General features: G+C 34.9%; 2 long non-coding RNA genes across 3 annotated transcripts; one reads left to right on the top strand and one right to left on the bottom strand.

The window, feature by feature from the left end:
* The first annotated feature begins 37,085 nt into the window (after nt 1–37,085).
* Nucleotides 37,086–44,279, top strand: LOC105370421 (uncharacterized). The gene is made up of 4 exons (XR_943663.3): nt 37,086–37,166; nt 37,433–37,636; nt 43,043–43,176; nt 44,194–44,279. It is a non-coding gene; the product is annotated as an uncharacterized LOC105370421 (long non-coding RNA).
* Nucleotides 44,280–50,720: 6,441 nt separating this feature from the next.
* LOC105370420 (uncharacterized) lies at nt 50,721–180,634 on the bottom strand. Of its 2 annotated transcripts, XR_943662.3 has the most exons (6): nt 180,570–180,634; nt 165,803–165,869; nt 152,097–152,159; nt 123,832–123,900; nt 51,737–52,033; nt 50,721–50,814 (listed from the first exon to the last, which is right to left on the bottom strand). It is a non-coding gene; the product is annotated as an uncharacterized LOC105370420 (long non-coding RNA). The 2 variants fall into 2 exon arrangements; XR_001750686.2 differs by lacking the exons at nt 152,097–152,159; nt 165,803–165,869 and having other exon boundaries at nt 180,570–180,632.
* Nucleotides 180,635–257,719: the final 77,085 nt, after the last annotated feature.

Here is a 257,719-nt window from a genome sequence, read left to right as displayed (position 1 = left end):
AGACAAAGAATGATCAAAAGACTAATGTAAAGAGTGAGAATTGATGATTCTATGTCTTCTAACTCTCAAAACCCTTGCACCTCTAAATTTCTATGATTATTTTAATTGTCTATGTAAATGATTGCATTATTGGGAATTTGTTGTTAACTATCTTAATGCAAGTAATCCACAGATTATATGACAAAATTGATAAAATTATTTTATTCTTTCATAGGGAATAGAGAACATAGTAAACAAATTACTGAACATTTGAATTTTTCACAAATTTTATATCAAAAGGAGAACCACATATATCCTTTGACTATATATGTCAGTTGTTAATATATTATCACATTTTTTCTCTCTTTTCTATTCTATTAATAAACCATTTTAGGATTAGTTGCAAATATTGTGACACTTCACCCTAATTAATTCAGCATGAAACATTAATCATCTAAGAAGAAGAACATTCTCTTACATAACCACTATGAAATTGCCCTACCAAGGATATTTAACATTGATACAATGACATTATCTAATATACAGCCTATATTAAATTCTACCCACTATCAATTAAGCCAATGATATATGTTATGAACTTTTAAAAAATATAGAATCCAAATAGAGTTTGTGCATTTTATTTAGTTCTCGTTTATTCTTTAGTTTTCTTTAAACTATAAACTGCCCACAAACTTTTCGCTTTTATAAATATTACAGACACTGATATTTTAAAAGAGTCCATTCTAGTTTGTTTGTTTGTTTGTTTGTTTGCAGAATTTGTTCTAATTTAAATTGTCTTATTGTTTCTTAAATTCTAAATTCTGGTTAAGAATTTCAGGTGCAAATGGTACTTGGGCTATTAGTTCATCACGTTGCAAAGCACATGACGTCAATGTTTAATATTACAGGTAATATTAAGTTAACTCACTTAAAATATTCTTCACCAAATTTATCTAAAAAGTGCTTTTTCCCTTTGCAGTTAATAAGTAATTTGTTAAATAGTGCATTGAGCCTACATGCATATCTTGTTTTTCAAACATATTTTATTCACTGTATTTTCATCTACTGAAAACTTTTTTTGTGAGTCTATTATTGCTATGGTGATTATGAAATGGTGATTTGCTGTCTCTTTAATTTCTTCTATATTTAATAGTTTATTTGGCCTTATGTATTTTTTTTTTTAAGACAGGGTCTTGCTCTGTCACCCAGACTGGAGTGCAGTGGTGTGATCATGGCTCATTGCAACCTCAAAAGCCTGGGCTCAAACGATCCTCCTACTTTAACCTCCTTGAGTAGCTGGGACTACAGGAGTTCACCAAAAACTAGTTTTTAATTTTTTGTAGATGTGAGGTTCACTCTGTCACCCAGATGGCTCATCGCAACCTGAAATGCCTAGGCTCAATACTCCTACTTCAACCTCCTGAGTGGTTGGGACTACATGATTGCACCAAAAAGCCATTCCCAGCCAATTTTTAATTTTTTGTAGACATGGGCTCTCACTATGTTGCCCGGGCTGGTCTTGAACTCCTGGGTTCAAGCAATCCTCCTGCCTCAGCCTCCCAAAGTGCTGGGATAACAGGCATGAGCCACCATGCCTGGCAAACCTTATGTATTTATATAAAAAATATACTTGTCTCCAAATCTTTATTTTTATTTTGTAAAAATAATTACTAGTATGCCTTCATTGATTGATCTTTAATTCAATATTGATATGTTCTGAATTTTTGTGTTCCCCCAAAATTCATACCTTGTAACCTAATACTCAATGTGGTTGTATTCAGAGGTAGAGTCTTTAGGAAGTGATTTGATCGTGAGGGCTCTGACTACATAAATGGGATCAATGCCCTCACTAAAGAGTCTTGAAGGAAGACAGCCTGTTTGCCCATTCTGCCATATGAGGCTAGCAACAGGCATCATATTTTAGGCAGAGCTCTCACCAGATACTGAATCTGCTGGCACCTTAATCTTAGACTTCCCAGCTTCCAAACTATGAGCAAAAAATTTCTGATATTTATAAATTACCCAGTCCAAGGTATTTTGTAATAGCATCCCAAATGGACTGAGATAAATATATTTTTCCAGCTTTATTTATGTATGATCAACAAATAAGAGATTGTGCAGATTTAACATGTGCAACATGGTATTTTTATATAAGTGTACCTTGTATAAAATGATTTTCACAATAGTATATGCATTACCTAATATGGTTACTTTTTTCGTGTATAGTGGAAACCCTTAAGATCTACTCCTTAAGCAAATTTCAAGTCTAAAATATATTATTATAAGTTATAGTCATTATACGTTAGATCTCTAGAACTTACAGCTTAAATTTTGTACTCTTTGATCAACATCTTCCCACTTTGGCCAATATCTCCCCATTTCCCTGACACCTCCCAGACTCTGGCCACAACCATTCTACTCTCTGTTTCACTCTGTTTGATTATTTTAGATTCCACATAAAGGTGATCTCATGCAATATTTGTCTTTCTGTGTCTGGCTTATTTCTCAAAGCATATGTCCTTCAATTTCATCTACCTGCCGCAAAGGGCAGACTTTCCTTGTTTTATAAGGCTGAATAATACACACACACACACACACACACACACACACACACACATTTCTTTATCAATTCATGCATCAATGAACACTAAGTTGTATCCATAAATTGGCTATTGTGAATAATGATGCTATTTCTTTAATGTATTTCTATTATTGTTTATTTTGACACTTAGTGTGTCCTAAATTTGTCCAAAGAGAGCTCCTTTAAGTTTTTCAAGTCTTTGTTTTTTCATGGTGAGAAACCTAATTCCCAACAAAATCAACATATTAAATCTTTTGCTCAATTCTATTATACATGATCAAACTAGTTTCAAACTTACTGCACTAATGCCACTACCAAAAACATGTTAAGTAACACTCAAGATTTCTTTTGTTTTAAAAATATATTCTACCTATTGATAGAAATAGTAATCAAACAGTTCACTCAATCTTCAAAATAAGCCTACTAATAGATTTTTTAATTAAAATAAGACCTATAATATAGGTAATCGCAAATGCAATTATAATGCTTTATTATTCAAGAGAAAGCCAATCAGAATGTAAACCAACATTATAGTGTCCCCTTCCTTATCTTTCTTTTGTGAGCATCACCTTGGAAAATAACTTTCTTGAAAGAAATATTGTGGACTTAAACCCTATAGCAACTTGTGGTGCAAAAGGCAAAAAATTAGAATTCCCTCTCCCAAGATTATTAAAATTCCATCACGGTATCAGATTTTTCATGGAGGGAGAAGAGAATTACTGGCAACCATTAAAAATAATAATGTTCATTTCTGAGTGCCCTTCAGAAATGCATATATTTGGGGGAAAACCCAGGTAGGAAAAAAAGGAATGAGTCAACCTAACAGGCTTCATTTTAAATTCTATCTCTTTATTATATCAAAATGACATCTTTGCAGTTTAGAGGGACCAGTAGGCACTGTTATAACTAAAATTGGATAAAATTCCTGGCTGTGTCAAAGACATTGTTTGAATTAACTTAAAAGTGTTTTATGTCACTGTTCACCACTCCCCTTCTCTAGTCATGATCTGCCTGTGGCAAACTGTTTCTCTCCAGGACTGAAAAGATTACTCCCACTGATACTCCTCTGACAGTGTGAATATTGACTTGCACTTATAAAGGTCAGACAGTTCCACTAGTTAATAGGAGTGAGAAGAGCAGCTCCAACAAGTCTCTTTGAAAGGAATTTAACCTTCAAATTGCAAAGCATGCTGCTCTGTGGAGCCGCTTTTGGCAACTAAGAATACATGCTTCTCTACTTTCCAAAAATACTAACAGAAGCCTGAAAGTTAGCATTACAAGGGGAAACAATCATGCTTTGTAGCCGACAAACGGCCATGGGAACGCCATGCAGGATATGCCTAGTTATTTTATATTTTAAACAGAGTTGGATACAGTGGAGTAATTCTCTAGGCCTGTAACTTTCCTCAATGTATAAAAGCCTTTTTGACTTTTAAGAGCCATGTGCTGTAAGATGATAAGACACCACATATATTTTTCTCAGCATCATTCTGACACAAGATCAAGAAAAAGGTTTATTCCCAGTGGAGCATAGCATCTCCTCACCTATTTTTTTGAAAAGTCCTTTGCCTTCTGTTATTGTCTTATGACTGAGAGTTCAGGAAAGGCTGACACAATTTAAAGTCTCTGAGAATGTGGCCTTTCTGTTAATAGTAGTGTCCTGAAGTACAATACAAGAAAAATGGGAGTGAGAAAACAAGACTGAAAATGGGAATGAGACTTCACTTTTTATTCTGATGGAAGGTAAAACCAATATTTTTAATTTTTAATAAAACTCATTTATATTGTGGCATCAATGGTAGAAAGGATGTGCTACATATAAATGAAGATGATTCCCTATTTTTCTTGAGCAGTGGAAGACAGGAGGAGACATAATGATAAAGAGAGTCTTTTACAAGTAATAAGTAGGAAGAAGAATATGTACTGGGTGTCCTGGAAAGCAAAGCTTTCATGATTCCAGAGCATATTTTAGAAATGGCATTACGGCTTTCACTGCTTTAAGTTTGGCATCAGCGAGATTTCAGATTGTGCTAAAATCATCCTTAATGTCCTTTCTGCCTCATCAGTGGGGGACCATTCAAGTAACAAAGTGCCAATCAGGGACTCTTGTTCCTCTTTAGCTTGAAGATATTACTGTGGAGGTTTTTCTGAGAGCATGATCTCTCTGCTTGAGATGCCCTTTATTATAACTATAGTTAAAGGTCTGCTGACTTAGCCGTTATAAACCCCTAATGTTCTCAACTACAAAAATTTGCTCTAAAATAAAGCTTAGCACACTAACTTGGAGCTCAGGAGAGTCATGATTTTGATAAATTCTAAGAGAATAAAATAGTCATTTTAACATAAAAAGAGAGTAACAAAAATATAAATATCAAAGCTATTTGAGTTATGTGTGTCACTGCTCTGGTATCTCCAAAAATAGCATCGTTAATTAAAATGAAGTTGGAAAGTAATTTGCTCATAATGTGCACTAATCATTTTTGTAAGTTTGGAATATAAAAATGTAATTAAGGAAGAGAAAAATGGGTTATAGACAGGATGATTTTCTTGATTGAGAATATATCAGTGAATTTTTAACTCAAATGTTTTCGGGAAATATAGGATCTGTGTTGCTATCACAGTCTGTGCAGTCTTTTAGTCACTGACTCAGATACTCTTAACGCTTAAGACTTTCCCTGTATTTTTTTTTCTTTTTCTTCGTTCTTTTTTTATTTTATTTTTTAATGAGACAGTATCTGTCACCTAGGCTGGAGTGTAGTAGTGCTGTCTCAGCCACTGTAGCCTTGACCTCCCTTGCTCAAGCGATGCTCCCACCTCAGCCTCCTGAGTAGCTGGGACTATAGGCACATGCCACCATGTCTACCTACCTGAAAAAAAAATTATAGAGACAAGGTCTCACTATGTTGCCCAGGCTGGTCTCGAACTCCTAGGCTGAAGCATTCCTCCTTCCTTGGCGTTCCAAAGTGCTGGGGTTACAGAGGTGAGCCCTTGCACCTGGCCATGCTGTAAGTTTTTTAGCCATCTTTAAGGTTTTTGTTAATTGAAGTGACCCACAAATAACAGTTTGTACAAAAAAAAAAAAAAGAAAGGCAGCAGCTTAGGAGCAGCGTATTACAAAGGAAATATGAATAGTAGAAAATAGACTTCAATATGTTAAATATGAAGATTATAATTATTGAAAATGTATACTTTTAGCCCTCTATTTCTAAGAAAATACCTAAAGAAACATGTACTGTTCTAATGATACAGAATTTGTTCAGAATTTTTAAATATCAAAACATTTTTGTAATAACCTTCCAGCATAGCAACCTTTCTGCAGATAGCGATCATAAACTCGGGACGGAATTAAACAAAACAGAACAAAACACATACTGTAAAACTCTAGAATTAAACAATGATAGGCAGATTCTGGAAATGCATTGATAGCTAGGAGAGCTCTACAGGGTGAGACTGTAATTTTACAGGAACCTATAAAGGAAGAAGCAGAGTGATGTCTTAGAAAGTAGAAGAGTGTCTCCTTTTAGATAGGAAAAAGAAAGGCCTTTCTGAGGATTTCATGTCATAGCTAAGAAGTGATGAACAAGAATTAGCAAACTAAACATTTCTAGAGAAAGAATATTCAAACTAAGGGGAAGAAAAATTGCTAACGTACTAGGGTAAGGCTTGGCATGTCCCAGAAACAGAATGGAAATCCATGGAGCTGAAGATGAGTGATTAAAAGGCAGAGCGGCAAGAAAAAGTTGGAGAGGAGGAAGGGGACCAGATCATATATATATATATGTAAATTTTTCACTTAGGGCCTACTCTATGCAAGGGAATGTATACAGAAATACAAGTAAGATATGATTCTCACCCTAGGAGAGTTCCCAATTCTGAGGAAATGGGGTTTTTGGCTGTGCTGTCAATGCAATGTATTGCAGACAGATCCTAGATGTGCCTTTGCTCAATCACGTTGTAGCTTAGAGTCAAGCAGAGAAAATCATATGGACAAATGAATGAATGGATAGATGGATGGATGACAGACTGAGAAACTACAGCTGGCTTCTCAGACACCAGACAATTGATCTCTTCTTTGCACTGTCACCACATACAGACTCTGAACTGCACTTCTAATTTGATGGTTAAAAACTTAGATAATATAGTTTGAAGTCAGGTAGCATGATGCCTCCAGCTTTGTTCTTTATGCTTAGGATTGTCTTGGCTATACGGGCTCTTTTTTGCTTCCATATGAAATTTAAAGTAGTTTTTTTTTTTCTAATTCTGTGAAGAAAGTCAACGGTAGCTTGATGGGGATAGCATTGAATCTATAAATTACTTTGGGTGGTATCGCCATTTTCACAATATTGATTCTTCCTATCCATGAGCATGGAATGTTCTTCGATCTGTTTGTGTCCTCTCTTATTTCCTTGAGCAGTGGTTTGTAGTTCTTCTTGAAGAGGTCCTGCACATCCCTTGTAGGTTGTATTCCTAGGTATATTTTATTCTCTTTGTAGCAATTGTGAACAGGAGTTCACTCATGATTTGGCTCTCTGTTTGTCTATTATTGGTGTATAGAAATGCTTGTGATTTTTGCACATTGATTTTGTATCCTGAGACTTTGCTGAATTTGCTTATCAGCTTAAGGAGATTCTGGGCTGAGATGGTGGGGTTCTCTAAATATACAAACATCTGCAAGCAGAGACATTTTGACTTCCTCTCTTCCTATTTGAATACCCTTTACTTCTTTCTCTTGCCTGATTGCCCTGGCCAGAACTTCCAATACTATGTCGAATAGGAGTGGTGAGAGAGGGCATCCTTGTCTTGTGCCGGTTTTCAAATGGAATGCTTCCAGATTTTGCCCATTCAGTATGACATTGGCTGTGGGCTTGTCATAAATAGCTCTTATTATTTTGAGATATGTTCCATCAGTATCTAGTTTATTGAGTTTTTAGCATGAAGGGGTGTTGAATTTTATTGAAGGCCTTTTCTGCATCGATTGAGATAAACGTGTAATTTTTGTCATGTGCACTAATAATTTTTGTAAGTTTGGAATATAAAAATGGAATATAGCTTTTACACTGTTTATGTGATGGATTATGTTTATTTATTTGCGTATGTTGAACCAGTCTTGTATCCCAGGGATGAAGCCGACTTGATTGTGGCGGATAAGCTTTTTGATGTGCTGCTGGATTCGGTTTGCCAGTATTTCACTGAGGATTTTCGCACTGATGTTCATCAGGGATACTGGCCTGAAATTTTCTCTTTTTGTGTGTCTCTGCCAGGTTTTTGTATCAGGATGATGCTGGCCTCATAAAGTAAGTTAGGGAGGAGTCCCTCTTTTTCTATTGTTTGGAATAGTTTCAGAAGGAATGGTACCATCTCCTCTTTGTACCTCTGGTAGAATCGGGTGTGAATCTGTTTGGTCCTGGGCTTTTTTTTTTTGGTTGGTAAGCTATTAATTACTGCCTCAATTTCAGAACTTGTTATTGGTCTATTCAGGGATTTGATTTCTTCATGGTTTAGTATTAGGAGGGTGTATGTGTCCAGGAATTTATCCATTTCTTCTAGATTTTCTAGTTTATTTGTGTAGAGGTGTTTATAGTATTCTCTGATGGTAGTTTATATTTATGTGGGATCAGTGGTGATACCCTCTTTATCAGTTTTTATTGTGTTTATTTGGTTCTTCTCTCCTTTCTTTGTCTGGATGGTGGTCTATCTATTTCAAATTACAAGTCTACAGTAACAAAAACTACATCGTACTGGTACAAAAACAGATATATAGACCAACGGAACAGAGCAGAGGCCTCAGAAATAATGCCACACATCTACAACCATCTGATCTTTGACAAACTTGACAAAAACAAGCAATGGGGAAAGGATTCCCTATTTAATAAATGGTGTTGGGAAAACTGGCTAGCCATATGCAGAAAACTGAAACTGGACTCCTTCCTAACACCTATACAAATATTAACTCATGATGGATTAAAGACTTAAACATAAGACTTAAAACCATAAAAACCCTATAAGAAAACGTAGGCAATACCATTCAGGACATAGGCATGGGCAAAGTCTTGATGACTAAAACACCAAAAGCAATGGCAATAAAAGCGAAAATAGACAAATGGGATCTAATTAAACTAAAGAACTTCTGCACAGCAAAAGAAACTATCACCAGAGTGAACAGGCAACCTACAGAATGGGAGAAATTTTTGTAATCTATCCATCTGACAAGGGCTAATATCCAGAATCTACAAGGAACTTAAACAAATTTACAAGAAAAAACAAACAACCCCATCAAAAAATGGGTGAAGGATATGAACAGACACTTCTGAAAATAAGACAATTATGGAGCCAACAAACAGATGAAGTCCTCACTGGTCATTACAGGAATGCAAATCAAAACCACAATGAGATAGCATGTCACACCAGTTAGAATGGCAATCATTAAAAAGTCAGGAAACAACAGGTGCTGGAGAGGATGTGGAGAAATAGGAACACTATAACACTGTTGGTGGGAGTGTAAATGAGTTCAAGTATTGTGGCAGACAGTGTGGTGATTCCTCAAGGATCTAAACCAGAAATACCATTTGACCTAGCAATCTCATTACTGGAAATATGCCCAAAGATTAGAAATCATTCTACTACAAAGACATATGGACACACATTTTTATTGCAGCACTATTGACAATAGCAAAGACTTGGAACCAACCCAAATGCCCATCAAGGGTAGACTGGATAAAGAAAATGTGGCACATATACACCATGAAATACTACACAGCCATAAAAAAGGATGAGTTCATGTCCTTTGCAGGGAATGGATGAACCTGGAAACAATCATTCTCAGCAAACTAACACAGGAACAGAAAACCAAACACTGCATGCTCTCACTCATAAGTGGGAGTTGAACAATGAGAACAAATTAACACAGGGAGGGGAACATCACACAGTGGGGCCTGTCAGGGGTTGGAGGGCTAGAGGAGGGATAGCATTAGGAGAAATACCTAATGCAGATGATGAGTTGATGGGTGCAGCAAACCACCATGGCACATGTATACCTATGTAACAAACCTGAACATTCTGCACGTGTATCTCAGAACTTAAAGTATAATTAAAAAATTAGATAAAAATGTGTAAACCTGTTTGTGTCTTCCAGTAGATCTCTGATTAGCTTATGACTGGGGGTAGGTTGCTTAACTTCTGTTTCCTTATCTATGAAATATCCATAAGCACATCTATGTCCTAGTGATTTAACTGTGATTTCCTATTTTGTTTTGTCTTTGTTTTTGAAATGAGATATTACATATAAAGTACAACTGTTAATAACTAGACCCAGGAACTCAATATTATCATTTTATCTGATGTTGATTATAACTGAAGAGTACTAACTTCTAATAATTAAACCTAAAATAAATTGAGTCCTAAAGCAGACACTGTTTTGTGAATTATTGGTTTACTGAGAGATAAGTCTGGCTGAACATGACCTGGTGGTTCCGTACTTATCTCTCTCAGTCAGATAACAGCTCATAAATCAACATCTGGTTTATGACTCAGTTTATTGTAAATTTGATTATTAAAAGTTAGTACTTCTCAATCATGATCAACTTCAGATAAAATAATAATATTTAGTTCCTGGGTCTAGTTATTAGCAGTTGTACTTTACATGTGATATCTCATTTCAAAAAACAAAAAACAAAACAAAACAAAACAAAGAAACAAAAAAACAAGAAATCACGTATAAGTCTCTAGAAGATAGCTATGATTGTGGCTATTTTATAGATAAAGAAGCAGAGGTTGAGCAACCTACCTCAAATCAGGAACAATCTATTCTGAGAATGTTGGAGATGCAAAGAAAAACAACAGATTGGTAGAGTAAAGACGTTGCAGTCAAAGGGGAAAATGTGGATCCAAATTACACATTTAAGTGGTACAAAATAGACAATTCAAATCTCTTCAGATACTCTTGTTTATTTTTTCCACATATATAAGTTTTCATCTTTCTTGAGTGAAATTGAGTAGTCCCAGATAAATAAGTAGAGTAAGAATGGTGTAAGTCACCTAGTGAGCTAACATTTGGTGGTTATAACAAAAGATTAAGAGAAAACACTCTCTTTGTTGCTAGAAAGTAGGTCCTCTTCTGCAGCCCTAGTTTATAAGTTCCCCCCACCCTCCGCCCTCAATTTGTGTATCATTATCCCGTGCTTGTCACTGACTCTGTATAAAACTATGCTCAAGTTTTACACGTCTTGACAAAGTATTCTTCCTTTAACCCTACGTTTTCAACTACATACACTACCTACGCTGTTTCTCTCCTTTCCTTCATAGTCAAGCCTTTAGAAAAAATAACCTATGTTCATGATGTCTACTTCTCCACCTTCCATTCATTCTCCAATTCCTAAAATATGGCTTCTGTCTGGGTTACTTCTCTGAAGCTGTTTTCTCTAAGGGCTTCATTGACACACTTATTATCAAACCAACTATACCTTTTTATTCCAATTATTCTCATCTTTTTGTAGTGTTCGCTTCTGTTCACCACTACATCTTTCTGAAAATTATTTTATCATTTTCTATCCTGCAAATTCCTCCTGATTCTCTTTCTATTCTTTTTATGAGCACTCCTTAGTTTTCCCATTGATGTTTCCCCAGGTACCCACTCAAATCATTTATTTCTTTCTTCATGCAATTTTCTTAGGCAATATTTTCAACTTCCACAATGTTAACTCCACATATCCTCAATTACTCATCCATATCTACCTATCACCTACAACAGTTCTTGGAGCTGAGGAGGCATTTAATTAGTATGTTCTGAATAATCAATGGATGGATGGATGGCTGGATGGGTGGATCTACATGAGAAGTCACAATCTAGAAATGTTAACGATGAATGTGAAGTACTGGCATTTTATGTGGGTGGGGGGTGGTGGAGAGCCAATTAAAAATATACTATATTCAGTCTGGGAATTCTACCTTTAAACTTAGATTATAAATTTTCTTGAAAACCAATGGGAAGGTACAGCAAAAATGGCCCAATATTCTAGCATGGCAACCATCCGTTAGAGCTGAGTCATATTTGTGCCCTTTAGAGGAAAACGTGTTGTTCAATATGGCACAGTCAGACCATGGCTACGCCTTCATTTACGTTACCTGCCTGACCTCATAAGCATTCAATTAGATATGTCAAACAAAACAGCCTGCAGACATGTAAATTCAGTATGATCCAGACTATATTAGTCACCTTCCAAATTTTTTAATCTGTGACTTCCTTACTTATGTAACCAATTTCAATAAAAAATTATCCATATTACGTAAGCCAAAAACCAAGAGTCTTGGAGGTTCTTCCTGTTTATTTCCTGCAACATCTTATCAACCTTACCTCGTGTCAGTATTCGCCATTATAAATATATCTGTAGTTTATCTCCTTCTCTCTTATTTTAGGCATGCATCATCATTTCCCTACAGATGTTGTGACAGGTTCCTAACTGCTCTTCTGGCCTGTTCTTGTTTCCTCTCTATTCATCTATCTGAAAAGCTTCTATATATCCTTTAAGTCTCAGTTCAAGTGCTATGTTCTCTATGAAACTTATCTGACTTAGGAATAAATTTATTTATAACTCCCTTTATCTACTAAATTATTAGTATTATTGTAATATTTTACTAGAATGATGATAGTGACAATAACAATAGCCAAAATACATTATATACTTTATATAGTACAGGAACTCTCATAATAACTTAGTATATATGTTCTTATTTTATCTTTGCAGTATTATGAGGCAGATAAAATTATCATCACCACATACAGATGAAGAAGCTGATGTATAGGCAGATGTTAAAAAATATTATCCAGGAATGAGGTTTGACATGTCTATTTTGATTCTAGAGGAATAAGTCCCTTCTAAATCTGTCTGTGATTTTTCAGCTATGCAATGAACACCACCAGTTTGATTTGGGGCTTTGTAGCTATCATAATCTGTGTGTTTTACATAGTGACAGGACAAATAATTTTTGTTGAGTAACTAAATGATTAAAACACTTGATTAAACTGGTTAGGAGATTATGAAACAATCTTGTTTTTGTCGTCTAAGGCTTCTCAGCTAATACTGCTTAAAAGTAAGTTATTTTCCCCTTTGTCTTAAGGCTGTCTTCTAAAATAGTTGAAGTCTATAGGTCTTAGACATTAAAAACACTATAATGCAACTATGATCAAGTTATTTGCCTTTAGGCCTTAGTGCTATGTGCCATTGGCTTCTAATTTGATATTTAATGTGCTGGTGACCCCTATTTGAGCAGCCCAGGTTCTGAGGGCCTATACTGAAGCTTAGCCATAGTTTGCAAGTCTATTTTTTTTAATAATAGTTAACTCAGATAGAATAAAAATAATGTATTTCTGGCCCCTCACCAGTAACTAGAAAATTGGCCTTTGGATAGACATATTTACTGACTGTGACATGCAGCAACAATACAGAAATGCCTGTAGCCAGGAAGAGGTAGACCAGTTAGGTAGAGAGTAAAGTTGTGATTTAAAAAAATCGAAAGACAACATTGCAAATTCAAAATTTTGCAGGTTAAAGAGTTTTTATTGTTGCTATGCTACCAATTTGAATCTGCTGCTTAAATGACTGAATTGAAGAGGAATGAGGGTCACAGTTAACAGGTGTAGATATGAATGTTGAAGATATAATACTTGTTGCCTCTACTACATACTTGACATTAAGCATGTAATTTACCTAAGATATCTGCCATCTAATATGCAGATTTTAAAGTATGCAAATCCTTTTTGATGTCATTAATAACATTATAAATAGCTAAGGACAGGTACTAATTATTATACCTCTTGTATCTACCACGTTGCTTAGAAAAGTACACCCACCAGATATCACAAAATCAAGATAACTAAAACCTCAGTCAACTAAGAAGGAAGCATTTTCATCACAGTAAGATTCAATATATAAAGTTTTACACTGGGCATGGTGGCTCATGCCAGTAATTCCAGCACTTTGAGAGGGCTGAGGTGGGAGGACCGCTTGAGGCCATGAGTTTGAGACCAGCCTGGGCAACAAAGGGAAATCTTGTCTCTAAAAAAATAAAAAATAAAAAAAATAAAAAAAAAAATTAGCTAGCCCAGTGTAGTGATTAGTGCCTGTAGTCCCAGCTACTCAGGAGGCTGAGGCTGGAGGATCTTGAGACCTTGAGTACAAGGCTGCAGTGAGCTATAATCATACGACTACACTCCAGCCTCAGTGACAGAGCAAGACCCTGTCTCTGTGAAAATAAAATATAAAGTTTCACTACCTGGCAATCTTTAAGTTAGATTTTTTTTTTCTCTGAGTTGCTTTTTTCTTTTTTTCTTTATGATCTTGTAACTTTGAAGTGGGAATTTAATGATCCCAGATAATTCTAGTTGAATAATTATATTTGAAATAAATTTGATTCGAGGAAAGCATTGGTTAAGCCTCTATTTTTTTGGCTGGAGAAATATGTATTTAGACTGTCAGAGCAAACTAATAATTTTCTTTCAAATTTGTATTAATTTCACAGAAGAACAAGTAAGTTAATTTTTGTTTATCATGCTACTTTTGTGTTGGTGGGATGATTCATATCAAACTGCAGCTTCTGTCAGATGTGTCAGGATAATGTAGGACTTCATCGTTCTTTTTGTTAAAGCATAATGTTATAACATGTGGTGATGTTTTAAGTTTCCTCAATGACAACATAACTTTGTGAAACATTATTGATATTAAGAGAATAAATCTATGCATTAGACAAGTTCATGACACATTTTGAAAATATGGATGTATGATGACTCACGTATACTCTAGTTTAACCTCAGTTTTACAATTGCACAATTAAATCCTAAACATAGTTGATATATCTTCTATCAAATGTTGCTCTCACAGATGTATGTTGAAAGGGTAATATTTGGTAGAAAAGGTAGCTCATTTAGATAATATAATGGATTTAGTATGAAGAATTTTGCATCATTTTATAAATTAGGAAACTGGGTTTCAGGTGATGTATTCAAGCTCATGGCATTAAATGATGCTAGCAAATGCTTTAAAAGCTAACTTAGATTTTCTGCTGCAACCTGTGATTCATAACTGGTATTAGACTGCTACTTTTACAGTAAACAAACATAAAGCTGGAGAAAAATATATATAAATGAGCCCATTGTTTTCAGGCATTGGACTGCAAGGCGAGGAACACTCTGATCCCTGAAAGGAGACTCAAGTGAGCATCACGGTAGCTCAGGCTTTCTTTCTGGGTAAGAAGGAAGTTACAGTGTTGGAGCCACAGAAATTCATGTGAATAGGTCTCCTGGGAATGGTTGGCTGTGGACTGGGCTATGAACACACGGAGTGAGACTATAAAATAGATACTGGAAAGTGTTGCTACAGGGTTGAGAACAAAACAAATATACTAGAGGTCAAGCATTGCTGGAAGATGGAATTCTGGCTTAGGGTAGAAAAACTTCAGTAATATTTTATTGTTTTTGGACATAATGGTAGGTTCATTTATTTTTTAACTTTTAATTTTTAGGTAATGATTAGATATACATCAGATTCATGATGTCTGAAGCAGGGTGTAAGGTAGGCAGGAAATGTTTATTGTAAAGAGGGAAAAGAAGCTTTCTGGAGTGCTGGAAATGTTTTATAGCTTGACTCAGTGCTGGCTACATGTATGTAAACATTTGCAAAAACTCACCAAACTGAATATTTATAATGCGAGAATTTTATGTTACATTCCAGGAAATTTCATTAACAACAGCAAGAACAACTAATTAACCTAGTCTAACACTATTTCCTTTAGAAAATAATAACCTCTGGCCTAGCTTTTGTAATTTGAGTAAGCTTCGAGTTGGAGAGATTCTTACATATGATTGAGTCATAAACTTTTAATGAAAAGACAACTAAATCCTTAATACATTAAGGAATCACCTGGCTTTTCTGAGTTTTTAACAGAGCTCGGACTAGAGTCCATATTCCTTAATCATTATCTAGTGTCCTCAATGATATGATGTAGTCTTCCAACAAATTCACACTCTTAAGAATATGGAATGCTTTGTTGTCAATGTCCTACTGTGACAAAGGTTCATAAATTGAAAATAATACGGCTCATTGTGGTTTGGTCAATCTCCTTAGTTCAAGAAATCATAAGTAGAGTAAGTGAGACTAACCTATATTTCATCATAATATTCATCACCTGCCACACCCATTTGCACAAAATGATATTCTGTCTTGTCTTATTTAGCCTGAGGGTACCTCATTATCCCACCTAGACTGCATGCAGTTTGAAGGCCAGCAGCCTGCCTCTAACCAGATTTTGTACAGTGCTATGTATACACCAGTTGCCCAGTGAAAACCTGGTGTATGAATAAGATGTATGAAGAGGAAATTGGGAAAGGAGAAAAGCTAGTAACTGCAGACTTCAGTTTTATTCAGCCTTGTGATTTTATATACCATCTACTGTAGACTCTTCAGTACATTCCCTCATAAACTGGATGTATACAAATACAGATTCAAATTTGCTAAAGGCCTTCTGAAAGTGGAAAACCTAGGCACAGGTGCAAAGGAAAATACGACAGAAAAACATTAATTCCACCTCAAGTGTGCAGCATTAACTGTCTATTGGGCCAGCTGTCTGACCTGTGCTCCTGTACCAAAGTTCATTCAGGATAAACTACCCAAGTCTCTCCATCTCATTCACATAAATCTAGATCTCTATTTTTCTTAGAGTGCACAAGAAACATACAGAACTCAAAAAATACAAATAAAGCAAAATGACTCAGTGAATTGAAAAGATTGCTTTTATGTTCTACAGAAATGTCACTTAATTTACAGACCATTAGAAACAATTATCACCTTCTCCCTAAAGATAACTCTTTGCTGACTTTTTTTTGATAACTTTGACGGTATACTCTATTTTTGACATACTATTCAGTTTTACATCCCAACAACAATGTTGTCAGCTAATTCTTTCTAACTTGCTATAGCCAACTCTGCATATAAAAATAATTTGTGAAAATACATTTTTAAAATAACTGCTATAGTTTGAAGTTGTCTCCCAGATTTCATGTTTTGGAAATTTAATGCCCAAATTCATATATTGATGGAATTTGGAGGTGGGGGCTTTGAGAAGTAATTAGGGTTAGATAAGGTCATCAGCATGAGGCCCCCATAATAAGACTGGTAGTTTTTTTATTTTTTTTTATTTTTTATACTTTAAGTTTTAGGGTACATGTGCACAATGTGCAGGTTTGTTACATATGTATACAGGTGCCATGTTGGTGTGCTGCACCCATTAACTCGTCATTTACATTAGTTATATCTTCTAATGCTATCCCTCACCCCTCCCGCAACCCAACAGGACCCGGTGTCTGATGTTCCCCTTCCTGTGTCCAAGTGTTCTTATTGTTCAATTCCCACCTATGAATGAGAACATGCGGTGTTTGGTTTTTTGTCCTTGCGATAGTTTGCTGAGAATGATGGTTTCCAGCTTCATCCATGTCCCTACAAAGGACATGAACTCATCATTTTTTAGGGCTGCATAGTATTCCATGGTATATATGTGCCACATTTTCTTAATCCAGTCTATCATTGTTGGACATTTGGGTTGGTTCCAAGTCTTTGCTATTGTGAATAGTGTCGCAATAAACATACGTGTGCATGTGTCTTTATAGCAGCATGTTTTATAATCCTTTGGATATATACCCAGTAATGGAATGGCTGGGTCAAATGGTATTTCTAGCTCTAGATCCCTGAGGAATCGCCACACTGACTTCCACAATGGTTGAACTAGTTTACAGTCCCACCAACAGCGTAAAAGTGTTCCTATTTCTCCACATCTTCTCCAGCACCTGTTGTTTCCTGACTTTTTAATGATTGCCGTTCTAACTGGTGTGAGATGGTATCTCATTGTGGTTTTGATTTGCATGTCTCTGATGGCCAGTGATGATTAGCATTTTTTTCATGTGTCTTTTGGCTGCATAAATGTCTTCTTTTGAGAAGTGTCTGTTCATGTGCTTCGCCCACTTTTTGATGGGGTTGTTTGTTTTTTTCTTGTAAATTTGTTTGAGTTCATTGTAGATTTTGGATATTAGCCCTTTGTCAGATGAGTAGGTTGCAAAAATTTTCTCCCATGTTGTAGGTTGCCTGTTCACTCTGATGGTAGTTTCTTTTGCTGTGCAGAAGCTCCTTAGTTTAATTAGATCCCATTTGTCAATTTTGGCTTTTGTTGCCATTGCTTTTGGTGTTTTAGACATGAAGTCCTTGTCCATGCCTATGTCCTGAATGGTATTGCCTCGGTTTTCTTCTAGGGTTTTTATGGTTTTAGGTCTAACATTTAAGTCTTTAATCCATCTTGAATTAATTTTTGTATAAGGTGTAAGGAGGGGATCCAGTTTCAGCTTTCTACATATGGCTAGCCAGTTTTCTCAGCACCATTTATTAAATAGGGAATCCTTTCCCCATTTCTTGTTTTTGTTAGGTTTGTCAAAGATCAGATAGTTATAGATGTGTGGCATTATTTCTGAGACCTCTGTTCTGTGGTTTTAAAAGAAGAGAAAGACTTGAGCTGTGACACTTTTCTTCTATCCCATGTGATGATCTCTATCATGATGTACAAGAAACATAGTATTTCTTGTATGGTATATACATAACAATGTACAAAATCTAGCCTGGGATATAAAGGTATAAAAGTAGGCTACCTGCCTTCAAACTGCATGGCTCTGAAAGGAGAGGAAGAGAGGCCTAAACTGGCATGCTCTCTTTTGCCATGGGATGTCATAGCAAAAGGCCTTCACCAGATACCAGCCCCTTGATATTGGACTTTTTGGCTTCTAGAACTGTAAGATATAAATTTATTTTCTTTATATATTAACCAGTCTCAAGTAGTTTTTATAGCAACAGAAAACAGACTAAGATAATAACTGTTTTCCATCCTTCATTCTTCTAGAGATGCTTTTATTAAATTTATAATGTTCTCCAAATTGCCAGATTTAATGCTCTCTATTTAATCATCAATCTATTTGATTCTTGTTAACAGATTGTTCTTGTTTACTATTTTAACTTTTTAAAACTCTCATGCCATGAATTCCAGGGATATCATGTTTGTTTAGTTTACCTACTGTCTACCTGAAAATACTGTTTTTGTCTCATTTATTGATGCCACTTTCAACATGTGTTAACACATTTTAATATTCTCTGAGGTTTTGTCCTTGCCCCTCTTGCATTTCTTTATTCACATTCACATAAATAATTTCATAAGAGTTGCTTCTTGCAACAAGTAACTGGTGATCCTCAAATATTTTTCTCTTCTTTTGTTCTCTCTCCTGAGTTCCAAACCAGCCACTATTTGAATACTTCTAATTCAATAAACCACTTGCAACCAAAACTTAATATATCACATATTTTACTCGTTATATACATATGTATAATATGTCTATATATATATGTACATATATATTCATTCCAATGTATCTCTCCTGTATTATCTCAATAAGAGTATCCATTCAGCCAGACATGTCAGTTTCATTCCTGATGCCTCTTATGTTCTTCACAGACCATATTCCAGCATGAAAAATTCTTATATATTCACCCACTAAAACATATGTTATTTCATATTTCTTCCCTCTATTCCCACCACTACAATCTTTGTTCAGATTCTCATCATTTCTTGCCTGAATCATTACAATTTACATTTTAGATGATCTGTTGTCAATATTTCTCTTTTCCAGACTTTCCCCTATCTGTCCCTATCTGTTGCCAGAACAATTAAAAAAAAAATCTACCTGTCTCCTCTGCTTAAAGACACTAAAGCTGTAGTTTCAAAGACACTGCTAGCTATAGTTTCAAATCTACTGCTTCTCAAAAAAGACCTTTCCTTATCTGTCTTTAAACATCTTCAACTTGATTGTCTGTTAGTTATACCTATGCAAACGACAAACTTTTGTTTTAAATACAATGACTGAACTGGTGTTTTTATATGATTTGCCTAAGTTACTGTTTCATGTTCATATTTCTTCTCTTCATTATTATACCTGGAGTACAATAATTTATTTATTCCTCAATACTTTATGAATAATTCATTAATTCCTCAATACTTAATTTTTTTCCTTTAAGACAATATACCTATAATCTCTAAGATTCTAAAATATGTGCTATATATATATATATATATATACACACACATATATACACTCATCCTTACAAAGAAAAAGAGAGATTAAAAGCCCTGATTTTCCTGCTACTAATAAATGAAAACATTTTCTAAAAGAAACTTCCTCCAAAATATACTATTAAATGGGAAATTATCACGCCACTGTCTATCAGGTCTTCTCAGAAGCCCATAGAATTAAAAATATATTATTATCTTATGTTCAAACTTAACTTTATAATACAGAGGCAAGACAACTAATTTTTATTATTAATTATTTTTATGATAGATAGATATGAGGATGTGATATAACCTTGGGAAACTCACTTCACCATTCAGGACTTTGTTATTTTCAGTACATCTCTAAGTTTGCCTCCAGGTGTACAATTTTATGTTAAATAGCTCTAAATATATCCTCATTCTTTTCTTAGAAGAGATTCATGTGCATTAACTCCATCACTTAAATGATGACCATTTCATTGATAGTCATATATAAGTATCTCATATATTCTTGATATATTTTAATATTTAACTATAATATGATTTTAAAGCTGAGTTTGTAACTAAGGAGAAAATGCAGATAGGGAAATAGGAGCAGATTATATTTGTATCTGCAGTGAGTGAGACAAATGAAAGTCATTTCTTTGTATGCAGAGTTATTTTAGTTTATAAAGCATTTCTCTGCCTTTGGAAATATGCCAACAAAAGGTTAAGTTAGATATTCTGTTCTGTGCCTCTACTGAAGTTTAGCCTCTTTAGACCTTTATTACCCTCTTAAAGTACCAGCTCACTGAAGGCATTGTTTGTTTTTCTGGTTGAGAAAAAATATATATTAGGAAGCAAAGTGGCTTAGTGTCCAGCCAACCAGGCTGGAAGTCCAATGGTTTAAACTTCTCTTTTGTGACTATCATGGTGCATAATCCCAAGGGAATTCCTTATCAGTTGGTGCCTTTGTTTCCTCCTGTTAGCAAAGGAGTGCAAATAATATTCTTTTGTTTCCTCTAAAGGCTGATGTAACTATAAATAGGATATATATAAAAATACATATAAAAACAAATTGAACTATTCAGAAAAAAGGAACTTTTATAATTTGGTAAAATGTTATTTTTATATTAGGCTGTACACACATGTTCATTGCTTTTGCTCATCTTTATTACTTCATACCTATCCAGTTGTAAGCTAAAAGGAACATGGCAGCCAGTATCCTTGTTTGTCCTCTGCTTTCAAGGAGACAAACTGTTCCTTACAATTGCTGTAATATATCTTTGGTGAGGAAGGGAGGGAGTTGGGCACAGAAGGATGGAGACTTAGTAGAGTTTTGTTTTTTTTAATTGTTTAATACAAGGTAATGTATTACTAGTTCAGTTATATTGTGACTCACACTCAGGAGAATAAGAGCGAGCAAGGAATGATTCTGTTCTGACATTGTCAATTGGAAAAAATGCCATGCAAAGAATTTAGGCAACAAACAAAAACCCAAGACAAAGAGGTGAAGTAAGTGGAGAACGATCTTGTGGGAATTCTCACAATTACTAAATATTCAAAGTCTGTTTACTTCATGTCAACTATTGAAACTGACTTCACTGTAGCAAAGAAAAAAAAAATGCAGCCATCTAGGACCAAACTGGAAAAGATGTAGAGAAATTTGACATGAGCAAATAAATTTCAGGATAAACAAATTTGCTTCTCTCTGGCATGAATTTAATTATGGGTATTGCAGTACGTCTTGATAAACATGCTTTGCCATGACTAGACATTATGTTAGTACAATAGCATTCACCAAGATAAAATCATATTCATCCACTTCCTGAAGCACTTCACAGTTCTGTTGAATACAAACAGAAAAATTTTAAATATATGAATCCTGTTCGCTGACTGTTGTGGTAAAATGCACAGCATAAAACAGGAACCAAAGTTTAAGAGCCAACAATAGAGTAAGGCAACGAAAATTTTTTCACAGCCCTGTTCTTTTTATATTTTAAAATTTCTCATTTAATCCCCTAATTATATTTACTTTCTCAGTATTGCTTAATTTTCAAAGATTCAAGCAGTACTCATACTACCTTAGAGTCATCCTAAGTGTCATTTTTTCCTTAACTTTTATTAACAGATAAATTGCTTAATTTTAGTATTGATGTCCTCTGTACACTGATCATTATGAATTCACTGTAGTCAATAAATTGTAGAAGGTCCTAAAGCTTCTAAATTGGAATAAGTCATATATATTTTGTCTAGCAGAGGATACTTTTTCTTCCACTACCATGTAAATGAACCATAAGGAATACTTGTTCTAAAGACAGAATTTTATAGTTTAAATTATTAATATCTCACAAAATACTTTCCAGGGTGAAATTCTAAAATAATTCAAATTTTCTATTTTAACAAATAGTATGTCTTATATAAAGTAACATAAAAATAGCAAAAGAAATATCTTTAAAAATATTACTGTATTAGGAAATATTACCTAAAAGGGTTGAATAAAAAGAAAAAACCTCAACAAACTATGTATTTAAGATAAATTGAAATTTTGGTGTGAAAAAATATATAAAAATATACCACAAATTTATTTAATGTCTTACCCATTTAGCTTTTGTTAAAATATATCTACTCCAGTTGTATATGGAAAACACCAGTTGGAAAAGTTGAATTATCACAGAAATAATTAAGAGTTCCAAACCACCTTAAGACGTCCCTAAAATTGTATAGTAGGGCAAATTCATTCTTTAAACTTTTAACTTGCATCATCTATTATTTATCTTGATGTGGCAGAAGGGTGATTCTGAGGGTCTACCATTACTGTTCTGAAACTTCAAAAAAAGCTGATGGAACTTGGTCTACCAGGGAAGGTCCATCAGGAAGTGCCTCAGTGTCTATTTTACTTCCTAAACACAGCTGGATTTGGCACTGTGTGAACTGTAGGATGCAGATAACACATACTTACCATCCTAGGGAAAAAACTAAAATTTGTGCATGAACAATATACTTATGAGATCACCAGTAGGTACTTTCACATTGATGATTCTTGACTAAGCTCCATTACTGTGTGTGTATGCATGCATGTGTGGTGTGTGTGTGTGTGTGTGTTTAGGAGTTAATAGCTTTGTCTAATCTCTGCTGTACTGTTTCATTTCTCATTATGTCAGTGTTTCTGTGTTTCTGCACTATCCATGGGTTAGTTTATTTGGAGAGTTCCTCTTCTAATTACCATATTATTATCAGACATACACTCCTTCCAACTTAAATTACACTATTCCTTATGATGTTTTTATTTAAATAGATTGTGTTTTTTAGAAGTTTCTCTTTTTCAAAAGATAGGCATCTAGCTAACTCTATTTTACATAAAAACTATGTACATATGTTAGTCATTTTGTGGGATATATTTTAAGGCCCCTTTCTATCCCTGAGTATTTTGAGTCTGAAAATCTTCCTGTAATATTTCCATGTTTTTCTATATAAACTTATGATGCCTATATAAGTGATAAGCAGCTTTAGACTGTATAAGAAAAAAGCAATCACGAGGACATTTTCCTCCTACGCTTAAACAAGAATTGTGCCAAAGGAGGATTTAGTCACTTGGGACATAGAAGAGGTTGGCTGTTGTAATGTTGGGCACATTCATGTATTATTGCACACATGAAAAAGGACCCTTAGAGGCAGGGTGTGGTAGAAGGGCGTGAGGTGTCAGATGTACAAGCTGCAAATTTCATTTCCAAGAATGGGATGATGGTGACCACATAGTTTTACTCTTTCTCCTGGAGAACCTTATAATTTAAGATTCTTTAAAAAACAAGAATGATCACTACAAATCATAGCACCAGGCCCCAAATTTCGATGCACTCTTCCATTATATAAAGTTAATTTCTGTCAGTATTTTTGTGACCTTCATTCCATAAAAATCTGGACAATTCTCAGTCTTTATTAATGAAGCTAAAACTTGAAGTATACTCTTCCCTAAATCCAAATCCAAATATCTCATACATACATACATATATATATATATACACACACATATATGTACATACACATATATGTGTATGTATATTTGTCTAATCAAGTAAGAATATATATATATCTCCAAATAAAGTGGGCCATGCTGAAATGGGTTCTAGCTCTTCTTTCAGTGATTTAACCTGTTCAGAATCTAAGAAGTTCTAAGTATGGCTTGTCTCCGTAACCTTGATGAAGTCCCTGAAGTTCCCTGAATCTGTACTTCCTTACCTTTTAAATAGAAAAATTAAAGTCTTACCAATTATCACTCATTTTTAAAATGAAGTGCTAAGGTGGCTGGCACTTTATAAGCCTGTAACAGGACACCATTTGAAACTCATCATTAACATGTGCCCTTGGGGTATGCAGCTCAGGAACTAGCAGTGCTTAATTGGACTTTATTAGACTTAAGGGAATCCAGAACTCTCTCCACAGTGAGAACAGCTCAAGTGCAAATCATGGAGTCATAACAGTCAGGAGAAGGACAAAGTAACAATCTCAGGGCTTTAGGAATAGAAGTGATTATTTTTCCTGTTTCAGCATCATCAACATGCTTTCACAATTTCACTGGCCAGAATCACACAATCAGGAATCACATCATCAGAATTCAATGGGGTGACCTAAGATAACTTTTCAAACTTAGGAAATATATTTCTAAAAACTCCATAAAAAACACATACCCACACAAAACCACACAACTGTGACTTTAATACAGGCTCAAAAAGTAAAATGATTATGCTTTTCAGTGAATGAGCAAATGTGTACAATGTTCCTGAGGCTGACATTTAAAGCACAAAATTATAAATGCTAGAGATAAACTCCATAATTGTTTAGAGACTCTGAAAGTACACAGGACTATAGAAAAAAAATTTCATCTAATACAAATTTTGTGCTATACAATGAAGGACTAAACATACGAGAAACTAATCAAGTAAGAAGAAAATAATAAATCCAAAAAACTCCAATATTTAAGTTAGTGAATAATATCAGGGCAAAGTAAGAAATGAATTAACACTGGATTAGCAATTGGACCAGAACAATCATTGTTAACGATGTGTGGTCACAAATTGAGTGGTTCTCTATATTAACTTCAGTCCGTAACATGTTCATTAAGTTCTTTTTTTTTTTTTTTTTTGAGACGGACTCTCGCTTAGTCGCCCAAGCTGGAGTGCAATGGCACCATCTTGGCTCACTGCACCCTCTGCCTCCCAGATTGGAGTGATCCTCCTGCCTCAGATCCCCAAGTAGCTGGGATTACAGGCGCCCACCACCATGCCTGGCTAATTTTTGTATTTTTAATAGAAATGGGGTTTCACCATATTGGCCAGGCTGGTCTCAAACTCCTGACCTCAGGTGATTTGCCCACCTCAGCCTCCCAAAGTGCTGGGATTACAGGCGTGAGCCACCATGCCTGGTTATGTTCATTAAGTTCTAAGGAGACCTACAAGTACAAATATTTGCAAATATAATCTCTGACAAAGAAGAAATGTTTTAATGTGGCTAATCTGCTTGCAGTCTCTGAATTATAGACGTCTACTCTTATCTGTATCTCCCTTAAACTTTTATATTTGGTATCTCTAACAAAGACTGCTCATATTCATCAATATCTTGTTTCCTCTTCTTCCTGGGCATAACTACATTTCCCAGTTCCTATGCTTGTAGTTATGAAGTTGGAATTTTCTAATTCGCTTCCTATTTTCTGGTCTCCTGATTGGCCAGTGCAAGAGGAGTGAAAGTGATTTATGCCATATGGGGATCTGACGCTAAATTTTCTCACAGAAACCCTCATGTCACTTTTTACCCACCCATGCAGCTGGAAGGAAAGGACCTCGAGGCCTTACCGTATGGAGTAGTCACATGACAAAATACACAGACTACTGAGTCTCAATGTAGACTAGATAGCAAAGAAACCTGGATTCCTGAGACACCACATAAAGCACAGCAGCTCTGGAGAGATGCCAGACTAGGAACATTCGTATTACACTGTAGATCTGTAAAAATAAGCTTCTTTAAAAAGACACTGAGATTTTTTGAATTTTGATGACAGTCTGTTTTATATAATACTAATATTATTGCTAAAACGATTTCTCATTCCACTTGCCAAATATTGTTAGGAGTGGTCTGATTTAGTAATCTACTTAAGCGATATATTTTGGTGGTATTTTTTGTTTCTGAATTTATACAGGTTCTCTATTGTTACCTTCCCAATATTGGTGAGATTCACCATTTGTTTGGTTTCTTAACAAAAACTCCCTAATTTGGGGTCTCAGTCTTCTTTTCTGGAATGCTGCCACAAGATCCTAAGTGAAGCCTGTAGTTACAGTCTGCCTTTTGCAAATTCATAGGTAGTACTGAGTTAATCTTGGGACCTAATTAACCTGTTGAAAGGATCTTGGTTACCACATCCCTTTTACCTCATCTCTCTTCAACATGATGTTCTCTTGTAGTTACCAAGCCTGCTAACTGCTCTATCTTGACTTTTGTTTTTAATGCCTTCCTGGCTTCAGAATGATCTTTTATTTTTCAGTTTGAATATATGTATTTTATGATCTTCATAAACTGTCCAGCATACCCACAGTGATAGATCGCCTATTTATTCTGATTTCCTCTGTCTTCTGTGCTACTTTGAATTATCCTCAGATTGCTTCCTATGTGCATTACAACAAATTCAACACCCTTATTCTCAGTACTAACATCATAAATAACAGTGTATTAGTCTGTTTTCATACTGCTGACAAAGACATATCTGAGACTGAGCAATTTACAAAAGAAAGAGGTTTAATGGACTCACAGTTCCACGTGGCTGAGGAGGCCTCATAATCATGGCAGAAGGTGAAAGGCACGTCTCACATGGCAACAGATGAGAGAAGAGAGTTTGTGCAGAGAAACTCCCCTTTATAAAACCATCAGATCTCATGAGACTTATTCACTATCATGAGACTAGCATGGGAAAGACCCACCTCCGTGATTCAATTATCTCCCACCAGGTGCCTCCCACAACATATGGGAATTATGGGAGCTACAACTCAAGATGAGATTTGGGTGGGGACACTGCCAAACCATATCAAACAGTGAGTGTTATTTTCAATAAAGGATCTTCCAATTCTAGTCAATAAATGATCTGATTTTTCCACTTATTATTTGTACACAGAATATATTACTGAAGTATAAAATATTCTAGAGATAATTAATTTATATTTTGTAAAAGAAAGAAAGAAGAAAAAAGAAAAAAGCAAAGTTGAAAAGCCATCTGAAGTTTGAAGATAGGGAAAGTTAGAATTGTCTAGTTTTAGTATCAGAGACAATGATTTACTATGCTGTTTCTGATGGAGATTTTCATAATACTGAGTTCTAAGCCTACTGAACTGTGGCTTAGAACACATGTGATAGTGAGCCCCATGCACAGAAACATTAGAATCAGATAGATGTGGAATAAGATTCTGACTCTGCCATATACTGGATAAGTAAATCTTGGCAAGTTATTTTATATCATTGAAGCTGTTTTCTTATACGTAAATTGGGGATATCAAACTTTCAGAATTTTTGTTAATATTAAATAACAGAATTTGTTAAGGTCATAGTAGAGTGTCTATGTGATATGTAGAAATAGTCGAAAAATGTTAGTGTGCATCATCTTTGTCTTAATACGTCACATAAATTCAAACATTTTTACATTTAAAACCAACTGAATTTTAAAATAGAATTGATGCGTTTTCATCAATAGAATTTTGAAGTAGTTAAAATGTAATTTCTTTACACAGTTTCATTTCTGCCTTCCACCTACTGTCTCTTCAACTTCTTTCTGCCAACAAATATTTAGTAAGTGATAACAATGTACCAAACAGCATAGTAGATGACAAGAGGAATTGTATTTGTTATCTCTTGCTGTGTAACAAATTAACTCAAACTTAATGGCATAAAATAACAATTTTTTTATAGCACTGTTTCTCAAAGTCATAAATATCAAAGCAACTGATATTTGCTGATAACTGATAACTGGGTGGTTCTGGTTTGAGTCTTTCATGAAGTCAAAATGCTAGCTGGAGTTTCAGTAATAACATTGAAGCTTATCTGGACTAAATGATCTATTACCAGATTGGCTCAATCACATAGTTGGTGGCTGGAGGCTTCAGTTCCTCAGTGGCTATTTTTAGGCAATCTTGATTCCTCAAAACGTGAACTTTATATAGTAATGGGAATGTCTTTACAATGTGCTAGTAGCTTATTCAAAGCAAGCAAGAACTTTGAGGGTGAAAATTACATTAGCAAAAATACTGTCATTTAGATTGCCCATTTTGGTTCAAGCTGGCATTGTCTCCATTAATATAATTGTTTTTAATCTGGCTTTCCTGTTAACCTTCATATGCTAAAAGTAACACCAACAAATCTCTTTAATATACGCCCTTTGGTACTTTAGACTTTTGTTAGGAGGTAGTTTCCTTAAACTTCTCAGTAACTCTACTATTTTATTTAGGAGAATTATGAGAAACACCCTTAAAATCTTTAGAAAAGTTTTATTTTTATTTTTTTCCTACTGGATGGTGCTCTGAGACACCACCATAGATCTTTATGAGGTGCTGGCAAAGATTTTACAGTCCCAAATTTGATTTCATCCTTACAGCATGTTGTCCTGGCAATGTTTGCCATCTGTAAAGGTTGAGAATTTTCAAAGCAATTAAGTCATTGGTCCTTTGTGTTTAAGGATACTTACTTTATTTTTTTTCTCACATTTTAATATAAGCATCAAGAAGAAACCAGGTGGCATATTCACCATTTGGTCTGGAAAGCTCCATGGCTATATATCTCAGTTAACTAGGTATAATTTCTATTTCTTAACTTTTTGCATGCATCATTGTTGCTAAACTTTTTGCTACTACATCAAAGAATCCCTTACTTCCATGATCTCATAAGATTTTGATAACTTTATTTTCAGCCCTCATGCATAGCCATCTAAATTTCCATCAGTCTTTTATATAGAGTTTCCTTAAGGTTCTTAAAGCCTTTATTAATTTTATTTGCAAAGATCTACTGGTTTTTGTCCATTGTCTAATTCCAAAGTGGCTCCGGAGTTTACATTTCCGTCACGGCAACACAGCAAACCACGTCCAGGTACTAAAATTTGTATTACGACTGATTATTGGAATTTACATCTGTCATTTTCACAACTTTCTATTTGTTAGAGGACACTCATAAAGCACAGCACACACTCAAGGGAAGGGGATCTAAGCTCACTCTTTGGAGGGAGAATTGTCAAAGTATTTGATTCGTGGCCTTATTTTTTAACAATGGAGGGACAAAACATGAATAGGACACATCATTTTACTTCCAGGATTTCATAACTAGTAAAAAGTAAATACATAAATAAGCCTAATACAATATAAAATATACTCAGATGTATTAAATATTTTAGATACAGAGGAAGAAATAATACATGTATGTGGTTTGGATGAATTTGTAAACTTTAAGAGTGTACAGCAATTCAGAATTCAGAAAGGTTGGGAAATGATATTCTAGGCAGAGACGACAACATGAGAGAAGTTAGAGATGCATGAAAATTATGACTGTTTAAGAAATGCTACTAGTAGTCCATGAGAGATATCTCATAAGAATGTAAGTACCAAGGAGTTACAGGATATCATGTTAGCTGGTGTCCAGTTGTGAAGATAATTATATGGTATGATAAGGTGTTTGAACTCAAAATCCAAAGATGATTGATTTTATAAGCATGATATTGCTTTGATGTTTCATGTTTTATTATAAAATTCATGTGGCATTCTATGCTATTCTTTAATAAATCAGTATTTTATTTAAAAAGTTTACCCAGTCCTTAAGTGAAATTGCCATTTCTGGAATAGGTACAATTGCCCTGGTTTGATACACAGTTCCTATGTTGCTGAATAAGTGAGCAATCCACAGTGCAAATGTAATCCATGGCACAGTCACTGATACTGAGACATAATGAGTCATTTTTAAAGGGGATAACATAGTCAGGTCTGTGTTTGAGAAAGTCAGCTCTTGGGATGATGAAGACTATAACCTGCATTTTGAGAAATTAGGAAAAGCATTTGAATGTCATTGTAAAAGACCATTGATGTTTAAACAGTAACAGTAACTAGTGTAACTTAACAGAAAGAACATCTTTGAGAGACTTTATAGGATAATGGGTTTTCTCTGGAATTAACTGAATTATTTATATTCATAAAATGTTTGTTTTCAAACAACTGGCTCAGATAACCATGAGCGCACAATGCTTTTCCTTCTGGGAGCCACTCATTCACTTCTTGGTTCATCTTGTAACAATCACCATGGGACAGAACTGTGTAAAACAATACTCTACATTCTACTCTACAGATTCTACTTCATTTCTAAATAATGACTAGCTATTTCTGGAGCAAATTTGGAAGAAATCTAATTAGATGAACTTACCATTATTCATTTATTTATTCAGCAAGGAAATCTAAAGGGTGTAATTTATGACCTTAAAAGTGTTGTGTTGAAGATGCCTCAAAAGCTGTTTCAGATATTAGATGTTATGCTTGTAGACTCTTAATCTACCAAGCTCTTAATCCACAAATAAAATTTACAGAAAAATAATATTTATGCTGTTAACTCTGTTTTAAAATAAAAATATGTTTTCAAATAAAATCAAAGTATACATTAGTTACATATAAAACTGGCCCTCCTTCTATTTCCATATCTTCAACTTTAGCAGTTTACTACTGAGTCTCAAAGAACTCAAGTAAAAAATTCCATCTGTTTCCCAATCCACTCTACAAACCCACTTTCAGATGTGACAGAGGAAAAAAACAGGACAACTGCTGCTTAAATTCTGTTTTTTAAGAGGGTGACATAAATCATGTATACTGAGAAGATGTGGATGTTTAAAAGCCTTACTTATCTTCCTTAACAGTCAATTAGCCTGAGGAGAAAACTTTTAGTAAAAGGTGTGGGAGGAATTGTCAAAATGCTTACCGGAGGTGGATCAAAAAGTAATAATGATCTCCATGCCAAGATGCCTCCTACTCCCCAAATCCCCATGAAATCTCAGCAATCCCTGAGTTAAGCAGATGTGATTCTATATGCCTAAAACAGAGAAAACAAGGGGAAAAACCCACAGACCTAGTAATTTGGGGGAAAAAAATTACTTGGTGAGGAAGAACCAACTTTGGCATGCTCAAATGAAAAATAACTGAAATTAAGCCAGAGAAAGGCCTTTTCAATATTAATGGCATAAAATCAGAGTTAGAAAAACAGTGTTGGTCTTTTTAAGTGTTTCGGAAGAGTATATTCCTTGAGAGTTTCAACGTAGAAAATCATGTCATCTGCAAATAGGAACAGTTTTTTTTTTTCTTTCCAATCTGTATAATTTTATTTCATTTCCTTGGCTTATTGTACATGCTAGAACTTTCAGTACTATGATGAATAAGGATAGTGAGCATGGCCATCCTTGTAGTTTTAACAATATTAGAGAGAAGGCATTCAGTCTTTCACCATTAAGTAAGATGTGAGCTGTAGGCTTTTTTTGTAGATGTCTTTATCAAATTCAGAAAGTTTCCCTCTATTCCTGGTTTGCTGCTAGTTTTTATATTAATAGTATTGGTTTGTGTCAAATGCTTTTTCTTAATCAGTTGATATAATTATGCAATTTTCTCCTTTATCCCATTGATATGGTTGACTATATTTATTGATTTTCACATGTTATACCAGTCTTGCATACCTGGAATAAATTTCACTCCATTCCAGTGTATTGTTTCTTCTATACACTACTGGATTTGATTTGCTAATGTTTTGTTGATCATTTTTGTATCTAGGTTTATGAAAGACATTGGCCTTATGTTTTTCTGCTCTCTTTTATCTGGTTTTATTATTAGAATAAGGCCAGGCTCAAAAATTGAGTTGCAAAGTATTTAACCTTTTACGGACTCATTTAATACTCATCTTTTAAATGGGGTAAATGATCTTTTTTTAACTGTACAATGGGTATCATAAACTTTTATGTAAATAAAGATATTTAAAAGCAAATATTCTTAAAAGTGTTATTCTAGAATATGGAGAAGAGTAATTGCTCAACAAACATAATCCAGAGCTATTTATATTGAACTGATACCCAAAAGAGGAAAAGAGCTGAAACTCATCAGCGTCCCTCACTTTCACAGTCTACTGTAGAACTTCCTTCAGTCTTTATGATCCATCCACTTACAGGTTTTACCCACAATAACCATCATCTTCTATCATACTCTCCGCCTCACTCAATCAATGCTATAATTAGAGCATCAAAAATTTTAATTTTGGATCACTTTTTACAATAAGATAAATAAGTCTATCTAAATCTATCTAATGTGGAATTAGCAAGATAAACTGTCCAATTGTGAGAGTCTCAAATGAAAACAACTTAAACTATGATGTTAAAAAGACATCAAGAGAAAAATAAATTGAGATTGCCGATTCTTATAAGTGTAGCCTGGGCCCAGCAACATCCGCATAACATGGGAGTTAATTAGAAATGCAATTCCCAGGCCCCCACCTAGACTTACTGAATAAGAATCTATCTTTTAACAGAATCCCCAGGTGATTCCTATGCACATTTATGACTGAGAAAAAAAACACTCCTTTAGACAACAGAAGAAACAGAAGACAGAAATTGGAATATATGTATATATCTCACATATTCATTTTAGCTTGTCTTTTTCTTTATTCTCTTCATTTACAATGTGGCAACTGTGATGCTACTGGCTTAGCTTAGAGTGGAAAAGAGAATGAGATCAGGATGATTCTGGCCTCATAAAATGAGTTAGGGAGGATTCCCTCTTTTTCTATTGATTGGAATAGTTTCAGAAGGTATGGTACCAGCTCCTCCTTGTACCTCTGGTAGATTTCGGCTGTGAATCCGTCTGGTCCTGGACTTGTTTTGATTGATAGGCTATTAATTATTGCCTCAATTTCAGAGCCTGTTATTGGTCTATTCAGGGATTCAACTTCTTCCTGGTTTAGTCTTGGGAGGGTGTATGTATCGAGGAATTTATCCATTTCTTCTAGATCTTCTAGTTTATTTGCGTAGAGGTGTTTATAGTATTCTCTGATGGTAGATTGTATTTCTGTGGGATCGGTGGTGATATCCCCTTTATCATTTTTTATTGCGTCTATTTGATTCTTCTCTCTTTTCTTCTTTATTAGTCTTGCTAGCGGTCTATCAATTTTGTTGATCTTTTCAAAAACCAGCTCCTGGATTCATTAATTTTTTGAAGGGTTTTTTGTGTCTCTATCTCCTTCAGTTCTTCTCTGATCTTAGTTATTTCTTGCCTTCTGCTAGGTTTTGAATGTGTTTGCTCTTGCTTCTCTAGTTCTTTTAATTGTGATGTTAGGGTGTCAATTTTAGATCTTTCCTGCTTTCTCTTGTGGGCATTTAGTGCTATAAATTTCCCTCTACACACTGCTTTAAATGTGTCCCAGAGATTCTGGTATGTTGTGTCTTTGTTCTCGTTGGTTTCAAAGAACATCTTTATTTCTGCCTTCATTTCCTTATGTACCCAGTAGTCATTCAGGAGCAGGTTGTTCAGTTTCCATGTAGTTGAGTGGTTTTGAGTGAGTTGCTTAATCCTGAGTTCTAGTTTGATTGCACTGTGGTCTGAGACAGTTTGTTATAATTTCTGTTTTTTCACATTTGCTGAGGAGTGCTTTACTTCCAAGTATGTGGTCAATTTTGGAATAAGTGTGATGTGGTGCTAAAAAGAATGTATATTCTGTTGATTTGGGGTGGAGAGTTCTGTAGATGTCTATTAGGTGTCCGCTTGGTGCAGAGCTGAGTTCAATTCCTGGATATCCTTGTTAACTTTCTGTCTCGTTGATCTGTCTAATGTTGACAGTGGGGTGTTAAAGTCTCCCATTATTATTGTATGGGAGTCTAAGTCTCTTTGGGATGAGAAGCTAAGCTGATGAATTTACTGCTAAGCTATTTAGAGCTTTTCTTTATTCCTTTTATTTGTAAAGTTTTTGATTGTCAAAATAAATAGCATTTATGGCTTGAAACTTAAGAAGTACAGTCATAAATCCTCAATTCCAAACTTTAAAGACATTAAGTTGCTTGGCAAGTACTTGCTATTCTTGTCTCCAAATAAATGAACACAAGTAAGGAAGTTGTTATTCTGCATTTCTGGGTAATAAATACTATTTATTGGTGTTGGCAGTTAGTGATTTCAAAAATGTGCTCCATTTAGCTCCCCTAATCTTTTTATGAATGAGGCATAACAAGGAGAGATACAGGCAGTTTGGGATCTGGAAAATTGGGAAGGAAAGTATAGAGATAAGATGTTAACAAATTATGTTAAATTATCCAAAATGTTATTCTAAGAATCTTACCTTTAAAAGATCTAGGATTAAATTAATTAAGTCACTATCGGTATGTTTTGTAAAGGAGTTACAACTTTAATGTATGGTCTTAAAAATAAAATAAACTGTTATAGACTGAATTGCATTCTCCCATTGGATTTTCTATTTCAAATATAAACTTTCCTAATTAAAGTGGAATTATTGCTCAAATTTTCTATGCTCTCTCTTCCAATATTTCTTTTTTTACTCTAGTTTTCCAGATTAGGTCACTTTGAGAGATAAGAATTAGAGAAGCAAGGTTCACGTAACCCTTTAAGCCAAAATCTCTATGGACTCAATTGGCTAAACTTTTAGAAGAATAAACAGCTAACATACATTATGTCTCTTCTGTACTGTTTGTGTGTGGCATGACAGGGCAGGGGGTGCAAGGGTAGAGTTAGTGTCAATTCTGTAACTATCTACGACCTTCAAATGGGACTATACCTCTGTAAATGCATGTAAACTGAACTATTTTGTTTTTCTTAATTCTTTTTCTGTTTAGTAAGTCTAAAACTATCTAGTTCTGACTACAATCTTTCTGCAAATGACCCCAAAAATATTTGTGTGTCAGTATCACTTAGCATTTCCAACCACAGCCTCAGCAACATGCTGGGTGTTGATGGGTTTTTAATACTAATGATAGCAACTTTTCTATCCTGCAGGGAATCAAAATCATACATCTAACTCAATTCGTATGGCAGATTTTTTCTTAACTAAAGCAACTTATTCATGTCTCTACAGACTCACATGCAGACATACAGTATTTTCTTGAGAAAATGTATAAATTGAAAATCTTGTATCTTGAGCCTAGTCTAATATGTATCATTCTTTAAATGCACATCTTGAAGCAAAAACAAAACATGACAATGACACTTCAGTGTTGTATAATGCTATGCCAATTTTAATACTCTTATGCAACTGCTTGCTTTATTTCTCACAACTCCTTTTTTAAAGAAATTGAAACCCAAGTTCCTTAAACTTGCTATATTCATCTAAGTTACACTGTGTCTCCAATTTTCTACTAGACTTGAGCCAATATTTTTAAAGCAGTGAAAACATTCGTGCTATACATTTCAGTACGTGACTGTTAAGAGTAATGAAACTATAGAATCTAGGAAGGAATAATAAAGATCATCTTGTCAAAATCTCAAAGCAGCATCTTCCACACTAGATCGGTATCCACACCAAATCAACATCCACACCAGATAAGAATCTGATCTCTTTGATGAGGAGGTGGGGCCGAAACCTCACCAAGTATCCACTCCGTTGATGAGCAGTTTTAATGAATAGAAAGTATATCTTTATATGAAATACTTTTTGTGCCTTCACCCACTGGCTCTTGTAGCAGTAAACAGAATAGTATAATCTCTCTTCTGAATGACAGCTACTAAAATATTTGAAATTTTGTATAGATTTCTTCCTTCTGTAGACTTAAGACTTCTTCTTCTTATTTTTTTTGACAGATTTTTAGTAGACAAAGTTCCTGGCCCATAGCAGGCAGTTAACAAATATTTGCTAGATAAATGACACCTTCTTCATCTGTGGCCTATGTCAAGCAGAGTAGAATTAAATATCCCATATATATGCTCAATATGCTTCTATTATATAGTTTGAATTTTGAGTTACCTGAAAAAAAAATTTGGATTTATCCTTGCTTGATTTCACTGCAGCCATTCAGAATTTATTTATACGAAGAATTCAGTATTTCAGTTCATTAGCATGATTTTTGAGATGTATCATTATCAAATTCTATAAACATGCTTTCCATGCTCCTTCAAAATTGTAACAAAAATGTTGAAGGGGCCAACTGTAGAACAATGAAGCAAAAAATATCTATTTGTTATCTTCCCAATAGTATTTGTCAAAGAGCTCAGAATCCACTTGAATCACTTGAATTTATCCATTCGTTAAAGTTTTTTCTTTTAATTGTACCACTCTCTATATGTTATATATATAATATATATAACATATATATAACGTATATGTTTTATATATAACCTTCTATATATTATAGATATATATATAATCTTCTATATTATACATATACACACATCAGGAGTTTGAGACCAGCCTGGCCAACATAGTGAAACCCCATCCATACTAAAAATACAAAAATTATCTGGGCCTGGGAGCAGGCGGCCTGTAATCCCAGCTACTTGGGAGGCTGAGGCAGGAGAATCGCTTGAACCAGGGAGGTAGAGGTTGCAGTGAGCCGAGATTATGCCACCTGCGAGGTAATCCACCTGCCTCAGCCTCCCAAAGTGCTGCGATTACAGGTGTGAGCCACCGCACCCGGCCTGTTCCTCCTTTTAAAATCTTAACAGACAAAACCCCGTCTCTACTAAAAAATACAAAAAATTAGCCAGGCGTGGTGGCGGGCGTCTGTAGTCCCAGCTACTCAGGAGGCTGAGGCAGAGAATTGCTTGGACCTGGGAGGCGGAGGTTGCAGTGAGCCGAGATCGCGCCACTGCACTCCAGCCTGGGCGACAGAGCAAAACTCTGTCACCAAAAAAAAAAAAAAAAAAAAAAAATCTTAACAGATAAAATAGCAGTCTACATGGTTAACGTAATTTTTATCTGTCTTTTTGTTTTAATATATCTTAGATCTATTGATACTTTTCTATTTTTGACTGGCTTATACAAACAATTGCTTATCTTCAGTCTGTTTCTCCATTATTATTTCAATCTATGGTGTGATGCCTATTTTTTTTCTGCAAAGTGCTTAACATATTTCTTTACTGAGACAGGAAAATAGGGTCTGGAGGCAGGGAACTGAAGGTCGATTGACACTTCAGCTATGACAGGAAATATCCTCTCCATAGGACATATGCCGAATAAATGAGTTTATAACTTTACTTCATCCTCTTCACTTATATAGGGCATACCCCAAGTAACCAATGGAATCTTCTAGAGGGTATTTAAACTCCCAAAACTTCTGTAGCGGGGCCCTTAAGCCCCTACACTTGGGCCCACTCCCACATTGTGAAATGTACTTTCATTTTCAATAAATCTCTTCATTCCTTCCCAGCTTTGTTTGTGCGTTTTGTACAACTCTTTGTCCAAGATGACAAGAACCTGGACACCCTCCACCGGTGACATATTTTGGTGAGCCAGCCAGGAGGAAAAGGTAAGCCCAAAGTTTGGGATTTATTTTTCCATTTTCTCCTTTTCCTTTCTGCTCCATACAGGCAATCACTCTCTCTCTCTCTCTTTTCCTTTCCAACGCGGGACCTTTGGTGGGCAGTGCCTAAACATGGAGACAACTGCAGGTTTCTGGGCGTGGCCAGTCAAACTAAGGGGTTTCCGCGTGGAGAAGCCTGACGGCCACTGCCCGGTTTGCTTACAGGACCTGGGCCTTTTTCATTTTTCTTTTGCCCTCTCTTTGTTTTTCAGTCTTTCAGACGCTGATTCCTGGTAGCTCATCGGAAATTGAGGACAATTGGCTGGGGTCACTCCCAGGTACTGCATGAAGGTCTAGGAATGAATGCGAATAATTGCCCGGCCCAAAAAGGGGAAGGACTTTTTAAAAAATCTTTTCTGCATGATCCCTGATCCCTACCTGCAGGGCAGCTCAGAGCAAACTCAAACATGTTTCAGGTAACTTACATCTTCTTTTCTTATGCTAAATTCTTCCCTTATTATACTCAAGTAGCTAAGGACAAAAAAGCCTGCCTGGCTTCCAGTTCTTCTCATTAGAGTTCATGGCTATTCTTATAAAGCTCATAGTAGGCACTGGAGGGAAACCAACATGTGGCACTGGTGCCCACCTAAGGTCAGAGACATCTGACACTCTAAGATTGGTCCCCACAGGAGGACACTGTTAGAAATAAATTTTTGGTGCTGCAAAAGAAATAGCACTGGAACATGAATTTTCTCAGCAAGGCAATTTTACTTCTATAGAATGGTGCAACTCACAGATGGAGCGATGCTGAGAGCACACCTGAACAAGGGAGGGGAAGGGGTTCTTATCCCTGACGTGGGTAGCCCCTACTGCTGTGTTGTTCCCCTATTGGCTAGAGCTGGACCGCACAGTCTAAGCTAATTCCGATTGGCTATTTTAAAGAGAGCAGGGGTACAAGCCAGAGAGGCGGGGTGAGCTGTTTCTGCAGGAAAGATGGTTATGGAACAGGTGACTAAAGGTGAGTTAGGTCAGAGCAGGTGACCGGGTGACTCAGGACAGAGCAGGTAACCAGGAGTGACTCAGGACAGAGCAGGTGACCAGGTGAAGAGATGTGAATTACTGACTAGAACTGGTGGGGCGCCAGGCACGGTGGCTCACACCTGTAATCCCAGCACTTTGGGAGGCTGAGGCAGGAAGATTGCGAGGTCAGTAGATCGAGACCATCCTGGCTAACATGGTGAAACCCTGTCTCTACTAAAAATACAAAAAATTAGCTGGACTTGGTGGCGGGCGCCTATAGTCCCTGCTGCTCGGGAGGCTGAGGCAGGAGAATGGTGTGAACCCAGGAGGCAGAGTTTGCAGTGAGCTGAGATTGCGCCACTGCGCTCCAGCCTGGGTGACAGTACGAGACTCCATCTCAAAAAAGAAAGAAAGAAAGAAAGAAAGAAAGAAAGAAAGAAAGAAAGAAAGAAAGAAAGAATTGGTGGCAAGGCTGTTTACTGAGGAGAACAAGGAAGTTAAACTTTAAAATGGAGAACAAAGAACTGAACATACTGACATACTGATTCTTTGAAGAGAAACTTAGAACTCACCGTATTTAACAACGCTCTGAGGGATCTGCCAGACCTCAACCTCTCCAAAGAGGACACTCTTGGCACAAGTTCTGAGGTCTTGTATTAGGCCCTCCTTAGAATTTTCTCTTGGAGTTGCAATACTGTTTGGCCCCAACATTGTTTGGGATCTGGAATTTATGGACTAATGGGAAAGTGGAATGGCATTGCATGTATCCAGGCTTTTGTGCTGTGGTTCTCAGCAGGGAGCCCAGTTAACATGTGACACTCTCCTTTGGTGCTGTTTGGCTCCAGTGCTTATTGGAGTCTGGGGAGGTTTGGTCTTTAAAAATCAAACTGCCATGGAGACTGCTTTACCCAAAATTTTGTTTCACAGCCTTCATTGGATTATCTACTCCGGCAAAAAAAGTGAAACTGACAAGCTTGTATTGCTATCTCATGGCTAAGGTTCCAAGTGATTGGATCTTTGTTTATGGGTGTATACATTTCCAGATGCATTTATTTGTATGTACACTTATTGTTATATGTTGTATCTACCACATTGGCTTATAAATTAAAGAACACTCATAAATTAAGTAAATAAGTCTAAGCAATTTTCAAGTTCACGTGAGTTAAGTAAAACTTTACTAAACAAGCTAGCTTTAAAATTATTGGTGGAATAAAAATAGAAATGTCTTCAGAATTGTCAACATACATTTTGTCTGGATTTTATGTTTGTCTTTGCTAAATATTTTGAGATGTCAGTGTTTGGCATGGAAGGTTAGAAAACTACAAACCCAGCCAAGACAAAATAATCTTGGTTTGCATGCTTTCTTTTGACAAATAATGAAACTATAGAATTTATGAAGTGAAAATATTTTTGGCCCCTGAAAATCACTAAGGTGAAGGGAAAATTCAAGCTGGGAATGCTGGGGACAAACCTGCCTCCCATTCTATTCAAAGCTGCTCCTCTGCTCACTGAGATGAATGGATATCTAATTATTACCTTTGGAAAGGCTAATCAGTAAATCAAAAGAATGCAACTGTCTCACACCTACCTGTGACCTGGAAGCCCCAACCTTCCTCCCGACTTCAAGCTGTCCTGCCTTTTCAGACTAAACCAATGTTCATTTTATATGTTAATTGATGTCTCATGTCTCCCTTATTAAAAGTGAAAGAAATGAGTATAAATGTTATCAGTAAACTTTTTGTGTAAATTAAAATCTTAAAGTTATTTTTGATGCTCATTTAACAACTGGGTCATTTCCAGTTAAGAAACGGTTGTGATATGGGGAAATATTTTTCTAAAATTGTGGAATTGTTCTTATCTATAAATGCCTATATCTGATAGTTGAGCATTTCTTGCTTTTTAGGGTTTCACTACAGTTTTATGTTTCTAAGAATAAAAATTCTAGTTAACACATAATTCTGTATACAAAATATGCCAGAAAGGGTTATGATATTAGTGAAAAAAAAGAATAATTTTGTCTAATTGTGAAGTTATCTAAAAGTTAATTCAAATTACAAGTTTGAAAAGGTTATTTATGAAACAATGTGGTAAGGAATCATTAAGTAGGGAAGAAATATGTGGAAAGAGTTTAAATAATAAGATATTCTTTAAAACCTGAATCAGAATTGGGGACATTTGGCTAATTAACATTTTCATAGTTAAAGCCCTTACTCTTGATTAAAGTAAAATAAAAAAAAGTATTGTAAAGAAATGCATCAGCAGTTTGGCAATTCTTTTTTTTTAAATATAATTAAGAACGAAGCTGGATTTAGTGTGGAGCAAAATTTCATATACATGCTTGCACTGCTGCACACTATGTTTACTGTTTTGCATGGACAGTGCTAGAGTTCTTATTGATCATTTGCCTAAAGTGAATTTCTTGATTGCACAGGATGCATGATGATATTGGTGAACTTAAGGCTATTAATTGTGTAACAGGAACAAAATATTCATTATGTGGGTTTTTTGGGTCCTAGGTAACACTGTAGCCTCCAGGGTAAATTGAGTAGGAAAATTTAGTGTTGACTTTCTATTTATTTGTTTTTTTGTGTTTGCTTCAAGTTTTCATATGTTTGTTGTTTATTCTCTTCTGGCTTTGCTTGTGTATGTGTATATATAAAATCATGATATTTTCTAGTTCCTAGTGGAAGACTTTTATTTGGTTCTGTGAATAGTTATTTTGTATCCTATGCATTTCTGACAAGTAAGCATTCATCCCATTTATCTAGAATTCCTAAGCTACCTTTGTTGGGCCAGGAGGAATTAATGAAGTATATCAGCTTTCTATCCTTAAACTAACTTTTTGGATTTTAGGCTTTGTGATACTTTAAGTGTGTTGAGTATACTCTCGTAAAGAGAATTTGTGTCATATTTCTGTCTCTGCCTAATTTCTCCAAAATTTGTAAACTATTTGTGAATATTCTTAATTTATGACAATGTGTTTGTTTGCATACAGTCAAGCAGGGTCATTAGGGCTACTCAGGGAGAGAGAACCCAGAAAACTAGCATGCTGGCAAAACGGTAAGAATTTCTTATGAGTCAGTCTCTGTCCTCTTTCTCTCTATGCAAACTGATTAAATGAAAAGAAAAAGTCAATGTTTATCTCTTTTGTAAAGTTTTAAATTAATTAATTTAATAATAATGAAAGCTTAAATGAAATATTTTGTCAGAAAAGTAAAAAGTGTAATGTCTTTTAGTTCACATGACTTTAGTAATCTTTGGGAAATAAACAGTTTTAAAGGTTATTGGTAAAATACAATTGTCTTCAAAATATAAACATGTGGTCTAAATTGTGTTCAAATATTAGGTTTTCTAATTGTTTTAAGATCATAAACTGCTTCCTTGGCTTTTGAAAATTATTTAACTTGCCTACTTTCCAGCTAAGTAAGGCCTGGGGACATATGGAGATGGCCACAATCCTAGCTATGCTAGAAATAGTCAAATCTTATCAGAACATAACGTACCAGGTTTTACGTTAAAATTAAAATTGCTAAGACCACCATTATAACATGCAATTAAGGCTACTAGAAATAGTTTTACATGTAAGGTATGTAAGAACAGTAGAATGTGTGTGTGTGTGTGTGTGTGTGTGTGTGTGTGTGTGTGTGTGTTTTGCAAAAGGTTATAGAATGTTTTTGCTTCTTTAAAATTTCTTACTCATTATTTTGACAAAATAAATAATTTATGGTAATCTGGATTTCCAAAATCAAACTTTAGTTTAAAAATTGTCTTTCCTAATGCCTGGCTTTTTGGGTACATCAGAGTGTCCCTGAAACCATCCAGAAAAGGGGTAAACAGAATTATTTGACATATTTAGGTATGTGGGATTGCCAAAATGATGTTCAATCTTTAGGTTATATTTTTGTGAATAACACTAATATATGTTCAAAAATCATATGGGATTTTAAAAATTTGAATGTTTAAGTATATGCTACCAATTATAATTATGGTTATTATGTTGTTATTGTAAACTCCAGAAATAACTGACTTTACTTGTATAAAGTAAAGTTCTACTAACACAAGTAGAACAAAAATTCATTAAATACCAAGAAAATACTTAGTCAGATAACTCATCAGTTATCAGTGCTATGCACCTAATTTGAAAAAACAAGTGGTATTCAAGAGGATATAAGTGTAATGTTGATTAAACATGGACTCATGGAGAACCAGGATGGCCACTTTTTCTTTCCTGAGACTTAAAGGTTTTATTATTAAAAGTTTTGCATTTCATGACTCATCATGGAAAAGATAAAATAATCCAAATTGAATACACTGGTGTGATGACTTACAAATTACTAATATAGTTTATAACCAATGTTTAATCCCATAGTCCTGGGAAAACAATTAAAGCTTCAGGTACATTTGGTCACCTGGAGGGCCATTTAAACATTTTGTAAAGGGATTTCATTCAATTGCCATTTTCAGTGCATGTATTCTGGTTGTATAAAAGCTTTCCCATGCAAGAGGGCTGATGTTATAACAGTAGATTATTATGCTACAGTGTATTTTCAACAGATAAATAAGCTTTTTACATTTTGAATCTTGTGAGAACATCAGAGAAAGACTGTTTTTGCCATCCACACTACAACAAAACTTCAGGACCTTGAACTTTGGGTTCATAATCTCACAACTGAGAAGAGTCCCTCCACACTCTTGGAACTGTACACCCATTGGAACCCTTAGAGTAAAACTAACTAGGGAAAATTCTCCCAAGAAGAAGATGGCATCCTTGATGTGAACAGCTTTTCCCAAGTTCACAGATAAAGATTTCTATTATCATGAAACTCTTATCTTTGAATATTGTATCTTGCTTATGCCTCTAGGACAAAGAGAAGTGGAAAACAGGTCTGTTACGTGCACTTATGGGGTGTACTCTTATTTGTGAAGAACTTTGCAGCCAGCCTTATACATGGATAAGCTTACACTTTGATAGATAAAAGACGAAGGCCCAATGTAGGTAAGAAACTTTAATGGTACATACATTGACTCATAATCAGTGAAAAACAAAACGTTGGTTCACTCCTCTTAACCCACACCATGGGTTAAAGAAAACATTGCCAGGAGGCCTTCACTCTTTTAGAAGAGCATCATTTGTCAAGTCCTTTTTCCATGGTTCAGAGTAAAGAAGCAATGAATAGAAATGTATCCCCCATGATAGGCTCTGTAGAAAATTCTGCTGTAAAGGCTACAGTTACACAACAGATTTTAAATTCTCTTGTGAAAGTTATGATAGAATTGACTGAACAAAGAAGTATCTGTGCAGCTGCTGGCACTTGTGGCCTATGGAAAAATACATCAAATGAAGATTATAGAAATTCAGTGGGAGGGGATCAACAACGAGACTGCTTACTTAAGTGAGTAGACTCTTTATCTAACTTATTCTTTGATCTATTTGACTTTAGGAGGTTTGGCTTATGGGGACCTTGTGTAAGAGGCACACTCCAAACTCTTGGTATTATCCTTCCAATAGTCATAATAATAGTCTCCCTGGTGTGCTGTATTCTCTCAAAGGTTTTAAATGCTTGCATACAACCATCTCTAGAATGTCATATGGTCTCTCTTCAACTGGAATAATGAGCTGAAAGAAATGTGCACCATAAGGACACCATAACCTATAAATGATGTACTAAAACTGGAAACCCAAAATGATGATAACTGAGTGGTGCTAAGGCTCTAAGCTTTGGTCACACTCTCACCTTAATGAGAACCTGACCAAAAAGGGGGAATTTTTTTAACAAAATTCTGGGAGGCCATTGTTTTGGACTAAGCTCATGTACTAGGTCCCAACAGACCAAACCAAACCAAAATGGAGTCGTTTGCACTAAGACTTTAAGGAAACACATAGGTCTTAGAACGGATCAGCTTTTGTTTTTTCTCCTGCAAATCTCCATAATGAACATTCCTGACAGCATAGGTATCTACCCGCTGAAGTTCCCATTATATCTTTTAACCAAATTTATTTCCTCTTGCCCAGAGACCATCGACATTCAGATGACCATGCAACAAAGGTTCCAGCCAGTTCCAGATGAAGACACCACCCCTGGCCATCAAGAAGCTAACCCGCCTCCACCAGACAGAGCAGGGTGAGAGTTTCGTGATCCCTAATAGGAAGAGACTACGCCCGAAGCCAGCATGAAGCAGTTACAGAAAAAAGACTATCGGTTCCTCTGCCTCCCATAAAGATTTATGGGAATGACATCTCTCAGTGGGGAATGGGCAGGAAAATAGGGTCTGGAGGCAAGGAACTTAAGGTCCATAAATAATTTAGCTATGTCAAGAAATATCCTCTCCACAAGGCGTACGCCGAGTAAATGACTTTGTAACTTTACTTCATCCTCTTCATTTACATAGGGCATACCGCAAGTAACCAATGGAATCCCCAAGAGGGTATTTAAACTCCCCAAAATTCTGTAACTGGGCCCTTGAGCCCCTATGCTCAGGCCTCCTCCCACAATGTGGAGTGTACTTTCATTTTCAATAAATCTCTTCATCCCTTCCTTGCTTTGCTTGCGCATTTTGTCCAATTCTTGTTCATGATGCCAAGAACCTGCACACCCTCCACTGGTGACACTGAAGTCCACATATCTGATGGTGGAGATTAATATCCTATTTGTCTATTGTTAATCATGATCTCTTTATATCATTTAGTAATTTTTTACAAGCTACCTTTTAATATCTTTTAGTAATTTTTCAGGAATAAGCCAGATTAGATCTATAAACTTTTGACTTTTCATCAAGAGATGTACTAAAAAAGATCAATTCTTTCTGTTTTAATTTGATAAAATTTCCAGGCAAAGCATGGATTAGATTTTTTCATTTCACATGTATATGTTCTTTTACTGACACAATTTAGCTAGATGGTGTTTACTGTCATCCTAATAATCATCACTAAGTTCACTTAGGTATTTATCTTGATTGGGTGGTTATGCTACAGCAATAAATTAGCCATAATATCTAAATTGCTTAAAAGCAACAATATACTGCTCATGATATATATTCATCTAGGCTTGGTAGTGGTAAGAGCCTTCTGTTCTACCTAGTTTCCAAAGACCTATGCGGATAGAAACTGTATTACCTGGAATGTCACAATTCACTGTGTGCCAGCTAGAAAATCATGTGGATCTCTTCTATGCTCTGTCTCAGAAGTGCTACACATCACTCTGCCCATGGTCCATAGCCCAGAACCAGGCACATACCCCTGCCTAATTGCAAGACTTGAAATACAAACGGGGTATTTGATGAGCAACATTGTCTCTGCCTGGTTTGTGGATTATTTTGCACCTATATACTTACATCCAACCCCTTTGACTAGAATTGTTACTCAAAAGCAACAGCCATATTCCAATTATAAGTACTATCCCATTGAATTTCCAGTGATAATAATGAGAAAATATCTATTTTTGTAAAAATACCAGGTCCTTAGTTCATTTGCATAATTTTGGTATATAGTGACTAAAGTTCTATATATCAACATCTCTATATCTCTATATGCACTTTGAGTGCATTCTTTCCACAATAAATCTTTACATGACATACCTCTTTCTTTTACAAAATCTAGTCTGTGTTTTGTTTGAGAATTCCTGTCTCTGATAATTCAGTTTAAAATTATTTTGCTCATATAAGAATGTTTTGTTGACTGCATTATTCTGAGTACTGCAAGATCTAATGTCTTTGGCAATGAGAATTTTAAAATCCTATTTTTAACTTTTCCACAGCCATCTGTTCACTTCTCATAAATATGTGTTCTTTCAAATTTTAACTTTCAATTGGAAATGGTGAATATTCCACATATGTTCCTAAATACTTGCAGTTACTATTCCATTGACTAATTTGCTAATCAATATCACTAGAAAGTAGTCAAGTTTTCTTTATTCATTTATTTTGTATGAATTAGCTAATGTAGCAAATGTGCATTTAGCATTAACCTCATGCCACACATTATAATGGTGTTAGTTTAATTCTCCCCAAGATACTTTTTAAAAAGTAGGAGAGTAGAAAGTAAAGTACGAATGGTTGACTGAGTACACACATCTATTTTATTATCTACTGAACTCCGATCAAACGAACAGCAATATGACTTTTTAATTAATTAACCCACAAAAGTTAAAAGAAAAAGACAAAATGATCACAATTGTGAAAGCTGGAAAGCATTTAGATGAGTAAAAATGGCTAACAGAGCCAATAGATCTTAATCATAAGTCCACAAACAGACAACTCAGAACAAAATTTCTTTTTTCTGTGAATCACGAAAATAACTAGGCAATCCTAGACCATCCTAGCCTCCTCAGGCCAAACTAAAGAGGACCAGATGAAAACCTTTTCAAGAATTTCTCCAGTATTCAAATCCCTTCATCAGTTTTGCTCAATAGGTGATTTCTTGTTCCTGATTTATTTATTTTTTTTAATTACAGGCTTATTCTATGGATTAACAAGTTAATAAAAAGTAATCATAGATTTTTCTTACAGGCAAACTCAGCAAGTTACTTTAGACAAAATAACTGTGTGGGCATATAGACATATAAATGAATACATATGAGATATACTCAGTGCTCTTCCTTCTCTGGGTTTCTTAGGTTACCAAAACACTCAAGCTAAATTTGCACTGTCCAGTAAACATATTTAAAGAGTCTTCTGGCCAGGCGCGGTGGCTCATGCCTGTAATTCCAGCACTTTCGGAGGCCAAGGCGGGCAGATCACCTGAGGTTGGGAGTTTGAGACCAGCCTGACCAACATGGAGAAACACCGTCTCTACTAAAAATACAAAATTATCTGGGCATGGTGGTGCATGCCTGTAATCCCAGCTACCTGGGAGGCTGAGGCAGGAGAATCGCTTGAACCTGGGAGGCAGAGGTTGCCGTGAGCTGAGATCACATCACACCATTGCACTCCAGCCTGGGCAACAAGAGCGAAACTCCATCTCAAAAAAAAAAAAAAAAAGAATCAGAAATCTTAGTAGCCTAAGGGAAGAGACAAAGAATAAGAAGAAGTAAAAGAAAAGGAAGAAAAAAAGAAAACAAAAGAAAAAGCCTTCGATGAAACAACCTCAACTAAAACATTCAGTTAGTTCATCCACAGTGAAGGGCATTTTCTGCACTTTCCACATATATGCTCAGCTCAGTGACATGCTCAGCTCAGTGCTTTTGACAAACTTGAGTCCTGCAGTTTTAAATGTAAACAGAAAACAAAAGAAGACTAGAAAGATTAGAAAGCTACTAATATGAAAAATTCCAACTAAAACCAAAAAACAAAGACAGAAAGAAAGAAAGGAAAAATTTGAGAAAAACAGCCACTACCTATTGAGAAAAGGAAAAAAAAAAAAAACACACACACACACAAATAAAATCTACCATGAATACATAAGAGAACAGACAGCAACCATGAAACAAGAATGAGATTCCTTGTCAAAGAAATATTCAAAAGTTTTAAAAGGTATTTTTATACATTAACATTTTGATGATATGGCTGAAAACTCAGTAAGTGTTGAAAGAAAATGCTAAGGATATTTCCCAGACATTATGGCAAAGAAACAAGCAGATGAATAGTAAATGAGGAAAGAGCAAAAAATTAGATGTCCTTATTATAAGGCCCTACATCCAAATAGCTGAACTTCCAAATAACAAAGAAAAAAAAAGGACAACATTAAGATTTGAGAAGAAAATTTTTCCAGAACTCTTGGGCATAAGTTCCACATTAAACGTAGAAAGACCCACAGTAAGGCACATCATTCTGTGATTTCTGAAAACTGCTGACAAAGAACAGTTCTTAAAGGATCCAAGGAGGGAAAATAAGTCAAAAGAAGATCAGGATCAAATGGCAATGCTCCTTTACAACACTGGACATAATTTCTGAAAGAAAATATTCCCTACCTGAAACTCTATAGTGACCTAACTTAATAATTGTGTTTGAAAAATAAAGAGATTTTAATAGGCACCCAGTCTTAAAAATACCTTTCTCATAAAGATAATTGTATGGGAAAGAAAAGAATCATATGATAAAATTATGTTTCAGAACACTTATTTTAAAAAACTAAATATATTGCCATTCTTTTACAGCCAAATTTGTATCTAACTTTTGGAGTTTTATTTTGATTTCAAGAAAATTGAAAAATAATACAGTATTAATGCAACTTTACTCTTTTGTGGGCTTTGGTTTTTCTATTTATCTTATTAGTAAACTTTTTTTTACTTCAGTGTGTGTATTATATACACTGTATATATATATATATATATATATATATATATATATGCATATTTAAACATTATCATCAACATTAAACATTATCATCTCTACAGTCCTCAAAGTTCACAAAACTCCCTCTGTATAAGAAACAGAAAAGTTCATTAATGTTTTTGTAGCAGAATCTTACTAAGTAGGTTCCAAAGTTTCTAAAAGTTTCTCCTTTGAATGCATTTCAAACACTATTTAGACAGTGTGGCAAAATATAGAACGGACTAATGGAAGCAAAGAAAGTTGATTGGATTACTAAATTGATTTTAGAAAGTGGATAATAAGACAAGAGGAAAGTAAAACACTTAATTTTCCACAATATTCCAGGATTATGAATTTTCCTTGGTTTTTCTTGTACTTGATATCAGTAATCTATGTAGAAGTAGAAAAGATTATTGAAGCTATTTGTTTAACTATCGAAAGAATTTAAGGCCAATGAGATTGATGAGTTTAGCTGTTTCTTTTTCTTCCTCTGATAATATATTAATAGCTAGCATCAGGAATGGCACTGACATACACAAAAGACAATAAATATGACTAGATAAAATAAATAATGGATGAATGAGTGAAAGACAAGACAGGAGAGGGATTAAAAGATGGTCAGGATGATGCAGAGGAGAGATTCCAGTGTGATAGCTGTGCTCAGGTACAGGCAGCAGACCACCTAGATTGCAATAAGTGAGAGAATCCTAAAAACACTTTTCATAAAGATGGGATTGGTAGAATATCTGATGCACCAGAATGCCTTGAGAAATAACATAAGAGTAGGCAGAAGTTTAGGATTAAATTAGACATACACAAACAAGAAAGCAAAATAAACTCCAAAAGAAAAATGGAATAGAAAGTAGGAAAGGAAAAAGACCTATGCTCTTATTTTTTATAGTTGTAACTCAAAAGATAATATTTCAACACTAAAATAACAAGAACTAATAATAGGAGGCGATTATCTCGAAACTTGAGTTGATTCTGAAAATAATCAGTTAGAAGAAATAGAAGCAATTGTCATTGAGAAAGAGTTACAGTTGGGTGCTATGTTTCAAAATAAACCTGTAGAAATATTAGACATGTCTGATAAAAATAAAAGCTAATAATGAAATAAAAGAGGGTTGATGAATGGCTTTGTTTGCACATACCTCCAACTTTTACCCCTGCCCCTCCCCCAGAAGGTGTCTGTATCCTCTTTCTTTGGAACCAAGACCACTAGTTATCTTTTCTCCTGAGATTCACGACATAATTCTTCCAGCTTTCTTATGATTACAAACTTTGTTATTGTTCTATCAGAACTTGAGGTGCTAGTTTTTTTTGTTTGTTTGTTTTTAATTCTGGAATCTTCCCATGGCTTGTGATGAATAATCTATACCACTCTTTGTCACTATTGTCTTTATACTTTCCCAAATTTCCATCTGTTATGCTGCTAAGGATTATCATGCACATTTTTAGGATAACATTCCTTCTAGTTTTCATCCTGAATTATTTTCTGTATCCATTCTAGAAACTTTACTTCTAACACTTTAAATTCGTTTTCTATCGAGACACACTTCCCTCCAAAGTCACCTAATTGATAGTGACAAGCAATAAAAAGGAGTAATAAAAACATAGCAAGTATCTTTCAAGTTATTGAAATTAATAGCTTGGTGAACATATTTCCCGGGGTTCGAGATTTCAAATCCTCTATCTTGGTCTTTCTCTGAAAGTTACATGCATGATATATTAAGAGTTTCTATCAGTCAATTAACCTCACATTTACATCTCTCTGTCCAAATATTCTGAATCTGTTCTCACTCTTTTAAATTGATCAATTAAGATTATTTTTCTTTCCCCAAAAAATCTTATTCTAACTCACTTTGTTCCCTAATGATTATCTAGTCAGCTGTTAATGTCCAAATCTTATAGCCACTTTTCAACCCTAACCTTTCCTGGCTTAAGCTCTCTACAGATTTTAACACTGGTAAGCATTACACTGCATAACTTCCAAGACACTGATTATTTTCCTGTTACCATGGTTATGTATTCTCAGTATTGTTGCTGGTGATTTTTCTTCTTTACTCAGTTTACATTAACCTTTATCTTTCATGAAATAATCCCACCTATCTTCACAGTTTTAACTACAACCTACATTTTATTTATACCTTTGTATCTCAAGATCAAGACTCTCCTATGAGTTCCAGGTGATTTGGCTGTCACACAGACTCTTTATTCTCATTCATCATTTTACCCAGTCTTCTATTCTGTATTAGTTCATTTACACACTGCTGATAAAGACATACCAGAAACTGGGAACAAAAAGAGGTTTAATTGGACTTACGGTTCCACATGGCTGGGGAGGGAGGCCTCAGAATCATGGCAGGAGGCAAAAGGCACTTCTTACCTGGCAGTGGCAAGAGAAAAATGAGAAAGAAGCAAAAGGAGAAACCCCTGATAAACCCATCAGCTATCATGAGACTTGCTCACTATCATGAGTAGAGCACAGGAGAGACCTGCCCCCATGATTCAATTACCTTCTGCTGGGTCCTTCCCAAAACTCCTGGGGATTCTGGGAGTTTCAATTCAAGATGAGGTTTGGGTGGGGACACAGCCAAACCATATCATCATGTTTCTGTGTTCTCTCTCCTGTTACAGAGACCCCTGGATCTGGGAGTTATTCTAGTCTGTTCACTCTTTCTCACATGCCTCATTACAGGGTTAATACATCCTATCAATACTTAATCTTGTATTTTCTCTATATCCACTCTTTTCCGTTTCTACAACAGATGATGTAGGGTCAGTCCTGATAAAGACTTGTAATTGGTATTTCAGCTCTACATCAATTAGAAGGATCCTTTAACCAAATAATTTAATCTCTTTACGTCTCAGTTTCCTTATCTGTAAAATGGAGATAACAGTAGTGTCTAAGTCCTAGAATAAAGTGTTAATAATACATGTAAAATTTCTTAGCACATTTCTTGTCACTAATTTTATTCATAAAAGGTAGATGACTAGCAAAGATCTTTGTAAAACGAAAAAGAGGAATACGAAGGACATTTGTTTATGTAACTATATGAGGCTTTCTCTCCTCACCTTGACAGTGGCCTGAGTTCCTCACATGATATTTATAATTTCCTTTTCTTTGAATAAATATTTTCTAAAGTCACTTTCTTTATAGATAGATTACCTTTAGTAATATTTTCAAATATTGTTGTTGTAACTTTTATAACAGTTGCATTCTTGCAAATTAGACTAGAAGTGAATTTCTGTCAAATAAATCTCATTTTCTCATTGAATTCTAATTTAATTCACGGATGTGTTCCTACCTTGCTGATGACAATGTGCAGTAGAAGATGCCAAGACTGCAGCTTCAGCTATCATCAGCACAAATCAGGGAGAGTCGGCGATGCAAACATCAGCTCTTCACATAACATCTTCCTTTTTGTTTTTTTCCCAGGATGCAACAGATGTGAACAGCAGGGAAACAACCTTTATGTTTCCAGCAGAATTCCATTAATCTAAGTCTTCAGGGACCACAATCCAACTTTGACACTGATTTTCTAATTCTTTTTTGGCCAGTATCTGTAATGTGTATTGCCAAAGACTGGGTATACAGGTGTGCACTGTATTAAAAAAGAATATGTTATGGGAAATTACATCTTAAGCCCCAAAGTAAAGAAATCAACTCAGAGACAGGCAAATCAACATTTAGAAAACAGACTATATTGTTCTAAATATCAGCTTAATTTTAATATCTAGTGGCTGAGGAAATAACACCTTTGTTACAATTCAGTTTTATAGTGCTGTTTACACGTTAATTATACATGGGTAAGAAAAGAGTGACAAGAAGTGTACACTCTCACCCTGTTCATGTCCATGTTAGTTTGATGTAACTTTTCCCTCAATAAGGCTTTTTTTAATGAAACTGATTTATCCTTTCAAAAATATTAGTGGAAATGGTGCTTAAATGCTCTGTAACATTTAGCAATCCCTAGAACATTTTAAGCTACTCTGGAAAAAAACAAAACAAAACAAAACAGAAATACTCAATGTTCTACCCACATGTAGGCATATGAGTTTCCCCACTGTCTCAAAGCATAGGAAATATTTCATTTTACCCCCACAGCTTCAGCTAATGCATGTAATAGAAATGGATATTAGAAATCTATTCTCATTTATTGTTATACAAATGCAAGCAGAGAAAACATTAAAAATCTGCAATGTCTGCACATTTCCTAGCACTCTTTCTTGTAGGAGAATAAGAATTATTTATGGACATTCTTGCACAGCTCTAGTATTTAAAGGACTACAAGTCATTCTTTTCCAAGAACTGCAGGTTTGAAAGTATCCTATACAGATTTCCATAAATTAACCTTCTTAAAAGTAAAGGAGGAAATGTCGGTCTTTACATGGATTAAAAAAGACTTAGATGTATGAGGTTGGCTTAAGTCTTTTATTATGCATTTCTTTATACTAAGTTACCACGTTACTTTATTTTTTAAAAAACATAGAGGCAGTTATCCTCCATAGTAGTAGAGATTAGAGACAAAAACATTCTGGCATTTCAGAATCCCTAAAAACTGGTGTTTGTGCTGGTAGTTCTTTGTTATTTGTTCCCTGCATACACAGAAACATACAAAAACAGGAATGTAACAAGGTTTTTAATAAACTTGCTTTCATTTAAAAACAATATTCTGGGGATAGGTGAATTCATATTCTTCTAATTAAAGAGTATGTTTCCAGACCCACTGGAATAAAAGGTATTTAAATTGGCATTCAGCTTCCTCAATGATTATAAACTTGCTCAATTCCTACCTAACATTCCAAATCACCAGTGGTGACTCACTTTTTTTTTTAATATTGAATTCTAGGGCTATGCAATATTATTCAAAATAAATCTGCCTAACCACTTGTTCTCAGGGACAGAAGCCATGTACTAAGGGAAAAAAATACCAGGATAAGGTAAGATAGAAGGGTAAGCCCTTCTATCTTAATTCATGCCATTGAATATTTGTGTACCAATATAATTTTCAGAGGGAAGAAACTAGAAATTTCTGTAGACTAGGATATGAAAAGATAGAACAGGTCAGTGAAATATTTGATAGTACTGGAAAGTGTGTAGTTGGAAAGAAGCAGCAATCTGGTTGAAGAAAGAGATTCTTACAATCCAGATGGCAGAAACCTATGCTGATTGCCAACACCTTTAAAGGTGTCTGGGGAGGGGTTTGGGTGTAGGTATATATTTATAGAATTAAAATCTGTTTTTCATGGCCTTTCACTAGGAGAAACCTCATTCACTGTAGATATCAACCTTCAGGGGAAACTCCATGATAAGGTATTCGAGTAAAAGGGGGACTTCTCAACCATATAATTTTTCAACTATAGGCACATCGTATTATACAGCAGAGACTTTTTACCTAGTATATGCAATACAGGTATGAAATACAGATCAATCTTTTTATGATGTAGCCCGAAATAAAAAAAGACTTGGAAAAGTTACAAAACTTATTCCAATCTGAAGCATTTTTTATGCTTTTGTTCACCAACTTCTTTTGCTTTGCCCTTTGCAAAACTCCACCCACAATTAAATCCTGTGTGAGAATATAAAGTTTTATCCCCAGCTCTTACTGCTTCCCTATAGTCAGTTACCACAATGGCCTTACGTCAAGCTAGCAGCTTACACAGACAATTATCTAAACAGGTTTCCATCTTAGCTTCTGTGGTTACACTGTAAGACAAATTGTTTGATATACCAATACTAATATTATATATGATACCATAGTTACATATAATATACCAATACTAATGAATACTACTATTTATTAACTGAAGAGGAATATAGGCTCAGTGTAAGATATGGAAGTTAGTTAGCATTTACCTATCTTCAAGGACAGTCACTTACTCATTCTGTCCCTCTATTTCCCCGTATGTAATTCATGCCCTTATTTAACAAGGGAAATGGAAATATTTGAAGATCACCTTTAGGATTAAACAAATTACTAAACACTGTACATTGATCAAAGATATGTGCAATGTAAGTTTGAAACAGAATTATGCATATTCAAAGAGCAAATAAACATATATTTGAAGAGTGTCTGAAATCAGATTTGACATTTGCAGAACTAAAGTAAACATAGGTGAAGTTTCAGTGTGTTTGCCTCTAGAATGAACACATTGGATTTGATATCTTAGTACAATTTCAGCTTTAACTTTCCATAATTCTTTGATTGTGTATTTTTTAAAAAGAAAAAAATGATAAGCAAAGAGTAATAATAAAAACCTAGAATCACTATTTCATTTGTTGTTAATCTTTTGCAAGTAAAGTTTCAGATGTAGTTCATAATTGGACATTTTAATTGCTTACTCCATATTATTAATTTCAACCATTATTGTTAAGAAATTGGACTTTACTAAGCAATGATTCCACTAATTATTTGTAGTCCAGAGCCTCACTTTCTTCTCACAAATACTTGTATTGATTTATATTCAAGCTTTCCAATAGAGAACATTCTGAGCTAAACGAGTTCTATGTTTGGCTAAATAATTCATATACATGCCTTTATTATTATAAGACTCCTTTGCCAAGCTAGTTCCTTCCTGAATAGTCTATGTTTTCATATTGTCTTGGCATCAATACGATGTTGCCTTGTTATGTTTTTCAATCACACTGAGATAAGTGGCTCCATATAAAATGAATTCATAGATGGTGCTCTAAAAATCTCAAGTGATAAATCAAATTAATACAAATAAGCTTACTCATCTAAGAGAAAATAAGAAAATAATGAATTCTTTTTTTCATCCTGCGTTGTGTTGGTCACTACTGCTTCCTCTGTTAAGTGAATTTAACATAATCAGATTTGTAAAGGATGTCAATTTGTGCAGACTACTTTGTGTCTTTCATATCAATAAAAACCTATGATAAGCAAAATATTGTAAAACCAGAAAATATAGTCAGAATAACTTAAAATAGTATAAAAATCAAATAGAGCCAGAATAACTATAAAACTAATTATGCTGGATATTCCTTGAGCTGGGAGTCCTATGAATACATGAATGGACAAAATAGTAATAGAATTGTTACTCCTTAGGAGATAAATTCTTAGGAATGTACAAATATAATAACAAATCTTTGCTAAGCATTTACAAAACTAATCATAGTTGCACCTCTCTAGGAATTAAGGAGGCATCTTTAGTAAAAATCTAAATTTAAAAGTACTGGAATTGAAGCCATTTTCAGGTGGTGTCACCACCCTTAAATTAAAAATTAGAGGCAGGGCAGACAAAGTTACATAGTTAATGAGACAGATGACTGTGAACAATGCTCATAGTTATTTGAAATAACTAGAAGTAATGTAATATACAATAGCTGAAATGGGAGATAACGTAGTCACAAAGGACAAACATCAGTGAACAGATTAGGATTAAGAATGCATCATGATAATCTCATTCTGAAATCATAGACTGTGCTAGAAAAGCTGTTTCTGTTTAGTTTTTTTTTTTGAGTTCTTGAGTCTAAAATACATATGTTCCTCTTCATATATCTCAGTAGTAGACTTTGGCCTTTGGTCTGGGCCTCAGCTGAGTGTTGGAATGAGTTATTAGAGGAGTTGAAGATGGTGTGTTTGACTGATGAGGCAATTTGCCCTTTCTATATCCACAAAAGCCTTCTTGAATCTAACCTTCTGTCCTGAAAAGAAAGGCAACAAAATCTCTGAAATGTGACATTTTCCAAATAGGAGAATATGAGAAACCCAATTACCAACTTATTCATTCACTCTTTCACTCTTTTTACCACTCTCTTCTTTATAGTCACTAAAATCAGAGGTTTTGTTATAGTCTCAACAGACCAGCCAGTTACTAATTGTATCCATTCTCTATTCATGTTTTATAAGGCAGATTTCTTCAAATTTCCATCTAGCCTATGTACAAACCAGTTGCATTTGATCTACACTTTTAAATTATAAAATTCTCTACTGTGCTAAATTTCGGAGGGAAATGAAGCAGCAAAAGAGAATAGTTTGTGGTCAAAGAGTTTGCAGGGTGAATATAATTTGCCCCAAGTGAAACTAGAATGAATATCCATGAGATGCTCCTCAGTCTTTCTTTTTAGCTCTGCCTCTGACAAACGCAGATAGTATAGTGTGAACACGTTTATTTTCCACGTGACCTGGTCAGATACTTGGTAATGGCAGTAGCTGACATTTCTCAGGGAAAAATCTAACAACTTAACTTTAATTGAGTGCACTGCAAGATAGCCACCAACATAATTTTATTTTTCAAATATTTCCCAGGATGGGAGAAATGCTCATAGACCTGACAAGCATAGTGATTGCTTTTCCTCTGGGTAATAAAACCAGCTCTATTTCTCTCATTTTGCCTGTAGTTCCTAAATGTAAAAGAAAAGCAATTATCACATGAAATGTACGCCTAAGGTTCTCTTCCTGCATTAGTCAGTAGGCATCTATTTCTCTTTCAATTCAGGATCTTTTGGAAGAAAAGAAAATTTCAGGCCATGTAAGATATGTGCCCAGAATATCTGTGAGATTGGGTGGGTTTCTTTTTAATCTACTTAATTTACTCTAATAGAGACAGGAGTCAGTTTTTTTCTAATTATAGCAAAAGACAGTCCCCCACACCTGTTATTTAAAAAGAAAAAAAAAATCTTGGAAACAAGAAAAGTTGTCAGTACGTCAGTTACCTTCTAATAGATATTTTCTTTCATATTTTGAAGCTTTCAATTAAAACAAGCGTTTGAGACAGGTAATTAACTGATTTGAGGATTATATAAAAATTTCTTGGTTTAAAAAAGGGATATGTATTACTTAAAATTATTTCAAACATGTTTCTCTTTCCTTTAAGCAGAGCATTTAACAGTGTATCACTATTTTCTAAATAATATACATGAGCAATAAAACAAAAAATGAAAGAAAATTACAACTTAGGTTTTAGATATTTCTAGACTAAATATCAGGCTGAAAATTAAAAATAGATACCTCAAATATTTGGGGGGAATTAATGGGTTGGATCAGTTAGCAAAATATTTGGTTTAAACTTTGGTATAACCTATCAAAAACTCAAATTTTCACCCACATTTAGCTGGCCAATTTAGTTGGATCTAGTACAGATTTCGAATCTTCAGCACCAAAAACGAGGACAGGTGAAAAAGCTTCTCAATAAACATAAGTTTAATGAATAAATAAAAAGGCTAATTAATTTTTAAAGTGTTCATGCAACATTTATTCAAATATCTGCACACACTCAAGTATATAACTGTATATACATCAGTAACTGTGCTAAATGCAGAGAAAACAAGATACACATTGTTGGCCAGACCCAGTGGCTCATGCCTGTAATCCCAGCACTTTGAGAGGCTGAGGCATGCAGATCACTTGAGGCCAGGAGTTCGAGACCAGCCTGGCCAACATAGTGAAACCCCGTCTCTACTAAAAATAAAAATATTGGTCAGGTGTGGTGATGCACGCCTGTAGTCCCAGTTACTCAGAAGGCTGAGGCATAAGAATTGCTTGAATTTGGGAGGCAGAGGTTGCAGTGAGCTGGGATCACACCATTGCACTCCAGCCCGGGCAACAGAGCAAGACTCCATCTTAAAAAAAAAAGGAAAAGAACAAAGAAAAAAAATATATACATTGTCTTTGGTGTTGTGGAAATTATATTCTAATAAAGATGGAAAATTATATGCAGATACATTTTGAAATGACCCAAAAGTCACAAGTTTCAATAAGTTTAGTAAAAGCAATAAATGGGAGTGGTGAGCTGATTAGATGCTTTGCTTAGAGTTAGGGAAGCATTTCTCAGGACGTGACCTCTAAGCTGAGATCTCAAGCTCAAGATGGACCCAGCCATATTATGAGCTGACAGGAAGAAAAGTAAAAGAAAGAAGAAAAGAACAAAATGAAGGAAAGGAAAGAAGGAAGGGAGGGAGGAAGGAAAGAATGAGTGTGGGATGGAGAGAGAAAGAAAGGAAAGAAGGGAGTGAGGAAGGAGAAAGGGAGAAAAGGGAAAAAGAGAAAAAAGACATCAGAAATACTTGCTAAGCCTGAAATATTGTTTCCCTAGAATTATTCTGTCCTAGCAATCTTTTTGTGCAATGATCATAAGGCTGAAAACTGGTAAGCAGTCAGAAAATGAAAGGTTAAAAAAAAACCGTATTGACAAATAAAAATATATTCAACTGTGAAAAGTAAAAATGAATACATGGAACATGGATCCCAGCAAACATTATGGAATTCATTTCTGAATATATTTTATGTACAAGAAAAACTAATCACTGGTAAGTAGCATATGTTCATATAATAAGTGTTGCCAGATTTAACTATTTTCCTATCTTGATGATGTTGTAAAATTGCTAAGGACAATTTCCAAATATTTCCACATTCAAACTCCTGCGATGGCATCCTTGTGCATACCTGGGGGAACTATGGTGTTAGGGAACAGTAAGGATATATAGATATATAATTGTCAATTAGTAATAATATCAAGAGGTTATCTCCAGCAATGTGCTATAAAACTCTGTGCCCCTGTCTACAGGATTAAGAAAGAAACATAGATGATGATATAGACATAATTGGTAGAGCATCTATGATATCTGGAAGGAAAATAGAGCATTATTAGAAAGAAAGAATTTTTTTTTAAATCAAGATACTAACCTATTATCTACTTTTGTATAACTTTTATATTTGGTCCACTTTGGATCCTTTGAAGCTATAAAGAATACTTTCAACATTTCTTTTATGTTACATCCCTTCAAACATTTGAAGAGAGTTATATTCATATTCACTCTCTTCTGATGTATTATGCACACACACACGTGTGTGTATATATATGAAGTGTGCATATGCATATATTGTGTATATATGAAGATATATATCTTCATACATCTGTGTGTGACTATGCAAAGGGTATATATGTGCAATATACACATAAGTACATATAAGATACATCTCTATATAGATTTTATATATATATGTTATATATCTAGATTTTATATAATATAGATTTTATAGATAATATATAGATTTTATAGATAATGTATAGATTTTATGTATATTATATATAGATTTTACATATATATTATATATATAAATATATATAAAATCTTCAGCTCTTGCTCTTACTCTTCACCATCTTGGTTAAGTTTCCCTACACATATTTCAGCTTATCAGCATGCAGTTTAAAGTGTGGTACCAAGAAATGAGCACAGTATGTTCATTCCAAGGATGAGAGGGGCTACCTCAGAAGATAGCCGAGTTCCACAATATTCCAAACCTGTAGCTGGATGGTGACTTGGAGCTCACTCAGGAAGAGGAATCTCATTCAGTTGACACTGATCCTTAAGGCCGCTAGTATGTTAAACTTCATCCATCAACAATTGTTTAAAGAACTTAAAAATTTCATGTACATATGGTGAAACTAAGTATTGTATAATATTTTATTAATAATTTTGGCAGACAAGTGCTATTTTGGATCTACAGGTATAGAATACATTAGGAAAGAAAATCAGAATAAACAAAGAAACTTCTCTCAATCATCTCTATCAAAAACTACTTACATTGACTATTTGATCAGGGTGACTAAGTCTGTTTACGGGTTTGACAGAGCAGTTAAAACAATTTTTTTAATGTTACTGAACTATTTCTATCTAAGATGAAATACTAGATCTCCAAAAAAATTAACACTAAGAAAATGTGACTTTTATATAGAAATAGGTTATGTATGTTGAGTTTACTGTTTCAGTTTTTCTTTACCTTGATTCCTCTTCTTTGAATTATGGTTTTTTTCTATTGTCATCCTCTACTTAGTTTACATTTGCACTTATACCTTATCTTTCATCAGCGAAGGAATAAAGATACGAAAAACATGAATGATTCTATGTACAACTGAATGAACAAAATGAGCATTTGGTGATCACACGAGTTCTTTGAGACATGAAGTTCAAGACAAACAGAGTTGGAATTTCACTAAGCAATTCTTGCAAACTGGATATTGCTAAAGTCAATTTAACTTGTGATAGTTAATAGACAGTCTTGGAATCATATATTAAGGTTGCTAGTGGAAACTAGAAGGTCAAAGGAACAGAAAACATACATGATTATGCTTCTGTATGTGCTCAACACACACTCTCAAGAACCATAGATTTTAAAAGTTCCTAAAATTCTGAGAAAAAATGAGGAAGCATTCTAATAATCATCTTAAGAATTGCAAAATAATTTTCTACTGTGGGTACTTGAGAATGACTGTGAATTGTTTGAACAGAACACTGATTATACGATAGTTCTCATACGAATAATAATTGAAAACAGCCCAAGAATAATGCAGTTTGTCGATTAGAAAGTCAAATATATACCATGCATTTTACATACATAACTTCTTTTACTCAAACACCATTTTTATAGGGAACAAAGCTGATAGCATTTATTATTATTATTACTTGAAAAGTCAGCCCTCACACACTCAAATGCTTCCAAGAGTAAACACTACCCACTGTAAATAGAAGAAGTAAATAAAATTTGCTTTGCATTTCTTCATCAAAAAAAATATTTCTGAGTTTTTGATATATCTTACTCCACATTTCTCTCTCTAGGTTTGCAGAATTTATAATTCTTGTGTATTTGTAAATAAATGTGCATAGGTATATATTTGCAAATATACACATATGCTTTTTCAAAGTATTTTTAAAATAGAGTTTTTATTTATTTATTTTTATAAATAGAGTGTTTATTTGGGCCACATTTGAGGATTGCAAGCCGGGAGCATAGGTTTAAGTTGCCCTGAACATACTCTCCCTCAATGTTTTTTAATATAATAGACTCAAACCATATATACTCCTTAGTGTTTTTTAAAAATAAAAACTTTTTTGCACATCTTCTAAATTAGTATGTACATGTAGATTCATTCCTTTTAATGAGAATAGTACATTGCATGGGTGCACCATGTTTTGTTCAACCATAATTTAAGCAAGTTCTGATTTGTATTTAAAGCAATACTGCAATGATGTTGTAAAATATATATTTCTATATTTTATTTTTGTATTATCAATTTTATAAGACAGTTTGTTAGTATTGTTAGTCATAAAGTTTGAACATTTTTATAGATTAAAAATTGCCTTTTAAAATATTGTCTCTCTATATATTCTTACCAAATCAATATTGGAATAGCTTTTTCTTTCTACACCTTTACAAATAAACACCATTAAGTTTTTCTTTAATGAACATTTTTATTAATAAACTTTTATTTTTGTCTATTTGTTAGACAAACAAAAGTGACAACTAATCATTGCTTTTATTTAGATTTCAGAGAAATCATTAATATTATGTATTCTCAACAGGTGATATGTGAATCTCAATTTATAGGTACAGGTTCTATGTATAAATACAGAAAAGAAGACAATGGGATTTGTCCTGAGGATAGGATTTTTGACTGACATTTCAACAAAAGGTGGTGTGATTACAAAACTGGTGAAAAACAAAAACAACAGTTCATCTGGCCTTTTCTATTGCAGGAATTCTTAGGATCTTTCCCATTTACTACTCTTTAAGAGTGGTAGATCTAGATCTTAAAACACCAATGTATGTAGATTTCGATCTTTCCTACACCTCCCATACCATAAATATCGTTATTTACCCTTGAGATGTTTACAATTTAATGAAGAAAGTAAGCCTCATGTGTAAAACATAAACTTAAAAAAATTTAAACCACTCTGGATGACATTGAATAGAGTATGTAGATATGGAAGAAGTAAATTAGGAGAAAGTTTGATGAGTGGCAAAGCCCTAAATTAACAGGGAAACTAAGGATTTGTTTTTGTTTTCAAATTACAGAAAGCACTTTAAGATCTTCAGGATTATTCCTGTTATCATAGATGGCATTATTAAAAATAAGAAAATTGTGCAATCATCAGCAAGTAAGCTAAACTCATTGTGGTTAGTAAATTAGGAAAGATAAGAAAGCAAAGTTTACCACACAAATAGAAACTGATAAAAGAAAGAAAACAATCACTTTTCCCTAATATTAGTCTCCAACAAAGAGTGCAAAAGAAAAGCATTAAAGATATGTGCAGCTTTAGGATTGCAACCATACTAACCATGCACTCTATCTCTGTTGCCGTTCTGCTGGCAGAACTTGACCTTAAGAATCTTCACCTTTTAGAGATAATAAAAATGATTTATTTATATGTAATTAAAAATCAGAAAAAACTTATGAGTTTCACACAAATAGTTTGTATTTTCAGAAAATTAAGGTTGTTTTAAAATATGTTATCTTGTAAAGATTATGAAAAAATGTATATTTATTAGTATAATACTTTAATTATCCTAGTTGCTTATTTGGTGGGGAATGTAAGCACTCAAAAGCCAAAGCATGTGTAATATGTCCATATATGGACATAAACACACACATACATACACACCTAGTTTTAGCCACTGAATCTCTCATCATCTTGATCCCTAATATATACCCACAAAGTAGTCACGTTTATATACGGAGGGAATTTTAGCTCTATTTCAAAACTGAAGTCTCCTTGCTCATAATCTGGCCCTGAATTTATGCTCTGGGAACACAGTAACTGAAAAAATGTCCTTCTGGCATCTCAGGATCTTGTTCCTGAATACCTGACTTAACCTACCAAATACTATACCAATTCCTTTTGGAACTGAGTGTTTGTCCTTTGAACAAGGTCATTCAAGTATCGGAGTCTTGCATCTAAATCCCAGTTCTGTGGCCAAAACTTGGTATTCCTAAATATTCTTAATCTTTACCACTTGCCATGAAACTTTTTTAAATGTTTAACAATTTATGAGGTACATGTGACATTCTGTTACATGTATATGATGTGTAGTGATCAAGTCAGGGTATTTAGGTGTTTATTGCCCAAACATAATACATTTTTATTAACTATAGTCACTCTGCTATCAAACACAATGTATTTCTTCTGTCTTACTGTATGTTTGTACCATTTATTGCAGTTGCCTCCATTCTCTCACCCACCACTCACCCTGCTCAGTCTGTTATCTATTTTTCCACTGTCTCCATGTAATAAATTGTTTTACCTCCTACATATGAGCGAGAACCTACAATATTATTCTTTTTGTGTCTGACTTATTTCACTTAGTGACCTCTAGCTCCATCCACGTTGCTGCAAATAACATGACTTCTTTTTTTTTATGGTTGAATAGTATGCCATAGTGTATATATACCACATTTTCTTTATCCTCCATTTATGGCCACTTAGGTTGATTTCTTATCATTGCTATTGTGAATTGTGTGGCAATAACCATGCAAGGGCAGGTATCCCTTTGATATATTGATTTATTTTCTTTTGGATAGATAAGAAAAGTGACATTACTGGATCAAGTAGTAATACTATTTTTAGGTTTTCTGGAAATCTCCATGCTGTTTTCTATAGTGGCTGTACTAGTTCACATTCCTACTGACAGTATATGAGTTCCCTTTTCTCCACACTCTCACCAAAATCTGTTTTGTGTGTGTGTGTGTGTGTTTTTAGTAGTAGCCATTCTGACTGGGGTAAGATGGTATCTCATTCTGCTATGAGATTCTTAATGGCCTCTTATTTGCTTATCACCAATAGCCAAGGTGAAAAACAAAATCATATGGATTTTGAGCATTTTAAATGTAAGAAATTTAAGCAAAGATTATTACGTAAACTCATGCTTTTACATTATCAATACAAGCTTTTCTTTTCTAACTTTTTGGAGAGGTAGACTGCTTTAAAAGGGGGTACAGTTTAAAGTCAAAGTAACAGATAATGCTTTGTTTCAGTATTCGAAGCAAAGGCACTTAAGAAGCTTCAGTCTGACTTCTCAAAAGAAGACATTTATGCAGCCAAAAGACACATGAAAAAATGCTCATCATCACTGGCCATCAGAGAAATGCAAATCAAAACCACAATGAGATACCATCTCACACCAGTTAGAACGGCAATCACTAAAAAGTCAGGAAACAACAGGTGCTGGAGAGGATGTGGAGAAATAGGAAAACTTTTACACTGTTGGTGGGACTGTAAACTAGTTCAAACATTGTGGAAGTCAGTGTGGCCATTTCTCAGGGATCCAGAACTAGAAATACCATTTGACCCAGCCATCCCATTACTGGGTATATACCCAAAGGACTATAAATCATGCTGCTATAAAGACACATGCACACGTATGTTTATTGCGGCACTATTCACAATAGCAAAGACTTGGAACCAATCCAAATGTCCAACAATGATAGACTGCATTAAGAAAATGTGGCACATATACATCATGGAATACTATGCAGCCATAAAAAATGATGAGTTCATGTCCTTTGTAGGGACATGGATGAAATTGGAAATCATCATTCTCAGTAAACTATTGCAAGGACAAAAAACCAAACACCGCATGTTCTCATTCATAGATGGGAATTGAACAATGAGAACACATGGACACAGGAAGGGGAACATCACACTCTGGGGACTGTTGTGGGGTGGGGGGAGGGGGGAGGGATAGCATTAGGAGATATACCTAATGCTAAATGACGAGTTAATGGGTGCAGCACACCAGCATGGCACATGTATACATATGTAACAAACCTGCACATTGTGCACATGTACCCTAAAACTTAAAGTATAATAAACACACACACACACTCACACAAAAGAAGCTTCAATCTGTCAGAGCTGCTATAAAAATTGATAAAGTCCTTGTGGACAGTTCTATCTCGTGATTTCCACGGAGAACATGAAGCCATGGAGCCACAGAAGTCCCATGATTGCCAGCTCTAGGAGAGAAGGTTCAACACTTCCTTCTCTCATCTCTGTGTACACCTGCCCTTTGTATGTTATTCTAGGGAAAACTTCATGGATTTTCCTGGTGCACTACTACTCACCTGTGGGACCAGAAAGACACTTTTCTAGAAAGATACAGATTAATGTCAAGCTAATAAGGCAACAGTAAAAGCTTTGTTGTGTGGACTTAAACCTAGAGTAAATACGAAAACAAGATAAAGAAGACAGTGGGTGTAGGGAGAGAAAAGTGAGTTGGCGTTCACATGTGATTAGCCAAGAAGCCAGGTAAGGACCACGTAGAGAGATGTAGGTTTATATTCACCATGAACTCTGTACTGATCTCTCCCTCAAAATGAGCCAGAGTGTGCTTAAAACAAGAGAACTAAATAGAAGGAACATATTCTAAACTTGCATAATACAAAGCACATGAGATAGGTGTCCATATAGATTTTAATTCCACTTTGCCCAAAGTATTTCATTTCAAATGGCTAACGTAGGCACATCTTTTATTTTCAACACTACTTCATTTATTGTAGGCAGTCTAACAACTGTCAGGTATGTTAGAAATAGTGCTAATGTGGGCAAACACTAGAAAATCTTTAAAGCTTAACAAGAGGAAAACTTTATAGCGTGTGAAAAAAAATCCTATTGCATTCATATCTTCATTTTTCCCTTGGTGATTTTTATGTTAGAATGACTGCTGTGATTTTAATACTGACACATTCAGTTCATCCAAACCTAGGAGAGACAGTGATTAGAGTTTTAAAATAATATAAAAGATATTTTATTAGAAAGATTTAAGATTGTCAGGAAATCTTTAAGTTGCAGCCATTTTACTCTCCAAAGCTTTATATTCAATGCATCTTTTTATGCAAATGCAATTTATTGATAGATTTGTAAAGAAACACATAATTTATTATTTTTCATTATGTTTTTCCTGAGTTTGGCCAGTAACTATATACAAATGCTAATTTTTTCAACCTCATAAATAGTCCCTCACAAAATTCCAGTAGAGTAGGTGGGAGAGGAGGAAAGAGAACACACAGGTTTTATTTTTTGTTTGTTTTTAATCATATGCAAAATATTTCAGAGTGAAAACATCATAAATAAAGGATGCTACTGGAGAAATGTAGATGCACACATACCCAAAGTACATTTTTGAGAACTTGTTGTCCTAGTCCTTTCAGCCTCCTATAACAACATTCCATAAATTTTGTGGATTATAAGCAAGAGAAACTTATTTCTCATAGTTCTGGGCTTGGGAAGTCCAAGATCAAGGTGCTGGCAGATTAGGTGTCTGGGGACGACTTACTTCCTGGTTCAAGGATGGCATCTTCTTGCTGTCTTCACGTGATGGAAGGGACCAGCTAGCTCTCTGGAGGCTCCTTTATAATGTTACTATCCCTACCATAAGAGTTCCACCTTAAGGGTGTTTTTTGTTTGTTTGTTTGTTTGTTTGAAATGGAGTTTCACTCTTGTTGCTAAGGCTGGAGTGCAATGGTGCAATCTCAGCTCAGCGCCACCTCCGCCTCCCGGGAAGCTGGGATTACAGGCATGTGCCACCACGCCTGGCTAATTTTGTATTTTTAGTAGAGACAGGGTTTCTCCCTGTCGGTCAGGCTGGTCTCAAACTCCCGACCTCAGGTGATCCGCCTGCCTTAGCCTCCCAAAGTGCTGTGATTACAGGCGTGAGCCACCACGCCCAGCCTAATGGCGTAATCATCACCCAAAGGCATCACCTCCTAATGCTATTAACTTGGGGATTCAGATTTTAACATATGGATTTTGGAGCTACACCAACATTCAGACCTTAACCCGTGTGATGAATAGAGGTGCTTGAGGAAGAAACAGTGAATGGTGCAATATGTAAAAGTTGCCTCTGACTTTCAAGAATGTATATTCCCATAAATTTAGAAATAATATCGGTTTTTAAAGAATTTATAAACTAATCAGAGTATTAAATTTAACAAAAGCATATAAAGTTACAGGAAAATAACAGTTTAGTTCAGTGTAGTAGAAAGGATATTTGCTGTAGAAATTCAAAAATTATTTGGTTGGAAGAGGAGACTTCACAGAGATGAGGCTTGACTTGGCTGGAAGAATGTTTAACATACGGAAAGGCTGATGTCAAGAGCAAGAAACTTTCTTCAGACTGGTCAGTGGGGGTGAAAGTACATAAGCCCAAACTCAGAAATGGACACAAGGGAATTCCAGTGTTGTAACTGAAAGATGAATAAGTGGAGCTAGTGGAAAATGAGGCTGAATTAGTGGAGCATGTATCAGCTTGTTATTATGTTCAGATGCATGTAACAGAGACTCAACTGAAGTGGCTTAACTAAAGAATACATTGTTTTTCTCACAAATCAAGGATCCTGAAAGTAGACAACTCAGAGATGCCATGACAGCTTTTTAAAGCAGCATGAGCTCCTGTGTCCTTCTGTCTTTCTGCTCTGCCAGTCTTCTTACATCTTCAGCACTGTTGGTTACAGCAAAGTTCCTGCACGCAAGTGCTCCAAGTAGATGAAGGGCAAAAAGAAACCTACATTTCCTGAAAGCTCCATGCAATAAACTCATCTGTCTCTCACTAGCCAAAATCATGTCACATGGCCCCTTTCACATGCAAGGGACTTGGGAAATCATGTTCTGTTTTATTTTACTTTGAACTGACTACATTGGCAGACTTATACATCACAGAAGAAAGAATAAAGGAAAAGTGTATATTGCAAAAGTAACTTGCAGTATTTGCTTCCAAAAGAAGTTTCAATACAAAAAACAATAGATGCAATGTGATAGTAATAATGGACTATTACAAGTTCCTTAACAAGGCAATTTGGAAGAGAAGTAATGGGTCATAAAACTGAGTTGGCAGCAGTGATATGAATAGAGAAAGGCAATCATGGAAGGAGGGAGGAGAATGACCGGCAACAATGCTGCAGTCTCATGTATAATGTAAGAACCTATTCTTGTGTGCTGATAATAGAAACATAGACACAGTAGTGGAGATATTCCCATGGAAGTAGCTAGTGAACACAATGCCATTTTACACAGGTGTTAAACGATAGGGAGAAGCAAAGATCATGCATGTTCCAACCTGTAAAGTTTTAAAACAATATTTCTAAAACCAGTTTTCTGATTAGAAAACTAAAACACAGGAAAGGTCAGAGATGTGTTCAAGGTCACAAAGCATCAGTGACAGCTTTGACCAAACTATTTGCATATAAATGTATGCATGCATATTTTAATAAGAATGCATATTTTATACATTAAGAATATTCCCATTCATTGCAATGCATAAAGATTAGGAATCTAGGGTCTCATATCTTTAGTTGTTTTTATTAATATGTCTTATATTACAAAATTTTTACAGCATACTTTTGTTACTATAAGGACGTTGCTGGAAATTGCATATATAGCCTGTAGAAAGAAAACATAAACAAGAAAAGATGTGTAGAATTCTTGTAAAAGATTAGAAAGTGAAGAAAATTACTCTCTACTGATACAGATTTTGAACTTTTCATTTGGATATTTGTCATAGAAAAGTTACTATAAGCAGATACATTGTTATAGAATAATTATTTTTAAAGTCTTGGTGTTGACTGTTTGACAAAAAGCCATTCACACTTACAATATTTTTATACCAAAGTTTTACCTGTATTCACCAGCTCTATAGTGCTCACCCCGTCTCTAAAACCCTCCAGATCCATTTACTCCAAAGAGAGAAGGCATTTCACAGATGAGGTATCTGGCTAGCTATCTATATTTTCCTGCTACAGAATCTAACATAGGAAAGGATCACTGATTTCCCATCTTCCCAAACCTCTGTTCCAACAACATATTCATCAAAACAGACCTCTGCTATGTCCCAATTCTAAAGTCTTTGTTTTGTTCTTGACAATAGGTCAATAAATTTGAGTTAATACATGTAATTTCAGTAACGATTTAATATATCCTGTCTCTAGGCAGTATTTTCCTTTTAATCATATTTTTAATCAAATAAATAAAATGGGCTTTCAGACTTAGGAACGTAGCAATTGCACATGTATTCAGGTTCAATCGCAAATTACATATTATTCATTTACACAATAAACATTTCTAGATTATCTACTATATACCAGATATTAATTCTAAGAAAAATGCACAAGGTCCCTACTTACCCTCATGAAACTTAAAGTTTGGTGGGAGATTAAATGTTAACTACACAAAGAAATACAAAATTCCAAACTGTTCTAAATTCTATAAAGTACAGGATTCTGTGAACAATCTCAAAGGTAAGACTTGGAGTGAGCAGAAAAACAAAGTGAGATTTACTCAGAAATGCTTTTATATTTAATTCAAGTATCTTTTTTAACCCGAACCTCTAATGAGTGTGCATAATTTTTCTATTCCATTGTCTAGGATTGCATATTATAAAATTTATACATTAGTATGAACATTTAAGATTTTCAGCTAAATAGTTCTTTTCTTCAAATGTGCCATTCATTAAGTCTCTGTACAGATTGAAGCTTATGGAATTAGGAACTGAGGAAATAATAGAAGTAGGAAATTTTTTTAAATCACATACTGAGAAGAATTATGCTGGAGTTGATACAGCATATTCTAGGTCACAGTTTAAAATTTTTCTGGAGTATAAGCTAATTTCTCTACATGTTCATCAGTGATGACTATCATGTTTAGAAAAAGACATTATTTTTAAAGTTTCTAACTTTAAATGAGTTTGGAGAAATAAACAAGAGGCTATGCCCGAGGCACAAAAATAATTAAGAAGTTGCTAAATAGTTTATTTGAGTAACAGTAAGATTGAAGGATTTGAAATAATTCAGCTTGTACTAAAGAAAATCTAGTGGTAATGTATTAATAGTCTTCAAACGTGTAAAGGGCTAGTAAGCAGGGTATGATAACCAGATGTTCTTGATCTCTACAATGGAAATAATAAGATCAAATTAGCTTCAAGAGCAGCTAGAGAGATCAAGGCTAGACATAACTTTCAGATGGCAAGGAAAAATGAGTACAAAAGAAACCCTTGTAAAAGAGTTTACAAGATGCGACCACCAAAGGTCATAATGAAGTTGCTACCATGTGCCTGATGTTGTTTAGGTACAGATCTGTTCGTAGGTCCCTCCCACCTTATATCTCTCTGATGATTTGCATACAACATTTGGCACAAGATTTCTTGGGAGGAGATTAACTAGAAACCAAACTGGTAATGATACTTGAACAGTCAGAGGAGAAAGAAAAGCAACAAATTTCAAAACAATAACAATGATTTCATACTTTGTCCTCAGGACACAGAATAAGAGTTGAATTCAAAGTTAGCTGAGTTCATGTCTGAAAATATCACTTCTTTACTGTTGAATCCAAGATTACTTGGAAGCTAACTCCTTCCCTAGCCACTAATATGGAAGAAATTTGACTGATGAACTCTGGATAGCTGAACAATTCTTCAACAATCCTGGATCTTGACAACACATAACATATGCTCTTCTAGTTGAGTTTTTTTACAAAAAAATCTTGACATCACAAAACTTAATTTGCTTCTCATCTTTTGTAAATTAGTGGTGAAGAATGAAGTAAATAGGGGGAAATAAGACCATGAGCAATTCAGATACAACGTAAGAAGATTAGCTGCTATCATTTGAAGCTTAGTGTTCATGATAATTATAATATTGTATACTTGTTTAACAGGCGATATGATAAAATTGTATATTATTTTATGCTCACACCAATCCTATAAGTTCAGTACTTCCATTTCCTGTAATTTAAAGATTAATAAACTAAGACTTAGATGACAAGATAATTGATCCATGGTTATATATACAGTAAATGGCAGTCTCTAAATTGAAGATAGGTCCATTTGACTCCAGAATACAAATTCTCAACTGCTATGAAATACATTTACCAAAATCCCCAAAGTTTAATATACTCATTTGTAGAAGAATTTTCCAGAATGAATTCTCCTTGCCATGCAGATACTAGAAATATCTATTTATTGAAAGAATGGAACCAAAGTAAAATTATAATGTATTCTCATCTGCTTAATAGTAATATGTGTCCTAAATTAATTAAATTTTGTGAAACTCAGCTACTCAATTATTACTTACCGTCTGCCAATCTATGAAAAGTCTTATGGAAATTGAGATGAACGTTTTAAATACTCCAATGCATAATACAAGAGAAACATGGCAAGAGTTTACAAGAACGATCAAATATTGAGTTAGAATGAGCATTAAACAAAAGAACTGGATTTTAAAAACTGCATCAAAAACTAATTATATAAAATATCACTATGCTTACATAATAAATTTTTTCTATGACCTAATATTGTCTCCATAATCTTCTCCACATCCATTCTTCGCCATTGTGGAGATCCTTGGTTAAGTTGGTAGTTTTAAAATTTATTTATTTATTATTTATGCCTATTTAAACAAATATTTTAACCATGTTTTAATATTTATTATTTATATTTATTTAAAATAAATATTATTGTTCATAAAACTAATCTTACTTCTCATGTCTCCATTAATTAATTACATTTACACACTATCCCTGGATTAGAATTTTTGAAATGTAGCTATAGTCATACTCCACTGCTCAAAATTTCTTGATGACTTTCTATTGTCAGCATAACACATTATTATAATTACCATCATTGATATCAGCTTTACTTTACTGAGCATTTTATGTGTGCCGAGAGATATGGTGAACACTTTGTATATTCTATCTCACTTTACCCTCACACGGATGTTGAAATCTACATGTTGTTATCATTATTTTATAGATGAGAAACTGAGACTTAGATTTCTGTAGATTAACAAGAACTTGGATTCAAACAAGCTTTGGGTCTTCTAATTCGAGAATAAACTTCAAGTTTTTTCTTCTGGCATGTAAAATCTTAAACAATGTCTTCCAATGCCCTGAATTTTATATAAGTTTGCAGGACTGATATTTCTTCAGCTTTAGTTCATCTCCAAAATCTGTTCTTTCCCCTCTGATTGAACAAAATTGAATATTTTCTCTTAACAAGGAGACGACTTTGTGTGTATTGTTTGCCATGGGTTACTTTCCACAGTTGTTCAATTAGTCAGTTTATCTTTCTTAGAGGGTTAAAATATTTTATGTTGACAAGATCAGTGTCTGACTCAAATGTGACTTGCTGAAAAGAATTGTGTTATATTTGCTTTTGAATGAACAAAATAAATAGACCTAAATTATTAGCAGGACTTTACTTATGCCTTAGAAAATATAGTTAGTAAGAAGTAATAGATGTAAAATGGTTACTAAGAAGAGAAGTGGCATTTTTCCCTCGGAGTTTCTGAGCAAGCAGAATACCTTTATGTTCCATGAGAATTTCCAAGTGGTTCTATCTGAAGAACAGGAATGAAATTCAAAACCACTTAAAACTAATTTATAATTCTTTAATTTTGTGAGTGAAGAATAAAATTTGGGCCCACTGGAATTAACTAAGAAGAAATTTGAGAGGAATTACAACTACAAAAACATAAGCCAGCAATTTTTTTTTAATCTTCTTTCTCTTTCTTTCTGCCTTTAAAAAAATATTGTTATTATTTTTGTGAGTGACGCAAGTGATTCAGTCAATTTACAGAAATTTCCAAGGTCTGGCTATAGCTTATTCACTCACTTAAGTCTTCAGGGATGAATTTTTATATTCCATAAATATTTTACATCCATATTTGAAATTGGAAAGAAAGAATGGGAAGAAAATGCTCATGTCATTTTATTGCTTCCCTCTTTTTGTTCAAGGCAAAAGCATAACCACATGAAATATTTGACATAGGAAGTAAATTAACTATGTTAATATAGGTTGTAAAGGTCTAAAATCATTTGTAATGCAGGCTGAGGCTATAAGGAAAGTAGGAGTTATTTCGCAGAAGCTATTTAACTTATAGACTACTTGTCTCTTTCTTTGCCTAGTGATGTTGCTGGGAGTGTAGTGCTGAATGATGATGAAGTAATACTAAACACAAACCTCTGCTGGGCTCCCGATAGGAAAGCATGCCTTAGTCACAAGTAATAAAGTAAACACAGAAGCTGCAAAAATCCATCACCAGAGGAAAACAATAATTTAAATGAGCGATAAAAAAGGCACTTCATCTATGCATAATAAGAAACCACTGAACAAAACAAATTATACACCACATCAGAATGGCTCACTGCCCAAAGAAATTGCAAACAGCTTATGATGAGAGAGAAGAGAAAACCACAGACTAAGAAAGGAAAGGAGAGCGTCCCTCATAAAAAGAATACCAATGCTCTGTCCCTGAAAATCCTACCCAAAGTATTTTGCTCAGTTGCACGGATTATATACAAGGAATACAGGGCCATTTGTGAAGAATGCCTTTGATGGTGTTTTGGATAAGAGAACAATACCATCAAGGAGGCATCTGTCATACACAAATATGTGTAGCAATGCATTACCTATATTACACCTGTGTCTTCAAATTACTGTTTCCTTCTAGTGAAGTTCAGTAAGATCAAAATAAGGCCTGGATTTTGCTATTTAAAATGATATTTATTACTGATAACCATGGTTGTTGTAGATATTTTTGACTGAAATATTGTAAGAGCCATTTCCATTATGGAAACTGAAGAACAGAAATATTTGGCAATTTCCCAGTCTGTAGGTAAGTCAGTATTCGTCCCCAAACAAAACTTAGTTCTCATAAACTCCTCAGATACTGTTATAACACTCCTCAGATACTTTTATCTTTTTGTGGATATGCTGTTATATAGAGAAATTCTCACAATCTCAGTGTCTATAATATGAACACAAGTTTAGGAATTGGAAAGTTGTTATGTAATTATACAATTATATTTAAATTGATTTTCAGAATTAATGAATAATAATATAGAGTACTGTAATATATTGAGTTTAAGCTGTACTAGACAATAAGATCTACATTAAGGTGGTAATTCATATCTATGGAGGAGATCATCAAAGGTGATTATTGAGCATGAAAAAAATAATGATGACCAATTGAAGAATTAAATTCAGAGAACTTTTATTATTTATTAACATAGAGAAAAATGTTGAGAAAAACTTCTGAGGAAAAAAGAAATAAATGACACTAGAGAGTTAGAAGTAAAAGTAAAACAAACTAACTAAAACATAATTGAGCTACAAGAATCCACAAGTCATAAGGCTCAAAGTAAAGAAAGGTGGGTTAAAGAACCTTTAGAAATTAAGAGACATTTTAAGTGGTCTTAGTAGAAACAAAATAAATGATGTTATAGCAACAAATGACTGTTTAAGTATCCTTAGCAATATCTTGAAAACACACAAAGAGCAGATTAAAATGGCGAAATGAATACAAATGAGTAACTCCCACTCTTAGTCTGTAGCTTCAAAACTATATGTGTGTGTGTGTGTGTATGTGTATGTGTGTGTGTGTGTGTGTGTGTGTATATATATATATATATATATATATATAATAAATCTGTAATAAACCTGAAATACAAATAAGCAAACAAAGTAATATCAGCAAACTAGAGGGTGAGAATGTCAGATGAGCAGGGTAGCTCAGCCCCTTTTAAACATGTTTCTTAGGGACTGGCAACAGAAACCCTTAGGTTGAGGATGAAGCAATGGTTTTAGCATTGCTGCCAGAGACAGGCTACTAGCAAGAGTTGGGAAGAGCAATGAGGTTTTAAGCCCAGGATTCAGAGTTCTAGCATCTGGCAGCATCTCTCACTGTTCTCCATGACCCTTTGAGACAGGTTTCAAGAAACTAGTATGGCTTCAGAGAACTGAGAGTGGAGAGCTTAAAAAACAAGATGACTATACAACCAAAATTCTAGAAGTATTATTATTAGAGTTACATGAAAATCAATAGTCAGAAGTGCTAACGGAGGAAAAACTCTTTAGAACAATAATACAATTTTTAAAAAACTGTATATAATACAACTAATCGCTTAAAAAAGAACATTGCATTTATAAAATTGTAGCTACAAAATAAATGATTATGAACTTTGAAAATAAAAATATAAAGTCATTTTAATATAAAAACTATAGATGCAGCTGAATAGAATTAGTAACTTAGAAAATTCAAATGGCAGTTTCTGAAAAACAAGATGGAAAAAATCAGTGATTAACATAATGAAAAAGAAAAGTCAAGATTTACAGAGAAAAGGTCTAGAAATCCCATCTGTCATCCATGATGCAGAGAGAATGAAAAGGGCTAATATAATCAAAGGTATATCAGAATTTTTTAGATATAATGTTTTTTAAAATAAAAATCCTCATCATTCAGAAAGAAGACAGCAAGATAGAGGCTTTCAATTTTCAAACTTCCAAGAGAAGCAAAATATAAATCTAGACATGAAACGATATTACTTTAAACATTCTAAGTTGAAAAGCTATGTAACGGTAGAATAGATACAACTGAAAATAACAACTAGAATAAATCTGAAGCATTTTCTAAAATTTAGAATTGAGGTATCAATCAACAAATTTAAAAAGACATCAAAAACATCGAGAAAATAATGAGAAGATCTAAAGAAAGGCTTTTAGGGTTCTAAGGAGAAAAGAAAATTTGAGAAAAAGAATTATTTATAGAAATAATGACTGGAAATTTTGCATAATTGAATAAAAACATAAAATATTAGATTTGAAACATACACAGGTAAACAGAATATATATCTAGGCTAGTATTACTATACTGGCAGACTCAGAGTAGCTGAAGGGAAAAGAGAGTATCTACAAATAGAAATCTACAGTGAAAGTTGATGTTTAATACAAGAGTTCATTAATAAGAATCTTCACAATTGGATAGCTTGTGAGAGAGAGATTGTGATCTTAAATATCTGAAACATCTGTCAGGAAATTTGGTAAATAAATATTTGTATGTACAAGTAATTTCATAGTCGATAGCTACACGAATGAATAATCTAGAACTATCAGTACCAGTATGAATGAAAATAGTTTTTATACAGAAGAATAGTTATGTGTCAACGCAAATAAGTCGATGATCTATAAATACATGAGCCTAGACATTTAGGAATATTACCTAAGTTAGCGTAGTGAAGTTTGAAACTATAGAGGGGTGTGTTCTGTGAGGAAGGAGTGTGGTTATTAAAAGGTCAGCCAAAAAGCAAGCGTTGCTCTGTTTTTCTCCAGCATTGCCCAGGGGAGGTGGGCGCCAGCCAGCAGATACAAGTTTCTGCTTAACCTAACAGCCTCCACCCTGCAGTGACAACAGAAGCATCTGGCTTGCAGCACTCCATAGCCTCAGGCACTAAGGTCACTCAACCAATACTCCTTCCCAGTTACATTTAATTTCAGGGAAAAATGAAGGAAAAAAAGACCAAAATGAGATGGGAATAATTGTTGAGGATTTCATTATTATTATTATTATTTATTTTTTTGAGAGTGGCACAAGCTCGTGTACTGGTTTAGGAGAAAAAAGTTACATAATGGATGGGTAAAGTCCAACGGACAGAAAGAAGATCATAGAGTTATAGCATAAGCAGATTGAAAGAAGGACAGTGTTTCCTCTAAAATTTGCAGAGCAGGAAGAAAATAGGAAATGAAAAAAATAAAAAATGTCACTGATGTTGGAGCACATTGTTGAGAAATTTATACATTATATTTATTGTGTTTTCTGAAAGCCAAGTAGGGAAATAATTAATTATTTTGAGGAGTAGAAGAGATTATGAGAAAAGCAATAATGTTTTCAATAGCTATATGGCAACATGGAAGAAAGAGCTGATCAGAGACAAATATGAAATACAAAAATGACTGAGGAATGCTAAAGGCCCAAATGAGAGTAGAGATGATAGATTTTAATAACTTAAACAGCATCATATAATACTTCTCTGGAAAGCAGGCGTTTGTTTTAGCCCAAGGTTAGATATGAGTAGGGAAAGAACAAAAAAAAAAGAAGGAAAGAATAGGAGAAACGAAGAAGTTAAGTAGACAGTTGTTGACATGTCAAATTATAGAAATTGTACTGGATAAGAAATGTGAAACTAGATAAAGACTGTATGGCTAGATCATGTGAAAATGAATATATCAAGGAAATGAAAATCCTGATGCAGTCAAAGCGATCCAGTAAAGGAGTGAAAAAGGTACAAAAACAGGAGGCTATGATTAAAAATCAGCTTCCTACACAGAGTTAATACTTGACATTTTCTTGGACTGGTAACTTGTTTGTCTCATTTATTGATGTATCTATCCCTCCCACCCTACCACATTGCATGGTTACTTCCACATGATGACTGTTTAATCGTAATTTTTGAATATCTGATCTCATAGATGGTTTGGTCCTTTGTGTAGGTGATAACTAGATGAGAAATTTTACGAAAATAAGAAGGCTTCACCTGAGAGAATTACATAAGAAACATTAATGGCAGAGTTGGATCAAGTCTTAGAAGACACAATATGGTGTGTGGTTATCAGGCCTCTAGAGTAAATTTAAAACAATAAATTTGGCTATGTCACTACAATACATTAGCTGTAGGAGACTACACAATAAACTTAATCATTGTGAGCCTCCATTTTCTCATTTATAGAAAGGGCATAACACTTCTATCGTAATATTTTTGCAAGGACAAAATTAGATAATAATGCACATCTGCTTGTGTCTGGAATATATGACTGTTCATTATATGTTTGGTATTTTTTAATGCTCCCCAAATTACTGTGATAGAACCTATACCCCTTTTTATGCAATAACATTACTTTACCAAGACATTAAAGATCCCAAGTAAGTTTAAGTTTCGTAATTTGCTAACTCTGAAAGTCAAATAATTGCACCTACTGAAGATTCATAATGTATCATTTAATCTTTAATCAAGGAGAAAATTTTTGTGGCAATGAAACTGATAAGCACAACTAATTGTACATTGTACATATAAATTTCACATTGTAAAGCCATAACACTGTCTATGTCAATCTTTATACCACAAGTTCACAAAACTCTTTTGAAGAAATAACTGTGTCTTTTAGCTCTGATGTACCTCATCACCTATGGAACATGGTATAGTGCCATTGGCTTTTTCAAAATTATCTCAGCCATTATAAGCAAAGAGACAGTGTCCTGACAGTTGAAACTACCTTCTGTAAGTGCTGCTGCATTGAGAGAACAAGTGCTAGTCTGGAGAGGAAAAGTGTAAGCATAAAACTTTGATGCCTCAATTCAAATTTTTCTTTTAAGCTTCCCCTTTAACTACTCGTAAGGCATCCTGACTTTAAAAAGCAAAAGGATATAAAGCATCTACTGAAGCATATTTAAGTTCTATTCTTCCTTCAGTTTGGCTAATCAAAAGTGATGTATATATCTCAATAATTTCATGACAAAAAAGCATGGACATATATTGGCAAATTCTTCATAACGGCTCATTCAGACTGAATCAGAGCCTGATTCAAGATAAAAAGGAATTTAAAAATCTTTCCACTATGAGCATTGGAATTAACTCATTCCTTTAATAGCCTTAATTCATCGCTGGAAACCCCACAGCTACGCGAAAAGTTCATACGTATAAAAAAAAATCCATAGGCATAAAAACGTGTCAAATGACAAGAAGACATGTTTATATAAGGAGCAAACAAATAGGTTTATTAATCTTAAGAAGGAAGACTGAATACTGATGGGAAAGATATGAGAAACAATCATTATTTTGATGGTGCATTATTTTACTGCGCCATTTTCATTTGCAATTTGTCACCCTTCCTGGGTTTTGGGGTTACTCTGCACTCAAACTCCACTTAATACATTTAGAGAAAAATAAAAGGCAATAAATCACAAGAGCACATTGAAACACATAGAAATAGCTCATGTACACAAGAGATGCAAAGTCAAATAAGATGCTCTATTTTCATCCCTTTTACTTGGCATACATACTAAAGCAAAACAGTTGGGTTCATCCAAACATGGAACATAATTCAAATTTTTCCATAATTTTTCTAAGAACTGTTTTGTCATGTAAATTATTGAGTGTATCTTTGCCTGAAATTAAAATGTCAAAGTATCACTTTTTACAGAATATTAATTTATTGTCCTTTAACTGAAAAAGTCATCACACTGGAACAAAAGGAGACATTGTCAAAAATATAATACAAATTTTCAAGAACTACTAGAGTAAATAGTTTTTAACTGAACAGGCATTATGTTAGGTAGCTCTGTTTTCGCCCCAGTTTATTAACTCAATATATTTTTGAAAGCGAAAACAGAAGCATTAATAAAATATTTGCAATATTTTGTAAGGTACTCTGAAGATAGCACACAGTAACTTTTAATAACATAAACACACACACAATTACTAACGTAATGGTCTGTTCATTATGGAAAAATAAGTTTCCTCAAACATCATATTTGCAGATATCAGATGTATAGAAGTCAAGGATATCTTTGCTTTCACTAAAAACTCAGGAAGTAGTGACAAAAGACTCAAGGTTTTGTTTAATTTAAAGACAACTGCTCAACAAGGTGCAGCTGTTTCTGTAGCTTCTCAGGATTCAGTGTGTCATTCCCTCCATCCCACACTGTGGTGTGATGAGCTTTGGGAGGCAAGACATCATTTTTTCCTTATCAGTTTATTATCAAAAATATCAAAAGGACTAGATTAGAGATTTTACTTCATTCAGCCTCAATGAAGATATGTACAATGTTGCTACAGGCAGGACATAATATATTCCACTGACAAATGAGATGAATATGCTGTCTTTCTTTGGGCCCCAAATATTTTCAGCATCATTACTGAAGTACGAAATCTGCATGTCAAATTAATTTGTGCTCTCTTCACCTCACACTGATTAGCACAAATTAAGTTTCACACTCATCACCTAGAGCAGTTAAGTGTACTAAATTCCATTATGTCCTTCAACTATAGTTTTTGAAAGTTCTCTTTCCATATTTTATATTTAATAAATGCCTGTAGTGTTCATTTCAAAGCAACCATGTGAAATGAAGTTTCTCACAGCATGTCTCAGATATTCCTCAGTGTTGAAAGACGGTGTTTAGAAACACCTGTAAATTTCACAGCTAATAGTTTCAAAAGATGTACCCAAGAATTAGTTAAACAATAAGTATGGTCTTAAAGATCTCAAATATTACATGAATTTGCATCATGAAAACCCACAGGTATACTTTCAATACGTGGATTATATTCATTTACATAAAAAATCAAATGTAGATGTATCACTTCACAGAAAATCCTAATATGTACAAAATGTGAGGTTTTAAACTGCTTTACCTTCGTTAGGTAGTTTCCTATTGACTCAAAAGGGAGTTAGTGAAGGAGGAATTTTGCTGAGAGTCTATATTCCAAATGTCCTCATAGAAACTCTGTTTATGTTAAAGTTTTGTAAATGTAAATACAGGGAAAATATGATTAGAAATCTATAATAAAGCATATATTAAATAATAAGCTGAAGGAGAAATACATTTAATACATGAATATAGTTTTGTATTTCATCACATTATTCAGATAATGTGAAAATATTACAGTAATAAAAAGTCAAATTAAGCAGTCTGTAAAGTTATAAAACATTTTAGCAAACTTATGCAAAACAAGACTGCAAACAAACACTTTCTCTTTAATATTTGAAAAGTATTTACTAATTCATTTTAGATATGTTCTCCTGTAGACTGAGAAATTTGTTTCTAAGAGGAGATATGTGAGGGAGGGAAAAAAAGAGAAGGGGAAAGTTAGAAGGGATTCCTGCAACATAATAATGGTAAACTCCAAGATGGGTCCTAGTATATCCACATCCTAAGCATCACAGTATTAATATTGTGGTTTACGATACTGTGTTTTGTGATTGATTCTGCCATCTTTCCATCTCAACATTACATTGAACACTAAATTCAAGGACCAAGCTGGTGCCTTTCATTTACTTGGCTATCTGATTATTATCTGCTTCTGTCAATGTCTCACAAAATATTGATGTTCAAGAAAAATCCTCTGGATGTTTATTGCCCTTGTGCTTTGTTATAGACTGAACGTTTGTATTTGCCACCCCCTACATCCGTATGTTGAAACTCTAACATGAAATGTGATAGAGGCATAGTCTTTGGAAGCCAATCAGGTTTAGATGAGGTCATGAGCATGGAGCCCTCAGAATGAAATTAGAGTCTTTATGAGGAGAGAAAGAGGCCAGAGCTCCCTTCCTCTCTCCCAATGTGAGGATAAAATGAGAAGGTAACATGTATGTATGCGAATCAGAAAGACGGCCATCACCTAGAACCAAATTTATTACCACCTTGATCCTGAATATCTTAGCCTCCAGAACTATGAGAAATGTCTGTTGTTTAAGCCACTCAATCCACGGTATTTTGTTATAGCAGCTTATGCTGTACATCCACTTCATGTACACAACTATACTACCCGATAATACCATGGGAATATGATTTGAAATATGACAATTATTAGGAAATACTAACTCTAATACCATATTCTTGACTCTGCTCTTAAAGAAAAAATAACAATACAAAATGCTGTAATGTTTTCTGTCTCTTTTAATTGCAGAATATAGTCATTTACGTGTAAGGTGGACATTTTTAATGACAAAACTTGGTGTAGGACACCAAAAATATTTTTATTAATTTATATCTAATAACTATTAATGTATATCTAATTTCCTTACCATGTTATTTTGTTTATTCATACTTATATGCTCATTATTTTAAGAGTCAAACTATTATTACAGATGTATCTGCAATTAACTGATGTATTTCAGTTTAACGTAGTAATAATTTCAATACCTAGAACAAGTCTTTCTATGGATTTCTGAGCGATGAATAAATTTTCATTAATGTACACATTAAGCAAACCTTGATTAACTCTAATACTTTCTTAGACAGTGATTCCGTACATTCAATGCTCTGTCATGGTCTCTCACTTTGTCTCCCTGGCCACCACTGGGAGCCAGTTGGATGCAGAAAAATGAAATACCTCATGCAGTAATATAATGTGCTAATTACATAAATGAAAAATATTCATTAAAATTCTAAGGGATATGAGGTCATCAAAAGTAGACTTTTCATCTTATGTCCCTGGAATAATTCACAGAGACTAGTATGTACTAAGTCCTTGGTATATTTCCTGAATTGGTTAATTAAGAAAAAGTACCAGGCACTCTACACGTCATGAAGCATTAAAAATAAAGTACATTGATGCAGTGGCTCATGCCCATAATCCCAGTACTTTGGGAGGCCGCGGCAGGCGGATCACGAGGTCAGAAGATGGAGACCGTCCTGGTTAACACGGTGAAACCCCATATCTTTTTAAAAAAATACAAAAAAAATTAGCCAGGCATGGTGGTGGGTGCTTGTAGTCCCAGCTACTCGGGAGGCTGAGGCAGGAGAATGGCCTGAACCTGGAAGACGGAGCTTGCAGTGAGCTAAGATTGAGCCACTGCACTCCAGCCTGGGTGACAAAGCGAGACTCCGTCAAAAAAAAAAAAAAAAAAAAATTGAGGGTCCAACTCTAGAAGAAAATACAGTCTAATGGAGGGGTTTATTCATACTGAGAACTAATCTAACTAATTAGTAATGAGAATAGAATACAGATATATGCAGTTCATTTAAATAAGCAAGGTGCATATTTTAAGCAGTAAAATGATGGGCCTGAAAAATCATACCAACAAAACCAGAACTACCATATATAAACTTTGAATACTCAGTTATGTTTATTGTATTCTTTGCTCCGTGGAGTTGTGAGTCACAGAGCACTGGTAGTGTTCCTGGACTAGCCTAGTAAATGAAGAGGTTTGCTTTGCTGCTCAGTTTTGTGATTAAGGCTTACTCTGAATTATCTACCAAGTTCTTTCCTATTAATACAATTTGGGGTCAATAATTTCAAATAATTATTTGAAAATAATTTGAAATCAATAATTTCAAATTCCTACATGTAAGGAGAGACTTATTATTTTTTACCTTAGAAATGAGTTAGGAAAAGAAAAGCACCTCTGGAATGAAAGACTAAAGAGCTCTGAAAAAAATTACTTCTTGGTGAAAATTAATAAAAGCACTAGAAAAATGTCAAAATCAACTTTTTCAGAACTCTGGAAGTTAATAAAGAGACTAAACAATCCACAAAACATTTGTTTAGGGAGAAAAATGGTAAATCTCAATAAGAAAAGTGAACTTTATGGCGTTTTAACTTACCCCATCATATTTTCCTCTTGACATCACCAGCAAAGCCTCAAAACCCAGAAGCTCAACAGCCACAGTTGAAGCAAAGTGGATGTGCGGCCTACATAAAGCCCCTTTCCCAAAGAACTGCCACTATTTGACCTGCCTGAAAGATCTCAGGGAGTCACTTGCAAGGCTTTTCATTGTTTGACCTGACTAGCAGCTTGCTCAGTGAAGACAGCTCTACTCTAGAGTGTTTTTGAAAAACAATCAGCGCAAATTATTTAACACTGAAGTTGCCTGAGGCAGGCATACCAGGTGGGCCAAAGAAGAGAGTAGTCAACAACCCTAAAAGGAAAATAAGTGTAATGAGACACACATGTGGGATTTTGATAAGCTCCCAAGTATGCTGTGTTTATTTCTATGCCAAGAAACACCTGAAAGTGCCCTGCTCTGTCACCTCTAGTTGACCTCAAGGATCTGCGCAAATTGGAAATGAAGGATAAGGCATAATTGTAAACTCCTGAAGAGCTAAAGTCGCCGCCCCCCCCAATATACACACAGATACCTTCTACAAAGGTTGTGAGATTTACTGATTTAAGGAATTTAAGAAAGTTTCTGTACACTCTTTGTTGACTACTAAGTTAACTGGAACAGAGACTTCAATGGCCACATGCAATGAAAAAATATAGACTTTAAAGAATTAGTCCAGGAAAGTCACTAAACAAACAAACAGCAACAACAAAACCTGGAGAGAAACAGGAATCTCTTTTCCAAAGTTTCACATTAGATTATTGCAAATGTTCGTTTTTACACACACACACACACATATGTGAGAAATGTAGAGAAACAAAAAATATTACCTATACACAAGAAAGAAAAAACAAAGGAGTTAATAGAAACTGTCCCTGAGGAAAATCAGATGTTGGACTTATTAAACAAATATTTAATTCTGCTATTATAAATATACTCAAAAAATAAAAACTAAAGGAAGCCATATCTGAAGAATTAAATGAAAGTATGAGAACTATGCCTCACCACATAGATAATACCAATCAAGAGACACAATAAAAAGAACAAAGTATAAATTATTTAGTTGAAAAGCAAGATTACTAAATGCAAATTCACTAGAAGTGCTCAACAGCTGATCTGAGCTGACAGGAGAAAGAAACAACAAACTTGAACATAGGTCAACTGAGATTTCTCAATTATTTCTGAGGAATGGGAAGAAAAAAGAAATGTATATAATTAAGGAAGTGTCAGAAAACTGTGTGACACCATCAAATGTACCAACCTATGCATAATGGTAGTCAAGGAGAAAAAAGAGAAAAAGGAAGAAAGAATATTATACAGAATAATAGCTGAAATTTTCCAAAATTGATAAAGAACATTAATCTATACATTTAAGAAGCTCAATGAATCCAAGTAATAAACTCAAAGACATCCACACTCAGACACATTATAGTCAAATTGACAAGGGTCAAAGGCAGAGAGAAATCAAGAAGAAGAAAATATCACACATAAGGGATCATCAATAAGATTAAGGGCTGACTTTGCATTAGTAGTAATGGAAGTCAGTAGGCAATGGGATGATATATTCAATTACTGGATAAAAAGAGACTCTCAACTAACAGTCAATAATTGAATTGTTTGTATCTCAAAGGATAAATACTTGAGGGGACGGATGCCCCATTCTTCATAATGTGCTTATTTGACATTGCATGCCTGTATCAAAACATCACATGTACCCCATAAATACATATGCCTACTATATACCCACAAACATTTTTTAAAATTTTTTAAATGAACAAATAAGAATTCTATATCCAGCATTTAGATCCACAGTTTTTGTATTTTATTAAAACTAACTTGACATTAATCAAACATAACTGATGAAAGTTAATATGCTGCTTATAATCCCCAGGGCAACAATTAAAAAATAAACCAAAGTACAATAAAATAAACAACAAGGGAATTAATATTAAGCATAAGTGGATTAGGCACTTCCATCACAGGCAGAAATTGACAGAATAAATTTGAAAAAATAAAGTACCAATTCCTATCTACAAGAGACATGCTTTATAATCAAACATAAAAAGAGACTGAAAGAAAAAGCATGAAAACCTATACACAATGCAAACATTAACCAAAAGAGAGCTGAATGGTTATATTAATATCAGGTTTAATATGATTTGGCTGCGTCCCCACCCAAATCTCACCTTGAATTGTAACTACCACAATTCCCACGTCATGGGAGGATCCCTGTGGGAAGTCATTGAATCATGGGGGTGAGTCTTTTCTGCGCTGTTCTCCTGTTAGTAAATGAGTCTCATGAGATCTGATGGTTTGAAAAATAGGAGTTTCCCTACACAAGCTCTCTCTTTGCCTGTCGCCATCCACTTAAAATGTGACTTGCTCCTCCTTGCCTTTCACCTTCCACCATGATTGTGAGACCTCCCACGCCACATGGAATGGTAAGCCCAATAAACCTCTTTCTTTTGTAAATTGCCCCATCGTGGGTATGTGTTTATCAGCAACGTGAAAAGGGGCTAATATAGTAAATTGGTACCAGTAGAGTGGGGCATTGCTGAAAAGATGCCAAAAAACGAAGAAGCGAGTTTGGAACTGGGTAACAAGCAGAGGTTGGAATAGTTTGGAGGGCTCAGAAGAAGACAGGAAAATGGTGGAAAGTTTGGAACTTCCTAGAGACCTGTTGAATGGCTTTAACAAAAATGCTGATAGTGATATGAACAATAAGGTCTAGGCTGAAGTGGTCTCAGATGAAAGATGAGGAACTTGTTGGGGATTGGAGCAAAGATGACTTTTGTTATGTTTCAGCAAAGAGACTGGCAGCATTTTGTCCCATCCTAGAGATTTGTGGAACTTCGAACTCGAGAGAGATGATTCTGGGTATCTGATAGAAATTTCTAAGCAGCAAAGCATTTGAGAGGTGACTTGGGTCCTGTTAAAGGGATTCAGTTTTATAAGAGAAGCAGAGCATAAAAATTCAGAAAATTTGCAGCCTGACAATGGGATAGAAAAGAAAATCCCATTTTCTGAGGAAAAATTCAAGCTGGCTGCAGAAATTTGCATAATTAATGAGGAGCAAATTTTGTTCCCCAAAACAATAGGGAAAATGTCTAAAGGGCATGTCAGAGATCTTCATGGACCCCCTCCCCTCACACACACAGAGGCCTAGGAGGTAAACATGGTTTTGTGGGCCAGGCCCAGGGTCTCTGTGCTGTCTGCATTCTAGGGACTTGGTACCCTGCATCCTAGCTCCTCCAGCCATGACTAAAAGGTGCCAAGGTAAAGATCAAGCTTTGGCTTCAGAGGATGCAAGCCCCAAGCCTTGGTAGTTTCTTTTTTTTTTTTTTAATTATTATTATACTTTAAGTTTTAGGGTACATGTGCACAATGTGCAGGTTAGTTACATATGTATACATGTGCCATGCTGGTGTGCTGCACCCATTAACTCGTCATTTAGCATTAGGTATATCTCCTAATGCTATCCCTCCCCCTTCCCCTCACCCCACAACAGTCCCCAGAGTGTGATGTTCCCCTTCCTGTGTCCATACATTCTCATTGTTCAATTCCCATCTATGAGTGAGAACATGTGGTGTTTGGTTTTTTGTCCTTGCGATAGTTTACTGAGAATGGTGATTTCCAATCTCATCCATGTCCCTACAAAGGACATGAACTCATCATTTTTTATGGCTGTATAATATTCCATGGTGTATATGTGCCACATTTTCTTAATCCAGTCTATCATTGTTGGGCATTTGGATTGGTTCCAAGTCTTTGCTATTGTGAATAGTGCCACAATAAACATACGTGTGCATGTGTCTTTATAGCAGCATGATTTAGAGTTCTTTGGGTATATACCCAGAAATGGGATATCTGGGTCAAATGGTATTTCTAGTTCTAGATCCCTGAGGAATCGCCACACTGACTTCCACAATGGTTGAACTAGTTTACAGTCCCACCAACAGTGTAAAAGTGTTCCTATTTCTCCACATCCTCTCCAGCACCTGTTGTTTCCTGACTTTTTAATGATTGCCATTCTAACTGGTGTGAGATGGTATCTCATTGTGGTTTTGATTTGCATTTCTCTGATGGCCAGTGATGATGAGCATTTTTTCATGTGTTTTTTGGCTGCATAAATATCTTCTTTTGAGAAGTGTCTGTTCATGCCCTTCACCCACTTTTTGATGGGGTTGTTTGTTTTTTTCTTGTAAATTTGTTTGAGTTCATTGTAGATTCTGGATATTAGCCTTTTGTCAGATGAGTAGGTTGCAAAAATTTTCTCCCATTTTGTGGGTTGCCTGTTCACTCTGATGGTAGTTTCTTTTGCTGTGCAGAAGCTCTTTAGTTTAATTAGATCCCATTTGTCAATTTTGGCTATTGTTGCCATTGCTTTTGGTGTTTAAGACATGAAGTCCTTGCCTATGCCTATGTCCTGAATGGTAATGCCTAGGATTTCTTCTAGGGTTTTTAGGGTTTTAGGTCTAATGTTTAAGTCTTTAATCCATCTTGAATTAATTTTTGTATAAGGTGTAAGGAAGGGATCCACTTTCAGTTTTCTACATATCACTAGCCAGTTTTCCCAGCACCATTTATTAAATAGGGAATTCTTTCCCCATTGCTCGTTTTTCGTTTTTCTCAGGTTTGTCAAAGATCAGATAGTTGTAGATATGCGGCATTATTTCTGAGGGCTCTGTTCTGTTCCATTGATGTATATCTCTGTTTTGGTACCAGTACCATGCTGTTTTGGTTACTGTAGCCTTGTAGTATAGTTTGAAGTCAGGTAGCGTGGTGCCTCCAGCTTTGTTCTTTTGGCTTAGGACTGACTTGGCAATGCGGGCTCTTTTTTGGTTCCATATGAACTTTAAAGTAGTTTTTTCCAATTCTGTGAAGAAAGTCATTGGTAGCTTGATGGGGATGGCATTGAATCTATAAATTACCTTGGGCAGTATGACCATTTTCATGATATTGCTTCTTCCTACCCATAAGCATGGAATGTTCTTCCATTTGTTTGTATCCTCTTTTATTTCATTGAGCAGTGGTTTGTAGTTCTCCTTGAAGAGGTCCTTCACGTCCCTTGTAAGTTGGATTCCTAGGTATTTTATTCTCTTTGAAGCAATTGTGAATGGGAGTTCACTCATGATTTGGCTCTCTGTTTGTCTGTTGTTGGTGTATAAGAATGCTTGTGATTTTTGTACATTGATTTTCTATCCTGAGACTTTGCTGAACTTGCTTATCAGCTTAAGGAGATTTTGGGCTGAGACAATGGGGTTTTCTAGATATACAATCATGTCGTCTGCAAACAGGGACAATTTGACTTCCTCTTTTCCTAATTGAATACCCTTTATTTCCTTCTCCTGCCTAATTGCCCTGGCCAGAACTTCCAACACTATGTTGAATAGGAGTGGTGAGAGAGGGCATCCCTGTCTTGTGCCAGTTTTCAAAGGGAATGCTTCCAGTTTTTGCCCATTCAGTATGATATTGGCTGAGGGTTTGTCATAGATAGCTCTTATTATTTTGAAATACGTCCCATCAATACCTAATTTATTGAGAGTTTTTAGCATGAAGGGTTGTTGAATTTTGTCAAAGGCCTTTTCTTCATCTATTGAGATAATCATGTGGTTTTTGTCTTTGGTTCTGTTTATATGCTGGATTACATTTATTGATTTGCATATATTGAACCAGCCTTGCATCCCAGGGATGAAGCCCACTTGATCATGGTGGATAAGCTTTTTGATGTGCTGCTGGATTCCGTTTGCCAGTATTTTATTGAGGATTTTTGCATCAATGTTCATCAAGGATATTGGTCTAAAATTCTCTTTTCTGGTTGTTTCTCTGCCCGGCTTTGGTATCAGGATGATGCTGGCCTCATAAAATGAGTTAGGGAGGATTCCCTCTTTTTCTATTGATTGGAATAGTTTCAGAAGGAATGGTACCAGTTCCTCCTTGTACCTCTGGTAGAATTCGGCTGTGAATCCATCTGGTCCTGGACTCTTTTTGGTTGGTAAGCTATTGATTATTGCCACAATTTCAGCTCCTGTTATTGGTCTATTCAGAGATTCAACTTCTTCCTGGTTTAGTCTTGGGAGAGTGTATGTGTCGAGGAATTTATCCATTTCTTCTAGATTTTCTAGTTTATTTGCATAGAGGTGTTTGTAGTATTCTGTGATGGTAGTTTGTATTTCTGTGGGATCAGTGGTGATATCCCTTTTATCATTTTTTATTGCATCTATTTAAGCCTTGGTAGTTTCCATGTGGTGTTGAGACTGTGGGTGCACAGAAGTCAAGAATTTAGGTTTGGGAACCTCCCTGTAGATTTCAGAGGATGTATGGAAATGCCTAGATATCCAGGCAGATGTTTGCTGCAGGGGCGAGGCCCTCGTGGAGAACCTCTGCTATGGCAGGGCAGAGGGAAATGTGGGCTTAGAGCCCCCATACAGAATCCTTACTGGAGCACACCTAGTGGAGCTGTGAGAAGACAGCCATCATCCTCCAGACCCCAGATTGGTAGATCCACTGACAGCTTGCACTGTTTGCCTGGAAAAACTGCCGACACTGAACACCAGCCTGTAAAGGCAGCTGGGAGAGAGGCTGTACCCTGCAAAGCCACAGGGGTGGTGCTGCCCAAGACCATGGGAATCCACCTCTTGCATCAGCATGACCCAGATGCAAGATATGGAGTCAAAGGAGATCATCTTGGGGCTTTAATATTTGACTGCTCTGCTGGATTTCAGACTTACCTGGGGCATGTAGTCCCTGTGTTTTGGCCAATTTCTCCCATTTGAAATGAGTGTATCCCCATTGTAAGTAGGAAGTAAATAACTTCCTTTTGATTTTACAGGCTCATAGGTAGAAAGGACTTGCCTTGTCTCAGATGAGAGGTTGGACTGTGGACTTTTGAGTTAACGCTGAAATGAGTTAAGTCTTCGGGGGACTGCTGGGAAGGCATGATTGGTTTTGAAATGTGAGGGCATGAGATTTGGGAGGGGTCAGGGGAGGAATGATATGGGTTGGCTCTGTCCCCACCCAAATCTCATCTTTAATTTTAACTCCCACAATTCCCATATGTTGTGGGAGAAACCAGGTGGGAGGTTATTGAATTATGGAGGAGTGGGTTTTTTCTGTGTTGTTCTCATGATAGTGAATGAATCTCAAGAGATTTGATGCTTTTAAAAATCGGAGTTTCCTGGCCGGGCACAGTGGCTCACGCCTGTAATCCCAGCACTTTGGGAGGCCAAGGCATGTGAATCATGAAGTCAGGAGATGAAGACCATCCTGGCTAACACAGTGAAACCCCGTCCCTACTAAAAATACAAAAATTAGCCGGGCGTGGTGGTGGGTGCCTGTAGTCCTAGCTACTTGGGAGGCTGAGGCAGGAGAAGGGCGTGAATCCGGGAGGCAGAGCTTGCAGTGAGCTGAGATCATGCGCCACTGTGCCATTGCACTCCAGCCTGGGCGACAGAGCGTGACTCCGTCTCAAAAAAAAAAAAAAAAGGGGGGGTGGGGAGTTTCCCTGCACAAGCTCTTTCTTTGACTGTCACCATCCATGTAATACGTGACTTGCTGCTCCTTGTCATTCACCTTCCACCATGATTGTGAGGCCTCCCCAGCCATGTGGAACTGTCAGTCCAATAAACCTCTTCCTTTTGTAAATTGCCTAGTCTTGAGTATGTCTTCATCATCAATGTGCAAATGGACTAATACAAGGTTCAATAGACTTTGAGACAAAACTTTTACTAGAATAACATTTTATAATAAAAAATGAATAATTCATTGGGAAGACATAACAATTATAAGCTGCTATGGTTTAAATAATCGTGTCCCCTTCAAAATTTATGTTGAAACTTAGACCTCAATGTAACAGTATTAAGAGATGTGGCCTTTTGGAGGTGAATAAATCATAGGGACTCCAACATCATGGATGAGGTTACCTTTATAAAATAGCTCAATGTTCAGGGATGCTCTTTTGCCTTTCTTCCTCAGCCATGTGAGGACGTAGCAACAATGTACCATTTTGGAAGCAGAGAGCAGCTCTCATCAGGCAGCAATGTTGGCACCTTGATCCTGGACTTCATAGCCTCCACAATTGTAAGAAATAAATCCATGTTCTCTATAAATTACTCAGTTTTAGATATTTTGCTATGGAAGCATAAATGGACTAAGAAGTAGCATATATAGACTTAGCAATGGATCCCCCAAAATACAGAAATCAAAAACTAACATAAGTGAAGAAGTTAATAAACAATTCTACAATAATAGTTGGAAGCTACAATACATCATTTGAAATAATGAATAGGACTATTAGGCAGAAGATTGACAAGGAAATAGAAGACTCAACAGCACTATAAACCAAGAATACCCAACAAACATCTTTAAAACCCTCCACCTAACAACAGAGAACAACACATTCTTCTGAAGTACACCAAGAACATTCTTTAAGAAAAAACATATATCAGGCCATAAAACAAATCTTAATAAATTTAAAATAATTGAAATCATACAAATTAACATAGGAGAAATCATAAAAAGTGCGTTCTATTCCCACAACAAATTGGAATAAGAAACAAATTTGATAATTTAAACAATATTTGGAGATTAAACAATGCACTCAAATTCCCAATAGGTTAAACAAAAGGGAGATTACAAAATAGTTGGAGATGTATGAAGATGAATAAACAACATCCCAGAACTTAAGAAATTCAGTAAAAATAGTGCTTAGAGAAAAATTTATATTTATGCATGCATCTAAATTAAAAGAAAGATATCAAATTAATTTAACTTTCCACATTAAGAAATGAGAAAAAAAAGAGTAAAGTGAACCCAAAGCAAGGACAAAGAAGATAATAATAAAGATTATGATAGATGTGAATTAAATAATTAATAGAAAAAAGGAATCTGCAGAATCAAAGGTTGGTTTACTAATTTTTTATTAGATTTGCCAAGAAAAAAATAGAAAATAATCAAATTACTGAAATCAGGAATTAAGGAGAAGCCACTATTACTGACTTTATAGAAATAGGAAATAATTATAAGAATACCATGTTCAATTATATGCCAACAAAGTCAAATAGAAAGTTTCCTAGGAAGGAATGAACAACGGAAACACTCTCAAGAAGAAAAACAAAATCTGAATAAAACTACGAGAAGTTAAATCTGTAATTTAAAAACTTTCCAGAGAGAAACCCTAGTCCAAGATGTCTTCATTGGTGACTCCTACTAAACATTTAAAGCAGAATTATTATCAACTTTTCTCATAGTTTTTTTCAAATAGTAGAAGCACTAGGAACACGTCTCAAGTCATTCTCTTAGGCTAATGTTATCCTAATAACAAAACCAGACAAAGACATCACAGAAAAGAAAGCTACACACCAATTCTCCTGTGAGCATAGATTCAAAAATTGTCAATAAAATACTAGCAAACCAAATTTAGCAGCATATTAAGTTAATTATAACATCAACAGCAAACCTACAGTTAATATCATACTTAATATAAAACTGAACAGTGTCCACCTAAGCTGACAACAATATAATGGTCTCTTCTTTCACCATTCCTATTCAATATTGTACTGGAAATCCTAACTAGGGTAATAGACAATAAAAAGAAATGAACAATATGCATATTGAAAAGCAAAAAATAAAAGTCTTTATTTGCAGTTGATATGATTTTCTTTGCAGAAAATTCCAAATAAATGTGCAAATAACTTGGAACTAATTATTGAGTATTGGCAGGTCCCAGGATACAAAGTCCACATACAAAACTCTATTGCTTTCACATCTAACAAAATATGCACAGTATCTCTAGGCAAAAAAAATCTATAAGATGCTGAAGAAAGAAGTCAAGAATATCTAAATAAAAACTACAATCCATCTTCATGGATTGAACAATTCAATATTGATAAATAAGGCCAATTCTTCCCAACTTAATCTATACATTCAAAGCTATCCTTTTCAAAATCTCAGTTGCATTTTTAATTGAAATTGAAAAACTTAACCTAAAATTTTTATGGTGATTCAAGTGTTCCCAGTATAGCCAAAACCACCTTGATAAAGAAGAACAAAGTTTTGATGCAGGATTTTTTCTCAATCTTTTCATCCGTCTTTCAATGGGGTCCTCGGTTTACTCAACCTGCAGCACTCAACCTCTTGCAGGAGGGAGCGCTTCAGCGAGCGAGTGCGGGATCTGGCTGGCTGCTTTGGGTGCCTGCAGGAGCAGGCTCCATGTGGGCCCTGTGGCGGCACCCAGGTGGGGGTGCCTATGACCCCTGCAGCCTCAGAAGTTGTGTTACAATGCTCTCTTATCTCCACTGTCCATGGACCGTAGTGTGTTATCAGCTTAGTGGGCCCCTTGCCTCATCACATGGGGCAGCTGCCCTCTACCAGCAAGGATAAAGGGCTAATGTGACAGCAGACTTTTTTGAGTACCTGCACTTGGTAGGTCCTGAGCTCTTGTCCAGCATCCAAAAGGAATGAGGTTGTGTGGACACTTGAAAGATGGTGGAGGAGGATGATTTATTTAGTGGTGGGAATGGCTTTCAGGGAAGAGAGGAGCTGGAGAGGAGATGGGATGGGCAGGTAATCTTTCCTGCAGTTCGGCTCTCTCCAGGCAGCTCTTCTCCGAAGTTAAGCCCTCTCTCCTCTAAAGTCAAGCCATACCTGTGAAGTCAAGTCACCTCTCTCCACTCAAGCTGCTTCTCTCTTCTAGCAACAGAGTCTGCAGTCTTTCATAGCCACAGGATGGGGGGGGCAGGGCAGGCCATAGGTAGTTTTAGAAAAGGCAACATTTGATTCATAAAAAGACATTATTCAGAAAGAACTAATTGGTAGAGAGCAGGCAAACAGGGATAGAAGTTCTCACGTTGGGCCAAGGGTTTCAAACTTTTTGGCTTGAAGGTGGGGTTTCACCAGGTACTCACCCTTGCCTGCATCTATCAGTTTGAAGACACACACTTTTCAATTATAAGACTTACTACAAAGCTAGTAATCAAGAAAATTTGGTACATATAGAAAGGAACATACACGTGGTAAATATAGAAAGGCTAACATAAATATCAATTTATGAGCAATTGACTTTCGACATGGATTCTGAGACAATTCAATCATGAGAGCATAATCTCTTCAATAAATTGTCCTGGGAGACCTGCACATAAACATGCCAAAGAATCAGCCTGTACCCTCTACCTCATATCATAAGAAATATTAAGTCCAAATGGATCACAGGCCTCAATGAAAGAGCTAAAACTATAAACCTCTGAGAAGAAACCCTAACTGTAAGTTTTTATGATTTGAGATTAGCCAAAGAATTTTTAGATATGATATCAAAAGCACAAGTAATGCAAGAAAAGGCAAATAAATTGAATTCCATCAAAATTAAAATTGTTTTATTCAAAGGAACCACTGAAAATGAGAAAAGACAAGAGAATCATATCCAGATTATATAAAGAACTCTTATAAATTAACAATAAAAATAAATACAACTTAAAAAGGACAAATATTTCCAATAGATGTTTTTCCAAAAAAGAAAAATATCACCATAAGTTCCAAAAAAGAGAGACAAATGATCAATGGCCATGTGCAAAGATTTTAAATATCATTAGTCATTAGATAATTTCAAATACAAACCACAATGTGATACCAATTTCACTCACTAAAAGGGTTAATATTAAAAGTCAATAAGTCTTGACAGGGTGTGAAAAAATTACAATTCTGGTACATTGCTTCTGTGAATGTAAAATAGTACAGCTACTTTGGAAAACAGTTTGGCATTTCTCCTAAATGTCGGACATGGAGTTACCATTTATACAAGCAATTCCATTCCTGGGTATGTATTCAAGAAAAATAAAGACGTATGTCCATACAAAACCTTGCAGATGACTAGTCATCATGACATTATTTATAATGGTAAACACATGGCAACAACCCAAAGCCTATTAACTAATGAATGGATGAATAAAATGTGATATACCCATGATGTGCAGTATTATTTTTCCGTAAAAAGCAGTAAAGTGCTAGTATATGCTACGATATGGATAAACCTTGAAAACATCTTAAGTGAAATAAGGCATTAATGAACGACCACATACTGTGTGATTTCATTTATATGGAATTTACCGAATAAGTAAACCTATAGAGACAGTGTATATATTAGTGGTTGCCAGAGGCTGGGGGAGAGAGTTGGAGACAGTACAAATGGATATGGAGTTTCATTTTGGAGTTGTAAAAATGTTCTAAAATTAGAGTGGTGATAATTACACAGCTCTGTGAGTATACTAAAAAATCAAAAAGTTTTACACTTAAAAGAGAATTTTGTAGTTTTTGCATTATATTTATCTAGCTAGCTATCTAGCCACCTATCTAACTAAAGGAATTAGGTTCAGGAAGATGAGAGAAAGGCAGGTACAGCCTCTTACATTCCAAGTGAGATGCTCCTATCATTGCTTCGGTTTCTGTAACTATGGAATAGCCCATTCCCTCCTTCATTCCTTGGTCATGTACAGTCAAAAAAATGCATATTAATGACAAAGTGGAGGCACTCTTACTTTGCCTGAAGAATGTATTTGTGAAATAAAATTAACATACATTAACAATGTATGAGTCAAAAAACAGCTTTTGAGCAAAAAATACTGCTAAAGAACTTGATTGCATTAGGGTACCAGATGAAGCTGTCAGCTCCCAGGTTTGATCCACCAAGGGAAAAAGAAGCCAAAGACAAGGAAGGAAGACTGTATACTCTAAACAATTCCAAAGAACTCTCATATCTTCCCAGTACCAGGCATTTCAAGTGAACCAGCAAGACTTATGAATATGATACAAAGAAAAGATGTGCTTTGTTAAGGATACCAAGACCAAGAACAAATAAAATACAAGGCAAATGGAAAATGGGGGTCAGAATTAAATAAAGACTTCCTACACTGTGTTCCTTCGTAATTGCCTCTTAATATAGCTCATAGCTGCAGTGGTTACTGTCCTTGTCATGTTGCTTATGGTGAATTTCAGATCACTCTCCTTCAAACAGTGTTATACGTATGTTAATGTATGTTGATAAAATAACACTGAAAGATATATTTTATAATTTAGATATTTTATGTTTATATTTATAATTTAGATACATACATATATCTAAATTGTTTTCCAATCAAGGTAGTGAGAAGTACCTGTGAAAATATCTTGACATATAAATTCCATAACCATATCCCAAATTCACTGAAGAAGAATACCTAGGCATGATGACCAGTTATCTGCATTAATAATACAAATCATAATAATAATAACAAACTTGGAGTATGATTTTATGATCAGTCAGGTTTATAAGTTACTAGTCAACATTGTGAAAGGCAAAACACACACAAAGGATAACACACAGGTGCCTAAAAACACATAACTTGAAATCTGCAATGTGTAAACTAAGAGTCTAAACAGAGAAAGTGGTTTGTGTGAAGCTACATGGCCAGGTAGTAGCAATATTGCAAAATTACCTAGATTTACTAAAAATAGTCTTCCATTGGCTGAGCTCATGCTTTCCTTTTCCTTCAGTTTCCACAGATAGACCATAAAATGTAAGATTTAATGTTACAAAATATAATACAGTTTGTTAAATTAGCTCTGAAATCTCTTCAGACTTAAGGGCCAATTAATCACTATTTCACTTTTGTATATTATAAATATTAGAAAAGACATAAAATTAAATCACTTTTAAATCTTCGTGTATACTTATGAGTTTGGAAAATCATTTCACCCGGGGTGAAAACATGATATGGAACATAGCAATTGGCTCTGAGGGAGCATAATATAGGTTTGTAGAGTAGGAGGAATATTTCATTTACATTGTGTAAAGTTTTGTAATTTTATTTTTTTCAAAAATTCAGACTCATAAATTAGATTTTTACAATTTTAAAGGTGTACAGAATAATAAAGGAACAAAAATCTAACTTATTCAAGAAAACCCAGTAGATTCGCTTTTCTATTGGTAATCTGTAGCATAAGTTTAGAAGGTTAAAATGAATACATTTATCATCTTACAGTGTCTGTGGGTCAGGAAACCAGGTACATCTTAACTAGGTCTGCTGTAAAGATGAAATTACTGTATTGACCAAAGATGGATTCTCATCTGGTGGGTCAACTAGGGAAGAGTCACCTTCTAGACGCACTCAGGTTGATGGAACAATTCATTTCCTTGTGATTGTATGACTGAAAGCCTGACTTCTTGCTGGAGGTTGGTTGGAAGTTGCCTTCAGCTCCTGTAAGTGTCCCTTGGTTCCTTGCCTTCTGGTTCTCCCAAAATGGCTGTGTACTTCTCCAAAGCCAGAAAGGGTGTATTATATAACATAACGACAAACATCACGTTTCATCACCTTTATCCTATTCTATTGATTAGAAGAAAGTCATAGCTCCCATTTTACACTCAAAGGGAGGGGATCACACAAAGATGTGCATGGGAACCATGGGTGGGCCATCTTTGAGTCTGTTTGCTGCACTCACTGACACAGTTCAACAAGATCGTTCCTACTTCTCATCCTACTCACCCAGATGTCTTACACTCTGGTTTACCCTATATCTTACCAGGTGAGTTATGACTCAGTTTTCTGGATGTTCATGATATAGCAGATACTGTATTTTGGAAGAAAATAATACAATTTTTTTTATAATCATTTTGTGTCAGGCATTTTGGTCAGCACTAGAAGAAACTCATGTTTCTTACAGCATTTCTATAAAATGGGTAGTACAAGTTCTACTTTTTGATGAAAACTCGGACTCAATTATACTTTCTTGTGTGGTATAAATAGCAAATTACAGAGTGTGAATTTCAACCAATGACCTTCCTTAATCCAAAGGTTTTTCTCTTTCATTTTACTACATTACTACATTAATAGACTGGGGGTTTGTAACCCAGTAACTAGTTTGTAAACTAGTTTCATTTACTCCCCAGTTTGAACAAGACAGTACATGTTAAAAGAGGCAAAAATGAAAAGAATATGAAAAAATGGACAGAGATATTAAATCAACTCACATAAGTTTTCACAATAAATACAGTTAATTCAGTTTATATTACTTTTAATTACTTGATTGCAAATACTCAATTTAGACACTTAAGTTATCCCTTAGAAATGACCCTTTTTGATTATGTAGATAAATTTCCATGGGCACCTATCACATTTGGGTTTTAAAAGGAACAATACAAGAACTTACAGCTTTCTCCAAATAGGTTTTCCTTTGACAGTCAAATAGTAATAAAATTCACTTAGATGTTTCAATTTTCATTCATAATTGGCAACAGTAATTTCTACATTTTAGATTAATTACTAAGAATTTTCATTCCCCATAGGTGGCAGCATAAACTTCAATAGAATATTCATTACTAGCAACATTAGCTCAGATCTTCTTCTATAATAACAGCAAAAGTACTATTCTGAGGGTTTTCTGATTCCACTGAGTCCATCTTTTGAATCTATTTAAAAATCTTAATGTAGGACAGTCGTGAGTAATTTATTTTATTGAAAGAATAGGACTATAATTTCACATTATTTTTCAAGACAGCCATAGCAACGAAAATAAAGAACTAAGATTAAAAATCAAAATTAATAGTGGTTTTAATTGATATGTTTGTGTGGTCAATATGCTACTCTTAGGACTGACAACATGAGGTGATTTTATATTGATAAATGCACTCACTTATTGTACACTGAATTCTACATCTTGTGTATATAAAAGTATGTATATGTGCACAGTACTATATATAATACTATGTATTTTGTTTTCTAATTGAATCAGAGCTCTCGATCTATACAGATTTTAAGTTTGTTCATTTCTTTGGATTTCCAAAGCAAAGAAAAGAAAGGTGTATATTTGCACTTAAAAGAATGCTGACAGAGTCAATCAATTTTAAGCGTATTTTTGCATCCCCTTGGAAACACTGGAGAAATTTTCACTCTCCCAAGTGCCATATTTAAATCCTACTTACTTAGATATTAAAAAAGAGAAAAAAATAGACTTCAGTTGCTGTTAGCTTTAGGTTTATGTTCAATTGGAAAGATGTTTTGCCTTAGAGTGTTTTAACCATTTATTTATTTATTTATTTATTTATTCACCTATTTGCTGACATTTTTTCTACTATTCTTTTGTATAACATTAGCTCAGGCTAATCCACTGTATTCTGGATACATGATGTACTTCAGAGAAAGCCTACTGGATTTTAAGTCAGGGGATATTTTAGCATATTTGCTTACCCTCAGGTGTGCCACTTTATGTTTCAAGAGGCTGGTAGCAGTTCTACCCTCAAAACCCTGCCTTTCATAACTTATCTCCTAGGATATGTTCCAAAACAAGGATGTATATTGTTGACAAAGAATTAAACGTAATAATCAGGCAATTAACCAAGGGTGTTTGCAGCCTATATAAAGAGACAAATTAAGAAGACTACCATGGTATCCAGAAGCCATCTGTTAACAAATGTCAAGTTGATGATAAAGAAAATTGAGTTCCCTTGGCAGTTGGTTTTTCTCCAGCTGCATGCAGCAGTAAAAGAGCCATCACAGACAAATCTGCATTTGTTGTTAATTTAGAAATGCAGTAGACAGGCATTGAGAAACCTCTAGTGACAACTTTTGATTCTGAAAGTTGATGGTAAGATTCCAGTAAAAGTTATACATTGGGCTTTGGATTGGCATTTAAGACATTGTTGATTGATAGGGTAAAAAGGAAATCAGTACAATTCTGATACGTGTGCACACACACAAATACAATAAAAATCTGTTCAGAATGTGAAAAAATGAGTGAATAACTTCTGAAGTAATCAAGCATACAAAGCTTAGTCAATCATTTATATGCATCTCAAACATTTAGTGTGGTATATAGCCTAGCATAAGCCTCATGATGAAGCAGTACAAAAAAGAATCATAAATTTTGATGGTCTTTATACCACATCTTGATAAAGGCAATACCAAAGATGTAAGTTAAGGTGTCCTTCAGAATGTTATCATTCTGAAATGGAATGTTAACTTGAATGGATAGCTCAATGGAAACTTCAAGAAGTTAACATAATGTCTTGAAATAAGTTAGAATCTGGAGTCAGGCAAAAGTGAAGCTAAATTCACACTTCATTCTTTTTTAATTACATGATTTCGGGCATATTACTTAATCTGTTCTAGTGTGTGTGTAATAAAGATAATAATATTAATAACTTTGCAAAAATGTTAATAGGATAAAATGAATTAATAGGTGTCAAAACTTATTTCTACAAAATAAAACAAAATATTTTATCAATGGTTTACTAAAAATATACTAATTACTGAGAACTTAAAACTTATTGTGGAAAAGTCACTGGGCCAAAGTTCAGGAAATCCAGCATGTTCTTCTAGCCTTGCCGTAAATTAACTATGTGATCCTGTACAAATCATTTTTTTTTTCTGGACCTTGGTTTACTCTTTCATAAATTGAGGTTGGGATGATATGGAACTTGAAAAGCCTCTATTCACTTTAAAATCCTATAATTTTAAGCTATTGAGTTACAGTTCAAAAAATAAAGGCAGAATATAAAATAATGAATTTGTATACGAAGAAAACATTCAAATCATTGCAATCTCTTGCATGTGTGTTTACTACTGACTTAAAAAAAATTAAACAGTGGGAAAAGTCTGCTTCTATCTTCCACTTCAGATTTACATTTCTTATACATAATTTTATTAGAATGTATTTAATTATAAGTAAACATGTGTTTAATTTATTCACTTAAGACACCTAGTTGAACCACATTAACTCAGAACTGTGTTTGACTTTTCTTGTACTAGCAGCTTTGAACTTTAGAATTGAAGAAGACTAAAAAAATTACTACTTATTTATTCTCTATTTAATGGTTGAGGAAACATAACATAAATGAGAGATGACTCTAAGTGACAGATAATTGGTTCTAGATCCTAGGTTTACTGACTCCCAGACCACTCCTTTTCCACATCACATTTCACTACTTACATGTCTTATTTTTAACAATCTTGGACATGCATTCCACCTCAGTCACATTATCTGTTCCTGATACCTTATCTGGCTTTAAGTTAATTGTGACAAAATTACCACATTTAGTTTTCTTTTGTAACACTGAAAAATGATTTTCTTTTGGATGATATCAAATGCAAATTTGTTTGGTTTCTCACTGCCACTTTAAAATGCATCTAGTGGAAGAGGTTTCCCATGCCACTGTATGAAAACTCAGCAACCTCCATAGTTTTCAGTTCACTCCTCACTCTCTAACGCACTACATTCATTCTAGATTATAGCATCCAGTTTAAATTCAGAAATACTAAGAGTTATTACAAGACAGTAACCAATATGTGACTCTTCATTTAAAAATAAGACTCCTCTCCTTTTAGGCATGGCTGGTTTTTCCATTCACCTCTTTCACTACTTAGCTGCTGTTTTGAACCTAATGAAACTAAATGAATTTGGAATAAAATAAATACAAAGAGCAAGACTGTTGGCTATTTGGATAGTTACTGCTACTACAGTAGCAAGTTTGTTAAGTTAAAATTATAAAATATATATAAAGTACATAGTAGTATTTGGGATATAGAGAATAAATAAAAAGAAAGAGATTAAAGTAAAACACTGATCTTTGACAACGGAGTAAAGGCAAACCAATGAGGAAAAGAGTCTTTTCAACAAATGATGCAGGAAAACTGACATCAAGGGCAAAAATAATATTGTAAAAGAGAGTGCACACACAGACCTTACACCCGTCACAAAAGTTAACTAAAAATATTAGGCACCTAATGTAAACTACAGAAAACATTTAGAAAATATCATAGGAGAAAATGTAGATGGCCTTGTGTTTGGGAATTACTTTTTAGATACAACATCACAGGAAGGATGCATCAAAGAAATTACTAATAAGTTGAACTTTGCTAAAATTTAAAACTTCTGCTCTGAGAAAGGCACTGAAAAGAGAATGAGAAGACAAGCCACCGACTGGGGGAAAATATTTTCAAAAGATATATTTGAGAAAGGACTGCCATCAAAACTGCATAAAGAATCCTTCAAACTCAATAATAAGAAAATGAAAAGCCCAATTACAAAATGGCAAAATATCTGAACAGACACCTCACAAAAGATGATATATAGGTGAAAGACGAACACATAAAATGTTGTTTAAATCATATGTCATTAGGGAATTGCAAATTAAATCAGCAATGAGATACCACCACACGTCTATTAGAATATCAAAATTCCAAACCACTGACAACACAACACTGGCCAGGGTGTGGACCAATAGAAACTCACACATTGTGGGTGGGAATGCATGATGGCGCAGCCACTTTGGAAGACAGTTTGGCAACTTCTTATAAAACTAAATATACTCTTGTCATACAATCCAGTAAACACACTCCTTGATATTTAACCAAATAAGCTGAAAATGTATGTTCCCACAAAAATCTGCACACCAATGTTTATAGAAGCTTTAATCATAATTGCCAAAACTTGGGAGCAACTAAGATGTTCCTCAGTAGGTAAATGAATAGATAGATCATGGTATGTTTAGGCAGTGAAATAATATTCAACACTTAAAAAACCTATCAAGCCAAGAACAGACAAGAAGGAAACTTAAATGCATATTACTAGTGAAAGAAGCCAAGAAGCCAAACTGAAAAGTCTGCATAACTGTATGATTCCAACATGATACTCTGGAAAAGGCAAAACTATGGAACTAGCAAAAAGATTAGCGGTTGCCAGAGGTAAGGTGGGAGGCATGAATAGATAAAACACACAGGATGTTTAGGGCAGATAAACTACTCTGTATAATACTATAATGGAAGAACATGTCATTATACAATTGTGAAAACTCACAGAATGTACACCAAGAGTGAAGCCTAAAGTAAACTATGGACATTTGTGAATATGGCGAGTCTACGTAGCTCAGATTTTTTTAATGTGTGCTTTCAATGTGGGATATTTATAGTGGCAAAATGTGGATCAGTGGGAGAAAAGGATATATAAATCTCTGTAATATTCTCGTGAGTAAAAACTGCTACAAAATATGAAGTGCATATATTTTTATAAAGTAAAGCAGAATACTCTAATGATACATTATTTTAACAGCGATGGCACAGAAAAAATTGAAATTTTTGTTAAGATAATTATATAAAGGGTTAGCTTTGGGTACATTCAGTTAGAGGTGACAAAAATTTCAAAGTAAATGTTAAAATAGAGGCATGTCCTAAAATCATAGGTAGAACATTTTTTAAAATTCCAGATTACTACTAAAAATATGAATTACACTACAAAATAGGGAGAAAACAAAAGCAAAAAAAAAATCATGGATTGTAATTCGGGTAAGGTTATTCATTTCAGATGAGCTCTAAACAATATCTAAAGAAAACTAATCACTAACTGTTGTGATTTTTGGTTTTGTTGTTTCTTTCTAATTTGGTGCTAGTGTCTCTCTGTCAAGAGAAGAGTGGCCATAAACCAAGATAGCCACTTTCTAGGAGAGCTCCACCCAGGGGAGTGTTAGATTCAAGTGTGTGAATTAGGTGAGACACATAAGGAGGTGAAATGAATGTGTATAAAATAGAAGAAATGTATCACTTACAGATCCCAGTGCTGTTAATGGTGCCAACAGGAGGCCAGAGGTATCTCTGGGCAGGCTGAGCAGGGAGACAGGGAGCCTGTGGAACTGTGTCTTCATTAAGGCCCATGGGTGTTACCTCTTAGGTTTTCCCCTGGGGGTTGTGGATTGGCTAGTTTAAAGAAAACATCAGAAAAGGGGGAATGTATTTACATGATTCTGGTATTGACCCTTAGGTTTTATCATGGTTGGAAGCTGTGGGATGTATTGGGATTTAGGTCTATGGGGTGAAGAATAGATGGGCTATATCACAACCACACAAGGAGAGGAAGCTTTAACTAGGCTAAAGGTGGTGAGGTCTACCTGGATAGCAAACAACTTATGTCAGGCCTAAAAATTAATGCTGAAGCAACAATTGCATTAATCAAATTTATGGCATTAACTGAAGAATAGATGATTACATCAAGATCACTCAGGCAAATATGATTATTTGCACAATATAAACTAAAATATATATACTTCATATCAGTAAACTCGATATATTAGCTCATAATTACTGAGCAAAATATATTGCATAGAAGAGAAAGTCTGAAGGTATCCTAAATTGTTAGAAGCAAAGAGTATTACTTAGCTGTGGAGATTCAGCATAAGATGTTTACCCTGAAATCAGAATTAACAAGCAATATTTATTTAGAAGCCAATAATATGGTCAATCAGTGTTGTTAAGTAGAAAATGTATACCCTTCCATATGGATCATTATATGCCTCTGTTATAGCACTTACCACAATATATTCAATTACCTTATTTAAATATACATAGACCTCATATGGGAAGCATTTGTATGATGACACTTGGCACAGCAGTTGGCAGATCGTTGCGTATCAAATACATGAGCAAATGAGTGAATATCTGGGAATATACAGAGCCGTAAGGGATATTAAGAGAATTATACTATTTAATATTTTCTAAATTTATGCTCAGAGCCAGTCCTACACACTTTAAAAATATTACCCAGCTTAATTTTTAAATTACTTATGACATAAGTATTACTATCCCTAAAATCGAAAAAAAAGCCAATTAAATTTCTTATGACTGAAAAATTTATAAATTGCATCAAGCTTTATATACAGATAGACATATTTACAGATCCAAAAATTTGCACTTCCTTTATGCTACATACCTAGAAATTGTATAGTCTCACTAACACTTTTTATCAGAAAAGAAATTTGAAAATTCGAAACAGTAAATGTTTGGCTTTTTTTCCCAAGATGGAAGATTAGAGGCTTTTAACGTGCCTCAGCCACTTAGAAATAGCAAGACCCTACATAAAGATCAAGTCTGTGAGCTTCACTTCAAAAAGGAGAAGGTAATCTTAATCTATCAGAATCACGAAGGAAACTCCAGATACCAGGGAGGAGAATGTGGGCAAACATCCCTCATGATGGCATTTAACTGATAAAAATGGGTGAAGCCCCCATATGTGAGGGAGGCGGAGAGCCACCTTCTGTGATTCATCTTTCCACTGAGGAGCCGAGCAACTCTAGCCAAGATAGAGTACTTTGTTTCACCCAAACTGTGGAGCTAATCTGGGGAGGGACTTGAGATGCTGTAAAAGAAAGACACTAGGAAAACCTGCAGATGTTTTTCCAGACCCAGGACCAAGAGCAGGTCAGTATTTTTAATCCAGGTACATGCAACTCAGCCATTCTTTGGCCACCCAGTCGTGTGGCTGTGCAGGCACTTCAGTCTTGGGCTAGAGATTGGAGTGCACGATTGTGGAAAGCACCTCAACAATAGGTGCTGGATTTGTGTTCTCCCCTGTCACAGGCCTGGGATGAGAGGAGAAGTGCTACAGCTGCAGTTTCTCCTGTGCACCAAGACTAGCAACCAGCTTAGTGACCTGAAACTTGTCTCTGTGTGCCATTTCCGGGTGTCCAAGCCTGCTCCCCTGAGATTGTGGTGCACTGGGGTCCTATCTCTCCAATCTCCAGGCAGAAATTCAGGTGTTCATAGCATTCCTTCTCTAACTGGATCAACAGCCTGAGCCAACCCACCCATCTGGGCATAGACTGTGATACAGCAAGGCTCTCTCCACTCTGCACCCAGGCAGCTCTCCAAGCATTCAGGGTACCTACTTGCCTGGTTCAGCAGTCTGAGTTGCCTCATCCTTCCCGTGTAGGGATCTTGATGCAGGGGGCCCCCTCTTTGCTCCCCACCTACCTAGATATCCAGGCATTTAGAGCATCCACTCACCTGGAAAGCAGCTTGAGCTCCCCACATGCTTACTATGCAGAGACCTGGGTGCAGGGGGGCCCTCTCCACTCAACATCCAGGCAGATCTTCAGGCATCTGGAGCACATACTCTCCTGGATTACGAGGTTAGCTACTCTCATTTCCACGCAGATAACTTGGAACCAATGAGGTTTCCCAGCTCTATGCCTAGGCATACCTGTGGGCACTTGGTGGCTGCCACTGGATTCTCCCTTGGTAATGGTGCTTGTGCTTGCCATTGAAGGATCTGTAGATGGTCCTTTGCAGTCTGGCCCCACCCATCTTGGCCCCCACCCTAAGCGGGGAGGAGGGATCTCAGGCCACTGTGCACTCCAGGAATCAGCTCATTGCCTGAGGCAACGGAGAGCTTCTTCCGGTAATCAAGGATCTAGTATATACCCAGTCACATTGGCCTCAGCTGGCTCTTACCCATAAGCACCATTTACTGGTTTGTAGGTCAAACTGCACAGCCCAAAATACAACCTGCTGACAGAGTGCATAGAGCTATAGAAGCAAAGCCAAATGGCCCTACCATTCTTTATGATCTCAACCCCTAGCAAGGGAGTATAAGGGAAAGAGAAAGTAAAAGTACCAAAATAAAATTACCGAATTTACCAAATTTACCAAAAAAAATACCAAAGTAAAAATATAGGAAAAGGAAGGGGAAAATTCCTACCTACCTGCACAAAAATACTTACAAAAATTAAAAGTGCTGGTGTTTCCAGATGACAAGGAAACAGAGCAAGAATTTTGGCACCATGAAAAATCTGAATGTAGTGATATCACCAAAGGATCACCTTCCTTCTCCAGCAATGGTCCCTAACCACAATGGAAATGCAGAAATGATAGGTAAAGAATTCAAAGCATGAATTGAAAGGAAGCTCAACAAGGTCCAAGACAAGGTTGAAAGGAGTCAATGCAGAGAAACTTCTAAAGCATCAGAAAGCGAAGGAAGAGATAAACATGTTAAAAAGAATTCAGAGCTTCTGGAATTGAAAAACTCATTTAAAGAATTTAAAAGTACAATTGAATGCTTTGTCAATAGACTAGACCAGGCAGAAGAAAGAATTTTCGAGCTTGAAGTCCAGTCTTTCAAGCTAACTCAGTTAGACAAAAATAAAGCAAGAAGAATTTAAAAAAATGACTGAAGTATGCAGACAGTTTCTGCCAGATATTACACAACATCATCAAAGCATTTAGTCACCAGATTATCCAAGGTCAGTGCTAAAGAAAAAATATTCTAGGTAGCTAGAGAGAAAGGTCAGATGATGCACAAAGGGAACAGCAGACTTCTTAGTGGAAACCTTACAAGCCAGAGGAGATTGACAGCCTGTTTTCAGAATTCTTAGATACAATAAATTCCAACCATAAAATACTGATGAAAGAAATTAAAGACAACACCAAAAATTGGAAAAATATTTCATGTTAATGGATTGGATGAATCAATATTGTCAAAATGTCCATACTACCCAAAGCAACCCACAGTTTCAATGCAACCCCTATAAAAATTCCAAAGACATTTTTCACAAAAATAGAAAAAAATCCTAAAATGTATATGGAACCACAAAAGACCCAAAATGGCCAAAGCTATCCTAAGGAAAAATATCAAAATCAGAGGAATCACACTACCTGACTTCAAATTAATTACACAGCTATAGTAACCCAAACGGTATGGTACTGGCATAAAAACACAACACAAAGCCCAGTGGAACAGAATGGAAAACCCAGAAACAAATCCACACACCTACAGTGAACTCATTTTCAACAAAGTTGCCAAGAACATACTCTTCAATAAATGGTGCTGGGAAAACTGGATATCTGTATGCAGAAGAATGAAACTAGACTCCTATCTCTTGCCATATACAAAAATCAAATCAAAATCAAATCAAAATGGATTAAAGGCTTAAAACTAAGACCTCAAACTATGAAGGTACTTACTATAAGAAGACATTGAAGAAACTCTCCAAGATATTGCTCTGAGCAAAATATTTTTAAATAATACCCCACAAACAAGAAAGCCAAAGCAAAAATGTGCAAATGGAATCACATTAAGTTAAAAACTTTCTGCACAGCAAAGGAAACAATGAACAAAGTGGAGAGACAACCCACAGAATGGCAGAAAATATTTCAAACCTATCTATCTGTCAAAGGATTAATTATTAGGACACATAAGGATCTCAAACAACTCTATAGGAAAAAAACCTAATAATCCAATCAAAAATAGGCAAAATATTTGAATAGGTATTTCTCAAAAGAAGCCGTACAAATGGCAAACAAGCATATGAAAAGGCCCTCAACATCACTGATTATCAGAGAAATGCAAATCAAAACTACAATGAGATATCATCTCATCCCAGTTAAAATGGCTTATAGCCCAAAGACGGGCAAGAACGAATGCTGGTGAGGATGTGGAGAAAGGAGAACCCTCGTACACTTTTGGTGGGAATGTCAATTAGTACAACCACTATGGAGAACAGTTTGGAGGTTTCTCCAAAAACTAAAAGTGCAGCTACCATATGATCCAGCATTCCACTGCTGGATATAAACCCCAAATAAAGAGAATTTGTGTATTGAAGAGATATCTGCACTCTCATGTTTGTTGAAACACTGTTCACAATAGCCAAGATTTGGAAACAACCTAAATGTCCATCACCAGATGATCGAATAAAGAAAATATGATACATGAACACAAACGAGAACTATTCAACCGTAAAAAGAGTGACATTTACTTATTTGCAACAACGTGGATGGAACTGGAGATCATTATGTTAAGTGAAATAAGCCAGGCATAGAAAGACATCCATTGCATGTTCTCACTTATTTGTAGGATCTAAAAATCAAAACAATTAAACCCATGGAGATAAGAGAGTAAAAGGATGATTACTAGAGGCTGGGAAGGGTAGTGGCAGATCAAGGGAAGGTGGAGCTGGCTAATGGGTACAAAAAATAGTTAGAAATAATAAATAAGACCTACTATTTAATAGCACAACAGGATGACTATAGTCAATAATAATCTAATTTTACATTTTAAAATAAATAGTATAGTTGGATTATTTGTAACACAAAGGATAAATGCTTCAGGGGATAGATAACCTATTTTCCATGATGTGATTATGCATTGCATTCCTGTATCAAAACATCTCATAAGCCCCATAAATACACACCTACTAGGTACCCACAAAAACTGAATAATGAAAAAAAAAAGAAATTCCAACCAACAATTTCATAGCACACCAAACTAAGCTTCATAAACAAAAAATAAATGAAATATTTTCCAAGCAAGCAAGTACTAAGGAAATTCATTACCACTAGACCAGTCTTACAAGAGATCTTTAAGGGAGTTCTAAACATGAAAATGAAACAATGATACCTTATACCACAAAAACATACTTAAGTACATAGTCCAAAGACACCATAAAGCAATCACAAACAGAAACTGGAAAGAACCAGCTGTCAACTTCATGTTAGTATCATAACCTCACATATCAATATTAATCTTGAATGTAAATTGTCTAAATGCCCCACTTAAAAGACACAGAGTGGCAAGTTGGATAAAAAAAATAAGACTCATCCATCTGCTGTCTTCAAGACACTCATCTCACACGTAATAACACCTATAGGCTCAAAGTAGAGGGCTGGAGAAAGCTCTACCATGAAAATGGAAAAAAAAAGAGCAGGGGTTGGTATTCTTATATCAGATAAAACAGGCTTTAAATCAACAATAGTAAAAAGGACAAAAAAAGGCCATTATATAATGACAAAGGTTTCAATTCAACAAGAAGACTGAACTATCCTAAATATATATGCACCAAACACTGGTGAACCCAGATTTATAAAACAAGTACTTCCAGACCTATGAAAAGACTTAGACAGACACACAATAATAGACTTCAACACCCCACTGACAGCATTAAACAGATCATCCAGTCGGAAAACTCATGAAGAAATTCTGGACCTAAATATGACACTTGAACAATTTGACTTATTAGCCATCTACAGAACACTCACCCCATCAACCACAGGATCCACTTTCTTCTCACTCACACATAGAACATACTCCAAGGTTGACCACATGCTTGGCCATAAATGAAGCCTTAATAAATTCAAAAAAAATGAAATCTTCCCAACCATACTCTCAGATCACAGTGGAATAAAAATAGAAATGAACATAAAGAAGATCTTTCAAAACCACATAATTGTATGAAAATTAAACAACTTACTCCTGAATGACTTTTGGGAAAACAACAAAATTAAGGCAGAAATAAAAAAAATTTGTAATAAATGAAAACAGAGACACACTATACCAAAATCTCCAGGATGCACTAAAAGCAGTGTTAAGAGTATAGATTATAGCACTAAATGCTTACTTCAAAAAGTTAGAAAGATCTCACCTTAATGATCCATCATTACACCTACAGGGACTAAAAATTAAAGAACAAATTAACTCCAAAACTAGCAGAAGAAAAGAAATAACTAGTATCAAAGAAGAACTGAACAACACTGAGACCCAAAAATCTATACAGAGAGTCAAAGAAGCAAAAAATTGGTCATTTTAAAAGATAAACGAGATCCCCAAACAACTATTTAGATTTACAAAGATAAAAAAGAGAGAAGATCCAAATAAGCACAATCAGAAATGTTAAAGGTGACAGTACAACCAATCCCACAGAAATACAAAAGATCCTTGAAGAATATTATGAACCCCTCTATGCACACAAACTAGAAAATCTAGAGGAAATGAATAAATTCCTGGAAACATAAAACCTCTCATGACTGAAACAGAAGGAAACTGAAACCCTGAACAGACCAATACTGAGTTCCGAAATTCAACCAGTATTAAAAGTCCTACCAACCAAAAAAGCCCTGGACCAGATGCATTCATAGCCAAATTCTACCAGACACACAAAAAGAGCTTCTACTAGTTCTACTGAAACTATTCAAAAAAATTGAGCAGGAGGGACTCTTCCCTTAATCATTCTATGAAGCCAGCATCACCTTGATATTAAAACCTGGCAGATACACAATGAAAAAAAGAAAACTACAGGCCAATATTTCTTTTTAACATAGATGCAATTATCCTCAACAAATACTAGCAAGTCAAATCCAGCAGCACATCCAAAAGTTAACTCAGCATTATTAAGCAGTTTTTATTCCTTGGATGCAAGGTTGGTTCGCATACTAAAATCAATAAATGTGATTCACAACATAAATGCAATTAAAAACAAAAACCATATGATCATCTCAATAGATGCAGAAAAATCTTTGAGTAAAACCCAACATCCCTTTATGATAAAAACTCTAAACACACCACCTATGACAAAACCACAGCCAATATCATACTGGCTGGACAGAAACTAGAACCATGTTCCTTGAGAACTAAAACAAGATAAGGATGCCACCATAACCACCCTTATTCAACAAAATACTATGAATGCAAGCTAGAGAAATCAGGCAAGAGAGAGAAATAAAAAGCATCCAGAAAGGAAAACAAGAAGTCAAACTATCTCTGTCTGTGGACGATATGATTCTATACTTGAAAACCCTAAAGACTCTGCTAAAAGGCTCCTGGAACTGATGAATGACTTCAGTAAAGTTACAGGAGACAAAATCAATGTACAAAAATTAGTAGCATTTCTATAAAGCAATAACATTCAAACTGAGATCAAAAACAGTCACAAAGACCAATGGAACAGAATAGAGAACCCAGAAATAAAGCCATATACCTATGATCATGTGATCTTAAAAAAAGTCGACAAAAGTAAGCAACAGGGAAAGGACTCTCTATTCAATAAATGATGTTGAAATAGCTGGCTAGCTATATACAGAAGAATAAAATTGGACCCCTACATTTCAGCACATACAAAAATTAATTCAAGATGGATTAAAGATTTAAATGTAAGAGCTAAAAATATATAAATGTTAGAAGAAAAGCTAGGTAACCTCAAACTAGTCATAATAGTTATTATTAAAAAGTCAAAAAACAATAGAGGCTGGCTAGGTTGTAGAGAGAAGGGAATGCTTATACACAGTTGATGTGAATGTAAATTAGTTCAGCCACTGTGGAAAGCCATTTGGAGATTTATCAAATAATGTGAAAGAGACCTATTACAACATTTGACCTAGCAATCCCATTACTGGGTATATCCGAAAGAAAGTATATCATTCTGCCAAAAAGACACATGCACTTGTATGCTCATGACAGCACTACTCACATTAGCAAAGTCATGGAATCAGCCTAGGTGTCCATCAACAGTAAATTGAATGAAGAAAATGTAGTACATATACACCATGAAATTCTATGTAGCCATAAAAAAGGAATGAAATCATATCATTTGCAGCAACATGGATGCAGCTGGAGGTCATTATCCTAAGTGAATTAACATACAAATAGAAAACCAAGTACCATATGTTCTCAATTATAGGTTGAAGATAAACACTGGGTATTCATGGATATAAAGATGGCAACAATAGAAACAGGAGACTACTAGAGGTAGAAAGTGGGAGAGCGGGGTGGGAAAGGGTTGAAAAATTAAGTATTAGGTACTATGCTTAGTACCTGGGTGACAGGATCAATTATACTCCAAACCTCAGCATTACGCAGTATACCCAGGTAGCAAGCCTGCACATTTACCCCTGAATCTAAAATAAAAGTTGACATGGCATGACTAAAAAAAATAGTAAATGGCATGACTAGAGTAACATACACAAGACCTTAATCCAGAAATTTTTGTACAAAGAAAGAGAATTATAATTTAGTCTATACAGTCATGTGCTATTAATGACAGGGGTATGTTCTGGGAAATGTGTTATTAAATGATTTCATCATTGTGTGAACATCATAGAGCATACTTACATAAACCTAAATGGCATAGCCTACTACACATTTAGACTATTTGGTATACCCTATTGCTCCTAGGGTACAAACTTGTGCAGTATGTTACTGTACTGAATATTGTAGACAATTGTAACACAATGGCAAGTATTTGTGTTTCTAGACATATCTAAACATTGAAAAAGTACAGAAAAATACAGTGGTTATAATCTTATAGAGCACTATCACATATATAGTCCATTATTAACCAAAGCTAATTATGCAGCACATGACTGTATGCTCTTTGTTTTTGGTATCTATTGAAGAACCCTGATTAATAATTAGTCTGCATTGGCAAATGGCTGCAAACTTCTAAAACATAAAGGGTTAGCAGAGTTAGTAGAAAGGGAAAGAAAAATGATCAGGGTAGAGTAAAAGCAGCATGCCAAAAAGCCTCCAATAAGCAGGTGAAGTGATTAAGTTGTTGCTATGACAAGATTTAGGGGAAAATGTTTCCTGGGACCTCCAGGGGAAGCCACAGAGGACTGTAGTGTGATGTCACCCATAGGGAAACAGTGAGATTATTATTCCATTGACCTTCAAGATATCTACTGCATAAGTCTTTCCTGCCTGAGGCGGGTATCAATGATGTCTGCCATAAATACAAGCTGGTCGCTCTGATATGGGAGGTAAACATGTTTAAAAGACAACGTTCTATCTTCTGATTCATTATAAAGTATGCAGAGATCCTAATGAGATAGAAGAAATTCTGCACAAAAGGCTGAAAAATATTCCCAGGATAAAGAAAAAAAGCAAAGAAAGGTGCAGTTTTTATAGTTTTGACAAAAAACAAAGTCCTTTTTTAAAAGACATGGTTAAGAAATTTTTTAAATGAATAAATGGCTCACTGCAACCTCCACCTCCTGGGTTCAAGTGATTCTTGTGCCTCAGCCTCCCGAGTAGCTGGGATTACAGGCACCCACCACCACGCCCAGACAATTTCTGTATTTTTAGTAGAGATGGATTTTCACCATATTGGCCAGGCTGGTCTCAAATTCTTGACCTCAAGTGATCCACCAGCCTCGGCCTCCCAAAGTGCTCAGATTACAGATGTGAGCCATGGTGCCCAGCCCATGGTTATTTTCATAAATGAAACTAGCGAATATTAGCTAGACTTAAGGTCACTTATAGATAAAGAATAAAGATAAGGAGACATCACCACCCACAAAAAGGAATGAGTGGGGCTGAGGCTTAACCATTTGGTATCTATTGTGATTACTGTAGCTGTTAAAGAGGGGAAAATGAAGGGCATTTAGGTTTGAAATGAAAACCAATAATTTCTCATAGGTCAAAGACAATGTTATTACTGGGTACATCTAGAATAGTAACAGGTAATGGGGTCTCATAATTTTGCTTTCTACTTATGTAATTTCTGCTTTGGCAATAAAAACTTCTGTGCATAAAGTCAATGAACTATATTTTAAGTGGCTCTAACCAACTTTGTCAGACTGTGAACTAGTTTATTTTAGGTTGAAGTTCACAGTAGAAATCTTGGTTAAATTATTGACAAATAAAAGCTCATGTCATAGAAAAGAGAAATAGAAATAGCTAGCTCTACACAACTGGTACCAGATACAGGCACATTTTAGGGAGAATCTAAAACTTCTAAAGTCCATATCATATAATCCAAGGCACAAAGGCAGAAGCTGGAATGACTTCTTATGTTAACAGAACAAGTCAGCAAGTATTTGACAAGCTAAGACAACCAAATGGCATACCTTAGCTTATTGCCAGTATAAGAACAGAGACGATAAAATTATCTGTATCTTCTTCCAATGAACATTACACTGAAAAGAGCAAAATCAGCATGAAAAATGAACAATTCCAACATAGAGAAGAGCATCATAAAAGACTACCTTTATTTTATGTTAGTTTATAGACTTATACTAAGACTACTTAAATAACTGAGGTAAGGAAATAAAAGCAGTATCATTGCAGAATTACTGAGAATCATTGTTGACTATATTTTGGGCCTACAGTAAAATATAAAATGTAGAAAGAGACAGGCAAATATTAACCCTGGTAGTTTAAGTTTGTTTCAGTTAAATCACTTTTATGTTTGTATAATAACTACAAAATTTTCCTGAAAAGAATGTTTTAAAGTAATGGGAAATTATAAGGACCTGGGTGAGTTAACAATATATTTTAAAAATATATTTTCCTCCACAGGTAATGAGCTTTCTATTTATGAACGTATGTTTATGAAAGTGTACCTTTTATGAAAAAGCTATCTGATATATTAGAAAAAAACACTTTTCAGTGTTTAAGAGGTTGAAATAGATGAACTCTAAGGTATCTTCCAAATTTTAGCACTTATCAAGCGCTAAGAAATTGTCCTCATTGTCATTTTTATTATCATAAGGAATAATGATATTTCTTATATGTCATGTCCACATAAAAATTAATGTATACAAGTGTAGAAAGAAAACTCAAACAGACTGCTTTTGTTGAGTTTCAGAATAGGCTCTTTAGCACTGAACAAATATGAATGACCAATCCTTTGTTTCTTTCAGTCCTAATTACATATCTACAAGTCTAGGATTTAAAGTCAGCTAGAGCTCAGGTGAACAAAAATGGTGGCAAAGGATATTATCCTTAACTTTTATATAAAGTTTAGATAACAGAAATGTTAATGTATCACATTGTTTAGCAAGCTACATGTTTGTCATATATTTTAGTTAATGTGATACATAGGAACCTCTCACAATAAAAGGGCAAATGTTGTAGCTGAGTGTCTCCTGTTAATCTTTCCCCACTCTGCTCAAAGAAACACCATCAGCATCAGCACCTCCACAATAATTACATCCCTTACAAATGAGTGGTTACAGTGCTACGGAAGAAGGACACTGCATTGGGAAAAGATTAGGGAAATCTGGCTTATAAAAATTATAACAATTTATTCTGAGACTAATTGAGAGCCCACATAACAATGAATTTCTTAAGATTTTGCCTAAAAACAACTGTTTTAATAAAAAAGAACCTCAAGTTACCGGTTACTGAAACATAAATTCTTATATAAATATAAATATTAATGTGTAGATTATAAAGTTATTTTTATCAAATATAAAAGCTACAAAAAATAACAGTATTTTCAACAGAATTAATGGAATATTACCTCTTATTGTTCATTGAAAGAATATACACAATAAATTGTAATTTTCCCTAACCAACTCTCAAAACAAGTAAACAAATACACAGATATAGAAAACAATGAGTTGTTTAACGTTCACTAATTACAATATAAAAATCCTAGTTACAGCTCTGGAAGTAGCTTGTAAGTTTTAGTTTTAAGCATATGAACAATAAGAACAATTATTAAAACAAAAAAATTCATTATTTGTCAAAATGAATTATGAAGAAGACTATAAATAGATTAAGATATAGATTGATAAATAGAAACAAAAAGTATAGGCTTTAGCTATTATACTGGAATTATATCACATAATAAAATTCATGAGAGATTATGCTTCCTGAAATTACCAACAGCTTCCAGTAATACAAGTGTAATTGCAAGTTTTCATATACTATATTGTTGGACATGATTAAGATTTCATATGTTCTTTATTGTATTGAAATAGCCTGCAAAGGCTTTTCCAAGCCTACAGATGCAACATTTTCTTGACTATAGAGTAAGGCCTATTTCAACAAGAAATGGTAGGTAGAAAAACAGAAATAAACATAAGGGAAAATAATCTACCATTGAGTTAAGGAGACCATAAGAAGCTAACACTAAAGAAAACAAGAACTAGGGCATTTAAAAAATTGAACACAACTAGGTGAAAACAAAAACAAAACAAAATAAGCAGAATGCCTTCTCACTATGTAATAACAAACAATAGCACTACCTTGTATTCACCCAGCACATTTTATTTATACAAAGTATCTTCATAGAAATTATTGCATTAATCCTCACAACAATGTTTCTCTGGTATGAATTAGAAATAGATGGTATTATTTCTGTTTAATAGTTGATAAGAGTAGCTAAAATTCACACAGAAATTCAGTGACTTCTGAAATAAAATCAGAATCCAAGCAATCGCAAATTTTAACTTATTAATCTATTTCCTAGCTTGCATTACTGATAAAAACCTAATGTTTGACATTTCTTCTCCTATTCACTGAATACTTCATATTTTGCTGGTGGTATTCTGCTATTTTTGGACAGATGATTAGCTGCTACTGAAAACATTATTTCTCTTTAACTTCTGAGGACTTCAGAGTAAACAACATTACATAAAAGACATGAACAAAGGTGCTAATACATTGGCTAAAAATACCCAGAAAACAAAACAAAAGACATTTATTACTTCTCCACTCTTTTGAAGGGCAAGTATGTAATATATGTCTAAAAATCAAACTGCTGGAATAATATGTACTTTTCTATGACAGCGATTTAAAATATACCTATAACACCGCTTTTCATATTAGATTTTAAGTGAAAGAAGAGCTAGCATAAATTGCTCTTTCATAACAAAAGCCAGCTATTTCTTCTCAACTCAAGGAGGTCTTACTTCTCTTCAATGTGGCCATCACAGGCACACTTAAAGTAACCACTTCTCAAGCATCATTTTGTAAAACTAAACCAAAACGATATTAATAATGATAATAATTTGCATGACTGACGGCTTCAAGGCAGCTCCGCAATCAATCAATATCTTCTTTTGATTGCATGGAGTAATTGATGCTTGTTAGACAGAAACTATGGTTTGGCTTCTTTTGGCAAGAGCAGAAGGGAAACGAAAATATTAGCAGGGTAGGAGCAGCCCACGTTTTAAAGATTCCTGAAGTCTGCAGAGGGCAATGCTTCCCAGTAATTTTTAGCACAGAAAAGGTGCTCCCACTGTTCCCAAGCTGATAGCTCACTGTTAGCCATCATGCTTTAAATGAAAATATTCTGGAACAGTCTTGAACTGACTGACTCCTAAGTCAGACAGCCTGTCAACATCTGAAAATCAATGTTATCAGTATCTCTTCTAGTGGGAGGATTACTTAACAGGGGTATCTCCACAGTCATCCTTGGCACACCTGGTCACAGGAACACATGATTTATACAGCTGCCCAGTAGGGGTTTATGCTGAGAGAGATTTTGGCAGATGAGGCATAAAATTTGAAAATATGCTGCCAGGAAGACTTGTAGTATGAAAACCCTGTGTTCTGCAAACATCAGCCTTCTGATTTTGTTAAGTCTTTACAGCTAAATAGAAAAGTAACGAAGTTGCAAAAAAGCATAAAAAGATGCTGGAAAATAAACAGATTAATAATAATGAGCTGGCAAAAACAAAGGCTCAACATTTATATATTTCATTGTATACTTCAGAAGTGAATAAACCTATTGGCCAAGATAATATTGGACAACAAGAGACACAAGTATGAAATTACGCACATGAAAACATGTTAGAGATAAATCCAGAAAACATGAACAATAGTATCTACACTGACTGTGCTCCACAAGTAAAATGGGAGTTAAAGATATAGGCATGGGCTATCAAGGAAATTCACCTGCCTCTGCTTCTCTTCGCACCTGAGGTGCTATGGGAAATTTGTTCTATTAAAAAAGAAAAACGGATAGAAGTCAAGAATTGGCTAATGTGTCTTCTATGCACATTCTGAATTCATTACTACTGTATCCAGTTACTGAATAATAACTTGAATTAGACTATCTACCTTGAAGAGAAGATTAATCAATTAAAAAAAAACTTACAGATATACCATGACCAGTTTCCTTTTTCAATTTAATATTACTTAGCTAGTAATGCCATTTTCTCTTTGGCATTAATATTTTTAGTACAAATTAATAAAGAATACTAATGTATTGAAATGTCTTATTTTGTCAACTCAAGACTAACAATATATATCCATATGTGCCTTATTACTTTCTCCCAAAACTTCACTATTCTATGTATTATTAAGAACACACATACATATTAGTAAGGACAATAGCTTTAGAATCTTATTTTAGGACCAAAATAGAAGACTATAATACATGCAAAAAAAAGACAAACATTAAATGTAACTATTTAATAGTCAAGTAAATAGCCTGTTTTGGTTGTGCCAAAGATATAGAAATTAACACTTTCAGTTACTTGTCAAAATAAAATGGTGAAGTTTGAGTCAACTCAGCAGCCTAGATGCCAGTTACTCCAGGAAACCTCCCAACATTTCATCAACAGCTGTGAGTGACATTTCACTTTTCTGATGTCTCAATTTATTCATACCTCTTTTATGAAAAAAAGTGTCTTTTAATCATTCCATATAATTCAACATGCGCTTTATCTCTTCAGCTCCTATAGAAATTTCTTACGGGCAGGAGCTTAGATGCTTTATTTTTAAAATTGCAATAATTTAATCAGTAATATTTTTAAATGAATGAATAGAGCAGTGCTATTCGGGTATTAAGGTACTGGTCAGTACTACACTTCTCTTCTAGGGCTCTGTATCAGCTTCTCCCAAGGTTGGTGATTATTGGAAGAATTTGGTTTCTTATGACTGTAGGACTGAGGTCCCTGTTTTTTTGTTTTGTTTTTGTTTTTTTTTGCTATATTGTCCTGTTCATATTTAAGCAAACAAAAAACATTGAATCCTTCTTGTGTTTCCAATTTCTCTTACTTCCCTTTATGTCTTACTCTTCTGTGTCTAAGGTATTTGGAAATTATACTGGGCCTCTGCTGCTGGATAATCCAGGGCAATCTTTCTGTTTTAAATTCAACTGATTAGTAAGTTTAATTACATCTGCAAAGTTATTTTACACATGTAAAATAACATACTTATAGTCTGGGAATTAAGAGGTAGAATCTTCTTGGGATACAATTCTCCTGTTGCACCCAGCTTGTCTGAAATGTCATCACCAAAGGTATATTTACTAGAATATGTAAGTATATTCTTTTATTAGACAAATATTCCTAAACATGCCAATATGGTCATGATTAACATTCACATTTCAGTGTGAATTTGTAAAGTCAGAATCTTACCTTTTAAAAACTCATATTTGCACTTTAGTAATGAGAAATGTAGAGATGAAAATATTAAGTGATGCTGTAATTTTATACCATAGACAACGATTTCCCTGTAGAAAATTATAGAGATCCCTGGGTGGAATACTTAAACCTGGCACTCTGGAAAGGGGTGCTAGAAAGTAGAATGAATTGGATAGAGTATATGACAAATCATAAAACAGCTTTCTTTCTTTCTTTTTTTTTTTTTTGAGATGGAATTTTTCTCTGTCACCCAGGCTAAAGTGCAGTGGTGCGATCTCGGCTCACTGCAACCTCAGCCTCCTGGGTTCAAGCGATTCTTCCGCCTCAGCCTCCCAAGTAGCTGGGACTACAGTCACGTGCCTCCACATCCGGTTAATTTTTGTATTTTTAGTAAAGACGAGGTTTCACCATATTGGCCAGGCTGGTCACGAACTCCTGACCTTGTGATCCGCCCACCTCGGCCTCCCAAAGTAAAACAGCTTTCTTATAGGCTGGGAGTTATAGTACTGAGCTAGCTACATTAACCGGATCTTAGATTGACCCCCTCCTTTATCAATTACTCAAACATCCACCCCCCCCCTCCCCACCCACCACCCCCCCCCCCCACATAAACGTCTGCATAGAAATACAAGACAATATCCTGGAGAGTTTCTGGAGTTGAGAGACTTGTTTTTTTGTTTGTTTGTTTGTTTGTTTTTCTCTTGCAGCACTGTAAAGTATTTTCATAAAATAACAATAGAGGTAAAAGGGCATTTTGAATAGAAGGAAAGGTACAATATATAATTATTTCCAATGGTTTTAAAAAAAACTCCTTAACTAACAGGAATAACCTTGCCTATTCAGTTACTGAATTGTATATTTAAAGAAAGAAATAATTTTCTCTGGTTCCAGTATTGAGTCCATGATAATCCAATCATAACCTGACAGGGAGTAAAACCAATTTCTATTTCGCTTTACTGCACCATAGTATCTAATCTTTTTCTATTGATGGTTATTCCGTGCAATTTTCATTAGAAGAGTTTTAAACATCAGACGTCACACTTGGAGGCTGCAGCAGATTCATAGCAACTCTTTCATATCTGGTCACTTCATAATTAGGTTATAACTTTACAAGAAAGCACATACAAGGCACTGGGTCACAGCTTTAAAGTTATAGAACGAATAAAATCACCCAGGGTGTACCATTATTTTGAAATGACTTATAAGCAGTTTCATTTTATTGCCAAACATTTTTATAATTCCTTTTCCAAAGACAAATGTGCTTAGCTTGATTTGTGTTTGTCTTTGCATTTAATCATGTTTGCAGTCATTTTTTGAATTTACAATTAATCCTTTCTACATTTATGTAACACTATCCTAAACTTTTTTCCCTCTAAATTTATCTTAGTGGGTGATTGCTTATTACATTTTTATAATGTAGTAATTACTATATATACATAGTGCTTTGAGCATCCTGACAGAAGGTATTTTATAATTATATTATTTAATTGCTCAAACATTTGCAAATAACACATTCATAAAGTCTAAAACATGTAAACATGACACAGATTCTAGTGCTATTCAGAAAACCACTAGATCGGAAATACTTTATGTAAACATAAATTAGCATTTTACACACTCCTGGCCAAACTACATGAGACCTGGGCCTGAATTTAGTTACCTACCCTCAGGCAGCTAGTAGCAAGATGCTGGTATATCCATACAGAGTGCAGCAATAGACTTATGAGGCAAAAGTGTATGGTTTATTGTTGTTGGCTATTGTTTTTTCTGAAGAAAAATAATGAAAATCGAAGTCTTAGAAAAACAATGGGGATGATAATGAGAAAACTGAGACCTAGTTGTCGTTCTTCCACTTACTAAGCACACGAGCACATCACTTAGCCTCTAGGTTTCTCTTTAGCATGTGTGAAAAAGTGAGGCTGAGCTACAGCTGCACCTTGGTACTTTCTAGTTTGGGAATTAGAGGAGTTTATGGATTGATATGTGTTCTCCCTGTCCGTAAGCTATTGTCCTGTTGTAAAACTGGCAGCTTGGAAGACAAATTAACCGTATTAGTCAGTATTCTCCAGAGAAACAGAACTAATAGGACAGAGATAGATATCAGGACTGTGAATATGATTTTTTTTTAAGTTTCAATAGCTTTAGGGGTACAAATGGTTCTTGGTTACATGGATAAATTGTATAGTGGTGAAGTTTGGGCCTTCAGTGTACCTGTCACCTGAATAGTATACACTGTACCTAGTAGGTGATTTTTCATCCCTCACCCCCCTCACTCTCTCCCCTTCTGAGTCTCCAAAATCCATTATAACATTCTGTATGCCTTTGCATAACCACAGCATAACTCCCACTTATGAGTGAGAATATGCAATATTTAGTTTACCCTTCCTGAGTTACTTCGCTTAGGAAAATGGCCTCCCATCCCATGCAAGTTGCTACAAAAGACATTATTTCATTCCTTTTTATGGCTAAGTCATATTCCATGGTGTGTGTATGTGGGTGTGTGTGTATATATATATCACATTTTGTTTATCCATTCATTGGTTGATGGGCACTAGGGTTGACTCCATATCTTTGCAATTGTGAACTGTGCATGTGAGTGCAGATATCTTTTCTATATAATGACTTTCTTTTCCTTTGGGTAGATACCCAGTAGTGGAATTGCTAGATTGAATAGTAGATCTTCTATTGGTTGTTTGACAAATCTTCATACTGCTTTTCATAGAGGTCGTATTAATTTACATTCCCAACAACAGCGTATGACATTTCCACCAACAGTGTGTATGCATTCCCTTTTCACTGTACCCATGCCAATACTTACTGTTTTTTCACTTTTCAGTGAAAGTCATTCTGACTAGGGAAAGGTGGTATCTCATTATGGTTTTATTTTGTATTTCCCTAAGATTAGTGATGTTGAACATTTTGTCATATATTTTTGACCAATTCAAAATCTTATTTTGATAAATGTCTCTTTATGTCATTTGCTCACTTTTTAATGGGAATAGTTGTTTTTTCTTGCAGATTTGTTTGAACCCGTTGTTGATATTTGCCTTTTGTCAGATGTATAGTTTGTGATATTTTTCCCATTCCGTAGGTTGTCTATTTATTCTCATGATCATTTCTTTTGATGTGCAGAAGCTTGTTAGTTTAATTACTTCCCGTTATTTTTAGTTTTGTTGCATCTGACTTTGGGGTCTTAGTTATCAATTCTTTGGCTAGGCAACATCCAGAAGAATTTTTTCTAGGTTTTCTTCTAGAACTTTTATGACTTCAGATCTTACATTTAATTCTTTACTCCATATTGAGTTTATTTTTGTATATGGTAAGTGATATGGATCCAGCCTCATTCTTCTGCATGTGGCTATCTAATTTTCCAATAACTGATGAAACAGAATGAACATAGCAAAGTTCACAAAAAGGCACAAGATAACAGTAGATAAGACAGCAATTCCCTTCAGTGGGAAAAAAGAAGTCTAAAAAGGTTACGAGCCTAGCAACAATGATCACGTGGTCTGAGAGTTTGGATGAAACATAAATCATTTTATTAATCATATTATCAATAATATTAAACTATGATAGTGATTAATTGAATGTTCATACTGTTAAAGGCTTTCTATGCAACTGCACAACTAGGCAGTCTTCACTCTTCATATGCAAGCCCAGCATTGACAGAGATACTGGTTACTTCCAGACCAAAGCTGAAGAACTGCTCCCCAAAGAAACTGAACAATATATATGGGAGAACTAGGGATCCTGGTGGAAGTATTAACCCATCAGAATTTTTCCATTTATTAGTTTTAATGTATTTTTTTACTTTCGGAAACTACGGTGAAAACTAGCTTGTCTATCTGCTTCTTACTCACATGCCATTACAGGAAATGCTGAGAGGTAGTCCTCCTATCCAAAGTAGAAAAATATTGGGGGAAGCTGACCTACAGAAAAACAAAGAAAACCAGTATCAGCCATGTATAATATGATAAATACTTGGAGATGTCCCTCAGTCAAACATTAAAAGTAACCCATTAATGTGTACAACATAACATCAAAGAAACAGCTGGCATCATCTCTACATATAATAAAAAATATTCCTGGATGGGAATAGGCAGCCTACAAAGAAATCAGTCTACATTGGAAGCAAGACAGAAGGTACCTAGAAAAATTTTACATATTTAAAATTTTTGTCTGTAGTTGTCTTTTTTTTTTTTTTTCATTCAGCATCTGAACCTCCTATAATACTTCATTTGAGAAATCTGTTACTATGTGATTCTTGGGGTAATTAGCAATTTATCCACAATTCTACAAGTCATTCTACTGGTAGTGATATAGTATATTATCCAGTAGTATCAGTGTCATCAATGATATCTGTTGTCCAATTAGCAAATGAATGGTTAAAGAAAATGTGTTATACACAATGAAATAATGTTCACCCATAAAATCAATGAAATCTTGCCATTTGTGACAACATAGATGAATCTAGAGAACACTAAATTAACTGGAATAAGTCAGGCACAAAAATAGAAATACCACATGATCTCACTCCTATGTGGAAGTTTTAAAAGTTGAGCTCATAGATGTAGAGAGTAAAATACAAGTTATCTGAGTCAGGGGAGGGTAAGGAGAAGGGGGATGGGAGAAGTAGGACAGCAGGTACAATGTTACAGTTAGATATGAGAAAAGCCTTCTGCGTTCCAATGCACAGTAGGATGACTATAATTTACAATTACATATTGTGTATTTCAAAAAAGCTAGAAGAGAGAAATTTAAATGTTCTTACCATAAGGAACTGATACATGTTTGAGGTGACAGAAATACTAATTACCCTGACTTGATCATTATACAAGTTAGCCATGTATCACAACATCACACTATACTTTATAAATATGTACAATCAAAAATAAAATAAAAAACAAGTCTTTTTAACAAATGTTGCTAGAGCATTTGAATATCCATATGCAAATTTAAAAATTAAAAATAAAATACCTTGGTGTAGGCCTTTTACTTTATATAATAATTTACTCAAAACAGATGACATATTTAAATGTAAAATGTAAAACTCGAAACTTCTAAAGGAAAACATAAGAGATAGTTTTAGTGAACTTTGAATCAGAAAAGTGTTCTTAGATATGATACCAAAAGTATGATTCCCCAAAGAAAATATTGATAGATGGCACTTTACCAAAATTAATTTTTTTTCTGTGAAAACACTGTTAAGAGAATTAAAAGACAAGCTATATACTGGAGAAAGATATTTACAAAGGTGGTGTCTCCCAAGGAACTTTTTATCCATAGTATAAAAAGAACTCTAAAAACTCACAAAAACCACCCAATGAAAAAATGAGCACAATTTTGAATAGAGACTCACCAAAGAAGATATATCAGTGGCAAATCAGCATATGAAAAGGTGTTTGATATGATTAGTCATTGGGATAATACAAATTAAAGGCATAAGGAGATAACAATAGACACCTATTAGATTGGTAAACAACAATAACTGAAAGAATAACCTGACAAAGCTACATTTGGTGGCAAGTTTACAGAGCAGCCAGAAATTTCGTACATTGCTGGTAAGAATGCAAAAATGATACAGCCAAGAGTTTAGCATTTTCTTATTAAACTAAACATATACTTACGTTATGATGCCATGAGTTTTCTCCCTAGGAGTTTACCCAAAAGAAATAACACTTTAATTCATTAAAATTTTTATAGGGATTTTTAAAGTAGCTTAATTTATAAGCTCCAAAAATAAAAAAAAAAAAAACAACTAGATGCCCTTCAGCCAGTGTAAAGAAAAACAGACCCTGATGAATCCATGCAGTGAATACTACTCAGCAATAAGAAGGAGCAAATGACTGATACAAGTAATAATAAACATGAATTTCAAATGAATTATGATAAGGGAAAGAAGCCAGGCTCAAAGGGCTACGTCGTGCAAAATTCCATTTGTATAACATACTGAAAAAGACGAAACTATAGGGAACGAGAACAAATGATTGATAGATGCCAGGTTTTAGAAACCGGGGAAAGGGTTGATTACAAAGGGACAGTACTAGGGCATGTTCTAGGTGAGGGATTGCCCCATACTTTTCTTATTGTGGTATACACAACTCTATGCCTTTGTCAAAACTCGTAGAAGAACTGTATATCCCAAAGAGTGAATTTCACTGCATGTAAAGTTAAAATACATAAATTAAAATTAACAGGGGAATTTTCAAGCATAGTACATAAATGATTAAATGTTATCGATGATGAGAGCAAGAAAAACTGATGTGGAAATAGTAGAATAAGAAGTCAACAGAGGTTGTATACACTTGATTTAGAATGAGAAACAATATGGATGGAGCTACATGAACTAACGCAGGAACAGAAAACCAAATACCACGTGTTCTCAACTATAAGTGGTAGCTAAACATTGAGTACATTATGAACACAAAGAAGAGAACAATAGACACCAGGGCGTGTTTAAGGAAGGGAGGAAGCTGAGGATCGAATGACCACCTATTGGGTACTATGCTTATTACCTGGATGGCGAAGTAATCTGTACACCAAACTCCTGTGACATTCAATTTACCTATAACTAACCCACACATGTACCCCTGAGCCCAAAATAAAACTTTAAAAATATATACCTATATTATTTAGAAATATTGAAGTAGTCGAGAATTAAGAAAGAAAAATAGCATTCCCTGAGGTCTTATGGGACAAGTTTTGTACTTACCCCATCGGTCATGATTGAATTTTTAAAGTATGCACATATAGCTTTTAGTAAAAATCAACTATGTAGTGTTTATGTTTTATAAATACATTTACAAAAATTATATTGAGTTAATGTAAGGGTAGATAACACAGTAAATTGATCCTATTTAATGATGTGACTTTAGTAATTTTTATATAATCCTTCTGTGGTCTTCGCAATGTGTGAAGATAAAGAAACTATCTTGTTTTTTGTTTAAAGTTGATTTCTGTATCTGTTAGACCCTAGATCACAATGACTTTATGAATATTGTGAGTAAAGCAAACAGACAATTGAAGCCATACCCCTTACAGACCTATATTTCAGTCCTGTGTTTGTCAGCGTGTGTTCCCTGCTCTTTTCCAACGTGCAAAGTAGTCTATCTGGTCACTTGGGGAAATTCTAACAAGCAGTAATTAATCAACTAAAAGATATGTGTCTCATGTAATTACTATATGACATAAAACTCTGAATACAGCAAAAACATTATGGATCCTACTAGACAGGGCAGAGATCTCAGTAGGAGGCTGGTAATACAAGCTGCTGCTTGGAAGCATAGAAGACATCTTTGTCCAAGCTGTTTAGTACATTTTGAAACTCTCAGGAAACCCTAGTATTATTCTGGGCCTGATAAACATGTTCTTGCCCTTTTTAAATGTAGTACTATTTTTCTCCTAGCAAAGATAGTTTACCTTATAAGTTATTATTACATAATATACCACCATCATGACAAAAGCTTAGGAAACTTTCTATATTTCTTTGGTATTTATTTACAACCCTGTGAAAACCAACTTGCTGGTGACTTTCATGCTTTCAAAGCAAAAATTACCTAGTGATTCTTCAAAAGATAGCACAAACTCCTAAAAAGCAAGCATTATAAGACCTGGTGATTTAAAATCATTGATCTTGTTATAAAAACTTCAATTCTATTTTAGGGAAGGTATTTTTTCTCATAATTTGACATGTATTTCTACATTTAGCACAGTTTCTGCATATATTTGCTAAATTCAGTTAATTTTATGATAAATCCAGAAGGAGGATCCCAAGTGCGTCATTACACAAAAATAATATTTATTGAGAAATAATACACAGTCACCTTTATCCTATTTCTTATGGGGTAAGGTATGCTGATTAATATATCAGTGTTCCAAACACGTCTTTTTATCCTGAACAACAGTGCCATAATAAACCAGAGATGGAAAGCTTATTGAGGGTGAGAGAAGAATTACATTTCAGTAAAGAAATAGATTTCATTTTAAGTACCCACGGGGTTATTTTACAAAAATAATTAAAATAAATTTTAAGAAAAATACTGCTTGGCAATGGCCTTTATGTCTAGAATATTGTTTTCTCAATATAACCCCTATTGAGGCAAAAGTAATATTAACAAATGATAAAGTTTTGCTATAATTCTTAGTATTTTAATAAACACAGTTATAACATGCCAAGTAAATTAAACTCCTTAATCTTTTCCCCCTATTTTATTTTAACACTGCAATGCTGTACTTGGAAAATGATCATTCCACAAACAAAGTCACTAATCATCCAAGACTGATTAAAGAGAAAAAGTTTTCTTAATTCCTGTGACCCCTAAGCTGAAGTCTTTGAATAGGAGATTAAAACTTAATTATCTGATGTACAAGTTCAATGTTATCAATCTGGCCTCTTTACCACTTTGCAAGTGTAAATTGCTTGGGTAAAATAGGTGAATGGTCTCTCCTTTTCTTTTTTAAATAGTTCACATTTTCAATTTCCAGATGAAAAATAATACCTTGACTAAATGCTAATTATACTTTTCTGCTGACAAAGATAGAATAAACCAAGAGATTACCTAGAATACTAAGGGGATAGCAGTATGCATAAATCAATACTGCCTCTACCCATATTACTAATCTTCTTTAGACATAAAACACAAAGGTTTTTGAAAAACGTAGACCACTTTGAGATAAGGTTTAAAGTGCTCTCTCAATTTTAAAATATACTTTCCTTTACTAAACAATTTTAGGCTAAACTATTTTAAGTATAAATAATAAACTGAAGGAAAAAAACAAAAGCCAGGACCTCCTCTGTACACCCCCACTACTGTCCACCTAGTACTGTTTCATATAGGTAACCACATCAGTTTCATGTATGAACTTCCAGAAATAGTATATGCATACACAAATGTTATTTCACTGAAATTTTAACATGAAACTACATCTTGTATTTTTTTCTTGAAATACAGTATATATACCGATCCATATGAATGCATATGGAGTTGGTATGTTAGAATATTATGTAAATGTTTTCTGACTTATTTAAATTGTTGCTTATGATACGTCCAGAAACAACGAAGGCCCAGTCCACCTTGTGTTCTTGCTTATGGTGACGTCCCTTTCCAGGTCATTTGAATTCTTCCCTGACAGCCGAGTAAAAGAAAACAGGGTCTCATGCCAAGTTGCTTGAGTTCAAATTTTAGCGCCACCAGTTTCCACCATGTAAAATTTATGTAAATTATTACAAATTGATGTAAGAATCCATTTATATTTCTGTAAAAATGCTATAATTATATCTCAAATTTTATAAATTAGAGAAGTCATGAAAAATATTTACCACACTTCCTGGCAAGTTTTAAGTGTTCTATAAATAAGATGTGAATATTAATGCCCTTGCTTTCAGGAGCCTTCTGAAACATGAGATAAATTCATCGTCACATATGAAGTTTTAAGTATGTCCTCTAATAGTATGTATGGCTCTGGCCATGATCGTTTGAGTGGATCTACAGAATGGATCCTTTTCCATTCCTCCCCTTACAGTAGACAGATATTTTTCTCTAACACCTGCCTAAGTACAAGGAGCAGGTAGGTAAGTGTTGTCCCAACACTGAAGTACTACTACAAAAATGACTGGACCCTCTTCACATTAAAAGCAGTAAGTTGCAGTATATCTTAAATTGCAGACTCAAACTACAAGACCCCATATGTCTGTAAGTAGTCTTTATACAAATATATTACTCTACGTAGGTCAAGGGCTCCAACTGCCTGGCACACATTCAGATGACTTTTATGTATATCAGTTAACACCTTCTCTCTTCCTGCTCTGTGGATGCAATGGTGCTCTGTAAAGTGACGTGTCACTCCCTTATCTCTAGAACTGAATAGTCAATTCCTTACTGTGCTAGCATTTGACTGCTCTATGAGTAAATGGGTGTGGGCATTGTGACCACCATTCCCTTCCGTATGCATATCCAACCAAGCAAAGATACAATGAATCTAGATCTCTTGTTCCCTGAGCAGTCTCAGTTCCTGTGTGGCATTTATGTTTGAATGTCTCATAGTATCTTATTTATTTATTTACTTATAATATCCATGCCTAAGGTGGCTATTATCCATGTGTAAAGTGGCTATTATTATTGTCCCACTATTACAGAAAAAAGAATCAAAAGTTTAAAAAGCACAGGTAACTTCCTTAAGGTCCAAAATCATTAAGTGGCAGAGCTAGTACTCAAACAGAGGTTCCGCTGACTTCAGGTCCATATTTTTCCACCACAAAACATTGTCTCCCATAAATAAGTAAAGAAGTTCCATGTGAAACTGATTAAATTCTGCAAGAACAAAATTAACTAAACCAGATTTTGTTTTCTTTTCTACAATGAAAAAAAAAACCTGTATGTACAGGGAATATAAATATTATATTATGCTTGGCACTATGATAAAATGTAAAACACGAAAACTGTTGACACATTTTCAAAGCTATCAGTCAGGGAGGTAACCAGGCAGTGGTTTACAGACCAAACTTAGGCCTGCAAACACTTGAGGATTCCCTTACGAAAATGAATGTAGATGGCAACACAAGAATATTTACATGAAGTGATGGAGGTAATAAAATTAGCACATTAAAGCCAAAGTAACTAATATCTTTTAGAACCTCTCTATTAGAATATTGTTTTCACCCAAAATGGTTTATAGATTGTGCTAATAAATACGTACATTTTTTTAAAGTATCACTTTTGCTCTGTTATCTACAGAAAACATGCACAAGGGCTAGTGCCCAGTTAAGATCACCCTTCCAGGCCATTGGACAAAATGAATTCAATGTATGAACTTGTTCTTACTAGAGCTTTGCTTCAAATTAGTGATTCCAAGCTGTGGTCTAACTCTAACAATAGTAATGTACAATGTTCAAATTGCCTTCACATTAGTTTACTCATTTTATTCACACACAAAAAAACTTTTATTTTGAGTGATTATACTACTAATCACTTTTTTAAAAAGATAATAGCATTGGGCTGGGCACCAGGGCTCACGCCTGTAATCCCAGCACTTTGGGAGGCCGAGGCGGGTGGATCACAAGGTCAGGAATTCAGGACCAGCATGGCCAACTTGGTGAAACCTTGTCTCTACTAAAAACACAAAAATTAGCCGGGCATGGTGGTGGGTGCTTGTAGTCCCAGCTACTCGGGAGGCTGAGGCAGAGAATTGCTTGAACCCAGGAGGAGGAGTTTGCAGTGAGCTGAGATTGCACCACTGCATTGCAGCCTGGAAGACAGAGCAAGACTCTGTCTCAAAAAAATAATAATAAAATAAAATAAATAAAGATAATAGCGTTGAATTTGAGGTTAATGAATTTGCCCAACAATTCGTCTGTCCATTTTTGAGAAAGAACAGAATTTCTTAACCCTTAGCCAAGTGTTCTTCTAGTGATAATGGCAATGATAGTGACAGAACAGGAACATCTGCACAATAATACTATCAATGACAATAGCAGTATCAGTAGCCTTGCATTTCTAAATATATATGTGAAATTTCTGTGTCATGGTCTTAATAAGGATATTACCTCACCTAAACCTCATAAACAATGTTACGAAATGAAAATTATCTTACACAAATCATAAAACTCAGTCTGGGAGGGGTTTAATAACAATCCTAGATCACATAGCTAGTAAGTGCCAGTGTAACACGTTATGTTTCACAGGTAGTACTGTTTATCAGAGATCTAATTTATAGTTTAGCCCATGTGCTGGTCTCCACTCATTTTGTTGTTCAAAACGGGATAATGTTCATGCTCTATTTAAGACATGAACAACTATCTCATTATTTTAGCTATAAACTCTGATATCATTATTCTCTAAATAACATAGATTATTAGTTTACCACTATTAAGGATGAGGGAGGTGCTTTAATGTGGATATTTTGGAGCATTCCCTCATCGGATGATAGTAACAAATGAATGTGAGTTTTTTTTTTTTTCTTTAAAGGCATAATAACACTTTTTTCTTCATCGCCACAGGGTCCATTCTCTTTGTATTTCTCTCCATATTTCTTCAGGTCTTACCTTCTTTCTTTCTCCCATGATCTCTCAGCACAGGTCACTGATATAGCCAATTGCAAATACCCATCTCCATCACAGTTCATTCAACAAACAATTGTTAAGAAATGAAAATACTTCAGTACTTTGTTAAGTGCAATGTATATAGAGATAAATGAAATGAACATGACATCTCTCCTTACAGATACAAGCATTTACATAAGGACATTGATATTAAGCAAATGCATTAATAATTGTGTTATGGCCAAAAAGAAGGATGAGAAAAAAACAAGATGCAGGATGATACGTGACCTTTCACAAAAGAGGCTCATGTAAACAGTAGTCTCAAGAAAGGTCTCCCTGACAAAGTAATTTTTGGCTGAAATTTGAAAAGTAAGTAGGAATTATGCATACAAATAAGGTAGGAAACTTGTCCAATGGTCCTGTGGGAGGAAGGTACTGAATAAGGGAACCAAAGGTGAAATTTAGTAAGGAAGGATGACAGTCCACTAGAATAATGAATTAATCAAGAGCTATATACACCTTATTCATGATATTCACTCTCTTCTATGATTAAAATAGATGATTGAAAGACTGTAAGCAGGGAAATATTTTCTTTCTAAAAACTGACCCTGTGGTAGATGGAGAAATAATAGATTGGGTCTCCAATATAGTCCCAAGACTATATTTGAGGAGACTGGTTATAAAACAGTTACCAAATACCTAGTAAGACATGCTGGTAGCTAAAATTGGAATTGTCTCAATCGATATTTGAGAAATAGAGCACATGTTTGATATAGATTTGAGGGGTTTAGTCTGCACTATTGGTAATTTATCAGAAGGGTGAAGGAGCAGGAAGACTCAAGAGGAAATTCAAGTACAAAATTGGATACAAATTTTTGAGCTTTCAGAAGGATTAGAAATCAAATTTAAAACATGTTCAGTCTAAGATACCAAAGAGAAGTGAGGGAGTTCAGAAACAAAACTATCTGAAACAGAAGACAAACATAGATAACCAAATAGTGGTATATTTATAGTACTCAGCAATTACAGGCAACAAACATTTGGTGCATGCAGAAAAATGAATGAATCTTTAAAATGTTATGCTAAGCAAAAGTAGTTAGACACAAATCACCAAATTATGATTCCACATATATGAATATCTAGGATAGATAAAATGAATCTCTAGTAATAAAAATCAAATGAGTAGTCACCTAGGGTAGAAAGGCATGAGGGTAGGGGGGTGAGGAAGACAGTTAAGGGGCAATAGGAAGCTTTATGGGATGTGGAAATTACCTAAATCTGGATTAAAGTGATGGTTAAAATTGTGTATATATGTATCAACATTGAACTGTACAGTGAAAATGGATGCATTCTATTATACACAATATATAGCAATAAAGTTGATTTTTAAAAGACAAATATATGCTATCAGCTAATTTAATGCTTTGCACTTTTTCCCAGAAGTTAAAAAAGAATCAATCAATTTTAAGATAGGGCAAATAATAGTGTTTCAGAAATTGAGGCTTTGCTCCTAGCAATAATACTCACAAATAACACATAAAGTACAAATGTATGGTCTTACTGAATGTGCTGGATTTGAACTGCTCTTACACTCCCACTTAAATCCCAAAGTGGCATTTTGGGAGGCCGAGGTGGGTGGATCGCCTGAGGTCAGGAGTTTGAGGCCAGCCTGGCCAACATGGCTAAACCCTGTCTCTACTAAAAATAGAGAAATTTAGCGGGGTGTGGTGGTGTACGCTGGTAGTCCCAGCTACTAGGGAGGCTGAGGGAGGAGAATTGCTTGAACTAGTGAGACAGAGGTTTCATTGAGCCCAGATTGGACCACTGCTCTCCAGCCTGGGTGATAGAGTGAGACTCCGTGCCAAAGGAAAAACAAAGTGATTATCTTACTGATTATAATGATGATCATGATCATATTTCTGATTGTTGGATATAATTGAATAATCTTGTTGCTAGGACTGTAGTAAATGATCTTTATTAAAAATGCTTAAAAGTTGTTTTTTATACATAATTCGTCACTCAAATTATCTGCTTACTAACTCTCAAAAATATTCCCTATATTTACAATTGTTTCAATTCAGATCAGATTAACAGTTTCACGTGTGTGACACAGTGGAACTTCCAGTATTTTACTGCCTCACTGGAGGCTTACAATGATTTTCATGTACAGGTATCACAGCAGATAATTTTATGACCTTTTAACTAATATCTTAAATTTACTTCATCTGTGATTAATAGTTACAATGATATATCAATTTTAACATTGGAGCAGTACCCCTTAAAGCATTTTGGTGAGTTAAAACTGGATACTATTTCAGTTGGAATATTTAGCAGTGTTTTGAGAAGGCTTAGATAGAATCAAATCGTTTCATTTTATTGAAACGGTTGGATTGTGTTTCTATTTAGGTAGAAAGTATCATCATGTGACCCAACACTGACTGTCAACTTGTGAGTGTCTCCCATGAAGAATACATCATTTGCTGAACACATAACACCAAGTTCGGTTATCTGTCAAAACACGGAGCCATCAGAGTTTGAAAAGGAGGATGATAAAATTGTAACACACCTGACATACACTGCTAGAAGGCTGCTGCTAGAAGGAAGCAATTGCTAGAGTTCAATGTTTCATTAGAGCACAAGATGGATAGGATTTGTTTGATTTTAATTTTTAGACTCTAGGGATATTTTTGCCATATTAACCACTGTGAATTTTCATAAAATAAAACAATGGAATCATGCCCAGAAAAGAAAATTAAAAGTCCAACTTTAATTATTCACACAATTTAACATGGAAAATGAAAAAGAATGACAGTGAGAAAATACAAGTAATGAAAAGGGAGAGCTAATGAAGATATCTGTCCTGGTTGAAAACATGTTTTGTAAAAAGAGGAAAATAAAAAAATAGTTTATGTAAATATAAGTGTACTTTCCTCTCATGATGGTTAAAACTGTGTCAACTTGATTGGATTGAAGGATGCAAAGTATTGATCCTGGGTGTGTCTGTGAGGGTGTTGCCAAAGGAGATTAACATTTGAGTCAGTGGGCTGGGAAAGGCAGACACACCCTTAATCTGGGTGGGCACCATCTAATCAGCTGCCAGTGCAGCCAGGATATAAAGCAGGCAGAAAAACAAAAACAAACAAAAAAACATGAGAAAGCTAGACTGACCTAGCCTCCCAGCCTACATCTTTCTCCCATGCTGGATGCTTCCTGCCTTGAACATTGGACTCCACATTCTTCAGGTTGGGGACTCAGACTGGGTCTCCTTGCTCCTCAGCTTGCCTATTGTGGAACCTTGTGATCATATAAGTTAATACTTAATAAACTCATATATATATATGAGTTTATTATATATATCCTCTTAGTTCTATCCCTCTAGAGAACCCTGACTAATTTTGGTACCAGAAGTGGGGTGGCTCTAGAGGAACTGAATATTAAGGATGGAGTTCTTATGTTAGTTTTGGGGTTTCTGGGGTTGGCTGCTTAATACGATTAAACCCCAAAATGTTAAGGACTCAACTTCCAATAGTATGGAGAACACTGATAGTCCTTGGTGTGAACTGTTTAGAGAGTTATGCAAAATAAGCACACTTGACACTGCTGATTCACCACTTGTGAGAGGCAAGAAGTTTAGTGACTCTATACATAATAGCTTAGACTATATGTCTGAATAGTCTGACTCATGTGGAGCTCTGGCATTGGCTAATTAATCATGGTGTTCCTAGAAGTGAAATTGATAGGAAGTCTACTGCATTCCTACTTAATTTATGTCAGCAGAAAACTTATAGGTCAAATGGACAAAAGACTAATTTGAATTATAAAAACAGAAAATCATGGTCCGTCAATCAATTTCCAGACTTGAGTCGTTTTACAGATGCAAAACCCCTTGAATGAAGGGGAGCCTGAGTCCCCTTGCGGAAGGAACCCACTGCATTACTGATAATTTATGCAGCGAGTCTTTCTCCCATCCTTCCCCAAGGAGACCTCTAGCCTTTTACAAGGGTAACTGTGCACTGGAGAAAGGGAAATGATCAGACATTCTGCTGACTGCTGGACACTGGCTCCAAGCTGTTGTTGATTCCAGGGGCCCCAAAATGTCATTGTGGCCCTCCAATTAAAATAGGGGCTTATGAGGTTAAGGTAATTAATGGAATTTTAGCTCAGGTCTGACTTACAGTGGATCCAGTGGGTCTCTGGACTCATCCTGTGGTCATTTCCCAGTGCCAGAATGCATAATTGGCATAGACACACTTAGCAGCTAGCAGAACCCCCTACATTGGCTCTCTGACAGGTAGAGTGAGGGCTATTGTCGTGGGAAAGGCCAAATGGAAGTCATTAGAGCTGACTCTACCTAGAAAAATAGTAAATCAAAAACAATATGTCATCTCTAGAGGGATTGTGGAGATTAGTGCCACCATCAAGGACTTGAAAGATGCAAGGGTGGTGATTCCCACCACATCTCCGTTCAACCCTCCCATTTGGCCTGTGCAGAAGTCAAATGGATCTTGGGGAATGACAGTGGATTATTGTAAGCTTAACCAAGTGGTGACTTCATTTGCAGCTGCTGTACCGGATGTGGTTCCATTGTTTGAGCAAATTAATACATCTCCTGATACATGGTATGCAGCCATTGACTTGGCAAATGCCTTTTTCTCCACTCCTGTTCATAATGCCCACACAATTTTCTCCACTCCTGTTCATAATGCCCATGCAATTTGCCTTCAGCTAGCAAGGCCAGCAATATACAGTTACTGTCCTATCTCAGGGGTATATCAGCTCTCCAGCTCTGTGTCATATTCTTATTCAGAGAGACCTTAATCACTTTGCCTTCCACAAGATATCACACAGGTCCATTACATTGATGATATTATGCTGATTGGATCCAGTGAGCGAGAAGTAGCAAACACCCTGGATTTATTGGTGAGACATTTGTGTGCCAGAGGATGGGAAATAAATCTGACTATAATTCAGGGACGTTCTACCTCAGTAAAATTTCTAGGGGTTCAGTGGTGTGGGGCCTACTGAGATATTCCTTCTAAGGTGAAGGATAAGTTGTTGCATTTGGCCTCTCCTGCAACCAAGAAAGAGGCACAATGCCTAGTGGGCCTGTTTGGATTTTGGAGGCAATACATCCCTTATTTGGGTGTGTTACTCTGGCCCATTTATCAAGCGACCCAAAAGGCTGCCAGTTTTGAGTGGGGTCCACAACAGGACAAGGCTCTGCAACAGGTCTAGGCTGCTGTGCAAGCTGCTCTGCCACTTGGGCCCTATGACCCAGCATATCCAATGGTGCTTGAGGTGTCAGTGGCAAATAGGGATGCTGTTTGGAGCCTCAGGCAGGCCCCCATAGGTAAATCACAGCAGAGGCCTCTAGGATTTTGCAGCAAGGCCCTGCCATCTTCTTCAGATAGCAACTCTCCTTATGAGAGACAGCTATTGGCCTGTTACTTGTCTTTGGTAGTAAGCGTTTGACTATGGGTCATCAAGTCACCATGTGACCTGAACTGCCTATCATGAACTGGGTGCTCAAATGCCCATGGTCTTCACTCCTGCCGCTCTGCCTTCTCTCCCCCAGCCTGCACTGATGGTGTCATGGGGAGTTCCCTATGATCAGCTGACAGAGGAAGAGAAGACTCAGGCCTAGTTCACAGATGGTTGTGCCCAATACGCAGGCACCACCCAAAAGTGGGCAGCTGCAGCACTATAGCCCCTTTCTAGGAAATCCCTGAAGGACAACAGTGAAGGACAATCTTCCCAGTGGGCAGCACTTCAAGCAGTGCACCTGGTTGTGCACTGGAAAAAGAAAAGGCCAGATGTGTGATTATACACTGATTCATGGGCTGTAGCCATTGGTTTGGCTGGATGGTCAGGGACTTGGAAGAAGCATGAATGGAAAATGTGTGACAAAGAAATTTGGGGAAGAGGTATGTGGATGATCTGTCTAAGTGGTCAAAAACTGTGAAGATATTTGTATTCCATGTGACTGCTCACCAACAGGTGACCTCAGCAGAGGAGGATTTTAATAATCAAGTGGATAGGATGACTCGTTCTGTGGACACCACTCAGCCTCTTTCCTCAGCCACCCCTGTCATTTCCCAATGGGTCCATGAACAAAGTGGCCATGGTGGCAGGGATGGAGGTTACACATGGGCTCAGCAACACGACTTTCACTCACCAAGGCTGCCATGGCCACAGCCACTGCTAAGTGCCCAATTTGACAGCAGCAGAGACCAACACTGAGCCCTCGATATGGCACCATTCCTCAGGGTTGTGATCATCCAGCTACCTGTTGGCAGGTTGATTATATTGGACCTTTTCCATCATGGAAAGGGCAGAGGTTTGTCCTCACTGGAATATACACTTATTCTGGATATGGGTTTGCCTATCCTGTAAGCACTGTTCCCGCCAAGACTACCATCCGCAGAATCATGGAATGCTTTATCCACCATCATGTTATTCCACACAGCATTGACTCTGACCAAGGCACTCACTTTATGGCTAAAGAAGTGTGGCAGTGGGCTCATACTCATAGAGTTCACTGGTCTTACCATGTTCCCCATCATTCTGAAGCAGCTGGGTTGAGAGAATAGTGGAATGGCCTTTTGAAGTCACAATTACAATGCCCACTAGGTGACAACATTTTGCAGGGCTGGGACAAAGTTCACCAGAACGCTGTGTATGCTCTGAATCACAGTCCAATATATGGTGCTGTTTCTCCCATAGCCAGGATTCATGGGTCCAGGATCAAGGGGTGGAACTGGAAGTAGCACCACTCCCCATCACCCCTAGTGATCCAGTAGTAAAATTTTTGCTTCCTGTTCCTGCGACATTACCTTCTGCTGGCCTAGAGATCTTAGTTCCAGAGGGAGGAACGCTGCCACCAGGAGACACAACAATGATTCCATTAAACTGGAAGTTAAGATTGCCATCTGGACACTTTGGGGTCCTCTTACCTTTAAGTCAACAGGCTAAGAATGGAGTTACAATGTTGGCTGGAGTGATTGATCCAGACTATCAAGAGGTAATCAGTCTACTACTCCACAACAGAGTTAAGGAAGAGTATGCATGGAATACAGGAGATCCATCAAGGTGTCTCTTAGTATTAACATGCCCTGTGATTACGGTCAATGGGAAACTACAACAGCCCAATCCAGGCAGGACTACAAATGGCCCAGACTCCTCAGGAATGAAGGTTTGGGTCACTCCACCAGGAAAGAAACCACAACTTGCTGAGGTGCTTGCTGAAGACAAAGGGAATACAGAATGGGTAGTAGAAGAGGGTAGTCATCGATAGCAGCTATGACCACGTGACCAGGTGCAGAAATGAGGACTGTAACTACCATGAGTATTTCCTCCTTCTTTTGTTAAAAACACGCTTGTGCATGTATACACATGTACTAAGAAAATATCTTCATTTTATTTCCTTTTTATTTTATCATGTGACATAAGATTTATTGACTTCATATCAGGATTTAAGTATTGTTAACTTTATGTAATAGTATTTGAGTTGGGGATTGGTGGATTTTTGGTTGTACAAAGGATAGTTGTATTATGTTAGGCGTAATTATGACCTTATTATTGTCTTTATTTGAAGATTATGTATAGTCTCAGGTGATGTGTGTGGATTCAAGTTGACAAGGGGTGGACTTATGATGGTTAATACCGAGTGTCAACTTGATTGGATTGAAGGATGCAAAGTATGGATCCTGGGTGTGTCTGTGAGGGTGTTGCCAAAGGAGATTACATTTGAGTCAATGGGCTGGGAAAGGCAGACACCCTTAATCAGAGTGGGCACCATCCAATCAGCTGCTAGCAGTGCCAGAATATAAAGCAGGTAGAAAAATGTGAAAAGACTAGACTAGCCTATTCTCCCAGCCTATATCTTTCTTCTGTGCTAGATGCTTCCTTCCCTAGAACACTGGACTCCACATTCTTCAGGTTTGGGACTCAGACTGGCTCTTCTTGCTTCTCAGCTTGCTGACAGATTATTATGGGCCCTTGTGATCCTGTGAGTTAATACTTCGTAAACTCATATATTTATATATCCTATTAGTATTTATATATCCTATTATATAATATATATCCTATTAGTTCTCTCTCTATATATATCCTATTAGTTCTGTCCCTCTACAGAACCCTGACTAATATACCTCTTACCATCAAAACCAATTCAGAAGAATCAGTAAGCTGAATTGTAACCCACACCAGAATTGACAACAAAGATTTAAATAGCAAACTAGGTAATTTTGTGATTATAAGATTGTTCATACTTCAAGATGAATTAAAGAAAAATAAAGCACTTTCTATAAGTTTCTAAATAAAATAATAATTAGTCTGCAACAAAATGATGAAAATTCAAACCCACAGAACAAAATATTACAGCTGAGAACAAGATAATCAATGTGATCACAAATATGCCGAAGCCACAGAAAGAGTAATTTTCCACAGGTCTTTACTTCTTTAGCACAGGTAATATTACTCACTTCTATTCACTCCAACGTATAGTTACCTAGTATATTTTAATGAGAAAAAAAGAGAATTATTTCACTCTTTATTTGATTAATGAAAGAAACTAAATATAAATTTGCTCTAGGTACATTAGACTGTCTACATTGCAAAAGTTAGATGAATCTGTATGTGATTTTGCCAAAAAAAAAAAAAAAGGAAAAGAAAACACCATTTCTCTTTAGGTAGAATTCACTTAAATCTTTTCAGGGCTTATCCTTTCATTCTAAATGTCTATAAATAATTTGCATGTTCTTATTTTCACCTACCTTACATTTTACTGCGGGGAAACAGACATGTGTAGATTGTACTTCCTGATGGCAAAAATAATGTCTTTTTTTGTTTATATTTTTCCATAACTTGAGGCTGACAAAAAGCTAGCAATAATGTACAATTATTAAATGAATGAATAAAATACTAAACATAAAACAATTAAATTGAAATGACCAAATAGTCAAGGAATAAAGAATTTCAATTCAAAAACAACTTTAGATATGAGAGATGTACTGGGGAAACTCCTTGGCTCATTTAGAAGGCTCGTATCATATCAATCACAAAACCCAAAAAAGAAGAAAATATATTGACGAATCACACACTCATTTAGATGTAAAAAACCATATTAACAAATAACAAATTAAAACTAATTACAAATAAATGAATACTAATTTTATATGATAAATTCAAGGATATAACTAGATATTCAATAAGTATAGTTTGGAACATAAACAGAAAAGATAAAAATTCTATCATTAATAATTTATTATAATATTTGATAAAATTTAATATATATTCACAATTTTACAAACACAGCAAATGAAGAATCACAGAATCTTTCTTAATCATGTAAAACACACCTAAAAATAGAGTAAGCATTATATTTCATAGTGGAATATAGAAAGCTTTCCTTTTAAGATCAGGAACAAGACAAAAATGTTCACTCTCATGACTTTTATTCAAAATTGTACTGGAGTACCTATTCATTAAAAAAAATATAGATTTAACCTAGCTGTATAAATATTGATAGAAAGAAATGCAACTGACTTTACTCCAGACCAGATGATTATCTATTCAGAATCATCAGTGTTCACAGGTACATTATTGAAATTAGTAACAGAATTTATAATACTTGCTAGTTAAAAAATAAATTAAAACATTAAATTGAATCACCACTTCTGGTCATGATGCACTAAGACTCTCTCAGATAAACTCCAAAGCAGAAAACAATATAAAATCTGCACATAATACTGAAAACAACTATTTGAACAGAAGCAGAAAGACTCTGGAAGTATGTTTCCTTGAAGGATCAAATATAGGTATCTAGATAGCCAGATACAATTTCCATAACTTTCGCCTAGATTTAAGTATAGTCTACAAAATATACATGCTGGTGAGAGGAAGGAAATCTTAGAAATGAACATAGTTTTTCTGGACTAAGGAAACTGAAAACTGAAGCCAGGAGCTACAAATATAGAAATGGAATAATGAATGGGAAAGAGCCAGAGACAGGTGTCCCCAAACTGTTTCTACCCATAGCTGTGACTGACACTTAAAGCCCCTGTGTGGAACAGATTCAAGGAAGTTTGACTGAAGAAAAAGAGACCTGAAATGATCAGACCAGACTTGCTTCCCAAGAAACAAAACTTAAAGATCAAGTACAGCCAAGAAAAACACCTACACACACACACATACACACACACACAAAGGAAATGGCCAGACATGGTGGCTCATGCCTGTAATGCCAGCACTTGGCTAGGGTGAGGTGGGCACATAGCTTGAATCCGGAAGTCTGAGAACAGCTTGGGCAACATGACAAAATTCAGTCTCTATAAAAAATACTAAAATTAGCGGGGCATGAAGGCATGGACCTGCAGTCCCAGCTACTCGGGAGCCTGAGGTGGGAGTATCACCTGAGCCCAGGGAGGCTGAGGATGCAGTGAGCTATGACTTGAGCATCACAGTAAGACCCTGTCTCAAAAGCAAAGCAAAGCAAAGCGTAGAGGAATGGAGAGGAGAGGAGTGGAGAGGAGAGGAGAGGAGAGGAGAGGAGAGGAAAGGAAGTAATAATCTTCAGAGGAAAAAGACAGAATCAAAAATACACCTAATTATTGATAGACAGCTAGCTAGATTAACAAAGGCAAAAAGAGAAAAGGTCCAAAAAAGTGTGATTAGAAATGACAAAGGTGACATTACAACTGATAATACAGAAGTTCCTCAGAGACTATTATGAACATCTCTATGCACACAAACTAGAAGATGTAGAAGAAATGGTTAGATTCCTGGAAACTCACAGCCTCCCAAGACTGAATCAAGTAGAAATCAAAACCCTAACAGACCAATATTGAGTTCTGAAATAAAATTGGTAGTTTAATAAACTACCAGCCAAAAAGGGCTCTAGACCAGATGGATTCATAGCCAAATTCTACCTGATGTACAAAGAAGATCTGGTACCGATTCTAATGAAACTATTTCAAAAGACTGAGAAGGAGGGACTCCACCCCAACTCATTCTATGAAGCCAGCGTCACTTTAATACCCAAATCTGGCAAAGATACAACAAAAAAGAAACTACAGGCCAATATTCCTGATGAACACAGATGCAAAAATCTTGAACAAAATACTATCAAAACAAAACCAGCAGAAAATGAAAAAGTTAAATCACCATGATCAAGTAGGCTTTATTCCTGGGATGCAGGGCTGGTTCAGCATACACAAATCAATAAACAGGATTGACCACATAAACAGAATTAAAAACAAATCAATAAGTCAATAAATGGGATTTACCACATAAACAGAATTAAAAACAAAACCCATATGATCATCTCAGTAGATGAATAAAAAACTTTCTATAAAACCTAACAACTCTCCACGGTAAAAAAAAAAAAAAACCTTCTAGAAACTAGGCACTAGAAACTAGGCACTGAAAGAACATACCTCAAACTAGTAAGAGCCATCTGTGACAAACCCACAATTAACATCATGCTGAATAAGCAAAAGTTGAAAGCATTCCCACCAAGAAGTGGAACAAGACAAGGATGCCAACCATCACCACTCCCATTCAACATAGTACTATAAGTTCTATCCAGAACTGTCAGGTGAGAGAAAAAAATAAAAGGTATCAAAATAGGAAAATAAAAAATCAAATTTTCTGTCTTCACTAATGATATTATTCTATACCTGGAGAACCCTAAATACTCTGCCAAAAGGTTCCTATAGCTGATAAACTACTTCAGTAAAGTTTCAGAATACAAAATCAATTTACAAAAATTAGTAGCATTGCTATGTGTAAATAAAATCCCAGTGGAGAGCCAAATCAAGAATGCAATCCCATTTATAATAGCCAGAAAAATATATATATACCTAGGAATACATATAACCAAGGAGGTGAAAGATTTGTACAAGGAGAACTACAAAACATTGCTGAAAGAAATTATAGATGATACAAGCAAATGGAAAAATATTCTATGCTCATGAATTGGAAGAATCAATTTCATTAAAATTGCCATAACATCCAAAGATATAGACAGGTTCAGTGTGATTCCTATCAAATTCCCAATGCCATTTTTCACTGAACTAAAAAAAAAAAAAACTATTCTAAAATTTATATGGAACTAAAAATGGGCCCAAATAGCCACAGCAATCCTAAGCAACAAGAATAAAGCCTGAGGAGTCACTTTATCCTTATTGAAACTATGCTACGAGTCTACAGTAACCAAAACAGCATGGTACTGATACAAAAACAGACCCATAGACCATTGGAACAGAATAGAGAAGCCAGAAATAAAGCTGCACATCTACAGCCATCTGATCTTCTACAAAGTTGACAGTAACAAGCAATGGGGAAAGAACTCCCTATTTAATGAATGATGCTGAGATAACTGGATAGCTGTGTACACAAGAATAAAACCGGACCCCTAGCTTTCACTATATATAAAAATTAACTCAAGATAAAATAGACTTAAATGAAAGGCCTAAAACTCTAAAAATTTTAGAAGAAAAACCAAAGAAATACCATTCTGAACATCAGCCATAGCAAAGAATTTATGACTAAGTAACGAAAAACAATGGTAATAAAAACAAAAGTTGACAAATGGGACCTAATTAAACTAAAGAGCTTCTACATAGCAAAATAAACTGTTAATAGAGTAAATAGCCTACAGAAAGGGAGAAAATAATTTCAAACTATGCATCTGACAAAGGTCTAATATCCAGAATCTATAAGAAACTTAATTCAACAAGCAAAAAACTACTCCCCTCATTAGAAAAGTTGGAAAAGGACAGGAACAGACACTTCTCAAAAGAAGGCATACATGCATCCAAAAATATGTAAAAAAAAAAAAGCTCAATATCACTAATCATCTGAGAAATGCAAATCAAAACCACAATGAGATACCGTCTCATACCAGTCAGAATAGCTATTATTAAAAAGTCAAATTTTATTAAAAATTTATTAAAAAGTCAAATATTATTAAAAAGTCAAATAGCTATTATTAAAAAGTCAAATCTGTTATTAAAAAATAAGATGCTGGAAAGGCTGCAGAGAAAAGGGAATGCTTATTCACTTGGTGGGAATGTAAGTTAGTTCAACCACTGTGGAAAGCAGTTGGGAGATTTCTCAGATAATTTAAAACAGAACTACCATTTGACCCAGCAATCCTATTACCAGGTATATACTCAAAGGAAAATAAATCATTCTATCATAAAAACAAATGCATGCATATGTTCATAACAGTAGTACTGACAATAGCAAAGACATGGAATCAACCTAGTTATCCATCAACAGTGGATTGGTTAAAAAAAAATGTGGCACATATATAGCATGGAATACTATGCAGCCATAAAAAAGAACAAAATCCTGTTCTTTGCAGCAACATGGATGCAATTTGAGGCCATTATTCAAGTGAATTAACACAGAAACAGAAATCTAAGTACCACGTGTTCTCAGTTATGAGTGGCAGCTAAACATTGAGTACACATGGACGTAAAGATGAGACAAATAGGACCAATAGTCACTGGTGATTACTAAAGTGGGGAGGGTGCACTGGGGACAAGGTTTGAAAAACGACCTATTGAGTACTGTCCTCACTACCTGGGTGATGGGATCCTTCATACCCCAAACCTTAGGGACAAGTAATTTACTCATGTAAAAAACCTGCACGTGTTCCCCCTGAAGCTAACAGAAAAGTTGGAATAAAAAAAAAAAAAAAGAATCATCTGAGCCTCGGAAGTGGAGGTTGCAGTGAGCCCTGATCACACAACTGCACTCCAGCCTGGAGTGAGATCATATCTCAAAAACAAAACAAAACAAAATGAGAAATAAGAAAACACTGGAAGCCTGAGAAGAGAAGTAGAAACAATAAGAAAAATCAAATTCTTAAAATGATAAAATAAATACATAGAATAAAACACAGAAATTCATCATGACTTTGTGGTATGACAATACTTCTAAGACAATACACAAAGAGGCACAAATCATAAGGAAAAAAAGACAAATTGGAATTAATTTTTAAAATTTGTGCTTCAAAAGGCACTATTAAAACAATAAAAATGTAAGCCCACTATTAAAACAATAAAAATGTAAGCCACATACTGGGAGAAAATATTTGCAATACAAAATACTTGACAAAAGGCCTGAATTCAAAATATGTATAGAACACTTCATACTAAATAGCAGAGGGATAAATCCCCCACTGGGATAAGAGACACAATATTTAAACAGATAATTCAGAAATTAGTATATGTATAATTCAGCCAATAAATACATGTGAAGATGTTTAACATTGCTAGACATCAGATAAATCAAAATTAAAACCATGAGATAGTTGTACATACTCATTAGAATGTCTAGGAATTAAAATGATTGGCAATATCTAAGGGAGAAGTGGAACAATTAGAATTTTATACATTGCTGGGGAAAAAATTAAATGATAAACACTTTGAAAAACAGCTTAGCAGCTTATAACAAAGATTAACATCTACTTTATGCTCAGACCACATATAATTCAGAAATTTTACTCTCAGGTGTTGGCCCAAGATAAATGAAGATATATATCCATGCAAAGACTTGCATAGCAGTGTGTATAACAATTTTGATCATTATTGTCCGCAAATGGAAACAATGCAAGTGGCCATCAGCAGGTAAAATGTTAAACAAATTGCAGTACTCAAAAAATGATATTCACAATAAAATGAATGAATTACAGATGACCAAAACAACATTAAAACATTCTAAAATATTATATGGAGTGAAATAAATCAGACACAAAAGACTATTAGTTGTATAATTCCAATTAAGTGAATTTCTAGGACAGATTAAATTAGTTTATAGTAATAGAAATCATAACAGAAGCTGATCTGGGAAGGAGTTTTCTGTGTACAGAGTTAACTGTAATGGATCTAGAATGAACTTTGGGGGAAATTAAATATTCTAAAACTCGATTGGGATTGTACCTAAAAAGGGGGAGAATTCATTTAACTGCTCACCTAAAGTGAATGCATATTTTGTATGTAAATTCTATTTTAATAAAGTTTATTAGAATCTAACTCAGATTTCACAGTTGAAACTTAATGTAATTCACTAGATTAATAAAATAAGAAGGGAAAACCATATAATCCTTTCAATAGACATAGAAAAATCATTTGACTAATTCCAGCATCTTTCTTGATAAGTCTCAACTTAGGTATCCACAATGGAGAGAATTTTAAATTTTAAAACAGTAAGAAAAAAGAAACATTGACAAAATAATTGAAGTAAACTTCAACCTGATAAAGGGCATCTACTAAACAAAACAAAACAACTCCCCCACAAGGAAAATCCTGCAGCACGAAAAACATACTTAATGGGGAAATACCAAATGCTTTTCTTCTATGATTGGGAACAGTATAGCTGGGGTGGGGCTATAAAATGAGAAAAGAGAATTAAAAATACAAAATTTGTGAGAGTATTTACCTCTTGTTACACATAGGTAAGGCTACTAGTGGACTTCCAAGATAAATGTCTGTTCTGTTAAAAAAATTTGTGGCTACATGAGTGCTTTTTGAATTGTTACTCTTTACATGTTACACACATTTTGGATATCCTTATGTGGATACCCTCTGTCCTAGTAAAATATTTCAATGCCAGGACATTTTAATTGCAAAGTGATCATACTTATATTAATTATATAATATTATAGAAGTATTATATATAATTATACGATAATTACCTCAATAAGATAGCATATCATTTAGCACTAAAAAATCATAAAGTTTGAGTAACGTGAGATGAATAGGGTTTGTAGTAGAAAATTTTTTATGAAATCTTAAAAGAATAATATGAAAGGTATAGATAGATAGATAGATAGATAGATAGATGATAGAACGGTAATCCAGACACAATATAAATTATTATCAGCTAGGTATATATAAAATGTGTGTGCATGTGTATACACAAATACATAAAATTTGTTCTAAGTGTGTTAAAGACAGGAGACTTAAGAATAATTGAGAAAGTTGGGTCCAGAATGTGGTGGAAAAAACTCAACATTTGTTAAAAATTTGAAGCTTTCAGTAAGCATGGGGAAATTTTGAACAAAGGGGTATAATGGAAAAAGCTATTGTCTTTTAGCTACCACCCAATAGAACATAAGATTAATATGGAATGCCTTTAATGCAGCTTAAATGAACACTTAATCTGTTTGTAAAATTACCTGCAATCTTAGAGAATTAAAAATTAATATAAATACAATATGGTACCTGTATTAGTCTTTTCTCCTGCTGCTAATAAAGACATACCAGAGACTGGGCAATTTATAAAGGAAAGAGGTTTAATGGCCTCACAGTTTCACACGGCTGAAGAGGCCTCACAATCATGGCAGAAGGCAAAGGAGAAACAAAGGCACATCTTACATGAGGCAGGCAAGACAGCATGTGCAGGGGAACCGCCCTTTTATAAAACCATCAGATCTCATGAGACTCTTTCAATCTCACAAGACCAGTGTGGGAAAAAAACCCACCCCCATGATAGAACCACCTCCCTTCAGGTTCCTCTTATGACACGTGGGGATTATGGCAGCTACAGTTCAAGATGAGATTTTGGTGGGGGCACAGCCAAATCACATCAGTACCTAATAAGAGTTGAGGATACTTTCAATCTAAGGATTAATACAAATAATATTTGAGTTGATTTTAATAAATTACTATCCCAAGTACCATTATGATAGTTAATGTTAATAAAACAAATAAATGTATACATGGAAGCACATTCACACACATACACACATTAATGATGACTGAATTAAAAACCAAATACTTTATTTATTTGCCATGCTAAAGATTGTCACATAAATATGTTTTTCTGATTTTTAATGTTTGCCTTACTAAGTTCCAAATGGGTAAAAATAATAGCTCAGGATAAGCCAATTAGAAAAATGTCCCCAGTCTAGTCAGGCAAAGCAAGTGACTTTAAACTAGTTAGAAATAGTTGTCCCTTTTCCAATAGGGTACAGCATATAGATTAGTAAGTACAACAAAGTTGAATTTTAGCTTATAGTTGTCCCTTTTTCGATAGGGCACAGCATATAGATTGGTAAGTACAACAAAGTTGAATTTTAGCTTCCACATACAATCTTAGCTGGAAAATTTTGTGCATTGAAATTGCATGATCATATATTGTCCATAGGTGCCTATCTAATAACCGTCTTGGTGATTCACAATGCACAAGAGCATAGAAAAAGATCTAGAAGTCTTAAGCAAACATACTGATATCCTTGTCTATACCAATTATTCCCCAAACTTATGTTTGTAGAATAGAGTAGGTACTCAATATATTTATTAAATAACATATAAAATAAACATTTCTTTTGTCACCACAACAATTTACATACTATGAAGATGGTATTCTAGGAAGCTTTCCTTAGCTCTTACCCACATTAAATGTCCTACATACTTTCTACTACAAAAGGTTTTCAGATATTTCAAGGAGAAAATTATTTTCACAATGGTGAAAGTGATCAGCAATTTAACTTCCAGATAAGTAGAGAATGATTATACACTTTAAAACAGAAAAAAAAGATGATATTTTGTGATAATTGGCTTATGTGTCTTTTGTGCATTTTTGTAAGACTAGAATTGCAAATGATCAGGGCTCATTTAAAACAGCAGCAGCAGAATTAAAAATACAAATAATTCATATTTTTGTACAGGGCTATCAAAATTTTCATTTTTCTTCATCAGTTTCACAAAAATTAAATAATAGAATGCCAGAAGATCTTAAAAATAATTTGAATTTATACCACACAACAAGGAAGCGTATTTTTAGTAAAACTTGATTTTAGTTAGTATTTTCACAACAAAATAAAGTGTTTTTAATTGCTCCCCTCTACTTTTTTTTGCATACTCTTAAACTTGCAATGTCTTTGTCAAGTTGTTTGTTTGTTTCTTTGTTTTGTTTGTTTTTGAGACAGAGTTTCGCTCTCATTGCCCAGGCTGGAGGGCAGTGGTGCAATCTCAGCTCACTGCAATCGCCGCCTCCCGGGTTCAAGCAATAATCCTGCCTCAGCCTCCCGAGTAGCTGGGATTACAGGCGTCCGCCATCACACCCATTTTTTTATGTTTTTAGTAGAGACAGGGTTTCACCATGTTGGCTAAGCTGGTCTCAAACTCCTGATCTCAGGTGATCCACCCTCCTGGGCCTCCCAAAGTTCTGAGATTATAGGCGTGAGCCACCACACCTGGCCTTTGTCAAGTTTTAATATTGGGCTCTGGTGGTCTGTTTTCTGAAAAACATTATGTACAATTGGTAAAACTTCTTCCTTAAATGTTTATTAGACTTAATCAGTGAAAGCATCTGGGCCTGGAATTTTCTGTGTGGAAAGCATTTTGATAATTAATTCAAATTGCTATGCATATAGAACTATTCTGGTTTTCTATTTCATCTTGTGTCAGTTTTGGTAAATTGTATTTTTAAGATATATGTACATTGCATCCAGTTTTTAAATTTATTTTCAGTAAGGCTTACCTTATTACTATTTACTGTCTATGTGATGTGCAGTGATATAGCTTTATAATTTTAAAATTAAATTTCAGATCATTACATAGGATCAAGTAGAAAGAAATTTGATTAATTCAATTATTTCAGCTTCTAAGTATTTTCATTCCAAATGGACAATGAAAAAAAAATGGTGTAAAGTTGCTATATGTATAAAATTTTACATTTTATTTATTTTATGAGTGAGAAAATATTTTAGATATAAATTATTTCTAAATTATTATATTTAAGATCACAGTTCATTTAACCTAAAGGCAAACTATACTCTTTTTATTGATAACATGTTTCCTGGTGTCCCATATGTAACATTTTTTCACCTTTCATTGCTTAAAATTACATTTGATATAATGATTACAATTAAAAATAAAAATTTCCAGCAGCCAGTTGGAACTGATAACTGGTGATGATAATGTGTAGATATGTAAGCAATGCCAGTATGATAAGCCAATATCTACTCATTTTAAATTGACTTAGCAATCAGAAATCACAAGTCATTCTTTAACAACAAAGCAAAACAGAAAACAGGTAAAAACGTCATCTATGGTGTATCCTATTCATTTTATGATAACTCAGTTAATACCTTGTTAACTATATATTACCTTAACAGAAGAGATAGAGAGAGACAGAGTGCTTTAGCAGAATTCAAGAAAACATTATTAGATTATTTTTGAAAACAACAAAAAAAGATACATAAGATATTAGTATCCTTCATTTCTAACAAAAGATGATCCACAAAGCTTTACAAATAGTTAATTTTTTTAAGGCCTGTTAATAACTTGAACTGTTCAAGTTTAGAAATGAATTTTCTTATAGAAAAGATGATAATTTTTGTAGTTGTTGTTTCTCATAGAAGATACTCAATTTTTAAACAAGAATGCATTTAAAACTTAATGCCTAATTCACACTTAGAACAACAGCAAAAAAAAATCTGAAAAATCATTCTTCTGATGTTCATGTTATCTCCTAATCATACAAAATTACCTCTTTCCAAGTACTTCTGGGAAGATTAATATGACATCCAAAACAACACACATGAAATGCATCCAAGAAACAAGCTACATTCATTCAGTATAAGGGGCATTGCCAAATTTGACAGGGTGTTGGCACTTAATACATGCCATTACTAATTTTAGTATGAAACAGGTTTCATCTCTAGTGCTTTTATACTTCTGAATAAATGTAGAACTGAATCATTAAATGCCGAAACATTTTTTTCTAATACCATGGGCATCTTCTGTCATTGAACTCAGTCAATGACATTGAACATTGTTATGTTAGGATAGGCCCATTCTTCTAATTTTTTGTGTGTGAAAAGACTTTTTGGGGGGCATATGTTGAGTGCTGTCTTAAGTTTTTTTTCTGCTTTCCTTTGCATTTCATTTAAACAGTAGATTGAATGATGGTTTTTGAATTTAGAGTAAATCTTCATCTAATTTATCTGAGAAAAACACACGCTGATCATCCTGCAGTAAGCAAGAACAAGATTAACTTCCAATGTAGTCTTAAAAAGTTCTTATTTCTTTGTGTTTTCTCCAATATTTCTTAAGATTGGTCACCTACCAGAAAATTAATAGAAGGCCATCCAAGAGAATTATCCAAGAAGTGCATAAGTTCTATTTTTCACTGCAAAATAAAATTCAGTTAGAAATGTGAGCTTTTATTGCATTTTATATTTTTAGAAAATCTCTTAAAAATCTGAAAAACCAATCTTCACTATCATCAGGAATTAAATCTAATGTTATGCAAATCCTTAGATAAAATCTTATGTCATCTTCATTAATAATCACTCTAAAAATAGCATTACACATGAATTGTGAATAATGTAGAGATGATTTTTTTCAATCATCTCTATACTAGAAAAGTATTTAATCTTAGGGACACTAAATGGAATAAGCCATCCTTTTTTATTCCCTGTGGATTGAGTCTTTCTGGGGACAAAAAGAAAAATGTACCTCTTCCCATGTATCTATTAATAAAACAGGGTCATTGTTTAGGTTTGAATGTGAAAATATTTCATTTATTGGTTACTTTGCATACATCTGTTGAGCATTTTTGATGTTATATCCTAGGCTAGATACTGAAGATAAATGAAACACTGAAACAACTTTTCCACACTTGCTATACTATTGAAAATAATCTCAGTTGCAAGTCATAGAAATTATAAATCAAATGGCGTAAACAATAATGGATATATTATCTCAGGAAACAAGAAATCAAAATGTCAGGCAGATTAAAATGTTGGTTAATTTATGGCCATTGTCAGGATCAAAGGCTCATGTTTCTTTTATCTTTTTTGTTTGTTTTGTCAGCCTAAGCATGTAGACCTCAGCATGATCACACATATAGAGCCAACAATATCCGATGAATGAAGAGGGGATGTTTCTTCTTGACTACTTTTATACGAATGGAAACCTCCAACTTTAGTAGATCCCAACTACTTTATCACTGGTCAGTATTAATCACATGTCCTTTCCTAAACTAATTAGTGTCCAGGACATTCGGTTTGCCATGAATAATTTAAACTAATATTACAACCTCCCTTTTGATCTGAAGATACTGTGATGTCTTATTAACACATGGCTTTTTAATGGAGATTTCCACATCAAGCAAATTAGTATATGCTGTCCAGAAAGTTTCTCAGGCACACATGTTTCTTGACACACAGTTTTTCCTTTTCTTTTCTTCAACTTCTCGCACTCAAGCACTGTCTATATTTTGAACTTCTTTTCAGCCTTCAAGAGTCAACTTTAGGTTAAAAACTAGGAACAGACATAACTATCTTTTACCGTCTAAAGCAAAACACAAAAAAATAAATAATGATAGGACTGTGCATTATTTCACTCTGTAGTAAGAGTTGTTGGATACTTCAGAAAAATTTTTTTGCCAATGTAAATGTTGCTCATAATTTTTGTCACTAACACAATACACCTGCATTAGTTTAGATTTGTAGCAGACACATACAGAGTGCCTCTGCTGTTATGTCTTCTAGCACAGTCATGCTTTAGTATTCCACATTGAAATATCATTTTATTATAGATTATGGGTTTTTTTTAAATGGCCGATCTGTCATAAACTGCTTGCTTTCTGTCCTACCAGAACAAAAAATCGTGAGTGTATAGAAGCAATCAACTATTATTAGAACATAGTAGAGATGAGACAGAACTTGAGTAGTTCCAGAGGACAGGATAAAGTTGTACATAGCTCAGACTCCACTGTGTTGCCACCTTGCTTTCAACTCACACTGATGGATTTGTGAAGACTTCCCTATGACAGGTTGATGGACTAAGGAAAAACATCAGATGTGATTTATTGATGGTTATACAAAATATGCTGTGACAGTACAAGTTTCATATGATTAGGAAGGACAGTAGTGAAGGAGCATTATAAAGGTAGACAAATGTGAAGTAATATTTTTGACTGTCCACTGTTACTGTAGGGATGGTTAAATAAAAGTATTGTGGGAGACAATGTGGTGATTCCTCAAGGATCTAGAACTAGAAATACCATTTGACCCAGACATCACATTATTGGGTATATACCCAAAGCAGTATAAATCATACTGCTATAAAGACACATGCACACGTATGTTTATTGTGGCACTATTCACAATAGCAAAGACTTGGAACTAACCTAAATGTCCATCAATGATAGACTGGATTAAGAAAATGTGGCACAAATATACCATGGAATACTATGCAGCCATAAAAAAGGATGAGTTCATGTCCTTTGTGGGGACATGGATGAAGCTGGAAACCATCATTCTCAGCAAACTATCACAAGGACAGAAAACCAAACACTGCATATTCTCACTCATAGTTGGGAATTGAACAATGAGAACACTTGGACACAGGAAGGGGAACATCATGCACTGGGGCCTGTCATGGGGTGGGGGGAGGGGGGAGGGATAGCATTAGGAGATATACCTAATGTAAATGATGAGTTAATGGGTGCAGCACACCAACATGGCACATGTATACATATGTAACAAACCTGCACGTTGTGCACATGTACCCTAGAACTTAAAGTATAATAATAATAATAAAAGTATAATACATTGCTTTATGGTAGTGTTTAATGTTTTTTTTTTTTTCATTTAGTCAGAGAAAAATATGTTTGGAACATTAAGACTAGCAAGACTAAAGTAGGGCCATGTAGGCAGATCTCTCAAAATGGGCTTAGCTTGTGAATATATTTATTTCTCATGTAAATATTCACCAGAGAATATTCACTGCAGAGGAGGTTTTCCAAAATCAGGCGGTTTATACATGACTACTTTTTTACCAGTCACATAATATCCACTTAACAGGAGATCAATGGACTGAAGTGGAACATAGCATGGTGGTAGGAATTTTGGTTATGGAAGAGGTTAACGACATAGAATTCTCCTCATCAGTGACAATTCCCCTCACTGAGGAATTCAACGTAGAATGCCCCACAATATATTCTGTTATAAGCAGACACCAATGCTGAGCTCCCCATGGCACCAACAGTAAGGAATCTTCCAGTCAGCTGATGGCAGGTTGAAATCACTGGGTCCTTTTCATTATGAACAGGGAAGTAATTTGTTCTAATTGAAGAAGATAATTAATCTAGATATGCATTTGTAATAGTAATTAGTAATAGCCAATAGTAACACTTCTACCTTGATGATGGTTGTCTCAAACAATATTTGCACTAAATATCTTTCTTGGGAAGTCCCTTCCAAGAGGACTGAGGCCTGATACCTCTATGATTTTACTTTCAAGAGTAATAAAAATATATATGTTTTTCATTTCATTGGTAGAAGTATATCTTACTATATATTTAGTCCTTTCTTTTTACCACTCTAAGATACTTTAATTAGCTTAAGCTTAAAGTTATAAGAATGAAAAACACAACACAAGTGGGTTATTGGAAGTGATGATGAGAAGTATCACCCAAGACCCTATGTAACCTAATGCCACATTAGAGCAAAGAAGGTGTGAGATTTGGCATATGACCATAAGACCTTTTAATCCTATTATCTTTCTCACCACTGAGAAGCTGTTGGCCTGAAAGAGTGATGAAACTACCTTTCAAAGGTATAACTGAGACACCAGCTTAGGTACAATAACTTACAAAGATGGGAAGACATTTTTCAAGACTCCGCATTTATACTGAATTCATGACCATTTTATGCTTCTATCTTCAATAGGTAGACTAAAAAATGGGTTTGGTCATGAAGGACAAAAGTAATAAGGGCTCCACTCACTTCCAAATTCTGTGGCCTTTTTCTGGGGAATTTGTACTTTCCATCTGCATGATCTGGGCAATATGAGTTTAGAGTTCCTGGTTCCCAGAGACAAAGTTTCCCTGAGGGCAGTAGCAGAAGCCCCACTAAACTTCAAGCTATGCTATCATATGGCCACTTAGGGCTTCTTATGTGAAAAGACAGGCAAACAAGGAAAGGAATCATCAGTCTGGAAGGAATAATTGACCCTGGTCATCAGGAGAAAGTATTATTATTAGATATAGGGGCTAGAAAGATTGTGTTTGGTACCCACATCTTTATTTGCATATATTTTGGTATCAATTTGGCTGCTTTTGAAAGTAAATGGACAAGTGCAATAGCTATGGCTTGAGAAGGGTGGGTTAACCAGACTTACAAGGGATAAGGTCTTGGTATACACCCAAATAGATGGTAAAACAATAAGTATCAATTTCAGCCTTGAGACCAGCTGCAGTAGGGGCTGTAGTTCTTCTCACTAACCTTCCTCTTACTTTCCAGGAAAAGAGACCAATAAGAATCATGGCAGAACTGCTCACAGAACTCATGATATCAAATAAGTAGATTAGAGCATTATAAAATCTGAACAATAATAGGGGCTGTAGTTCTTCTCACTAATCTTCCTGTTACTTTCCAGGAAAAGAGACCAATAAGAATCATGGCAGAACTGCTCACAGAACTTATGATATCAAATAAGTGGATTACGGCATTATAAAATCTGAACAAATGTTTTATGTGGTGCTCAGACCACTCCTTTGGGACTGAAATATTCATTTCCTCATCTTCTGGGAGTGCTGATGGCTAAAAGTTCCCAGTTGAGTCTCTTTATGTATTGGATGTAGTGATTGATTCTGAATATCAAGAGAAAGTTGGGTTACAACTATATAAAACAGGCAGGAAGGAATGTGTCTGGAGCCCATGAGATTCTCCAAGGAGTGTTTTAGTTCTCTGATGTCATGTGGTAAATTTAATGTAAAACTGTAATAACTAACACAAGTAAGAATGCTAATGGCCCAGAAAGGACTCTTAATGACTTGGACTCTATAAAAATGAAAATCTGGATTTGGGTCACTTAGCTAACTGCTGAGAAAACGTCCTCCTGGAACTCAGAATCGCCCTCAGTAGGCGGAGTACAAGCTCAGAACAAAGAAAGAAGCAGACCACTTCAGATTGTTAAGTAGTCAAAGATTTATTTAGTTGGGAACTTACATATGAGGTGGGATTGGGTGATGTCTAGGTAAATCTGTGTGCTTGCAATGCATACTTGTCTAATCTTTTATACCATGAAAAGAAAAGAGAAAGGGACAAAATTTAAAAAAAAAGTCACTGATGATCATAAGTCATAGGGTTACTTTCTTAATCTATGTACTTTCTACTTAAAGGGATTGTTTGGGTTTCCCACAATCTGGTCAACATTCCTAAGTGGGGAATGGAGGGTAAGGGAAGGGATGTTCTAGGAAGTAGCAGTTATTTGGTCTTCTGATGACTGCATCCTACAACTCACTTTGTGGTCATGTACCCAGAATACATTTTCACAACACGCCGCCCCTCCCGACTGGCCTTATATTCTTACAAGCCCCTTCTTCCATGAGAGTACCTGGCTTCCCTGAGGGGTTTTATAGGGAGGGTGGATGCATTATTCACAAACTTGGTGCCACATTGCATGATGAGTCTACAGTAACAATAGAGACACACACAGGAGAAAACGCAAAGCAAAAGAAGTAAGCATATTAACAAATGTTCCCACCAATTTCCCCAATCTCTAAACTAATGTGACGATAACTGTTCCTATAATGGGTGGGATCATTTATCTTTGATGCCATGTGATACAACAAGAGGAAGCTAGAGATTGAAAGGTAAAACTCCAGCAGGCGCTTGTAAAGGTAGATCGTCTCCTCCAACAATGATTACGATGGAGGATTTGTCCCAAGTGGTCAAAACAGCAGCTGCCTGGGAAGGCTTCCCAGGAGAAGCAAATCATACTTGCCTGCTGGGAGAGGTAGGAGTGTCTCCTACATGATTACTCTTCCTGGACTGTTATATGCCAGATCAGGAGCCTGATTACTTCTCCCTTATGCAAAATGCAAGTGGCCTTGCATTAGTGTCTCCTTACCTCAGGCTCAGAATCTAGCAGTGTGACAGGAGTCCAGGTCAGTAAGGTGAAGTCCTCCTTCCACTGTGAGACAAAGTATCCCATCCAGCCTGACAGGGTATTCCTGTGCTAGTCAGTCTCCACTACAACAGGCTGTCTCCTGGCTGGATGTCCCAAGAGGTATGCATTGCCATAATGCAATTAGTAGAGGCTGACTGAGCCAAGAATATGTCTTTCTTTGTTTGCCATACTATGTTTGCCATTTAGCGATGGCTCATCTATCCTGTCATATGGAGCAATAGGGCCCACTGGGCTTTCATCTATAAGCCTAATAGCTTGTGGCAACATTTTGTCCACCCAGCCAGACATTGAGGTCAGAGTGGTCTGTACAAGAAAAAAAAAAATCTTCAGAGGTTAACATGATATCATCGATGTAACGTGACCATGCAATGCTGGAGGTGGGGAAGGGGAGAAAAACAGAGTCAAGTCATGGGCTACTATTCCATGGCAGATTGCAGAGCTGTGTCTTTCTGGTTTTATTTTGCTTTTTCCACCTCCCAGTGCTACTTGATTTGACTTGATCAGTGAAGCATAGTGTTGAGGACCCTGTTGCATGCCCTGGGAAACCTCCTGGGGCAACGGGTAGGCATTGCCACTGATCCTGCAGACTGGTCTTTGGTGAGTGTGAGGCTCGGAACCCATCCTTAACCTGATATTTGAATAGAAGAGGAAAGGATGCAACAACAGCAGCCAATATGAGCTCATTGGCCTCACAGGGGTTTTAAGCACAAGCCATAGTACCTCTGGTCACCCAGCCTCCCATAGCCCCTACCTAGAGCAAAAAGCCTGGCCTATCTAAGATTCCCTAACACTGATAATCCAGACCTGGCTCCTGTACTCCCACCTCTTTCTTCCAATGTCTTTCTTGGGTTGTTTCTACTTGCTTCACATCTTTCTCTTACTTACTGTATTATTTCTTTAAACGTACACTTTCATTCCCACGTGTTTTTTTTGTGTGTCTCTATCTCTTGGCCTCTGTGTCCCAAGACAAAGCACCCTTATTATTTCTAGTTTTAATTAACATACGTTAATTAGAATTTTATTCTAATCGTGAACTTGCATTCTGTAGATTAACATCATTTTATAACTTCCAGAAATGTATGCTTCCACAAAGTTCAATTTTTCATGTTAATTACCAGACCCAAAAATACAGTACTTAGCGTTTCTACACCATGTAAGATGCCAAAAGTATGTCAAATTAAACTTATGCTCAGCAATTAATGTTTTAGTATTTTATCTTCTTTGGAAACTATCTAGATATTTGATGAATATCCATTATTTAATTTAACTTAGCAAAACTCCAAGGCTGTAAGCTAACAAAGAGATGTGGGGAGCTATTTTTAAGTCGACATATTGTAACGCAAAACAACACTAGCCATCATCAAGTTATTTCCTGTTAACTATTTTTACAGCATGTTTCATGTTAAGCAGTCATTGAGAAAGCAAGAACCTAATGAAGTAAATACATGATTTTGGAGGTTTTGTTTTTGTTTTATTTCTGTTTGATATGTAAAAGTAATGGACACAGCACTTCCACATGCACATTTGTCCCTTGGTTGAACTCATAGTTTTATGATCTTAAACATCTAATAGAGATAAAAGTTGTTTGTTTCTTCTAATATTAATTCCATCTTGAATTAGTATTCAATATTAAATTATCACTTTCAAACAAGTCATTCTACTTTAGGGCAAAAATTACTCTTTTTCCTTTAACAAAACACAAGTTTATATCTCATAGCTTAATTCATCAAATACATGTCTTACTTTCCAATGAGTTCCATATCTTCACTTCTGGTGCTAACCACGTATCTGTTGTTTCTTGCACTGCCCACAACAGGGGCCACCGACTGTGACTGACTTCTTTACTGCCATGATCTGTTTTTATCCCTCAAATAGGGTGACTACCCTTTGGGGCCTTTTTAGAGCATTCTGCACTCATGCAAAGGTCCACAGGCATCAAACATATGGGTCACTGGTCCCAGCATGGAGGCAGCTAGCCAATCTGGATTTCCCCTCACAGAGTCTCTATTCCCCAGGCCTATTTCTTTGGTGGGCTCCTGGCTAGCTCACCAGTTGTTGGGAAAATTCCCTGCTAAACTGAGAACTGCCTTGTGTAAGTGGAGGGCAAGCTCAGAGCAAATAAAGAGGCAGGCCACTCCAGTGGGTAGGTAGTCAAACATTTATTCAGGGGAAACTTACATAAGAGGCAGGCTTGGGTAGCAGCAAGACAACATAGATCTCCACACTTGCAATGCTTGTCTGTCGGTTTCTTATACCATGTATGAAAAGAAAGGGGGGCTGGGCCCGGTGACTCACCTGCAATCCCAGCATTTTGGGAGGCCGAGGGGAGAGGATCAACGGAGGTCAGGAGTTTGAGACCAGCCTGGCCAACATGGTGAAACCCCACCTCTACTAAAAATACAAAAAATTAGTCGGGCATGGTGGCACATGCCTGTAATGCCAGCTCCTCGGGAGGCTGAGGCAGGAATATCATTTGAACACTGGAGGCGGAGGTTGCAGTGAGCAGAGATGGCGCCACTGCACTCCAGCCTGGGCAACAGAGCAATATTCCATCTCAAAAAAAAAAAAAAGAAAAAGAAAAAAAAAGTCACTGATGGCGTATTAATCTATCTGTTTTCTTCTTTATTTACTTTCTACTTAGAGGAATTGTTTGTTTCTCCTATAACCCAGTAAACATTCCCAAATTTGGTTGGAAGTGGGGAGGTTATTCCAGCAAATAGCAATTATCTTGGTCCTCTGGCCAGTGTATCCTACGATTCATTTTGTGGTCATGTACCAAGAGTACATTTTTATAATACTAGCTGAAGAATCATTACCTGCTGTAGTGTTTACTGAGGGCAAAAGCAAAATGCAGCAGAAGACATTATTTTTGGAAGGTCGCAGTTGTAAGATGCATGGTTCTGTCACATGTGGGGATTTTGCAGAGCCTTGTACAAACTCACTTTACCTTCATGATAGTATTTTCAGATCTCTCTGAGCTCTGCTTTGAAGAATTAATTTCACAGCTAAATGTGAAGACTTTTCAGATTTACTGCAAGCATCAATTTCTCCAATATTTCCAGATATTGCAACACAATTCTTCAGTGTATAGGTGTTGACTCTGATTTTAAAGACTCAATATTCAGTAACTTGCCTAAAGTTAATTAATTACAAAATATTAGAGAAGGATTCACGGAAAAATCTGTTTCATGTAAAAACTTTTGCCTTTAATTATATTCTCTATAAAGCGACATGTAAAGCAGATAAATGGGTCATTTCTAAAGTTGAAAGTGTGATGGGTGCACTGGAGTACACCACAGATCTGAATATATCTGAATATCCAACACTACTGTGGTCCCCCCAAAGAGACTGGATATTATTGCACTAGAGTCTTTCATAGGCTAAACATTATGCTTAATGATAAAAACAAAAGATAGCAAAACATGCTCCTTTACTTCAAGGGAGCTTATACTCTAATGGGAAGATAATTAATAAATTAACATATAAGATAGTCATTGCTATAAAGTGCAACTTAACGGTAGCAGATTCATTTGGTGCATGGCAGAAGGGAAACAGAAGTGTACCTTGAGGAGTGAGAGATGACTTTACTGATGAGTCGTGACTGAGACTTAACAAATGTTTATCAAATTATTAGTCAGACAAGAGTTGGGGAGTTCTTCAGTCATGGAGAAAGGTATGTGCAGAAGCCAAATGGCATGAGAAAGCTGGAACGTTTAGAGCAGAGTGGTATTTTGGTAAGGTGAGAGTATCGAGTTCCTAGTAAAGGTAGTCTTCCAGAGTGTCATGAATTTATAATTTATCACATTAGGATAAGGGGCTACTTAAGCAATCAAAGCACAGAAATGGCATAATTTCATGTGGGAATCAGAAACCTAGCTCCGTAGAGATATTAAATTGGTTAGTGGGCAAGAAACAGGACAACCAGTTGAGAAACAATTGTAATAATCCCGGTGAGAAATGGATAACAGATAAACTAAGGATCTAGACTGGGACAGAGGCCATGACAAAAGAAGACATTTTGAAAGAAAAATGATGCTGAGTTTTAGACGTACTGACATGAAGTTGTTTGTGGAACAATCATGTGGAGATATCTAGTAGAAAGTTTGATTAAAAAAAAAAAGAGTATACAGTTCTCAAGAAAATCTGGCTCTAGAGATGAGCTTTAAGTCAACAATATTTAGGCAGAGCTTATTTATTCTTAGGCATAGATAAAATCCCCCAAGAAAGAAGTGAAGGATGAAAGAGGAAAAAACAACTGTGACTACGAAGCAGTTTTAGAAAACACAGATATTTTAATGGTTGTTCAAGGGAGATAACTTTAACCCCTTCTCTAACTAAAGATTTCACTCCTGTAGTATTATCAAGATTATCAATGGCTTTTGAGGATTTCATCTTTTATATATGTTAGTACCAACCATTTTATTAGGGTCAAGTTCACGAAAATAATGGTGCAACAATTTAAATATTTGCTCTGCCCTGTCTTCATAGTATGGATTTATCTTCCCAATCATATCACGGGGTACCCCATCTAAGTAAGGCAACGGGTTACTGAATAACAAGAATTTCCAATCTGTGCATTCCTAAGGCCACTTGTTGAACGTTTAATCCTGCTTATATGTCTGAGCAGGTAATCATAATTAACTGGTAATTAATGTCATCATTTTTAAAATTAGTAAATTTTTAATATTGCTGCCAAAGCCACTCAATTACATAACTCTTCAGTTATAACAAAATAGTTTCACATACACTAGATCAAGAGTTAAACCCTATTTTATTTTATTTCACTTTTCAAACGGTGCTCAGTTTTATTTTTTACCTAAGTTTAACAGAAAAGATATGATGTAAATATGGGGAAGTGAAAGATGAGATGGAGAGTCTTCTTTGAGACTGCATGAACACAAAAAATGGAATGCATTTTATTATAGGGAATAATTAACTGAAGAGGGAAAGTTGAGTAAAGCAGAGGCCTCTTTAATGAAAAGGTAGCAGATATGGGGTAGGATTAGGAAGAAAGCATTTCAAAGAGGGAGAAGTCTCAATTTCACTTTATAATATTGGAATTTTATTCAGTGAGTGTTTATCTGGTACTGTATATATGAATATTGTGATAGACCTTGTAAAATGATGTGAATCTGAATAGAGTTGGTGGCTATTGGAATAATAACTAACAACAACAACAACAAACAAAGGAATAAGTTTACAGGGACAAAGACATTGTTTAAAATGTCCAACATTTAATATATGGAATTAAAATCTGAATTCTGATTAAGTATGGAAATAATTTTGATGTGAAAAATAATTGAATAAGAACAAAGTTTCTTCTAAGATGGTGACATATATGTTTTGAGTGCAGAGCAGAAACTTCAAAGCTCAAGACATGCTAGATAAAAATAATAATAATAATAATAATTAAATGCGTTTGAAAAAAATTTTGGCATGTCATGGAATACTCTCTCATTTTCAAGATGTAAAAGTGATTATATGTCAAAACCTGAGACAAAGACTTTAAATAATTGATAGTGGTCATTCAATATTGATTTTAAAATGTCAAATGATCAATCAAGTTTATTATGTTTAAAATCTGAGAAACTTGAAAGATTATATTTGATTCAAATTAACGAAGCGTATGTGAATGCTCAATGACAACGTGCTTTATCAATAAATCATTTGCTCACATGGCGCTTTTTGTGAAGCAGTGTTGGATCAACACTGTATAGTGCATATATCCCTACACACTACTTGGTTCCACAGGTTTTGTGTTTGCAAAATGAATAATAAGTTGCAACTAGCTAAAATATTTAGAGTATTGTAGAGGGCGTTAAAATATTTCCAAAGGAGAATATTTACATAGGGTTTAAATAGTGATAGTATCATTAAAATCAGAATAGAAACTTTCAGAGTTACAATATTGAAGGCAGTAATACTTACTTGGATATGTTACATCATTTTTTTAAAGCATAATTGATCTAGAAGTAAAATCAATAGCATAACACCAAACCAGCAGCCAACAGTATTGCTGAGTAGCCCTCTTTTGTCAAGCCTGCTTGTTATGCAGACAAGAAACAGCGGAACTTAGCACATAATATATTTGCATATAAATCATATTTTTAAAATTCTTAAAAATAGTTTATCTTAGGTAGATTAAGAATTACTTGCTTTAAAATTCACAACAATTTGCATATCTAGACCTTTAAAAACTGATGATAAAATGTTTAATATGGTCCATCTTGTACACAAGTAATTAAATCCACACCCTCGTTTATTGAGGTCTAACTTAGATGATTTTTATTATATTAAACCAAAGACATATTTTTTAGTGAGGAAAAATATTCCTAATGGCAATTTGCTTCATATGGTTGTATATTACAGAAAAAGATAATTTCAGTTCTACATAAATGATTCTTTTGAACCATTTTCCTTTGAAACAAATGATGCAGTGACATGGCAAAGCAGAACTACAAGGAAAAAATAATGTGAAAAATAAGCACATTATGTTCCCTTTGTTCTTCAATTAAAGGCTATGTTATGATTTTATTCAATACCACACTTTATAGTTAAAATGTAAGGGCAGGTCTGTTAAATTCAGAAACAAGGAAAAAATATCTAGTGTTACCTCCATTTGTAAGTATCATGGTTTGCATCATTTATATTAAAAATATACATTGTAAAAATGAAATGCAATTGACAACTAACCAAATAAAGATATATAATAAATGTTATCTGAGTTGAAATTTAAAGAGTAATAAAATACAATTTAGTCAAATATCAAATATTTTAATAAAAATAATGCTTAAGGTTGGCTAGTAAGCAGATCCTCCTGCACACACTTGGAATATATATTAGTATACCTATTCTAAAACCGTTTGGCAGTTAATGCAAAAGCCTTTCAAAGAACTTCCTCTTTGTGAGCAGGAAATTATATCTCTAAAAACCTACAATAATAAAATAATAAAACCTGAGCTCAGGAATTGTGAATAAGAGATATTAAGATGTTTGCAGAAAAGATGTTAATTAGATGCAAAATTGGAAATCGCAAATGTCTGACTATAAATAAATGAATAAATAGTACATCTAAATAAAGAATTCCATGTGGCTATCTAAAGTTTTATTTTAGAAGCATATTTAACGATATGGAAAATGCTAAAAATACATGTAAAGTGCAAAAAGGAGAAAATAAAATTTCATAAATGGTATAATGCAATTTGGCAAAAATTAAAAGAACAAAGAAATACATATATCACATGTACACATGCAAACAAGCTAAAAGAGTCTGAATGGACAGATGACAGAGATAGACAGATGATGATGATGGGTAAATAGATTGGAAGTAGTTACACAGAAAAGTAACTATTTTCTGGTAGAATTATGGGTAAAGTTTATTTTCTTCTTTTTACTCTGTATAATAAACATGTATTAGTTTTATTACTTAAACAAGAACACGTTGTAAACCTGTAGGACATGCATTTTACTACATAATCTGTCATCTTATCATTGTTTAAAAGAGTAAGAGCACAAATTTAAACCTTACTACGTATTTTATTTGAAGAGAATTCGGCCCATTCTCCATTTTGTCCTCCCGTTCCTGAATGTGCCTTTAAAACATGATCCACACATAAATCAACAGAGTATTGTCTAACCATTAAATAATGACATTGCAATTGCATGCCCTGATTCAAAAATAAAGCGTAAGTTAATAAATTCTTCATAAAAACGACACTATGTTCACAGAAGGGCACTATTGGAGATTGCTGGTTGATTAAACCTCCAGAGAGACACATTTGTTTTCTAGTTCTATACTTATTGATTTCGTAGTAATAACTGCAATGCAGAATTACTGCTTGCACTTACCTCAGCACAAGAAGCCCTGTTGTTTTTTTATCAGGACATTATGTTTCCTACTTTACTTTTCAATTTCCTGGATGTATCAAGAAAAACAAAATGAGTTAAAAAACAACAACAAAAAAATCAGCACCTGAGACTGCAATTTAGATCACCCAAAAGTAAAATAAATGTAAAGAGTTTCCATGAAACTAAAAACAGTGCTAACATATCAGAAATTCAAATTACAGTTTGTGCTGTTGACACGAAACTATTAATTTTAAATGTTTTTATTTCTATATTAGAATAACATCCAATATTTAGATACACTCACTTAATTTCCAAATTACTGATTTTCTATAATGAGGTTTATAAAGGAAAAATGTTTCTATTGAAGTAAATGTGAATAGTAAACTCTTCTTTCTTTTTTTGGTTTGCAAAAATATTTTGCTAATAAACATTCAGAATCACTGTAACAAAATTCTGCTTTCAGAGATATAAAGAATCAATGGTAAAAATTTTATTTTCAAATGACATGATGACAGACATTTTTCTAACACTTTAGTATTATAGAATATAATAGCAAGGTGACAAGTAGTAATAGTGTTGTCCGCCCAGTCTAGATATAGTCACAAAATGATTTGAGGAGACTTTTCACCATTTATTTTGCTTTTTAACATTAGGACAAAGATAAATTCAACATAATTTTAAGTGCCATCAGTACAGTGTTAGGAAATATAGACCACCTATCATTTCTAATGGTGTTTTAGCCTAATTTTATCTTTCACTTACTACATAAATTTGGAAATATTTTGTAGGTAAGTTGAGGTTTTTAAATAACCCCTAAACCAATTTGATTTATACAAATTTAGATTAATAAATTTCTTAGATCCTTACAATTCCAATTGGATTTTATCCTTTGTGCTCATTAGCGTAGGATAGGCTAGGAAAACAACTGGACAAATATATAATAGATCAACACAATGAAATTGTGTAGTACAGGGAATTTCCAAATATACAGGGATCGATCTACTTCACAAATATACAGGGATCGTCTACTTCACAAAATCATGTGAGTATCAAGGCTGAGGGCAACTTCTCTAATGTCAGTGTGCAGTTTGCATGATTTCCCTGGGGATCATACTCTAAGTCAGTCAGAAGGGGAAATGAGCACAAAGGACTGCATTTAGGAGATCAAGGCAAGGGGAGGCCCATTATTTGCTAAAAGGGAGTACAGTCATATGCACATATTTATCTGAAAGGAAAACTGGAAAATGTAGTCCAGGAAAAAGAAGAATCTGTTCCTGAGAGAACTGCAAATAGCCATCAAATAAGTTGGCCCCTTCACCCGAGTGTGCAACTTTTTCCATTGAGAAAACACTTAGTCCTAGCCAAGTGAGACAACCTAGCTACCCTCCAGTTACAGAAGTCAGCTCAAAGTCCATTAGGTTTAAATTTTGTTCTGCTTGTTCTAATGACCTATGAATCGAAAGAGAAGATATGGAATCTCTCCCACCATGCTCAGCATCACAGCAAGAGCAAGATGAAAACTCATATTCATGAAAGGGGAAAAGGAGATATAGAACAGTTCAGTTCCTAGATCTTGGCAGGACAAATCCTGCAAAACAAGCACCATGGAAAGCCACTTCCCAGGGACATGGAGAATGCCCTACTTAGAAACTTCATGATTTGGACAGCCATGTTCCTGCTGGTGAAATTCCTGTGACCTCAGGCTTTTTTTTATGCCACATTCTCTCTCATACACACACATGCTCTCCTATATGTCACATACATACACACACACTTTTGCTGTTGTTCTATTATTCTTGCTCTTTTTAAAATTTTTATTTTTTTCATTTGTATAAATCTAAGAGGTGCAAGTGCAGTTTTGTTAGGTGGATATATTTCCTAGTGGTGAAGTTTGGGCTTTTAGTATAACCATCATGGAAATAATTGACATTGTACACATTAAATAACTTTCTACTCTTTCAAGTTTCCAGTATCTATTATTACACACCCTATGTCCATATTCTTGCTCTTTACTGGGGATGGGAGGCTTTTTTAACTTTTAATTTAACAACAGACTTACAGAAATTTGTAAAATAATACTAAATTTTTCATATCCACATCACTCAAATTTCTGAATTGTTAATAACTTTATGGGCTGAAGCATACAACTCCATTAAAAATGTACATATTTCAGATAAATTCCATATTCAAGTTACTTCTATGCTCTAATAAATGCTGCCAAATATTTTTCCTAGATATCATTTTTGACTCTATCAAGTTGGCTTTCTTCGCTCTTCCTCTCCCTCCACATATGTTTGTCCTCTCTTTCTCTTTTCCCTTTAAGAACGTATAAAACAATAGGACTGGATGAGAAGACAAGACATCTTAAGCTGATTTTTGCACAAACCGAAGCCCTTTGATTATACTATCTTAATATGCCTTTGGTTCTCAGAGCATTTTCCAGTCTTATCTCCCCTTATTCAGGGCTCAGAGTAGTTCGGTTTTCCAGCCCTATGATGCTTTAATCTCTGGATTTCTCTTTTCCCTTCAATCTTTGTTTAAAACCTGTTAAATCTTGCCTAAGCTCAGCTCTTTCTTATAATTCATGGCTCAGTGCAGCAAATAATAGTCACATATTTCTTAATATTTTTACTTTTTTCAACTTTTCCCTTAGCTAAATGTTCAGGGGCCACTTGGTCTGCTTTCCAAGTAACTACGGATGACTTTCCAAAATGCTTTGCCTCCAAACATTCCAAACATAGCCCAAATGTACATCTTTGCAACTTGCTGTGTATATTACATAGTCTCCAATTTGTTGTTGTTGCTGTTAGAGCAAAAATTGCTTATGTTATAGCACATGTTTTTTTTTAAGTCAGCACTCCATTTCAATATTATGTTTCTTCTACTAGTTTTGGTGAGCTGGGCTACGGACGATAGAACTAAACATATAATACTTCAAGACAATAGCATTCTCATGTAACTGTCTGTGAAATTTCAGGTCAATGATCAAGCTTGAGGCACTCTGGGGGTTTCTATTTAAGACGGAAGGAAGGAAAAGCAGTGTGAAGGAGTGCTAATGAGTGATTTTTATATTATAGACCCAGAAATGTGCATACTACCCTCTCTGTCATTCCACTGGTGAATGCTTGGTCACATGGTTACAGCAATCTTCAGAGGAATTTGAGAATATAGGCTTAGCTATGTGCCCAGGTAAAAGGGGCAGGTGGGCAAGTGTCTACTTTGCTTTTGAATTTCTCAAAAGTGGTTGCATAATTCATAAAAAACTAAGTATGTTATGAAAATACAAAAGTAGGTGAAGAAAAAGAATAGTAAAAGTAAAATAAATTCTAAGTACAGAGCAACAGTAGCCTCTAATTTTACAGTCATTTCGTAATTTGCATTTTATACATTGAGAGAAAAGACTTCTTTGTTCAGTTATTTGAATGAATACATATTACCCAAATCACTTCACATATATGTGTTGTGATGATCATGAAGATAATGATGATGATAATGATGATGATGATTATACTGAAAAAGACTTTTAAATTAGGATCAAAGTTTTTATATTTTGCTTGAAAGAGTAATGTTTATTTTGGCAAAAAAAAAAAAAAAGAAAAAAAGAAAAAAAAACCTAGTAGAAAATGGAGTAAACTTTTGAGTTTCAATAAAACTTGAAATTATGATACTCTGTGCCTTAGCTATAATTATGTCAGTCAAAAGTAAATATTACTTTCCTTTTTAAGAAAACTAATATATTTTAACAGTAGGAGGGATTTTCTGTTTCTATATAATCCATTTCTATTAAGGTTGTTATGTTTGCTTTTCTGATATAATTCAGGGTTTTGCTGTGGCAAGAGAAGAGAACATTAGACTGCAAAGTATATGCCCAATAATGTATTTTTAAAACCAAATCTTAGAGTATATGACATTACCTGTTTCTAGCTGAAGCATTTGTAAGAAAATGATTTTATTATATACTGAATTTAAGAAAGAAAAATAAACTATTTTGATGTGGCAACGATGTTCAATGTGTAAACAAAAATTGGAGATAATAATTACATTTATTAAGTACTGATTATGTATCAGAACTTAATCCTTGTAAAACAAAATATGGTAGATTCTATCATTATGCCTATTTTACAGATACGAAAATTGAGATGGCTGAGCGCAGTGGCTCACGCCTGTAATCCCAGCACTTTGCGGGGCCAAGGCGGGCTGATCACAAGGTCAGGAGATCAACTCCATTCTGGTCAACATGGTGAAACCCCGTCTCTACTAAAATACAAAAAATTAGCTGGGCGTTGTTGTGCGTGCCTGTAGTCCCAGCTACTCGGGAGGCTGAGGCTGGGTAATCGCTTGAACCTGGGAGGTGGAGATTGCAGTGATCCGAGATCACACCACTGCACTCCAGCCTAGCGACAAAGCAAGACTCTGTCTCAAAAAATCAATTAAAAAAAAAAAAAAGAAAGAAAATTGAGGCTTAAATATCATCTCATTACTCAAGATCCAAAAATGGAAAAATAAAATAATAACGATGTCCATAGAGATAGATTCTGAACACCTATCTATGTGATCCTAAAATTTAGTAAGATTTGTCAGTAAAATATATTTCCCAAATGTTTTTTATAGCATTTAATCTGTACTAATATGCTTCTAGAAGCTTTACATTTATTAACTCATTTAGTACACAACTGAATGAGGCAGGTACTCCTTTCGTTATGATAGAGAAAAGTGAAGCATATCACAGTTAAGTAAATTGTTCATGTTCACAAAACTAGTAAAGGGGAGAGAGTTAAGATTCATGCTCAGGCTCTTTGACTCCAGCATTGGTGTATTTACATACTTATAAAGGCTGCGTCTCCTCATGCTCAATTCCTACCAATAATAAAGTTTATTAGAGGAATGATGGCATGAGAATGGGCAAAATGTTGACTTTCAAGCCATGTTTGTTAAACTGATTGTATTCTATTTCCTTTTATATATTTTTTAAAAACCCTTGGTTATGAATTAAACACATATCATTGTCCATCTAAAAAATAACTGTATTTATTGATCTGCAAACTTCATATATATTCACACCCTAAAGTCTATTTTACCAGAAATAATTGAAATTAATCAGTTGGATGTAAAATCCCCTCTCTAAAAACATCATTTTATTTTGCAGTTTAAACCAAGCAAAACAGTGTAATTTTTTTCCCCTAAAAGAAAGTAGAGTATCCCATTTACTTTTTCATTGATTTATATCCGAAATATTCAGAAGAGTAGTCATGAATAAACATTATATTCTCATTCCAGTTAGGGAAACTGAGTCATTGATGGATTAATTAAACAGATGACACCATTAGTTTAAAATAATTATTTTAGGGCCAGGGATATACCATAAAAATATAAAACTATTTTGTTCTTTAGGTAAAGAAAAAAAATAAATTAATTCATTATTATTGCTCCCCTAAGATGTCAGTTACAAAAATGGGAACGGGATGGGTGATTGTAAGTGTCTTACTCCGGTATTCTACTACACACAACTTTTTAAAACGGCTTTAGAGTCTCTCACTAACGAGTACCACCTTAATCCTAAAGTAAGATGTCCCCTAATGGGTGTATTAAGCAACAGGAGCTGACTCCTGTTGCTCGGCTGGTTCATACTCAAAGCCTCATCTTCAGTGTCGGGGAGAAAAGGCTACTAAGACATACAAAAATTTTGTTTACTAAGCCTAACCCACAAGCTTTCCTAGGTTATGTTCTACTATTTTTACATTTCTGTCATCTTTACTTGGTTCCATATCCAAGTAATATTTGCTTTTGTTTTTTTTTTAAAAGGAAAACTTTACCTGAAGAAAAAAAAAACACATTTTAATATGCACTCTTTTGTTCACAGAATATTTCCCTTAGGAAAAATTCTTCCTCTTAAAATACAACGTGAAGAGCAGGATGACAAATGGTTAATGATAATTTATTTCTGAACTACTTATCTAATCTAATGACAATGCCAAAGACTTACTTCAGAAATTTCAACACATTCTTTTGATTCATTTTTTACTCTATCATTAATAATTACCAGTGGTTTCTGAATGAAGAATGGTGTATATCTTTCTGTTGACATATTTTCTCAACTTGTACTCCCAGATATAACATCTTTCAGTTCATTCCAGGCTTTCCACAGTCACTTCTCTCAAGGTCAAGAAAAAGATACAATAATGAGAAAATAGAACAAACAGCAGCTAATGGCAGGAGCAGTTCATAAAAAGCTGTAATGGCAATTCCACCCAGACAGCAAAGGAATGCAACATTTTCACTGAGCACTACCTGACAGATTCAATAATCAAGGGAAAGCCTTAATTGATGACACTTCATTAGCATAATGAGTCGAAGCTGGGAAAAGAGAGTCCCTTATTAATTAATCAAGCAAAGCACGAACTGTTTCAGTCTCCTACACTCTGCCATTTTCCATTAATCAAGAAAATGTGTATTAAACTCATGTGAAATCTCAGCATGTGGATTATCGTTCCAAGGAAGAGCAATGGCAAAGAGGTTTGCCCAGCTGCACACATCTGCTCTGGACTCACACATGCCTCTGATTCAGGTTTGCAAGGCTAAAACCATGCACAGAGGGCACAGAGATAGCAGTTCTCCAAAACATGTAAATCACCATCTCATTAGGAAAGCAAATAAAACCCCATCAACTTCAGTACAAAAAAAAGAAAGAGACAAAAGAAAATAGCTTCATTTGCTTTTCCTTTGCCTGTTGTCCAAACCTCTATTGCATGAAATATCATAAAATGTAGACTGCACAAAATATTTATAATATCCTGTCCAACATTCACACTTGATTCCAGATTCACTGGTTCCACGTATTCCATTGGGTCATGAGAGAAATGGTTTTTGGTGGTGGTCCCTGGTACAAAGAAGTCATGCACCTTAGGTCCCCAACTAACCACAGGCACAGGTGTTGAGAATCAATGCTAATGAGGTTAACAAGCCAGGATCAAAACTGTGCAATCCCTACAGCAGAATGGACTTGAAGAGAGACTAAAACCAGAACTCCATAATTGTAAGGTCACTTCCCTATGATGTTTCTTATAATCATCAGGTGAAAGGTGGCTGCCAACACATTAATAAGGTAAAGAGAACTTGAATAGAATTTTGGAAAGGGATCACTGCAAAGGAAATTTTTATACTTTTATTTTAGATATAGTTTGACACCCACTACTATGCTATGTAGCTTACTATCTCCCCTTGATGAATTGGAAATTTAGTTTTCTCCTATACTGTAAGGAGTTTGGACTAGAGGAACTCTTAAGTGAATTCTAGCTCTTAAATGTCATTAGGGGAAAAGTCATAAATTCAAAGCAGGTAAGAGTATGATTTATTCAGTTAACTGACTACAAAAACTTTATGCGATTTAAGAATGTTGGTTTAATCAAACTCCTCACTTGCTTTGAATCCACCTGTACCAGTGACCCCATGGGCTGTGGTGCCAATTGTGCACTCAGTGATAGTTTAACCAAACTCCATCTTTCCATCTCATGTGAGTGCCATTGCTTTCTAAAATACTGTGTCCACTACGCATGATCTAGGCACAGAGGGGCATCCTTTGCAAAGACTAACTGTGACCAGTGTTCTGCATGTCCAGGCATGACAGGTATGGGAACCCAGCCATGTAAAACCAAGGTCAGTTGCTCTATCTAGCCTATATAATTCATATTTATCTATACCTGTTTCATTTCAAGATGGATTTGAAATATTATTCAATCTTAGTGGTTCCAGCATAAGTGGAAGAAAGAAAACCTCTGATCAAACGGACACATTTTTATCCATTGCCTATTTATCAGCATTATTTTAAAGTGCTTGATGATCAAAAGACAAATTTATTTGACAGAAAAGTGACTCATCTAAAAATTCAAGTTGGTGCATTAAGCCCAGTAACAAAATAAATTCACATCTGAAGCACTTCTGGCATTCTATAACTTCAGTGTAGTGATATACAGATCACCAGTAAAGAGCCATTACTGCGCCAGGTGTTCTTTCATGTCAGCCAAATTGGTCCCAAGTGCTGAATGTTAACTGTTTGAGCTCTGAGTGGGGACGGGCATTACCTCCTTGCAGGGCAATAACCTGTATCAACTTGAAAGAGCTCAGCTTTGTAGTAAGGGTGATTTTATAGTAATAAATTATATTTTGCAACTTGAAGTTAGCTGAAGCCATCACCCATAACATGAGATGATAACCAGGGATTGTATGTACTCAGTAGCTATATTTTCTTATAAATATTTTATTGATTTTTCAAGTCCACAAAGATTCCCTGTTGTCATAAAGTTCTCTTAATGTATACACTAGACTTTGTTCTATGCATACAAAATGAAATCCTCTCTCAGACAGTTTGGAAAAGGGAAAATATGCCTCTACAGGATCTAACTATTTTTGAGTTTCCTGTATTGACATTCCAGGAAGATTTCCTGATTTTTTCACTAGGTGCTGAATTTTCTTATAACGTGCTATTATTTCTGCGTATGGGTATCAATGGTCAGTAAATAAACTCCAAAACTGATTTTAAAATGAGAAAATACACTGTATTTCAAAGTCAAAAGTTAGCAAAAACACAAGAAAAGGAAAAAGAGTCAGAAGAGTGATTCTTTTTCTTAGATACCAAAACACACCATATCAGAAATACATGCTTATTCCAATAAACATCAGACAGTTGCATTTTTGTCAAGAATGGCTCTCCCCTGCTGTTGTGAAAATAATAAATTCCTATAAAAATTTAAGAATTGATCAAATGGGACCTAATTAAGCTAAAGAGTTTTCACACAGCAAAAGAAACTATAAACAGAGTAAGCAGACTGGGAGACATATTTGCAAACTACGCATCTGACAGAGGTCTAATATTCCAGCATCTGTAAAGAATTTAAACAAATTTACAAGAAAAACAAACAAACAATCCCATTAAAAAGTGGGCAAAGGACATGAACAGACACTTTTCAAAAGAAGACATACACGTGGCCAAGAAGCATATGAAAAATTGCTCAACATCACTAATCATTACAGAAATTCAAATCAGAACCACAACAAAAGATACTATGTCATGCCAGTCAGAATGGCTATCATTAAAAAGTAAAAAAATAACAGATGCTGGGGAGGCTGCAAAAAAGAAGAAAAAAAAGAAACTTTTATACACTGCTGGTGGGAATATAAATTAGTTCAGCCGCTGTGGAAAGCAGTATGGTGATTATTCAAAGAACTTAAAATACAACTACCATTCAACCCAGCAATCTCATTATTGTGATATATACCCAAAGGAATATAGATTGTTCTATCATAAAGACACATGCACACCTATGTTCCTCACAGCACTATTCACAATAGCAAAAACATGGAATCAACTGGATGCCCATCAACAGAAGACTGGATAAAGAAAATGTGGTTCATATACAGTATGGAATGTTATGCAGCCATGAAAAAGCAAACAAACAAAAACGAAATCATGTATTTTGCAACAACATGGGTGGAGCTGGAGGCCAATATCCTAAGCTAATTAACGCAGGAACAGAAAACTAAATACCAAATGTTCTCCCTTGCAAGTGGGAACTAAACACTGAGTACACATGGATACAAAGAAGAGAACAATAGACACTGGGGCCTACTTGAGGGTGGAGGGTGGGAGGAGGTCGAGGACTGAAAAACTCCCTCTCAGGTACTGTGCTTATTACCTGGGTGATGAAACAATCTGTATACCAAATCCCTGCAACACCCAATTTACCTATATAACAACACTCTACATGGACCCCTGAACCTAAAAGTTAAAAAAAATCAATGAATACAAAGCTGATATTTTTTTAAAAAGTAACAATTGAGATCAATTGAAAAGATGAAACCGCTCTCTTGATAAACTGATAGTGTAAAGTAAGACTGAAGAATTGCTTGATATAAAACAGGGCAAAATAACAGAGCTATTTCTTTTTTAAAAATTCTGTAGATCATTAATTTAATAGATTAAAATATTTTCAAACTCTAAGGTGAATACACTTTTTTTTAAAACATGGGCCAAATTTCTGAGACGTGCTAAGTTTAAGGGCTTTCCCAGCAACTTACCCTTAAAATTATTTTATTTCTGAAAAAGCCAGTTATATTCATCAAGTATGGGCTCAGTTCTTGTTTTGAGAACAAGCATTACTTTTGCAGTCCATTTAGGATGCAATTTTGTCTGCCATGGAGCAATGTGATAAACAAATAAATAAACAAATAAAATCTACTCATGAGACATGCAATAATTAAGGTACATCTGGAGATAAGTGAAATTTAAAATGTACAAGTTTCCAGGGTCTTATTATTAGAGAAAGGCAACTTTGGAATAACCTTACAATACAGGAGAAGTAACAATATATTTAACTTCATATTTGCTATTGCCAATAAACATTGAAAAACATTAGGAAATGTTGCAAAGGTGAATAATAAACTGCTTTAAGTAGTAAATGCAACAGAGAAATATATAGATGTGTACAGCAGTATGTTATCCTCTGGGTTCAACCCATCATTAAACAAAGAATAATGTACTGAATAGTGATAGGAGAAAACAAAAAACAGCCTTATTCACAATTTCAAAACCTTTCATTTACTCAATCATACAGCACTTTCTGTAGTCAATAGGTAAAACGCAAGGTTTACCATTACCAGCTATCATATTTTAATATTTTCTGAAGATCCTGTGAACACATTCTAGTAAACAAGACAATTGTGGAAGTAAAAATTCCACGTTGGTAGAGACAGAGTAATGCCCAAGTGACAAAATGAACAAGTGATGTTGGCAAAAATTAAATCTCTATCTTCTAATTGCTAGATCACTGCTTCATGCTAACTCCTCATGTTGTTTTGCTTAGATCAACAAGTGTGCCCGACGATCCTTGAGCAGAAAACTGTAAGAACTGTTTATGCTATTTTAACATGATACTGAGAAGATGAAAGTGAATAGTAGTTATATTTTTGACACTTTTTTATGTTGATTTAGGCATGTAAGACATTCTTTGAGTAACAATCAGTACTAAGTACCACTGCCTCTTAGTAATTACGAAAGAAATAGAAAAATCAAATTTTACCTATTTTAATAACTACCTTTATAAATAATAAAGGTATGAAGGTATTTATTAGAATACCTTTATAATAAAGGTATAATTAATATAATAAAGGTATTAATAATAAAATAATAAAGGTATTTATTAAAATACCTTTATTCTTTGAACATATTATTATAGCAGAATCCTATAAGGTTGTAACCAAATATGTGTATTGTATCACTGGAAAATTCAAACCATCTCTTCTTTGGATTGTAGCATAATTTGAGGCTATTGTTTATAATTCATTGTACTTAAGAAAACTCCCAACAGATTCATGTTTTAGAGAGCATTTATTACAGAAAGTTTTTATGTCAAACTGACAGCCAAACACTTAACAATAAATCTAGTTTTACGAAGATGTAGATGTTTGCATTGCTATTGTAAATTCTTCAAAGAAGAGCAATTAAAATTAATTTTAAAATCCTGGGATAATTTAGAAGATTAATACTTCTAAAACTTATAGATGTATAAATGTTCCTAAACATACAGTCAGAGGAGTAATGAAAAGCTTAGAGGAAACAGTGAAGAGGTGATACAAGACCTAGAAAACTTCATTATCCATGATGAAACCATCTCTACTCCAAGCAAGCCTAGAGGCTAATGCTATTTCTTCAGTAATGTTATAATTTCAAGTCATATCACTGTTCTTTATGATTTTTATAAAGACAGTTATTCAGAGTTTTATATTTTGGTTGCAGATTGAGAACAGCGTATGTGAGTATTATAATGCAAAGAAATTAAGAAAATGTATTCATCACATTTTAGAATCTTTATTAAAGTGTGTAATTAGCTCTAATTATTTTAGAAAATCTATCTAAAACATTTTATTTTAGCAACTTTTAAAACGTGAGTTTAGAGTTCAGAAGAAAATTCAGTAGATTTCAACGATAACACTGAATTTCTTAAATAAAAATTGTACACTGGTAAGTAAATTCTGTAAAAACAAAAACCCTAGGAAAATGGAAAACAGATCTAATATTGTGGTAAAATAACTCAGTGGGGTGGAGAGAATATCATCTAACCATATATTTGGTAGAATTCATAATAACTGGAATATGTGATGTTTAATCACAACCATATGTGTTCATTTTTTATTTTTTTAAATTTCTCTCTCCAAGGAATTTACAGTCATTATGTTTACAAAGTACCAGAAGATAGAATCACTACCATCATAAGAGGAAAAAACACTGAGATTTCATTATCAAGGGGTATATATAAACCATCCTTATACACAGAGCACAATTTTAACTAGGATATGAAGAAGACTCTACTGAAGTTAAGAATGATAAAATGAGTCTTCCAGAAATAACATAATGGGAAAATCCATGAATACATAAGAAAGCTCCTAAATGCATTGTAAACTATGGTTGTTTCTCCACACCCCACTTAGAAAAGGGAGGAAGGAATTTGTGTGTGTGTGTGTGTGTGAATCCATCAACGATCATAAGATTAATGTTTCCTCAGGTCCAGTCAATGACATCTCTCTACTTGCTCCAAAAATGTGCTATAATCTTCACTGTATCCTCCTTTATTGTCCAAATAAGATCAATTAATAACTCCTATTGATATTGCCCCATCCCATCATTCATCTATATACACCTTGTGATCCTACGGATATCTTAGTTCAGGCTGTCCTTACCTCCCTAGAGAAATAAGAAAGAGATGGGTAATCTCATAGGTCATGTTTGAGAGGTTGAATTCAGGGCATACCTTACTGGTTTAATTGGAATAGGGACACTTCCTTCAAAGTAAAAGAGGGAAAATTAATGTAGGTAGTTACAGATGCAGGTGAGTTGACAGTTTTGGTAATGGGAAGGTAAAAGAATATATCTGATTAAATCTGATTTCTCAATTAAACACAAAGCTTGGTCATCAGTAAAAGGCAAAGTAAAGAGAGAGACAGGAATAGAAGAGGGAGAAAGAAATAATATCAGTGGTTGACTTGAGACCTGCTGAATGCTTTATGCAAAGCAAAAAGCTATAAATCCTAAAAGATAGGTGAAACAGGACTTTTTCTTAAACCATTAGGTAGCACATGTTTTAGATGTCCACTTTGACCCCTAGGTGTCCTTTTAGAAGATGTAGAGTCAATGGACAGAAAGAATAACTGCAGATGAAAATACTGTTAAGGGCTCATGGTGATAACATATATATTGTTCTTCTATAGTCTTTCTAATAAAGACGATGAGAGTTATCACATGGAAACTGTACAGCAAACTACTTCTCATACATTTGTATTCATAAATTGTATGAATAAATTCTATTCAAAAATCACCTCAGGAACTTTAATTTTAGTTTTAAAATGGAGCATGTGCAACCTAATGCCATCTTTGTCTTGAATGACCTCGCCTTGACTAGGCCAGATGTGGATAGTCTTATCCTTCACTGTGTTCTTGACAATGCCGCTCTGCAGTTTTCTCATTGGAGAAAGCATAAAACTCCACTCTTGGTCGTAGATGTGGATTGTTTTTCTTACTTTGAATCCTAGGTACACAAGCCGGCTTAGCTGAATTTATCATGAATATAGAAATGACAACTGTTAGAATGGAATGCAAGGGGAAAAGTGCAACTACTATATTAATAGAAGGAGAGAAGAATGACATCAGCAAGAGGCGTGGAGTAATCTCTTAATAGAGTGAAGGAATAGTTTTTGTATTAACAATATAGAGGCAGAAGCAAATGAGATGCTGCAGAAGTTTACTTTTTTAGAAAAATGCAGCACACACTGGAGTCTAGTTCTCATGAACTTGGATTGAAGGTCAAGACCAGTCTATGAGGAAGTATAATTTGATGCCACAACAACTAATGTTGACATACAATACGTTAATCCTGTCCATTGCTGCAGTGTTTTAGTATCTGAGACAGAGACTAAATCAGTGGTCTCAACTGCAGGTGACCTTGCCCCTAGAAACAACTACCAACGTCTACAGACATTTTTGTTGTCATAACTAGGCAGGAGTGCTACTGGCATTCCCAGTGTACAGGACCGCCCCTCACAAAAAATAATTATCTGGCCTAAAATGTCAATATCACCAAGGTTAAAAACCTCTGTTCAAAACAATGGCCAAGCAGCCACAGTTGTAAGAAGATTAAAGAGTGGGTGAAAGATTTACCATTTACATGTACTCAAGGTTATTCCTATTTGATTTATGTTGCATTTTGCATGTCTTCACATAAATCACTGAGAACAATTCTATATTCCTGTGGCTAGCTGGCCATTATTTAGAAGGTTTTCTCTTTCCTCTTATCTAAAGACTGAACACTTTTTGGTCATATTGTTTGAACTTTCCCTGGAATTTTAAATCTGCTCTCTCCCTACAAAATTTTCCCCACTTTGTAGCCTGCTTTCTGCTTCCAACACAGTTTCACATTCGACTCTTCATCTGATTTCCTACTTTGTCCCAATTATTGCACATTCAGACACTAATAAGTAATTTTGAAGTAGACACACCCTTACACTGTGGTTTTGCCATATTGCAAGATATGGTATGACAACTGCAAACATACCTCATTATACAGATGAGACATTTCATCAAGTATTATTGGAATAAGGTAACAATGCTTAATGAATAACTAATATAAACAAATACACACAGGCCCATTTTTTTTTCAGTCATGTTTTAGTGTATGAGATCATTTGTCAAATACAGTTTTCAACCATCAGGGAACAAAAATACCTTGCCACAGTTGCCCACCAGTCCTGGAGAACAGCCAAAAGCTGCAGTTCTACAACTCTTTCCCTGGAAACACAAAGGACAATGTGTTTATTTAATTATGCTGTGCTAGATACAATATTCAGCTGTTCCCAACACATCTGTAGAATGATTATATAGTCAGTTATAGTAATAGAAACACATTCATACAGGAGATGTTGTTCTTTACTCTTGAATCATATATCTCTTTATCCATATACTTGCTTTAGATTGAGCACATGTGACAGCTTCTGCAACATCTCTGAGCAGAAATAAGGAGAGAGCTTGGAACATTTTATTCCTCTTAGTATATAAAAAATTGGAAATGCAAAGCACTGAAAATTTAAGGATTTAGAACTCCTGATAACTATAAAATCTTATTCAACCACACTATTTCAATTCTAGAGGGAAATAATAATGTAATAATAAATTAGTCTGCAGCATGTGGAGTAGCTTTAGAAAATAAGTTTGTTTATTCTTTTTCTGCAATATGCCATTGAAAGTACTTCTTCTTGATGCACTGTCCTCATTTTTTATTGCACAATGTTAGATTATTTATTGCTCTTTCAAAATGAACCAGCACTCATCATATATTTTCTGCATATTTTACTATGAATGATAAAATTTGTTTATGTGAGTAGAGTAAAAAAAGCCCACATTTTTCATGATGAACTAGTTTTCTGGTAGAGGCATGGTTCTCGTTCCCTTAAAAAATTACTAAATTTGATTGCTTATTTAAATTATGTCTCTGCTTAGCCCTAAATTTATATTATTATCTTTCAACGTTAGGCACTGCATCATTTAGTACCTGTGCATGTAAGAAATACTGTAGGAGAAAACTTCCTATCTATCTGTGGATAAGTTTCTCCAGTTCCCACATATCAAAGTAACAAGTACAATCTTTTAAAAAGGGTGAGGATGCATGGGAAGTGTCTCTATCTAGCTACATTTTTAAGCTATCAGTTGTGTGCAAATAAAAAAAATTTATTTGTTCTCAGAGTCCCTACTGGCATTTTAAAATGACTTCTGCAGGATATTGTTGTTTCATTGAACTAAATTCTTTTCTTTCTTTCTTTCTTTCTTTCATGTACTTTTGCACATCTTTAAAGTAAATAACTAGTGATGGTAAGGGAGTAGTATAATGAGATGATCTGACTTCTACTGTTTGGAAATAAAAATAAGGTAAAATATGCATACAAGAATTATTAGATAGTTTTAGATGTCATATCACCAGTGCCGTGGTTGTAAATAAAATGCATTTTCATGAAAAAAGACTCAACTAAGTGCTTTCAAATACAGAAGTCAATATCACTTTAGAAAGTCTCAGATAGCAACTATGTAGATGTTCTGTTTTCTATGGCAGCAAAAACAAGGCAAGAGGTACTGAAGAGGCATTGGTAGCTGATTTTAAAAGTGTTCTTTCTAAAGAAGACAAATAATACATTTTACTCCAAAAACAACCTACACATATTCTTTCTTCTGCTTAAGAAAAGACAATTTACAAATTTAGTGCGGAATGACATCTTAAATCACATAAGCAATCTATGAAAGCAAACTTTGTTAACTTTAAGTGATGTCTCAGCAATTCTGAAATAAGGCTACCAAGCTATCCTTGAATCCCTTACATAAAGACAGGCAAGTTATGTGTCTACTACTTTGAGTAACAAATCTATATGCCATAGAAACAAATATACCTAAAAGCTGTAGATTAATGCACAAAATTATGTAGAGAATAGGGAAAGTTAAGGCAAGCAAATGACTACAAATTCAGTTTTTCCTCCTATAGAAGGAAGAAGTCATGTCTTGGGTTCAACGTGATTCAGCCCAATCTCTCATATCCAAATCATGAGTCCTATCAGTCAGTGAATAATCAAGAAAATGCTTCACTGTAGAGTCTTATCCTGTACAGACTTAAACAGAAAAAAAACTGACAAAATTTCAAAGCATGTCTCTACAAGACTTTAAACAAAAGCACTGTGTATATTATTTGGAGGAGGAATAAGGAAACAGGGATTCCAATAGTTAAAATTATTTTCCTTAAATATTCTGGTTAGCCATGATTTATTGCACATGGCATGTCTCAAGGCACAAATATTCCTTAAAACTAATGAAACAGTAGTTAGAATGCATGAGATTTGAGTCTTCCACTATGTGTCTTAGACTTTGACAAGTGGTAGTTTGTCTTTGAAAAATGATATGAAAAGAAATAAACATTACTGGTAATTCTTAGTTAAACTATTTTTCATGAAGAGATATATGTATTTTTAATCAAATTCAATTCCATAAATGTTTTAAGCATATACATATTCTGGCCATGGCTTCTTTCACAGTAGACAATGCCTCTTAAGAAGTGCATGGTCTAGAGAGGGAGGAGAAATAGGTCTTCTAAGAAGACAGGAACAAGAAAATGGCATCTAACTGTGCCTGGGAGGATCAAACAAAGCTTCCTGGAGTAACGGAAAGGAGAAAGAAGAGATCTTGGTGTGAGAAAAAAACATAAAACTGCAAAGAATTCAGCAGGCTGAGGTGAATTTACATTCTATTTTATTTTCTTTCTTTTGCTTATTTTTAGCTCTTCCAAACATTTCTTTAAACATAATTTCTATTATTTGAGATACGCATGCCGTTTCAGTAATTAACTCTACATACAAAGACCTTGTCAGAAACAGTGATAAGAAATTTTTATTCAGAACTCCAAAGCAACCTTTGCGAAAGTTTTTTATCGTAGATCAGTGGGCCCCAAAATAGGCATATGTAGGTTTCACCATGCATTTTACCTAATAGGTGGGAGGATTGGCTATATTTGTATACCTGGTGCATTTCAGCCAGTTTTAAGATTATGAATACTCTACATCTATGTCAGTAAACACACTTTCCTTCGTTTCTGAGAGCCTATTTATAATAGTCAGCTGATATAGTCATTGTCATCTTAATCTTAATGCTTTTCTCAATTGACAGAGAACAATTATGACTTAAAAAAATTGTACATGTGGAATTGTAAATTTCTCTGGCTGTAAGATGGTCTAGAATAAAATGATGAGTAATTCATAGTATAATATTTGCCATCACCTCACGGTCTGTGTTAGCAGTATCAGTACTTATGAAGAACTTGATTTCCAACTTTATATCATGTCTATAATAAAAACATAAGTAGTACCAAAATACAGCTTGCACTTGCAGTGAAATAGAAACTGCCTAACAAAGGCAGGAAAAGTGAATTAATATCTCTGTATTTCAAATGCTCAATACTGTTTCTTGGTAATTAGTAGTTGCTTCATAAATGTCTATTGAATAGATAAGCAAAAATATGCACACAAGCACTGTTTCCCCCTCCCTGTATAGGAGCATTTTCAGGTGGCTTAGGAATGCTGGGTTATTTTTCCTCTGTTTTCATATTGAGTTTTTATTCATTTAATTCATGTGTTAGAGAAAATTGATTTTCTTGCCTGGCTTCTTAACTCAGCAGTACAGTTTTGACAATGCTGGAGCCTGGTGGTTTTGTTTATTTGTTTTTGTGTGCTCTGAATGGATTCCATTGGTTTGTTCTGTGCTGTTTACTATTGTTACCTGAATTTCAATGAGAGTTTTGAAGTGTCACAAGATGTGTGTGTGTGTTGTGTGTGAGGAGAGAAAGCCTAAGGTTAGTGGGTTTAATATTCATTATTCTTTACTTGTTTTACTAGACTCGTTTATGTGTATTATCAGAGATATGTTTCTTACATAACAATATCTGAAATGATTATGGGATGATCACATAATTTTGGGGAGTTGTTTACACATTTGGCATCTTTAAATGAGAAAGCAAAACTACCAAGCATCTGTTTACTTACACTAAATAATCTGAAATTGTCTGTCTTTAAAAATAAAGTCAAGCTCTTTGTATAGCTTTTTCCTCCATTGCATAGCTTTTTCCTCCATTATAAAATGTTTTTAATTTTAATAAAACAATATTTAACAATAATTAGTTATTTTTACTGTCAAACATGACTGAGTAAAAGAGACATCACAATAATTTCCCAGAGATCAAAATGACAGTGGTAGAACACACTTTTTTCCTGAATCTCTGCCCTGGTTTTGATTCCACTGAACTATGAGGTATAATAGAATAAATAACTGGAATTTACTAAATTGTTTTTTCAAGCAATAATTTTATATACATTTAGAAGACTTTGCCTATTAAAATGCCTTTATATCAATTCTGGTGGATTTTATTCTATAAATGATACAGGACATCTAAAGGTACATATGATAATGGAAAGACATCATCAGAAATAATTATTTAAGGAAAAGTACAAAGAAAAATAGATCATTAAATAAATAAGGATGTTAGGTAGCACATTACCAGGTTTTGGTACAAATTTCCAAGTTCCCCCAAAGTTTCCCAAGAAAGCATTCCAACCACATGAAGGACACTTTCCACTAGACGTGAAGAAGGCCAGTTTTGACACTGCCAAAGGATATTTACACAGTTCCCAAGTCCACCCCACCTTCACCACGCATCTGTCCTGGGAATGAGCTATGGACTTGCTAATCAGAACGCATAATTGAAACAAAACTAGTCAATATTATTTTTCCTGAAGCAAAAGTTAGTTCCTAAAGTGAAGCAGTGTTTTTTAATAGGCTGGGTGACGCTATTAGCATTCGAAGCAGGATATTTAAATCCCTGGCTCCTGCCTAATAAATTCTAGTATTGTCTTTTGGTCGTTTTGCAAGGAAAAAAATATCTGATACAAAAAATATCTGATTCACATTTGCAAGTGCCATAGATTAGACCAATAGAATGGAATGCTTGATAAATCCTCCTCTATCAAATGTTTCTTTAAACAAACAAAAAAAAAAACCAAAAAAACTTTTATTTTAGGTTCTGGGGCACATGTGAAGGGCTGTTACATAGGTAAACTTTTGTCACCGGGGTTGTTGTACAGCTTATTTCATCACCCAGGTATTAAGCCCAGTACCCAATAGTTATCTTTTCTGTTTCTCTCCCTCCTCCTGCCCTCTCCCCTCAACTAGACTCCAGTGTCTGTTTTTCCTTTGTGTTCATGAATTCTCATTTTTTAGCTCCCACTTATATGTAAGAACATACCATATTTGAATTTCTGTTTCTGCATTAGTTTTCTAAGGATAATGTTTCTAAAAAAGAAAAATTTCTGCTTTTATGTCTTGATATGTTGTTGGGAAAATACTGCAGAGTTTCCATTAATCAATCTTGTTCAATTTTTTTCTTCTGCAAAATTAGCCAAAAGACAACTATCTAGAAGGGCTAATGAATATCATATATCATATATATTACATATGTACATATATTATGGATAATAACAGTTAACAATGGCTGATGCATCATATACATGGAGCAGGATAGAAATATGTAATTGAATATAAAAATCAAAAGTGAACATTATTACTACTATCCCCACCTCTCAGTAAATTCAAATACACTTCACAGAGGGATCTATTCTCTGTGTGAATTTTTTTCTGATAGGAAATGAGTACCCTTATACTTCTGAACAACTATAAATGTTAAAGTTGTTTAAGGAATTTCCTTATACACCCATTATCTATTTAGTTATTAAAAAATGGTTTTAATTTTGATTTCTACAGTCACGTAGAATGAATAGTCTACCTTTTCCAAGATAATCCTTAAAAAATTTAAAACAGTAAACTTTCTAATTTATTAAATAGCCCCAGTCCCTCCATTATCCCACATATAACATCATGTCCAGATAGTTCTCCATTCAGATCCCTTTTCTCCAGATAAATGGCAAGCAGTCAATTTGTCTATTAATATGCAGATTCCCAAAGTGAACAAAATAGGCAAGACTACGTAATTAACACAGAATATTGTGGAGATGTCACCACCCATGTTCTGGATAGTACCAGGGCTTCTACTGATCAAATTTGTAATATCGTTTGTGGTTGGGAAGTGTGCCTTATGGTTAACAAAAATTGTTACCAATTGATTTTAAACATTACATTTTTGTTCACATAATAAATATTTTGAAAGTCCTATTTGCAGTAACAATTTTTAATTTAAGTATTTCTATATAAATGTAGTGCCTTATATAATTATCTAATTTAATATGCTAATTTCATCTCATAATTCTGATTATTCATCCCATATTTTGGGTATTCTTCCAAACTTCACCTTTCAAAATTCAATAAAATAACCTAGGCTAGTTATGTACTCATTTTTATCTGTAAAGTTGTAATAATAATATCTGTAAGTCATTAATAATAGTTTAAAGTTGAGCAGTGCCTACATAGCAGACCCTCAATAGCTATTAGTTCCTTCCTCTCCCCACTCTTCATTGTCTCTTACACTTACTGCAGACTTCAAGATGAAGCTGTAAGATACCACCACCAATTTCCCTCTAGATTCATCATCATCTATCAACAATATACTTGGAAATGGTGATTAATTAACTATTAATATGCCAACCTATAATTCATTCAGTCTACCATCTCCCATATTATTTTAAATATATTACAGTAGAATTTATTTAATGACTTACAGAAATCAGATATATTATATCCACACTGTTCACCTCTTCTATCGCTTTAGTAATGAAAATCAACAACCACAAACATGGTTTGCAAAGATTTATTCTTATTAAATTTATTCAGCTCCCTAAGTGATTAACAAATAATGTTTCTTTTGTTTTTACGTTTTAAACATAATGTAACACAACATGACATAAATAACATAACACAACATAATAAACATGCATTGTGCAGTGACTAATTTCCCCTAGATTTTTTTCTGCCCTTTTTCCATTTTGTAATAGAAACCAACTCCAGTTCTTGGAGTATCAGCAGTGCATACAGCTGCCCAGTTAAAGATCATATTTCACAGTCTCCTTGTACCTGCATGTGCACATATGTTTAAGTCCTTGCAAAAGGAATACGAATGGAAGTGATATCTACAACTTCCATGTCATTTCCCTAAAAGAAAGTTACTCGCTTTCCTCTGCCTCTTTGCTCCCCTACCCTAGGCCAGAAAGGGATGTGCTGCTGACCAGCAGCTCAACCACATGTCAGGCAAACACCCTTTTGAAAGACAGAGCTAACATTAAGACAGAAGAAAGCCAGACCCCATCTTGATCTTGTTGAGCAGAGCTGCCTGCCTCTACACCGCATACTATGTAAATAGAAATAAGCTTCCATTGTGTTTTCAGCTTCTGTATTTGGTGTCCATTTTTTTACATCATATTAGCTTATATCCTATTTTTTGCCCCTATATAGTGAACATTGAATTTTTAAACATTAACTTTTACCACATTTACTTCAGACCTTTTTATTTAGCAAAATAAATATTTCAAATACCATCAAATCATTTTCCTCCCAGTGGTCATATTTTCCTCTCTCTTTACACAGAGGTAATCACGTATTTGAAATCAGACTGTACCTATTTGGCTAGACCAGACCACAAAGGCAAGTAGGAGTGACTATTGATTTAACTCTGATTTGCTATTGACCCAGCAAACAAACAGCAAAAAAGATACACTACGAAAAGTATGAATGAGTAAATAAATACAGCTTCTCAGTGGCTGCCGAGTTGCTCGTAGATTGAGTTAACAGTTTGATGAGGAATGTAGTATGTATAGAATGAAAGATTTGCTGTAATGAAGGACCCCAGAGTGGTTTATACCATTAGGCTTGAGAAGGGGAACATGTAAGTACTTAAGGTCTACCTGATACATTAATTTAATTTGCTGTATCACAGTTACATTCACCTGTGACTATATCATCAGACTTTTAAAATACTGAGCTGTAGAATATCCAAGGTTTATGCTTTTCTGACATTCAACAATATCTTTAAATGCTCAATCTTTACAACCTATTAATTGGGTTCAGGGATAAAGAATCTTAAAGTAAGAGCACCCAGTTAACATTGTACTATAAGTCTGTAATACATTTAAAGCTAAATTAAATTTATATTATAGTGCAATGGAGTCAAAACTAGCAAAAATCAGGTAAAAATTCTGAGAAGTGTCATGATTTTACTATAGAATTTTTATGGTGATTTAGGGCACTCTGCTTTTTAGTATGCATAAAAATTCATACAGTAAGAAAAATATGTACCACATAATGAATGAACTCATATAAAACTGGTTTTATATCATCACAAGGGAGATATTTCCAAATGAAACATCTATGTTTATATCAACAAAATTAAGCATTAACAGGCAATACCAAAATAGTCCATCCTTTGATTAGTGTAGTTTCCTACTGAGGTTTATACTTTTACCACCTTTGCATGTTTTACCAAATCAATACCATTACATACACAGACATATATATATGTGTGCATGTATGTGTGCATGTGTGTGTGTGGTGTATGAGTGTGTATATATATAGTGTAGTAGTATATGTGTGTGTATATGTATATATAGTGGTGTGTATATACATATACATATATACACAAACACATATATAGTGATGTATGTGCTGTATACATATATGTATACACCATTATACACACACCTACACACATACATATATCACTACATATATATACACATACACACTATACATACACTACTATACATATATACTATAAACCACAATATTTATATATACACATACACACATACAGCACTATATGTGTATTTGTATAGATAGATATATATAGTTTATGTGTGTGTGTGTGTATATATACAGTGTATACATATAGTGTGTATATATAGTGTATATATATAGTGTATATATATATAGTGTGTATATATATAGTGTATGTATATATAGTGTGTGTGTGTATATATATACATACACATACACAATTGTTATTTTATCCTGGTCCCAAAAGTTGGTGATAAATGCTGATAAAGTGTTGGTAATACAGATTTAAGGAATAGTAAATGCTTTTTGAAGAAGAGTTTAATATATCAGCTTCAGCATTTCTCAGTATATGCTAGTGACTGGAGCTTACACTTTACCTAACAGCCAAAACATCCTCTAACCACAGCATCCAAAAGTTAATCCCAGTAATTTTGTCTTAGCTTGTGATACCTTTGCAAACAGAGCCTTACATAAGGATTTAAATATTGCTCTAGTTTGAATGTATCCACCAAATTTCATGCATTGGTAATTTAGTCTCCAAAGCAACAGTGTTGGGAGGTGGAACCTCATGAGAGGCTCAGCCCTCATGAATGGATTCATGTTGTTTTCAGGGGAGTGAGATTAGTTATCATGAGAGTGGTTTTGTTATAAAAGTGAGTTTGGCTGCCTCTTCTTGCTCTCTCGTGCCCTCTTGTCCTTCCACCTTCTGCCACGGGATGACACAACAAGAAGGCCCTCACCAGATACAGGCCCCTGGATCTTGATTTTGAACTTCTCAGCCTCCTCAACTGTGTGAAATAAATTTACTTTCCGTATGAACTACCCAATTTGTGGTATTTTGTTATGGTGGCACAAAATAGACTAAGACAAACATGAAGTGTTTGTTTGGGAAAGTCATCTAGAGTACAGAAGTGAAAGGACAATGTAATGAAATAAAGCAAGAGGAAACACAAATGCAAGTGTCGTTTATTAAGCTGATTTCCATCATGAATAACTGTGGCTTAATTCTACTCGGGATGCTCTGGTTGTTTCCCAGAATGTTTCCCAGGATTCTTTGCCTGTTACAGAGAAAGGAGAGTATATGTTTACCTCTCCTCTTCTTCTAGCATGTCTTTAATACCAAGCTAAGGAAATTCAATTTCATTTTATAAATAATAATATAGCATATATTGAGCACTATATATGTCACAAAAACTTTTCTAAGTATTTCTATGTAGTCTACATTTTAGAGGACCAAAATAACATTAACTATTACATAAAGATATAATATATATGAATGCATAAATGTTATTAAAAATAACATTAAATGAATTTGCAAAGTTTACCCAGGAGTAAATGGCGGGGTCAGGACTTGGAAATAGATTTTCAGTCAGGAAAAAGATGATACAACAAAATTAGTATAATACAAGAGAGTTTAATAAAGGGATAATCTATAAAAATATCATAACAGGATGAGTGCAATGCCCCAGAGATAGTAAGGGGGTGGGGGCTAGTTCAACCTTTGCATCTGAAAGAGTAAGGAGAAGATGTTACTGGAAATTGGAAGGAGAGCATCCCATAAAGAAAACCACATTGTCAAGAGCTGTAAACTTTCAGCAGTGGGACACAACCAGACCAAGGCTGCAAGGATAGGGCAGGGAGAATAAACAATGTACAAGAAACTGAAGGATGTGAATGTAGTCCATGATACTTGAGCCTCTGCTGCAGACAAAAGCAGGGTGGAAATGAAGAGATGGTGAATCTGAATAGAATTCAAAATAAAAGACATTCAGTAGAAGAGGACCATTGAGTTCCAAAGAGGACCACAGAGTTCCATATTTTAAATCAGTTATTAAACCATTTTAAAAGGAAACATTATGTAATCTAAATATTTGTTCCAGAAGTTTGATCTACATGCTAATGTATAAAAAATATTGAATGAAAATGGGGAAAATGGGTTGCTTTACAGTGTTTAAAGAGAGAGTACTGAGGATTTACAACTGTTGTTGCTGTCTGTGTGGACTGATAAGGATTACCCTGTACGGGTAGATTCAATAATACTTGAAAAATAAACTATACATGAAAATATAAGACAAAAGAGAGTAAATGAGTCATGTTTTAAGCATGGATGCCTTGCACAAAATGACTCTATTAAATAAAGCAGAAAAAATAAGAAAAATGCAGATGTAAGAAGAAATATAATTATTTAATTTGGGGCAGACTATATTTGAATATACTGATGAAAAACATGTAGAAAGTGGACATGCGGAAACATATGTAGAGGAAAAGTAAGGATTTAGGATACAGATGAAGGAGTAACCTTTGAAGAGGTGATATTTAGTCATTAGTTAGGATAAGAAAGAACATTAAATATACAGAGAAGTGCTTTATATAGTGTGTACAATTTACATGAAAAATTACATTCACTTGAAAGATGTAATAAATTCAATGCTGTACCTAATAACTTCAAAAATATAAAGCACAAATTGACAAAACTAAAAGTAGCAAATGAGAAATTCGTCTTCAGAGAAAGGCAGTTTAATCTATTTTAACAATTAGTCAATCAGCCAAGTAATCTGTAAATTCATAAATGATTAGAATGATGCAAACTAACAAATTCAATCCAGTCGTTGTACAGAAAAATACTGCTCCCAAGAGTGCAGTCTATGGATCCTTTTCAAGAACATTTGTGAGGAATAAACAAAATAAAACTGAATATTGCTTTTTTCCTGACATCATATTTTTTAAAAAATATATTTCTACCAGATAAAGTGATACATGTAAGGGGAAAGATTTTTAAACTTTGAGAAGATATTATGTGAGAATATATTTAAGAATTTGGGGCAGGGAATTTTTTTTAATGGCACAAAAATCACAAACTATAGTACAAGGAGTGATTTATTTTACTAAATTTGAATCCTCTAATTGTATATGTCAAGAACACAGTAAAGAAAATGATAAGAAAACCCATAACAAGAAGATTTTTGGCACATTTACACTGAAAAATATTAATAAGTGAAATTTTTTTAAATTCCCATATGTCAATTAGAAAAAGATCAACAATATAAAAGAAACATGTAAAAAAAAATGCACACACAGACTGCACTCAAAATCATCAGTGAAGAGAGAATAAACAATGAGCCACCACTCACATACACTAGATTAGCAAAGATTAAAAGTATGACATTATCATTTCTTGGCTAATAGGGGGTCTAAAGATGAACTCTTACACTATTGGTAGTTACATAAATTGACACCACCACTAAGTAAAACAATTTGTGGTTATTTAGCACATTTGAGCATGTATAAATGAGCCAACAATTTGATTCATAGATATTTGCCCTAGAAAAATGATTGCATATGTGCCCAGGAACTATGTAGGACAAAACACATAGGAGTGTTATTCATAAGAGAACAAAACTGGAAATTACCTAGATTTTCATTAATAACACCATAGGTAAATTGTGTTACAGGAATCAATGAACACATTAGAGCAGGAAAAATTAGATTGGCATTCTCACCTTTGAAACTCAGCCATATCGTGTACTTCAAGGCACATATAGGCGGTCTGGCTGATAGACCCACCTAAAGTCCCAAGCTGTAGCCAGGAATGCAAGTGAATGAACCCTAAACTGAGTTTAGTCCCTAATTTTCAAGTCACACCAGCTGACACTGAGTGGAGCAAAGACAAGATGTCCCTGCCAAGCCCTTCCAAATTGCAGATTCATGAGCAAAATATTGTTATTTTAAATCCCTAAGTTTTGAAGTAGATTGATATGCAACAAAAGATAACTGGAAAAGAAGGGCTTAAATATACTGCTAATATGGCATTTTAATATGAATTGAAATATATTGAGGTTTATTTAATGATTCATTACATTTTCAAATTAATTATTTTTATGTATAATACATTTTTCATGTAAAACAATGTGCCAGAAGGTGCTCTCCCATTTACAGTAGCAAGAGAAATATTTAAATATCTAGAAATAAACTGAAGACATATTCATGCTGCATATAAAGATAATTTTGAAGTCTTGATATATTTAAATAAATAGAAAAATAGTGAATACTGTGCTCAGATGAAGATGATAATATTGTAATGATATTCATGCTCCCTGAATTGATCTATAAATTCAATGCACTTCCATTGCATTTAAAATAAATTCTGGTTTTTATTTATTTTTTAACCAAGACTGAAGGTTTCACACATTACATTTGTTTGTAATGTATCTTCAGTGTCTTAGTAGTTTCCTAATTTTTACTCATGACAGTTTTTCTGTGAAGATTCAAGGCCAGTTATGTAGAAAGTCCCCTGTTATACATTTCACTGATTGTTTCCTTGTGGTTCTATCAAAAGGCTTAATTAGATTCAGGTTAAATATTTTTGGCAAAAATACTACATAAAACATCATATTAGAAAGACATAATGTTAATTTGTCCCACTCTTAATGAGCTGTGTTTAATTATTGCCTTATCATTACCTGCAAAGGAAAGCTTATTCATTTGAAATAAAAAGTAGGGTAGGATTCAGTAAGCCTGGGCAGGTCAATGGCTCTTGCTGGCAAGAGCTAGTAAAGCATGCATAAATTACAGACAAACAAACAAAAAAAAACATTTTAAAGGCATCAGAGTGCTGTGAAGTAATGAGAGCTAAATCATTTCCAGAAAGTGAAAAACTGGTTAGAAGTGAGCTGATAACTCAGCAACCTTTTGTTGCTATTGTTTCTGCTTCTGTTTAAAATTTTCCCTGCCCCAGAATGGGCAGAAGGAGGCATCTGATGATTCTGAATGCAGACTGTGGATCAATGCCTACACTAGGTAGAGGGCATCTTCTGGGGAAAGAAACATCGAGCAAAGCTTTCAACAGTTGTCAGGGCCTTGAGTGGTAGAATCGGAAGCTTGGAGATCCTATAGACCACACAGAGACATCCTCTGAAGATGTATACTGAATTCAGAGTCTGGGTAAGAGGGAAAAAAGTTTGGCTGAGAGCATTTAGAAGTCTTCATAAAAGACATTCTAAACGTGGGGTATTGGGGAAACAATTGCTAAAGGAAGAGGACCTGAAACAAAATAGTCAAGAGATGAAAGCCCGGGATGGGATGCTGGATTGTCCCTGAGTTTGCACCGCGTCTTCACAAATGTCAGTTTGGTCCAACTCTGGGGGGGCAAGGGGAGGCTAAGAACCAAGGCTGGCCCTCTTAGAGGCCAGTGCTGGGGACAGAGAGAGCAGCAGGAATTCTGGCATTCACCGGAGGCCGAAGTGATAAAATGAACAATTTCAATAACCTCAAACACACAACCAGTCTCACCTCGAAATATTGCCCAAATTATGAAGCCCTGTAGGGTGGGAGATTGAAAAGCTCTAAAGGTTGGGGCTGTGTCAATATTTCAGAGCTGAGCGAAAGAGACTTACAAAGCTCACAATCAAAATAGACACACAAAAAAACAAGGGCAATTCAGATGTAGAGTTATTCCTGCTCTAACTGTTACTCAGCTCCCATTCAACTTTTCCTTGGATGTATTGAGATGATCAGGTCATCGCTCTGCTAGAAAAAGAAAATAACTCTTTCTCTTGAAAGATACTACCATCTTCAGTTCCCAATATTGTTTTATAGATAGCCCATAGAATAAAATAAAAATTGTACACTTGTAAATAGACGAGATTATTTGAGAAATAATAAAATATTATACTTAATGGAGAAATCTTGACAGTATCCTCTCTGAGATTGGGAATGAGAACAAAGAAACATGCTCTCATCATTTCTATTTGAAACTGTATCGAGGATACTAGCCAGCTCAGTAAGACCAAAGAAAAGTATAAGTAATACAAGAACTGTAAAGAAATAAGTAAAACTGCCTAAGAAATCTATGAACAGAATATACAAATAAGTAGACTTTGTAACTGCAGGATGCAGGTTTAATATGCAAAATTATTTTAATAATTACATGTCAGCAGTAAACAAATAGAAGATAAAATGTTAAAATAATATGCTGAAAAATATCAAATACCTAGCCACAGATGCAATAGACCTCAACACTAGAACCTTATTGTGAGAAAGTAAGGAACATCTGAATAAATGGAATGATATGCTATATTCATAAATTGGAATACTTATCTTAAAAGTTCTATACAAAATAATCTGTAGATTAAATGTATGTTTACTAAAAATTATGTTAGTTATTTCCGTAAAAACAAATTGAATTTAAAATTCACAGGGAATGCAAATAGTCCAGTATTTACAAGACATTCCTGAAGAAGATTTCTGTTAAGAACTTAGATTACTACATATCAAAAACCATTAGAAATCCATAGTAAGACCTTATGATATTGCTATAAGGATGAGCAAATCGAACCATTGAGCAGAAAAGTAATTCCAAGAACAGTCTAAAATGTATATAGTCATCTAATTTATGACAAAGGAATACTACAATATAGTGACAAAATAATAACCTTTAAATAAAGTTCTAGAATAATGAAAAATTGATATGAAAGAAAGTATATCCTGAGTTCTGCTTTAGGCCATACTGTATAACAGGAGCTAGAATTATCCCCACTGTAAAAATACCTAGAACATGTGACAGAATATGTAAACAACTATTTTCTGGCTGTGTAGGACTATGACCCTTCCTGAAAGAATAAAATTAAATAAGTTAAGTTTTCTAATATTCCAGGTTTTCTGTTTGGAGACATATTCTAAGCTGCAGACCAAAGAGGCAGGACTCAAACAGAGCCTAGAATTCTCACTGAGTTGAGGAGAGAGAGGGGGGTTCAAGGATATCATGGTGATGGGCGTGTACTGAATTTAGTAAGCAGGTACAGTACTAACATCAGATAAACTAGGGTTCAGAAAAAATATTATTACAGAGAAGAATATTTCATGACAAGGAAAGGGGCCTGTTCATCAAACAATCAAAGAGATCTCAAATGTGTATGAAGACAAAAATGATTCAAAATACATGAATTAAAATGGACAGAACTGAAAGAATAGAAAACTCTACAACTGTAGAATATTTAAACACACTTCTCACATTAATTGCTAGAACAATATACAAAGAGTACAACACCATCAATCAACTAGACTTTATTGACATTTACAGAACACACCAAAAACTGAACCATTTACATTATTTTCAAGCATACATGGAATAATCACCAAGATTCATGAAATTCTGAGTAATAAAACAATTGTCAGTAACATTAAGAATGATAAAATGAGAAAATGTTCTGTGACAACGGAATAAACTAACAATAACAGAAAGACCTCTAGAGAATTAAAAAGCATGTCAATATTAAACAGCACACTTCTAAATAATGCAAGGTTTAAAATACAAATCATTAAATGCTAATATTAAAAAATAAGAAGAACCTCAAGCCAATGATAATACTTCCAAATTAATAAATCATAAAAATAAAAACCTGGATGAAGCTGGAAACCATCATTCTCGCAAAATATCACAAGGACAGAAAACCAAACACTGCATGCTCTCACTCACAAGTGGGAGTTGAACAATGAGAACACACGGACACAGGGAGGGGAAAATCACACACCGGGGCCTGTTGAGGGGTGGAGGGCTGGGGGAGGGATAGCATTAGGAGAAATACCTAATGTAAATGATGAGTTGATGGGTGCAGCAAACCATCATGGCACATGTATATCTATGTAACAAACCTGTACGTTGTGCACATGTACCCTTGAACTTAAAGTATTTTATGTATATATATATATATACATAAAATATATAGTATTTTATAAAGTATTATATATGTATATATAAAAAAATAAAGTATTTTATATATATGTGTGTATATATATATATATGAAAGCAAGAGAAATCAGTGAAACACAACACAAAATAACAACACAGAAAATCAATGAAGCCAATATTTTTAATTAATGAATTTAAATGACTATCTACCCATCTGAAACAGGGTATCGCTACAGATCTTGCAAACATTTAAAAATATATATAACATATTATAAACAACTTAAGTGGCAAAATTGTTTAAAAGAGAAAAGTTGCCAGAACCATCTCAAAAAGAGATAAAACACATTTACAGCCCTATATTTATTTTTTAAACCAAATTTATGATTAAAACTTTCCTATAAAGAAAATTCCAAATTCTCATAACGTCTAATTTTTAAGGAAGAATTAATTCCAATACTATACACATACAAAATAGAAGGAAACATTTCTCAACCTATTATATGAGTCCTCATTACACTGATAACAAAGCAAATAAGAAAATACTAAATAACAAAACAACATTCCTCAGAAACTTAGATGTGAAAATTCTTAAGAAAGTTTTAACAATCTACCTTCTTATCAAAAGAATAGTATAGCAAATCCATATGGAATATATGTCATGAATGCAAAGTTGGTATAGCATTCTAAAAGTCAATATCATTCACATGAAAAGATTTATGCTAAAAATACGAACATTTCAACAGGTATAGGAAAAGCATTTTACATAAATCAACACACATTCAAAATAAAAACCCTCACCCCAAAATCACATTCTTTTGATTACTGAGAGGAATCAGTTAGCATATGGAATCAGGTATAGTCTTCCAAATTTGTTCTTTTTCAAAATTGTTTTGGCTATTTTAAAGGTGTTGCATTCCTAAATACATTTTAGAATCTTAACTTCTAAATGTCAATCAAAGGGACTGTGAAATTTTGATTAGAATTGTATTGAATTTATAGATCAATCAGCAGAAAATTGACACCTTAACATATATTATTTCAATTCATGAACATGATATATCACTTTAAGTATTTTAAAATTTCTATTAGCAGTGTTTTTAGTATTCAATGAAAAGGTCTTGACATATTTTGCTTGATGTAATGCTTTTGGAGGTTATTGTAGTGGTATTTTGTAATATTTCAATTCTCAACTGTCAGTAGGGAAATACAGTCTATCTCTGCACATTGACCTTGTATTCTGCAACCTTGTAAACTCATTATTTCCAGTTATTTTAAGATTCCTTATTTCTATGTATAAGATTATTTCATAAAATTTTACTCCTTTATTCTCAGTATGTATTCCTGGTATTTATGAAGATATTACAGTAAATTTTCAATGCTCTGACAGAATAAAATTATATATTTTTCATAAGTAATATAAAAGACACTGTACTGGCTCCACTAACTATGAGTAACATATCTCTGGACCAGTGGTTTTCAAATATTTTTATTTTATTATAGCCCAAAGTAAAACATATTTTATGTTACAACACAGTGCATCTACACACACATAAGCGCACATAACTGGGACATAATTTTCACACAATATTTACCTTTAAAATGTGTGATAACCTGTAATATTTTTTATTATATTGAATTATATAATATTTTATTCTATTGTATTTTAAATTACTGCTAAAAATCCATTAAAATATCTGCTGTTGGGTTACAAATATCTGTAAGTTATTATAAAGTTTAAGTATTATAAGTTCCTCTCAGAACTGTGCCCACAAAGAAGGTAAACTATTGCAGCGAACAACTATACAGAATGTATTTATCCATTTACAATCATTCAACAGATTGCTATTGAGCACTCATTGTGTTCATTTCCTACAGCAGCTTAACAACGTATCACGAACTAGGTGACTTAACACAACAGAAATGTATTCTGTTATAGCTTTGAAGCCTAGAAGTCTAAAATCAAGGGGTCAGCAGTTACATGCTGCCTCAGAAGACTCTGGGAAAGAGTCATTCTTTGCTTCTACCACTTTCTGATGGCTCCTAGCATACCTTAGCTTGTAGATACATCACTCCAATCTCTGCTGCTACCATCACATTGTCTCCTCTGTGTCTGTGTCCCTTTCTCTTTTATAAGAACCTCAGTCATCAAATTTAGAGCCCACCTTTAATTCAGGATGATTCCATACTCAGGTTCTTTACTAATTATATCTCTAAGATTCTAATTCCAAATAAGATCACATTCTGATGTTCCAGATGGATCCGAAATTTAGAGGGATACTATGTAAGCCACACCACTACACTTAAACTTTTCTAGGTGGTAGGACTATAATAATGAATAAGAGATGAAAAGCCTTGTCCTTATTCTAATAAGCACCCAAGAAAATGGAACAAAATAATCAGTTACTTAGAAATCATTCCAGATGTTATCTAACAAGGAAAGAAAAACAACTCGTTATGACTCCAAGAGGAAAACAGAGTAGGCACCCAAGATAGGCAAATTATTAGTTCACTGAGCCAAAGGGTCCAAGTTGACCATTAATGAATGAGCCAAGCATCTTAGTCAGTTTAGGCTGTAAAAGCAAAATACCAAAGGCTGTGAGCTTAAATAACAAACATTTATTCCTCAGAGTTCTGGTGGCTGATAAGTCCAAGATCAAAGAGTTGGAAGATCCACTTTTTCTGGTTGGTAGACGACCCTCTTCTCATCTTATCCTCACATGACCCAGAGCAGAGACAGAGACAGAGACAGAGAGAGAGAGAAAGCATCTGTGTCTTTTCTTATAAAGGCAGTAATCCCATTCATGAGGGCTCCAGCCTTATGACCTAATCACCTGACTTTCTAATACCATCACATTGGGGGTTGGGATTTCAATACATGAATTTTGGAGGACACAAACATTCAGACCATGATGCAGAGCTAAAATTCAATGGAACCATCGAGACTACTTTGAAGTATATTTAGGCTAAGTGTACATAAGGGATATAATAAGCACAAACTATGCTTTTTTTTTTTTTTCTTTTTGCTATGTGTGTCTTGGCTTCCACGGGGCTGCAGCATGCTCTTCCAGAAGTCAAAACTTTCGTGCGCAAAACCAATCTTTTCTCTTAAGGAGCTTGAGTTTTCAAAGGAAAATATGTGATCTTTTCAATTCATAAATAATTTAATGCAGCAGTTCTCAAAATTCTGTGAACATCAGATTTACTTTTTGAAAAATAAGGATGTTTTATTCTACCCTCAAATTTCTGAATTAGAATCTCCACAAGGTAGGAATCAGCTATACATATTTTTGCAAAATTTCACAGAAGGCTCAGATAGCTACAGTTTTAAGATTAAAAAGGTTAATAATTAAGAAAAATGCCATTATATCAATCCTGTCTTTATTGGAGTATTTGCCTTGGGATTATGTGCCAGTGTCACAAATTGAAAAGAGTTATGAGAAATACATAACACTTAGGAATGTAACCTTAAGTAACACTAGTTACCCTGACTGGAAATATACAAATATAAGCCCCAGCCTCTGAGGCAGGGGCTCACAGACTTGATTTAGCCAAAAGGAAAATCATAATGTCCTACATTTTGAGGTTATATTTTTAGCTTTTCTTCACAAATTTTTCTATAGAATTTTTTTTATACTCAAATGTCTTCAGTTCTTCTCATTTGTTGAAATTCACTGCAATTAATAACCCAACTCTTATTCGATTTGACTATAATTTTAAAAAAATTCTTAAGCATAATAAGCATGGCCTCTGTTTCTTATCCATATTTCATAGAAGGCCACTAAGTCTCCTGCTCAGGGATGAAGTATAAGTTCGTGTAACCTCCAGATTTTCTGACTTTGATGGTGATGGGTCCCAGTGGTTTCTTGGTTGCACAGATCTGGATTATAGATCTGTATATTAAAAGTTTCAGATGCTAATAATGTTATCTTTGAGAATTGCATTTCTATCACTATAAATAAGAACTCAAAAGTCATGGTATTTTGTAAAGGCATTTTTTGTGAAAATCCCACACCTGTTTTCACTTATGATGTCTTCTTCCTCATCACTATCTTAGATCCTTTAGGAAATATTTAACAAAACTTCTCATAGGTAAGACTTTTGTCATGGGCAAATAGTTAAATGATGCCAACTTTTCCAAAGCCAATGCTTGTTGATGCTTGCTCCCTGGCTGGCAAAAGAACCTTTTGCACAAATGCTAAGAGGTTTGTTGGCTCCACTATGCACTATAATTCACCCTGTTATGGAGGAAAACAGCTGTTTTGTGATCATGCTCTGGACATTTGCCATATTGGCTTACTGAGTTAAAAATCCCAACTTGCCTCTCAGCACTGCAATTCAGTCTCTAGGCTATTGGAAAGTGAATGGAGGAGAGAATTTTTGGACTTGCTTTTTTAATTCGATGACTTTGGTTCTCTTCTCTAACTTATGTCATGTTTTGTTATCTGTCAATAGTCAAATTTATAACAGTGTATAGCAATAAAAATATACCTTGAAATTTTATGTCTCCAAATCAAGATAATCAAAGAAACCCCTAGCTGTTCTAAGTGAATCCCCCGTACTGCAATTAGTGGTGGCATATAACTTCACAGGCTCATGAATATGGTTTTCTCCCAAATCATGTACATAGATTATTGACTGGTGTCAGCAGTTGGTTTGCAGGCAATTTGAAGTCAATAAAAAGCCCTCAATTCTAATTATCATATATTTGTAATGTACCCAAATACAAATTGCTACAGGAGAAACCTCACTGAGAATGAGAATTCCCTTACCTCCACAAATGTAAAACCTTATAAAATGAAACTACATTAAAATTTTTATTCTTTTTTTATTATACTTTAAGTTTTAGGGTACATGTGCACCATTAACTCGTCATTTAACATTAGGTATATCTCCTAATGCTATCCCTCCCCCCTACCCCTACCCCACAACAGGCCCCAGTGTGTGATGTTCCCCTTCCTGTGTTCATGTATTTTCATAAAAAATGATGAGTTCATGTCCTTTGCAGGGACATGGATGAAGCTGGAAACCATCATTCTCAGCAAGCTATCGCAAGGAAAAAAAACCAAACACTGCATGTTCTCACTCATAGGTGGGAAATGAACAATAAAATTCTTATTCTTAAGGGTTTTAACATTCAGTACACAAGACACTTGAGAATTGTGTATAATTATGCACCAGCATAGCGTAAGCACACTATACTGAAACAATTCACATGGAGTAGTCTATTTGATAATTACATAATATCCCATATTCTTTCAATAATGTTTAACTGCATTTTACAAGAAAGAATATAGTGAGACACACTGGGAAGAATAAAGAAATTACTTCTTTTCCTACAGATTCATCAATGTCCAGATTCCTTTGGATACAGCTACTATACTGTTGTGAGATTTCACTGATTTAACCATTACACCATGGAACAATTCACTAATAACCCACTAAGGATCATTAAACTTTTAAGGCAGTTAGTGGTTTATCAAAGGGACAAAACCATTAATTCCATCTCCAAATGGACTCACTGGGCATGCAGATTTGCAAATCCACAAATCCATTGTCTAGATAGGAGAGACATGTGCCTGCATATGCATTTTAATCATTCAGCATTAATGATGGCCATTCCATCTAAAGGGCACAATTTCCATCCTGCTCTTTTTTCTTTATATTCAACGTTTCAGTTTGTTTATAGGGGGATAATATTTTTAATACTTTGTCAATAAATCGCGATGCACTTAAGAATATCTGCAAATTTTAAGAGCATAAGTTATTTTCCCAAATGCTCTGATTACAGAGACAGATTACACCCCAGTTTCTTGGAAATTGTTAATCATTTTTATAACAGAAAATTGAAGTAGAAGTCACAATACTGAATACTTGCAATGAAAGAGTGGTGCAAGGGCTTTCTTCCAGTCTCTAGGAGATACCAAGCATGCAAAGAAGATTGAAGCAGATCACAACCTGGCACCAGCACCAGGTCCATAGAAGCCATACAGTTCTAAGGACATAAGTGTTTTCTTATGTGTGTGCACAAAAAACAATTCCAGACACACATTCTGAATCCCATTTCCAGCACTTGGAGAGGAGGATTATCAAATAAGAGATGGCCATAATTTTTTTTAATGTCACAGATTGCTGAAGATAACCTGGATGTGGGATGAGACACAGTTCAAGAGTTATTAATTTTTAAATAATTTTCAGAAAATTTACTTTGCTTACATTTATTTTGTGAGGGAAGCATTTTTCTTTCTTTAAAAGTCTGACATGGGTAGGGATAAATACAAAAATTACAATTTTTTAATTTTGTATTTTATTATTTTTTAATTATACTATAAGTACTGGGGTACATGTGTAGAACTTGCAGGTTTGTTACATAGGTATACTCGTGCCATGGTGGTTTGCTTCACTCATCAACCCGTCATCTACATTAGGTATTTCTCCTAACGCTATCCCTCCCCTAGCCTCCCACCCACTGACAAGCTCCGGTATATGATGTTCCCCTCCCTGTGTTAATGTGTTCTCATTGTTCAACTCCCACTTATGAGTGAGAACACATGGTGTTTGGTTTTCTATTCCTGTGTCAGTTTGCTGTGAATGATGTTTTCCAGCTTCATCCATGTCCCTGCAAAGCACATGAACTCATCCTTTTTTATGGCTGCATAGTACTCCATGGTGTATATGTGCCACATTTTCTTTATCCAGTCTATCACTGATGGGCATTTGGGTTGGTTCCAAGTCTTTGCTATTGTGAATAGTGCCGCAATGAACATATGTGTGCATGTGTCTTTATAGCAGAATGATTTATAATCCTTTGGGAATATACCCAGTAATGACATTGCTGGGTCAAATGGTATTTCTGGTTCTGGATCCTTGAGGAATCGCCACACTGTCTTCCACAATGGTTGAACTAATTTACACTCCCACCAACAATTTAAAAGCATTCCTATTTCTCCACATCCTCTCCAGCATCAGTTGTATAAGGTGTAAGGAAAGGGTCCAGTTCAGTTTTCTGCATATGACCTGTCAGTTTTCCCAACACCATTTATTAAATATAAAATCCTTTCCCCGTTGCTTGTTTTTGTCAGGTTTGTCAAAGATCAGATGGTTGTAGATGTGTGGCGTTATTTCTGAGGCCTCTGTTCTGTTCCACTGGTCTATATATCTGTTTTGGTAACAGTACCATGCTGTTTTGGTTACTGTAGCCTTGTAGCATAGTTTGAAGTCAGGTAGCATGATGCCTCCAGCTTTGTTATTTTTGCTTAGGATTGTCTTGGCTATACGGGCTCTTTTTTGGTTCCATATGAAGTTTAAAGTAGTTTTTTCTAGTTCTGTGAAGAAAGTCAATAGTAGCTTAATGGGGATATCATCAAATCTACAAATTACTTTGGGCAGTATGGCCATTTAAGCGATATTGATTCTTCCTATTCATGAGCATGGAATGTTTTTCCATTTGTTTGTGTCCTCTCTTATTTACTTGAGCAGTGGTTTGTAGTTCTCCTTGAAGAGGTCCTTCACATCCCTTGTAAATTGGATTCCTTTTTATTCTCTTTGTAGCAACTGTGAATGGAATTTCACTCATGACTTGGCTCTGTGTTTGTCTATTATTGGTGGATAGGAATGCTTGTGATTTTTGCACATTGATTTTGTATCCTGAGACTTTGCTGAAGTTGCTTATCAGCTTAAGGAGATTCGGGGCTAAGATGATGGAGTTTTCTAAATATACAATCATGTCATCTGCAAACAGAGACAATTTGACTTCCTCTCTTCCTATTTGAATATGCTTTATTTCTTTTTCTTGCCTGATTGCCCTGGCTAGAACTTCCAATACTATGTTGAATAGGAGTGTTGAGAGAGGGCATGCTTGTCTTGTGCTGGTTTTCAAAGGGAATGCTTCCGCTTTTGCCCATTCAGTATGATATTGGCTGTGGGTTTGTCATAAATAGCTCCTATTATTTTGACATAAATTCCATCAATACCTAGTTTATTGAGAGCTTTTAGCATGAAGGGGTGTTGAATTTTATCGAAGGCCTTTTCTGCATCTATTGAGATAATCATGTGGTTTCCGTCATTGGTTCTGTTTATGTGATAGATTATCTTTATTGATTTGCATATGTTGAACCAGCCTTGCATCCCAGAGATGAAGCCAACTTGATCATGATGGATAGGCTTTTTGATGTGCTGCTGGATTCAGTTTGCCAGTATTTTATTGAAGATTTTCACATCGATATTCATCAGGGATATTGGCCTGAAATTTTGTTTGTTTGTTGTGTCTCTGCCAGGTTTTGGTATCAGGATGATGCTGGCCTCATAAAATGAGTTACGGAGGGGCCTCTCTTTTTCTATTCTTCGGAATAGTTTCAGAAGGAATGGTACCATCTCCTCTTTGTACCTCTGGTAGAATTCGGCTATAAATCCGTCTGGTCCTGGGCCTTTTTTGGTGGGTAGGCTATTAATTACTACCTAAATTTCAGAACTTGTTACTGGTCTATTCAGGGATTCGATTTCTTCCTGATTTAGTCTTGGGATGGTGTATGTGTCCAGGAGTTTATCCATTTCTTCTAGATTTTCTAGTTTATTTGCATAGAGGTGCTTATAGTATTCTCTGATGGTAGTTTATGTTTCTGTGGGATCAGTGGTGATATCCCCTTTATCATTTTTTATTGTGTCTACTTGATTCTTCTCTCTTTCCTTCTTCATTAGTCTAACTAGTGGTCTATTTTGTTAATCTTTTCAAAAATCCAGCTCCTGGATTCATTGATTTTGTGAAGGGTTTTTTGTGTCTCTATCTCCTTCAGTTCTGCTCTGATCTTAGTTATTTCTTGAAAAGACAATTATTTTATGAGAAATATGTATAAATCAAAGATATGATTTGGCTGTGTCCCCACCCAAATATCATTTTGAATTGTAATCCTAGTAACCCCATGTGTTGAGGGAGGGACCCAGTAGGAGGAGATTGGATCATGGGGGCAGCTTCTTCCATGCTGTTCTTGTGATAGTGAGTTCTTGTGAGTTCTCATGAGATCTGATGGTTTTAAAAGTGTTTGACAATTTCTCCTTCACACTCTCTTCTCTCTCCTGCTGCCTTTGAAGAAGATACCTGCTTCCCCTTCCACCAAGATTGTAAGTTTCCTGAGGCCTCCCCAATCGTGAAGTCAATTAAACTTATTTTCTTTATAAATTACCCAGTCTCAGGGAAGTTCTTTATAGTAATGTGAGAATGGATTAATACATTCATATTCATTAATAGAACACTTTAAAACAAATCTTTTGTGTCATGACAATATCAGCAAAATAGGTTCACTTATTATATAAAGTGGAATTTTTGTTTAATAATCATTGTCCCCCAGATTCTCTAGCTTCCTTAGGAAGTTCTTTTTGCATGTCTCTAAAAACATGTCATCCTAAAAGAGGACTTCAGAATATATTTATATCTAACATAAAATAGCTACTGCTTAGGTAAAAAAAAAAAAAAAAAAAAACAAATGAACAAACAAGAAATTACTTGCAGTTCTTAAGCTCCTAACTTGAGCCAATGCTTTAGAAAAGAAATGTGTTTGCTTTATACAATACTATTCACAACCAAATTATCTCAAAGTGCTTTACAAAGTAATTAGTTGGAGACTAGTATAAGAGTATGCAGGCAAACATAGGAGCCATTAAGACACTCAGCAATAGCTCACACACTGCTTTGGACATAAGAACCAGTTTTATTAAGAGTGGAGATGTTAGTTCAATTATAGAGTAATTTAATAGAATAATTGGAATTCCTTTGGGCCTGGTAAGTTTTAAAGATCATCAAAAATGATAAGCTAACTCTATATTTTTTAAAAATTCTAAAAATGTCCAAATGTGAATTAAAGCATATATTTTCCCCCAGGTAATTAACTTACAAGAAATGATTGGTATGAGGTTGATTTATAATGGACAAATACTTCTGTGATTCTTTTCAAAAGATAAGTTACAGAATTGGTAAAGAGGAATTATTTCACATATTCTTTTCTTTACCTTTCCCCATTTGACAAATGTTTTACTTGTATTTCCCTGAGCTTTGTTTACACAGGGATCCAGAGACAAATCACTTTTTTCTCTTCTCAAGGTGTTTAATCTGTACTCTTTCTTTATGCCACAGTTTAGATCTAAACTCTTCCATGAAAAATTCACCAACTGAAACACCCAGTTTCTTGAGTTCATATCACATGTCACTTAGCTTTAGATCAAATTATTTTTTATTATCATTTATATTTTGAGAATGAGATCCATGAGGATAGTAATAATGCTTATCATTTCATTGTATTCCCAATACTTTGAGCAGGAAGTGGCATAATGAGGTCCATGGCTTCCAAAGCTCATGTAGATACCAGTCTGAAGGAGGCATTGGCAGGAGCAGGTCACAGGTATTCCGTACCTATCTAAGAAATCACTAAACCAGGATGGAGCAATTAGCAAACAGCCACACTTCTGGCATCTACTCTTTCACAAGCCTGAGGTTTCTTCCTCACTCAGCCAAGTTCCAAATTCCTTTGATCAAGAAGCCTTCTTTAGACACCATTTCACACATAAATAAGCACTTATTATAGGATATGGTACCATAACTGCTGTCATCAGCTTGTCAAAGGCAGTTGACAGATTAGCTAAGCAGCTGTCCTATCATTTCTTGCCTTCCTCTGGTCCCCATGTCACAGCATGGACTGCCCCCAGCTGGCCCTTCTTTTTCCACAGGAGAAAAAATATTCCACAGGGAAGAAAGGATTAAAAAAATATAAAACAGCAGTTGGATTTTTTACCTAACATGCATCATAAAAGATTAATGGTTTTTTGCTCTAAAACCTGTACTTTGCTTCTCACACAATTGTTAAATGTGCACAGAGGCCCTTGTTTGAGTGTTTACTAAATAAAGGTCATGAAAATAATGGTTTCTGTTAAGCAGTGGTATGTGTCATCAATTTTGATTTTCCTGTCACTTTTTTTACCTTGGGCAGGTGCCCACTTTGGAAGTCTATGGCCATGAGGCTTTTTCCCGTAACAGGTGCAACCTATTATAAGCGAAACTAGATAGGTTCCATCAGCAGTCTGCAAGGCAGAGCCTAGTTTTATCTCTGTGGTTGCAGTTTGCACTTCATTAGCCTGTCCTAACTCACCGAGATACACTGTCCTAGGCCATAAGTCAATCTATCAGATTTCAAGGCTGACTCCAGTTGCCTGGGATGAACCCTTTCATCCCAGCCAGCCCTCTTGTTTACCAGGGGCAGAAAACCAATTCAAACAAGGATATTCAGAAGGGATTTTATTAGTTCACACACAGAAGACTTCTGGTTAAGGCTTGCCTTGCTCCTGGTGCTCATATGATGCCACCAGGACATGATTTATCTCAAGCACTTAACTCTGTGTTCTTCATGTTGCCTCCATTCTTTAACAGGCATTCTTTTAGTGGTGCCAAGATGAATGCAACAGCTTCAGCTTCAGCTTTATCTTCTTTGACCTTCAAGTTGTATAGTCCCAGTTGATAGCTGATTACAACTCATTAGCTCTGACTATTTCAGGTGCTCATCCCTGAAACAATTACTGTGGCCAAGAGAATGCACTGCCTAATTTCCAAAATTGGGGGGAAAAAAAAGAAAAAAAAACAGTTGGCCAGGGCTTGAAGTAGCAGAAGGATGATTCCCTGGAGAAAGTTGGAGTCCTATTTGGGAGGCAAAGGGGAAATATATAATAATGGCCAAAATGGTATGACTGCTACATCACAAATAGGGCAACTTCTTTCTTGTTCTACTAGAAGTTTGCTGCAATATCAGTAATATTATTTGTAACATAATACTCATCTATTTCCCTTTAGGTGGACTTTAGATAGAATTTGCACACATATTTATGTAGAAAATATTGTCCTCCTAACAATCTTATTTACAAATTCTCATAGTAGTAAAAAAATCCTATATTCATATATAATTATATATAGTACATACCCTAAATATCCATATAAAATAATTACATATAAGTATATAAATCATAGTCCAAGGGGATATGAATATTATTATAATAATTATATATAAATATTACATATAATCATATATAATAGATCCTAAATATATATACATATAATACACATATACACACATTAAAAACAATTATTGTATGCATATTTGGATTGAATATATAAAAAATATATATTTAGGACATATGGGGCATATGGGCAAGAGGTATTTTGTCAGCTTTCTAAATACTAGAAGTCTTTGTGTGGTCAGTGACCTCTAGAATGGGCAGAAAAGTCTCTCTTAGTTGGGTTAAAGTTTCATGATATTAGGGAATATCAAAATATTTCTTCCAACTTCAGATTTATTTATTCAAAATATGTATTAGGCATCTATTTTGTGCCTGAAACTACATTAGCTACTAGGGATACTATAGGTCCTATAGCATAGGCTAGTATCGGTTCTGCAAAAGCAGAACCTATGCTCTCAGGAAATGTAAGTAGGGTGATGATATGACCAGATTGGCTTTTCGAAAAGATCACTCTCATTAGTTTTAGAGAAGAGATTGTTGTAGTGCCAGGAGCACATATAGGGAGACTAGACAGGTGGCTACTTAAATAGTGTAGGAGAGAAATGAACCTAAATTCAACTTGACAAGATAAAGGTGAGATGATGTAAAGTGGCAAAGAGAAGAAGGAAATTTGAATATGAATTATTAATAACTCGCCAACAGATAAGAATTGAGGATGAGGTACAATGGAACATTAATGTTACCTCTTAAGTAACTAACATGCAAAAACTGAATGATTTGTTTACATTCTCTCTAATAGAGAACATTGAAGAAGGACCAGCTTAAGAGGCACTGAACATTTTTATCTTCTCCTACAGCTAATAGTATGTCTTTTTTTTTTTTTTTTGGATCTTAAGCTGCTTAATTCACTCTTTATTCTCATTCTTTTCTTTTTTTTATTTTTTTATTATTACTATACTTTAAGTTTTAGAGTACATGTGTACAATGTGCAGGTTAGTTACATATGTATGTATGTGCCATGCTGGAGTGCTGCACCCATTAACTCATCATTTAGCATTAGGTATATCTCCTAATGCTATCCCTCCCCCATCCCCCACCCCACAACAGTCCCCAGAGTGTGATGTTCCCCTTCCTGTGTCCATGTGATCTCATTGTTCAATTCCCATCTATGAGTGAGAACATGTGGTGTTTGGTTTTTTGTCCTTGCGATAGTTTACTGAGAATGATGATTTCCAATTTCATCCATGTCCCTACAGAGGACATGAACTCATCATTTTTTATGGCTGCATAGTATTCCATGGTGTATATGTGCCACATTTTCTTAATCCAGTCTATCATTGTTGGACATTTGGGTTGGTTCCAAGTCTTTGCTATTGTGAATAGTGCCACAATAAACATACGTGTGCATGTGTCTTTATAGCAGCATGATTTATAGTCCTTTGGGTATATACCCAGTAATGGGATGGCTGGGTCAAATGGTATTTCCAGTTCTAGATCCCTGAGGAATCGCCACACTGACTTACACGATGGTTAAACTAGTTTATAGTCCCACCAACAGTGTAAAAGTGTTCCTGTTTCTCCACATCTTCTCTAGCACCTGTTGTTTCCTGACTTTTTAATGACTGCCATTCTAACTGGTGTGAGATGGTATCTCATTGTGGTTTTGATTTGCATTTCTCTGATGGCCAGTGGTGATGAGCATTTTCTCATGTGTCTTTTGGCTGCATAAATATCTTCTTTTGAGAAGTGGCTGTTCATATCCTTTGCCCACTTTTTGATGGGGTTGTTTGTTTTTTTCTTGTAAATTTCAGTTCATTGTAGATTCTGGATACTAGCCTTTTGTCAGATGAGTAGGTTGCGAAAATTTTCTCCCATTTTGTAGGTTGCCTGTTCACTCTGATGGTATTTTGCTGTGCAGAAGCTCTTTAGTTTAATTAGATCCCATTTGTCAATTTTGGCTTTTGTTGCCATTGCTTTTGGTGTTTAAGACATGAAGTCCTTGCCCATGCCTATGTCCTGAATGGTAATGCCTAGGTTTTCTTCTAGGGTGTTTATGGTTTTAGGTCTAACGTTTAAGTCTTTAATCCATCTTGAATTAATTTTTGTATAAGGTGTAAGGAAGGGATCCAGTTTCAGCTTTCTACATATGGCTAGCCAGTTTTCCCAGCACCATTTATTAAATAGGGAATCATTTCCCCATTGCTTGTTTTTCTCAGTTTGTCAAAGATCAGATAGTTGTAGATATGCGGCTTTATTTCTGAGGGCTCTGTTCTGTTCCATTGATCTATATCTCTGTTTTGGTACCAGTACCATGCTGTTTTGGTTAATGTAGCCTTGTAGTATAGTTTGAAGTCAGGTAGTGTGATGCCTCCAGCTTTGTTCTTTTGGCTTAGGACTGACTTGGCGATGCGGGCTCTTTTTTGGTTCCATATGAACTTTAAAGTATTTTTTTCCAATTCTGTGAAGAAAGTCATTGGTAGCCTGATGGGGATGGCATTGAATCTATAAATTACCTTGGGCAGTATGGCCATTTTCATGATATTGATTCTTCCTACACATGAGCATGGAATGTTCTTCCATTTGTTTGTATCCTCTTTTATTTCATTGAGCAGTGGTTTGTAGTTCTCCTTGAAGAGGTCCTTCACGTCCCTTGTAAGTTGGATTCCTAAGTATTTTATTCTCTTTGAAGCAATTGTGAATGGCAGTTCACTCATGATTTGGCTCTCTGTTTGTCTGTTATTGGTGTATAAGAATGCTTGTGATTTTTGTACATTGATTTTCTATCCTGAGACTTTGCTGAACTTGCTTATCAGCTTAAGGAGATTTTGGGCTGAGACAATGGGGTTTTCTAGATATACAATCATGTCGTCTGCAAACAGGGACAATTTGACTTCCTCTTCTCCTAATTGAATACCCTTTATTTCCGTCTCCTGCCTAATTGCCCTGGCCAGAACTTCCAACACTATGTTGAATAGGAGTGGTGAGAGAGGGCATCCCTGTCTTGTGCCAGTTTTCAAAGGGAATGCTTCCAGTTTTTGCCCATTCAATATGATATTGGCTGTGGGTTTGTCATAGATAGCTCTTATTATTTTGAAATACGTCCCATCAATACCTAATTTATTGAGAGTTTTTAGCATGAAGGTTTGTTGAATTTTGTCAAAGGCCTTTTCTGCATCTATTGAGATAATCATGTGGTTTTTGTCTTTGGTTCTGTTTATATGCTGGATTACATTTATTGATTTGCGTATATTGAACCAGCCTTGCATCCCAGGGATGAAGCCCACTTGATCATGGTGGATAAGCTTTTGGATGTGCTGCTGGATTCCATTTGCCAGTATTTTATTGAGGATTTTTGCATCAATGTTCATCAAGAATATTGGTCTAAAATTCTCTTTTTTGGTTGTCTCTCTACCCGGCTTTGGTATCAGGATGATGCTGGCCTCATAAAATGAGTTAGGGAGGATTCCCTCTTTTTCTATTGATTGGAATAGTTTCAGAAGGAATGGTACCAGTTCCTCCTTGTACCTCTGGTAGAATTCGGCTGTGAATCCATCTGGTCCTGGACTCTTTTTGGTTGGTAAGCTATTGATTATTGCCACAATTTCAGCTCCTGTTATTGGTCTATTCAGACATTCAACTTCTTCCTGGTTTAGTCTTGGGAGGGTGTATGTGTCGAGGAATTTATCCATTTCTTCTAGATTTTCTAGTTTATTTGCGTAGAGGTGTTTGTAGTATTCTGTGATGGTAGTTTGTATTTCTGTGGGATCAGTGGTGATATCCCCTTTATCATTTTTTATTGTGTCTATTTGATTCTTCTCTCTTTTTTTCTTTATTAGTCTTGCTAGCGGTCTATCAATTTTGTTGATCCTTTCAAAAAACCAGCTCCTGGATTCAATAATTTTTTGAAGGGTTTTTTATGTCTCTATTTCCTTCAGTAAAGATCATCGAGACTAGGAAGAAACTGCATCAACTAACGAGCAAAATAACCAGCTAACATCATAATGACAGGATCAAATTCACACATAACAATATTAACTTTAAATGTAAATGGACTAAATGCTCCAATTAAAAGACACAGACTGGCAAATTGGATCAAGAGTCAAGACCCATCAGTGTGCTGTATTCAGGAAACCCATCTCATGTGCAGAGACACACATAGGCTCAAAATAAAAGGATGGAGGAAGATCTACCAAGCAAATGGAAAACAAAAAAAGGCAGGGGTTGCAATCCTAGTCTCTGATAAAACAGACTTTAAACCAACAAAGATCAAAAGAGACAAAGAAGGCCATTACATAATGGTAAAGGGATCAATTCAACAAGAAGAGCTAACTATCCTAAATATATATGCACCCAATACAGGAGCACCCAGATTCATAAAGCAAGTCCTGAGTGACCTACAAAGAGACTTAGACTCCCACACATTAATAATGGGAGACTTTAACACCCCACTGTCAACATTAGACAGATCAACGAGACAGAAAGTTAACAAGGATACCCAGGAATTGAACTCAGCTCTGCACCAAGTGGACCTAATAGATATCTGCAGACTCTCCACCCCAAATCAACAGAATATACATTTTTTTCAGTACCACACCACACCTATTCGAAAATTGACCACATACTTGGAAGTAAAGCTCTCCTCAGCAAATGTAAAAGAACAGAAATTATAACAAACTGTCTCTCAGACCACAGTGCAATCAAACTAGAACTCAGGATTAAGAAACTCACTCAAAACCACTCAACTACGTGGAAACTGAACAACCTGCTCCTGAATGACTACTGGGTACATAACAAAATGAAGGCAGAAATAAAGATGTTCTTTGAAACCAACGAGAACAAAGACACAACGTACCAGAATCTCTGGGATACATTCAAAGCAGTGTGTAGAGGGAAATTCATAGCACTAAATGCCCACAAGAGAAAGCAGGAAAGATCCAAAATTGACACCCTAATATCACAATTAAAAGAACTAGAAAAGCAAGAGCAAACGCATTCAAAAGCTAGCAGAAGCCAAGAAATGGCTAATAGTATGTCTTGCAATCTACTTAACTCTGGGTTTATATTATTTTCAATCATAATTTTTATTGCTCTATTCAGTGAGAGATCAATGCTTAAAAGTTTCATCTTTATTTTATAGAGTCACCTTGCTTAGATCTTAGTAGTATTTATTGTTCTCAGCCCACTTTTGTGGGCTGACTAACCAAATATTAGATTGGTGCAAACGTAATCACAGTTTTTGCCATTAAAAATAATTACTTTACACCAGCCTAAAACGAATAAGCAAAGAGCCAAGTGTTGCAGGCCTATAAATACACTATCACATTTTATTCTATTTTATTCACCCTTGTCTTCTCTAGAAATCCTCTATCAAAAGTAAAGTTCTGAGACTCTTCAGTAATAAACTTCTTTAAAATGTGATCAGATTTGTGATCAATTGCGGTAACATATCTCCCTTTTAGAGGGAAGTTTTTAACCAGACAGGAAGGGGCCTGGAAATAACATTGGTGAATTTATTTTTCTGGAGTGAATAGAGAGGCAACCACATGCATCTTTTCTATTGTGTACATCTGGGAAAGCTTGTCAAGAAAAGCCAGTTTTAACTTTTAATGTTCCCTTTTCCTTCTTCACCCACAGCACACACGTTCCATGTCCAACTATTCAGATTTTGTCTTGAAGACAGTCATTTGGGAGCCTTTCTTCCTTTTGCCTCTGAATTCCCAAAAATATTTATTTTCTACACATTCATTTGACTATATAAAAGGTTTATAATTGACCATATATTATAGCATTGGATTGAAAATTCTCTTGTTTTGTTATTTAACTTTTCAAGTATTTGTCAAATTAAGTTAATTTTTTTTGAGTTCCAGTACTACCTTGGTCTTCTTTGTAGTCTAATCTCATCCCTCACACCATCTTGACTACAGTAAGAACTTGCTTGGTTGTTAGGCTTCCTGTTAGTTTTTGCATTAATTTATTAGCTATTTCTTATTCTCTCAATAGTAAATGGTTAGACGTTAGAATGTGCATAAATAACATATTCTCTCTGACAGTGTTCCTCCCACCATTTTTACTTTATCTTAATGTTCTTTCTGGATTGGAGTTATTTCAAATCAAAAATAATTTGAACTCACTCATAAATCTCCCATATATCTTCAGAGAAAATGGAACCTAAAGCACACCCTTAGGTTTTTTTTTTTTTTAATCTTCTGATCTTGTAATCACTAGAGCTCAAATAGTTCCCACATTACTCCATAAACTTTAGAAAAGCATTGATTTATTTTCTGAGTTTTGTCTTGCCAGACCTCTCATTTTAAAGACAGCTTCAAAAATGAGACTCATGTTACCTTAACACTGGCTCTTTCCTTGAGACATGTCCTACTGTTAACTGAAAACATGTCAGGAGCATTGCAAACATACACAGAGCACTTTCTGTGCTAATCATTTCGTTGATCCTAAAATGATTTTCTCCTCAAGATGACCTTGGGTAAAATAGCACTCTAGTCCTAGGCTAAAGGAATTGCAACATTTTCTAATGAAATATCTTAATGCCCAAATGTTTCTCAGTCCTGGATCTACATGACATCACTTGAGAAGAGTTTGAAAAATATTTATGGTGCAACTTACCCCCAGATACTCTGAATTTAATAGACCTGGAGTAGTGCCTAGACATCAATACCAATAATCAGACAGGTTCAAGAAGTGCCGCACCAGTCAATAAAATACATATTCTTGTTTTGTTCTGTTGTGTTTTTTAACAAAACAAGAATCTAAAGATCTAGGTTCTAGTCCGTCATGACTCTACCAGTAATTACCTTGTGAATTTTGGCAAATTATTTTACCTCTCCAGGTGTCAGATTTTTCACCTATAAAGTAAAAAGTTTGGATGAGATAATTTAATCCTTTGTTACGCAAAAAAATAATAAAAATAAAAATAAAAATAAAAAAATCAAAAAATCCGTATTACCTACTAAGTTCTCTAGGCACACTAATTTCAGTTTGGAATACAACCAATATGAATCCAACAATGACCATGGTTGATAGTTTTCTAAGTGGCTTTTATAAGTAAGTGGCAGTGCATTTTCAGTTGCAATTCGATCCTTACTATGATAAACTTCCACTTCAACACAAACCTTATTGGCTGTTATGCCAAACATTCTTTTATTTCACCATTCTACTTACAGTTAATTGCTTAATCTAGTAATTAAGTTGTTATATAACTCGAAGAATTTTTGTAGATGGTGATCAGGGTTGATTTCTCACATTTTAACCACCACATATATTTTTACCATATTTGGACAGGATGAAGTGGATAACAACAAGCTTAATTTAGTGTAGGAAATAATAATGAGGCAGATACCATGGCTGAGGAAAAAGGAGGTCAGGCAAGTGGGCTAATGATATTTAGGGCAAGATAAGAGACTTAATCAGCAAGTCTGTTTCTGGTCCAGGGAAAGCCACCAGTGTGATTACCCAGATCCTGCAAGTCAGTCATTGATACTTAATGATCCATCATAGAAGATGGACCAAGAACTGATTACTCAGATCTGGCAGACCTTCTGCACACACGTTACCCATTTTGTATCTTTATATTAGTGGTAAAAGGAAAATAATTATTCACAATTCTATTACTTTACTTTTCAAAACTTTATTGTTATTTTATATTCTAGCTCATCTCTCAATCCCGACAGCCATTCAGCTTTCTCCTACATTTTAATTTCGTCCAATATGAGCAATGTCTTACCTTTCTCTTTCATTTGCCTTTCTCCGCCATAGTATTTCTCCCAAGCAGATAATACGAACCTCTGAGGCTTGTTGCATAAAGTATTCCAAGCTTTCTGGTTTATAAATTATGAAGCAGTTTGTATCTGTGTACAGATATTTGGACCCTATTGATTTGAATTAGTTGTCTATTATGAGCCTCAGTAACCCTCCTCTACCCTGTCTAGCTTTATTATTTAACTTTTCAAATTCAGCTTGGGGTCTGAGTGTCATTCGGAGTAAAAGAAAATTAGCAATTTGGGGCGATCTTATATTGCATTCACTCTGCAGAGCAGACTGAATATATTTTTAGGCACTGCATGTTTATAACCTAATTTTCCCTCATTACTTTACAGAGGTGACCTTGTTCTAATACCTTCGGCACCTGATGTTACAAAAGTGAAATTCTTTTCAAACCTGCTCTGTTAATGTGCTCCTGCTCAGAAACAAATGCAAGATAACATTAACATTCCTGCCACAAAATACCTGCTAATTTGCTTGCAGTGAAGATAGACAGCTTTTCATTACATATCACAAACTGCATTTATGTAGAATGAGTCACCAGTCTTGCTGAAAAGCCAATGAGCGTCTAATCTCTAATGCTGCCTTCAGCTCTAACATCAATCCTCCAGTCCAACTCATCTTTTATCAGCTATTGAGCCTTTCTTTTTTTAAATTTCCATCCTCTTACAAAATTGTGTTGTTCATCTGTCAAAACAGCTTTGATTTATGTTTTTTTAATATTACAGCTTCAGAGAAGAAAACACACACACGTACAAGAATATGTTATTTTCTTATTAAGGTCAGAATGAAATCTATGCAACAGAAAATGAGCACCTTGGTTTCAAACAAATGATGGCATTATTGAGTTTATAAAAACTGCATTCTTGATCTTAAATTCTGCTTGATATGCATCCCTCCATGTTAAGTTTCTTTTGAAACTAGTCTGCAGAGAAGTGCAGATTTATATGCCCTCTCTAGGCACAAGTGAAAAATAAAAAGAAAGAAGCTTGTAAAATCTTGGTTTTTTTCTAAACTCTATTGAGACAATGACATTTCACTGTTTTTTCTATTAATACTCTTCCCATATATTAGCATGGATGGAGTCCTCTACTAGTCTTCTAGAACTTTCCTGAAGATTAATCCTGAGTCAATCTTGGATCACTGCCACTAAGGGAAAAAAGAAGAAAGAAAAAAACAATACTGTCCTTTAAGTATTGTATTTAACTATAGACATTTGTTAAACATTTTTTAAGGGATATTTTTACTTATTGGATGCAAAATTTCCCAAGAGTTTTGGGGACTCAGGAAACTTCAACACAGACTTCCGTGAGATTTAATTCTTTTGTACTGGAACAATTAGGTAGCAAGATAAATTGAACTTCAATTATAATCTTGAAAGTAAAAAGTCAATAAAATTCAGGCAAAGAACATGGGTATAGAAGATTGGAGATATTCTACTCATTTTGTCTTCGTGGGTTATTATGCAACATTAATAGTTTTTTTTTTCTTTTAAACACCAAAAACATTTATTCTTCCCAACAGGCTAACAAGGAGGTATATCTTTGCTATAAGCCATAGAGCCTGAGGTGATTATGCTCAATTTGTTGTATCCTAGGTCCTAATAGGTCTTCATAGCATCCTGATAAAAAACACAGGTTAAACGGAGCTCCAGGGAGAATTCTTCCTAGAATGAAAGCCAGTCTTATTTGACTACAGAAAAAGCACACACCTCTCTATAGTCTGATTGTTCCTTGTGATTAAAATTGAGCCAAAGACAGGATAGAACAGAGGTCACTAGCTGGTTCCAGCAAGTGACATTCAAATCACCAATACCAAAGGTGTTGGGATTTTAATCTAGAACTTCCCCCACAAGTTTCCTACTTCAAATTATGCTTTTTCTAGCCTGTAATTAATGAACATGTACAAACAAAGATTATATGCAAGGGATATCTTTAATATAAAGGTCTCTTGCTTTTTACTTGTCAGCTTTCAAAAAATTATTGAAAGCATCCTATCCCCAGTTTTTCTAAATCTACATTCTTCTTTAAAAGGCCAAATTTCCCCAATAAGAAAATAATTATTTTTAATATTACCAACTTATTAAAAGAGAAAAAATCTTCTGAATTCTTTTCTTGATTTCTCATTTACTTACATCACATGTTTATATACCTTAATGAATAATATTTCTGTATATTTGATGCTGATAAAACTGGATTTACTTCAAAACAAACAACAGATGATCTTTTTCCTTCCTTCCTTCCTTCCTTCCTTCCTCTCTCTCTCTCTCTCTTTATTTCTTCAGAGTCTCCCTTTGTCACCCAGGCTGGAATGCAGTGGCATGATCTTCGCTCACTTCAACCTCCACCTCCCAGGTTCAAACGATTCTCCTGCCTCAGCCTCCCAAGTAGCTGGGATTACAGGTGTGCACCACTACACCCAGCTAATTTTTGTATTTTTAGTAGAGACGGGTTTTTGCCATGATACCCGGTTTGGTCTCAAACTTTTGGCCTCAAGTGATCCACCCTCCTCTCAAAGTGCTGGGATTACAGGTGTGAGCCACCACACCCGGCCACAAATTATTTTTCTATTGAGAATTTCGCATTTTCAAACACTCTAATTTCTTTGTGGGAAATTCAACCCCGGAAAATTTACATTACATAACAGTGGTATGCAAACTATAGCACTACAGATTTTCCAGTATGTTTGTAAACACAGTTTTTATCATCCTTACACAGAAGATATGTAACCCTATAATGAAAATATGTAATCAGCTAGTATATTATTAGCACTGGGGTATGTTGGAAAGAATTTTGGTTCATAAGGCAAACTTTGATTCAAAAGATTTGAGTTCTAATTGTGGCTCCAACATTTTAAAATATTGTATTGGATAAGTCACATAATTCCCTTTAAAACATAGCTTTTTCAGTTACTGATTTGGCAAAGTAAATAAAACTAAATACAAGCTTCAGTTTGTCCAGAAATAAAAAAATATAATTTACACCTTTAAGTTCTGATCTAGTGGAGACTCAGATATGTAACTAGGACTATCTATATGACACTATATATAAAAATGAAAGTTTGTAAGATTAGTGTGAGAAAAATGACATGACAAATACCCTTGACAAATGTTATTTAGATTAGACTAAACGAGAAGAAAGGAATTTGAAAACTATACACATACTATGCAATTGCAAAGCATTATCATCAACATCATCCTAATAAATAGTCCCAGGTGTGCCAGGCAGAATTATGCCTCCAAAAGATATCCACATCCTAATAACCCCTGGGACCTGTGATTATGTTACATGCATGAAAAGACAGGACTGTGTAGATATGACTAAATTAAAGAGCTTGGGATAGAGAGATTACCTTGGATTATCTGTGTGGATATAATGTAATCCTAAAACTCCCTCACAGCGGAAAAGGAAGGTGGAAGAGGACATGAGCATGATGAGATGTAAGGACTCAACCCACCAATGCTAGCTTTCAAGAGGCAGAAAAGGGACCATGAGCCAAAAATTACAGATGGCTGCTGGGAGGTAGAGAAGATAGAAATGGATTCTCCTGTAGACCCCCATGAAGAAAGGCAGCCTTTCTGATACGTTGATTTTAGCCCAGGGATACCCATGTTGAACTTTTAACCTGCAGAAATTTAGAATAATTTGTCAATATGTGTGATTTTAAGTCACTAAGTTTGTGATAATTTATCATAGTAGCAATGGAAAACTAATATGACAGGCACTAAGATTTCTGATGTCAGAATGAAGTATTTCTTACAAACTCATCCTCCAAGAATGAAAGGTAGACCAGGTGGAAAACTACTCTGGGGAGGCACTAGATGACCAAGAAACAGAAGGGGGAGTATGGAGCATAAACAAGAGCAGGGTGGATCTCGTCCTAAGTGAGGAGACAACAGAAAAAAGACATGAAGCATAATTGATCTATTGTTCACACACTATTAAGCACCTGTAGTACACAAAATTGTACACTAGAAGTTTTAAGGAACACAGGACAGGTAAACTCAATTCATTTTCTTATGTGTAGAGTCCAGTTAAAGAAGGACAATAGCAATACAAGACAGCAGTATGCAAATGTGATAATTGTAGAAACATAAGCGTAATTTAAATAATATAAACTATGAGTTCTCTGAGTCAACATATGAAAGTATTTGACCAAAGAATAGTAGTAAGCATAGGAATGTGCAGAGGTAAAAGACAAGGCCTACAAGTTGGACATGGTAAACTGCAGAGTGAATGAAAAGATTCCTAACCCCCACTTGCCACTGCAACTAGAGAATTTCAGTGCTGATAGTTTTGTACACATGGGACTCTCATGAAAGTTTTTCTTTGTAAAAAAGATGTAAACTCTTTTCACAAAACTTGACAACCACTGCAGCAATCAACGGGAAACCAGTGAACAAATTTATGCTTGAAAATTCCATAAATACTTTGTAAGGAATGTAAAAGAAAAAAAGACATCAGTTGCAACGAGCCAAGTTCAACGTTAATGAGGGAAATGTGAAAGAGAAAAATGTGATAAATTTTAAAATAATAGAAATGACAGGACTTGAGCATGATGAGAAAAGGGAGGGAGATCGAATGACCCTAGATTGCTGTCTTGAAAGTCAAGGCAAATAATAAAATTCCTATCTTGAAAGACAAGATGAATAATGCTGCCGTTATTCACTGAGTAACAACACCAGTTTGAATATATTAACACATTAAATCCTTATAACAACCGTACGTGGTGGCTTGTATCATGATTTCAGATTAACTGATGAGGAAACTGAAGCTAAGTAATTTGCCTACATCACTCAGTTAGCTATTGACAGGGTCAGGAATCAAATTCAGGCAATGTGGCTCTGGGGGCCCCAGTCTAGCAACTATTCTGCAGACGACGGAGTAATTCTTTAGAGAAAGAGAGCAACTTTCAGTCTGGACATTTTGAACTTTCATTCTGTTTCATTTGAGGCAAATTAAACAGAGTAACCCTGTGTTACACTTTGCTATCCTTACGGGATGATCTCAGAACATTGCTGTCTTGTGGAACAGAGCTGACCCTGACATAAGATAAATCCAGATACCACTGTTACTGTTTGAGTCAACAGGACATCTTGACTTTTGCAGAATGTGGTGAGAAACTGTAATATTATTTCATTAGCACTAAACTATAGCAATTGATAAAAAAAAAATTAGAGAGAAAACTACTTCCCTAAAGACAATCAGGTCATATGGCTGTTACAAATATATAGTTTTAAACACCTAGTCTGGGCAGTGTTATTGAGGTCTGTCATACTATACTAAGTATATCCTAAGGAGTAAATAGAACACTAAATAAACGCCTGTAATAAGGAAATTTTCTGGTTATACATTACTTGGCCTTTATACTTCAAAAAACAAAAGTTATTTTAACAATTGTCTTTGATTTTTAAACTGCAAGCAAATTTCTCCTTAGGGTTTAGTTACCGAACTATCACTGATAACCAGTAACTTAACAGCTACTAGTTCCAATTCAGGTATGGAATTTCTGGTATATACTTAGAGGTCTTCAAACTTTTATGAAGTCAAGGGAAGCCTCATTACCCATAGATAGTTGACAAAATGCTTTACCACCTGCATATCGCCTGTTAAATTTAGACCTAAATTGACAAACTATTTTTTCCTGTGGTGCTTATAACTCAAAGCCAAAACTTTTAAGACTACCTTGCCCTAGTTTCATTTTTTATTTTTTATTTTCCTTTAAGAAATCTTTCTTCATAAAAACCTTCAGAACTCTTGTGGAACTTTCTTTTTTTCTTATTTCTTTGCTGTTTAGCATTCCACTTCAGAGTTACAACTACGTGAAAGCTTTCAGATAACCACAACAACGAAAACAAAAGTGTGGCATCAAATTGAATCTGACCTTCTGGCAGTGAGAATGGAACAAAATCTTTCCTTCAAATCCCTCTGGTATTTGGTGAATCTTCTCATCCTAAAGAGCTGACTCTTACTGATTACTTTTGTGTTATAAAAGAAATATCATATCTGAAATACTTTTTATAACAAAAGTCTGGAGATTCTCAGCTACTTTGCTGAGAAGAATTCTAATGTTGAATAGAGTCAATAAGTACCAAAAGAAGAACTGTAACCATTTGGAGAAATATATAAAGAGGAATATTTCATTTCCTTTGATTTTTGAAGTTGAAGTAACTCGTAACATTGTGGCATATGGTATATTTGATTGTAGAATCTGAGTATATATATATATATATATATATATATGTCATAAGTAGACTGAATTGTTGAGAATATACTATTAATTAACTCAGAGGTGAGTTGATATGAAAACATTAAAACACTTTATATATATACATACTCATATATGTAGGTTTGCTTTTCTTACCATACATAAATTTGTTTTTTACTTAAATTTTCAAATATATGTGTAACAACACTCAATACACAGATTTTTAAAAATATAATTTGATATCATTTCAGCGTTTCCCTTACATGCAAACTCTGAATTTCTGAGTTTTCAGTCCCAGGTGTCATTCACTCTGGAAGCTAGAGAATTGTTTTGGGAGCTCTTAGGTCACTCTGCTGCATCTGGGTCACTGAGCTCCGATCCAGGCAGAACAGAATGTTGCTCTTCTCCCAATGGATTTCCTTTTTAGTGCATGCTGCTTTTAATATTCACTCTCTCCCTAGGGTCTAACTGGGTTACACTCAAAGTCCAGCTCAGCACAGTAGCCAGATTTCTGACACCCTTGAGGATACTGTGAACTACATTAATGTTTGATATATGGGTAAAGTTGTGAACCACATATAGATCAGAGAAATAAATCCCAGAATTTCACTATTTTAAAAAGCCTCTCTCTAGATTTGTCCTCTAAGTTAACCATTAAAATAATTTGAGATAATTCAAGTTACTTAATTATTAGAATGCTGTTATTTTTCAATCTTACCTGTTAGGTGGGACCATGGCAAGGCTCCCAAAGGCAGTCCAATAAGGAACCTGTGCTGTGTTCACTTAGTGTCTAGTGAAATATTGTTTAATTGTTTAATTGGGGCATACAATATCTTCATAAATTCCCTCCTAATACTGATATTCACACTCAGCCTAGAGATATTTCTAAAGTAACTAGTTATACCAAAGGCGCAATTAGTTTTAAAACAGCTAAAATCCATAGCAAAAGTAGAAGAGTCGGCCGGGCGCGGTGGCTCACGCCTGTAATCCCAGCACTTTGGGAGGCCGAGGCGGGCGGATCACGAGGTCAGGAGATCGAGACCATCCTGGCTAACATGGTGAAACCCCGTCTCTACTAAAAATACAAAAAATTAGCCGGGCGTGGTAGCAGGCGCCTGTAGTCCCAGCTACTCGGGAGGCTGAGGCAGGAGAATGGCGTGAACCCAGGAGGCGGAGCTTGCAGTGAGCCGAGATCGCGCCACTGCACTCCAGCCTGGGCGACAGAGCGAGACTCCGTCTCAAAAAAAAAAAAAAAAAAAAAAAGTAGAAGAGTCCCTATTGCAACTGCACTTCATCAACAACAATGTGACACATTAAAATCCCCAATTCAGAACTAAAATAATAGTAAAGGGTTTTTTTGGTGAGTAATGCTGAAGCATTTGTTATAAAAGTGACAAAATGCAAAATTCCATAAAAAACAATAAGAATATGGGTACATTTGATTGTACTTCACAACAAAAGTGCAACATGTCATGAAAATTCTTGAAGTGATAATTGAATAACAATCAGAAAATCTAACATGCACATGGGTCCATACCTAAACCCATTACCATATAGGATAAATTCTGTTCTCTTACTAGAGAATTATATGACTACCTTTAAGAACAATATGAAGTTAGAAAAACAGAAATCTATTTAATTTTTTATGCAAAGGAAATATAAGATGGATAATTAGTTAAGCAATTGAGTAGTATAAGTGACTACTATAAAGCACCCCAAAAATTAGCAACTGCAGGAAGACACCCCATCCCTGGGACAAAAGATCAATGAGAGATGATGGTGTTACCATAGCAGGAAGGTAAGACTGACTAACAGATATTAAAGCCCACCTCTTGGCAGGCAAAAGTAGGGACCATGAAATAGGGGTGTCTTTGTCCACTCGGGCTGCCATAACAAAGTACCATCGACTAGGTAGGTTTGCGACAACAGAAATTTATTTCTCACAGTTCTGGAAGCTGGAAATCCATGACCAATTTACCTGCAGATTCAGTGTCTGGTGAGAACCCATTTCCTGGTTTACAGGTGGCACATTCTCACTGTGTCCTCACATGTTGGAAAGGGCAAGGCAGTTCTGCGAGCATCTTTGATAAGGACGGTAGTAATCATTCACCTACCAGAGGCCCCATCCTAGTACATCACATTGATAGTTAGGTTTTAAAATATAAATTGGGGGGAGGGATAAAGGAGCACAAAATATTTAGGCCATAGCAAAGAGTTTTTCATAAGGAGCTAAAACCAATATGGATAAACGGGCACTGCCAGAAATGCCACTGTAGGCAGAACAAGAGTGGAGTGATACCCTGACTTGCCTTCTACTCACACCTACCAATGCCTACCATGTGTTGAATGTAACTAGAAGTCAATCGTTATGAGAATTTATAATACAGAGCTAAGAAAGGAATGTGAGAAACAGACCAGCAACCAAGCCAGCAAGTAACCAGCATATGAATTATGAGAAATGAAAATATAACTAATGGGTGCTAGGCTTAACACCTGGGTGATGAAATAATGCGTAAAACAAACCCCTATAACACGTTTACCTGTGTAACAAACCTGTACATGTACCCCTGAACTTAAAAGATTTTTTAAAAGGAAAAATTAAATAATCCCTAAATATCAGATCATCCACTCTCTTACCTGCCCTAAAGTTTTGAAAGCCAGAAATGGTGCTGACAAATGTCTGTGTTTATGATGAAACAAAATCCTGTATTCTGTAGTCTGATCACATTTTCTAATGTTCACTTATCTGGTCATCATTCTTTTCCATAGCTCTTCACTTGTAAAGTTCATTTGGTGACCTTAATGATTATTTTATTTGATTAGATATAGAAGCTACACATTACTCAAGCTCATTGCTGAGTGGTTATCTTCAAGAATGAACAAAAAGACATGTTGAGATACCATGGCAGAAGCCTGCAAAACGTATAGTTTCATCTACTTTAAGTATTTCTTAAGCACTCTGTCTATAGGCTTTTATGTTTCTCTTTAGTATTGAGGAGAAAGGGGTATTTAGTTAATCAAAGCTGTTCTCATACAATAACTTCAAGTCATATAATCTGATTCATATCCTTTCTGCTTAAAATACCACCTTCCATTTTGCATAAATACTTCTAGGGTCCTAACTATCTGTCTCTGAAACCACATTGAAAAGATTTATCACTTCCTTTCCTGGGAAGTAATACCAAATCTTACCCATAAGAAAATGCCTTTAAAAACTATGCATATATATGTATATATGTGTGTGTGTATATATACACACATATTTATGCATATATGTATCTGCTTTCTATTTTATATATGTATATATGCAATGTATAGTATATATACATATTGTACGTTGCATATATACATATAGTACATAGAATAATGTATATATTTATATGTATGTTCGTAGAGATTGAGATTCATTAATTTATTATTTATATATAATTCTACATATTCTTGAGGTTCATATGATGTTTTTATACATGAATACAATGTGCAATAATAAAATCAGAGTAAATGGAATATACATTACCTCAAACATTTATCTTTTCTTTGTGTTAGGAGCATTCAAATTATTCTAGCTATTTTGAAATATATAGTAAATTATTGTTATGTATAGTCTCTCTTCCGTACTATGGAACAATAGAACTTATTCCTTCTATCTTACATAACTTTTGTAGCCATTAACCATCTTCTCTTCTTAGCCCCCTACCCGTTACCCTTCTCAGCTTCTGGTAACCACCATTCTACTCTACCTCTATGAAATCCACTTTTAGCTTCCACATATAAGTGAGAACATGTGATATCTGCCTTTCTGTGCCTGGCTTATCTGACTTAACATAATGACTTCCAGTTTCATTCATGTTGCTACAAATGATAGGATTTTATTATTTTTGTAACTGAATAATATTCCATTGTATACACACATACCACATTTTCTTTAACCATTCATCCATTGCTAAAGCAATCCTGAGCGAAAAGAACAAAGCTGGAGGCATCACACTATTTCACATAAAACTATAATACAAAGCCAACAACATGGCACTGGCATAAAAACACACAGAACAATGGAACAGGATAGAGAACCCAGAAATCAATCCCCACATTGATGGCCAATGTATTTTTGACAAGGACACTAAGAACACACAACGGGAAGAGGACAGCCTTCCTAATAAATGGTTCTGGAAAAATTGAATGTCCATATGCAGAAGAATGAAACTGGATTCCTATCTTCCACCATATATAAAAATCAACTCAAAATGGATTAAAGACTTAAATGTAAGACCTGAAACTATGAAACTACTAGAAGAAAATTTTTTGAGAAACTCTACAGAACATTGGTTTGAGCAAGATTTTTTGTGTAAGACCTCAAAAGTGCAGGCAACAAAAGGAAAATTAGACAAATAAGATTACATCAATCTAAAAAGCTTCTGCATAGCAAAGGAAACAACCAACAAAGTGAAGAGTTAACCTAGAGGATGGGAGGAAATATTTTCAAACTACTCATCTGACAAGGGATTAATAACTAGAATATATAAGGAACTCAAACAACTCAATAGCAAAAAAAAAAAAAAAAATCTGATTTAAAATGGGCAGAAGACCCCAACAGACATTTCTCCGAAGTAGACATGCAAATGGTCAACAGGTATATGAAAAAATGTCCAACATCACTAATTATCAGGAAAATTCAAATCAAAACTGCAATGAAATATTATCTCATCCCAGTTAAAATGGCTACTATTGAAAAAATAAGCTAACAGATGCTGGTGAGGATGTGAAGAAATGGCAATGCTTGTATACTGTTGGCAGGAATGTAAAGTGGTATATCCACTATGGAAAAGCACTCTAGAGGTTTCTCAAAAAAAAAAAAAAAAAAAAAAAACTGAAAATAGAGATTTATTTATTCTTAGGTATTGGGTCAGGCAACTGTGGGAATAAGAAATTTTGAAAGTTTTAGGGCAGTCTGGCAAGCTGAAAATTCTGGCAAGAGTTCATGCTGTAGTCCTGAGTCCAAAGGTAGTCTAGCAGCAGAATCTCTCACTCTTTTGGGGACTTCAGTGTTTTTTCTTAATGTTTTCAATTGACTGATTGAGGCCTACCTATGTTATAGGGGATCATCTGCTTTATTCAAAGTCTACAGATTTAAATGTTAATCACACCTAAAAAAATGACTTCACTACAATCTGGACTGGCTTTTGACTAAATAGTTGGGTACTATAGCCTAGCTTAGTTGACACATCAACTAAACCATCACATTTTTCTTAACCACAGTTTCCTTCTTTGCTTTTTCATATGATCAGAAAACTTTTTCACTTGAATTGTATTGCATCATTATCTACTATAAAAATGAAGTGATATGAAATAACTTGGGGACCATGCATTTGGAATGTATTATTCAATTAAGCTTTATTCTAAGTAAGTTAATCAGAATGAAAAATAAAGGGCAGTATTTCCCAAGCAGAAAATTCGGCAAAATTCCTGTAGGAGAGATAAATCAATTTATATTTATTATGAAATGCCCTGAAACACTAACTTGAGTTTATAAAAAATCTGTTAAAGCTGAATTTTTTAAATATTTTATTTTGCATTATCCTAATTTTTCATAGATTTTACAATATTAAACTTTAGTGGCTGTATATATAAAGTATCAATTTTGAATGAGTAGCTAAATCACTATTTTATTTTACTGTATGCATATTTTAGTAAGCTTACAAACCAATGCTTGTACTTTAATTATTATTATTTTAAACCTTATTAATCATGACTTCACTTTATGGATGTTTCTGCTGTACGTTAGCATTTTAGTTTAGAAAATATATATATATTTTTTTTTTTTAGTCACAGTGACTCACACCCGTAACCCCAGTAGTTTGGGAGGCCGAGGTGGGCAGATCACCTGAGGTCTGGAGTTCAAGACCAGCCTGGCCAACATGGTGAAACCCTGTCTCTACTAAAAATACAAAATATTAGCTGGGTGTGGTGGCACACGTCTGTAGTTCCAGCTACTTGGGAGGCTGAGGCATGAGAATCTCTTGAACCTAGGAGATGGAGATTGCAGTGAGCCAAGATCGCTCCACTGCACTCCAGCCTGGGCGACAGAGTGAGGCTCCATCTCAAAACAAAACAAAACAAAACAAAATACATATATTTTCTTTTTTATATAAATAACTGCTTTATCACATTTTATAAATCCACTTTATAATAAAAAGTTATATTAAAAATGCTGGCAAGGTTATTTCATAGTCACTTTATAGTTATTAATTAGATGCCATTTTTTATATATTAGTCTTTCAAATCTTACGATCTCTGCATCTCAGTTTAGATATAAAATAATTATCTTTTAATTATTTTGTTTAGTATTATTTTAATTTTTTTCTTTGGAATCTTTTATGTTCTTCTTTCAAAATTTAATGGCTGTCAAGTTAATAACTTCAAAGTCCTTAATTTTTTTAGTGTCCTAAGCATAGAATGAATGGTCTACAGATTGGCACGCCATTGGAAGATAAGTTTGCCTTGCCTTTTTTAATTGAAGAATGTAATAAATATTTTAATGTTTTAATTATGAAACCAGATACTTTTAAAATCAATATATTAAGTTTCAAAGTTGGACTTAAACAGCCATGGATTTCCTGTCAGAATCCATATGCTGAGCTTACGTACAAGGAAAATATGGATTAGTGACAGTTTCTTTCCTGAAGGTAATGCTTTTCTCTATATAATGTAAAAACTTTTTACAAACATAGCCTCATTAATTTTCTCAAGGTCCCCCAAGAGAACTACGTATGCATGATTTCCATTTTACAGAATGTAAACTGGCCTGAGGGAACCAGGTATCATAGTTTTCCATTTTGTTTCTCACGCCACAGCTATGACGCACAAAACATTTTAAATTTACAGTGGGCATAAATTTTATTTTGCTCTTCTATCAAATTCTCCAAACTCTAAACAAAATGCAGTCTTGTATGATTAAAAAAAGAAAGTTTCAAAGTCAGAAAATCAGGCTTTAAGACACAGCTTTTCCATTTTGGCAAATTATTAAACCTCTTCAATTTTACATCTGTAAAACATCTGCTTTCTCTACAGTGCACCTCAGCTTATTACTGAAGCTCAAATGAAAAATGTATGTGAATGTGTTGCATAAATTGCAAATCACATAGATGATAGTTGTTATATTACAGTTATAACCCCCACCACATGAGGCTCAACACAAATTTGTAAACTTGAATGTGGCCCAACACAAATCTGTAAACTTTCTTAAAACATTATAAGATTATTTTGCGATTTTTTTTTTCTTAGCTCATCAGCTGTCATTAAATGCACTAGTGTTTCTTAGCTCATCAGCTGTCACTAAAATGCACTAGTGTTAGTGCATTTTATATGTAGCCCAAGACAATTCTTCCTCTTCCCATGTGGCCCAGAGAAGCCAAAAGAATGGACACCTCTGCTTTAAAGTAAATATTAAATCTTATCTACACTGGCATTCTTCAAGCCATAGGATGGGTATATTGGATGTGTCCACCAATCATTTACTGAATACAGAAATTGATGTACATTATTGAAGACACTGTGTCAAGCACTGATCCTGGTGTTGATGGGTTGCATTTTTAAATGTGGTCATCCCAAAGACTTGCATTCAGTAAATTCCTGAAGGAAGTAAGGAGGCAAACATATTGTTAACTGGGAAAAAACATCTAGGCAGAGGTTAAGGCAATGGAAAGACCCGGGTGTGCACTGTGCTAAGGATGTTCAAGCTATTGAAGGAGGAAAATGGGGCTGCAACAGCGTAAACAGGGAGAGGGTAGTAGGAGATGAGATCACAGGTGTTAGGGGAAGGGGGATTAAGAGAGGCACTGAAGAGGGATGCTATGAACACCGGTTTTTACTCTATAATTTGGCAAGAATTGAAGTGTTTTGTACAAGTAGAAGCATATTGTTATTTTTTAACACTGTAGTGCCTATAATGAGAACACGCTATAAGAAAACCAAAACAGAAGCAGTAAGACCAGCTAAGAAATATAAGACGGTAGACTCAACTACGAAATTCTAGTAGTGGGGGTGGCGATAAGTTGGACTCTTGATACATTTTAAATGCAGAGCAAAAAACAAAAAAATCTGTGATAGGGATTATAATAAAACTATATCTAAATTTGGGGAAAATTAACATCTTTGTAAAATTTAGTCTTCCAATGCATGAGCACAGAATATCTCTTCATTTATTTAGGTCCCTCTAATTGTTCTTAATTAGCTTTTGTAGTTTCCAGTGTAGAACACTGGAACATATTGTCCTGTATTTTTCCTCCAGGTATGTGGTTATTTTAGTCGCTATCATAAGTTCATTTACTATTTTTACGCTACCTTAAGTTGCATGTACGCATGTGTGTGCATAAATCATTACATACATACACATAAAATATTTTGTTCTACTGTAATTACTAAAATGATAAAATAATACTAAATGTGAAACAAGAAGATAATACAAGATAAAGAGGAACTTTAAAATACTTGATTAAAGCAAAAGAATGAAAGAAAGAAGCCATAAAGAAACAAACAAACAAAAAAAAGAGAGACAGAGGAAGGAGAGAGAGAGCGGATGGCCAAACAGTACCCTCCAGAGATCATCCCTTCCACAGAAACACCAGATTAAACAACCATTCATGCAAGAAAGCACTTTCATAAGAACCAAAACTTAGCTGAGCAATCATGGTACTTAGTTTCAGCATTATATCAAGGAGAGAGGCACTGAAAAGGATAGTAAAGACAGCCTTGAATCACCTACACATCCCCCATGTTTTAGCAGTAGCTGCCTGACACAGCAACAGAATCTGTGAGCTTCCGGGAGGGGGAGGCAGTAATTGTGAAAATTAACTTTGAAGCTCAGTACTGCCCGGTCACAGTGGAAAGCAACACAGGGCAGAATTCAGCCTGTGTTCACAGTGGGAACATTTAGACTAAGGAGAATCTCATGGTCAGAAACTAAGTTCCAGCTAGCCCCAGTACCATGGCTAAAGTGCTCTAGGGTTCTAAACAAATTTTAAAGGCAGTCTAAGCCACAAAGACTGCCACTCCTAGGCAAGTCCTGGTGCTGTCCCAGGCTTGGAGCAAGTGAACTTGGGGTGCAAACAACTTAGTGGCACACCAGCTGGGGTAGCCAAGGAAGTACTTGCGTCACCCCTCCCCCAACCCAAGGCAGTGCAGCAGAGACCCTGTCTAAATAAATAAATAAATAAATAAATAAATAAATAAATAAATAGAACTCAAAGAGACAGTAGAATGATGGTTACCAAAGTCTGGAAAGGGTAGTGATGGGGTGGCAGAGGGGGACCAAGGGATGATAAATGGGTACAAAAATATAGTTAAAGAGAATGAATAAGGTTTAGTGTTTGATAGCACAACAGAATGACTGCAGTCAATGATACTGTACATTTTAAAATAACTAAAAGAATAATCGGAATGTTTATAACACAAATAAATGATAAATGCTTGAGGTGATGAATACGCCATTTACTCTGATGTTACTACTACTACACATTGAATGCCCATATCAAAATATCTCATATACGTCATTAATATATACACTTACTATTTACCTATAAAAAATCAAAAAGTAGGCCAGGTGTGGCTCACACCTGTAATCCCAGCATTTGGGGAGGACGAGGGAGGCGGATCACCTGAGGTTGGGAGTTTGAGACCAGCCTGACCAACATGGAGAAATCTCATCTCCGTTAAAAATACAAAGTCAGCTGGGCATGGTGGCATATGACTGTAAGCAGCTACTCAGGAGGCTGAGGCAGGAGAATAGCTTGAACCCGGGAGGCGAAGGATGCGGTGAGCTGAGATCACGCCATGGCACTCCAGCCTGGTCAACAAAAGAGAAACTCTGTCTCCAAAAAAGAAAAAAAAAATCATGAAGTAAAAATTAAAAAAAAAACTGACAGCAGTATGATAGGATTAAACATAATTATATAACTACATTTAATGTAAACGTAATATGCGTATGTATGCAATATACATACACATTGTAAGATTTTATACACAATATGTATATGTATAAAATGTGGGAGTTTTTTGCATTTTACTTGCATATTTTATGTTTTATGGCCTTTACCTGGATTAGTCAAATATTTTTGATCACGCTATTTTTTCTGTTACCTCTCTTTACTCTATTATTTTAATGGCTACCCTAGATGTTTTATGTATCTTTGATTTATTACAGCCCAGTGGAAATTATTTGTTTTTACCACTTTTCAAATAATGCTGGAACATTAGGACTCTTTAAGCTGTTTAATTCTCTTTTGACTTTTGCACTAATTATATACTGTATAATTCTCTCTCTCTCTCTCTCTCTCTCTCTCTCTCTCTCTGTATATATATATGCATGTATATATTTACATCCAAAGTAATTATTAAATACTCATTTATATGTAATCATGTATTTTTCTTTCCATTACTCTTCATTTTTACCTGAATTTTTGTGTTTCCATCTCATATCATCTTCTCTTACTTAATTAAATTCCTTTATTATTGCTTAATGCATAATTTCTGGTGATAATTTTTTTCTTTTTTGTTGGAAAATTATACTTAAAGAATAACTTTGCAGGGCATAGAATGCATGTTTCCATATTTTACATACCCTTTTATTTTCTGCTTTATTTTTTAAGTAATTTAAAAAGTATTTTCTATTTTATTTTTTAAAGGTCAGTTGCTGCTACTGATACTAATTTTTGGAATACAAAGTACTGTATCTATCTTACTAGCTTACATTTGACCTTGGTATCTCTAACCATAATTTTCCTTGTATTTACTTTGCTTAGTTTATAGAAACTTTGTGATATTTCAAATTGATATTCATTGTCAGTTTTGAAAAATTTTTATAATCTCAAATGCTGTTTTTAATCTGTCGCTGTATCCTCCTCTTCTAAAATTCTAATTACATTTATTTTGAACAGTTGAAGTCCCACATATATCTTGCTCTTTTCTTATCTTTTTCTTCTCTGTTTTGGATTAAGATATTTTACATTTCCTGTCTTACAATTTACTAATTATGTTTTCTGCTGTATCTATTTGTTGATAAAAATCATCCATTGAAATTTCATTTTCAGTACTTTTGCTTTTCCTTTCCAGATTTCCCAATTAATGCTGTTTTTCATATTATTTTAATTTTTGGCAAAATTCTCCAGTTTTTCATCAGTGACCTTTCATCTTTTTTTGTGAACATGGTAAAAATGTTTTAAAGTCTTTGTCTTCTTACTATCTTTGACAGTTTCTGTTGTCTATATTCTTTGTTTTCAGTTACGTGATCTTGTATCTTGGAATGCTTTGTAATTTTTTGTCAAATTTTTATATTGTATAAAAAATTATTAAGGCTCCAACTGATGCTATTTTTCAACCAGGGAAGGTTCAGCTTCTGATCTCCTAGGCAAATAGAACGTGCTTATGACCTTGATCCATGCATGCACCAAATTAAAGTTTGAAAAGCCTCAGCCTTTGGGTAAAGCAGTTAGGGTGAAGTTTTCCTGGGCTTCAAATTGAAAGCTTGGTGTAGTCACTGGTGCTCCACTTCTCTTGATTTCTAAACTCTGAACATTGTAATTTCTGAATAACCTCACAAAAATATAAAATAAAGTAATAAATAATCAGAACAACTTTTTTCTTTCAGTTTCTTAGCCTTATACTCTTTGCATCATCAGATTTTGGCAAACACATTAGAAGAAATATCAGCCTTATATCTGGATCAGTATTGTTCTGCCTCCATTACTGTACCCTAGTATCATGGCCCGTAAACGCTTAAGCTGTTTGTCTTGTTGTTGTTGCTGTTATTGTTGTTTGCTTAGTTCTTCTGATTTCTCTGTTCTCAGGAGGGCCATGTGAAAATGAGGCCTGGATTCTCAGCCTCCTGTCTTGCTTTTAGAGTAAGCAAATGCCCCCAAGGAAAAGATGGCTGCAGACTGTCAGTTCACACATCTCTATTTTTATCTGCTTTGTAATTTTGCAATCCTTTTCCCTCCAAGCCTGGTTGCTTTCTCTCCAATGCCTTTAAGAAAATATAATTTGTGTTTTATCTGTTTTTTGCTGCTTGTTCTGAATAAGTTTGGTCTGTTGCATGCTATACCATCACATTCAGGGGTAATAATTTTGATCAAGATTCTATCCTTTCATGTAATATTTCATTTAGCTTGTTGGCATTTTGTTTCTAAAGTGTTTTGCATCTCATTTCCTGAAAGTAAATAAATATAAATATAAATATATTTTTTTCTTTGTCTTTCTTGGAATGTAGTAAGTTATAATTTATTTTTTTCTTTTCTGTGATAAGGTTTGGTGTTTTTTTTTACTTAAATATTTCATATTATTTAACTCTGGAGCCATCAGGTCCTGTAGCTACAACTATTTTTTTTTTTTTGAGACGTAGTCTCACTCTGTCGCCCAGGTGGGAGTGCAGTGGCACAATCTTGGCTCACCGCAACCTTCGCCTCCCAGATTCAAGTGATTCTCTTGCCTCAGCTTCAGAGTAGCTGGCATTACAGGCGCCCGCCATCCACACCCAGCTAATTTTTGTATTTTTAGTAGAGACGGGGTTTCACCACATTGACCAGGCTGGTCTGAAACTCCTGACCTCAAGTGATCTGCCTGCCTCAGCCTCCCAAAGTGCTGCAATTACAGGCCTGGGCCACTGTGCCCGGGCAGCTACAGCTATTTTTAAGCCAGTTGTAATTGATTTAATAGTTACAAGATTATTTAAATTTTATTTTTCTTCTTTATCTATTTTGTAAAATTATGTTTTTTCTTGGAATTCCAGGAATAAGCCTGTTTAAATTTTCAAATTCAATTTAATAAAGTTGTACATAATAGCTTTTAATTATATTTTCTTCAACATCTTTATTATTTCTTCATTTATCTTTTGCTCCTAAACCTTCTATTTAAAGTAATTCAATTAAGTAATAATGCCATTTTAACTGAATTTAATTAGGCTCTTGCTCCTAATTTGGAATGCAATCTGAATGTCTTTTTAGCTATTGTATTCTCAGTACATAATAGGTGCCCAAACACTAATAAATGAAAGAATGACTGAATAGATGAATGTATGGATGAGCCAATGCATGTTTATCTCCTTGCATGAAGAATGAAAATTTCAAAAAATTATTTTTATATTTATTTTTAATTAGTTCCCACCTATAATCCCAGGACTTGGGAGGCTATGGCTGAAGAATCACTTGAGTCCAGGAGTTCAAGACTAGCCTGGGCAACATAGCAAGACCCTGCCTCTGCAAAAAAATAAAATAAAATTAGCTGAGTGTGGTGGTGTGCACTTGTGGTCCTAGCTACCCAGGAGGCTAAGGTGATAAGATTGCTTGAGCCCAAAGGTTTGAGGCTGTGGTGAGCCATGATTGTGCCACTGCACTCCAGCCTGGGTGACGGAGCAGAACTTGTCTCTAAGAAATAAAGAGATAAATAAATATTTTTAAATCACTAATGTAAAATATTCGAAGAGCTAGTTGTACCTTTCTTGTTTATACTTTTACCATTTTTTTTAAAGGATAAGATCATTCCCATCGCTTCCACAAATTTATCTGTTTAAAGGTAAAAAAAATCACTTAAAGGATACCAGAATCTAAGTCTTTCTCTTCAGATACTGTAATTTAGTAAATGATTAAATGGTGTTAAGTCAATAAACTATTCTTTGTAATAATCTCTTCTTATTTTTAAATGCACTGTGCTTTTATTTAATTTAGAAAATAAATATTTAGTAGCAACTTCCATTATGTTTGGAATTAAATTTTAAACAAGCCAGCATACTTCTACAAACTTCTCTGAAGATATCACAGAATCATATTTTGTGATTCGAAATATTTTCTCTGAATAAAATAACTGAAATCATAAAGCATAGGAAGTGTGTGTTAAAATTTCTGGGAAGAACAATAAAATGTATAAATCTATAATATTCAGTTGCAGAAATATTAGCATTTTTCAAAAATATAAAGAATCACAGAATCCACCTCCATTATCTTTACTGATTGATAAGAAGCAATAAAAATGTGTTCATTTTTTAAAACTTCTTGAGAAGTAATTTGATCCACGATTATTGACATATTATTTCTTTTAAAATGTATTATTATTTTTTATTTCTGAGACCGTTTAACTCTTGTCGCCCAGGCTGGAGTGCAGTGTCCTGATCTCTGCTCACTGCAACCCCGCCTTCTAAGCTCAAGTAATCCTCCCTCCTCAGCCTCTCAAGTAGCTGGGACTACAGGTGTGAGCCACCTTGCCCAGCCACATTTATAAATCCATAATATTCAGTTGCAGAAACACTAGCATTATTTCAAAATATAAAGAATCATAGAATTCACCTCCATTACCTTTACTGATTGACAAGAAGCAACGAAAATGTGTTCATTTTTTAAAACTTCCCGAGAAGGAAATTCACCCACTGCTATTGACATATTATTTCTATATTCACTGATCCTCAGAATCTCCTCTAATCTAAAATAATCAGGATATGCCTTAAAGTACACACTCAGACTTCTGCAGTAATTTTAAATAATGCACTATTAATACATACATTGCCAGGTAAAAGCATTAATAATATATTGTAGGCAAACAAAGCAAGTCTCTCAACATTATACTTATGATCATTCTGCTGTATGTGTGTCTGTGTGTCAACATAGATGATTGAAGCTTTCATAACTATGTATTAGTTATGATTTTATTTGGAATTATTTGTATTTTTAAAACATCTACAATGATTATGCATAAATCTTTAAATAATTTTATCATAGTTAAATACAATATTAACTTTTATTGCCACATCTCAGAAAAATAGAAATTCATTCCCATTATTCACCTTAAAAATTTTTTCACCATTTTTAAGCATGTCTTCATAAAATTATGTCTTCTATGTAAAATGTATATGAATATAATGGAAATATATGTATGAAAATAAACATGATTGAAACTGTAAAATGTATTTTTGTCTATTTCCTGAAATGTCAAAAGTATGAAAGAATATTAGGAGGAAAAAAGAGATATGACCTATATTAGACAGTAAGTAAATAGCAAGAAGTTAGATTTAAACTTAAATATATTACTTTAGAAAATACAAAGTCATCTAATTAAAACACAAAAATTTCAGAATAGATTTTTAAAAATTTAACTATTTGCTGTGTACTAGAGTTATACTTTCTACATAAAAACATAGAAAATGTGAATGTTAAAGGATGCAAAGTATGTGCCATGCATAATAATCAAAATTAAGTTTATACTTTATTAAGCAACACAGAAGTTTAAGCAAGAAGTGGCACTACGGTGGAGGAAAAATTCCATAATATCACACAACTGAACAGAGAAGTATTTAAAGGCTTTAACATGCTAACATGCTATCTTCATAGCTGACAGAGCAATCCAACAAAAACATTATTACAGGTACAAGTGATGTGAGCTACAACATTCATAAACTTAACCGATTAACCATATATAAATTATTAAACCTATCAGCTCCATAGTACACATTATTTACAACTGCACATGGATGGTTTACCAAAATAAGCCATATGCTGGATTATCAATATTTTCTCAGAAAACTGCAAAATTTTACAATCATAAAGTTCATGTTCTCTGACTTCAGTAGAATTAAGGTAGGAGTCAATAACAAATAATTAAATAAAAATCCTAAGTGTTTAAAAATGAAGCAACATGCTTCTAAGTAACCCATGAGTCAAAAAAGATCTAATAATGAAAATTAGAAATACATGAATTGAATGAAATGAAAGCATTACATATCAAAACTTGGAGAGATGCAACTAAAGCTAAGCATATACAAAGATAAAGAGTTTAATGCATAGATTAGAAGAGAAGACAGAAAATCATCGATCAAGCATTCACCTCAAGATTCTAGAAAAATGTTTTTTAATTGAATGGTCAGAGTTCTAAAAATAAGAATCAATAAAATATAAAATCAATAAAATATTAAAAAATCAAGAAATCAATAAAATATAAAATAAATGTTGAATAAAAAAATCAACGAATTTAAAAGTTGTTTCTTTGAAAATACAATTTAAAAACCCCTATTAAAGAGAAACAAGAAAAAAGGAAGACAATATATTGCATATGTTGAAAATTAATAAGGAACATCAATACAAGTTTTACAAACATGAAAAAGGAGTAAGAAGTTATTCTGAATAACATTTGCCAATGCATAATTATACAGCTATTGAAGTTATTAATTTGTAATTTATCACCTATAACACACACACACACACACACACACACACACACGCACACACACACATCTTCAGGGACAGAGAATGGCTTCAAGAAAATTCCTGCAAATGTGTAAGAAAGAAATAACACCAGCCTTACACAACCTGTTTTATAAGGAGTGAAAACACTTCCTAACTCTTTCTATGAAGTTATAACACTCTTGATACTAAACAATACCAGGAAATTTAACATAAGCTCCTTCATAAACACAGATGCAATAATTCTAATTTGAATATTAGCTAATTGAATTCAGAAAAATAAATAAGAAAGTAAACCACAAACAAGTTCAATTTGTTCCAAGTATGTAAAACCAATAGCTGGTCATCATTCATGTTAATAAAATATAGAAAAAAATACAAAATATAAAACCAAATCAATGCAACTGACATGGGAAACATTGATAAAATTAAAAACAGCTCATGACTAAATCTCTGCAAACTAGAAATAGGTAAAAACTTTCTTGATTTGGTGAGTGGTATCTACAAATATCACACAACAAACATTTTAGCTAGTGGTAAGATATTGAAAGTTCTACTTCTGAGATCAGAAATTAGTCTAGGATATCTGTTTTATTCCTTGAGTTGAACATAACACTGAATGCCCTATTCACTGTGGAAGTACAAAAAAAGAATAAAAGTTATAAGAATTTTAAATCTAAGGCTGAAAACTCACCATTTTAGGCAACATGAGTGTATATTTTAAAATTCAGACAAATCTGCAAGGTATTAGAATTAATAAATGAATTTAACAAGATTGCTGAATGTGAAGATTGGCCATAAAATCTGAAAACACACAAATACACATAACAAATCATTTATTGATATTATACTGCAAGACATAAGCTCAATGATATCACATATATTTAATATGTTGTCCTTCATTAGCAATACATAATTCCATAATATTGTGTAAAATTCCAATGAAATCTCTAATATGGTGTTTCCATCAGTCCCTACAACTTTCATCTGTGATGAGTCACATTATTTCTGTATAATTTTCACTAAAGAAACCTTTACTTCAAGCGTATCCTACTGTATGTTCAGTGCCTACTTTCAGTGGTGCCATCTAGTAGGTGTTCAAAATATCTGCATACTGAATGACTGAATAGATGACTATAGTGTTTCCCAATTTCTAAAATCTCTTAAATCTATGCTACCAGGCAAAATCACCTTTCATTTTAACTTGCACAAATTTTCTTTTTCAGAGAGAGATAAAAGTTTTAAGTGCCTCTTATCTTTTAGCAATTTTGTCTATCAAATTTCCTTCTCCAAACAAGTAAACTCAGCAACATATTCCTTTTGCATTCCTCAGCTAGTGATGTGTAAAATAATTGCCAAGAGCAGACAGAGGCAATATGGTATTGCTGTTAAGAGCAGAACACACAGATTAATTGTAAAACACACTGGGTTCCAATACCAGCTAGCAGTTATATCACAATAATTCTATTAGCTAACACAAGTTACTTTACCATTTTAAGCCTTGGCTTGCACAATTAAAAATGGAAAAAATAACACATCTCTAAAGGCCACCGTAGAATTAAAACATGAACACTTATGCTAGCTGTTTTGCATAAAGCACAAAGAATTTAATTATTATTATTATTACAAATCAATGACGGAACTATCCGTGAACATAATGCCCACTGGGAAACTTCATAATTTCTAAACTAGAGCTTAGGCAAAGAAGTCTATTTCCAAGAGGAATTTTAGTAAACATGCTTTGAAACTGTAGCTGCATAGTAAGTGCACATTTTCTACTTAGAGTACATTTTTTATTTGATATGTCTTGTGCAGAATGGGTAATGGAGAATATGGGGAGTATTGCTATCCTCCCATTGACATTGTACAATTATCCTCTGGATGCAATGAATTCCCTGCTCAGAAAAGTCTGAAGCAGAAGAAAAAATATATTATCTTTTAAATGCACAGTCATTAATTTTGAAAAAGAACAAGGTAAAGCTTGGCTGCTAGGTTCTACCAAGTTCTACCAAAAACATTGAAGATATTTGTTAATTGCCTACTTGTTTCATTACTGTTCAAAACAACATCTGGAGCATGCTGGCCTTTATTAGGCAATATGTTGGTCTTTAATGGCATCAGTCAACAGTATAGGTGTTAACAAAGAGAAAGTAAAGTTGGTAGAAGACTACACTCTCCAACATAGAAAAACCTAATAAATTCAAATTTTTACACAAAATGTAAAATTACATTTCTATGAGATTCAAAATAGCCTCAAAAATTACATTATTTTTAAAAGTATTAGTTGATCAAAGATAATACCAAAGATCATCTTAAGGTCATCTTGAAACAGGAGAGGACGTTAGGTTATTCCCTCTCTAGATTCATTGGCTCTATCTTTGCCTAACAAAACCACAAAGTTAGAATATCATTGGAATTTCAAAAAAGTTTAAATAAATACATTCATAAAGCAAATATTTGTGTTGTGTTCGGGATTGTTTAAGCGATGGAAATGGAACAGTGTAAAACTTAAAAGCCCTGCCCTTCTAGAGTTTACATTCAGTCATCAAAACATGAAGTACCAGAAATTTCTAAACTAGTATTAATGAAGTTGTATAGACAGACTTTAAGCAATACTTACGCTTTGTTCAGACATGAATTATCTGCAGTCCGAAAAAATGAATCAAACAAATTATTTCACATGAACTCTTTGGGCACCAAGATTTTAAACTAGCAATAATGATTCTTTAGAATCTTCCAATTATAAGGTGCAAAAGAATTTAGGGGGTAAGCTTTTCATTTTATTAAAAAGAATATCATTCCCAAAGATCACAGGTGCTAATTTAATAATGGAATTTAAAAAATTATTCTATAGAATTGCTTAGAAATTTTTGGCTGCTAACATTTTTCAGTGAGAATTAGAATATGAAAGCCTGAAAAAATAACAGGTTTTTTTGTGTGTCTGCCTGTTTGCTGGCTTTCTTGCTTGCTTTCTTGTTAAAAATCGAGAGCAACAAATCGAACTTGAAAGAATCTGTTCTCCAAACCCTAACTCAACTTGGTCTTAAGGAGTCCTAGAACTCAAATTCTGACAAAGAGTTCCTGAAACTCAAAGTGACCATAATGTTCTCTGTCTCACAAAACTGAACTGCAAAATTAACCATGAGACTCAGGTTATCAATTGGTTGTGTAACTGAATCAACAAGGGTTTATAAGCATCTATCAAGGTGTGCTTAACATTATGCTCAGTTGCTGTGAATATACAAGAGAACTTTTAGATATATTCTTAACTCTCAAACAGTTTAAGAGTTTACTTGGAAATTTATACCATATAAACATCTTAAGAGCCCAAGATAACATGTTGTATATTGAAGACTTACTGGTGTGACAAAGAATTGCAGAGGAGGGGAGATTTAATAGAGGCTTTGGTAATTAGAAAAGAACCCTAGGAAGAAGTGAACTAGAGAGCAGCCCATTGGTCTGGGTGGGATTTGTCCAGGCAAAAAACAAAAATTTGCCAGAACACTGCAGAGAAGAATGGCACGAACAGATATATGTAGAGAGAATGAATATGTACAATTGTAAGTGAGCAGATGGTCCTGAATCATGAGTTGTGAACCCTTGCCCCATGTTGCAATAGAATTTCTTTACCACAATCCTAGTCAGCATACAGTTATCTTCAAGACTGAGACTGCTTTAGTATTTTTCATTTAGGAATGTAAATGTGGGTGCACATGCAAATAAATTTTAAATGTATATTTTCTAAACACATTCTTAATATTGATTAGTCCTTTAAGTAGTATATATTTTGTCAAGGATCTCATAATTTAAGTATGAAAACAAATAATATGGAAAGCAAAAGTGTGCATGGGTTGAGAAATAATTTTATGAAATAGACCTCAAACTCAGCTTTTTTAGCCAAGAAAGTATATTCTCTCTTCAGATAAAGTATATGATTTTGTATAAATGGTGAACATATTTTTCTCTCTATGGGAATAAAATAAAAGGACTGAAATTACAGGCAAATATTTTTTAGAAAAGTGTCTTGCCTATAGAGTTTTAACACACAAGAAAAGATTTCTAAGGGGAATCACAATCTCTTAAATGTTTTAGCAAATATTGAGCTCTATTTCTAAAACACTGACTACAAACAAGGAGTGATTAAAATAACTACTTAAAATGGAGTCCCTATGAACTCAAGGCTTCCCAAAGAGAATCTATAAGGGTGTTAAAAATGTGTTCCTTGTTCAATGCTACAATATAGCTGCATTGACAATATAGTGCATAGTAAGTTATATTACATTAAAATAACTTCAGTTCAGTTGAATAGGGGTTAACACTCCAATTATTTATAATATTATCACAGACAAGAAATCATTTAGTTTATCAACTCAGAGTTGTCAGACACTGGGCAAGCATATTTTTGTTTTGCTTATTGCCAAACTAAAATTAAGAAAGCTCTGAAGGAAAACAGTTCCACCTGTGGTCAAATATTTAAAAGGACCATTACCAGTATCCAGATAGGCACACAAACTCAGTCTTAGAATGTGTTCCTTTGATGTCTCTTGCCTTGATATAAAATTGCAATTAAAAAAGAAAATGCACTTAGCTCAATATTTTTGCTAGAGGCTTCCCTATTACAATATCCCACCACCACCATGAAAGTATTGTCTATTGTTCAAAGTCAGTACCAGTCATTATTTCCACTCAAAATCCATATTGTTCACCTTCTTTAGAAAGTACTGTGATTATTCAATTAACATGCTATATTTATTCAAACATTTGAACAACTTAGACTGATCTTCAAGCTGATTTTGAACTGGCTAGCATCAAGCAGATAGATACTGTAAAATAATTCAAACAAGGAATCACTAAAAGGAAATCTGTAACTTGCACTCCACTTTGCAATAGAGTCACTCCAGAGTTCACACTACTTAGGTCTCTAAGCACATCTGAACCTGCGTGCAGACAGCATGCTTTGTCAAGCTTTGCTGGAAGCCTGCAGAGCACGGTGGGATACAAGCCATATTAGAGGTTCTACAGTCCCTTTACTCATGCCACTTAGGTATACAACCAGGAAGCCACATTGTGAAACATCAGACCTGTCGCAGAAATTGGTCCCCGTTCCAGCATCACATTACCCTGACCAGTACACCAGCACTCAGCACAGTTACATACTGTCAAGTCCACTATTGTCTTGAACTTCAGTTACATGAATTATTTCTTCTCAAAGCTATTACTGATGACTTGTTAAATAAAAACAATGTTAGGGGAAACTCCTCTGGTTTATGGAAATAAAAGTATAAATAATATGTATTCAAATTTCCATTTTCTTTCAAAATCTTGCATCTAAATTGACGTTTATCTCATAGCAAATTCTGTAAAGCCAAAGGATCCTTTCTGAAGCTACATGATGAGTTACCCTGAGAAGCTGTGTTAGTCAGGAAATATAAAGCTACCCAAGAATGCTGTATTTAATAATTCATGTTGTAAACACCCTGTTAGATTCCAAGTTAAGATCGCAACATTCTCTCATGTACTTCATTATTCTTGAACACTTAAATATCGTAACTTTATAATACCTTTACACAAGACAAAGGTGTTAAAATTGTCCCCAGATAACTCTCAATCATCTACTGCTCCCTGCTACCCCACAGACTCAAGCAATCTCTAAAAGAGGGCTATGTTCAAATGATCATGGGGTTTCATCACCTCTCATATGTATTTAGTTCCCAGGCTCAACATCCACACTAAATGGGATTTCTTACTTGAAATGAAATAATTTCAGCTAGTTATCTTTAGTCCCACTCTCACGGAAATACGTAAGATTTAATGAGCAACTGATCATTATTTCATATGTTTCAACCTTTCCCTTGTCCAGCCTTTCCCCGTCTTCTCTTCTATTCTAAGATATTGTAAATGTCCAGATTGAGATCATGGACCAGCAGATCTTTTTCATATCTATCCTTTGCCTTTTACAGCATGTCCTTGCTGGCTGACCTCTTTTCAAATTTTGTTTTCCTCTGAATGGGCTATTGCACTGATGGCTTTTGGCAGCTGCCGAGTGCTAAACCTGCATATAAAATCAATCTGTGGGGCCAGAGCCACAAAACAGGACCTACTTGAAATGAATTTTTTCAGCTTTCTGGTTACCATCGTATTAGAGTTTTAGTGCAATGGGAAAGGACAATAATTCATTTTACTTTATGAGAAAATCTTTATTTTCAAGAGCAACTGCTTGAGTGAACTCTTTTCAGATTGTCTTCTTGACTATATACAGCACATATAGTAACTCAATACTCTCCTCTTCCTCTAAATATTGTAGACAGACTAAGCCAGAATCTTTTGCACCAAGTTTTGTATTAATGTGTAAAAAGTTACTACAATATTATGATACACTCATTATTTTCCATACAGAAGAGGAAACTACTATGCCAAAAACCATTTGATACTATTTTCCCCTTGTAAATTTTTCTACTCTATCTCAAGAATAAAAACCCTAGTTCATTGCAGTTAAGACTATAGATTTTGGTGTCAACTCAACCTAGATTCATTTCGCAACTTTCTTTGAATGGAAAGAATGACTGTCCTTGGGCCAATTGCTCGTGTAATATTTAAACCTCATTATATTCATGTATAAAATATAATGACAGTTTCTCCCTTAAAGAATTTAGGTGAATATAATTTAGTAAAAAATAAATTAATAATTCACATAATGCATATAACATGATATCTGACATGCAGAACCTCCTAAAATATGTAATTACATTTTTAATTAATTATAAAAACTGCCACCTCTGTTGTCTACTAGTATGAGAAAATTGTGCCTTAGTAGCTTACCCTATTATAGTCACTTTCTTCTCTGAACAACAGAAATTAAAAATGTATGACATTTCCAGAATAGTTAAAGCAACTTAAATAGTTTAAGAATACAATGAGAGTTAAGAATTTTTTAAATGCAATTTTTCAAAAAGCCCTTTTAATCTTCATCTTTACTGCTCAACAAATCACTCCAAACTTTGTGGCAGAAAACAACAAACATAACTTACAAAATCAGTGGGTCAGATCAGTGGGTACGAAAGTACGCAACAGGACTGGCTCCTTTGCTTCACAATGTCTGGGACTCAAATGATCCAGGGCTTTAACAGCTGTTTTAGAGGAATCACTTCCAAGGCATCTTCCACATTTAAGTGTGGCTCAGTTGAGGCTGTTGAACGGAGCACTGTAACATGCCCTCTACCTATGGCTTGGGCTCCTCACAGCATGGTGTCTGGGTTCTGATAGAAAATTTCCTGAAAGTGAGCTTTCACGGAGCTAGTGTTCCAAAGGAACCAGGTGGAAGCGGCATGACCTTTTCTGACCAAGCCTCCTATGTCACTTGGTGGTCACATCAGCTGTACTCTCTTAGGTCAAGAAAGTCATAAGCCACCCAGGCTCAAGGAGAGAAGGCATAGGCCTCATCTCTCTTTGCAGGTAGATTAAAGAATTTTGAGGCCATATTTTAGAATACCACACATATTCTCCACAAACTATCCTCATGTTGATCATTCCTTCTTTTAATGCTTCTTATCCTTAATTATTCAGCATTACTCAATACTCATTATACATTGCTTTATATTTATTCTGGAGTTTATTAGACTTTGTAAAGTGCTATAACAATATAGTAAATTTTAGAGTACATCATCATATCTTCTTTTCATTTGTATCTTCAAATAATTCCCAGCATTGGCCTTTCCTTACATATGGAAGATTTATTCAATATGCTTAAATATTTAGCAGTGTCTTACAAAAATGCATATGCATTGGCAATAATGGTTAGTAACTTTACAAAATAATACTAGTGTCAGAGATTAGGGAACACATGATAGACACAAATGCACATTCAGGACAGCCTGATTAAACTAAGACTTCCCCTAAAAAGGTTAAAAATGGAAAGATAGCTTTTTATAACAAGACAAGAGTTTTTAATTCATAAAGAAACTGAAGTGGCCGTCAGTTTTTGAATCAGATATTTTCTATTTGCTCCTATCACATGCCCCAAATGAATACAGACACAAAAGAGAAGGGTTGGAATCTATCAGTCATTGTTTAAGGAAAAATTTCCACTGTATTTTATTTGAAACACTCATGGTTGATTTGAGATATAGCATCATTACATAGTTTCACTATTTTACAAACACTTGGTCTATCATTCTAAATTTGGAGAAAGTTAGATTTTATTAAAGCAAATTAAAAAAAATTTATTCAAAATTGTCTGTTGAACACCTATTTCCTACCGTCCCAGATGCTATTAAGACAAAAATGAGTAGGATAAAATTCTGGCCCACACAAAGATTACCTCCTAGTTACAAAGATAAAGTAATTCTATAATAACTATAGAGTGTGATAAGTGCTCTGAGAGAGAAGCGGTCAAGGCCATATTGGGACATATCTTAAACACTGAGATAAAAGAAACATTGTAGTGGATACCGTGATGTGTTTTTCCAATTTCCCAGCAAGACTACGGGAAATATTGCTTTGGCTATGGGGAGTATTATTGCTAGACGGCACTCAACTGTCAAGCTATTTCAGGAGTTATCGCCACTGAAGAGTCACCTTGCCTAAGGGCATGGCCCCTTCCTGGGGCAGCTTATATTCAAGGACTGTCCCAATTCTGAAGGACCATACCAGCTTTGGAGCTCCCATTAGGATCAGAGTGTTTGTTTTTTTTTTGAGATTTCTCTTTCCACCTGATTATATTTTCTTCACTTTCCTTCCACAGGTACGGATCCCAAGAACACTCGCTAATAAACCTCTGTGTGCTGATATTTATTACTGAAACTACTTCTTAGGAAACTCAAAATGCAACTCAAAATGCATAAACGTAAAAGAGTACTTCATTAACCTATCAATGACTGTATTAGTCCGTTTTCATGCTGCTGATAAAGACATACCTATTACTGGGCAATTTACAAAAGAAAGAGGTTTAATTGAACTCACAGATCCATATGGCTGGGGAAGCCTCACAATCATGGCAGAAGGCAAGGAGGAGCAAGTCCCATCTTACACGGATGGCAGCAGACAAAGAGAGAATAAGGAAGAGGCAAAAGCAGAAACCCCTGATAAAACCATCAGATCTCGTGAGACTTATTCCCAACCACGAGAACAGTATGGGGGAAACCGTCCCCAGGATTCTATTATCTCCCACTGTGGTTGGGGGGGTGTAATTCCCACTGTGGTTGTGTGTGTGTAATTCCCACACACGTGGGAATTACAGGAGTACAACTGAAGATGAGATTTGGGTGGGGCCACCGAGCCAAAGCCAAACCATGTCAATAACTGTTACAGGCCAGTCGTGGTGGCTCACACTTATAATCTCAGCACTTTGGGAGGCCAGGGTGGGCAAATCATTTGAGGTCTGGAGCTCGAGACCAGCCTGGACAACATGGTAAAACGCCATCTCTACCAAAAATACGAAAATTAGCTGGGCATGGTGGCAGGCGCCTGTAATCCAAGCTTCTCGGGAGGCTGAAGGAGGAGAATTGCTTGAACCCGGGAGGCGAAGGTTACAGTGAGCCAAGATCGTGCCACTGCACTCCAGCCTGGGCAACAGAGTGAGACTCAGTCTCAAAAATAAGTAAGTCAATAAAAAAATAAATAGCTATTACAGAAGCCACCTTCAAACCATCCCAAACATCACTGCCATGTTAATCTTCATGAGACACAAAACAGATCTTCCCAAGAAAAATCAAGATTCTCTTACCTAATGAATAAATTTCAAATTACTCCATGTCGGATTCGAAACCCTAATCTGATTGTGTGTGTCTTACCTTATATTTTAATTTCCCATTCTTTCCATTTATTTCATGCTCATGTGAACAAACTTAATTGCTGCTATTAAATCTTTTTCCCACTTCCATGCCTATGTGCATGCAATTCCTCTGTCCTGATGTACCCACATGGCCAAATCTTACCCTTATTCTAACTCTCAATTTAGAGAATCTCCATCCATCAAACCTACACTGACCTTTCCTTTCCCCACCACTAAGCTAAAATGAACTTCTCTCTCATCTCTGAACATCCATTGCATTCTATCTGTGCTTTTCTTTTGACATTATTACCCAGTTGATACAATAATTATTTAAAAACATGAAATCTCATTTTCTAGATCCTACATAGTGAGTGTTACAAAGATATAAAGAATAAAGGAAAGTCCAGAGAGGTGAAACTAGAGAAGAAGGTAGAACGATGAGGGGATGGAGTAAAGAAGAAAAAGGAGGAGGAATGGGAATAAAAAAAAAAAAAAAAGAACCAGAGATTAGACAGAAAAAAGGAAGAAATGGTAGCACTTTGTCTTTCAAAGGAGCTGATGGAAAAAATACAGGCTAATCTACTTTTCTCTCAATATCAGTAACATTTTATGGCCATTTCATTGTAGTTAAATAATATAGACCATCATCATTTTGTACTTTGGCCAAGACAGTAATGAAATGGCAAGCTTTAGAAGTGAACTTTGAAATATGCTCCTATTAATTAATATACTTTTGTCCTTGAAGCTGAGATTGTACCCATATAAACCATTTTACTTCCTCTTGGGCTATTTTAGACACTATTACAGGTCTCTATGTTGCTCATTCAGGAATTTGGAAAGAGGAGCAAAGGACCTAAAGAAAGATTACTTCATGTATGCTCTAGAGAATTAGAAAAAGAGCTAGTTGTGAATGTTCAGCAAACTCATAAAAAAAACCAAGATATGAATGCTTCGTATCCTGGGAACCCAGGACCTTCTATATATCATGTTTCAATTCTTCCTGATGCAGCACTCAGAAAGGCAAGTGGAACATTTAACATCAAATATTGGAAGAGCTTTAATTTGAAAATACTTTATTGGGAATCAGCACAATGCCAGTTTGGGTGACAATAGATCTTTGAGTTTTTTAGTCCTACCCTAATCAGATTTCCAGTATGTAACACAGACAGGTACAGAATCACTGGCCTGAGGTTGGTTCTCCCTGTATCTCCCTCAGATTTTTTTGGACCCAGAGACAAAAACTCTCCATGTTGGCAATATTGAACTCTGGCCAGGTATAACTTTGTTGTCATAAGCACCTCAGGCAAAGCCATCAACAATTACTTTATACTGTTTACAAAGTAAAACACATTAAGCAAGCAGTCATCAAGATTATGATCGTACTATGGATTGCTCCTTTCATCTGAACTGCCCTTTTGCCTGCTCCTAATTTCATTTAGTTTCAGCATCATTTCTCTCAGAAGTGGAGTCTGATCATCTCCAATAATTGATGATGCTGAAAGAAGTCATCTCATCAAAATCCTGAGCAGCTGCAGATTTTACATTTGCTGACTCTTTTGTGATTGTTATTATCCAGGCTACTGGTCAAAACATTTCAAAATGGTTGGACTATTTCCATCACGTAGTCTCAGCAAATTTCTATTTGAGGGCGGTTTGCTCAGCCATTATCCTTTCACCATTTCTACCTGTTCCTTAGTGAAGTGCAGAAAGTGCTGCACAGATCTTGGTTGTGGAGCAGCTAATATTTCTTAATCCAACTCTGCATTCCAGGTCACTAAAGGTCATATCTTTATGGTGTACAGAAAAGCTCATGTCATTTTCACTTGCCTAGGAACTGTAGTAGAATGGAGATAATATGGAATTGGTAGCCAGAAAATTTGAATTTAAGACTCACCTCTATCATTGCTCCCTATATCATCTTTAAAAAAGCTGCAACATCTCTTCCTCTATTTGCTAGTCTAAAAGTGGGAGGGTAGAATGCTAAAGTCATTAATATTTCATCTTCGTTGGGAAAATTAAATAATATAATGGACATGAAATGGCTTTCCAAATAAAGTTTCTAAATCTTTACCAACTTTTGTACTAAATAACTAAATTAGTTCTGCAAACTTACAAGCTATTTCTGAATTGGCATAACCTAACCTTAGTAAATTACCAGGGTCAATTAAGAAGGAAAAAGTTATACTCTCTTTTCTATTTCAGGATACATATTTTTCAAATTTTTTCCTGTGGAAGACTTGCCAAGCTTAAACAGATGGTGTTTGTTAGAAAAGAAAAGTTAATTTAATAAAGTCAAACTCATGTTGTTTATAACCCATTTTAAAAGCACAAAGCATAAACTGTTTTACTCTTATCTGGTGACATCAGATCACCGCTTCACCAGAAAGGTCAACTTGGAAAGACTTGCAGTTTCATAGCCTCTTCTCAAAACTACTCTCTGACAATATTCAATGAGGCTCTTTTGAATAAAGAAAAAGTTAAGCAAGGATCAATTTTCAGTTCTACTCTAATGTTTAAAATGGAGCGGTTGACTTGACATCAAGGAATAAATATATTTCAAATAAGAAAGCAAAACTTTAAAGAAATTATGTGATACAAAATTTTCAAAAGCTCGTGTCTCTCAATATTTTCCAACTAAGCAATGAAGCTTCTTTCATTTCTCTTTGGCATATTAAGACCCATCAAGTCAGAACACGGGCCTTGAATATCTGCAGTCCTCAGTCAGTGGCTGCATTGGCCCCTCGGCCTGATATTTTGTTCCTGGTGGAACTGATGACTTCCAGAATCTAGCAAAAATAATGCTCCAAAATAGCAGTGAGAGCTGGGCAAGCTGTGTACAGGGCATGTAAGGAGCTTGACCATTGAAGCCAAGTGACTTAGGAGTCAGCAAACTGTGCCTGCAAACAAGTTTTCTAGTTTTCTTTCACAGGACAAAGTAACAAAGTGGCAAAGTGCCCTTGATAGAACAGATGATGGCAGAGTAAAACATTTAGGATACAACCTTTTTTTTGTTTTGTTTTGTTTTTGGATAGGGGCTAATTCTTCTTCAAACTGCTTAGAGAAAGGTACATTTTAGAGAGGATCAGATTGACTTAAACATGTAGGAATTTGAACTGCTACCTTTCCTAAACACATTTCTCAGAAAAAAAGCACTAAAACTGATTGGTGCAAAGACATTTGACTTGCAGCAAGCATTACATTAGGCTCTGAAATCTCTCTCTCACGTGTGTTTATGGGTTTGTGTCTGTCTGTGTGCATATATAGATATATATATACACACAAACATGTATAGCATATATTGCATATATACGTGTAATATATACTTAAATCACACATATCTAATGTGTTATACACATATGTGTATTTTGCATCCAGAAAGTCTTCCCCAAAAGCAGTAATACTTCACCATCTGAGTCTCAATACCATCACTGCCTAACTAGGATGCATAATAGATCATAGTCAATAGTCTTATGAACAGAGACGGATTCAAGGCACAGAAGAAATGAAGAAAAGCTATACTCTAAAATACATGTTAATCCTAGAACCTCACTTAATGACTTGTAATTTGTATGATGCTTTGATGTCTTATGGCCTCAATCTAAAAAAAAAGAAAAGTAAATCTGAATAAAATAAGCTTTTGCAGACAAGTGGAATATAAGAGGCAAAAAAAAAAAAAAAAAACAGTCTGTAGAGGGGAAGTTTGGTTTTTCAGTTAAGCATGTGAATTCTTGAGGTAAGATACCTAAATTTGCATCCTAGTTCTACTTACTACTTGTGTGACTTCCTCAAGAGATTAAACTATTTTATGCTTTATTTACTTCACATGTTAAATGACCAGAATAAGAGGTAAGAAAATTAAATGAGACTGTCCATGTAAAAATCTGTTAGACATTGTAGCAGATTCGAAGTATTCAATAAATGTTAACTTATTGTTACTCCTATGGTATGACTCCACTGCACCAGGTCTTTGTGCATGGGTGCCCTTCCTCAGCAGTCCCCAAACTTTTTGGCACCAGGGAACAGTTTTGTGGAAGACAATTTTTCCACGGATGGGGTGAGGGGAGAAATGTGGGTTCAGGGGAGATCTGTGGTGGAGTGATGGTTTTGGGATGAAACTGTTCCACCTCAGATCAACAAGCATTAGATTCTCATAAGGAGTGCACCTCCTAGATCCCTCACATGCGCAGTTCACAATAGGGTTGGTGCTCATATGAGAACCTAATGCCTCTGCTGATCTGACAGGAAGCAGAGCTCAGGCGGTAATGCTCGCTTGCAGGCCGTTCACCTCCTGCTGTGTGGCCTGATTCTTAACAGTCCATGGACAGGTATTTACCCTCAGTGGTCCTACAGTTGGGGACTCCTGTGTTGGGGACGCTTGCCCTTCCTAGATAACTCAAAACATGTCAGAAGAAATGATGTCATACAAGGAAACAAGAACCAATGCTTCTTACTTTCCATGAGAAAATGCATTTGAATATAGATTTGGAAGAGTTTGGTATAGACATGTGGAAGGAGTCTATGGTCTGTGAGGGAAGGGGAAGAGTTTGGAAAGTTTTCTAACAATTCCTGTCTATGTTTCTTTTTATTTTCTTCATCCCTAAGAGCTAACAGAAAAGGAAAATATAATACAGTAAGTCCTCACTAAACATCATTGATAGGCTCTTGGAAACTGACTTTAAGCAAAGTGACATACAGTTTGTCCTCAAATAACATCATTTCATTTAATGTTGTTTGATTATAACATTGATGAGAAGAAAATGGTTTTCTGATATGTCATTTGGCTTAAAGTCACAGTTTTCAAGAATCTATTGATGATGTTAAGTGAGGGTTTACTGTACATATTCTTAACAGGTTAATGGGGCCTAAGAAGAAATACTAGCTTTCAGATGCTAACATTGTCTTCTAGTGCTCATTTAAGTTAGACTTGCTCTTCTTCGAAAAAAAATTCTCTCTCTACCCTCAACCAGGAATATACTCAGTCCCTTTGTATGCACTTAATTGAAATTGTAAGCTCATTCCTATATGCTCTTTTCATGTACTCTTGGGAATGGTTCAACCCCTCCTCTCTGACAATACACCACTTAGGGCTCTCTTTAGTACTAATTCTGATATCATCACTCAATAGCTGTAGTATCCTGAGCAGATAATTTAACCTCTTGCCTGTGCCTGTAACATAGCTTCTTGCCTATGTACTCATCTATAAAACAAGACAACAGTTATTACCTGCTCCTTAAAGTTGTAAGAGAATTTAAAAAAAAAAAAGTATGTAAAGGGCTTAGCAAATGAAAACCGAATAATGAGTGGTAGCTGCTAGTACCATGATTACTATTTTGTTTTTAACTTTATTTTGCATCATTATTGTTTCTATGTCCTCCTCTTGCTCAACAATTGCTTTATCTATGAGACTTATACTGGAAAATTGTAAGCTTCAATGCATTTTTATTATTCTAAATTTCTTAAATCCGTATGTTCTACATCACACTGAAGCTTTTGAAAAATTTCAAGATAGTAAATTGTCCTTTTATAGAAACATCGATGTACTTTCATTTACATTTGTCAGCTGGGTGTTTTTGTTCTTCTCATATATTATTAAAAAATATAAAGCATTCTTACGTTTTTCATGTTGGAATAATCTTTATATAACATATTAAAAATTGGACCATATAGCTGTATCGCTATGTATGAAATTTCTGATTAGGCATGTTGGCAATAGGAAGGTGTCAGAGGGAATTAAGCATGTTTCCAGTCCCAAGATTATAATTAAATGGTTAGTACAAATGGTATCATCAACATGATGCTAAACATAAAAATACCGATAATACATGATGCATGATTTCTAGATAAATAACAAAGCTCTCTTCTCCTTCATACAAGCTTAACATGAATCATAAGTCAATATGAATCTTCCCTGAAATCAATGATTAAGAGAGTTCAATCAAAAAGAGAAATGACATTTCTTTAACTTTTGTTAATTAAAAAAATTCTTCAAGTCGGGGCACAGTGGCTCACGCCTGTAATCCCAGCACTTCGGGAGGCCAAAGTGGGTGGATCATGAAGTCAGGAGGTCAAGACCATCTTGGCTAACAAGGTGAAACCCCATCTCTACTAAAAAATACGAAAAATTAGCCTGGCATGGTGGCGGCGCCTGTAGTCCCAGCTACTCGGGAGGCTGAGGCAGGAGAATGGCGTGAACCCGGGAGGTGGAGCTTGCAGTGAGCCAAGATCGCACCACTGCACCCCAGCCTGGGCAACAGAGCGAGACTCTGTCTCAAAAAAAAAAAAAAAAAAAAAAATTATTCAAAACTTAGGGTATTGTCTTTAGCAATTGATATTTTATGCCTTTATGCCTTTATTTAATATATCCAGCCAAAGCTTCTACTTAATACTTCATAATAGTTCCCAGAAAACTGGTTCACTGTGCAAATGTGAATTCAACTATATTTGAAGAGGACATTGATAGTCCTGGAGGAACAAAAATAACTTACTGATAACAAACTACTTTTTTAAAAAAATTAATATATTTTTAGAGAAGCTTTAAGGTTATAGATAAATTGAGCAAAAAGTGCAGAGAATTCCCATATACTCCCACCCCTCCATACACATACACAGTTTCTCCTATTATCAACATCTTGCATTGGTGTGATACACTGTTATAATTGATGAGTCAATACTGACGCATTATTATTAACTAAAATCCACAGTTCATGTTAGGGCTCGCTCTTTGTGTTGTATATTCTGTGTTTGTACAAAGGTGTAATGAAATGTATATATCATTATAGTATCAGAGAAAATAGTTTCACTGCCCTCAAAATCCTCCCTGCTGCATCTACTCATCCCTCCTTCCCTAGGAACTCCTGGCAAACCCTCATCTTTTTACTGACTCCATAGTTTTACCTTTTCCAAAATACCACATGTAGTAGGACTCACACAGTAGCCTTTTCAGATTGACTTCCTTCACCTAGTAATATGCACTTAAGATAACTCCGTATCTTTTTGTGGTTTTATTTATTTTCATTGCTGAAGAGTATTTCATTGTATAGATGTACCATAGTTTTTAAAATTCATTCACTATTGAAGGACATCTTGGTCGATTCCAAATTTTGACAACAATGAATAAAGCTGTTATACCCATTTGTGTGCAGGATTTGGTATGGTCATAAGTTTCCAACTCACTTAGATTAATACCAATAAGCTGCACCATTATGAGTTTCCATTAAAAATAAAAGTTCTTGCTCCGCATCCTTGTTAGCATTAATATTGTCAATTTTTAAATTTTAGTCATCACGTACTTAGTAGTTGTTCAGAGAAGCTCTGATTATTATGCAGAAACTATAAAAAGACATTGTTACTGGTGATTTAAATTAGTTATTTCAGTATAAACTGAGCATCGAAGGTCCTGGGTCTGAGTCCTGGATTCCTTTTTACCCCTAGATTTGTGTTCTCTTTTACATCTGTGCTCTGTTTCCCAGTCCAAATATATGGGCTTCTAGTCTCACCTTTGGTTTGGATTCAAACTCTTTTTCTGGAGCTAAAACTCTACTGGTGTGTAGGGACCTAGACATTTGCCTTGCCCTCACCAGCTCCCAGTTCTTAAGGTCTCCACTACCTTTTTCAGATCTTCTAACTGCAAATTGTCCCATTTGCTGTCTTTCTGATTTGAGAGCACTAATGACCCCTAAAAATTCTCTTTCTTAGGACCCAGACAGCAAAGCTGACTCTCGTGGATATTAGCACTATCTTCCATCAAATCTATGCCCTTTGACACCACAATTTGTAGACACAGTTTTCTCTAAAATTGGGCACAATATGTGCAAAGGGTAAAGGAAGCTTGAGTATCTTTATAGACTTAAGGACTCAATATCTTAGCCCATACTCCAGGCATAGGCAAAGAATATGGCACCGGGACTGGGTGCGGTGGCTCACGCCTGTAATCCCAGCACTTTGGGAGCCCAAGGCAAGTGGATCACCTGAGGTCAGGAGTTTGAGATCAGCCTGGCCAACATGGCAAAACCCCATCTCTATTAAAAATACAAAAAATAGACTCATGTGGTGGCATGTGCCTGTAGTCCCAGCTGCTCGGGAGGCTGAGGCAGGAGAATCACTTGAACTCAGGAGGCAGGGGTTGCAGTGAGCCGAGATGGCGCCACTGCACCCCAGCCTGGGTGACAGAGCGAGACTCCATCTCAAAAAAAAAAAAAAAAAAAAAAGAATATGGCACTGAAGATAAAATTTAACGTGAACAGAGTTGAAGCATCGAAGCATAGATTTTTCTAATCCATGGCACAGTACTTCACAATAAAATGGCTTTTAAGTTAACCACCCACCACCATTTATTGTGGGCCAGTTGAACACTTTTTGAAAACCAACGTTATTCAAAATAAAGATACCACCAGATCTTGAGGATTATGTTAAGCCTGGCAAGTCCAAAGTTTTCTGGTTATTTTTAGTTTTTAGATGAGTTTGTTTAAAAAATAGGAAAAATTAAGGAATTTTTCATGTGGATTATATATAGCAATCAAGAGAATTACAATGGCAAGTCGGACAAAGCAATATATAATATAGTGCTTAATTCACTGAGTTTAACAAGCAATGGGGTTAAAAACATAAGTCAAGAATGGAACTACACTTGATCTTAGAGGAAAAAAGAAAAAGAGATGACACTCAAGAAACAATGGGTTCGTCTAATCAAATTTATTGTGGCAGAAATCAGTACGAACTTCATAGGACAGGAGGAAACCAATATAAACATCTCAGCATTGTAGGGAATTTGATTAACCCATGGAAAGCAGGGCTGAACTAAAGACCACCTTGAAGGCCAGGAAAAACGGATAATTTAGATATAGTCAAAGTATGAAATCATTGATAGATCCGGAATGAAGGAATGATGTAGGTGTTTAATTATTACATCTACTTTATTTACAATTTTCCC

This window comes from Homo sapiens, chromosome 14 (assembly GCF_000001405.40).
Source record: "Homo sapiens chromosome 14, GRCh38.p14 Primary Assembly".
Classification (NCBI taxonomy): domain Eukaryota; kingdom Metazoa; phylum Chordata; class Mammalia; order Primates; family Hominidae; genus Homo; species Homo sapiens.
Note: the sequence above shows the minus strand (reverse complement) of the source record. Positions and strands in the feature narration are given on the sequence as shown.